This window comes from Cynocephalus volans, chromosome 9 (assembly GCF_027409185.1).
Source record: "Cynocephalus volans isolate mCynVol1 chromosome 9, mCynVol1.pri, whole genome shotgun sequence".
NCBI classification, from domain to species: domain Eukaryota; kingdom Metazoa; phylum Chordata; class Mammalia; order Dermoptera; family Cynocephalidae; genus Cynocephalus; species Cynocephalus volans.
Window position 1 is genome coordinate 126,649,772 of NC_084468.1, and position 241,651 is coordinate 126,891,422.

At 38.1% G+C, this 241,651-nt stretch overlaps 1 protein-coding gene and 1 non-coding gene across 5 annotated transcripts; one reads left to right on the plus strand and one right to left on the minus strand.

Annotated features, from left to right (window-relative positions):
• Positions 1-101,500: 101,500 nt before the first annotated feature.
• Positions 101,501-101,607, minus strand: LOC134386664 (U6 spliceosomal RNA). The gene has a single exon (XR_010024496.1). It is a non-coding gene; the product is annotated as a U6 spliceosomal RNA (small nuclear RNA).
• A 1,857-nt stretch (positions 101,608-103,464) lies between these two features.
• Positions 103,465-221,330, plus strand: GAB1 (GRB2 associated binding protein 1). Of its 4 annotated transcripts, XM_063107998.1 has the most exons (12): positions 103,465-103,611; positions 178,169-178,463; positions 189,912-190,137; positions 190,491-190,571; positions 194,158-194,759; positions 196,066-196,151; positions 196,343-196,646; positions 208,802-208,891; positions 210,564-210,657; positions 211,610-211,733; positions 216,947-217,069; positions 219,241-221,330. In XM_063107998.1, exons 1-12 carry the CDS (start codon positions 103,540-103,542, stop codon positions 219,397-219,399), a joined length of 2,256 nt encoding a protein of 751 aa, XP_062964068.1. In that variant the 5' UTR covers positions 103,465-103,539; the 3' UTR covers positions 219,400-221,330. The 4 variants fall into 4 exon arrangements, with proteins under 4 accessions (XP_062964068.1, XP_062964070.1, XP_062964069.1 ...); XM_063108000.1 differs by lacking the exon at positions 208,802-208,891; XM_063107999.1 differs by lacking the exon at positions 190,491-190,571.
• Positions 221,331-241,651: the final 20,321 nt, after the last annotated feature.

Here is a 241,651-nt window from a genome sequence, read left to right on the forward strand (position 1 = left end):
TGGAGGGAATGTAACAAATAGAAAAGTAACAAACAGAAAAACGTGAACAAAAGGCTTAAGCAAATTACATATTAATAAAGGCTTACAATAAATTTTATGAAATAAAATTTCTATAGTCTGTTTCACTTATCCTTTTGCACTCCAAACATGACTTTAAAAAAAATAGAGACCTGCTTTATTAAAACTAATATATGGTAATCTAAAAAGTTAAGAAATGTGGTTCTTAGCAAGCTCATTTGATATACCTATCTAGTCTACTTACTTTACTAGCCTCATATCTTCCTTTCTGGCCTTTCTGTCCTTCCTAAGTCATATTAGACCTTGCATTGTATTTACACAAACAACATCATGTACTCACCATCTCTAGGCTTGTGTACATACAGGTCTCAGGACAGCATACCATTCCCGCTCACCTCACTTTCCTCCCAGCTTTCAATTGACAAATTCCTGCTCATGTTTTTTTATGCTTAAGTATTCTCATACTAACCTCCCCAACTGATTAGTTTCCCCTTTTATCGTGGATTGTGTCTTAGTAGTGGAGCTCAATTAGCCATAGAGTAAAGGTTAATCCTTTGCACCCAACAAAGATTAAAAACTAACCTTGAAAGGATCAAATTCTGTAAGTAATTTAACTGCATACAGTACAAAGTTTAAATGAATGCAATAAATGTAACATTTAAGAAAGTACAATTCACAATATCCAGCATCTGATCAAAAATTATCAGGCATTCGAAGAAGGAAGAAAATATAACATACCCAGGAGAAAAACCAATCAATAGAAACACATCCAGAAATTATGGAGAAAGAAAGGAATTTGCAAACTAGGAGCTTGTTAAAAGGAATGTTAAGAAAAACATGAACACACTGAAGAGAGAAATGGAAGATCCAAGAGTTCAACTAACTACTAGCAGAATAAACAAAAGAAAACCACACCAAGGCAAATTATAATCATATTACTTTAAAACAGTGATAAAGAGAAATTCTTAAAAGCAACTATAGAAAAAGAATACAGTACACATAGACTGAGGTCAGCAAACTATATACAGCCCTCAGGCCAAATCTATCCTGCCTCCTGTATTTTCATAAAGTTTTGTTGGAACACTGCCATACCTTGTTTGCTTACGTTTTGTCTGTGGCTGTTTTCACACTACAACGGCAGGTTTCAGTAGTTGTGACAGATCATATGGCCTGCAAAGCCTATATTTATCAGAGTACTTTACAGAAAAAGTTTGTGATTCTTAATACAAAGAAAGCAGTCATACAATCATAAAGTATGCAAGTAGAAGACAGTTGGAATGACATCTATAAAGCACAGAAGGAAAATAGTATCAACCTAATGAATATTCACTATATCCAGTAAAAATTTCATTCAAAATGAAGACAAAAAAAGCTGAGATATTTTTTTCTTGAATATTTGCACTGTAAGATAATGTTAAAATTCTTCAGGCTGAGGAAAGTGATACCAGATGGAAACTGATCTACACAAAGGAAAGAAGAGTGCTGGAAATGGATTTGGCACCATTGATTCAATTTATAGAATATCTAGGAAAGAGTTCTGGAAAGCTCAAGGCTCTCACTGTGCCCATGAGCAGCAATTTGAACTTCCTGCTGCCTCCACCATGCATCAAGCACACAACATACAGTCAGACAAATGACTTCCAAGAAAGACAGCATCAATATGGACTACAGCAGGGGTTGGCAAACTGTGACCTGTGAGCCAGCGACCTGTTTATCTGTGTAGAAAATCCAAAGTAATTAACATAAGAATGTTTAACTTAACTATAAACTTATTAAATTAGTGAGTTTAGCAAGTTCAAGTTCACAAAATACAAAGTCAATATACAAAATTCAAGTTTAGACATCAGGGATAAGTATTAGAACGTAAAAATTTAAAACTATATCATTTACAATAATATAAAAATCAATTCTCTAAATCTAGAAGTTTAATTTTTAAAAAATAAAAAAGGCACAAGACCTCCACACTCAATACTACAAAACACTATTTTGGAGATTAAAGAACACCTAAATAAATCATGGCTTGGGACCCTCAATATTATAAATACCTAATTCTTCCTCAAACTGATCTATAGAATTAGTGCAATTCCAATCTTGGGATTCTTTTTTGTATTCATTGAGTTGATTCTAAAAGTAAATGGAAAAATTTCAAAAATATCCAAGACTCATGGAAATCAAGAACAAGGTAGGATGACTCTCTTTACAGTATAACAGGTCTTATTATTATAAAGCTAGAATAATTTTATTCTAAGAAAAGAGAATCCAGAAATAGACTATATACATACATGATTGATGACAAAAATAAGGTGACCCATCCATCCCAGTTTGTTTTAAATTAAAGCTGTTCCCAAGCCATAGAACTTTCAGAGCTAAAACCAGGAAATCCCCAGGCAAGTTGTAATGAGTTGGTCCCCCTAGATGAAGAGAGCACTTCGGAGCAGTGTGGAAAGGATGATCTTTTCAATAAATTTTAATGGAATAATTGGAAAATCATATAAAATAAAAGAAACTTAGCCCTTATCTCACACCATATAAAAAAATGTTTCAAGTTTATGTAAATCTAAACTGAAAGGCAAAATAACACTTCTAAAAGATTACTTAGTAGAATATCTTCAAAATCTAGAAGTATAAAAATATTTCTTAAATAGGACCAAAAAACAACAACAACAACAACAAAAAACCCTTGGTCATGAAGGAAAACAATGATAAAATGGATTATATAAAAATGAAAAACTTTTGTTTATCAAAAACTCCATTAAGAATGAAAAACAAAGCCACAGAGTGGAACATATGAGTATGTGTAGTTCATGAAAGTGAATATATAAAGAACTGCAAAACAATAAAAAGAAAAAACAATTTATAGAAAAATGAGCAAAAGACTTGAGCAGGCACTTCAAAAGACAAGTTTCTAATAAATATACAAAGAGGTGCTGAACTTTATTCATCATCAAGAAATGTAAATGAAGGGACAGAACAAGAGGGCTGACTAAAAAGCACAGAATGTTCGTCTTTCCCACAAAGACGGAGAATACATTGAATTCACAGCTACACTTGGATGAGAAAAATAAGAGAGGGCTGGAACACGTCAAGAGAGGAGCGGAGATGTTGATGACTGCAGAAACTCGGGATAGCTGCAAAGAGAATGGAAGATAATACCCAGCCTCCACCACCTCATCCTCCAACCCCTACCCCAACCCCGAGTGGCGGGAATTAGGAAGTTTCTGACTTCAGGAAGGTGAGACCGGCAACCTAATGCACAGAGGAGTCGGCACTGCCTTTGTGGCTGTGCACCCGGTATCAGGACTTCCATGGGCACATGCAGCTGTGTTGGCCTGGAGGGGACACATGCAGAGCCACTCAGCCCCCAGATCTCAGACTGCTGCATTGAGCTTTGGGACTGGGATCAGTCCCAACACCATTGACTTGGCTTCAGCCCTGAGACCTAGGAATGGACAGTCCAGTACAGTAAGGGTGCCACCCACAGGATGGAGGAAGTCAGTGCATACACCCTCCAGATCCAGAAAGCAGACTATTTAGGTCCTTTATCAGCAGCCAGTGACCCTGCCTGGCTTGTATTGTATGCAGGACACCCATACTATACTTACAGCCATAGGTAGGGAGGGAAGAGAATCCATATGCCTCTCTCAGGGAAAGCCTCTGCAGCCCCAATTCAGTGCTGGGAACTCCTGGGGGAAGGTGCAACTGAATTGACCCAGGGAAGGACACACAAAATCACCCCCACCCTGGGGGCCCAGGCTACTGCAGTGATAGCAGATATGAGATCAGCCCCAACACCCAAGAACATTTTGCTCTGGCCCCAGCAGTATTCCCACTCCCCTGAGGCCACGTCATTGCACAGGTTGACTACACCTCTGGGTGCCCTGCCAGGGGGTACGTGACTTTTCCCAGAGACCAAGTGACACCATTGAGTCACCCACACTAGCTGAGGGGCTGCTGAGCATCCCATCATCCCCCTCAAAGCCTAAGGTCCTAATCCTGACCCCCAGGTCCCCACCCAGGGTCGTTCAAGCTGAGGACCTTCACCCCAGTATACCTATCAGGGTCACAGGACACTAACCATAGTGCCAGCAAGTCTATCCGGGGTCCCCCACCTCAGCCAAAGAGAGACAGGGTGTCCAGGTGCTTCTCCCAAGAGCTAGAGATCTTGCTCATGACTTTGAAGGCCCAACCCAGTTTCACTCACCTCAGCAGGTAACTGCGTGTCCCAGTGCCCAGACCATGGAGGCACTCACAGACAACTCTGACTTTGAATATGGTTGAAGTAAGCACACAGAGATCACATTGCTATGTCTACCTGAAAACACGCTACCCAATGGTCGATATAAAACACATCTGTAGGAGGGAGTCTCTCTCCTCAAAAGCCACTTTTGAGTATTAGAAGAAGCAACTGCCCAACTGGATACCCAGATATCAACTTAGGGATAATAGAAACACTGAAAAAACAAGAAAATATGATACTCCCAAAGGAATAAAATAATTCAACAAGTTTTTTCTCCTGCAAGATGGCTGACTAGAGGTGACCAGCCCTTACCTCTAATGCAAAACAAGTTTAAAGCAACAAATAGTCACCTGAAGAGTAGAATATCTAGGAAAAAACAACAAAATCCATCTAAACAGTGAGGAAACCTCCCAAGACCTAGAAACTCGACAATGTAACATAGAAGGAGAGTAGAGACTCCCAACCAGGACTGGCATGGAGGCTTGAAAAACCTTGCACTGCTGGGACAAGGCAGGCAGGGGAGGGCCGGCAGCTGGCACTCCCACCTTAGATGCCTGCAAACCAGGCTACAGTAAAACTGTGCATCCCTCACGGACAGCAACCAAAGAATGTGAAACACCTGAGATCCAACACACAACTGTATTTTCCCAGAGAGGAACCATACACAGAATCACCCATTCCCCCCTTAGTCCCAGGCTGCTGCTGGACATCGCCATCATGGAATAGGAGCTGGGGGAGTCCAGAATCCTACTGACCCAGTGACCCACACACCTGAACAGAGAACACAGGGGTGGGGAGAGCATGCTGGCTGCCTGGATCCATACCCTCCTTCCCCAAGGAGCTCAAGCCACACCCAACTCAGCTCTGCACCTGCTCCAGTGGACATTGAGCAGGGGATGTGCCAGCCCCTTGAACTGATTGCCTGGATCCACACCCTACTTCTCCAGGAGCTCAAAGGCACCACCCAATTCAACGCCCTGTGCCTGCTCCAGTGGACAGCAAGTGGGATCTGCACTGGCCCCTTGTGCTGGTTGCCTGGATCCAAGCCCTCTTCCTCCTGTATCCAAGCTGACGAGCACCATCAGAGAACATGTCAGGGGTGTACAAGCTGCCTAGATCCATGTCACCTTCCCTAAGAGCCCAGTGACCCATCTGACATAGCAGTCTTCCTATGCCAGTGGATAAGGTGTAGGGAACAAGCTGTCACTTACTATTGTGCCCACCCAGAACCAAACCTACGTAGCCCAACCTATCAATATAAAACACTTCTGCATGTAAGAGTCTCTCCCAGCAAAAGCTACTCCAAAAATTAAAAGAAGCAACTACATCACCAGATGCTCAGACATCAACACAGAGCTACAAGAAATATGAAAAAACAGGGAACTATAACACCCCAAATCTCCAATACCAGATTCCAAACAACAGGAAACTGGTGAATTGCCTGAAGAAAATAACAAATGTCAATATTAAGGAAACTCAACATAACGGTTGAAAAAATAGATAGAAATCACAATGAAATTAAAAAAAAAAAATTCAGGACATATATGAGAAATCCAACAAAGAGATAGAAAGAGTAAAAAGAATCAAGCTGAAATCCTGAAACTGAAGAATTTATTCAATGAAATAAATACAACTGAGAGCATAAGTAGCAGGCTAGACAAATGGAAGAATAAATTTCTGAACTACGAAACAGGTTTTTCCGATTAACACAGTTGAACCAAAAGGAAAAAAAAAAATTTTTAAATGTAGAAAGACTTCATGATCTCTCTGATAACTTTAAACATACAAACATCCATGTAATGGGTAACAGAGGGGGAAGGAAAAGGAAGCATTGAAAGCCTATTTCATGAAATAATAGCCTAATACTTCCCAAGTATCGGGAGAGATATGGTCCCACAGATCCAAGAAGCTCAAAGATCCCCAAACACATTCAAACCAAAAAGGACCTCCCCAAGACACACTGTAATCAAATTGTCAAAAGTTAAAGACAAAGAAAGAATTCTAAAAACAGCAAGAGAAAAGAATCAAATCACCTATTAGGGAATCTCCATCAGGCTGGCAGCAGACTTCTCAACAGAAACTCTACAGGCCAGAAGATAGTAGGATGACATATTCAAAGTCCTAAAAGAAAAAAACTGCCAACCAAGGATACTATATCCAGCAAAGCTTTCCTTTGGAAATGAAGGAGAAATACTACATTTCCCAAAGAAACAAAAGTTGTGGAAATGCACCTCTACAAGCCTGGCCCTTCAAAAAATCCTCCAGGGAGTTATACGTCTGGAATCAAAAGAGTAATATATGTCACCATAAATACATGAGAAAGAATAAAAACCACTAGTAGAACAGATATGCAAAAGAGAAAAAGAAAGGAGTGTATCTTATCACTCCAAAAAAAAAAAAACAAAAAACAGCAAAGACAAACAATAAAAGGGAAAGAAAGGAACAAAAGAAATAAAAAACAACCATTAAAAAAATTAACAAAATGGTGGGAATAAGGTGATACTCTTCTATAACAACCCTAAATGTAAATGGATTAAATCCCCCACTTAAAAGATATAGGCTGGCTGAATGGATTAGAAAACTAGACCCAACTGTGGGCTGCCTGCAAGAAACTCATTTCTCCAATAAAAACACACATAGATTAATAGTGAAGGGATGGAAAAAGATATTCCATGGAAATGGGAACCAAAAATGAGCAGGAGTCACCATACTTATATCAGATAAAATAGACTTCAAACTAAGAACTATAAAAAGAAACAAAGAAGGACATTATATAATGATAAAAGGATCAGTGCAGCAAGATGTAACATTCATAAATATATATGCACCCAACATTGGAGCACCAAGATATACAAAGCAAATGTTATTGGCTCTAAAGGGAGAGATAGACCCCAACATTATAATAGCTCAGGACTTTAACATGCCACTATCAGAAACGGACAGATCATCTAGACAAAAAATTAGCAGAGAAATATTGGATTTAAGCAGCACTTTTGACCAATTACACTTGACATTTACAAAACATTTCATCCAATAACAAAAGAGTATACATTTTTCTCGTCAGCACATGAATCATTCTTCAGGATAGACCACAAAGTAAGTCTCAACAAATTTTAAAAGATTGAAAACATATTAAGTATATTTTCAGACCATAATAGAATAAACTTAAAAACTAACAACAAACAAAACTTTGGGAACTATGCAAATGCATGTAAATTAAACAACATGCTCCTGAATGACCAATAGGTCAGAGAAGAAAAAAAGCAGGAAATCAAAAAATTCCTTGAAACAAATGAAAATGCAAGCACGACTTACCAAAACCTATGGGATACTGCAAAAGCAGTACTACGAGGGAGGTTTATTGTGATAAATACTTACTTCAAAAGAAGGGAAGGACTTCGAGTAAACAAACTAACATCGCACCTCAAAGAACTAGAAAAACAAGAATAATCCTATCCCAAAATTAGTAGACAGAAAGAAATAATCAAGCTCAAAGCAGAACTAAATGAAATAAAGACCAAAAAAAAGACACAAAAAAACAATGAAACAAAAAGGGTTTTTTTGAGAAATAAACAAAATAGACAAACCATTACCTAGACTAACTGAAAAAAGAAGACAGGAGACTCAAATAACAAAAATGCAAAATGAAAAAGGAGACAGCCAATACCATAGAAACATAAAGAATAATTAGAGACTATTACGAACAATTATATGCCAACAATTTTGGAAATCTGGAGGAAATGGATAAATTCTGGACATATACAAACTACCAAAACTGAAGCAAGAAGAAATAGAAAACCTGAACAGACCAATAATGAGCAATGAGATTGAAGTAGTAATCAGCAGCCTCCCAATGAAAAAAACCCCAGGACCAGATGGCTTCATGCTTAATTCTACCAAACCTTTAAAGAAGAATTAACACCAATCCTTTTCAAACTATTCCAAAATGTTGAAATAGAGGCCTTTTTCCCAAACTCATTCTATAAGGTCAGCATCACCCTGACACCAAAATCAGATAAAGACACAACAACAAAAAAAAGAAAACCACAGGCTAATATCCTTGATGAACATAGATGCAAAAATCCTCTACAAAATATTAGCAGGCAGAATACAACAGCACATGAAAAAGAACATACACCAAGATCAAATAAATGGGATTCATTCCAGGAATGCAAGGATGTTTCAACATGTGCAAATCAATAAATGTGATACATCACATCAGCAAAATCAGGGACAAAACTATATGATTATCTTAATTAATGTAGAAAAAGCATTTGACAAAATTCAACATCCTTTCATGATAGAAACTCAATTAAATAGGTATAGAAGGAAAGTATCTCAACCCAACAAAAGCCATATATGACAAACACACCACCAATGTCATCCTGATGGGGGAAAGGCTTTCAGACAGCAGGAACAGGACGAGGATGCCCACTCTCACCCCTGCTATTCAATATAGTATTAAAGTACTAGCTAGAGTAATCAGGAAAGAGAAGGAAATAAAAGGCATTCAAATTGGAAAAGACAAAGTTGAATTGTCCCTTTTAACAGATGGCATGATTCTATACATAGAAAAACCTAAAATTTCTACCAAAAAACTCTTAGAGCTGATAAACAAATTCACCAAAATTTCAAGATACAAAATACACAAAAATCAGTTGCATTTTTGTACACTAACAATGAACTAGCAGAAAAAGAAATCAAGAAAGCAAGCCAATTTAGCTACCAAAAGAATAAAATACCTAGGAATAAATTTAACCAAGGAGATGAAAGATCTCTACAATGAGAGATCTTTGTGCAAAACACTACTGAAAGAAATTAAAAAGGACACCAAAATATGGAAAGGCATTCCATGTTCATGAATTGGAAGAATTAATATTGTGAAAATGTCCATGCTACCCAAAGCTATCTACAGATTCAATGTAATCCCCATCAAAAATACCAATGACATTCTTCACAGAAATAGAAACCAATCCTAACATTCATATGGAACAACAAAAGACCCCAAATAGCCAAAGCAATCCTGAGCAAAAAAATAAGAATAAATAAAGCTGGAGGCATTACACTACCTGACTTCAAATTATACTACAAAGCTACAGTAACCAAAACAACATGGTAGTGTCATAAAAACAGATACATGGACTAATGGAACAGAATAAAGAACCCAGAAATCAATCCATGTACTTAAAGCCAACTGATCTTTGACAAAGTTGCCAAGAATATGCATTGGGAAAATGACAGCCTCTTCAGCAAATGGTGCTGAGAAAACTGGATATCCATGAGTAGAAGAATGAAACTAGACCCATACATCTCACCATATACCAAAATCCACTCAAAATGGATTAAAACTTAAATATAACACCTGAAACTATAAAACTTCAAGAAGAAAATAGTAGAAACATTTCAGGATGTTGGACTGGGCAAAGACTTTATGAATAAGACCTTAAAAACATAGGCGACAAAAGAAAAAATAAACTAATGGGATTATATCAAACTAAAAAGCTTCTGCACAGCAAAAGAAACAATCAACAGAGGGTAAAGTCAACCTACAGAATCAGGGAAAATATTTGCAAACTATACATCTGACAAGGAATTAATATCCAGAATATACAAGGAACTCAAACAGCTTAATCGTAAAACAAACAAAGAACCCAACTAAAAAATGGGCAAAGGAGATGAATAGATGTTTCTCAAAAGAAGACATATGAATGGCCAGCAAGCATATGAAAAAATGCTATACATCACTAATCATCAGGGAAATGCACATCAAACCACATGAGATATCATCTCACCCCAGTTAGACAGGCTATTATCAAAAAGACAGAGAATAACAAATGCTGGTGAGGATGTACAGAAAGGGGAAACCTGCACTGTTGGTGGAACTGTAAATTAGTACAGCCATTATGAAAAATAGTATGGAGGTTTCTCAAACAACTACAGATAAAATTGCCATATGATCCAGCAATCCTACTACTGGGAATATACACAAAGGAATGGAAATCATCATGTTGAAGTGATATCTGCACTTCCATATTTATCATAGGTCTGTTTACAATAGCCAGGATATGGAATCAACCTAGGCCCTTTGACAAATGAATGGATAAAGAAAATATGGTATATGTGCACAATGGAATACTACTCAGCCATTAAAAAAGAATGAAATTCTGCCATTTGCAGCTGCATGGATGAGCATGGAGAAAATTATTTTAAGTGAAAGAAGCCAGGTACAGAAAGAGAAATACCATATCATCATTCATAAGTAGGGGCTAACAAATAAATAAATGAAAAAGAAAGAAAGGGAAAAAAGAAAGGAAAGGAAAGGAAAGAAGGAAGGACCAATAATCACAATAATACATTGAACCTTCAGAAGGAGAACTGTGGTTACTAGAGGTGGGAAAGGAGGTTAAAAATTGGTTAATGTACACAAAGAGTGATTACATTTTGTAATGATAAATATGCTATTTATCCTGATTTGATCATCACACATTGTACACAGGCATTGATATTCAACTCTATCCCCCACAAATATGTATAATCAATTATGTTTCAATGAAAAAAGAATTGTAAATAAAACCATAATGATACACCATTAAAAGCTCATAGAATCAATAAACTTACAAAGGCTAACATCAAATATTGGTAAGGATGTAGAACATTGACTCTCATACACTATTTATAGGAGTGTAAATTGGTAAAAACTACTTTGGAAAACTGACAGTATCTTCTAAAACTGGACATATGCATACTCTATTATCCAGTAACTCCACCACTAGGGACAGACCCTACAGAAATGTGTGCACAAAAATGCATTTTTAAATATTCAAAGCAGTATTCATAAGAGCCTAAAACTTGAAACAACCAAAATATCCATAAAGAGTAGAATAAGTAAATTGTGCATATTCATATGTTAAATTCCTATACAGCAGTGAAAATGCACTCCAGATACACATTACAACATGGATGAATTTCACAATTATAAATATTGAGAAAAATAACCCAGACACAGAGGAATGCACACTCTTATGATTTTATTTAAATAAAACAGTTAAAGCTAATTTGTGGCATTAGAAGTAAGAATAATCATACCTTTGAAATCGATCAGAAGGGAGTATAAATGTTGTATTTTTTTACCTGGTTCTTTGTTTACTGGGTTGTGTTCACTTTGTAATAACACATTGAACTTTTAATTTTGTACTTTTCGGTATGTTTTTTATACTTCAATAAAAATCTAAAAAATTAGTTATAAGTGGCAGCCCCTCTGAAACTGGCCTCAGAGAGTGTAAGACTAGATGCAGGAAAGCAGTTAAGAAGCTACTGCAAGAGCCTCAATGATGGGTGATGGACCTAAACTAAGAGTTGGAGAGGATGAAAATTAATTGTTTGCATATATCTAAATTGAGTATCCATTTTCAAATTTAAATTAAATTAAATTAAAATATCAGTTCTTCAGGTGAACTAGCCACATTTTAAGTGGTCAATGGTCCCATGTGACTCATGGCTACAGTAATGGACAGCACAACTCTAGATAGTAGTAATGAACCATAGTGGTGAAAACTACATTTTGCCATTTTATGCCTCCTTCCCATTCTGTCCATTATCTGGGTACCCTTTAAAAAATGAAATACTTATCTATTCTCTAATTATGAAATAAATGAAAACGCTTAAGAAAAAAATTCTGGGTTCCTATATTCCTGGAAACTTCCAGCTCAATTCTATTTAGAGAACAGATGAAATATGACTTCTGAAAGAACTATTACAATATCAATGGCTTCCCCATTATTAGGGCAACAGACCAGTAAATTTATTTTTTAATGCTGCTGTTGTTGACAACTTCTTAACCAGTCTGTCCACAGCTATAAGAATGGAAATAACTCATAAGGTTTTCTTGACTCTATAAGAACACCTTGTCTTCTTTTTAAGTTTATTTTTATTTCTTGGGTCTTGGATTATACTCTGTCCTGCACTTCCTAGCACCGACCCTAGTTTCTTGAAGCAGACAATAACAGAGGTGAATATTTTTCAGGATGTCTGTCTTGTGGTTTATATGGCCTTGATACCAAAATGACAATATTCCAGCACAAAGCACTAGCACTGCTGCCATTTAATTTCTCCAGGATAATCCACACTTGGCTAAGTCCAAGACACATGTTTATAAATACTATTCATGCTGTATTTTTGACAGCTTCCATTTCTAGAGAACTTCATTTTCAGGTGTGAAAGACAAGCTTGACCTTAATTTGGTTCAGTGTGGAGCAGTTTGTTCTCAAACCATGGTCCAGAGTTAATGAGGAAAATATTGAAATCTAGGCTCTGAACATGGAAAAGTAATTTGCTGTTGAAATTGATGGTATACCTCTGTAGGTCTCTGCTGAATAATTTTTTGCCTTGAATAACTTCCATCTTCTTAGCTTTTAGTAATAGCAGAAGTAATTGCATAAGCAGATTAGCCAATAGTCAGGCGCAAGTTTATTATTTCCCTCACTCATGGCTAAGAGGAACATAAAATCAAAAGTACAACAGTAATAATAATAAAATAAGATTTGCCTTTCAACCTCCACCGTCTCCCCTAAATCCCAGCAAAATAGTAATAGAGAAAACATTTCAAGCTGAACTTGGAATATTCCTTTGGGAAGTGATTGCCCAGAATATTCTATTTTGTCTTCAGTGATGACACTGGCTGCCAATATAAAAAGGTCAGCAATTGTCTGGAAAAGTTATTGAATATTCCACCTTCCCTTGTTGGAACATCATAATTAGGCCATCATGGTTAGGCATTTATAAGTATATAAGGGGATAAGTTTGTGTTAAATACTAGAGGCAAAATAATAAATTGGCTGCCATCTGGCAAATAATGTATCTTCTCAGATCTTTTTTTTTTTTTTTTTTTAAGATGACCTTTAAGGGGCTCTTAACCCTTGACTTGGTGTTGTCAGCACCACGCTCTCCCAGTGAGCTAACCGGCCATCCCTATATGGGATCCGAACCCGTGGCCTTGGTGTTATCAGAACCACACTCTCCCGAGTGAGCCACAGGCCGGCCCTTCCCAGATCTTTTGACTCAGAACGAGTGAGTGCCTCACACTATTCATATCTCCATTTTCCAGGCAACTCAGTATCAGTTAAGAACGCCTAGTACATTGAAGGCTTAGTTTTAAGGAAGGACAGTGAGCAAGTAACAGTGTTTTTTAAAAAAGAGGATCTCATAAAAGCATGCAAGATCATAGTTGGCAAGACTTTGGTGGTAACCCCAAAGGCTCACATTAATCAATGATTTATTCTCTGCATAGAAATTTAACAGAGTTTCTAACAAGGAGCCACGTGACTAATGAGTATACATAAGCATTGCTTTAATCTTCATTTCCTGCCCCCTCCTAATCATCCTTAAGAGGGATTTTAATTAGAAAAAGTAAAATGCCCCCCCAAAAGGCAAAAGAAAGACAAAAATTAAGGGTCTGAATCATCTATTGACCCGATAATAAGGCACATAGAAGAGTAAACTGGTTTTCTCCATCACTAGAAAAATCTGTAATAAGTAGAGGACTTTTATGGTTGTCAAGTAACTTTTAACATTAATCATAAAAGTATTGTGCTATTTGTAAACATTCTTCTATAATATGTTATTTCTAGGCAGGAAGTTTCTAAGTTTCATACTTTAAATAAATTGATTGATGTGGGGGTTTTGCCATTAAAGTTTCCAAAAAAAGTATATTTAACACAATCTTCATTAAAGTGTTTCATACATGAGGACAGTTTACTGTTAATTCTGTATTTGGGAATTTGATGGTCTGCAACTAGACTGAATTTTCTGAGGGAAATGGCTTCATCTGTGCATCCCAGTGTCTACCATAGCAACTGACACTTAATACGTACTTAAAAGATGCCTATGGAAGTGAACTAAGCACAAGGTTGTATTAGGCAGGGTCATGTTCCCAGAGGTCAGAATTATAGGAGTCTTGATAGAATTGGTTGACATAATCCGTCAAGAAGTGTCTTGATGATATGTCAAGAAAAAAGCATGGATTAGGATACATGGATGAAAGCACTCTACACTTTTGTGAGTGTGTGCTCAACAAAGGCCCTTGGAGATAACTGGGCCAAGGACTGACATTCCACTAAAGATGAACAAAGTACATTCACTTTCTAGAAACTTGGAATTAGGACTTATGTTTAACAATTCTATACTGTATACCGAAGTAATGTATATCTGAGGCTAATGATGTCATTTGGGTCTAACCATGTTGATCATATGCAAGAGAGCAGAGAGAGAAGAATGAAGAGTCAAGCAGAAAGACGCAAAGATATGGGGCCACATAGTCCCAGAGAGTCACAGAAAGCAACCTGAGTTCCTGGTTTTCCACTTCCTGATCCAAGTCCCTTATGGGCTTTCTTGACCATACTGCCCTGAATTCCCTTCATACGTCTCATTAGCTATGTAATTAATTTATTGACTTGCTTTAGCCAGCTCAGGTAGATTATAAAATGGGAGCACTGACTATAATACAGGGTACCAAAAACATTCCTGTAGGGGCTGAGCATGGGTGAGGATCCAGGTTGTTGAGCACATATATAGCCTCTATCCACCTGTATTAGTCCATTTTGTGTTGCTATAACAGAATGCCTGAAAATGGGTGATTTATAAAGAAAAATAACATTTATTGCTTACAGTTTCTGAGGCTGGGAAGTCCAAAGTCCACCTGGTGGTGGTGATAGTGACCCAAGGGTCTCCCACTGTAAGATGATGGAAGCAGAGAGAGCAGAGAGAGAGACAGAGAGAGAGAAAGACAGATTCTCCTCTTCTTTTAAAGCTCTCAGAACCATGCCCTTGACCATCATTTTTAGTCCATCACTACACCATAGTCCTACAATCTAATCACCTCTTCAAGGCTCCACCTTTCAATTACCACAATAGGATTTCCCATCCTCTTAACAGTCACAGTGGGGGCTAAGTTTCTAATACATAAAACTTGGGGGACACAATTCAAGTTCCAGTGAGTTTGGGGGGGACATAATTCATTCCACTACACCACCATAGCCACTTTGTTCACAAGCATGTACCTAACTCTCTGGGAAAGTGGATGATACTGATAGACTGAATTATCTTGTCCACCTGATTATTAATAATCAAAAAATTGGGGTCTCTGTGAGCATTTGCATGGGAAATAAATTTTTACATTATGAACCCATTTTGAGAGCTCTACCTGCATAGTTTCCTAAACCATTATCAACAGCTCTCTGATCTCCCTTCTTCAAAGTCTTTGATGTTGGATATTGACACAAATCCTGGCTTCTGTCCCTCTTTCCTCCCTAGCAAAGTACATCAGATGTACTGCTCAAAATTCTGCCTGATGGGTGGATTTACTTTTTCATTTTTCTTCAAGGCCACACAATGAGACTAATCACTTATGGCCAAGAAGACAGGGTCATGCAACAAAATCATAGCTATCACGAATTCATCATGGTGAAGTGGGCCAGGCAGTCCTAGCACAAATAGTACCTCTGTGACAGTCAGAAAAAGTCATCCACACTTTCTGAACAGAACAAATAAAAAATATCTCATTCTCTGAGTTGACAAGGGTTGTACCAGCAGGCTTGATGGGAATCAAGACTGGATTTCTCTGAGGGCTGAATATCAACCCCTTTTCAAGTCTCCTCATCTGGGTGCCCTTTTCTGGGGCAAAATCTATACAATAAGGGATGCCAGTTAGCTCAGTTGGTTAGAACACAGTGTTATAACATCAAGGTCAAGGGTTCAGATCCCGGAACCAGCCAGCCACACCCCGCCCCCCCCAAAAAACTATACAATGTACACCACTGATCAGAATGGGCAGTTCTCAAAGATGACACCCCAAAAGTGCTTACCTGAAGTTTATGGAAGGCAAATATAGTAACTGTGAGCTTTAATGAGCAAAACAGTTTGTAAGTGCATAAATGATTCAGTAATTCAGGGAAACCAGCTGCATTTGTAAATCTCTTACACAAATTTGTTTATAATTAAGAAAATATTTATTAAGTGTCTACTATGTACCAGGTACTATGCTGAGTACCATGATTATGAAGTTGAACAAGGTGGACACAGTCTCTGCATCAGGTAGCTCAGAGTCTGGCAAGGATGGGCAGTAATCAAAGCAGCAATTACAGTAATAGGAGAAATATGAGGTGCTGTGCTTATGCATGGCAAGAGCAAATGTCTGAAGGGGTCCTAGAAACCTAGGAAGTTAATTATATATTTTACTAAGTTTCAAGAGACATCCTGTCACAGTGACTTGATCTTTCTCATAACATTTGTGGTCTATTTTCAATTTACTAGTCACAGCTGCTGCTGCCCACACATTGTAGAAAATTACTTAACACAGTATAAATCCCTTCTGGCTATAGTGTGGCCAATAGTGCATAAGCACTGCTCGTCGTTTCACCACCAGCCTCCTTCAAAGGCACAGAAAATGAAGCGTATGTACTCTACAGAGGCCTATCTCCCAGGTGTCCCTCATCGGTAATCCTGAGCCCATAATTCCCTCTGTAGGGTCTTGGTGTTAGGAAAGAAGTGACTTGGGAGAGAAGGAAGGGAAAGGAAACAAAGAAGGAGAACAGATATTTCTGGAGTGTCAACTAAACACCCATATGGAGTTACCTATCACTGGCTGCCCCATCCAGAGGGTGTTTTATAGGAAGTGTCCCACCAGACGCTGTACCTCCCTTCCACTGGTGACTGAATTGAGAGATACAGCCCCAAGGCTAGCAAGCCAGGAGTTCTCTCTTTGCTCTGAAAGATGAATTCGGCCAATCGGAAATCTCTCTCAGCAAGAAAAATCAAAAGACGTAGAGAACTACCTGTTAGTGGTTGGTGCTGGTTCTGGGTGACTATATAAGCTACGGATTAGAGGGGCAATTTGAATAAACTGTAAAATAAGGAAATTGGCTGACAGAAAGAGAACAATAGAGCAGATGTGTAAAGAGAGGCAGAGAAAAAAAAAAAGATTGACAGAACAGCTAATCCTCATAGGCACATCAGTTTCTCTCCTACCTGGTTGTCTAATTTTTCCCATATATTTGTATTCTTCAGTAAACCTTTATTTTCTCTGAATTTATTTAAATGAGTTGCTGATCTTTGCACCAAGAGAACTCCAACTAAAACAGTCAGCTAGGTAGTTGACATATATGATCGTATCAATACTCACAATCACTCTAACGGATAGGCATCATCATTCCTATTTTACACATCACACAGCTGAGGCTAGGAGAAATAAAATAAGTTGGCCAAAGCTAAATAGCTATTCAAACAGCTGGCAATACAAAATAAATAAATAAATGCCTGAGGATCGTATAAATACGTGCAATCCTCTTAGAAAACCACTTTGCCCCTCTTTCCTCATCTACCCCTTCCTTCACCAGGTCAAATAAGTGGAGCTGCCAATATCCCTTTGCACATGGTTAACTCTTCAGATGACTGGTATATGCTTCCCTTCTTCCTGTCCCTACCAAGGCAGAATTAGAGTTTGTTTTAATGAACTTTTATCTTAATAAAAATGCTGAGCATGTGTTCTCTCAGGTCACATATTTCTAGTGATGACCCGACTTCCGTATGGAGTAATTGAAAACACAAATCTCAGATTAACCTTCTATAAAACCACACGTTGGCAGTAGAGCCACTTCAGAATTGGCTGCAGGCAATGTTATTGCTGCAAGACATGGCTGCACACAATAGAAAGACAACAGACATTATGATATCTTAAGGTACCCTTTGCTAGACAGAGAGCATGGACAGGAGACAGATTAATTTAGCAAGATGATGCACTTGTGCAAATCAGTCATATAGCAAAATATCTGGATACTTCCCTTCAGAAAAAATTGTCTTGAGCCAGAGGGTGCTCTTGACAAGAGGTTTTTCCAGAATCCAGTGATATCCCTGTGGCTTTTTAAATTATTATTTTTTCTTATATAGTTTGTATTTTTTAAAATTTATTTTTACTTGTACATATTTGAAGGGTTCAGTGTGTTATTTCAATACATGCATATACTGTACAATGATTCAGTTAGAGTGGATAGAATATTTATCACCAAAACATTTATCATTTCTTTGTGGTTATTATGGTCAAGATCTTCTTTTCTAGCTGTTTAGAAACATACAATAAATCATTCTGAGCCATAGTCAGCCAGAACTTACTCTTCCTATTCACCTGTAATTCACCCATTAATCTACCTCTTCCCCTCCACCCACACTCTCCTTCCCTTCCCAGCCTCTGGTAACCGTTATTCTACTCTCTATTTCTATGAGAATCAATTTTTCTTTTTCTTTTTTTCTTTTTTAAGATTCCACATATGAGTGAGATCATAGATATTTTCTTCAATTTTGAAATGAAAATCCTGGAAAGAGATCCCTATCAGATCTAATAGTTTATGATTCCCAAAGTAGGTAGCAATAATTTAAGAAATATGTTGCCTTAGTCCATTTTCTGCCGCTATACCAGAATATCATAGACTGGGTAATTTATATAGAATAGAAGATTTTTTGGCTCACAGATCTGGAGACTGGGAAGTCCAAGATTGAGGGGCCACATCTAGTGAGGGCCCTCTTGCTGAATCGTAACATGGCAGAAGGCATCACATGGTGAGAGCAACAGTTAGCAGAAATCAGCCAAACTCATCCTCTTATCAGGGGCCAACTCCTGCGATAACAGCATTAATGCATTCATGAGGGAAGATTCCTTGTGAACTAATAACCTCTTAAAGGTCTCAACTCTCAACACTGTGAAAATGGCAATTAAATCTCAACAGGAGTTTTGGAGAAGACATTCAAACCATAGCATATATGTTAGAATTTGTACAGCTATAGCACTTGGAAATAGAAAAATACGTAATGTATAAAAATTTCAATTTGTGTAGAATAGGCACTAGGTTTTTGAAAAAAATTTTGGGTTCATTGTGCTTTAATCTATTTAATAATATTTAATTATAAATCAGAGTCAAAGCCATACGGAAAGATTATTTTGTTTAGCAATTTTAGTTAATTTTAAATTCCTATGGTTTCTTTTTAGTACTTATTTAATTCATGGACTCTTTGAACTTTAAAATTATGGATTTTTGTAACCTCTGTTTAATCATGGTCAGCCCATGACTTTTTAAGAGTAGGTTTATCTACTTTCTTTATTAAGTATATCCTGGTGAGGAAACACAGAATCTTTCTCACAGAAAGAGATAACACAGAGTAGGCTGCGCCTAAGGCCAGCTTTAGATTTGACCTGTCCTTGAGAACAGAGTGAACATAGTTTCTTAGAGACTAGTTGAACTATTGAGAAGAAAGAGAAAAGGGGTGGGGGAGGAAAAGGGAATAAAGAGGGAAAAAGAAGGCCACAGATATGGGTAGCGGGCTTGAGGGCTGTTGCTGGATTTTTACAATTTTATTTCATACTCAAAAGTGCAATTTTATGTAAAGTGTTATTTAACATTTTTAGCATATACCTTTTGATAATTGATCTAGTTATATACGTAGTTGTTTGTTGATACAAATATTTTGTATTGTGCACATGGTATGCACCTAAGCTGGCCAACTCTAAGACTCCAATGAGTGTTCTCTTTAAGCAGCTGCACTGCTGAGGGAGGTGCTGCAGATATAAAAAAAGTGACTCCATCAAAGGTTGTGGTAAGAGTGGGCAGTCAGGCAGCATGGTCCCTTCTGTGAGAGATGTCCAGAAGAGGAGCTGGAATGCAGGCTACTGGAAGGATAGGGCTTGAAAGGGAGTGATGCACTCCCCAATTCTCTCTTCCCTTCCCATTTCCCATTCTCTGCCTCCTTCCCTCTCTGCCTCATGACCTCTTCCCCATCCTACAATGGTTGATCTAATATACTGACTCTTATGTCAAGGTACCTCCTAATTTTAAATTCCCATGGTTTTGGTCTTCATAAAAACTCACAATTCTGAAACTAGGTAAATAGTAGACAAAAGCAGGATGGTCTAGTTTTTTTAACTTTTTAAATATCCATTTTACAAATTGCTAGAATGCAAAAACAAAATGTTCTCTGAACTCCATCAGTGGATTTATGCACATACCAGTTTAAACCTTTATATATGCTGTGCTATGAGTATTCATCTGAAAATAAAATTTCTTGAGTTATTAAAAATTGAGAAATAATTTTTCAACACCAAAGAAAAAAATAAACGCGGAAAATATTATTTCAGAATTGCACAAATGATAATCCGGAAGTAAAAAAGGAGTTCTAAAAAAAACCTCTCAGCATTATGAAAAATTAAGTTTTATTTAATAATTATATTTAATAATCCACCATTTGTGAATATAATTATATTTTCTGTAAACATAATGCACCATAAACCATTAGTATTAATGCTTCCAGGGAGAGAACTGGATGCTAGAAGTAGAAGAGAGACTTATTTTTTACACTATTTTTTTGAACTTTTTGAATTTTGCATCATGTGCACATATTTTTATTTTAATTTGTTCTAAAAAAAAAAAATTCACCATTTACCTAACTAGACAGTGAGCCTAAATAAATTCTGATTGTCAGTTTAAAGTGTTTTTAAATCAATAATGCCTCTCTATTCTATGACTTTTGAGTTAGACCTTCCTTAAAGCATCTGTGTTTGGGGTGGGAGGGTTAGTGTGTTTATTATAGTGGTGATTCTGTTCTATTAACCTATACCAAAGGAAGAAATAAAAAGGTGGTTACTAGAATAGCCTAGTCGTGAACTGGCAAAAGGACAGAATTAGGCTGGTGGCAGCAGCGGGGGAAAAAAGGAGATAGAATGAGAAAGAAAAATTTTAGGATCAGTTTTAAAACAGCTGACCTAATGAACCTCTGAATTCTGATAGGAGATCAAGGGCTTTATTAGTCTTTCGTGGCCTGAAAGAGTACACTATCTCTAGGGGTTTGAATCTCATGGGATAGAACATAGAATCCCAAGTCTAACTAAAAGACCTGAATTGTGCAAAGAAGGCCTTGCTAATATAACATGCTAATGTACCATTTAATGAGGATTTTGTCTCTTCTGTTGCCCTATATATATAAAACTTATTTCTTAGACTGGAAAATCAAAGATATAAAAAAGCCAAAATGTATAGTATAGGCATCGTTTTGTCTTTAAATATTTCCATTTATATCACTAAATCTAAGAATGTTTTTTTAAATAAAACAACCATAATAAAATTTCCACACCTAAATAATTACTAATAGCACCTTAACACCATCAAATATTTAGTCAGTATCCTGATTTCCCTAATTGTCTTAGAATGTTTTATTTTTACAATTTATTTGTTTGAATCAGGATTCTACATATGGCACATACACTGAAGTTCATTGACATGCCTCCTCAGACTTTTTAAGTGTATGGTTTTCCCTCTCCTTCTCTCTTTTTTGTTTTCCTTGCAAATTTTGTTTTTGTTGTTATTGAAGAAACGAGTTTCCTTTTTCTATAGTTTCCCAGAGATCATATCCCTCTAGAGATTATTACTGTTATAAAGACACTTAGAATAGTTACTCACTGTATGGTTACATCTCTAACTTGATACAGAGTTAGATTCATTTGTCTTTTTCTTAATTTCTATTTTTGGGAGTTGTTTTTCAATTTAATTTTTTATTTTAAAATTGTGTAAACCATTTACACGGTTCCAAACTCAAAAACTACAAAACAAGGTATATTTAGGGCCGGCCCGTGGCTCACTTGGGAGAGGGTGGTGCTGATAACACCAAGGCCATGGGTTTGGATCCCTACAGAGGGATGGCGGTTAGCTCACTGGGTGAGCGTGGTGCTGACAACACCAAGTCAAGGGTTAAGATCCCCTTACCGGTCATCTTTTAAATTAAAACAAAAAACAAAAAAAAAAGCTAGGTATATTTAAAGACAACCAACTTCTGTCCTTTTTCCCATCCTATTTCTTCCCCCATAAGTAACCATTTTATTTAATTTTATAGTTTATCCTCCTGTTATTTTACAAAATATATACTTATTTTTTATTTTTTACTTTGGAAAGGAATGAAGAACTAAAAAGGAAGAAAAGGGCTAAAATGGAAGGGAAGGCTACACGAGCAAATTATGACTGCTTTAGAGTCTATTAACCTTGACCTCTCTGGTCCCCTAAACACACTCAATGCAGATATGTACTTGTCTCTTCATTCATTCATCCATTCCCCCTGCATATCTGTTAAGTACTGACAATGTGCCAGCTTAGTGTACTGGAGGAAAGGTTCTTTAAATAAATGTAAAGTTAAAAATGTAACAAGTACTATGAAGTACTAAGGGTTCACAGTGCTAGGAGGACAGATCACAGGCAGACCTGACCATATCTGAAGATATCTGACAATATCTTACTGGTGAATAGGAGTAAAGTGACTGTATGTAAAACAGGAGGGCAGAGTGGATACTAGGCAGAGGGAACAGCATGGGCGAAGTCTGGAGGCAGCAGGCTGATGACACCACTGAAAGAAGCCCCCCAGCTGGAGCACAGACAATGAATGGGCTGAGGAGGAGCACCAGGCCAGGCCCTGGGGGCCACATTAGGAATTTTGATTTTTGTCCTAAGAGTAGTAATAGTCATGGAGAATGCTTTAACACCCTAAGATTTTATTTTTGAAACAATCATTTGACTATTAATAATAGCCAAAAATGGGGAAAACCCAGTGAATGAATAAATTGTGATATATTCGTACTACAGAATATTGTACAGTGATGGAAACGCACATGTAACCACAGAATTGTTGAGCAAAGAAACCAGGCACAAAAGAATGCATACCCTGTGATTCCATTCATATAACTGTGAAAAGCAAGCAAAGTTAAACTATACTTAGATGGTAGAACAATAAAAAAGAGTAGGGAAGTGATTATTTTAAAAGTTAGGATAATGCTTATGTCTAGGGAGAAGGAAAGATTGAAAAGAGGTACATCAGGGGTTTATGTTGCTTCAGCTGACTTGTGATTACATGGGGGTGAGCTGTCAAAGCATAATTTTTAAAAACTCAAAAACATGGCTTATACAAAGAAAGAATAAACATACGTCAAAATGTTTTCAGTTCATTAATGCAGGAAATGGTAGGATAGTAAAGTTAGTTCAAAGGTTGTTTGAAGAACTGGTTATTTCTAGGAATTTTTAAAAAGAATGTTACATAAGATTTCTATGTTAGGTTTAAAAACTGGTGACAGTCCCACGGCAATAAAACTCTAGGCTTTAGGGTTATCTTTTCTACCTAACAGAAATAATTGGTGTCTCTACTGAATAAAATTCTCAAATTAATATGTGACTTCAGGATCTGAATCTTTAACAAATAGTAGTGAGTCACAAGTCCGTCCTCCTAGAGCAGTGGATTTCAAAGTGTGGTCGCTAGACCAACAGCACCAGTATCACCTGGGGACATGTTAGAAATGGAGTTTCTCTGGTCTCCCCTTGGACCTGCTGAATCAGATATTCTGAGGGTGGCCCAACAAATCTGTTTCAACAAGATCTCTAGGTGATTGAATTAGTCTGCTAGGCTGCTGTGTTAGTCCATTTCTGTCGCTTATAACAAAATGACTGGGTAATTCTTAAGGGAACAAAATTTATTGCTTACAGTTTCAGAGGCTGGGAAATCCAAAGTCCAAGGAACACATCTGGTAAGGGTCTTGGTGGTGGTGACAGTAACCCAGGCATCTCACATGGCAGAAAATGGCAGAGCAGAGAGAGAGAGAGACTGTCACATGCTCTTCTTTTAAAGCCCTCAGATCCACACGCCTGACCACCATTATTAATCCATTCACTATGGCATGCTCCTACAATCTAATCAGCTCTTCAAGGCCCCACCTGTCAATTACCATAATAGGATTTCCTAACCTCTCAACACTGTCACAGTGGGAGCCAAGTTTCCAATACCTAGAACTCTAGGGGACACAGTTTAAGCTTCAGTGAGTTTGGGGGTAACATTCAATCCACAAAAGGTGCCATAACAAAATTCCACAGACTGAGTCGCTTAAACAACAGATACTTATTTTCTCACAGTTCTGGAGGCTGGGAGTCCAAGATCAAGGTGTCAGCAGTGTTGGTTTCACCTGGACCTCTCTTGGCTTGGAGATAAATGTCTTTTCATTGTGTCCTTATATGGTCTCTCCTCTGTGCAAGGATATCCCAGGAGTCTATTTGTGTGTCCAAATTTTCTCTGGATTTATGTGAGTACTGGAAGCAGGGATCTCTGGAAGAGGCCCAGATATTGAAGGTCAAGGGTAGAAGATTATTTTGGATTTGTAGAATCTCATTCATTGTAACAAAATAGGGTTACTGCCTCTTCACTCTTTTTTATTCTCATCCTCACTCTAGTGACATGGGGGGGCCTTAATACCATAACTCATCAAATTCACTCTGGGAGGAGTAATTAGTATTAGCAAGAGAAAAGCTTTTCATGTGGGGGGGAGTTTCCATTAAGAGTGGGGATCCAGATCAAACATGACACCAGCACCAGGAGATGGGGCAAGGATCATAGGAGCAAAGGGACATAAAAGCAAAGAAGAAAGCCAGGGGAAAACTCTACAGCCTCATGAATGAGGCTATCTACTCAGATTGAAAAGCAACCAAATAGGAACATAAGTATTTTCCATCCTTCTATCCACTTTCAACACTGAGTATGTTTATAATTGACTCTGAGAAAGATTTAGTTCTTTCTGGTGATGAACTAAGTCTGCACATATTTCAGCTATTATGGGCCACAAAAAAGGGTTACACTTGTCAGGGTAGTTTTTGTTTGCTTGGTTTGGGTTTCTTGGCTGTTTTTGTTTTGAATAGGCAGTAGAATGTTTATAAGGCTTAAATATTTTTTAAAAGTATGTGAAATGTGTCCCTCCTACAGGCCCATAGGTAATATCTATATTTCACTTCTGGGTCATTCCTCCAGAATATTTTTTTATGTACATATTAACCAATGTAGATATATACATATATTATTTTCCCCTCCTTCTTTATACAATATTAGCACACCCTGCACATTGTTCTACCCATTTTTTTTAACTCAATAATAACATAGATTTTTTTCATATTAAAACAAAAAGAACTTTCTCCTTTTTTATAACTGCCTAGTATTCTATTGTAAGAATGTATTATAATTTATTTAACTATACCTCTGTTTATGAACATTTAGGTAATTTACAGTAGTTTACTGTTAGAAACAATGATATCACTTTGAATAGGTATCATTTTGCTTGTCAGAAGTATGTTTGCCATTTAAATTCCTAAGAATGGACATGCTGGCTCAAAGGGCACATGTATTTGTAACTGTGATAAATACTGTTAAACTGCCCTCTATGAAAGCTAGAAAATTTACCCTATTGAGCAATGTATGGCACAGTCTGTTTCCCCAGTTTAGTTAATATTTTTGGATTTTATCCAATCTGACAGCTTGAAAAATTGTATCTCAGTGTTGTTTCCATTTTTGTTTCTCTTATTGTGAGTGAGGTTAAGCATCTGTTCATGTATTTGGGCTTTTACATTTTATGGAATTGTTTGTTCAAATCCTTTGCGTATTTTCCTACTGAGTTGTTGGTTTTTAATACTGGTCAGAACTCTATATTAGGGACATAGCACTTTGATTTGATTTGAATTGTGAATATTTTTCCCCATTTTATTTATCTTTCATTCATATTTTAATTTTACTCATGGTGGTTTTTGTCATGAAGAAGTTGTTTTTTTAAGTGCAGCAAAATGGAACAATCTCTTTTTGTGGATTCCAGACTTTCTGTCAGTTAGGAAGTTTGGGTAAAGAGAACATTTAATTGTCCATTGAAAACACTTAGTAAGTTTTTAGGAAAAGAAATATCTAAAAGACTGAGAAATACTGGCAGATTGTGAAAAGCCCCACCTTCAAGGTATTGCTGGAATAAAAGTCTCACGGAAGGGCCACACCTGTTCTTGTGCCAGTCTTGGGCAGGGATACAAACTGCCAAGAAATTGAAAGCTGGGGTGGGGGTGGGGGTTCAATTGTTTTATAACACACATGTAGAAAATTGATAAAAGTACACTAGTCTTAAGTATACAACTAAATAAGTTTTCATACACACACACACACACACACACACGCACGCGCGCACACACAAACACACACATATACCTGTGAAACTACCTCCCAGATGAAGGTGCCGTGAATGCTAAGTTCTTGATCACCTGGCAAATGGAAGAAGGACTATTTAGTTCTGAGAATTAGAGAAATTTTTCTTTAGTGCAATGGAGTGGGAGAAGTAAATGAAATGAAAAATGATGGGCAAAGTTCAAACAAGTTTTCTTAGAGTAAGTGGCATGATAGAACCCACAAAGAGTAAAACACAATCTTGTCAATAAACCTGTACTTCTTGAAGCAACTTTTTCCAAAGTCAAGGTCAACTGGATATTCTTTTCTTACACTCCATCAAATGCTTAATGTCATGCCAGATTTTTTGTTTGCTTCATGTTTAGACAATGAATTTTATACAGATTGTTTTCCCCATTGTATTGGTCTGCTAGAGCTGCCATAACAGAATACCGCAGACTGGGCAGCTTAAGCAACAGAAATGCCTTTTCTCATAATTCTGTATTTTGGCTTGGAGCCAGACTCCTCAATTACCTATAGTAACAGCACCTTTTCATGTCTCTAGACATATTTACAAATAGCCTATAATTCCCTAGACATGACTTTTCATTAATGCATATTTTGATTATTACAGTTAACTATAGCCAGAATAAAGCTAATTATCAGCAAAATTTCTCCAAGGTGAAAACATCAAAGATGCTATAATTAGACATTATTATGCATTATTATGAGTGTTTTTCTATGTTGTAATACAGAGCCAGACACAATTGCAAGACTTCACTCAATAAATACATGTTTAGATTTATTTTTCTGTTTGTTTTGGTTACTATAAAGATCTATATATAATTAATGATCCATCATATCTTCTTTGCTTGCATTATATGGCTTTTAAATTTACCTCCTAATTTTTTTATCCCACTCATTGTACATGATTTTAGTCATAATTTCAAATCTTTCTTTGTAGAAATAATTTTGTTAAAAGCAATCTTGCTAGATAACATAAAGAAGATAACTGAATAAAGTATTAGAGTAAATATACGTCAACTGGCATGTAAAAAATTGTGGCTGCTCCATAAGGAGATACTCCAGATAGTACTCATTTATAGAAATCCCTCTTTCCTATTCCTGCCTCCAGGCCCAACCTGCTTCCCTGCCCTTAACACATTCCCAAAACCAGGAAAAAAGAAGTGGAAAAGAGAAAAATTTCACAGCCTGAACCAAGCCAAAGCACATTTCCATCCATTTGGTAGGACTTTTAAAAACTTGCTAAAGCAAATTCAGCTCTGCAAATGAGTATTATAAAAGGTTGGATATTGAACATGGAAGGGAAATTGAACTGCAGTGCAAGATTGAAGTGTTGTGTGAAATTTCAGCAATTGTGCCCATTAATTGAAAAAACATTTGCTTAGTGCTTCTTTTCCGTACTGCTTCTGGGTCAGCCAACAGAACAGGAATGTGCAGGCCGGGGGTGCTCGGCTGCCATTTTCCCTAACATGTTTTCAAAGCTGGAATATCTCCAGCTACGCCTTTCTATATCTAATGTACTTAATACCACCCTCTATTTAAGTAATCATCACACAGAATGTTAATAGACTGAATTAAAGTGGAAACAGACTACAAAAGGGAGGGCAACCGTTACACATCATCTTTCTGCTTCTCCCCAGCTGTGCCTCATCGGAGCACTTTAAATATGCTTGGGTGAAAAAGATTTTAAAATCAGCTCTTTTCTATGTTTCTTGTAGGTTTTTTCTTTTTTCTTTTTTTTTTTTTTTTTGCCAATTTAAGACAATTCAATGGCATTATTTAAAAACAGGCTGCCGGTATTTCCTTTCCTTGTATTTTTTTCATAACTGATTTAAAGTCCTCTCCACCCCCTTGCTCATTTTTTTCTTCCCATTGCCTTCACAGTTTCTTGGTCTTCCTTCTACCTAGCTCAGTCTGCTTCTGTGTGCAGGGGGGCAACAGGATATACGCTGTGAAATACACATAAGCCTGATTTGCTCTTTTCTATCTATATGTCTGGACACAGAGAATGCAAGCATAGGTTTTGCAACTTCCAAAAAAAATAATCCATGCTGCACTGATTGGCCTAAATTTTTAACATTAATTCAGTTGGCCCAAGTTATACTTTAATCACTGGTTATTTTAAATACAGCCAAATCCCAGCTGCCCAAATGTCTTTTAGGCTGGATGTGGGCAGTGCTACTGCCTGGATTCCCATTACAGCCCAGATCAGCAGATCTTACCACGCCCACTTCACCAGCCTTGCCCTTCTCAGTACTGGTTCCTGATACTCTGATATTCTCAGGGGTCAGAGCATCAGGGGTCAGTGAAAGGCAGGAAATAAAGCCTGAATAAGAAAATAAAGTGCAAGACACTATCTCAGTGGCCTTAGACTCTTCATAAACCAGAATCACTAATGGTCTTTGGTTTTCTTTCTGGCCATTCTTAGGGACCACCAGAAGTATAGTGACTGCTTCGCTGTTATAGAAGTAAAATTATCCAAAATTATTTTATCATTATCTTAAATGACATTTGAGGAAGTTCTCCTCCCAACGTATTCAATTTACTAAGAAGGACAAAATATATACGTGAGGGTGATACATTTCCATCATTTACTCTGAATGATATTACTTAATATTTTGGAATATTTATAGTGCATCAGGATTAACTGTAGGGTTATCCTTTTCAAAGAAAATGTGTCAAACTTAGTCATAAGCAATGAGTCAGTCTTATCCCAGAAATCACTCAGAAGTGTCACACAAGCAAAGATTATGAAGACTTCACGGAAATATTCCTAAAACAATATATAGAATGAGAAACCACTCAAGACTATTTTATGTCTAAATGTAAGCAGTAAGAGCAATATTATAAGCCATAGGCAAGAAGGAACTTTAATGAGAGTGCTAGTGTATGTTATCCATCCCAGTAAAACAAAAACTTGCCAATGCTTGGGGAGAAACTGTGCCTAACTGCTACTGTTACTAATGAAGAGAAGTGAGTTGGATTTTCATGCAGGAAGAAATGTTATCCATATATGTATGTGACATCAGGTAGCAAGGAAGACATAGAGTGCCATCCCTATATTAAGTATCCCAGGAAGATGAGTTTCACAAATAGGGCCATGGACACTATGCTCCTTCCTGAAATGGAGAATCAGTTTACCTTTCAGATCTGCAATCAAGACTCCTATCATCCCACTAAGAATAATTGCCTTAGTCATAATGAGGCATACAACACAAAGGAACAAAGGAAACAGCATCCAATCTCAGGTTTCAAGACCAAATTAAAGCAGTGAGATGAATAAGGCAGGGATTTCTGCCTGTTTTTTTCACTGATATGTCTTAAGTGCTTATAATATTGCTGGAGCCTAGTAGGTGACCAATAAATATTTACTGGACAAATGATTATGTGTGCAATGATTCAACATTATTCACACTGAAGGATGAACTGTTCCTCTGTACATGTAAGCATCAGACATTTTGCAAAATATATTGGAACTGTTGTACTCTCCTTTGTTTGCTGTTCAGCTACCAAATATTATATCTAAAGTGTATTTAAAGAAAGGACATAAGCATAGTTCACGTTTTTTTAAAAATTCAACAAATTAGTATTGTGCACTTACTGTGTGCAAACCACTGTAACCTGTAAGAGTAAGAGCTCTGATAGGAAAAGCATATCACAGGTATGAGACAAAACAGGAGTAAAACACACCACAGAGGATGAGCAGAGTTTGGATACCATGAAGACAAAAAAAAAAAAAGTGATGCTTATTTTAGTCATCTGGGTCTTGAGTAGTAATTAGAAGCTCATCTCAAAAATCCACTCTTTAGTCCTTAATACCTTTCCTAGTTGGAAATACGGATTGTATTAGTCAGGGTTTGGTCAAGAAAACAGAAACCACTCTAGGCATTTGAACAAGAAAGGGATTTAATAAAGAGTCACAGCTCTTACACAAAACCACTGTAAGGGCTAGGAGTATAAAAGTCGGGGAAGCTCCTCATAAGTTTTAGGAAATCAGGAAGTTCGGAGATCAGAAGAAACCTCTGCCAATGACCTCAACTTCCTGCAGCACAGAAGTGGGTGATTTCCAGAAGAATACCTGAAAGCTCTGGCAGAGCCTCGTGTCACCCTATGCCAACGTTTACCAGCTTGCCCCTAGCTGCTGAGTCAGTGACATCTTCTCCTCCTTTGCCTGCTGTCCTGTTCTAAATCTCAAGGAGTGCCTTCCATTCATGGAACCTGAACTAGAAGCTGGTGACAAGGCAGTTTAGAAAGTGTAGCTTCCAGGCTTCCTGATTCTACAATACAGAAGGAAAACAGGAGTAGGGCTGTTGCTAAGATCCCAACAGATATCCAGCACAAAGGCTGAAGTCTATAGTCAAATGTAAATGGTTCTTGTTCATCATGTGGACTCAGTCATTCTCCTTTGGTTGTTGTTGTCTTCCTAAAACTCTCATGTTCAAGAATCCCTCCAGTATCATCTCAGAAAGACTTGTGGACTGGGTCGATCCTACCACTCTTCTGTTGCCCCAGAATGGACACAACCAGGAAAGCAGTCTGCCTGTGGACTTCTTAGAGGATGATGTTTTAATAAAGCTTTATTTCCACAAGGGTGTGCTGCTGGATGCTCTGGAAGGGTGTAACCACCCAGGGAGGCAAGAGTGGCTGTTCTCAGGGAAGGATTTACAGAGGAGGGTCAAATATTTAGTAGGTCCTCTGAACAGACAAGATAGCAGTGGGAAATCAAGGTGATAGAAACAGCACGTGATAAGCCTCTACGAGAAATTAACAGAAGAGGGAAGATATATCTGCTCAAGAGACTTTCATTACAAACCCTCTTTGTAGGCTAGTGATAAGAGTGGGGAGAAAATGGTATCTAGAAGTAGGGCTAAAGAGAAGCTAGAGAGTAGAATAATACAGTCATACTCCTTTCTTTTAAAACAACACAAGGGGCCAGCCCGTGGCTCACTTGGGAGAGTGTGGTGCTGATAACACCAAGGCCACGGGTTCGGATCCCTATACAGGGATGGCCGGTTGGCTCACTTGGGAGAGCGTGGTGCTGACACCACCAAATCAAGGGTTAAGATCCCCTTACCAGTCATCCTTAAAAAAAAAAGTTTCCATCAGCCTCCCAACTTGAGGCTCCCAGTCGAGGCCTTCTGAGTAGTGTGAGGAAGAATAACCACAAACCGCCTCACCTCCCCTCTCGCGCTGGCTGCTCCTTGCCCTCTGTTCATCTTTCCAGGAAGGAGCTTGCTTGGCCACCCAGGCTGTGAGCAATGTTCTGTTCTGGAGGGAATGCCTCTGAGAACTGGATTATGGCCTCATCAGTGGAGAGAAGAGCCTTGCCCTCCCTCTTCTGATCATTTTCCTTGGGTTAGGGAGTGCTGAAAAGTCAAAAACAAGTATCAGGTTCTTATTTTGATCTGCAAAGTAAGAAAAATACTCTTTTATCTTTTCTCTCCAGTCCATAGAGAGTTTTTTGTAAGTGCAATGGAAATTCAGGCTCCAAAAAGCCACCTAGGAAGATGAACCCTGGCCAGCCCAAGAATCCACACCCCATTCTCTCCAGCAGACCAAGCAGTAACTTCAGCAGAGGGTTTAGCCAAAAGCAACATGGCAGAGGTTGTGCAAGAAGAGAAACGCAGGGCTGAGAAAGTATATTAATCTGAAGTTACTTTTTCACTGGGTTCTCTTACTTAAGGTGGGTGAAGGCAAGGTCTTGGAGAACAAAACCAAAACTAGAGAACTAGCCAAAGCACAAGGATCCTTTTTATAAGACAGGGATGTAGGAAGAAGAGAGAGACAGAAAGACAGAGAGAACTTTAATGTTTTTAAGCAAAACTAAATTCTCTAATATGAGGTTGCCTGGATTTAGATTTGCATACACTTTTAAATACATTAGCAGCATGTAAAAAGGATGCAAATAAGTCAATAATGTTTCTCTTTCATTGTGTTCATTTCCCTTAAGCCTGAGGGATGGTGTGTTTCAATTTATGCTTTTCCCCATTATATAATGTAGAATGTAATTAAGGAAGGATCGATATTGGACTAATCCTCTCCTTACATTAATCCTCTATCATAATGAATGATCAGTCATAGGGAAAAGGGGATTAAAATCAAAAGGCTAAAACTGCAGGTTGAGCCAACATAACCACAGTTATGGGATTGCAGGAATACCTTTGCATGAAGCTAATAGATAAAGAGTATGTGTTACAGGGACTTCCTTTGTGCTCAATCAGTTCATCATGCAATAATTTTAATTAAAAGTCTATCACGCTGTGTGGCTTAACATATTAGCACAAACTCAAATATCCCCAACTTGAAAACAAAAAAATGTATGAGGCCTAAAAACTGTTGGGTTATTTTGAGTAGGAATTAGACTTAAAATAAAAAATATAAATGAGAAGTATGATTTTATATCTCTTTAACTGACTGGTAGTCTCTGCCATCAGATTTACTATCCCAGAAAACTACATGAAATTTGAAAGCCTAGAAAAATTACAAAGGCTAATAAAAATTTTAGCAGATATATTTTTGAAACGTGATTTTTGTAAGCACTTCCCTAAAATAAATCTCTCAATGTCACTACTTTCAGAATACATCGAACCAGAGAATTTCAAAACAGCTGGTTTTTCCTGAGAAGAGCCCAGCCAGGACAGTGTTACCTAAGGGTCTCCAAGGAAGCCTCCTAATTTACCAGAAGCATTTCTCAACTGTTAAATCATTACCATAAAAACAAAACTCTTCATTCAGAGAAGTGTGTTTTTCTTCTGCAGTTCTCTTATGCCTTCCATTTTCAATGATAATGTCAAGATTATTTAGAGTTTTAATTTTCTTTCTTTTTTTTTTTAGTTAAAGACCTCAATTGGCTTTATTGAAATTCTAGAATTGGGCAACACATCATTCCATAAAATAGAATAAGAGTTTCCTTTCAAAGTCTTTTTGTTTTGCTTTTGGTGGCTGACAGGTATGGGATCCAAACCCTTGACCTTGGTGTTATAACACTGTGATCTAGCCAACTGAGCTAACTGGCCAGCCCTCAAATTTTCATTTTCTATGTAGTGTTTTCCTCCAGGGGCTCTGTTGGAATTGTATGGAATGTGATTCAGAACAGTCTCCAACATGACAGGAGTTTAGTACTCCTGGTCCTTGCTCACTAAATTTAGTAACATCTCCCAGTCATCCTGACAGCACAAAATTCTCCCCCATTTTTCCAATGCATACCAGGGTGTGGTATTCATGAAGTTGAGAACCATTATACCTCAGACGTATGTTTCTATATGGACAACTGCTATCACTCACAGCCCAAAAGGCAATTCACACTTCTTGTGGCTGGGACTCTAGATTTCTTACTCATAATGCAGATTTTCTCTGGGGATTTATTCATCTCTGTTCAAAGTATGGCTCCTTCTGAACATGAGAGTTATCGTTAAACACGACTGCTGCTATTTAGTGTTTTCTTTTTTTCTAATTGTATAAATTCAAGGTGTATAACCATTTAGTGTTTTCTCATTTTATTTGAAGACACAAACAAATATGGAAGTAGAATTTAATGTGTTTGCTTCACCTAGGAGTTCACTCCCAGGTTGTCTCAGCCTAGCCCTGCTTGTATTCCAGCACTTTCTCATCTGAAAGTACAAATGAAAGTATTTTCCAGGTGTTGCTATTGTACCAATTATATTCTCTTTAAGAAAAGGACTATCAAGTCTAGTGGGAGGAACTGCTGTACTTATTCATTGAGATCTTTTCTCTGTAATATGTGGTGTGTTCATCTATGGGGTCAATTTCAGAAGGCCTACGAGAGGACTTTTTACGCTCAGAAACCTTTCCAAGAAGAAAAGATAAATAGCCACCCAGTAGACACTGGGAGAAATTATGGAATAGGAAAAATGTAGACCACCCTGATGCCACTAAGACCACATCTCATCAATCCTGCCAAAGCCTTGATGAGCTATGTTTTGGACATTTGTGTCCCTTGTGATGATGGTCTTGTCAGTTTTCAGCTGTTATTCCTCAAGAGCTTTCCATCACTCAGATTATTCAACACAAGAACACAAAATAAGGAAATTCTTAATTCCATGTAATGTCTGGAGAGAGGGAAAACTTTTCTTTCTACGCATAGGTCATGATCTTGGCATGACACAATGCTTGGCATGAACAATAAAACACATTAGAGTAAAATTGAAAAAAAATGAAAGAAATCACCCTTAATTCCACTTAGCTCCAAATACTATGTTTTATTTTTAAATATTATAGTAATCATATTTTACATATCATTCTGTATTATGCTTAAAAAAAAATCATATCACAAACATTCTCTATATTCTTGCCTTACTTACATAATTATTATATGCAATGTTTGTATTGTAGTCCCTCTTGTTATATGCTATAAGTTACTAAATTATTTTCTTTTTGAATATTTTGTTGTTTTTTTTTTTTTTTTTTCCTATTACAAATAGAAACATCTGTTCTACATCTGTCAAAATATTTCCTTAAGAAAAATTCTCTGGAGTAGTGTTACTCGGTCAAAGTACTTAAATACCTTTCTAGCTTTTACTAAATGTTATCTTATCCTTTAAAAAGGGAATATGCCAATTTGAAATGCTCTTTGCTACATATTTAAATCCAAACTTTACCCTCACCTCAGGTGACATAAAATGGTAAGTCTGAATTGCACTTCTTTGGTTACTAGCAAGAACACTCTTTCTTTGATTAAGCTATGTGCTAATTCTCTTATCTCTCTTTTGCAATTCTTTTACAAAGCTGAGAGTGTAACAGCAGTTTGTGAGATTATGGAGGACAGAGAAAGTATTGTTTACTCTTCGTATTTGGATGAACAAATACAAAGACTTCCTTCTATGTTGTAAGGGAAAAAAATCTCAAATATCTTGTAAAAAGCCTATATAAGTTTGGTTGCAGCCTTTGGTTGCACAAAATAAAAATGTACTCTAGTTAGCCAAAAAGAAAAAAGAATTTATAGGAAGTATATTGGTGAATCCAATAGAATATAAGGAAGGAGATCAGGATCATAATATGATAATATGGCCTATTATTTAGGAAACACTTTATTGCCAATAACCAAAAATCTGACTAAGAGTGGCTTTAAAAATAAGGAGATTCAATTATCTGGCAAAATAACATTCCAGATACTCCAAGGCTGGTTCTGCCACTGAACAGTGCTGTCAAGGAGCCAGACTCTTTCCATCCTTTCATTGATCCAGCCTCAGTGTGCCTGTCAAACCTGTGCTTGGATGCCTCACGGCCACAAGACGGCTGCCCTAACACCAGGCACTCTATTCAAAGGCAGCAAACGGGGTGGTGGTGACAGCTAGAACAGAGAAAAACTTCTCATTATTTTTTCTATTTTTTTCAAGGAGCAGTAAGTATTTCTCAGAAGACCCTCAGAAAGCTTCTTACCATGTCTCTTTAGATAGACCTGAGTTTATGACTATCATTAGATAGAACAGGGTTATGTGGCTTTATAACCATCCGTAGACTAAAAGTTGGGTCCATTTTCCATGAGACCAAGAAATATTCAGCTCATACCAGAGAAAAATTGTGGTGTTTGATAGTAAATAAGAATGGTATGCAGCCATAGTGTGTGATGCGTACAGGAACCAGGGAGTTTGTGGGCCTTCCTTTCTTCTATTAATGGATTTTCATGAACAAGTAACTCAAATGTCTCTGCCCCCCCTTTTTTTCTTAGGTCAAAACTCCAAATGTCTAAGAGAAGAATCTTATTGACTCTGCTCAGCCTATCAGGCAAAATCCAAAATTAGAGGCACGACTTCTGGTGCCTCCTTTGGTGATTCACAGGTGGAAAAGGGGAAAGCACCAGTCCTCAAAAAATGGGAATTGCCTTGAACTGGAGATGAACACAATGGATATCCCGTATATCTAAGTTAAATGAAATACCATCAAAAGATACTTATTTACTTCCTAACTTGTATAAAGAATTTTACTAGATCCTGTGAGGATACAATCTATAAACGTAGGTCCTGGCCCCTAAAGAGGCTACAATCTATTTGGGGAGACACTGGTGTAATGACAGTACAAGGAGTAGATGAGAGGTGAGTGTAAGGTTCAGACAATATATGCTTTGACCCTAACAAGCTTTGTTAAAGATAATGGATATACACTATGACTGGAGGAGGAAAGGCCTGGGAATGTTTAATTCATTCATCCATCCCTCGTGTAGTTATCTATGCCACAGCTCTTCTTCAGTCACCTTACACCCTGGGGTCACAGCCTCTTGTAATGTGGACCATTTTGGTTGTGTGAGCCAATGGAATGAGCCTAGATGTTGCCTTAAGAAATCTTGCTTCCCTCAAGCACTGCACTTTCCCCACCTTCTCTTGTCTTTTTCAGTACATTCATTTTAACTCCTTCACCCCCTCCCCCAAGCCCTCATTCTCAGAATGGTTAGTGAAGACTCTATTATCAGGGGCAAGTGTTTTTAAAACCTCTTTATAGCCATAAAACAAGCACACAATGTTGGACAGAGTTAATGATTCTGCTACTGGACTGCTGTGTGACAAACAAGAAGTTCCTTAACCTTTCTTTGCTGAAGAAATTACTTAAGGAAAAATAATACGATTAGTCTCTTTCCCCACCTTTGCAACCAGATTCCTGGTGAAGATTAGTGAGATGGTCCCCAAAAGAATTTGGTAGTATTTTAACAAAATATTTCATAAAAATGTGCAGTCTTATTATAACAAAATAACAGAATTCAAATGGATTTGTTATATATTCTCTCTCTTGAGAGAGTTAATGGCCCTTCAGTTGGAAAATCCAATTACCAAAGTCTACATAATTTCTCTTGGTTAATTAAGAATTCAATAATACTATGAATCTAATTAAGAAAAAAAGGTGTTCACACCCTTAAATGAATTACAATCAGCAGGACTAAGATCTAATTAAAAATGCTGTTACCATCTGAGATTCTTTGTGAGCTAAAAACAAATCACTTAAACCAAAACAGAGAGATTCCCAAAGTCCCTGGAATAGTATTTGGATTGAAAGTTTAGTTAATATTTTCCTTCCCGACTTAAGAACCCAGATCTGGATCCATTATTATGTCGTAGAGGTTCTCATTTTTAAAATCACTGAATGCTATTCAGGACTTTCTGCAGGAAGCAGACCCTTAATAACAGGAAGACTTTGTAAAAATTTTTCCTTTCAGGAAAAAAATAGTCAGGAAAATGAGAATCCACTCTAGAGAAGAAATTTCCTATACACTAGACTGCATTATTTCCGCATGCAGCTGAAACTCACTTCCTTTGTAAAGCCTTCCTTGATCCAATAAATCAGCAATTAATTTCCCTATGTTGGAGACTACCAGGGCTGATCATTTTAATCTCCTCCTAGCGTTTATTTTAATGACTTACAATACTGTTAGTCATTAATCTTCCTCATCAAAGTTGTAAGTTCATGGAGAAACAACCAGTTCTTTCACATTTTTTTATTCTTCCTCACCCCCACCAGTGTCTGGAATAATTACTAAATAATAACTACTACTGTATGTCAGACACTGTGTTAGGGGCTGGAGAGAAAATGGATAGGAAAATTAGCACAGTTCCCTTTGCCTATTGCTTATAGTCTAGAGTGGGTAAGAGAGATGATTGGATAAGCAATAACAGCATGCCCTACATCCTATGATAGGAGTCGATATGTTTAATGATGGTTCATTTCGATGGTATGCATGCATTGAATGTCTCAAGGACAGTATTCCACAGCTAAAATGAAGTGTGATGTGTTTGTTCAGTAGCATTCTGTTCGAGGTTGAATATGAATTCCTGGGAAACTGAGTAAGCTCAGGTGTCAGTTACTAGTCTTTGATAAGAACCATGTGAGCCTCATGCCCAGGCTGCTTATGCATTAGACTGAAAGAGTCCCTGAAGGCATCCTGAGGCTTCAGATTGGGGGAGGAGAAATTCTAGCTCCTTCAACTCTTCAGCTTTGTTGACTGTTGCTTCTAATGAACGTCTTTCTATATATCCATAAAGCCAATTTTTTGCTTATTCTAGCACAATTGTGAGCTTCCTCATTCATAAGGAGCTCAATGAACTAGACCTATAGATGTCTCTTGCATGAAGAGGGGTAGAGAAAACTATGGAAACACAAAGCCAGAGCACACTACCTAGTTTCAACACACATGGAATTGACTTGTGAATAAAAGATTATCTAAACTAGAGAAAAGGGGATTCAGATACACTAAGAAAATGAAAATGATTCATTCATTCAACTGATAATTATTGGTGACTTACTACATGCATGTGATTTTACAGCTATGATATCTGTACTACTTTATAGTTTGCAGATTGTCGAATCTGGTAAGTACAGAGGTCGCTGTTCCTTCCTAGAAACTTTGCCTGCAGTTTGGATAAGTTGTAGGTGAAGTTGAAGTAGGACAAGACAGAAAGGATAATTCTCACTGTTCAGCAGCCTATCATGTGGTCTTTCGGCATATTGTGAGTAGAAAGAATACTCTTGCAGTTGTACAGATGGTGCAAGGACAAAATGTTGCTGCTGACAAAATACTATTTTGAGGCAAATAAAGGAGAAATCTTTAAGGAATAAGCTTACAAGAAGTAAATTATCAATTTTTAACCAATGAGAAGTATCTTTTCCATTATTTTAACTGTGTGTCTGCTCTATCAAACAACTTTCTGTCTTATATCCCAGCCCAGCTTCTTGAAGAGAAACAACAGAAGACATAAACACACACAGACTTCTAGTCTGGATAAGATAGCATAGAGTCCCTTTTTCATGCTCAACTATAAATTCTGGGAAAGGCACAAGAGACAACCAAAGAAGAACTGTGGAAGATGGATAGAAGGCCAACTAGTTTGGGACCCCAAGATGAAAGGAAGAGCACAGTGGCAGAGCATCTTACACCCTTCCCTGCACCCAAGAGAAGGCCACCCAGACCTATTGTTTTCCAGCTCCCAAGCTAGCAATAGAAGGCAGCACAGGAAGCTCATTCCTCCCCCCAGGTTGAACAGGAGTCCCTCCAACAATCCCAGGCAAGCCCAACTCCATAGGTAAGGGCCATCAATTGTGAGCCCTGCAGAAGAGGGAAGAACTTTCCTTCCCTGGAGGGCCCGAGACTCCCCTTTTCTGTCAAAAAATACTGAGGCAAGTAGGCAGAGCTGGTAGGAGAGACCTAACTATAGCAAGCAGCCTGGTCCAGGAGGCCTCTTTATTCCCATAGGGCCAAGATTCTCCTTTGCCCAGAGACACTGAAGCAGGCAGGGGACACTGACAGGGGCATGCTACCACACTCCTCTCACCAACAGTCATCAAGTACCCATGCCTGGGGATAATCCTTCCAGTCCCTCAGCCAGCACCAGCAGGGGGCAATGGGAGCCCCAGAGTCACCTGGTAAACAGAGCAGACTAAAATAACAGCACAAAGCCTCTAGACACTAAACTGCCATTGGAACCACAGCCCATAAAATTAAGCCAGAACCTGCATGCTAAAGCTGAACAGAGTGAATGTCTGCTAAAATAAAAGATTTAAATGGGACCCAGAATCTCCTAACATAATTGACAAAGTGTCCGGGAAACAAAAATCACAGTCATACAAGAAAATTACAATTTGAATAAGAGAAGAAAATTGATGCCAACACCAAGAAAAATCAGAGGGAGAGATTATTTGACAAGGATTTTAAAGCAGGCATCATAATAAAATGCTTCAACAGTCAATAACAAATTTTCTCAAAACAAATGAAAAAAATAGAAAATCTCAGCAAAGAAACTGAAGTTATTTTTTTAAAAAGAAGCAAACATAAATTACAGAACTGAAATATACTGTAACAGAAAACTTTTAAAAAACCAAAAATCTCACTGGATCGGCTCAGTAACTGAGCAGAGATGACCAAGGACAGAAGCAATAAGCTTGAGGCGAACTCTGTGGCACAATAACGAAAGAGCCATCATTCCCATCACTGTAGTTGCATGAGTATCGGTTAAAAGAGTGTTTAAAGAAATAGTAGTTAAAAATCCCCCAAATTTCATAAAAGACACAAGTAGAAGAAAATCTTCAGGAGGTAGGGCTAGGCCAAGAGTTCTTAGACTTGACACCAAAAGCACAGTCCATACAAGGAAAAATTGATAAACTCAATCTCATAAAATTTAAAACCTTTTGTTCTGTGAAAGCTCATGTAAAGAGGATGAAAAAAGAAGCTACACATTGTGAGGAAATATTTACAAACCACATATCCAACAAAGGGCTAGTGTCTAGGATAAACAAAGAATTTTCAAAACAATAAGAACAAACAAAATGTAAAATCCAACCAGGAAATGGGCAAAAGACATGAACAGACATTTCACAGAAGATACACAGATAGTAAATAAGCACACAAAAAAATGTTCAACATCATTAGCTATTAGAGAAATACAGACTAAAAACACAATAACAACAAAAAACATTCAATGAGATATCACTACATACCTAGCAAAACAGCTAAAATAAAAAGTAGTGACAATACCAAATGCTGGCAAGGATGTGGAGAAACTGGATCACTGGCACATTATGTAAATTTAGAGAATATTGTTAATATACTGATTAGTAGCCCCAGCTGCAGGGAAAAAAAAAAAAAAAAAAGCTAGCTGACAAGAAGCAGCAACAATTAACTTTCTACTGTTCCTGTTGACCAGTCGAGGGGAGAATAAAGTTAAGAAACTCCACCTTTCCTTAACTAAGCAGCACTGCAAGTATAAAAAGCTGCTCAAGTGTGCAGGAAATACCTTAAAACAAAAACAGACAAAGAAAAGTGTCTAGAATACACAGCATGTGAATTCTGAACCTGTTAAAGACCAACACAACCTAAGAGCATCATACTCTTGGGAAGAGGGAATCAGATATACAGCCTTGGGAACAGAACAGATAGCCTGGGTCAGAGGTCAAGTTGGAAATTGAGTGGCCTAGATAGAATGAGGGACTTCTACAATTTGAACAGGACAACCTGCTTAGCAGTAGCCAGCATTTGAAAAACTCATCACAGGAGGAGAGTCCTGATTATGTCTGTACCCTACGTGGAGCCCAGGAAAACTGGAAGAAATAGGATGGGAGGGTAATCCACACTTCTTTTTATTGCTGTGCCCAATATATAGATGTAATTTGAATAGCTTGGGAATTGGCTGATTAATTTGATCAGCCTGGTACAGTTTAAAGAGGAAATCAGAAATCAGAGGGAATGTCTATGACCCACCCTAAGCCAGACCATCTGTAATTGGAGTTACAGTCACATTGTGACCTCCTGGCTTTCCAGATGAGGCTATTTGCAGGTGTAGTTCACTGTGATGAAGATGTTAACATTTTATTCCTTTCATTATGCTTCTAAAAACCATCCCCACAATGAAATATAGCTCTTAGTAGGGAAAATATAGGAAAATGGTCAGGGCCCCTCAGATGTTCAAATCTTGCCAAGCATTTAATGCAAATATGCACGTGTGCCCAGATATTCCTTGGTTATTCTCTAACGTAATTGTGCATGTGCACCTAGGTGTTCCTGGGTTGTCTGACTCGCACCTGGGTGTCCTTGGTTATAGGACTTAAGTATAAATGACCAGTGGTTCTGATCATGCCTACCCGCCACCCTCGGGGTGCCCTGGGGGGTAGGGGGCCACAGGGAGGGTACTACTGCTGCTGGAGGCTGTTGCCAGAGCCCCCAGGACCCTCTGGGAGGCCACAGCCACTGCTACTGGAGGCTGTAATAAGCTGCTGCTGATGCAGAAAACTGAGCTTGTGCTGTCCGGCAACAGCTCCTGGGATATTTCCCAATTACCTAGCTCGTGGACCTGTATGTGAGGGGTCTGTATCCCAGCCAAACACATGAGGGGTCTGGTGACCCATCCTGGCAAATGAGAGGTCTGTGACTTAGTGTATATGAGGGGCCTGTGACCCAGTCTATAGAGGGGGTTAGAAGGGTCTGTGGGCCCTAACCCTAGCAATACAATTGGCTACGTTGGCAGGAGGATTCTGACAACAGCCCTAACCCTACACTCTTCATTTAGGGAAAACAAAAACTCTAAGCATAAAGATTAACTTGTATTTCTAAATGCTAAGTTTAAAATGAGCATATCTGTTAAAGAAATATAAGCAACTAAGTTCTTGTCTAAGTTTTCCTTCCCTGTTAATAATGACTGCTTGGTTGAAACCAATCAACTCCTCCAGGCTTGGTCTCTCCCCAGCCTATCCTGAGTTTTCTTTCAATGTTCCCACAAATAGGTGGTCCCACAAATAGGTGGTACCCAAAATTTTCATGCCAGGTTGGTGTCAAAAGCCAGAGCACTTTCTTCCTTATCACAGCCCCCTTCCTTTACCCTGTGACATAGCTGGTCAGCCTGAGAAGATGGTTGGTCTGCCAGAAGTTTCTTTTCAAAGGAATGCTCTACTCCTGTCTTTTCTGGGGCTCTTGACTGTGGCCAGACAGAAAAAGAGACTACTTAGTGGCACAGTTACATGTGTCTCAGACATTTTCTCCTGCCTTTTCCTCCCCAGTTGCTGTCTCCCTGACAGCTGCCCTCTTCTAAACCTTTCCTGTTTTACCATGTTCTAGTTGGAGAACAGTTCACCAGGGGCCCTCTTCCCTTCTTTCTGACTTCCTAAAACATAAGCAAAGACATTCTTATGATGCAGCAGGTCACAAGCACTTTTTCATCTGGTTTTTGAAACTTTTGAAAGCTAACTGTCGATTTAGGTTGCTTTAGCAAAACTTCCTAACCAAACATTAAAAACTACATTTAAACAAGCACAGGTTTTTAATTAGGGTAGCTATTGACTTACATATATAAATGTAAAAATTTTTAAAGTCTCTTATTTTTCCTTTAATTTTACTTGATGAATATTCATTTCTATTTTCTTTAAAAGACTGGACTTTTACATTTATCTCTTTAAATTCTCTGGAAATAATTTTGACATGTGATATAATGTATTTTGATATGACAAAAGTTTTAAATCTTTGTTAAATTTTTAGTTATAAAAAGAATATTCTCTCATTACAAAATATAAAACAGAAGTTTACAAAGTAAAAAGGAAGAGCTCTCCTTTCCCCGTCTCCCAAGACCTACTGCTGGAGAAAACAAATCTCAAGTTTTTTAAGTTAAGAAAACTTAATAATTAAATACACACAGTTATTTTTACTATAACTTTTATCTTCCAGACATTTTCCCATACAAAAACAAATGTAACATATAAACACATGTCTATGTACCCATTAAGCATATGAAATATACATGCATATATAAAACAACTTGAACATGAGATTAGGCAATATGCCACTTAATAATTCATGAATATCTTTCTCATGGGTATTCTGAGATCTATCTCACTTCTTTCAACTTCAGAGTCTTCCATTTTGTGGATTTATTATGATTTAATCAGCTACCTATGAATGTACCTTTACATTGTTAATAATTTTTGGCTATTACCGATAATGTTACAATTACTTTCTGTACACATATATCCTTATTCATGTGTACAAATATTTCTGTTGGATAAATTCCTATGTACAGAATTGTCAGCCAAAAGATATACATTTTTATGTGCACAAATGATATACATCTAAAAATTTTTTATGGATACTTCCAAAATTGCCTTCCAAAAGGATGACTTATATATATATATATATATATATATATATATATATATATATATATATATATATACACACTACCAAAAACTGTTTATAAAAATACCTGAAAAATAAGGTTTTAAAACTGAGTTGTAAAATAGTTTCTCCAGAAAAAGATACCAAAAACCAACTCCCTGTGCAGCATTCATAATGTATTTTTAAAAGAATATAAGAATAAAACACCTAGAGGCTATTATGAAGCTACTTATGCAAAATGCAAAATAACACAGCATAAGGAAAGAATAATCCCCTGGGCTAAAAGGCTATAGTGAATACATATTTGAGTAAATATAAATTTATTTTAAAAATAACAGATATATTATAAATTTATTTTGATATATAATTATTTTGATATGACAAAGATTTACAGATCTTTTTGCCAACGAAATACATTTTCTGGATAATTATTAAAAATAAATATTATTACTAAAAATATTGGGGCGAGAGTACTGTTCTAGATTTTAAAAGACTAACCTTCAATTCATAAATCTTGGTTGGATCCTGGTTAAAAAAAACTATAAAACATTATGGGTAGCAAGTGAGGAAATTTGAATATGACCTTGATATAATATGGAGTTACTGTTAATTGTCTTAGGCATGACCATGATGTGATGAAAGAATGAACTCAATTCACAGGAGGTACATGTTGAAGTATTTAGGAATGAAGGGTCATGACATCTGAAACGTTCTTTCAAATGTTGCAAAATTTATCAATTTTTAAATCTAGACAGAGGATTACAAGTATTCACTGTACTATTGTTTCAATTTTTCTGTGGTATTGAAAATTTCCAAAATAGATATTTGGGGAAGAAAGAATAAAATTGTGGTGCTGCTGATTTTACATTGACAATTCCATTTCCTTATGTTAGAAAGAAATTCACATTGGGAATCCACACTGATTGAGATCTCTAAAGTTATTTTCTTAAATTACCATTTCTGTGTACTGAATATCAGTCCAGTTAGGTTGCAAAGAAACAAAAAATTCTCCCTGACCTTTAACTTTGCCTCACAAATGTCTGGCATTTATCCCAAAGGGAGTTGAGCTAAGAATGTTAGGAACTTAGGAGAAACCCTCTTCACTGCTAGAAAGACATCCAAAGCTCATGCCTTACCAAGGGTGGGCCACTTAGGGCTGTCACCATCAACAAGGGGCATCACATTATGACTTATAACAACTACTATAAATATTCAACTTAACATTTATTGTGGTATAGGCAGAAGATAATGTAGCTCATTAGTGCTTAGGCCTAAAGTACTTAACTTATCCAGACTATTTCAAATGCCCATTTATTAGTGAATTTGATGAGTTGATGACACTTGCATCCAGCCCTAGCTGAGTCAACCTTTTTGGCTTTTCAGACTCTTAGGGAAATAGAGTAGGAAGGTGGCTCTTTCAATAAAACCCATGAGCAATTTGCCATAAAATTGGTAGCATTCTGTCACGAACCCAGGATACAGGGAAAAAGAAATGAATATATATCTCTCTCTCATATATAATATATATGTGTCATATATATGAGGGGTCTTCAAAAAGTTCATGAAAAGATTTGTGTTCTCTTTCGATTCTATTTATCCATGAACTTTTTGAAGATCTCTTGTACATTATATGTATACATTATATATGTATGCATATTACATACACATATTTACATTATGTATACATATACATACATCTATATTATATTTTGCCTTTGCTACCTCTTATCTGACAATTGTTTTTATCAGGGTTTTTTTGTTTATTTATTTATTTATTTTTAGCTAACCAGTTCTTAATTATCTCAGTAGTGAGAAAAGAGTCAGAATTATTATGAAATGTTTAGTAATGACATTTTGCATAGCCGTCATTTTTTTAAAGAATTCAGAAAAAAATTTATTTTCTTTTCCTTAACCCTCTCAGCAATTTGAATAAGTAGTGAACATTTTCAGCATTATTTCTAGGCTTATCTGCATGCAGCTTAGAACCTGGAGGGCTAAGAAGAAATATGATTTGCCAAACAAAATGCTCTAGGGGAAGTCTAAACATCCAAAACAAACTTAAAAACTGAGGTAATATTTGTCGACATAGTAGAAAACAACCAAATATTTGGACAAAGGCAAATGAGTAACTGAATCCCATTTTATTACCTGTCCTATGTGTCCACCATCATATAGATACTAGTCATATACATATATATATATATAATACGTATATATATATATATATATATATATATATATATATAATTTTTTCACCTGAAAGATGAGGGGATCTTAATTCTATTCAGTATTGATTTAACTTATACATGAATAACTCAGAATATTTTTCTTGGGATATGTTATTTTCGGAGAACTCCCTGTTATGTTTCTCAGAAAATGAAAGATGTAAGTATAACTAAAACAGATTTTTGTTAAATATCTAAACTTTTTTAGAGGCATGAGTAGTATTCTCAAGTAATACGAAGGTACTTCAAAAAGTTTGTGAAAAAATAAGATTACAAGATAATATAAATGTTTCCATGCACTTTAGGAAGACCCCTCGTGCAGTTCTCTCTTCACAAGTGGAAAGAGTAGCCTTTGTGTCATGAACAGCTCAAGGCAAGGTCCCCTTCTATCACCCTATCTCCCATTCGCTCTCTACTTCAAAGCACGTGGCCTGATGTGGGAGTCCGCCCCCACCAGGTGCTTTCAGAGGGAGCTCTCATGTTGATTATAGTTTCTACACATCCAGGCTCCCATCCATATAATTAATTTCATCTACAGAAACAGTCAAACTACAGCTATTGAAAGTTACCTCAGTTGGTTAGAGCGAGGTGTTATAACACCAAAGGTCAAGGGTTTGGATCCCCATACCACATAGCCCAAAAAAAAAAATAGCCTTCCAGAACCCTGAGATTTTCAAAATGGGTTTGAACCTAGAAGTAACTTTGATCTCTCCATTCTTTCACACACATACACAAAAAATAATAATAATGAAACAGTAATAGTGATAGCACCTGAGTATCTAGCAAAAACAAAACGCCCCCAAATTCTGTCAGTAGAGACGTATCACATCTGAGGTTCTGATGTGCTGTAATTGTGTGGCTTACTCATTCATTCATTTGTTGATTCATTCAGCAAACACTTATTTACCACTTACTACAAGTTCTATTCAAGGGGATGAGGAGATGATAGAGAATAAGACAGAGAAGTCCTCGCTCTTATGAAGTCTATTTCCAGGGAAGTTGGGGAAAATAGATGACAGTGCTATGAAGAAAACTAAGACAGAGAGATACCATGAAGAGTGAGTGAGCTTATTGGCATGGATGAACAGGGAAGGCTTTTAAGCGAGGACCCAGAATGATGAGAAAGAGTCCACGATGCAAAGATCCAAAGATGAACATCCCAGCAGGAGAAAAGTCTACGAGCAAGGGCTCTGAGATAAAAACAAGCTTAGTGTGTTGACTGACAAAGGCTAAAGCACAGGAGCAAGAATGAGAGTGACAGAAGGTAAGGTTGGAGAAGTACAAAGTAGCCATATGAGGAAGTTTTGCTTTTATTCTCTGTGCAGTAGGATGCTACTAGTAGATTTTAAGCAGAAGTGTATCTAACATCTTTGTGTTTTTAGGAGATTGTCCTGGCTACTTTTGGAGGAATAGACTGTAGGAGGCAAGATAGAAGCAGGGGACAAGTTAGAAAGCTATTTCATAGTACAAGTTGGGCCAAACATTTATGGCATGAATGATGCATTTTTTTTTTTTGAATGATGCATTTTGATTGCCTATAGTGATATAAAAGACCACTCTGTTAGCACAATGGCTGAAGTAAGTGGGACAAACAAGGTAAACTGGGAGAAAGTAAGAAGAGAAGATGAGGGAAGAAATTGAGAGAGATCTGAATTTATGATAGGGCAGTGTAACAAACAGAGATAGAAGATCCTAAATAAGATTTCCATGAGCCTGGAACATCTTGATGTGGAAAAGTAAGGCAGCACCAGAAATTAAGAAAGGCTTCAAAACTAATGAAGACATATCAAAAGATTGAGGGAGTCTACTTGAGCGTCAACCACTGACAACATTTCAGATAGAATGAATACTGACTGCGATGGACATTATACATTGAAGACTGAAGTTCATATTGACACTAATTAAAAAAATTCTTGGAAAGTCAAGGTGGAGAGGAGTTATCCTTTACAGAAAAATGCCAACCAATAAATGCAAAGACATGATGGCAACAGAAAACTCTCATTTTACAATCACTATAGCAATAACTGATTCAGCAAAACCATATGTAGGTGCCAAAGCTATTGGGTGAAAGATTATTTAGGAAAAAATATTTACATAGTCACAAGATTTCACCCCATATATTAATTATTAGTTTGAAAGGGAAAAGGTGCTTTTTTGTTTGTTTTTATTTTTTCAATTGTACATTTTATGGAGTACAGTTTGTTGTTTCGATACATGCATATATTATATAATGATCCAATCAGAATAGTTTGTTAGAATATCTATCACCTAAACATTTATCATTTCTTTGTGGTTATAACTTTCAAGAAACTCTATTCTGGCTATCTTGAAATATACAATACAATATTTTAGCTATTGTCACCCTAGGGCACCAGCACTTATTCTTCCTATCTAACTGTAACTTTGTATCCTTTACTAACCTCTCCCCTGTTCTCCCCCCTCTCCTTCCTGGACTCTGGTAACCACTATTCTACCCTTAATTTCTTAAAAAGGTGCTTTTATCAAAAGAGAAATCTGGCAGAAACTGCCTTAACCCAATGCCTTAACATTACCAATAATGAGAGAAACTGACACTGAATGCCCATGATGTGATTCTCTGAGGACCGCCATCACCTGTGTAGTACTCCCAAATCTCACCATGTGGAAGCAATCAAACAAATCAAAATTGAGGGATATCCTGCAAAAACAGCTGAACAACAACAACAAAAAAAGTCAATGTCACAAAAGAAAAACTTCTTCTCGTACAGGAAACTGCTCTAGATTAGGCACAAAAGAAGTATAACTAACTCTAATGAGTCATCCTTTATTGGATCCTGCATTTAAAAAAATAAAGCTATAAAGAATAATATAGATAATTACAGAACTTGATAATGAATAAGTGAATATCTTTGATATAAAATAAGAGAATATCTTTGTTCTCAGGAGATATAAGGAGAAATATTAAGGCTTGAGTGATTATGATGTTTGCAAATGGCTCAAAAAGAGAGAAATAGGGAAGCAAACGATTTAAAAGTCTGGATGAAGAATAAATACAGTGATCATTGTCCTCAAATTGCAAATTTTCTGTAGAGTTAAAATCCTTTCAAAGAGAAAAGTGGTAAAAAGAAAACAATACAACAGCCCTCCCCCCAGAATTGGAGAACAGCTCTCCATCTGCTAGTTGTGTGGAATAGCACTGTGAAGGCAGTGAAGTGTGGTATTAGAACCATAGTACATAATGCTGGAGCCAAACTTCCTGAGTTCATATTTCACCTTTTTTACATATTAACTATCTGGTCTTTAACAAGTTGCTTGACTTCCCTGTGCTTCTATTTCCCAACTATAAAATGGGAATAAAAGTACCGCCAACCACATAAAGTTTTTGTGAGGATGACAGCATCTAGAACTATGCTGGCAAATGATAAGCACTCAGTAAATGTAAGCTGTTAGTATTTCACTTCAGTGGTTACTACAGGCAAGACTGAATATCGTCAAAAGACATCCCTGAGAAAATAGCTCTTCTAAATGTAATAATCGTGGATCTCATCCATAATCAAAATTATCGACTGGAAATATTTTTATCTTTTCTCACTCCCTGGTGCTCTCAGAATTTCAGTTTAGTGTTTCATGGGGTTTTTTAATGAATAATTTTAATAATATCTCTCTTGTATAATTATTTTATGATTACAAGTTCAAGAATACACAAAATGATTATTCTAATAAGCAAAAAACATTAAACTATGCTTAATATCCTCTATTAAAGATGGTAGAAAAATATTTTAGAAGCATTTCCTTTAAAAGAGTTCAAATTTTTAATACTTAAACTCTGTAAGTTAACCCTTAAATCAACAGAATGAAATCGTATCAAATTGTTCATTTCCTGAGATCCGCATAGCTAAGGTATAGTATATTTGTATTCTCAATTATGCTTTCAAAAATATTTCTTTCAAGGCTCCTCTTTCTTCCAACATGGGGAACATAAATAAAACCCAGGGAGAAGCTAATGTAGGAATCTGACAAAATATATTTCCTTCCTCCACAACATGACTCTGGGACCTAAAGGGCTATCCTTTTAGTGTAAAGGTGAACTGTAAGTAAATCTGTTTCCAACCCCAAAGCACTGCACAAATAAATAAATAAATAAATTCTCTTAAAAATGGTACTGAAAAAAGGGAGAAAAAGAATGATGCTAAGAACTTGGATTCACAACTCAGTTCTCATTGTGGGTTTGCATCCAAAATTTCATAATTGTATAGCCCAAAACCATCAAGCCAACAATTCAGTGTAGAGTAATCCCTACTGGTAGTAACCCAGGCTCCTTGAAGAAGCAAATAAAAATACACTCTGCAAAAATCCAACTTCCAACCAGGCCTATAAAAATTCCCACAAACAAATTTCTAAGGAAAATGAACAGTATACAGTCAAAACTAACAAAATACATGTATTGTATGTTTGTCCCACCATGGTTTCTTAGAAGTAGATAACTTGTTTTGATTTCACAGATGGGACTTTGGACTTTGGACCTTTAAGTTGAAAGAAGTTTAGACTTTGGGGATGAAATGAATGTATTTGCATCTGAAAAGGACATGAGTTTTTGGAGGTCACAAGCAGAATGCTGTCGATGGGATGCTCCTTCTCCCCCACTGTAACTGTTGAGGGTGAGAAATCCCATTATGGTAATTGAAAAGTGGGGCCCTAAAAAGGTGATTAGCCTTAGTGAATGGATTAATAACGGTGGTCAGGGGCGTGGTTCTGAGGGCTTTAAAAGGAAAGCAAGTGAATCTCTCTCTCTCTCTGCTCTGCCATTTTCTGTCATGTGAGACCCCTACATTGCTGTAAAGCCACCACCAAAGAAGACCCTCACCAGATGTGTTCCCTGGACTTTGGACTTTCAGCCACAAAAATGTAAGCAATAAATTTTGTTTTCTTACAAATTACCTAGTTCCGTGTATTTTGTTATAAGCAACAAAAACTGATAATACAATACATAAAGAAAAAGGCACCAAGAGTGAGAACTAGTGGAACAATATAGTCCATAAAGCAGTTCTATAATAAATTCAGATTATGGAGTTATCTCTGGTAGCTTTGTAAGGTGTCGACTTGGCTAGGCTGAAGTGTTTTTCCTGTTAGGGTGGCTACGAAAGAGAGCCTGTGACTTGGAAGGCAGGAGAGAAGCACTGGCCATTTTGTTGTGCACACATATTGTTGTTGCTTTGCTGACTCGTCTAACTGAAAAGACCTTTTTCTTACATTGTTTGCAAAAAACAACTCAAAATGGATTAAAGACTTAAATTTAAGACCTGAAACTATAAAACTCCTAGAAGAAAACGTAAGAGAAAAGCTCCATGACACTGGTCTGGGCAATAATTTCTTGGATATGACACCAAAAGCATAGGCAAAGAGAGCAAAAAATAGACAAATGGAACTTTATTGAACTAAAAGGCTTCTGCACAGCAAAGGAAACAATCAATAGAGTAAAAAAGCAACCTGTGGAATGGGAGAAAATATTTGCAGGCCATGTATCTGACAAGGGTTTAAGATTTAAAATATATAAGGAACTCCTACAACTCAATCACCAAAAACAGACAAACAAAAAACCCCACAAATAATTCTATTAAAAAGTGGGCAAAGATTGAGTAGGCATTTCTCCAAAGAAGACACACAAATGGCCAACAGGAACATGAAAAGATGCTCAATATCACTAATCATCAGGGAAATGCAAATCACAACTACAATGGAATATCACTTCATGCCTGTTAGGATGGTTATTATACATAGGTATTTTTTAAAAAGAGAGAGATAAGAAGTGTTGGTGAGGATGTAGAGAAACTGGAACCCTTGTACATTGTTAGTGGGAATGTAAAATGGTCCAGCCACTATGAAAAACAATACAGAAGTTCCTCAAAAAATTAAAAATAGAACTACCATATGATACAGAAATCCCATTCCTGGGTATTTAACAGAAGGACAAATACTGCATGATTCCACTTATATGGGGTATCTAAAATAATCAAATCATAGAAGCAGAGAGTAAAATGGTGGTTGCCAGGGTCTAGCAGGGAGGGGAAAACAGGGAGTTGCTATTAAATGGACATAAAACTTCAGTTATGCAAGATGAATAAATTCTAAAGATCTGCTGTTCAGCATCATGCCTATAGTTAACAATACTGTACTGTACACTTAAAAGTATCTTAAAAGGGTAGATCTCGTGTTAAATGTTCTAACTACAATTAAAAAATGAATTACAGGGTTTAAATGAATGTTCACTGTGAAAGGAAAAGACCCGGCCTGAGCGCGAAAATAAAACACACCAGGAGACTCAATCAACGTGTACTAGGCAGGCAAAATGAACAAGCGCGCTGCCCTCTCGGAAGTGGGAGCAGCAGGGGGAGTCGGGCTGGGCCTTTTATATCCAGTTAGGCTGAGCTGGACTGTTCCTATTGGCTAAGAAGGAAGGGGAGGGAAGCGAGTGGGTTTTAAGCTAAGTTGGGATTTTTCTATAGGTGGAGAAATTCACGCACGCGGGAGGGGGATGTGGTGGTGAGGAAGAAGAAGGGGGTTTTTGTGATTCTCTGAAAACGTGCTGTTCTAGGGACCTGAAACTCTCTGCAGCCATTTTGGGTGTTCCTCCCATCCACCCGCCACTGTCTTAGACATCGGCTAAAACATAATTGCCTACCATTCCCCCCCTCTTTGGTTTAGATTGGAAAACGGGCATCGCCATCATCTCTGGCTACTTCCTGCTGAATGAGGGGCGTCGTAGGGGTTGTCGGAAGTGGGCAGGCAGGAGTAGCAGTGGAGCAGAAGCTGGGTGATGGATACCCTAGACACCTCTCAAATTCATTCCTGAGGATTGGGGATGGTAAGGGATGCGGAGTTTCCAGGTGATGTTCAGACTTTCAGAGACCTACTGGGTGACACTGGAGGTGAAGACTGGGCTGTTGTCAGATTGTAGAGTCCGTGGGAGGCCAAACCTTGGGATGATATGTCCAATGAGTACAGTGGCCACCACGTCCACTGTTTCTCGAGCTGTGGGGTAAGCCTCAATCCATCCTGTAAAGGCATCCACCAAAGTTAGTAAGTAACGATAGGTTTTGTGACGTGGCATGTGGGTGAAATCAAGCTGCCAGCTCTCCCCCCGCTGATGGCCTTGGAATTGATGGTTAGATCCTACCCTGCAAATTTCCCCTTGGGAGTTAACAGCAAAACAGTGTTGCAAGACTGATGAACCTCCTCAATGAGCTTTCGGAGGTGTGGGTTATGGAAAAGGGGTTCTAGGAACTGATGTAAAGCTTTTGGGCCAATGTGGAGGGATTGGTGGACATCTGTAATGATGCTGCGGGCTAGGTGGCCCAGGAGGGCAACCTTATCTTGGATAAAAATCCAACACTTATCCCCAATAATTCTCCACAACCACTTGAGGGTCTGAGTTCCTTCTTCGGTATATGAGGGGGAATGGGGTGTGTTGAGGAAAACGATCTGGGGCAGAGCCTAGAGCCATAGCCTGGGCTGTGGAATCGGCTTTGTTGTCGCCCTTAGATATAGAGTCCTTAGAGGACTGGTGGCTATGGCAGTGAACGATAGCCACCTCGGTTGGCAGGCTAAGGGCCTCGAGTAGCTTTGAGATGAGGGGCTCATTGATTATTGGGTTCCCTTTAGTAGTGAGGAATCCTCGTTCTTGCCAGAGGACAAGGTGAGTATGGGTGATGAGGAAAGCATATCTGGAATCTGTGTATATAGTGACCCGTTGTCCCTTGGACAGGTGGAGGGCCCGAGTGAGGGCTATCAACTCCGCCTTTTGAGATGTTGTTCCTAGGGGAAGGGGTACAGCCTCTAAGGTGGCATCTAGAGTAATGATAGCAGAAGCTGCATGCCTTTGGCCATCTGGGGCAATGAAAGAACTACCATTTATGAAAAGCACATGGTCATGATTAGATACGGGCTGGTCAGAGAGCCCTGGATATGAGGGAATAAAGTCCTCTAAAAGTTGAGAACAGAAATGTAAAGGGTTGGGAGTAGTGGAGGGAGTAGGCAGAAGGGTCATGGGGTTTAAGTGGGGGGAGGTGGATAAAGAAATCTGGGGATTTTCAACGAAAAGGAGATGGTACAGTTGGATCCTGGAAGGAGTCAAATGAGCAAGGGATTTGTGGCTGAGAAGGTCCCCCAAGCGATGGGAAGAAAAGACAGGGGTTGGCCCAAAGTAAGCTTGAGAGCTTTTGTCAGGGAGGCAGCAGCTGCTAATGCCCTGAGACATGGCTGCCATCCCTGGGCCATGACATCTAGCTGTTTTGATAGATATGACAATGCCTGATAGGCTGGTCCTGCAGGCTGGGCCAGGAGGCCAGTAGCCAAGCCAGAATGCTCATCTGTAAATAGATAAAAGAAGGATCAGGGAGAGTCAGAGTGGGTCCTGCAGTGAGACAATCCCATAGCCTAGAGAAAAGGTGTTTAACAGTGGTGGGGTCAGTTAATGGTCCCTGTGGGGTGTCCTTAGCTGCCTTGTATAAGGGTCGCACTAGGAGGGTGAAGTTGGGGATCCACTGTCAGAAGAAACCCACAAGGCCCAGAAAGGAGAGGATGTCGTCGGCACTCTAGGGAGGTTGGAGATCCCAGAGGAGGTGGATACGGTCCCCTGTAAAGGACTTGGAAGTGGGGGTTAGGGATATGCCTAGGTAAGTAACTGTGGGGGTGCAAAATTGAGCCTTGTAAGGAGTGACCTGATAATCCCTAGACCCAAGGAAATTGAGAAGGGTGGCAGTATCCTCTTGGGAAGAGGATAATGAGGGGCTGCAAAGAAGGAGGTCATCCACATATTGGAGGAGGGTGCTGTACTTTAGAGAGCAAAGATTAAGATCTTTGGCTAAAGCCTGGCTACAGGAAAGGGGTGGGGTGGTCTGTGGATTAGAAGAGGTACTGTCAATTCCCATGACTGCCACTGGGGAGGGGAAGCTGGTGCCCAAGTAGGAAGGCAGAACAGAATAGGTAGCCCCTGTGTCCAACAGGAAGGAAATGGACTTACCCACTACCTGGAGCATGACCCTGGGCTCGGCGTGGGTGAGAGGGGTTTCTGAGTCTGGGCCTTGTCAGTCATCATCCAGGCCAAGGAGCTGGAAGGCAGGACTTACTGGCTCGGAGTTTCTTCCGCGTGGAGGTGCTGGGGACCTTCTGATGCCAGGACAGTCAGACCTCCAGTGGCCCATCCTCTGGCATTGAGAACAAGGGCACGTTGGTTCCTTTGGATCTGGACATTGGTGGGCCCAGTGTCCATCAGCGCCACACTTGAAGCAGGCCTCCGGAGTGGGGTGGTTCGCTGGGTTACCCCTTTCCATTGGCTCCCGGAGCCAGCCGGGAGGCAGGGCTGCTACCAAGGCTTGGGTTTGGAGTTGGACCTTCTGCTGGACCTGGGCTTGTCTTTTAAGTTCAGCCATTTCCTCCTGGGCATTAAAAACTTTAAATGCCATTCTCACCAGGTCAGGAATGGGAGTTTGAGGGTGGGAATGATTGAAAAAGAAAATGGGGGGCTAGGAGAATGTCTTCCTCCAGGGTGGAGGATTCAAAAATTTAGGGGCGTTTAGGGCCGATGGAGCCGATGTGAAAAGAAGGGGGGTGTCCGAGTAAGGAGAACTTTGAAATAAGTGGGTAGGACGGGTGGCAATGGCAGGGCAGCCGGGTGGGGCCGACAGGAGAAGGGACGTGAGCATGCCCGGGCAAGGCTGCTGCGGGAGCCGTATCAGAAACAAGTGGGAAGTCAGAGGAACAGGTGGAGGGTCAGGAGGAACAGGTCAAACAGACGGGAAATCAAAGTTGGGCTCCAGGAGCTCAAAGGAGGAGCTCAAAGTTGAATTGAGAAAGGAGAAGCCAGTTAATTCAAAATGAAACCCAGTCCAGTTCCAAAGCGGAAATAACAATGGCTGTAGACGTTGGAGGGAGGAGAAGCGGACGAGAAGTTAAGTTGAGCTCCAGGAGCTCGGAAGTGTGAGCGGCACTCCAGGAGTTCAAGGAGAGGCCGGTCCACCTAAAATGAATTGAGATTGGGCACTTCCTGTAATTCCTGCGGGCAGCCCCTGGAAAAAAGGCTCAAAACAGGTAAAGGCAAGGGAAATAACCGTGGATCCTGGCTAAGACAAAGAAGAAGAGAGAAAGGGAAAAAGAAAGTAAAAAATTCGGTCCAATCCAGGCAGGGGAACTTAAAAGACAAGAGCGGGGGAGAACCAGCGAGCACATGTAAAACGGGTAAAGGGAGCTCCAGGGGCTCAGGAGACGGGGACAGAATAATTCCAGTAAACTGAAAGTAAAACAGGTAATGGATAAAGGGAGCTCTGGAGACAAGGACAGAGCAGTTACAGTTGACTGAAGGCGAAACAGGCAGCGAGTAAAAAGGAGGTAACAAGTAGTGGATAAAGGGAGCTCCAGGAGCTCCGGAGAAAAGAATGAAACAGTTACAGTTGAACAGACAAAAAGGTAAAATTGGGATTAACACTTGTTCATCTGGTATTATAGTTGCCTGTGGCTGGTAAGAAAAGCTTGTATATAAGGAATTTTGGCCCATTTTCCTGATTGCTTGCAAAAGTTGTATAAGTCCCGTAGAATGTTGGGATTGAGGGACTCAAAGGGAGGCCACTTGTTTGATTATCTAAGTTATAGTTGGGCCATTCCTGAGTGGAGAGTTTAATGAGTCATTTTGGTACCAGCTCCGAAGGGGCATCCCCGCTTCAGATGGGGTACCAAGAAATCTCAAACCCCAGAAGTGGTCGTCACTGGCTTCCTGGTGGTTGAGGGACCCCAAAGGGCCATAGAGCTGAGGGGCACCCGGTGCCAGGACCTGCGAATGCCTACTGGCAGAAACGAAAACCACACAGCAAATGAGAGGGAGTGGGAAAGGGTAACCTGCTCTTGCCTTGGCTGAGTGAGAGAGAGAGAGGGAGAGAGAGATGTGGAAGCAGTAATCCAAAGACTCACCGATTAGAAGGCCGGTGTTGGATGTGCCGGTGGCGATCGGGAAGAAGGGCCAGGCTGAGTGTCCTCACTGGTGTGGGCTCCAGGCCACGGGCAGAGAAACAGATGGGGATCCCACTAGGAGTGGGGAAACTCCATCCGAGTCACAGCACCAGTGAAAGGAAAAGCCCTGGCCTGAGCATGAAAATAAGACACACCAGGAGACAGGGACTCAACCAACGTGTACTAGGCAGGCAAAATGAACCAGCGAGCTGCCCTCTCGGAAGTGGGAGCAGCAGGGGGAGTCGGGCTGGGCCTTTTATATCCAGTTAGGCTGAGCTGGACTGCTCCTATTGGCTAAGAAGGAAGGGGAGGGAAGCGAGCGGGGTTTAAGCTGAGCTGGGATTTTTCTATAGGTGGAGAAATTCGCACACTCGGGAAGGAATGTGGTGGTGAGGAAGAAGGGGAAGGGGTTTTTTTGTGATTCTCGGAAAACGTGCCGTTCTAGGGATCCGAAACTCTCTTCAGTCACTTTGGGTGTTCCTCCCGTCCGCCCGCCACTGTCTTAGACATCGGCTAAAACATAATTGCCTAACACACTGTAAAATCCTAAAACTTTTCTGTATGTTTAAAATTTTTCACTAAATATTGGAAATAACAACAACAAAAACCTACCAGTGGTTCTCAAAGTGTGGTCTCTAGACCAGCAGCCTCAGCATCACATAGGCTCTTGTTAAATATACAAAGGTTCAAGCCTCACCTTGACCTACTGAATCAGAAACTCTGGGGGGTGGTGCCCAGCAATGTGTGTTTTAACAAGTCCTGCAGGTGATTCTCATGCACACTCAAATTTGAGTACTGCTCCCTACTTACCTTGGGTTTATCTCAGAAAGCAAGTAGTTCTCATTTGACTGAAAATGGCCTTTTCTCTCTCCTCAAAGAACTCTTTTTTTTGACCGGTAAGGGGATCGCAACCCTCAGCACGATGTAGTCTGCACCACGCTCAGCCAGTGAGCGCACTGGCCATCCCTATATAGGATCCGAACCCGCAGCCTCGGAACTACCAGCGCCGCACTCTCCCGAGTGAGCCACGGGGCCAGCCCTCAAAGAACTTTTTTTTTATCTTGTTTAAGCTCATCTCTAATTCTACTTAATGCAGGAATTTTTCCAAGCCTGGAGGAACTAGCTTCAGTTTCTCCCATCATCCGGAAAGAGCCACCTCCCCCAACTCCCACCCTATCCCAGCACAGGATATTCACATTGTTTCTTAAAAGAAAAAAAATAAATATAGAAAACCGAAATCAAAACATCAAACCAACCACAAAAAGCACTTGGTGTGTGTTTGGACGATATGTGAATAAACATGTGACATGTTTATTTTACTCTTTTGGAGCTGAAAGTTCTGGACTAAAGGACCTATAACATGTGCACTCAATGGCAACAAAGGAGCCAAACACAGTTTTAAACAGTGGATAATACTAAAAATTCTCCTAAATCACAACTCTTCCTGATTATCTGCTATAGAATTACAGGGTTGGATTTAATCAATGTTAATATAGTTGTTTGCATTTAAAAATCATTCATCAGAAGTTATGGCTCCATGGTGCTCTAGCCACTGCATGGAATATATGAAAGCTCTAACCCTATTCCCATGGTCACGTCCCTGTAGTATTCTGTGCTTTTGGCTTAGCTTTTCCCTGGGAAGAAAAACTGAAAACTTTCTTGGTACTGAGCCATGCTCCCATCTGGGATAAAGATTAAGAAAGAGGAAGGGAGCTTTTGATCAGATTATAAATGCCAGATGCTACCACATTAATAGCCCTACAGATCCCAATGGTGCTTACTTCAAACATTTGATTTTCAAACCCTCCTCTCTGAAAAATGTGCTGGTAACTGTCAGGAGTCACAGAGGAGTGTCTCACTGCATTCATGAGCACTTATCTAAGATTGCCAGTGAGAGATTAAAGGGAAATCCCTAGACCTTATTGTGCTTTATCAGCTCTCACATAGAGCAATACTTCCCAGATTGGAGACTTCCACAGCCCAGGGAATCATGAGAACTGTTAAAGAGGTCACCATGTCAGCTTCAAGCCAAGAGGATATAAACGAAAGGCATTTTAGCCTTAGAGTTACTAGTGACTTATAGGAAACCATTCATTTATTGAAAATAAAAGAGCTCTTTGATTGGTTTCCTTGCAATATCAGAGGAAGAGTAAATAGGTCAAAGCTGATGTGCAGAAAGTAGCAGAAAAAAAATGCAAGTGAATGAAAGAAGAAAGAGGAGAGAACAGAATACTAATCAAAGGACAGAATGTGGAAAGGAAAGAAAGAAAGAGTAAGTAGTAAAGAGGGGGAAATAGTGCAACAGATCCAACTCGGTTTCTAAGTCAATGCTCAGCAATAATTTTAGGCACTGCCTCCAAGGGAGAAACAGTTATGAGGGAGTCTAAATAAGATCTATTGGGTCAGTATTATTGATCTTTTTCCTTTTGCCTTAGGCTCCAATATGACTTGGCCAGCACTGTTACTGATCCTGTCTTTAAAATTTTGAAGTTTTGTTTGCTATGGATTTTCTTGCATTAATTTTGATTTTTAAAAATATTCCTTTAAAATATTATTTATCTTTATTATTGAGTTGTTTGGCATCCCTTAAATTTTGCACCAAAGTTGAGTGCCTCACTTACCTCTCTTTAGCCCTGGCTCTACGAATCATACTTTTCTTCAAAATCTGTTTTGGTACCCTCAGGATAAGTGATGGAGAAGCAGAGGTATTTCTTATAACAGAAAGTCCAACCAAGTGCCGGTTCAGGTAAATACAGTTTAGGCTGGAAGCTCTCTTGGGAAGCTATTTTCACAAATGATGGGGTTAGAGAAATGCTTGTACTGTGGAAAATTAGATGTAAAGACTTATTTTGCATAAAGTTTTTTCTGGGTGCTCATTTACATGATCTAACCAAAACCACATGAAACTACTCTCATGATTATCTCTTGCTCTGTCACCAATATAAGGCCATGAAATGAGACCAAAGACTCTAGTCCTGCCATCTCTGATGAGAAGGGCAAAGCAGGAACACCACAACTCCCAGGTATAAACTGCAATTTGAACCTGACAAGATTCTCCTTGGAGCAATGTAAGAGAGTTCAGGAAAAACATGTTTTGAATGTTAATTTATCTATTCATGTTGGAAAGGATATACAGGCCTGGGTTCATTTTAAGTCTGGATCTGTAGACACTAGCAGAAAACTACAGAAACGCATTTGGATGAAGAAAATCATCGTGGAATAAAACTAAAGTGACAGATCTGAGAAAATCTGATATTATATTACCTTTCAAAGAAATGTATAATGACATGTTCCCCCTGCAAATGTGAGTGACTGAAATTTGGTACATGTCATTAATAACGATAGTTTTTATTATCTTTTTGTCATTTGTTAAGGGAGAACAGACAGAGTAATATGCATTTTAGTTATATTACCTTTTTTAATTGCCATAACAACCACGAATGGGAGATTTTACTATCCTCATTTTCCACATGAGGGAACCGAAGCTTAGAAAAGTGATTTGCTCCAGCTCAATCAAGCAGTTTGTTAATAGTGGATGGGGCCAGATTTTTAACCCGAATCTGATTCTGAAATCGCCCCCATTTCCTCTCTATGAGGAATGGCAAGTTACAGTCCACATGCCAAGACTACTCTGCCACCTCACGGTCTGCAAGCTAAGAAAGTTTTCAAATTTTTTAATCGTTGAAAAAAATCCAAAGAAGAATACTATTTTGTGACATGTGAAAATTACACGAAATTCAAGCTTCAGTATCCATAAATGAAGTTTTATTGGAACACGGCCACACCCATTGATACCACAGTCACAGAACCGATTAGTTGTTACAGAGGCCATATGGTCTGCAAGTCTAAAATATTTGTTGTTCGGCCCTTTAATGTAAAGTTTGCCAACCACTGCCCTTTACCATCTTGCCTCCTAATTTGGTAGTGGTAATTTTTCAAATATCATTAAAAAAAAAAAAAATCCCAGCTTCAACAGGCTTTCTTTCCCACTGTAGATACAGCCAATGCTCTTGAACCACATCCCTTTGTGCTTACTCCACAAGAGTTAAATCTCCCTGCTTGCACCTCTAGCTCACAGGAGAATTCTCACTCCTACCTTAATGCTCTACCAATCAGATCAGGTTGCATTCTTCTTTAACTTAATTCCAGTCCTTCACTTAACCTGCTCAGAAAAGAAGAATCTAAACAAGAACGTGAACGTGACCACTGGTTTCTTGATAAGTCATGAATTTCTGCCGTGTCCGATTATAGAAACCATAAGAAGCCAAGAGAGATCACACTTAAGAAGTAGCAAAAGGATACTTCTTCAAGCTATATAATTCCGTGAATAAAGAATAACAAAATTATGGCAAAGTAAACACCACCACGCCACACTGCAAACAAAATAAAGAAGCTATTGCAAAATTCTGTTTAAATATCTAGTTCCTAACCTCAACTTCCAGTGGATTTCTGCTGCCTGCATTTCCTTTGACAGTCACTCTGCTGACCTGGCATCCCAGACACCATTATGTAAAATGTTCTGGGAATCTAACAGTCAGTTCTCCGCATCCTAGTTCTAGCCCCCAAGCATTATTCATATTATTAATATTATCATGTTATTAATATTATCACCCTGAGCCAGTAATACTCCCATAATCCCCTTCAAACAGTGGCAGGAAGAAAACTCTAGAGAAATGCCTATCTCAGGGACATCAAAGGTAAGGCTGAGAGCAATGCTGCAGTTCACAATTATTGGTAGTCTGTTTCTTTGGCTCTTGCTTCCTGACTCTCAGAGCAGCCTCCTTGGATGTTCCTCCAGGACTTTCCAGTGGTGCCCTTCAGCTTGTCATTTTTTTGTTTTTTAATAAATTTTACCATCTGCTAAAGAAATTCATTGAATGTGAAATACTATTAACAGGGCTGCCAGAATGCTCTTCTGCGGATGAGGTAGAGGCTTCTATGCAAAAATAAGTTTTCATAGGTAGAAATTCTGTTTCTTTGTCTATCTTCAATGGTTTAACTTTCCTTTTCCTAATTTTTGGACTTAGTCTTTTCATAGGGAAAATATTCCCAGCCACCTAAGTCCAAAACTGACTTTCCATGAAAATAACTGCATTTCGCCATTCTCCTGGCCTCCCAGATTTCTAACACATTTGATTTTTTTCTACTGAATGCCAAAATTAGAGAAGTTCCTAAAATACATCATGCACCAATCTGGTTTACAGACCAGCTTGATATGATGCAGTTGAATTCTGACAGGCTAGCAGAAAGGAAATGACTTACATCAGACACAGGCCTGGTTTAATATTGCCTTGTCTGTGAGGTTACTTTATTTTTCATAGATGGTTCCAGAAAAAACAAATATGATTCCTGAGAGTGTCTACTTTGCAAATTGTTTTTTCCCTTCTTTGTCATTCTCTGTGTGATCCCAAGGGGCTACTGAAGAGAATTTTCCGGGAGCAAAAAGAAGAAAAGAGCTAGTGAAAAACTGTTTGCTCTTAACTAACTTAGCTCTTTTTCACATGTGCGTGAGCTGTCAGATCATTCGGCAATGGAATCATTGTTAAAGGATCATCTGGTTCCTTGACCTTAGGAAAATAAATATCCTATAGTCCAGAACCAAGTGCAGTTTGAAAAGTTCTCCTTAAGGATCTTAATAATATGCCAGAAATGACTTAAATAACGAAGTGATTCAGAACCAAACCTTTAAAATTCAAAATACTTTAGTAAAAAAGACAAGCTTTTTAAAAAAAGATGAATCCCAGTGAGAGCAAAGATAACACTTCAAGATGTGGGAAGCAGCTGAGTCAGACCTTGTCAGCCAAGTTCACTGGGGCCTGGGGACTTGTAGCAACACGATGTTTTCTTTATTCTTTTCAAATTACACAGCAACTTTTATCCAAAGATCTCAAAGTATTCCACAAAAAGTAAAATTGTCTAACATTCCACTGGAGGAATTGGGTTCAGGAAGTTACTATTATCTCTCAGTATCAGGACTTCTCAAACTCTGCACTATCAGCATTTTGAGCTGGGTATTTTTCTTGTGGGGTCTGTCCTGTGCAATGTAGTAATATAGCAGCATCCCTGACCTGCACCCACTAGATGCTAATAGTACCACTTTCCTTCAATACTCTCCCTTCCCCCATGACAACCCAAAATGTCTCCAGACATTGCCAAGTATCCTGGGGGGTGGGGGTAGGGGAGCGGCACAAAATAGCCCCTAGTTGATAAACAGTGTTCTAAATGAACACAGCAAGGCACTAATGTGTTTACTGAGAAGTCAATAAACTTATATAATAACACCAAGCCAAAAAGCAGTCACAAAACTGGAAAAAAATGACTCCCAAGTCCCATGCATGTGACCCATATGACCATTCCTCCATCTCAGTAGAAACTGATCTCTCAGACCAAACTTGAGTCCCTAATTTATTCCTGAGGTTAGTTAGTTCTGAAAACACATCCACTAAAATTTAGTTATCAACATAAATTTTCCCTTACAGTGCACAGAATGGTTTGCTGTGATGAGTATATCAGATTGGTGTTACCCTCCTGGGGGTCACTAAGTGAATTCTGAGCCTAACTTCTCTCTCAAAGGGGCCAAGTCTTTAGCTTGAAATGCACCAGAAGCGACCCTGTAATTGAACATGCAGAATCATTTGTAGCTTAAAGCCTTTACTACAGGAGCCACTGGTGGTATAGGACAAGGAGACCACAGGATGACTTAGCTGAGCATGTTAACGCTTTTAGATTTTATCTGGCAAGTCCCTCAACTACATTAATATCTTGCAGAGCATTTCTTGGAAATGGTTGCAACATGTACTTATTGTTAATTGATTTATTTAAACAGAATATTTAATTTGCATACAAGTTTTTTGATATGTCAGTGTCTGTCTCAATAAATTATAAAATGTCTGTCCCCTCCCTCCTCTTTATTCATATCAGCATGTGAACTTGTTTATCTCTCCAGATGAGTCACTGAGGGCAGGTACAGATTAATTTGAGCAATGAGCCATCTCAAGCATTTTGGAAACAGAGACAGATGTATAAAATTATTTTTAAAGTCTAAACTCTGGGAGACACAAAAGGGGAGTGGGACGCCATGCTTTTGTAACTGTTACACAAGGCTGGGTATAAACCTATACCACTTAGCTATTTATTCAGTAAACATATGCTGTGTACCCACTGACTCCGAGGCCCTGTGCTGATATTATTGAGAATGCAATAATGCTCAGAGTCAGGTTCTGTTTTGATTTTTTTCCCCATAGGCTAACGGAAAAACTATTGCATATGCATATGTAATTATACTATAAGGAAGAAGGTAATCAGTGCTCTAAAAGGGAACAGGCAAAGTGTGTATTTTTAGCATTCACAATTTTTGGCCCCACAATACCACAAAGATTAGGTTTTCATCATGAGAAGGCAGGTGGTATATAGTAGAACATGCCCTAAACCCAGGGTCCAAAAAATCTGGGGTGAAACCCACTTCTTCCACTTTCTAGTTGCATTTTTTGAGAATGTTACTTAACTTCTCTGAACCTCCATTTCCTCATCCACAGAAAGAGAACAATGGTGCCTCAAAGGGTAATTATGAACAGCGTAACGTTTGGTATACCTTCAGACAAATGTTATAGTTTCTGATGTTAGGAATCAATCATAGCTGTACTTTATTGAATGCTTACTTTGTGCAAAATCCTTTAGTATATTATCTTTAATATACAATATAATCCTGACATAGGCATCATTATTCTCCCTTTATAGATAAAGAAATTGGAGCCCAGAGAGTCTAAGTGATTTGTCTGAAGTTACACAACTAGGAATCAACAGACTATTTCACCAGTCTCTATTTTGCAAAAAAAGGACGAAAAAAGTATGAATAAACAAGTTAACATGGCGCCTGTTGAAATATGGGGATTGATAAATAATCAAGGAAAATAGTATTGATTTACCATATTTCAGGAACAAAAAATAGAATAAATATAAGTTACCCTCCACAGGATTCTTAAGAAAATAAGACAAAGTAACTGGCAATTTGAGACAAAAAGTGATGTGAAGATGCTTACAGAGGTCCCATCCTTTCTTTGAATTGGTGAGTTTCAACACTTGAACTGAACAAGGGCCTGAAAACCTCAGCAGCTTTTCTGAGTGCCCAGCTGCTTGTTCAAAACTCTATTTGAAAGACAGGGCTGGTGTCTAGATCATGTCTTCAAGAAGCAGATTTAGTCAAAATGTTGATTCCTCAGCCAGCTATTTTTGCGGGAGGTCCCCAAAGGGTACATATATAGAATCATCCCATGCCCACATACTTTTACCTGCTGAAGTCTGACCCCAAATCTTTCCTCTGTCAAGTTGGGTAGGCACAACCCTCTAGCTGAATTAAGTCTTAACCTAGAAGTAGGCTGAACTTTCCTAGGCTAGTGGCTCTCCAATTTTAGCCTGCATTACAGTCACACCTGAGGGCTTGTTAAAACTTGGACTGTCAAAATGAAACAAATTCTGTATGATACTGTAATGGTGCACACATGACATTATGCATTTGGTAAAACCCACAGAACTATACAACACACAGAGGGAACCCTAATGTAAAATTGAGTTAATAATAATATATCAATATTGATTCATAATTGTAACAAATGTAGCATGCTAATGTAAGACATTAATAATAGAAGAAACTGTGTGTGTTGGGGGGTGTGGTGTGGGGATATGGGAATTATGTGTATTTTCTGCTTAATTTCTTTATAAACCTGGAACTGCTATGAAAATAGTGTGTTACTTAGAAAAACAAAAACAAAACTTGACCTGTTGGGCCCCACCACAGAGTTTTTGATTTAGTTGATCTAGGGTGGGGCCTGAGAATTTGCATTTCTTGCAACTTTTTTGGTGATGCTGATGCAGCTGGTTTGCAGACCACACTTTGCGAATCACTGTTAGAGACCCACACTCAGACCCTGGTCCCAAGGTCCTACATCTCCAGAAGCAGGAGGAGACAAGTTCAGAAACAGAGCATTTCTACACACAAGGGCAAGAATAGCTGTCCAATGCCTCCTTTTCCCAGAGCCCTACTTGGGTCCTCCTAGGACTTCCAAAGGCCCAGGGGGCCCCTTTCAATTGATGGGCCACCTCAGGTTCATCTCTCATTGCACCAGCTATATGGGGAAAAAAAGAAAAACAAAACTGAAAGAACAATGTGAAGAGCACAATAAGTTCCACTTCCTTCCAAAGGGTATTCCAAGCAGTTTGAAAAAAAAAGGTAACCATGTTCCTCCCCGAGAAATTCCACTCCCGTTCTTGATGACCCAATTAATTATCTCCCTTTTTGTGGAGGAATAGTTTTAAGCCTAGATGTGCCATTAACAAGGTTTATAATCACATGCTTTGCCAGATGAACTACACCTTGCAAAAACATTTACCATAAAATAAAGGAATTGGACACATCTACTCAAATATCATTATGGAAATTTTATTTGAGCATCCCAGAAAAACATGCACAAAAGTGATCAACACATCCACCCACAGTAACTCCCCAATTATTTGCCTCTTTAGGCCTAAGGTTTCTGAAAGTGCTTTTAACTCATGCAAATTAGAGAGGCTGGAGTTAATTCTATAATGCATTATATGGTTGCTGGGATATCTATTGATTTTTTTTCACCTCAAATGACATTCAATTAAGGAACATGTACAAATCATCACTGCTTCCAGCTTAAATGGTAATTTATAAAGTTTTAGGGGTTAGAACACATAAATAATTTTAGCTCGAAGATGAGTTACAGGCTGGAATGTTTGTGGGAAATGTCCTCTACATGAAGAATTTCTGCTCCAAAATGCCTTGATTAATTAACCTAAACAGCTTTGAGGAAAAAGAGAACAGCATTTCACGTCTGGCAGAGCCCTGGCAAGGTTCTTTGGAAACTCCAAAGCAAGCCAAACACAGGGAAGCCAGGCCTCTTCCATTCATGGCTGATTCAGTTCCAGGGAAACGCCTTGCGCTGGGGACAGCTCTGGAGAGGCTCTGCTCTAATTGGCAGCAAACCAAAGCCCATTTCTCCTTCTGCTCCCAGGTCCCCTGAGCGAATGAGTCAGCCTCAGAGCCCTGGAGGTATGGACTGCAGCTGAGAAGACCTGGAGGTCCATGTCAAGAACAGCCTTGCTCTGTGCTGTGAGCCTGTCCTTCCAGAATTCCAAAAAAGGAATGAAGCATTATGGGAAAGAAATATAGTACTTACTGAGCATATCCTGCTGAGCTTTTTAAACATACATTATTTTATTTAGTTCTCACACTAACCTTGCAAGACAGAGATTCTTGCCTCTTCTGTAATACGTGGGAAAACAAAGTGTGCTTAGGGAGGTTAGGTCATATGCCCAGCATTACCTAGCACATTAATGACAGAACCAGGATAGGGGCCAGAGGTTATTTCACACCAGAGTAGACATCTTCTCCACCATATCCCTCTGATTATGGGAAGGAGGAAAATTTAAAACAGATTGTAGTACCAGGGCTAATGTCAGAATCCTGCTGATGTCGCCAATTGTGGAGCTCTTTTACCTGTCTGTAATCCTGCCCCGACTGGGCCACTTGTCAAGCTGGGGCTGGGTCTGGAGCTCACAGACCCCTCAAGTCCATTCACAGACTGGGTCACAAACCCTTCATAAGCCAGGCTGGGTCACCAGACCCCTCACATGCCAGGCTGGGTCACCAGACCCTTTACATGCAGGTCTATGAGCTAGGCAGTCTATGAGCTAGGTAACTGGCAAACAGGTCCTTGGAAGCTGTAGGTTGGAAAGCATGGCCACACGTGCCAACCGAGGCAGTAGAACGCTAACCAAGGTGGTGGTGCTGTGCAGGTGCACTAACTCCACCCACACACAACCTGTTCACAACAAATGCTGGGCAAGATTCTGAACATCTGAGGGGTCCTGACCATTTTCCTGTATTTTCCCAACAATCCACCCCTTCAGGGTTGGGGGTTGGGCAGGTAGCCTTTGTCCCTTTTTTAAAAGGCCATTGTATTGTTAAATCATTCCCGCTGCCTGGGGATGATATGGTACATGTAACTTCCACTGAATGGACAACTGGGAGGCCCACCTCTGAACCCCATGTCCAACAAATTGGGTTCCATTATCACTTTCTATGACTACAGGCCAGCCATACATAGCCCAACACAGATGTACACTATTTAATTTGTTTTAAGGCATTCAGACACTGAGTGGGGAATACATAGTTTGCAGGTTTTTCTGTGTCAAGGAGTGATTCCACCACCAGGTCCTTGGGCAACACTGTGAAGTAGGTGCGGTTGGTTTTACAACTGTCCCACCTCCCAACCCCCCTCTCCTACTCCTCTTCTACCCCTTCTACCACCAGGCCCTGTATTACCTCCTCTGTCAGAACTTCTCTCCTGCTTCTGGAGTTTTCCAGAATCCTGATGTGGTCTCCCATCCAATGTCATAAAGAACACATAATCATACTAGTGTATGGAGGAGAGGTCTTTTGTACAAGAAACCCATCTCACAATAGTCTTAGAGGCAAACACCCTTTGCTTTAAAATTAACCCTTCCCATCTCACCACCAATCTCTTGTCAATAATTCCAATGCTGCCATATACCTGGGCTCAATTTGTGAAATGAGAGTAAAATGTCACCTGAGTAATTTGTACCACTTAAATAACAAATGGGTTCGACTATCGAAAGAGATATCTGTGTTTTAAAGAAAGAGCTTTTAATGAATTTCTAACAGTGCGTGGAAATTTTTATGAGCTGGGAGGTTTTTCTAGATGTATTCTCCTTCCTAAATCTATCACTTTTCACTCACATTCCCAATCACTCAGGGGACAGTCAGGGACTTGGTGTCCCCCGTATGAAAGTTTGCCAAAGTCTGATCTAGCATTACTTGTTCAGCATCAGAGTACATATAGCTACAGCCATAGCAATTTTGAGAAAGTGGAATGTTAAATTTGATATTTACCTTCAAAGCAAATGTTACATAAAGTGTCTTTTACATATTTTTAAGGAAAAATTGCCTGTGTATTTAAAAATTCAATGTTATATTTTAAAGCAGAATGAATGAAGAATCCCTTACTGGTGCAGAAGGCCAAGCTGGTTTCCTACAATAGTACTTTAAATACAAGGTACTTCAAAAAGTTTATGGAAAGATTTATATTATCTTTTAATTCTATTTTTCCATGAACTTTCTGAAGTACCCTCATATAAGGAGGGAATGATATGAATAGTAGAAAGAGAAAGAAACTAGGTGACACCTTAGATAACCCTGCTGTCTGTTCTTTATCATCTAATCTATATTCTGCCCAATCACAGGCTCTTAGGGCATCTGCTGCAGGGGACAGGCTATATCAGTGGTGTCAGATGAGCCAATTATTGCAGACTGTGCTCCAGAAGCCCACTTCTGCATATTCCATCACTTCAGTCCCCCTAGTCTCCCATCTACTTCTCAGTCATCCTCCTGGCCCTTCTGTCCCTGGACCTTTGCTCAGGACAGTACCTCCTCCAGGCACATACTCACCCGACCCTCAATCTTCCTCCCGCTAATATTACTCATTTCTCAAGACCCGTTCCCAGTGTTGCTTTCTTCAAGGTGTGTCTTTTTTGATCTTTCCCAACAGCAGCACATTTTCCCTGTCTGAGCCACTCAGGTACTGGTTTTGTATTCACCGAATGGGCCTCGTGTTATAATTGTGTACTATACTTGTCATGTCCCCTATGAGAACTCCTAACTGAACAGGAACCATGACTTACTTGTCCATGCTTGCACTTTTAGTGAGGCCTGGCACAGTGTCTTGAACACAGAAGATGTTCAATGTGTTTTTCAATGGAAAGGGGAGGGAAATTATAGACAGGTAGAGAAGAGAGATAATCCTAGATTATTGCTTCCTTTCTCCCTTGGAAAAGGGAGAAGTAGGGTGGTTTTTAAACTCTTCCCATCTTCTAGGACTCTTCCCCCGCCTTGCTATGAATATGGAATGCAGTCTCTTGTTCTCACGCTTTCCCTTCAGTTAGTTCTGATCCTGCCCAGATATGGCAATACTCATCCAGAGGGGTGAGAGTGGGCACAGGCATTGTTCACCAGGCAGAAAGAGAAGTACTGGGGGGCCAGAGTGTGGACAACCAGGATTGTTTGTTCATCTCCCACACTGACTTGCTTGGTGGCCTTGTAGGTCAATCTCTATATGAAGGCTTCATCTATAGTCCAAAAAATTATAGTTTATAACTTTTTTCACATCTGGAGAGACCTCCAATAAGAGGGTCTAATGTCCTGGGACTTCATAGTTCCCTCTGAGCAATGGTATAGACCAGCCTATTTTTTAACCTCAATCAAAAAGTGGGTTCAGGTAGCAATCAAGAAAGATCCTCCTTGCTAAGTTTTTTAATGTTGCCTAAATACCCTTGGGGAATTCCTGAGTAACTTAGTAGTTTTCACTGTAGCAAGGATAATTTTTTTTTTTTGGTGGTGGTTGGCCGGTAAGGGGTCTGAACCCTTGACGTTGGTGTTAAAAGATTGCACTGTATCTTCCTCCCCCCCCCAGTTTATTTGTGTATTTGTTTATTTATTTTTAGCTCCCACAAATAAGTGAGAACATGTGTTATTTCTCTTTCTGTGCCTGACTCGTTTCACTTAATATAATTCTCTCTAGGTCCATCCATGTTGTTGCAAATTTCATTCTTTTTTATAGCATACGACAAGCGAACAGATATGAGGTTGTTGGGGTGGGGAGAGAAGAGGGAGGGAAGTCTCGGTAATGGGCCACAATAATCAACCACATTGTATATTGAAAAATTAAAATTAAATTTAAAAAATTAAAAAGATTGCACTGTAACCAACTGAGCTAACCAGCCGACACTTAGCAAGGGTATTTTTCCCATCATCCAGCCTCAACCAAGTACTACTGTTGAGGCTTTTTCTTCCAAACGACCACTGCCCATCAGGGGTCAGGGGCCCCACCTTCTGTGCACAGAGAGAGAGTGCTCCCAAATGGCCTGAACGGCTGACGAGAAGTCCATTTGGGAGGTTTGCACAGAGGCACTACACAGTTTTCAGGAGATTTTGTCTCCTCTCCAGGGGTGATGTGGGTTAAGGAAGGGCTTGCCCTTGGCTCCCAGGCTTCTGTCCTAGACATTGCCAGGCAGTGTGTTCCAAGACATCCTCTCTCCTCTTCCTTTCCCACCATCCTGTGCAGCATGCCAACCTCAGCTCCAGCCAGGTAACTCTCTTGCAATTCCCCTTTTTTAGGGCGTAAACTCCAGGGTAATCTCAGTAATCTATTTTCATTATCTAAGGTCTAGCTAGGAAGTATGAAACTGAACAGAACCTGCTTCTTCTTCAGCTTCCTCACTAACTAACCTAGATTTTGTCATGGCCCACAACCTCTTGGTTTTCCCAGGAAACAGGCCAGTTAGAGGCTCAAGGAGAAAAGTTGGAAGACTTAGATAATGTGATTAGTGCTCTCAGCCTGAGAATGAATTCTTCTCCAACCAGGAGTCCCCAGGGGAACCTTCTGAATAAATCAGACCTGAGAAAAGAGAAAGAGGCTTTTTTTCTTTTTCTTATCTTTACTTTTTTTTTTTTTTTTTTTTTTTTTGCAGTTGGCCGACACAGGGATCTGAACCCTTGACCTTGCGGAGACAGGTTCTTTTTAGCTAGTTTGCGTATGTGCCTCTTCTGCTTTCTCCACCCCACTTCTCTCTGTCTCTGTCTCTCTCTGTCTCTGTCTCTCTCACACACACACACACATACACACACGCACACACACCCCTGTATCAGGTTCTGAACTTCCCAGTCTCAATAGCCTTTCCCACAGTCCCTTCCTTTGTTACCTGGCAATGAAAGCCAGAACAGCAAGCTGCTGCCACTTTCTTACAGGTCAGTGAGAAAACACTCAAATTGCCCTTATCCCTTTACTTTTCATCTGTGAAAAGAGTGGTGCTGCCCAGGTCTGAAAGGATGAAAGAGAAGCTGGTTGACCCCAGACAATGCCCACCTGCTTCACAGTTTTTCCCGAGGCCACGCCATGTACTCCTCAGCAGTTTATCTTCAGCTCTGCTCCAGTAATAACCGCTGTGCACAGAGGAGCTGCCCCACGCACCTCAGGGGGAACACTGGCTGACGATATGCATGCAAGTGTCAACTCCCTGAAGCTCCTCAGACACACCTCCTGGGAATTTTTCCCTGGCATGGAAAGAAGGATAATAGGTCTCATCTCTGCCCATTTCTCTAGACTGATTTTATTTGACAAATTTGCAAATCTAAGGTTAAGAGGGTAAGTGTAGTAGCTAAGTTTGGGATTTTAAAGTCAGAAAAGTCTTGGTTCAAATTGTAACTCTAACTTACTAGTTTTATGGCTGGGAGCATATTACTTTCGCTTTCTTGGCCTTTGTTTCCTCAAGTGAATAATAGAGATAACCTCTAACTTGCCAGGTCCTGTGACGATAATACATGTCTGTAGCACAGTAAAGACTCAGCAATGGCAGTTATTGCCAGTTTTGGGTAAAGACTCAGGTCCACATGCTCATATGTGTTAACAGTGCCCCCTGGAATTATGCAGTGCAACCCCTGCAGGGAACTTTTACTCTGTAGCTCTGGGAAGATGTAAGTAAAGATGAAAACCTTTAGAAGTCCACATGAAGCAGAACTTAGACAGCTAGTGAGCAATTCCCAGCAGTAGCAATTACATTTTCAATTGTGCCTAAGTATAAATTTGGTTCAGGACAATTCTAGAGATAGAGAGGAGGAAACTCTTTCACATTATTTTTTCCTGCACCAATGGAATTTAATGACTCATCGTTAGAATTTAGTTAAGGAGGGACTTGCATTTGTAACCAAATAAGCACCTTGGACTTTTTTAAAGGACACTATAAAAATAGAAAGAAACTTTCTCACTGTAAGTTCATGTCAGGAAACACTAACTAGAATTTCCGAGTATGTAACGAGGTATTAGGCATAAATAGGAGGGATGCTATGCAGATTAAATGTAATTAGACATAATGATTAGACATAATGGTTACCATCAAGGAGCTTCTAGTATATAGAGCAGGGATTCTTAACCAGAGGATTATGGGTAGCCACGAACGTTCAGAAATTGTATACACAATTGTGTGTGTATTTGTGGGCAATTTTTGGTCAGAAGATCCAAAGCGTTGGGGCTCAGAAAACGATACCGCAAAGTATGGAGCTTTGGAATGCTGCGTACTTTGAAATAAAGGAGACTGGAAAGCCTCAGAAGCAACCTCAGAATCAAAGTCTCTCTCTAACTTTGTCCTGCCCTCCTATCTCCCACCTCTCTTCCTCCTGCAAAGCAAGCCATAGAAACCAGAATTCCTCCTTCCCCAAAGCAGGTCATAGAAACTAGAACCCCTCTCTTCCAAAGCAAGCCATACATTCTAGAAATAATTCCCTAACCTTTCCCTGCCTTTCTGTGCAGGAGCTGGCCATAAAGAAATTCTCTGACTTACCCTGTCGAGGTCATAGGACCCTCGTTCCAGAGGTGTGCTGCCCTATACCGGGGAGGAAGGAATGCTGCACAGAGAGGCCAAGAGGAATCTGAATGGACAGGCCTTGCTGGGTTTCTCGCCTCTGTCTATTACCATTAGATCATACTCTTTTGTCCAATCACATTTCTATACTGCTGTCAACTTTTCATTGAATCTAAGCATAAATATAGAGCTTTCCCTGGGTCTTTGGGTATTTATTTCTGAAGGCTCCCATTCACATAAAACTTTGATGAAATAAATTTATTATGTTTTTCTCTTGTTGACCTGTCTTTCGTTATAGGAGTGCTGTCTGTGACCCTTATGATGGGTGAGGAAAAGGTATTACACCTTTTCTGCCCCTACAAGAGCTTTCTTCAGATTCTTAAAAGGATCCCCTCCCTCCATCCTTCACTCCCTTAAAAACTTAAGAATCACAGATCAAGACTAAAGAACCATTTAATTGTAGTAATTTTTCTATGGAATGCTACAAAAATAGACTATTCACAGTCATCTAATTCTGGGTTTCTCACGCTGGTTTAGATAAAGGATAAACCTAATTCTTGGCCTGATGAATTTAAAGATAGGCTGAGTCTTTCATTCCTCTATAAACATGTAATTTTTCAATACATGTAAATTTCTCAGAAATTGTTCACAAAGCTTGTGCCAAGATCTATGGTTCCCTTGGTATTACATGCGGGCTGCTCCAAGCAGCACGATAATTTATGACCAGCCCACTGTGTTGAGCCCTCCTCCCTGTATGACTAACAGGAAGAGAAGTTTGGCAGCAACACTGCTTTAATGAATGAAAAATGCAAACCTTGCAAATCCCTCTGCATTTAAATCCCCCAGAGCTCTGATGCAGACACATTTCCCAAAAGCCTGTATTTCCAAGATGCAATTTACTGCCCTTAGAGGTTCATTGTGAGCCACCCAAAGTACATAGGCCTTATTAAAACAGATTTTATCAGCCAAGCAGATATAGCAGTTTTTATTATAAAATATGGAAATGTGATGAAATGAGAAGCTTTGGTATGAAATCATAAATCACATATTATAATTACATGTTTAGCTATGCATTTTCACACAGGGTCATGACACGGGAGAATTGATCTGTCTCCACATCCCTTCACTGCATTCCACCACAGTATCTTGAAAGAAGGAAGGAGACACCAGGCTAGTTGTGCCCTTGAATGGAGTGTTCGTCATAAAAACAAATGTTTAAGGGAGAAGCTACCACTGAATTCTCGGGGTAGTCACCAGTGATGTCTTTTCATTTGTACATTTGAACTCAGTGAGGCAACTCTGGGGAGGTGCTGGATTGAGAAAGCGTTCTTCTCTGTTATGTATGGAAAAATCCTTTCCTGGAGCATGGGGGTACTATTCACTCTAGAAGAAGGATTTTATTGCCCAACCCAGGCTACAAATTATCAAACAGATCCAGGATCCATTATTCAAACCTCTTGAGGCCAGATGTGTTTCAGATGTGTTTCTTAACCTTTTAATAGGTTAAGATGGGGCATATACTTACTCCATACCTAAAAGAAAATGGGACAGCACCCCATAATCAAACAGACTCTTTCCACTTTTTCCTTTTGCCAGTCCCGAAGTGTTGATCATATCTTCCCTCGTGGTCCCAAGGTAGGGACGGGTATAGTAGCTACTAGAATAGTGTCCTCATACAATAACAGTCAATAGCAGGGAGAGAGGGGCTGGAGTTTCTCTTCATGTCTCTCTTTCTTATCATGGAGAAAATATCTTTCCTAGAACCCGTAAGGAGACTTCCAGCAGATACCATCGCCCAGAACTGGCTCCCAGACATAATCCAATACAAATTGCAGGCAAATACTCACTCCCTGTGCTTGGGAGGGATATAATATCTTCCCTGTGCCCACTGCTGCCATAGCTGAATTAGGGTTCTAATGCAAGAAATAAGGAAGGAACAGCACTGAATAAGGCAACTAATGGCAACTAACACCCAGATTGTATCAAAGAGTCAAGGCAGGGTCCTCGTCCCTACGGAAAGAATAGCAGAAATTGCCTAATGGCATCTGCTTAAAATAATAACCATCTGAGACTATAGTCTGTGTACCTCTTCTAAGAAGCCCCCATGGACACTGAAACTTAAATTTGTTACTCAGATACACGGAATAATTTTTATTGGTTTATCCACTGCTGATTCATGTCCTGTTTTGTGATTTTATATTAAGGTGTGGTGCTTTGCTCTCAGCAATATGTGGGAAGGGGATGAAGGTAGAGAAGGTGAGTGTAAGAAAGTGGAAAGTTAGGCAATAAAGAGACAAGTATAGACTATACCAGGCGGTCAGCAAACTACGGCTTTTGGGCCAAATCCAGCCTGTTGCTTACTTTTATAAATAAAGATTTATTGGTACACAGTGTTGCCCGTTGGTTGACACATTGTCTGTGATTGCTACAACAGCATAGTTGAGTAATTGGAATAGAGACCATATAGCCTGCAAAGGCTAAATGTTTGCTATCTAGCCCTTCACAGAAAAACCTTGTTGATCCCTAAGCTGGGCCAACCTACCAAAGTAAGGTGATAAGCAACAAATATAAGAAGATGACAACCTTAATTCTCAGATCAAGGAAAGGTCCCAGAGAAATTAACAGAGATCCCAATAGATGGGTTAGCTTGGCAACACGAAATCTAGGATAAGTGCTCTAACATCTAGGCACAAGGCCATCAGCATCTGAGAACTCACCTTGCCATGACCACTAGGAAGAAAGAAATTGCCAGTCAGTGCAAGGCTAGATCATACAGCTCACAGCACACCAGAGAATTAAACAGATAATGTGGATGGGAACTCAAAATGTAAGCCAAGGTAGATGGATGGTTCTTCCACGTGGGCTTCTGATGAGGGAAAGGGTGAGTGCATGTGTGTGTGCATGCAGGCGCACTTGCACACAAGCGTATGTAAATTCGTGAGAGCACCACAGAAGAACAAACTACATATTAGGGAAACAGTGATCGACATAGATTTGTAGCACAGAGACAGACCTTGGATATTATATTTAGGATAAATCTGCAAGAGAATTAAATAGTAATCCTTCGCTGGTTTGAGGAGAACCTGTAGTGAGTGAGATGATTCCTGCCTCAAGTCAGAATAGTTTTGGCTAGTGACTGGAACTGAGCCACACAGGGAGAGATCAGCAGTTCATTTGAGAGTCCCTGGGTTCAGTAGAGGAAAGGAATGAACACCAGGGTGCTGAATAAGCCTAACTATTTCTATTTGGGGGTAATTACTTGAGACTGTTGATCTAGAACCACCACCCCCTACCTCGGATAATACTAAAGAAAAAGCAATTATATTCCAACTCTCTTTATTGAAGATTGCCTTTTATTTGTGTAAATACATCAGCTATACCCCCCCTTCTCCACTCTGTACTTTAATGATGTTATTGTAACATAATGCAAGATTATAATTTAGGTTAATGTTTCCTGGTGGCGGCTGGAAAGGCACCTTTATATCAATATTAAAAATACTTGGAAATTGCATTGTGAGATGGGTTTCCTGCAAACAATGAATCCACTTCACAGTATGAAGGTTCTTATAGCTCCATCAAAGAGGGTGTTCCCTTCCAGGAGGCAGTGTCCTTGCCTTTTCCTGTTCCTCTGCAGCCCAGATCTCATTCAGGTAAACTTGGTTTGGACTCCCAGAGTGGCAGCTTTTATGAGTCCAGGGCCCCTTAACATGTTTCCAAGAATTCCTGTTCTTTTAACTTCATGGTTCCCTATATCTTTGCTCCTACATCTGCTTCTGTAAACTGGGTTTCATCCTGTTATGATCTGAACTGTGTCCCCCAAGAAAGATGCATCAAAGTTCTAGCCCCCAGCACCTCAGAATTTGACCTTATTTGGAGGTGGTCAAGTTAAGATGTTGTCGAGATGAAGTCATTAGAGTGGGCCCTAATCCAATATGACTGGTGTCCTTATAAAAAGAGGAAATTTGGACAAAAAGACAAACACACAGACAGAGGGCAGAAGTGAACATAAACAGGGAAAAGACAGCTATCTGTAAACCAAGATATACCTGAGGCTCCCAGAAGTAGGAGAGATCCTTCTCTAGAGTCTTTAGAGGGAACATGGCCCTGCCGATACTTGATATAAACTTCTAGCCTACAGAACTGTCAGCTAATACATTTCTGTTGTTCTTAGCCATCTAGTTTCTCGCACTTTGTTACAGCAGCTCTAGGAAACTAGTTTACATACACTACTGGCCTGGGTTCAACTCTCTGCCCCTTGCCCAAAGGCACCAACAAATCTATGCGTGCCAGTCCTCTCCTGAGTTTACTACTGAGGGTTACGAAGAGCAGTGACTGCACAACCTCCACACTGTAGCCTTCTGCCTTCCCACAGCCCCTCCCTCACACTCCACCTTCAGATGAAGGTGAAGCTTCACACTAGATGGAGCTTTCTGGAGGGTACAGACTGGGGCCCTGGCCAGGTCCAACTGCCTTCTTGAAAGCTCCCAGCATTCTGGAAAAGAAAATGTCTCTATTTCATTTCGATACCATAATGTTCAATCCTGGAGTTTAGGTTCCTATTTAGATTTGCACTTACTACTTTGTCCACTGACAACACAAAAGGGCAGCAAAAAGTTCTAGGTGTTATAGTCAAGAGATGAAAAGAAAAGAAGGGCTTTAACTCAGGACTTGTGAGACATAGTGCATGGGCTTGCCCACAACAGATCCAGACCTCAGCTATCCGTACAGTAAACACTCACCAAGAGCAGGTAAGCATAATCTTGAAACCAAATGGCTAATCCAAGGGCCCTACTTAATTTGCAATGTGAAATATAATTGTCAAGCATATTGCAATACTCGGATCACTGTAAAGTTCTTTTTTGTTTGTTCATTTGTTTGTTTGTTTCTCCTCTAAATAAAAGTGCGCTGAGACAATGTGAACCATGTTATGATCTGGATGACTTATAAATACCAGATGAGGGTAATTGCAGGCAGCATACCCTGGTTATAGTGACTAAAACCTTGCACTCTAGAGTCAGACAGGACTGAGTTTGACTCACAGCTTTACCACTTAATGCCTGTATAACCTTGGGCAAGTTCCATAGCCTCTGTTTCTTTATCTGTAAAATGAAGATTAATAATGCTTAACTTATTGTTATTATAATGAGTTATAAGAAATACATGTGCTAATAATGTATGTCAAGTGCTTAGTATAGTGCCTGCCTAATCCTTCCATAGGTTATCTATTACTCCTTTAAAAAGATCATCTCTTTAGGCCAAAGGGTTTTGGGTGAGGGGAAAGGGAGTAGCTGCCAGCTGGTATCAGGAATTGTGTTTGGTTGCTGAAAACAGGGACTTCAAATAACAGTGGACAGCCCCGTAACAGCAGGGACCCAAATCCTTACTGCTCTTTGCTTAGGCCTCCTTATGATGAGGCTTCCTTCCTCAAGGTCACTTCATGATACAAGATGGAGCTCCAGCCATTACTTCTCTATCACAGACAGCATACATTCCAAAAATTTTTGTTTAGATTTCATTGGCCAGAACACATCACATGGCCACACTACGTCTAGCTGCAAAGTAGGCTGGGAAAGGCTGTCTTTTAGCTGGGTCCTTTTTTTTCCAAATAAAACTAGAGTTATCTCACTGAGGAGGAAGGGAAGAATGGATTTTGACAGGTAGCTATTTCTCCTTTCCTTATTTAATCTTCACACAGGCTAGGAGCTGTAAAGGCCCTGGGGTAGTGAGAGAAAGAAGGGTCACCCAGAAAGGCCAGAATGCTGAATCTAGGAGACCAGCCAGGATTTCTTTGGTATAACAACACAAGGTGATTTTTCAAGAATGAGGAGGAAGAGCACCAGCAGGAAACAAAGGTCCTGATTTGACAGGGGCTGTCATAATTTTAGAGAACAGAATTTGAACAAGTCTCAGTATCACTGCCCACTTTTTTAATGACTGTAAAGCAGATACTACAAAATAAACTCCGGACAAAGAAACCTGGGTCTGAACTGGCTCTACCACTCCCTCAAGGGGGGCTTTGAATAGCCACTCTCTTCCTGAAGAGAGGAGGGAAAAGGAAATACTGCAGTCACCCCTAGGTATCCATGGGGGATTGGTTCTAGGACCCCCCGCAGATACCAAAGTACAGTGCCCAAGTCCCTGATATAAAATGTTGTAGTGTTTGCATATAACCAGGGTATATCCTCCCTTATACTTTAAATCATCTCTAGGTTATTTATAGTACCTAATACAATGCAAATGTTGTGTAAATAGTTGTTATACTGTATTGTTTAGGGAATAATGACAAGGGAAAAAAGTCTATGCATGCTCAGTACAGATGCAACCATCCTTTTTTTAAAAAAATATTTTCTATCCGCAGTTGGTTGGATCCATGGATGAGGAACCAGTGGATATGAAGGGCCGATTGTAACACTGAGTGCCTACTCTAAAGAAGGAAGGTGCTTGCAGCTTTATATCACTCTATCCTAATGATGGCGAGGTAGACATTCTTAACCCTCAATGTACAGAGGAATAATGAGGATCAGAGAAGTCAGATAACTTGCCCATGGCTGCTCAGATAGGAAGTGGCAGAGCCAAGACCGAAGCTAAGGTCTGGCTCATTCTGAGGCCTCAGCTCTTACCCACTGCCATGGACCACCTCCCATCCCCTTCAGTGGGGTCTCTGGGTGAGGCCAAAATGAGCCTGACCCCACTCAGGCTCATGAGTTCACTCAACCAGGTAAATGAACTGAGGCCCAGAAAGGTCAACCAGCTTGGCCAAGGACCAGTAATTCTGTCTCCATCAGTTTTGCTCAGCATCCTCTCTTCTATTTTCTTACAGGACTATTATCTCAGGCACCATCTTGGTTGCTATTGATGATGATATGGTGATGGTACCTTGTGCTACTGCTCCTTCTCTCAAAAAATCAAAAAGGAGTTTAATGAGCAGCTGTCTTCAAGAAACACAGCACATTTTATCCCCTTCCTTGATATTCTCAGTGCATAAAATCATGTAGTAAATAATTTGGTTTAACTTAGTTTAATCTAGCATGTTTAAAAGATACACAGCCCTTCTGCTCACTGCACCGCCCCCCACCCCCAACACACATACAGTATTTCTGGTCATGTCCACATCCTCACTTGCCACAACGTTGCTTTAAGTCACTATAGTTTTTCTGAAGCAGCCACCAAGTTGGATTTACCTACCTCCAGTCTCACCCTCCTCTAATTCACCACCTCCTCCTATACCACAGCAAGGATAATCTTAAAATATATAAATCATTTCACTATGCAAACCCTTGAGACAAAGATCCAGAATCCCTAAATCGGCCCAGACCCTTTCTCTGACCTAAACCCCTTGATAATACTACAGTCCAGTCATGCATTTGAGTTCTCCAAATGTTCTACCCCATCGCTCCTCCCCACCTTTGTGTATACCCTTCACCCTGTTCGGCACACTATTCTTCCACCTCTTCTTCTAGCCAACTACTGCTTATCCTTCAGCTCCAAACGGAAATTTCCCTCTCCTTGACCCTGAACTAGTGATCAGGTTATGTCCCTTTGGATATAGGTTCCCATATATCCCCTGGTACTTCTCCTATCATAGCATTCATGGCTGGAAATGTCTTGTTTAATAGCTGCCTCCCTCACTAGAGCAGGACTCTATCCTTGTTTGCTGCTGAAGTCTCTACTTCCAACAAAAAGCCAAGCATATCATCTAGGCTCTTCAGAAACATTTGTAAAAGTCATGAATTTTTTTGAATTAACTTGACCTTAGATGTATGTATGTATATATTTATATTAACCTAAGTCATATTAGAAAATATTGTTCCAGGCTGGCCAGTTAGCTTAGTTGGTTAGAGAGCAGTGTTATAACACCAAGGTCAAGGGTTCAGGCTCCTGTGCAGGCCAGCCACTGAAAAAGAAAAAAGAAAACATTGTTCCATGTGTTAAAACCAGTCTCCTTATCGGGATTCAAGGCTCTTTAGAATCCTTCCAGCCTTCCTAATCAATGACCCCTATGATGGTCTCACTTTTCTGCATCTGCTTGAAAACAATGCTATTTTTGGAAATCACAACTAGTGTACAAATTTTAAACATGTTAACTTCCTTTTTATTGATCAAAAATAGCTCACAATTGTAATAACAATAGTTCTTGTTTTATTCATTGCTAATTGCAAGCTTCAGCTTTTTGTCATGCAACTAACAAACTGAAGATCATCCATCACTTATCTAGGAACTCAAAGATAGAACTATTTCCAGATAAATACATGAAGGTTTTTCAATGAGGAGATCTCTGGACTTAAAATTTCATAAAAAGAAAGAAAAGAAAAGAGAGGCAGAGAATCAAGATAGCAGAATAGACAGTTCCCCAGCATCACCCACTCCCACAATCAACCAATTTACAACTATTAAAAAGAAAAAGCAGCCAAGCTGGGGCCGCTAGAGCTCAGGGGAAGAGGACAGACCTACAGAGTTCATGCAGGTGGGATAAGCCACAATGAAAAAAAAAGGGACCACTCTGACCGTCTCGAGCCCCAGCCATTTCAAAGCTGGCCCTGGTGAGCACATGGAGCAGGAGCTGGCAAAAACCACAGCTGTGCCCATTGCGTGAAGTTGCTTGGAGACTGCAGGGGAGAGGAGGGCCTTGGTGGTCCCCAGGACAGCAAAACCACTGACAGGATTTCCGTGGAACCACATAAGAACAAGGGGCCACAGACAACTGAAAAAAGGAGCCACTCAGAAGCCAGTAAGTCATCACAAGGGACTGGCGCATGGCCCATTCCGTGGGAAGTGTTTGGAGGATGTGTGGTGGGGGAGACGGGCCCACCGTGGGAACACAGGGGCACAGCATGGACAGCTGATCTACCCTCTCATCAGCATGGGACCACTCAGTGAAGACTGGTCAGGAATATAGAATGGCAAGGAGAATACAGAATGGCAGGGTGGTTTGCTGAAAAGACTCAGGCCCAGACCAGAGTTCTATACAACCCAGGTGTACCAGACCTCTCAAGACTGGAAGTGTTTAAAAGGTCAACAATTAAAACCTGAGCTGCACAAAAAGCCTTCCCCAGGGAATCAGCATCAAAGCAGCAATTTAACTCAACTACAGGGCTCAAGTGCTGGTCCCCACAGAAATTTCCCCCATTTTAGAAGTAAGCAAAGGACAACAAATTTGTTCCAGTGCAGAGTTTAAGTGGTAGGAGTAGCTAATAGTCCAACATAGAACTGAAAAACAAACCACAAAAAACCCACAGATCAGAGTTCTGATATTAACTAGTAAAGGTCTACCACCAGCAAAGAACACCTACAAAACCTAGATAAGCCAGAAGCCACCTGCCTCCAGAGCTGGTATGGGGGGGGTTGGAGGGCCTCAGCCACACCCTCGTCATCCCCCTCACCCCCAACATCCATATCCAGCCCAGTGACAACCACACTGCAGCTGGAAGCCCCTGAGCAGGAGCTGAGGACCTCAGCCATGCCCCCCCCCTCCAAGTTGGCATCTAGCCCAGTGACACCTTGCTGCCCAGAAACCCCCAGGGGCTCCTGAGCTGGAGTTGGGGGGCTCCCCTGCAGGCCTCAGCCATGGTCCCCCACCCTCAGCAACCAGGTCAGTGAAAGAGCTAGTCATGGGCCAACCCCGGCCCCCCACTCCCACCTCCATTTCCCTATCCCCCGCTCCTTCTCCCTCTGCTCCACAACCCATTTTAGAATGTAAAAAAAAAATAATAATAAATACATTTATTATAAAAAACATTTCCTCTAATGCAAAAAAAAAAAAAAAAAAAGAAAGAAAATGAAAAGAAAAGAGAACCTACAGTGAAACATGGGACTAATCCATTAGCTATAATTTGTGCAAAATAACTTTTACAATGAACACTAGACTTCAATTCATGAAACCACACTTTTTAAATCAGGAGTGTCTGGAAGTCTGGAGTAAAAGACCTGTCATTCTCAGGCGTCTCCACTGCAGCAAAACACTGTCAGAATCTCTTGAGGGCACTTCTGGATTCTCAGTCTGCACCTTAGATTTTCATTCCTACTTACGTTTGGTATCTCATTTTCTCTCATGCTGCCTGAACTTGGCTCTTCGTAGACTTACAGGTCTAACAATAACCAGTCTTTGGTGATTTTGTCTTTGACACTGTCCTGGTCACTATTTGTATGAAACAACTTGGAGGAAAACTGAGGAGGGTGCCCTCCATGTTCCAGGAGAGGGCTGCTCGACAGTGACTAGGTCAGCGATGCCACTGAGGCAGTGAAGGTCACCCACTCAAGTAGACAAGAGCAGTTCTGGGCCTAGTCCTCTATCAGTATAACTGGGTTCGCCATCCTTACCTCCTGGGTTACTGACATTTATATCCTCAATTGCTCCCTAATACTGGTTATTCCATTCGGTTTGCAATCCAGCTTTGCTCCTGGCTACAGATTTAAGACACCTCCTTAAAACCCATCTCAGTGCCTTTCACAAGAAAATCTGTTGCCAGCTCAGCTGTCTGACCACAATCCAGCCTTCCAGATATTGTGCAAGATCTGATACCCAATTGGGACTCCAGTCACTGACTGAGCATAACCCCAGACTGGGTTTCAAACAAGCGTAATCATGTGAGGGTGCAATAGAGCAAAGTTTTCAAATCTGTTGATGACACAAAGCTAGAAACGGTGGCTGATACAATGGAGACTTTTAAAAGCTTTGAGAGCTTAGAAGTCTGGTTCAAGAGCAACAGAAAAATTTAACAGCCCTGAGTTTGGGTTCCAAATACCATCTCATAAATACAGATGATGGAAAAAATGGCTTGACTGTTTTATGTTAAAAGACCTAGGTGTTTTTGTTGATCATAAGTTCAGTGTGATGTGACTTACTTGCTCAAAAAGCTAATCCTCTTGTGGGCTGCATTAATAGGATTGTATCCAAATCACGCAAGGCAATAATCTTAGCTCACTCACCTTCAACTGGTCAGGCAACAGCTGACTACTCAGTTGTGACCTCCATTCGACAGGAGGGTCATTACAACACAATCAACTTGAGGGAAGCAGACGAGGACAGAGCGATCTGCGTTCTCCATTGCACTAGAAATTGTTGGGACGACTATTTAGCCAGAGCAGTGGTTCCATATCAATTAAAACTCTTTTGGTTCAACAGATAACTCAGTGCAAATCCTAATGATATAGACAGTGCTGACATTCAGATGAGATGCATAGGTATGGCAACTAGTTGTTTATCTCTGGCATCTGCTCTGATTCTTGGTTCCCATAGAGTCCTGGCTTTAAATATTTTGAATATCACCCCTGGAAACAGGAGTGTCTCATAGAATCCAAGGGTAGGAATACAGCTGAACTTTAGTGAGGACTAAAGCCAGGAAACGGAACGTCACTGGAAAGGCTGGCAGTTTTGGCTCCCCGATTCTCCCCTCTGATTTATTCTTCTTTGTCTGTGTGACATTTCTCTCAATCCCAATTCCCAACAGAATTCCCAACAGAAGGGATTTTGCTTGGTTTAACATGGGTCAAGTGCATACCCCACTTTATTTACTAAGGTCAAGTGGGTGGAGTAACCTACACAAACACGGCTGCTAGAAACCTTCCCCTGTGAACTGCAATGGGAAGGATTAATGAGATCAATTTGTGGCAGGTAAGTACCCTAAAACTTTTTATACCAGTTTCTTAACTTTCTTTGATGTCATAGACCCCTTTGAGATGTTAGAGAAATTTATGTTTTCCTCTACACAAAAACACACACATACAATTTAATTTATGCTTTCAGAAGTTTCTTAGAAACTTGGAATTTATTTATTGATCCCACAGTAAGAAACCCTGACCTAGTGAATGAAATACTTAGGGAAGAAAATGTGATTATCTGCCATCAAATAACTGAGGAATTATTGGGGAAGGGGATTAAAATATGTAAATGGAACTGGCCGGTTTGTCAGTTGGTTAGAGCATGGTGTTATAATACCAAGGTCAAGAGTTTGAATCCCCGTACAGGCCAGCCACCAAAAAATATATGTGTGTGTAAATGTATGCATAATAAGATCAGAATGCTATGTAAAAATGAAAATGTGGTTCTCTCTGAAGGTAGTGCAATGAATAATTCTTACTTTTTGTGTGTTTTCCAATTATCCTACTAGGAACAAATATAGTTACTTTTATAATCAGATAAAGCAAATTTTAAATAAGAAAAGTAATTGAATTTTCAACTGTTCCAGACAGAGTTTAGAACACTGGGTGAAACTGACAAGAACACAGATTTTGACTCAATGGTACTAGTTGCCTTAGGAATAATCACATTGTTCTTACATCTGTACTTGCCCTCCTGTAATTTGCTCTCAAAACAGAAGCCAGTTGTGTTAAAACATATGTCAGGATATATCTCTCTGCTCAGAACCTTGCAAAGGCACCCCATCTTACTCAGAGTAAGCCAAAGTCCTTGCTCCTGCCTACAAGTCTCCATGTGACCTGGTCCTGTTATGACTCTAACTTCATCTCCTACAACTCTCCCTCCAGCTCATTCTGATTCCTCTCTGTTCCTTAAATTCCATCACTTCCTTCTGTCTCTTCAAATGGCCTTCAAATGGTGTGTTCTCAGTGAGGCCCACCCTATTTTAAATCGTAATCCCCACACCCCCTCGCTCCCGCCTCCCATCACCACTGATACTCTCTGTGCTTACTCCACTCACTTTCTTTTTCCCATAGATTTATCACCTTCTAACACACTAATGTAAATTGCTTTCTTATGATCTTGTTTATCATGTTTCCTCTCACTTGAATGTAAGTTCCGTGAAGGTGGAAGATTTGTCTTTTTTTCATGTTTTGTCTGAGTTGCTTAATGCCAAGCACCAGAATAGTTCCTGGCTAATAGTAAACACTCAATGGACATTTGTTGGAAGGAGGGAGGCAGACAGGGAGGGTGAAAAGGAAGAATAGAAGGAAGGAAAGAGGGAGGGAAAGAAGACATGAAGTGGTCAAGCAGAGAAGGAGAAGCTTTCACAGAGAAGGAATTTCTGAAATGGGGGAGAAATCTGGCTTGGACAATTTCAGTTTTATGGCAAATCTAAGATTCTGTAATGATAGGACTCTTCCCTTCTTCCACCATAAACCAGATTTTTACTTACTTATATTTATTATTTGCCAAGTGTCTTAGACAGGAAGCATTTGGGTGCAGGAAAGAGAAACCACTCAGATTACAATAAGTAAAAAGAAGTTTTAATTTAACACATGAAATCACATGGACTCTAAGGGCAGGAACTCTGATGGGGCTCCTTGAGAGGCTGAAACCAGGATGGCCTCACAGGCTTTCCGGGACTTCATGAGCATTCATTCATCGTTTTCCCTTGGCAGACACCTCATTTCTCCTTATGGGCGAGCTTCAAGACCTCCCAACTCCAGGGCCTATCACTAACTAACTAGAGTCTCTTTTCCAGTTCCAAATTCTCCAAGAACAAATCTATTGGCTTAGCACAGCTCATCAATTATTTCCCCATAGTTTAAGTGGTGTCATCATCTGTCACCAGAGACAACAGCATTAGAGAGTGAAACCATGACTAAAGGGTCCACCCTGCCAGGCTTGGGAAGGAAGGCAGTTCTCAGGGAAGAAGCATATGGGCCAAACAGCCAAATTGGCTAGCACACCAAGGCACCATCCCACTGGAATCCAACTGCATTAACATTCTGAACAATCTAAATTGCATTTCCCAAGCAATTTCCTGTCTGGAAGAGGTTGCTGATTTCTTTGAAGCTAAAATAGGCACATCCCTCACTTATAAAAACAATAAACAGCTTTCTGAGAAACTTCTGAGGAAATTTTTCTACCAACTGGAAAAGCACAGTGAGAGGATTCATCTCCCAAAATAGGAGTGGCAGAGACTTTACCCTGAAACAGAGCTGACAACGTGTTGCAAAACTCTATACCCTGATCACAGACGCGTTTATATATAATTGTGTTTCTTTTTATTGTTATACATAGCTTTTTAAATTGAAGTATAACAGGGCTGGCTGGTTAGCTCAGTTGGTTAGAGCGTAGTGTTATGTCAAGGTCAAGGGTTCGGATCCCAAACCACCACCACAAATAAATAAATATATTGAAGTACAACACAAATACAAAAATGTGCACAAATCATAAGTGTTCCACTGGATGAATTTCTAAAAGTAAACACACCCATGTAACTAGCACCCAGATCAAGATATCAACATTACCACCCTACTGGAAGCAATTCCCTCTCCCTTCTCATTCACCCACCACAACACACATACCAAGGTAACCATTCTCCTGATTTCTATAGATTAGCTTTACCTTAATTTCCTGTTTAAGATTTTTGCTCATTTTTTTTATTGCGTTAACTATATTTTTATTTTTTAAGCAACTTTGTTTGGGTATAATTGACATGCAATAAATTGCACATATTTAAAGTGTACATAGGTACACACCATAAAACCATCATCACAATCAAGACAGTGAACATATCCATCCCTTCCAACCCAAGGCTACTACTGATCTACATTCTGTCATTACAGATTAGTTTGTATTTTCTAGAATTTTATACAAATGGAATCACACTGTATGTCTTATTTTTGTCTGGTTTCTTTCATTCAGCATAATGATTTTGAGATTCATTTATGTCATTACATGTATCACTAGTTCATTCCTTTTTATTACTAAGGTATCCCATCATATGGACATACCACACTTTGTTTATCCATTAACCTGTTGATGGGCATTTGGGTTGTTTCCAGCTTGGGGCTATTTAAAATAAAGCTGTTATGAACATATGTGCACAACTCTTTGTATGGACATATGCTTCAGTTTATCCTGGGTAAATATTTGGGAGTGAAATGTCCAGGTCATAGAGTAGGTATATGCTAAACTTTATAAGAAACTGCCAAAATGTATTATATTTTACATTTGCAAAAGCAGTGTATGAGAGTTTTAGTTGCTCAGTTTTCCCATTAACACTTGATATGATCAATCTTTTTAAGTTTAGACCTTCTAATACATATATAAAGGTTTCTCACTGTGATTTTTATTTGCATTTTCCTAGCGACTAGTGATTTTGAGCTCATCTTTTAATGTGCTTGTTTGTCATCTGTATGTCTTTTTTGGTTAAGTGTACAAATCTTCTGCCCATGTTTTAATTGGGTTGTTTGTTTTCTTAATATTGAGTTTTTATAATTCTTTATATTTTCTGAATGCAAGTCCTTTATCAGATGTGATTTTCAAATATTTTGTCCCAGTTTGTGTCTTGTCTTTTCCTTCCCTCAACAGTATCTTTTGAAGAGCAGAAATTCTTAATTTTGAGAAAGTCCAATTTATCATTTTTTCTTTCATGAGCTATGCTTTGGGTATCAAGAGATCTTTGCCTAACTCAATGTCACACAAATTTTCTCCTATATTTTCTTCTAGAATTTTATTGTTTTCAGGTTTTACATTTAGGTCTCTGATCTATTGTGAGTACAATTGTGCATGTGCTGCAAGGTATGGATCAAAGTTTTGGGTTTTTTGTTTGTTTGTTTTTGTGTTTAGATATCTGATTGTTTCAGCATCAATTACAGAAAAGACTATCCTTTTTTCTTTGCATTGCCTATACACCTTTGTCAAAAATCAATTGACCATATTGGTATGGGTCTATTTCTTGACTCTCTCTGTTGTTCCATTAATCTTTGTCTACCTTGATGTCAATATTATATTGTCTTCATTACTGTGGCTTTAAAATAAGTCTTGAAGTCAGGTAGTATAAGTTCTCTAACTCTGTTCTTTTTGTTTTATTTATGTTGCTTCACCCCCCATGGATTTGTCACCCCACTTCCCCTGGGTGACAGAGACACAAAGGATTACTCAAAGCCCATCTCTTCTGAGCAGTGAGAAGCCCCGAAGTGGTTAACTTCCCTGGGACCCTCCCACAAGAGGCAACCCTTCCTTGGGAAATTAACACCAAATTGGGGTTCTCTTCCTGCGTTTATTTTCCAGACCAGGAATTTAAAGGAAGAGACATAGGTGGGGTTATAGTTTAACAGTATAGGTTGGCAGATGACATTCCAGTAGACAATTAAGTGATCTTACAGCAATTTCTCAGTATCTTTACATAACAATCAGTAACTAGTCTGTCTTTGAGCCAGCAACCCTGCTGTGCCACAATTGTTATCTTGCAACAGAGACTCACTAGCCTGGGGAAAATTTCCTGTCCTTGCAAGGTCAATATTTGAAACTGCAAGGCTTTGGAAAACCAGGCCCTGTGAAGTACATATGCTGTATAGTATATTCCACATATTTATTTATTTTTTAAAAGAAAACCAGGAAGGGGATCTCAACCCTTGACTTGGTGTTGTCAACACCGTGCTCTCCAAGTGAGCTAACTGGCCATCCCTATATAGGGATCTGAACCCATCTTTGGTGTTATCAGCACCACACTCTCTCAAGTGAGCCACTGGCTGGCCCTAACTCTGTTCTTTTTAAAAGTTGTTTTATCTATTCTAGATCTTTTGCATTTCCACATGAACATTAGAATCAGCTTGTCAATTTTGTCAAGGGGGAAAAAAATGTTGCTGGGATGCTGGAGTATTGATTGGATTGTCTTGAATTTACAGCTCAATCTGGAGGAAAATTGACAACTTACTGTCTTTTGACTCATGAACTCAGTATATCTTAAGTCTTTAATTTGTCTTAACAATGTTGTCTCTTGAATCTATGGGTTTATTGTTCTCAATAAATTTGGATAATCTTTGGCCATTATCTCTTCAAATATTTATCAACACATCCTTGCTTGGGGACTTTCATTACATACATGTTAAGCTGCTAGATGTGTTCACTAATTCTCTGTACACTTTTTTCAATCTTTAATCCTCTCTGTTTCATATTGCTATGTATTCAAATTCACCAATCTTCTGCAATGTCTAATCTACTGCTAATCATATGTAGTATATTTTTCATGTCAGTCATATTTTTCATCTCTAGAATTTGATTTAGGTCTTTATAATATGTTCCATTTTTCTACTTAACATGCCAAGTCATTCCTTTAGCTTCCTGAACATATGGGATATAGCTATAACAACTCTTCTAATGTTTTTGCCCACTAATTTTATCATTTCTAGGTTGGCTTCAATTGATTGGCTTTTCTCCTCACTTTGGGTCATATTTACCTGCTTCTTTGTAATTTCTGATTGGATGTCAGATACTGGAAATTTTGTCTTGCTGCATGTTGGATATTTTTGTTTTCCCACTAATATACTCAGCTTTGTTCTGGGACTTGGTTAAGTTACTTGGAAACAGGTCCTGCGATCTCTAACTGCATTAGCCTCTCCAAACCCCCAGATCCATCTTCTCAGAGAAACCTCCAAACTCCCCTTGCTGTGCCTAAAAAGTCTCTTCAGGCAGTAAGCTCAGAGAATTGTAGAGCTCATTTTGTTTACTTCCTGTCTCCAGGTTCTACTGTCCTTCATTGCTTGATGTCTAATGTCATAAAAAACGTTGTTTCATATACTTTGTCCTTTTTTAAAAAAGTTACTTCAGCAGGACAGGTTAATCTAGTCTCTTTTACTACATCTTGGTTGGAAGCTCAAGTCTCGGGTTGCCTGTCATATTCATACAGATTCTAGTATTACATATATTCCAATTACAGGCCCTTTGACAAACATATGCATTAAAATATCTTCTTCTATTCTGTGACTTGTTTTCGCATTCTTTTAAACAAGGTTTTTGATGGAAAGACATTCTCAGTTTTAATGTTGCCCAATATATCACTTTTTTATTTTAGGGTTAGTGCTTTCCAAGTCTGTTTAACTTTCCCAAAGCTAACAAGATAGTTTTCTAAGCTTTGTTTAAATCTACAATCAATCTGGCATTGATTTTTGTGTATGTTGTAAGATACAGTTGAAGATTCATCTTTTTCCATATGAATATCCAATTGACCTGGCACCACTTATTGAAAAATCTGTCATTTCCCCACTGTCAGTGTCAACTTTGTTGCCAATTTAATAACCATACATGTGTGGGTCTGTTTCTTGGCTACTCATACATATAGATTTAAGTTTAGCCTAATAAATGGCATTGATCTGAAGCAGTCATTTCATAATTTTAAGTTTACAAGAAAACCGAGTCAAGTAAATATAAGTTTTGACTTAGTAAAATATTATTGCTCATCCATAAAGAAAATAGTTTGAAGTGAAGTATGAAAAGATCATTATTATATTAAATAACTCTAATACTATAATATATAATTTTTCATGTCATAATTACAAAGGGATTTTGTTTACATTTTCAAATAAAAACTCTCTTTTAGCCCAATTAGTAACCTAAATTTTGAAATATTAGGTTGCAACTTAGGCAATAATACCATAACATGCTTAAATTTGTCATAACTCCTAATAATCCTAATTGAAATAGTCTAAAAAGAAGCAATATTTTATTTCTTTGTAACCATTTTCTCATTATAAATCATATCCCAAGGATATTTTCATTCTGAGATTTAAACACAACTTCCTTAGAAATGTTTAGATGTGTGAAAATTTCAAGTTTTAACATTTAGGTTTAAATTATTTGTTAATGAAAAGATACTAAATGACTTTTGTTTTTTAAGGCTTAAAATAAAAATGTCGTATTACAAAAGTAATGCATTTTTGTTACAGATAAATCATCAGGTAAACACAAGATAAATGAAAAAAATTTTTTTAAGAACAATCGCATCTTTAGATACAAAGCATGGCTTGTGACCTTTTGGAGACTGGTTATTCAGGTGACACTTCCTACCTAAGCACTTTGACTCCAGCACCTCTTTTGCTGCCATATCAGTAGCAAGCAAACATATATCTGGTCAGTCACCAGACCAAAGCCATTCATTCACTTCATTCATCTATTCACTCATTCAGCAAATATGTATTAAGTACTTCTTATATGTCAAGCACTCTGCTAGGCATTAGGGGTTCAGATAAACCAAATAAGTAAAATAGATATAATCTTTTCCTTCCATAGAGTTCATCATCCACTAAAAGAAATAGATATTAATAAAATAATCACACAAACAGATGTAAAATGACAACTATGATACATATGAAAAAGAGGTGCAGAGGATGGTAAGAGAGTAGGAAACATGACTCAATCTTGGATATAAGGAAAAGGTTTCCTGTGGAAAAGATGGGTGACATGGGATCTGGAGGGTGGGCAGCCTCAAAATCAGGGGAGAAGGCAGCATTCCAAGCACAGGAACAGCAAGAACAGAGGCCTTGTAGTGGGAATAAAGAATAGTGTGTTTGAGGAACCAGAAGAAGGCCTGAGTGGTTCAGCACAGAAGGTGATGGGAGAGTGGTACAAGATAAGGCTAGATACCGGTGGAGGGGAGCAGCCATGCATATGCTTGTATGCCATGTTAAGGATTGGGCTCTTTATCCTATCATCAACAGGCAGCCATTGAAGTGATCATATCAGTGTTTTACAAAGAATACTCCAACTGAAAAGTACAAAATCTATTGCTCAAGGGAAAGAGGATGTAGACACACTAAGTATATGACCAGAAATCCAGATGAAAGATGAAGCAGCTTGAAAAAGAGTGGCAGTATAGAGAAACAGATGGAAAAATATTTCATAGATGAGCTCACTTGGTTTCGGTAGTGGGTTGGTGATGGATGATAAGAGAAGACGGAAAGGATGACTCCAAAGAGCTACTTAGAGAGAGATAGAAATTGAAGGAGGACACTCTATTTGGTGAGGTCTGGGGCAGAGATTATGACTATGACTTTGTTGATTTTGTGAAGCTAAATTGAATATAAAGCAGGCAGTTAGATTTATAGGTTGGTTGTTCAGAAGACAAAATTGGGCTAGGGATGGAAATGTGTGAAGTGTGTGTATAGACAGTAATTAATATCACACATTAGAAAGTATAGAATAAAGAGAGGATGTCCTAAGGCCAGTAAAAGAAGAGCCTGCAAAGAAATCTGCGACAGAGCAAGCGGATAGCAAGGTTCAAAACTCAGAAGAGTTCTGGTCATGATGGCAGAATAGACGGTCCCCAGCATCACTCTCTACCACAAATCAACAAATTTCCAACTATAAAAATGTAACATCAGCCAAGCTGGGGCCTCTGGAGCTCAGGGGAAAAGGAGGAGAGACCTACAGAGTTCATGAAGTGGGGAGAAACCACAATGAGAGAAAGAAAAAACTGCTCTGAGTGTTTTAGACTGTGGCTGCTTTAAGGCTGGAGCCAATGAGAACATGGAGCAGGAGCCGGCAGGAGCCAGCAGAAGCCACAGCAGTGCCCTTCAGATGGAGTTGCTTGGAGGCGGCAGGAGAGAAGAGGGCCTTAGCGGCCCCCAGGACAGCAAAACCACTAATAGGGTTCCCGTGGACCCACACAGGAGGGAGGAGCCAGAACAACTGAAAAAGGGGAGCCATTCAGAGACCGGTGAGTCATCACAAGGGACCTGTGCAGGGCCGTCCCATGGGAAGTGTTTGGAGCATGGGTGGTGGGGGGGACAGGCCCACCTGGAGAATACTGGGGCACAGCAAGGACAGCCAACCTGCCCCCCAATCAGCGCAGGACCACTCAGAGGAATGCAGAATTGCATGGGGTGTAGTTTGATGAAAAGACTTAGGCCCAGATCAGAGATTCTGCACAACCCAGATCCACTAGTTCTCTGGAGAGCTGGAAGTACCTATAAGGTCAACCATAAAACCCGAGCTGCACAAAAAGCCTTCCCTAGGGAAACAGCAGCAAAGGAGCAATTTAACTCAACCATACAGCTCAAGTACTGATTCCCACAGGAAGTACCCTTGTTTTAGAAGTAAGCAAAGGACAAAAAATTAGTTCCAGCCCAGACACACCACCAGCACTTTGGGGCCTGCATGGAAACTGGAGGCTTGGAGCTGGGGACTGGACCCCCACTCCCACCATAAGGCACACTGCCAGCACCTCAGGGCCCACTTGGGGACCCAGGGCATGGAGAAGGGGACTGGATAGTTCTCCCACAACCAGGCACACTGCACCAGCACCTCGAGGCCCACCCTGTGACCTAGGGCACGGAGAAGGGGACCAGATCCCCCTCCCACAACCAGGCACACCACACCAGCACCTTGGAGCCCGCCTGGTGACCTGAGGCACAGAGAAGGGGACCAGAGCCCATTCCCACAACTTGGCTCACCACGCCAGTGCCTCTGGGCCCTCCTGATGACCTGAGGCATGGAGCCAGGGAGCAGACCCCCCTCTCACAACCAGGCACATGGTACCAGTGCCTCAGGCCTGCCTAGGGACCCAAGGCATGGAGAAGGGGACCAGACACACCCCACAACCAGGCACACTGCCAGTGCCAAGGAGCATGCCAAAAACATCACCTCCGTGTGGGTGGCCCACCACAGCCTCCACAATAACCATGGCTGTGGTGAAAGTGGCTAGATGCCACAGCCACCACACAGATGGTCTGCCAACCACTGGAGTACATTCACACAAGGAGAGTCACCAACAGAGATAAAGAAAAGAAGAGGATGTCTCTCTCCATAAAGCCCATTTCAGAGTGACAGAAGAAGGATCTGCTCTGTGATAATATTGGGGGACCCAATCACACCTCTCAGCACTGGACAGATCATCTAGGCAGCAAATCAACAGATTAACCATTATTCTTTCAGAAGAAGAGAAGAAATCCAGGGTAATTAGAGGGCAGAGGGGGGAAGGAGTGGGGGAAAGAGAGAGATTGGACAAGGGGCATAAAGAATAATTACGATTTGTGACAATATGTATGCTAGTAATATTGATTTGATCAACATATCTCAGTGTTCAAACCCCAAAATGTGTATAATTGATTTTGATTCAATAAATAAAATAATTTTTTTTAAAAAAGCTTCAAAACTCTGGTGTCTCAGAAACCAAGGGTATTGAGAGTTTTTGAAAGAACTGATTGAGAAACATGAAAGCTGGAAAATTCATGTCTGATTTAGTGATGTGGGGGTCATTGGTAACCTTAGTAAGAATCAGAGAGAAATTGGGATGGAAGCCAGAATTATGCAGGTTAAGGAGTGAATGGAAGATGAGGAACTAGAGTTAGAGTCTACGGCAACAATCAATAGAAATCTGTCTATGAAAGAAAAGAGAAAAGCTGGTAGCTAAACAGAAACACAGAATGTAAAGGGTTTATCCACACTGTTATGTTTTAGAAGAGAAATCTTCTATGTTTAAAAGGTGATGGATAATTTAATTCAGTTTTCGATTAAAACTATACTCTGTAAAACTGCAATCAATTGCTTGCAATCTCTTTCTCAAATACAGTACAACCAACTTTCACTGTAATTATCCAGTACTTTATTCAGAAGAATAACGCTAACATTAGAAAAGAATTAAATATGCTGCAACTGCTTGTTATTGACAACTTCATGTAAGATTCAGCTTATAATAGCTAAAATGGCATAATAGTAATGGTTCATTTCTACTAAAAAAGTGTGAGCACGTGTGTATGTGTGAACATACACCCAATCAGGTCATGGTGGTATAAAGCAAAATTTGGAAACTATGGCCTTATGGCCAAACCTGTCTCACCAAATGTTTTTGTAAATAAAGTTTTATTGGAACATACACAAAAGGTAATAGAAAGGATTACATTGAAAGTAGAGTATTTAGACATAGAGAGGTCATTCACAGGATAAGTTTCTTGATAAGACGGAATGAGGTGAAATCCAAAGCATGGGTAGAGAAAGTGGCCTTTGATAGGAGGAAGGCAATTTCCTCCATTCACCATAAAGGGGAATAAGAGGAGTGAGATAGCAGGTAGGTTTGCATGTTTGATGACTACAAACATGTTTGAGGCTGAAAGAAATTCCACCTGAGCACTTTGATCTTTTGGTGAAGTAGTAAGTAAGATCTTCAGTTGATGTGAAAGATGAAGGGTTTGAAAATTCGAGAAGTCTGAAGAAGATTTAAGAGTCATTGCAAGCATTATTCATAATAGCAAAAATGTGGAAACAATCCAGATGTTCATCAACTGACTCATGGATAAGCAAAATGTGGTATATGCTACAATGGAATATTATTTAGCAATTAAAGGAATGAAGTACTGATACAAAGTACAACATGGGTAAACCTTGAAAACATTATACTAAGTGAAAGAATCATTCACAAAAAGTCACAAATTGTATAAATTCATTTAGGTGAAATGTCTAAAAGAAGTAAATACATAAAAACAGAAAGATTGGTAGTTTTCTAGGGCTGGCGGGGAAGAGAAAATTGGGAGTGATTGCTAGTGAGCATAGGGCTTCTTTTTGGGGTAATGAAATCTTCTGAAATTAGATAGTGTTGAGATTGAACATTTTATGAATATAATAAAAAACACTGAATTGCATACATTAACAAGGTGAATTTTGTGGTATGTAAATTATATTTCCATAAAGCTGTTAGATTTTTTTTTTATCTTTTAATTCCATTTTTCCACAAACTTTTTGAGTCCCCTTGTATGTTAGATTTTTTTTTTTTAAGAAAAGTATTGCAGAGAGTAGGTGATGAACTGTCCAGACAAAGGAAGTGGGATTGTCAAGTACTACGGTCTGAATGTTTGTGTCCCCCCAAAATTCATGTTAAAACCTAACCACTAGGGTGATGGCATTTTTGGAGGTGATTAGGTCATGAGGGCTCTGTTCTCATGAACGGGATTAGTGCCCTTATATAATAGACCTGGGTTGGTCAGTTAGCCCACTTGGTTAGAACACGGTGCTAATAACACCAAGGTCAAAGGTTTGAATTCCTGTACAGCCAGCCACCAAAAAAAAAAAAAAAAAAAAATGCCCTGGGGCGCTTGTTCCTCCCTTCTGCCATGTGAAGACACAGCAAGAAGTCACCATCTATGAGGAACAGACCCTTACCAGATACCAAATCTTCTGATACCTTGTTCTTGGACTTTCCAGCCTCTAGAACTGTGAGCAATAAATTTCTGCTATTTATAAATTGCCCATTCTAAGATATATTGTCATAGGCACCCAAAAGAACTAAGAGAGAAATTGGTGCCAAGAAGTGGGGTTTTGCTACAACAAATACCTAAAAATGTGGAAGTGACTTTGACACTGGTTAATGAGTAGAGGCTGAAAGAATTTGGAGGTGCATGCTAGAAAAAGCCCATATTGCTGTGAATGGAACATTAAGAGTGAGGGTTCAGAAGAAGATGAGAGCTGTAGAAAAAGCCTCAGTCTTCTTAGAGATTACCTGAGAGGTTGTGAACACAATGTTGGTGAAGAAATATGGACATTAAAGGCCATTCGTATGAGGTCTCAGAAGGAAATGAGGAACAGGTTATTGGAAGCTGAAGGAAAGGCAATCCTTGTTATAATGTGGCAAAGAATTTGGCTGAACTAGTGTTTTGTGGAAGGAGGGACTTGTGAGTGATGAAATAGGATATTTGGTGAAGACATTTCTAAGCAAAGTGTTGAGGGAGTGGCTGGCTTCTCTTGACTACTTGTAGTAAAATGTGAGAAGAGAGGAATGGTTAAAAGACAGAATTTATAGTCAAAAGGGAAGCAGAACTTAAAGATTTGGAATTTTCTTATCCTGGCCATGTTGTAAAGAATGAAAAAGCTGTTCTGGAGAGAACACCGAGGGTGTGGCCAAAAGAACATTTGATAAGGAGATTAGTATGAATAGAAGAAAGTCAGACGCTACTCATCAAGACAATGAAAGAATGACCCCAAAGGTATGTCAGAGATCATATGGCCTCCCACTCCCATCACTGGCCCTGAGTCCCAAGATCAATATCAAAAGAGGTACCCCTGGTGCCTGAGAGACCTCAGTACTTGCTGCCCTGTGCTGCCTCAAGTCTCCACATTTTGTCACAGCACTCACTGGCTGCTCTAAGTATGGCTTGAGTGGGCCCAGGTGTGGCATAGTCCACCCCTCTGGAGGGCACAGATGGTAAATTTTGGCAGCATCTACACAGTGCCATCTCCATGGGAGCACAGACTGCACAAGTTGTGGGGGCATAGCTATCTCCCCCTAGATTTCAAAGGATGACCCAGACAGCATTAGCGCCCAGGCAAAGAACTGAGATAGGGCCACCTTAGAGATACTCCACTAGGCCAATGCCTAATGGAGCCATGGGGTCAGGGCCAGCCCCTAAAACCCTGGAACTATAGAGTCACCAGTATGCCATTCCAGCTCATGAGAGGCATAGGCATGTGACTCCAATCCTGAGAGAGCTGTAGCACAGGTTGCTTCCAGCGATGGCATGAGGCCTTGAGGGCCCAAACCCTGCCCCAGTGTGTTCAGGAGTGGGACACAGAGTCAAAGAAGATTATTTCAGCCTTAAGATTTAATGTTGTTTTCCCTGTTGGGTTTTGGACTTATTTGGGACCTGTTACTCCTTTCTTCTGTCCTATTGCTGTTTTTTAAAATGGGAATTTCTATCCTATACCTGCCTCACCTTCCATATTTTGGAAACCCATAACTTTGATTTCATAGGCTCACAGCTGGAGGGGACTTTGCCTCAGAATGAATCCTACCTTGAGTCTCACCCATGTCTGATTTAGAAGATATTTAGTTGAGACTTTGACTTAGACTTTAAAGTTGATGCTGGAATAAATTGACTTTTGAGGCTATTAGGATAGAATAAATGTACTGTACATGAATTCTGGGGGGCCAAGGGTGGAATGCTTTGCTCTGAATATTTTTGTCCCCCCAAAATTCACATGTTAAAAATCTAACCCTCAAGGTAATAGTATAAAGAGGTGGGACTTTTGGGAGGTGATTGGGTCGTGAGGGCTCCATCCTCATGAATGGGATTAGTGTCTTTATAAAAGAGGCCTGAGGGAGCTTGTTTGTCACTTCTGCTATGTGAGGATGTGGACGTTGCAAGAAGGCACCATCTATGAGGAAAAGGCCCTCACCAGACACTGAATCTACTGGCACCTTGCTCTTGAGTTTTCCAGCCTGTGGAAATGTGAGCAATAAGTTTCTGTTTACAAATTACCCAGGCTAAGATATTTGTCATAGAAGCCCGAAAGGACAAAGACACTGGGTAGCAGAGGTATCCATGAAGCTTATGAAGCTTCAGTTCAGGGCCTCTCATTATACAGGCCCCCATGAGAGTAGGGGGCTGCTGGAAGAGGTGAAGTATCCTAATTGGGAGGGGACGCCAGGCTGCACTCAGAAAGCATAAGCTTGTAAGGATTCTGGTGAATTACCTATAGATCTTAGAAGAAGGGCATGTGCATCTACCAGCCTTCAGTGATTTGTTGGTGATTTATTTCTTCATCTAACATATTCACCCTAATTTTGTATTTGTGATTGCATATTCTTTTTCTTTTTTTTAATAGGATTCCTCAAACTGTATAAACTTCAGGTCCCAGCAGTCCAAGATCTGCCCCTGTGCATAGTTCAAAATCTGTCTGAGGTCACTGAACATGAATTTATAGTGATGCCATTCATCCTGTTGTGTGACTTCCTCCAGCTGTACTTGGCAGCTTAGGTGCAGAAGGAAATACAGTCAGGTTTGTCCAGAGGTGAGGTTTTGTGAGATGTGAGCTTGTTATTGGAAATGTGGACCACAGAATTTAAACTGGATGGGGAGAGGGTGTGTAAAGAAAGGAGAGGTCTGATAGATCATGAGAAAGCGGAGGTGTCAATAGACTAGGTAAGCTGTTGAAAAGAAAGATTACACAGGGAGAATTTGGAAAATCAAGTTGGAAGATGTGCGGTTAAAGTGGGATGCTGGAGGTGAATAACAAATTATATACGGGGGATTGTTTGAGGTGACTTGAAGGCGATAGCAGATGACATGGTATTTGCTTTAAGGAAAGGTCTAACTCTAAGGTGATCTTCAAGGACTAGCACAATCCGTCCCTTGCCTGCCTCTGTAACTTCATCCAGGGATAATGTCTCTCACTCTCCTCATTGCTGCCTTCATTCAGTTCCTTAGAAGCTCCTTCCAGCCTGAGGAGCTGTACACCTGGTGGTCTCTCTTTTGTCTGGTATACTCTTCTTCACTACTTCCGCCAGGCCGACTTCTGCTTATTCTAAGGATCTCTGTTTAAAGTCTTTTCCTCAGGGAAGAAGTCTTTCCCAACCTGCCCACCCTACTCAGGAGCTTTTGCAATATACCATGTATGTTAGCTTCGGAGACTGGACCTTATGCAATTCAGCAGACTCCCTTTTCCCTATCCTCATCTCCAGGTTAGCAGGGTGTATTAGTCTGTTATTGTTGCTTATAATAGAAATGCCTAATGGGTAATTACAAATGGGTAATTTGTAAAGAAACAGTATTTATTGTTTACAGTTTCAGAACTTGGAAGTCCAAAGTCCAGGGAACACATCTGGTGAGGGCCTTTTGTTGGTGGGTGGTGACTCTTCACAGCAATGCAGTGTCATATGAAGAAATGGCAGAAGCAAAACAGAAAAAGAGCTTTCACATGCTCTCTTTTTAAAGCCATCAGAACCATGCCTCTGACCACCATTAAACCATCAATGGATTAATCCATTCACTAGGACATGGTCCTCACAATCTAATCACCTCCTCAAGGTTCAACATTTCCATTACCATAATAGGATTTCCCACTTTCTGAACATTGTCACAGCGAGGGTTAAGTTTCCAATACATGGCACTTTGGGGGTCACAATTCAATCCATATCACAGAGGCTGCCATTTGGCCTCACTCTGAAGCAACCTTTTTGCTGCTTCTTTCTCTTTGAGTCTTCCTTATGGTTATTCCTTTTATCCATCCACAAAACAAGTCTGATTCTCCTCTCTCCTTCACAACATCTTTGAAGTCTCTGGCTTAATACGTCCTCAAAGACTCCCCTCTCATTCCATCTGACTTAGTCTCACCCCAGTTACGACTCCATCTTACTGTGTTTAGTTCCCTCAGAGCACACATTTATCTCAATTTGTAGTTTTGTTGACCCTTTCCTTGTTTACTATCCTATGCCACCACCCCTAGGTATGCAGGGCTTTTGTCTTGTCACCATCCTGGCACCTACTTTCTTACTACAATCTTATAACATTTTCTTTCTTTTTTTTAAGAAAAATATGTAAAGCTTCACGAATTTGCATGTCATCCTTGTGCAGGGACCATGGTAATCTTCCCTGTATTGTTCCAATGTCAGTATATGTGCTGCTGAAGCTAGAACCGTATAACATTTTCAAACTCAGAGGAACTGCTGAATATGAATGGTGTGGTAATAAAAAAAAAAATGCCTGAGATTATTTTTTCTACAAATGTTCACTTATCTCCTCATATTTTTAGCACTTTTATGTGATTATTTATAGTCTCTTCTAAAATTTGGGGCTTTGTTTCTCATAAATAAATTGGAAAAGATATTTCTATTACAGGATCATGTTAAACTCTGGACGGGTACAATAATTGTAAAACATACACCAGTAAGCAAATAGAAATAGGACACCCAGTAAGTTTCCCTTTTCCAGTTCAACACACCAAGGGTAGATTTTAAGCAAACATAAAGTCAAGCGGAAGAAATAAGCAACAAATGGAGGGAATGGGAGACTTTAAAACGTCCCTGAGATAGAACCAATCAAATCATTTGGCCCCTTTAAGTGCTCCCACTACCCTGGCAGGACGTCCCCAGGGACCAGCGCACACCAGCTTTGGCGCACACCAGCGGTCCTCCACTCCCGGCTGGTGGCCATGGCGCGCTCCCCCGCGCCCTCGCCCTCCTGGTCCCAGCCCCTCAGTCTTCCGCAGCGGCGACCAGCGGGATCGCGGTCTCCCTCCAGCCCGTGTTGCTTTGCATGTTGTCAAGTCGAGAAAAGCCCCGAAACTCCCGATCTCAAGCACAGTACAAACTCCGAACTGATATCAGGGCTGAGTCAAAATGGCAAACCCTGGACCGAATACTCGAACGTCCCTCGCTCCTCCCCGAGCCCCGGCAACGCTGCCCCCACCGAGGCCTCCGCCGCCTTCCCGGGCAAGGAGCCGGCTAGGGGCCCCGGGCGAGGACCCTGCTCCCGCTTCCTTCCCGAACTACAGATCCCAGGGTGCTGCTCGGACTCCCGCTCCCTCCTTCTCTCCCTCCCTCCCTCCCTCCGTCCCCTCCTCCCCGGCCCTTGTTGTTTTGGCCGCACGCTCCGGCCGAGTTTCAGAGAAAGTCTGAGCAGAAACCGGAGCCGGTCGAACGTGGGAAGGGGAGGAGGAAAGGGAGGAAGGAGCCCGGAGGCCGGGAGAGGGAGGGATCGCGAACCCGGGCTGCGCCGCTCAGAACCTGCCGCGCGCCCTGGGGTGGGGGAGGCGGCGGGGGAGGAGCGCAAGGGGACGGGACGGTGGGATCCCTCCCAGGAGTCGAGCCGCTGGGCGCCTGGTTCCTCCGCCGCTCCCTGCTGTCTTCAGCGGCCGCGAGAGCGGACTCACCCTCCGACCAAACCTGGGACCTCCCCAGCGCCCGCCGCCCAGCGACGCCCCGCGCTTCGCCGCCGATCCGGCCGCTCCCTCCGTGGCCCGGGACCTGCCCTGTGCCCACTGCCTGCGAGAGCCTCGCGGCTTCTCCTTTGCCCTCGGTTGCCCGGGCGCCGCGGAGAAGTGACCCACCCTCCCGCGAGGAGAGGGAAGAAGAGGATCGCGCCCAGCGCACCGAAACCGAGAGCGGGCGGGCCGGAGCGGGCACCGCGCGGGGGCATTGTGTGTGGTGTGTGCGTGTGCAGCGCTGCGTCTGTTTCGGAAAGCGCTCTGGGCGGTCCTGTCTCTAGGGGGCGGAGCGCGCGGGGCCGAGGCTCCCGCTCCTTGTCGGGGCAGAGTCCCGCAGAGCCCGAAGCGCTGCTGCGGCCGGCGGGACGGCGCGCCTGGCGGCGAGGCGGGCTCACTGAAGGGAGGCGGGCGCGCCCTCGGCGCCGCACCGGCCCCAGCGCTCTTTACGTCCGCGGACCTGCGAAGAAGGAGGCTCGCACGCGGGGAGCCAGCGCGCCGCTGAGCCCGCCCGCCCCGTCGGCCCAGGGGGCGCGACCAGGAGAGCGAGGTCCTCGCCGCTGCGCGCCCCGCAGTCGTCGGCTGTGTCGGGAGCGCGCCCGCCCGCCCCTCAGCGGCCCGGCCCGGAGCCCGAGAGGCGCGCACCATGAGTGGCGGCGAAGTGGTCTGCTCGGGATGGCTCCGCAAGTCTCCCCCGGAGAAAAAGTTGAAGCGTTATGTAAGTAGAGCTGCGGTCGCCGGCGGCGTCAGCTGACGGTGCGCGGGGCTGGTCTTCACCTACTCCCGGTCTCTTTCCCCCGGGCCTCCTCCCCGGCCCCGCGGGTGCTGTACACTCACGCCCTGGCGTCCCTTGGCCGGGCAGCTTTCTTTCTGCGGCTTCAGACGGCCTGCTTTGCGGGCCTGCTTGCCGCTCAGGAGGGCCCAGCTTTCCAGCGAAACGGCCGCTGCGTGTTTTTCTTATTCCTTTTAACAGGGGTGGGGTGCGATGGGGAGAGGAGCCTTCTCCTCTCCTTATATCTGCATCTCATTATTATAGGACGGATGTGTACTCATTCCCGCACTAGGAAAGCCGCTGAGGTTTGGGAAGTCGCCAACCCGTGCCTTTGGTCGGCGCGCTCTGTCCCTTGCCCCGCGAGGTGCGTTGCGGGGAGCGGGCTGTGGACCTGAGAAACTCACAAGCATCTCAAATGCGCGCAAAGGGGAAAGAAAGAAAAGTTGCTACGCGCTCTACCGTTTGCTTAGCCCGGTTCACATTTTCGCGGTTTTGAATTGAAGGACGCTGGAGTTTGGCCCGAGAGCCTTGGCGGTTTGCTGCGAGAGGAGGGCGCTGGGGGGAGCCTGGTGGCTGGTGTTTGGGCACCTTGGACGCGCTGTCAAGCCCTGCCGGAGGGAGGGGACAGCTGAAGGCCGAAGGGATTTCTGCTGTGGTCCTTTCCCAGGGCACCAGCATGGCTTAAATGGTATTTGTGTAATTGATACACGATACTGATTATGTGGTAAACCGTTTCAACTGCTAGGAAAAATATTTCTGGAAAGAATCAGCCTTACTTTAATGGATATCTGTGTCCTGTTCAGAGGTCTGGAGTCTTATTCCCCTGTCCATTGGTTCTATCGTCGCTGCCCCCTGCTAAGGAAAGACATGATACTTTTGTCTGATATCTGGAGCAAATATTTTTCTGGTAAAATGTGTTTCCAAAAAACAAAATTTATGCCCCCTTAAATATAAATTTACTACCCGTACTAATGGAACCTGTCTCTTGTTGAAGGTATCTACACCCGGTATTGGAGCCCAATTAATCCTATTAGTCACTGTTTGCTTGCACAGAACAGAGTAAAGTGCAGTATTTAACTTCACTGACAACTCACCAGTGAGTTTCTAGTTTACTTTCTGCCAGAATTTGTTATAGACAACTAATTTCTTTGAAGGACTTGGTACCACAAATCATAAGAAAGCTCTGCAGAAATGCTGAATCCTTCCAAATCTTGTCTTTCCATCTATCACCGTTTGCCTGAACATCCTCGTAAAGATGCTTACTTTATTCCAAAAGTTTGAGAGAGGCAGTGTTTTTTTTTAGTTCTTAGTTCTAAAGAGAAGATTGTGTGTTTGTGTGTGTGCACGCGAGAGAGGAGGGGGTAGGGAGATAGATATATTTGTTTTGAGAACGCACAGTTTAGGAAAGACATAGACCTACGTGATTGGTTGGGTTCTTGGGGTAACTAAAGAATAATACATTTGCTGAACTGGATAGGAATAATAGAGATAATGCATCCTTTCACATGGTTAGTTTATGGCTCACTCAAAAGAAGCCAAGCACTGTATTAGGCACCAGCCATAAGGTTAAAAAATACAGTAGGAAAAAAACTCTACCTTTTGGGTTTGCGATTTAATATAATATTAACCAGGAAGAAAATTAACCAAAAATATTATGTCTTAACAAGGACAAAACAAATGAAAAGTCTAAATAAATTTATATATGTATATATATTATCTCATTTGATCATGACAACAGTTTTCTGAGATAAATATTATCTCTGTTTTACAGAAGAGAAAATAGGCTACATAACGTGCCAGAGGCAGGATTTGAACCCAGATTTGTCTGACTGACTGGGCTATGAAAGATTAATGACTCTCACCTAATTCATTTCAAATGTGGAGCTCAGACTAAGTCATCTCTAAAGGTCCTTTCAGATTATAACTTTCTATAAGTCTGTGGATATTAGTTTAGAATGCAAGGAAGAGGTAGGCCCTGGATCAGATACATAGTGCTAAAGATTTTTGTCTTCAAGTAGCTTTCTGAATCTTTGAGACAGTGAGACAAGCATATGTGAAAAAGTCAGCTAACAGTGCAAGTTGACTGGTATGGGTATTTTATAGCTATTTTGAAGAACATTCTCATGGGGAGAATATGCCTGACAGCTTGGGGGAAGCCAGGGTTTTTCGTGTCTGATGGAGCATTAGTGTTTTCTTTACACATTAGTAAAGTAAGTGGAGATGGCCCAGGAAGACAGTAGGCAGGTGGGATGTCACAGTTGAGAGGGCCGGGAGGATGATGTGGAGTATTATAAATTAAATGAAGCATATCTTATATTTTAGCTATCAAGCTGGTTGCCCAGAAGATTTTGACATTCCCAGAATATTGATCTTTTGGCTTTCGTATCCAATTTAGGTTATTTTGCTAAAGCAGCTTTGACTATCAAGGATATAGGCACATATACATGCATTTCCTATGCTTGTTTTCTTTTCATGTAGAATCTCTATTTTCTGAATGAAAGGATGCATTGTTGGCCACCCAATAGGCAAAATTTTGCTTGATAATGGTTTTTAATGAATGGATTCGATGTGAAATGATATCTTGGATGCTTGGTATTGCAGTTATTAAATGAGACTTCGGGGAGTTTGAGCATCATGATCCTGTAGGGAAATATTTGGCCCATGGGACTTTGACAGTTGTCTTGATATTTATGGTATTTGTAGGGTAGCACAAACACTGATTAAGATGATCTTTAAGGGCTTTAAGTGATGAAAAAATTGTTTTAGTTTTATCTTTAAAGCCGTCTTGAATTATGGCCCCCAATGAATTCCTTTTACAACTCCATTTTGTGTTTGCTGTTTCATAGTTAACTCAAGCAACATTGTTTTCTTTATACACCAGTGTGTTCATCTGAGATGGAAGCCTTTCTTGAATTTCCTAGAGAGTGAAAATGCCCTAAAAGAAAGTGGGAAAAGACTAGAGTAGTAAGCAAATCCCCCAGCCTTTTCTTCTCTTTTTATTTTTCTTTGTATTTCCAAGAGTAAGAACATCTTGTGTGTGTTTCATTCTCTGTGAAGTTTTTAAAAGTGTACTTAAAATGGAAATGAGAATTTTAATGCTTTTTTCAATTTTGCTACTACTGTGTTGCTGTTTTCGTCCTGTATTGTATATTAAACAGATGCTTTTTTACTTGAAGGAACTGAGTGGAATCATATAGAGATCATTGTCGGTAGGGTTACAGAAAACAAGTAAACTATTGGTAGTGTGCACTCAACAGTGGTGCTCAGATTTTTTAAGTTATTTAAAGAAATAGTAGTGGAATTTTCATCAGGACTTGCAATTTTAGATGAAATAAAATGTAAGTTTGTACACAAAGGATTGCTTCAAGCCAGCTGGCTACCACCATAGCTCTGCAGGAGGAGCTTCGCTATGGCCTGCCTGAAGCCTGGACACCAAGTTTGAGCTCCTCCATGGCTTGGCTGTCAGCATTGGACAAGTGTGCAGTCTCAGCAGGAGAACCTGCTTCTGAGGCCAGAGCAAGGTGGCCTACTAGCTGACAGCCAGCCTAGGAGCAAGGCCTCAGCCAGTACTTGGGTAAGTAATCTGTACCCAGCTTGGGCTCTGTCTGCTCTGCAGCTGTCAATTAACAGGATAGTTCTCATCTGGACTTTGAGAACACACCCAAGGTTCTGGAAATGGGCCTAGAAACAGAAATAGCCTCTCCCACTTGGTAGGCACCTGACATCTGACTTGGAGGAGGGGGGCGTGGGAAGGCAGAATATCAGCATCTCCTTGCTTCAAGGACAACCCAGGACCTGTGCTAAACATGAAGTCCCTGTCACTACAACAAAGAGGACTGTGATGGCTGCAAGCTCTTTCTGCCCTTTTTGGAGATTACCAGTAGCAGTCAACAGATTCTGAAGCTTTTGCTTACAGTGACTGAATGAGCATAATTATTCTCTTGAAGGAAATCTTTTCTTGCTGTCTTCATTTTAGTAAACATTCAATTCAAACTCTTAACGTTTTCTTTTTTACCTTTTTAAGTGTGGTAGGAACATTGTTTCTATTAACAAATCTCATCAACTAGTGATTATGTTAAGCCTTTACGATAGTTAATTATTTTGTTGTGCCTGTGCTTAATGATAAGTAGAACACTCTCCATGTAAAACTTGTTGAATCCCTAAATCTGATTATTGTCTTTTGGGATTCAAAATTACCATTAGGAAAGCATATCAGTTTGTAGAGTAGTTTTAGAATTTTGCTGTTTTTAATTTTTTTTTTAAAGATCATCTTTGAACAAAATACAATAATATAGTATGAGTTATACTTGGATAATCTGGGTGACAGCTGAATTGGTTATTTCAGTGTGTTTTGCCATGATAAATCTGTATAAGAAATATTTAAGGAATGAAATGACAAAGCATTTTTTGAGACTAAGTAAAATTTCATTTTTTTTTTTTTTTTTAAAGATGACCGGTAAGGGGATCTTAACCCTTGACTTGGTGTTGTCAGCACCAAGCTCACCCAGTGAGCTAACCGGCCATCCGTATATGGGATCCGAACCCGTGGCCTTGGTGTTATCAGCACCACACTCTCCCGAGTGAGCCACGGGCCAGCCCAAATTTCATATTTTGGGATCAACAAAAAATATATAGATAAGGTCTAGATGATTTACAGATTGAGAAAAGTTAAGGGGTGATAGATTCAAAATATACATTAAGTGCCAGCACTCTTAATTTTCTTATAAAGGCTGACAGACAGAAGGGACATCATAGTAGGTGTTCTACAATTTTACTTTTGAAGGGTTTTTTGTTTTTTGTTTTTAAAGCAATTTGACGCAACCACTGATGCTTTTAGTAGGTACCTTGTGCTGCTGTGGAAAGAAGTTCATACTGAGTATCAGTGCCTGAATTCTGCTTTGCTTTGCCACTACCCACTGACATGATCATTTGACCATTGTGATCCTTAGTTTCCTTATCTATAAAATGAGGGAGGGAAGGACAATAGATCTACAGCCTAAGCTCTCTTGCAGTTTAGCATTCCTCTTCTCCGACATATTCTTGGGTGGAAGGGGCAGTGGGTGATTTCTCAATAGGCTTCCTTTTGGGAAATAAATCTTAGTTTATTGTTCATTTTAAATAGTTTAATGAACATATTAGGAAGTGCTTGAGCAGAATTCTTTGGGGACTGTCCAGTGTTTCTCTAAATGCAGGCACACTAACCACAGGGCCTTTGACTGCTGTGCTCCTGTGCAGCGTGCTCTAGCACCTAGAGCAGTGCCTGGCTTAGAGCAGAAGCTCAACTAGTACCTGTTGACTGAATAAATAAACAGATCTCAGGAGCTTTTGCAATGTACCGCGTGTGGAATGCAATGGAAGGAAAGGTCCACACCCTGCCCTTAAGGAGTTTCTAATCTGTTTGTGAAGACAAGCTGTAAATGCACGAACATTTAAATCACTCTATGAGAGATATGTTATAAGGCCATATATGATTAATAGCCAAATGAGGGATATAGACAATAATTACCTAAGAGTTCAGCCTGAGAATGGAAGAGGAGGGCTGCCAGGGAAGACTTCACAAATGCATTCATTTCAAGCTCTGTTCTTGAAAGAATTGAGATACTACCAGCAACAATAGCAAAATCATAAAGGAAGAATGAGGGCTTTGTGTAGAGTTTAGACATCCTAGTGAAAAGAACTGCTTCACAGCACCTCACTTTCATGCATGGAGTTTGGATGTCAGCTGTAACTTCTGGTTTGAGAAATTTTTGTTTCTGCCTAATGGTCCTGATGGGCTCCTGACCACTAGTGAATTTTCTGCATCACACTAGAAACAAGCAAACAAAACAACTTGTTTGGTCACCTGAACTTATTAAAATTCCAAGGGACATGTGTTATTTAAGATTTCTGTATGTCTTTTTTGAACTAAATAATTCATTCTGGCAAGCATTTAGCTTACAACAGAGAAAGAGCATGTTCTGGTGGGAGGAAGAATAAAAGAGTCTTTGATTCATTTGCTTCTGAGTTCCAGCAGGAGGGCCAGAGCTGCCTTGGGCTAGCGTCTTATTTTGGACTTTGGAAGCCATCTTAGCCCAGCTGTGTGAGTGCCAGTTAGTGTTAGAGGAAAGAGAATAATGCCATTGGATCACATTAAACCCCTACTGACTGCTGATGGAGGGGTTTCTCTCATTTCACATTCCTCACATTAACATGGTGGTTAATTTCCACCAAGTTAAAGCAACATCTGAATTTGCCATTTGAACTTGGATTGAAGACACAATATTTCTGTGACTCCTTTTATCTCTGTCTGTAGACTAAGTACAGAAAATTTATCAAGTCACAAGTCTTTTTATTCTCCCCTCTTGGGCTACAACACAAATAAAATTAGCATTCTTTTCTCCTTTAGATTACTCCTAGGGAATAGTGGCCCATTGTAGTATGGATTTCCACATTTATTAAACAAGTATCCTCTTCGGTTGCCAACTGGATGGCAGTGGCAGCCTTAATGAATTGAAATGGCAATTTAGACCTGTAGAATTGCTGGAAAAAGTCATTTTAGGAACTGTGGAAGTTTTTGACTGTTCCAGGTTTGTATGTGTGAGCACCTTAATTTGTGAGAATGCCTTAACTGGAAAAAAGAATGTTTTATATTTTAAGCAATTCATTTATTCATAGAAGCAAAATTCTCCCTAGCTGAAGAGAAAAGTTCTCATTGCTGAATGCATGTAAAGTATAACGTAACAGCTTTTGACCCACTCCCAGCATGCTTTAAAGAGTTAAGACGGTGCAGCGTAATGCGTGTTTGGTTGTTATCTCTGTTACATTAGCTCTTGAAGCATTCTGATTACAACTTGTAGCTGCCAAGCCCTGTCCTGCAGTATTATCTGGAACAAAAATTTTCCATGTGGTTGTTTTAGCAGAGCTACTATATGCAAACTGAACATGAAGATGTAAGTTGTACAAGAGTAGAGCTTCTAGAAGGGGAAATGTGAGTTACCTTAAATTTTTTCTACCATTTAATTGTTCATTCCTTACCTCTTTGTGTGTGTTTCAGAAATGCTTATCATATTTCTAAACTGAGTTTTCTTTTATTTTTATATACTGGAACCAGGAGTTTTTCTTATGGTGGTGTTTTTTTTCTCCTGACTTTTTACTTTGAATTCATATTTGGCCTAGGTAATTCCCTAAGTTAAGGGTTCAAAAAACAACGTCCTAAAAGGGAAAAAACAAATGGCTGCATTGTTCCATGAATTAAAAACAATATGCCAAGAGTCCAAACATTTCTTTTCAATGTAAAAATCTTATGTCTTTTTTTTTTTCAAAGAAAAAAATATTAAACTCTGCTTTCACTATCCTGTTCTTTGTTTTTCCTTTCCCTTTTTAATTTATTTTCTTTTGCTTTGACTCATGTAGTTTAAATTTTTTTTGAAAACAGTTTTATGCGCTCTTTAAGAACACTGCACTGGGAAAAAAATTCATCAAAATTCCATTGTACATTTCAAGAGAAAAATGAGAGGAGTCCATCCTCTGGTCTGAAGAGGGGGGAAAAATTTGAAATAACCCCTGGGTTTTGTAACTTACTTTCATGTTGCTTGGTTGAATTGAGTACTTATCATTATTGCCAAGAGATAATTAGCTATTCTATGTGAAATAAGCAGGTAAATGTAATTTTAGTTAAGAGGCCAGTTTTTGTGAAATGAGAATGCAGGACAGTAGAATCAGAAGGTCGAGAACTCAACCTGTTCTTGTTGTAGTTTTTATTATTGTATTCAATGCATCAGTTAGCCAGTTGCTATACATTTTTATTTGCTAACTTTTTTAAGTGGAAGAAAGGTAAAAAGCACTCTTTGTCTCATAGTTTCGTACCCTCTTGCTCTTTTTTTTTCATTATTGGTTTTCACTTCTCCCTTGTGAGGGTACTTCAAAAAGTTCATGGAAAAAATAGAATTAAAAGATAATACAAATCTTTCCATGAACTTTTTGAAGTACCTTCATGTAAGCCTAGCCACCAACATCACAAAGTATTTGTTTCAAAATCTTTACACGTACATTCTTTCACCTTTCTCTAAAAAGGGGGCATTAATTTGGGTCCCAGTTATTTGTTATGTCCCACCAGCATGTAGATTGTTTTTCTCTCCTGACATGCAGTTTTTAGTTACTACTGTATTGGGAAATGTGGTTAGGCCACTTCTGACTGGCAGAACTCCTCCCTGAGATGACTACCTGATTAAAGAATTAAATGCCTGGTATGCTTTCTCAGCTCCAATCCATAACACATTCGCATAAGTGCCTTGGCCAGAGTCATATTAGCCAAGATTAAAGTGCTTCTGGTTGGAGGGATGACCTCTTGATTATTGGGAGAGAAGTGCTTTAATCTTTTACTTTTGGAAGAGAAACACTTGGTAAACTGCTACCTTCAGTGTTTTGAATTCCAATGGGATTGTGTAGTGCTCAATGAGGAATGATTACCTCATTCAGTAAGGGAGGTATTATTTGAACCCCCTACACTCTGGCAAAGTTGATAAATGACCCCAAAGATATGTGGGAGTATTTGGACTTTACAATTTCTCCCTGACAATTTCAGGTTTAAATGTTTGAAGGGTTGAGAAAAGGTAAAAGGAAATACTGAACTAGTAAGAATGAAAAACACTTGGGAAGGTAATTTGTTCCTAGTGATGCTGTTACGTAAAACTTAAACCTTCTGAGTAATCTTTACTGGATGTACAGGTCATTTATCTCCAAAGAAAAGGGCACAAAATTAAACTGGTGCTGTTAAACAGTATTCTTTTTTCTTTCTCCTTATTTAAGCAGTCAAATAGTTGAGGGTCAAATTTGTAAATGTTTACTGCTTCAGACAGGAAAAGCAAGTTTATTATATTTCTCTAGATGATTGTCATAATGACCCACAGTATACACAATAAAAGGTGTATATACATGGTATGTTGACAAAGAAAATTATGGCTTTGTTTATCATTCTTTGATGTTTATAATAGGATATTAATTTGCAGAGGACAAAGATGGCATTTGTTCTCTGGGTCTAAAATGTATAGTGTGGTACCTTTCACAATCTCTTGAACAGCATGACCAAATAATTGTAGTGTTTGCAGGGGACCCTAAGCATTTTTAATTGTTGAGCCTTTCCCTTTTCCACTTGAGAAACTGTTTTAGAAACTTTATGCTCCACTGGAAACGAGCCCAGGCGATTTAGCCTGCTTGCCTCTTGGGCCCACCTTCTGTGAAGATAACAGCAGCCTCACTCCCCTCCCCCAGGGGCCAGAGGCAAATTAGGTTCCTAAAGTGACCAACAGACTGTGTCCCATAATCAGCCAATCCAAATTAGCTGGACAGCATCCCTCATTTACATAAGAGGCCCTGGATAAGAACTTAGGAGGGAGAAGGGTGGGAATTTAGGCTATAGAAGAGGGTCGTTTCCTTTGTTCAGGTAGACACTGGCTTGGGAGCTTCTGCCCCCCAGTGCTCTCCTTGCTTGCAAGCAATAAAGCGCTATAACACTGAACAAAGAGCTACAACACTAAAATAAAGAGCTGTAAAACTACAGCTGACGCTGGTCTTGGATTCCTCTGTGCATTCGCCCCACAACAGTAGAATTGAGCCTAAAATTATAAATTATTGTGTTCAATGTTTCTCAGCCTCTTCTAACCCATTCCTCTTTCATGTATTGTTTGAATGTCCTTTGGCTTTTAATCCAGTCTTACTTTCTATGATTTGTATTACAAAAACAATAATAGCTATATCGAATATCTTTTTTCCAATTACACATATCTCCTTTCTCTACTAGTAAAGAGCCCAATCTCCTCATTTTACAGGAAATGAAAATTAGCCTTAGGGAGACTAATTGATTTTCTGAGGTCATACAACTTAACCAGCTGTTCTGTCAGGGCCAGATCTCTTACCTCACAGGTCGAATCCTTTCAGTCACTGAGTGAATGCCCGCAGTGAACAAGGCACTATGAAGAATTCACAAGAAGAGGACCAAGAGGACACTGTCTTCACCTTCAAGAGTTTATATGCTACCAGGGGACATAGGATGCACTCAGTACTGCAGATTATATTATGACCAATGATGTGTGAGACAGAGCTCAGAAGAATTCAGCAGAGAGAGGTTAATTCAGTGACTCTGTGAAGACTTAATGAAGGTGGCAAGAGACATTTGAGTTTTTAAAGATGGGGTTAGAGTGAGATCCAATTTCTCTTTCTTCCTTTCCTAGCCAGACTCTTGAGTTGAATGTGTACACTGGCTGCCCCTCTTCCTCACCTGCTACTCATTTCATAATGAAATACAGCCTGGGTCCTTTTTCCACCACCCTTATCTAAACAGTCCCTACTGAATTCCCCCAATGTCCTCCTTGTTGTCAAACCTAGTGGACAGTTTAGCTCTTAGTTTTCATGGAACTCTTTTAAAAAATTTTTTAATTAATTAATTAATTAATTAATTAATTAATTATTGGTTATGAATATCATAAGATACAAAGCTGATCGTCACCCCTCGGGCCCAAGATGTGAAGGCCAGATTCATGCTGGCAGCATACCCATTACCACAAATAGCATTTGGATCCTGGGTCCCCCACCCAATTAGCCCCAACCTCCGTCCCCCTCCCCCTTTCCCACCCACTCCATTTTGTAGCCCAAAGAATGTTCTCTCCCTCTGCAAGTCCAGCATACCACTGTGGTCTTTCTTTCCTTCATTCTTTCTCTCTTAGCTCCCACATGTGAGTGAGTACATGTGGTATTTATCCCACTGTGCTTTATTTCACTCAACATAAGTTTCTTCAGGCTTATGCATGTTGTTGCAAACAGGAGAATTTTATTCTTTTTTATGGCTGAGTAGTATTCCATGGTGTACATATACCACATTTTCCTTATCCAGTCATCCATCGATGGACATTTAGGTTGGTTCCATGTCTTGGCTATTGTAAACAAAGCTGCGATGAACATGGGAGTGCAGGTATCCATCTGTGGATCTTTAATGGATCTTTAATTTTGTGAACAGAAGCATTTAACTGGGGATTAAAGATCCACGGATGAGCTTTAAAAGTCAGAAAACATGCAAAGTTTTAATAATACTTGTGTGTAAGTTTGTAAGAATTCTCATGGAAACTGAGAGCCCAGAGCTTTTGTCAAATTTTTAGAGTTCATGGTCTCGTAGATGAAGAACCACTAACAGATGGGAGAAGGGAGAGACCAACCAGGGCTGTCAATGGAACCTTTAGGAAGTCTGACACTTAAGGAAACCAGAGGCTGGTGTCACAAAGGCACAGGAAAGAACAGTTCTGAGAAGAGGGATTGGTCATCTCCATCCACGTATTTAAATTTGACAAAAGCTCTGGGCTCTCATTTTCCATGATAATTCTTACAAACTTACACCCAAGTATTATTAAAACTTTGTGTGTTTTCTGACCTTTAAAGCCCATCTGTGGATCTTTAATGCCCAGTTAAATCCTTCTGAATTATATGCTGATAATTCAAATACTCTATCTCTGTCCATTTCTCATTCCAGATCTATGGGTGTAATTGCTTAGACCTATAACTTCTTAGATACCCCACAGCAAATCAAGTCAGCATGACCCAGCAGGTCATTTCATCCTCCCTAAACCTGGTGAATTTGCTGCTCTCTCTCAGTGAATCGTACCACCACCTCTTGTCCAGTGACTTAAGCCAGAAGGTTTTCTGTGACTCGCCCTTCTCCCTCATAATCCACACCCAGTGACCAAACCCTGTCAGTTTGACCTTCCAAATATCTCTCAACCTTTTGGCCCCTCTGTCCCCTCAGCTGCCTTTGCCTTTCTTCTGTATTGCTGCAGTATGCTTCCAGTCTTGGGCCTCTCCAGACTGTCTCCATCAAGGCAGCCAGAATGACCTTCCTTAAACACAAATCCAACAATGCCATTTCCCAGTTTGAAGCTGTTCTGCAGTGTTCCTTTGCTCTTAGGAATGCCTAAACCTCTTCCCTTGCTTGTCAGGCTCTTCCTGGTGTGGCATCTGCGGCACATCCCCATGGTATTTGTTGCAACCTTCACCATTCAGGCTCTCCACTTCAGCTATACTGAAGCTTCATGGTTCATATTGGCTCTGAGGTCTCTCACTAAGGCCTTCCCCTTAGACAGTGGGGCCATATTGTGACTTTTGTGAGCTCTAGGTACCTTTGCCTTCATCGGCCCCCTTCTTCTATTGAAAAAGTTAAAAATTATATTTTGCAGCTGTGTCAGTATAAAGGGGAATATATTCCAAGCTGGATTTGTTATTATATATTAATTATGATTATAGTCATTTTTAATTCTGATTTTTAAAAGAAATTTAATATTTAAATACTTCTTGTGTGTTCCTAAGACTATCATGGGCCCCAGGCACTGATACATGTCTGATGGATATGTTGGCTGTGGTAAATGAACAGAAATACTTTGGAGATAAAGTTGACAGCATATGTCCACTGTCATACATGATGTCCATGATGGGGACTAGGAAAGGTGAGAAGACCACTCAGTTATTTTGTTATGTGGTACTTTTGTAATGGCTTAGATAGCTCAGTAAAATAATATATAAGGTCTTATATTTTAGCCGCTGGTAATGGAAAAATTTACAGAGAAATAGGATGACATACTTAAAAGATATATATTTTATATATACATTTAAGAGCAAAAATCATGAGATTTTTATGATGTCAAAAATATGTTCTAGAGGCAGTTTTATTGATTTTGGTGTTTTGTGTAGAGCAGTGGTTTTTAATGGCGTTGCGGAGGTGATTTTGCCCCCTGCAGGGGACATTTGGCAGTGTCTCAGGACACTTTTGATTTTCACAACTGGAGTGTTTCTGGTGCCTGGTGGGTGGGAGCAGGGATGCTACTAAACATTCTGTGTTGCACAGGACAGCTCCATGACAAAGAGTTATCTGGCCCAAAATACCAATGTGCCGAAGTTAAAAAACCCTCCTAATGAGGATTTCATAAAGCTTGGTTCCCACATCTGAATTATTTATTTAGTTTATTTCCTTATGTTTTCATTAAAAGCCATAATTCAGATGCAAGATTGTATTGTAGCACTGGAACCAAACATTTATTTTTCTGACTTCAATAATAATAATTTGAGAAAAACAGTCATTGAGATGGCTGAGCTTTTGAACACCAGAGGTTGTGAAGGGTTTATGTGATAGGTAAAATCTCTCTCCAACTGTCTGTTGTCATTTAAATCATTACCAAAATACTCATTTTGCCCTTGCTCTCCAACTGGAGTAAAACCAGTTGTTGTCTGGTGGGGTGGGGGCGGCTGGGGGGCGGTGCTGAGTCATTTATTCATGCTTTTTATTACCTTTTGGCTGGAATATCACCATTCATTATTCAGAAGCTGCCCAGCTTGTTTACTTTTTATAAATTACATGTAATCAGCCCTCTTGCAGGTCTGGCTACTGTAATTGGCAGTAGCCACAGAGCAAGGCTGATGAGTCTGCATTTATGCTGATGTCTCATGTTCAGCTTCTATTCCACTCTGCAAGCTTTCTTGTCTTTTCCATCTGTATTTTAGAAGGAAGGTGGAGAGAGAACTGCCACTGTGCTCTCTCCTCTCATATGATCTGAGAATACTTCTTTATAACTTGGTAGAGTCCTTGTGTCCTTTGGTTTGGGAAGAATCAAGGGTTTGGGGCAGTGGTCCTCAAACTTGAGTGTATATAACAGTCACCTGGGTAACTTCTAAAAGGAAGATTCTTGGCTCCTACCCCCCCCCCTTCTGATGTTTTTAGTAAGTCTAGGTAGGGGTCCACAAAACTACATTTTCTAACTTGAACCCCTGCTGTTCCCAATGTGGGTGGTCCTTAGATCACACCTAGAGAAATCTTGAGTTGGGCAGAGAGGAAAAAAGAGAGAAGAAAGAAAATCCAATAGAGTTAAATATTTAGAAAGAATGGGCTAGGAAAGCAAGAACCAAAACTCGAAAAGTAACTAACCTCTGTTCTGTGAGATGAGGGGAATACGCTGTGATGCTTAAAAAGATAGGTGTTTATTTTTTTCTGGCAGTGACTGAGATCAAACTGTCTCCCAAAGAGGACATATTTAGAGGATGACAAAAGTGAAAGGAATTTTTAGAAAGGTTAGAATATGAGAAAGTACCTAACCATTGCTGAGAAGCTCAAAAGACACTATTAAACAACAAAGGTATTATGTAGGTATTGATGTTAAAAAGAATGTGCATGCCCAAATCAAGAGTTTATGAATGGCTTAAAGATGAAGAGGAGAGATGAAGGAGGATTAGCTCTCCACCAGAAGTTCTGGTTATTCTGGTTATTGGATCTGAAAGCATATTATTAAAGTATAGTCCAGGTTTCCTGGAATAGTTCACATTTCAAATATTCTTTCTCGCTGTCTTTATAATACATGTCTGGTTTGCCCTAATTTCTGGTTAGTTGAGACATGGTTGATTTGTAAAAGAGCACCAAAGTAGTTTTGCTTGACTAAAGAAGTTAAGTTCTCTTGTTTTTCAATCTGTGTTTGTGTATGTGTGCGTTTAATGTATGTATGCAAATCTATGTCTTTTAAATTAAACTTTGACTTTAAAGTTCACATTGAAGAAACAGAGAAAGAGACAGACCCTATTTTAGAAAACTGCTCAAGAAGTGGACTAACTAGGTGGGTCCACTAATTAAGTAATGCTTACTTAAACAGTCCTCTTAGCAGAGGAATAAAGCAAAGGATTTTATTTCCAACTACCTACTGAACTCACCCTGCTTCTAGGACTATCCTTTGCTTTGTTTTTTTGTGTGTGTTGTGTTCTTTCTTTCTTTCTTTTTTTTTTTTTTTAATGTATTGTTTCCTTAGGGGAACTTTATAATTCCATTCAGTTACCTTGCAGAGAGATCTTGACAATCCCCGACCACCACCAAAAAAGGAAATAGAATTTTGAGTTACTTATAAACTGATGGGTATTATCAGCCTTTGTTAAATCATTGATCTTCTTTCTTTACCCTAACCATCTCTGCATCAAAATGTTCATTTTTCCATAAACACATAGTAGAAACCCAGATTGCACTTTAGAACTTTTCACCACAATAGTATCATATTAACAAGTTTTCTAATCCTCTTCCCCATCCTTTTCACCATCTTTCATGTTTTCTTTCTTTTCCTCCATTTATTTACTCAGAATACTTAAGCCTCTTAGATAACCTGCCCATCTACCCACAAGATCTTATAGAATCTTCATATCTGCTTTGTGAATGTCAAGGATCATTACTGTTATTATATGAAGTGTCTACCACACCCTCTCATTGCACTGAGAGTCCAAGTAAGTTTGGTTAGTAGATCACTTGGCTCCCGAAGTGAATAGAAGGGTTGTTGTTGGATGCTGGTGGACACCCGGAACCAGCTTCTGTCATTTACTCTGACAATCAACGAAAGCTATTCCCCTGTGACTTCTACCCTGCACTAGGAATTGAAGGCTGGGCTCAGGACTTGCTCTCTTCATTTCAGGTGACCTTATTTCCTTGTTTTTAAAAAACATACACTTGGTAGATCTCTTTTCTTATGAGCCTCTTAATATTCCTAATTTTTTTTTCAATTTTTTTCTTGTAATTTATTCCAACCCATATATTGTTTAACATAGTGATAGATGTTTTCAATGAATATTTATATTGCTGAAAACAAGTATAATGCTCTTAAGGAGAAGCAAAACATTAAGTAGTCATTCAAGTGCAACATTAAAAAAATATCATTTATAAATTTTCACTGGGAGTATTTTAACTTAGAATTTTTTGGTTTTGGTTTAACATACCAAAAAAAAAAAGAGTTATAAAATATTATGTAAGCATATTTATTACCTTTTGCATAAGACACTAAAGGAGAGTGTTTAGTAACTTAGTGCATAAGATTTATCACTAAACTACAGCATATATATATAGCTCTATAGTATTTTTTTATTTACTTATATTTGAATAGAAAATATGTATAGATTAACTTAAAATTCAGAGTATATTGGTACTTTATTTCTCTGTTTTAGGTTTAATTTTTAATACTCACATATTTAAGTCTTTGATATCTACCTGCATATCTACATATTCCAGTGATTCTTAAATAAGTAAAAGATACTCTTGTATAGTAGATACTTATTTTTTTTCTCAAGTTGGAGAATTAATTATATGTTAAAAAACCCATGCTCTTACTAAGGGAATATAGATATTGAAATATTTTTTATCTTTCAAATAAGTTCTAGCCTTCAAAACATTATGTCTGTCTTCAAATTGGATAAGTTGTGCTTGTAAACCATATATTTCCAAAGCAGAATACATTTGCTTAACTTTGAGATTTTTTTGAAACACTTAAAGGAGAAATGACTCAAGGAAGATAAAGACCAATTTTTCTTAAAGTAATGAAAGGAGAACATTTTTTTTTTTTTTTTTTTTTTAAATTCTTTCTATTTAGGCCTAGGAAATACCCTGAATCCAAAGCAGAGGTAAAACTGGAACACAGCTTCCTGATGCCCAGTCCAGAGCTCGGAGGGTATTTCAATAAGTTCATGGAAAGATTCATATTATCTTTTAACTCTATTTTTCCATGAACGTGTTGAACTACCCTCATATTCCTGATCTGCCACCTTCTTGTTCAGTAGGTTACTGTAATTTCTTTTTTTTTAATGGCCAGTACAGGGATCGAACCCTGGACCTTGGTGTTATCAGCACCACCAACTGAGCTAACCAGCCAGCCCTGGATTACTACTTCTAAAATTCAAATTCTTGCACATTTCAAGAGTCTTTTTGCTGCCCCTCAGAGCAGCAGCAATATCATAAATTCATCCCAATCTCTTTCTTTTTTATTTTATTTTCAATTGTGTTTTTTAAAAAATCACGTAACATAAAATTGACATTTTAACCATTTTTAAGTGTGCAGTTCAGTAGTGTTTAGTATATTCACACTGTTTTGCCAACCAAATCTTTCTTCTCCTTCTAATCCTCTAGCATTGGAAACATCGAAGGGGCTTTATACAAACACCTTTCAGGAAAGCATGTGCCTCACCTGTATTTGCTCCCTTCATAGTAGTAGGAAGTTAATTATGTGGGATTTGCTCACCTGATCCACACAGATGATTCTACTTTAGTGCATATAAGAAATCCCACACCCCTTTCGGCCCCTGAGGAAAAATTCTTTCCTGATCCTAGATTCAGTGTTCTGTTTAATCTTGAACATATGAGAATGAGTCACCCTGGGTAAGTGTGTAATCCCATTTATACCTTCCTTCCAACTCCCCTTTAATTTTTTAAATTTAAGATAGTGGATCCTGATTTCCTATATAAGGTCTGGTGATTTGGGGATTAATTTAGAGACTGGGAAGTGTTGAGATTTTTTTGGAACCAGTGCTTTCTGTTCTGCTGAAAATGAAGCTGCATGGCCTAAGTTCTGAAATTCAGACTATGTGTGGAATGTCTGTGTGGATGAAGAAATAAGCTAATGCTTTTGTGGGGCGGGGGGGGGGAGAAAGAGGAATGAACATTTTAAGATAGCCTGATTTTGTGAGGGAAATATTGAGATTTTTAGAATAAGTACAAAGCAAGTTGCTTTGCGATTTCATTGTGTACGCAAAATAAATACTTGACGTTGGGCTAAAGAGATGTTAAATAGGTGCTTTTGATTCCATTTACTATCTATACGATGGGTGGCCACTACTTCCATTTCTTCATTTGTAGAATGAAAAATGTTTCACTGGGAAATTATTTTTAAAAGTGTACTTGTAAAGTACCTTGGAAGTTTTAGGGTACTTTGAATAAGGTACTTGAAGAATGTAAATAATTAATGCTTATGTTTTTATGCTTATGTTTTTACACTGATAGAGGAATATGGGAGTGGGAGTGACTGTATCCATTTTTAAATACAACATACACTTGAGCAAAGCCATTCTCCCTAAATGCTTATTTTAAATTGGCAGTTGTTCAGCCAACAGTCGGTAATCTCACTTAGCAAGTGTTTGGCACGCCTGTTTTAACCTGCACAGGTTCACTTCACACAAAGAAAGGGAGGGTGGGGTTATGTGATGCAAGCACCCTGTTAGCCTCATTAGAATATTTTAAATAACTATATTTGAATATTTGCCAGGTAAGCTAGGCTGTTTGGAGGCCTGCCAAATGTGCAGTGGGAATTGCTGAGAGGAGCGTTGAGTATAAACTTTTTACTTGTTCTTCTTGAAAAGATTTTGGAAGGTGCTATTTAGGATACTTCCCTTACCCTCTCAACAGGATAACTTTATTTTATTTTTTTTAATCCTGCGGAAATTTTGCATCTTCTCTTCCCACCACCTTTTTATATACTTATAAGATGTGTACCGTAGAACATGTCTCAGAAATAACTTTTGGTGATCTATCCTGGGTGAGTTTGAGTTTTTACCAGCCTGGTTTTCGTTTTTACAGAATCAGTCGTGAAGCCCTGTCTGTGAGCCTAGCTAGAGAACATCTTCTGTAAGCTTATCTTGTGAAGGCAAATTGTTGGAACAGGACAGACAGGATAAACGAGGGTGCCTGTAGAGTAAACTCCTACCTAGTGCGTGCTCAGTTCACGAAGATGCCAGCCTGGTTCAACTGTGTAGTATAGAAATTGTCTCTACAAGCTTGCAGTTGTGGCCGGGGCTCTGTGTCTATCCAGAAATACTTTTTCGAGTTGTCATTGACACCTGTCTAGCTGAACCCACAACTTTGGGGCCTTAAAACTAGGCAAGGGAGGAGTCAGTTGAAACCAGGGATTCTCAGATATTTTGATAGACAGGATTTTAAGGGTGAGAGATGAGGCAGCATATGCTTAATTCTCGTTTTGGGGGACAGATCATGGAAACTTAAAAATCACCAGGCAACTTTTTCCAAAACCATTCACCTTGTTTTTTTTTTTTTTTTTCTCCTGTTTCCCTATTGTGGGTAGGGATGATAATGTAAAGAGGCACATTTGACTCTAGAATCTGTGGAAGCCATGGAGCTTGCTGCAGTGTGGTACTTGCCATAGTTTGGGCCAGTTTGCAACCTTGCCTTGTGCTTACTCTTTGGAATGGAAAGCCACAAACTGATGATACCAACTCTCATGCCTGTCAAGGATTTTGAAATAACGTATTAATGTGCATTTAATAGGATTGCCAGAAGAGGTTCCCTCCACCCCTTGAGGCTTTTTTCCTCCTTTATCTCTTGGAAGGTGGTTCTTAAGACTTATTTTTAAATCACATACATGGAGTATTAAAAACAGGAAAGATTTGATTTTTGCTATTTTTTTTTTAAACTTTTAAAAAATGAGAACCTAGAAAAGAAATCTGGTACGTTAACCCAAGCCCTAAATCTCTTTTTAAAAGATATTTTAATAAGCATATATATTTATATTTTATGTCAATAGTGTGTATATATAATATGCTTTTAAACTTCTAGATTGAAGTTACTAAATTTCAGCTCTCTCGTTGAACTTTGATGATTTACTTGTGATTTTGTCAATATTGTATGATTCTTATATTTACATGGTCACCATCTACTCTTTACTTTCCAGTTGATTTATAATAGCCTGTTTAAAAGAAAAATTTATAGGCGATTCTAATCATCATGAAGCAGTGTGGGTTAATAAATACCTTTGATTATCATTTCGGTATTTTCCTTTTTAAAAATTTTCCTTCTAATATAAAATGTTAAATATTTCATTTCTATTGTCAGTTTATTGTATTATAGAAAAACTTATAGAATGTTACCAGTTTCACTATTTACTGTGTCTTCAACATCTTTGAAGGTGGTAGATATAAAATCTGTTTTTCAAACAAGTACATGCATGAAACCAAAACAATTTATTCAAGTCATAAAACAACACTAATGAAACTTGAGTTCTGGCATTGGGCCCACATTTAAACTGATAGCATGTGTGTGTGGGAAGAAGATACTAATTACTGATAATCTCTTTAGAATGCGTAAATACTTTCAGGCCCAAATATGAGTTACTCAGTGGGTCTACCAATTTTTTTTTTTAATTAAATTTAAATATTGACTTTTGTGTCCCTTTTCATTAATTTTGGTGACTTATTCGTTGGTATTTGTGGCGAAACATAAAACTTTTTTATTGCTTTCATATTCTCCATATTTTAGTTTTAAACCTCTGTGAGGAGAAAAGTGAATGAAGAGGCTGCCTTCAGGTGTAGTAAGGTTTAACTCATTTAGCCTGTGTTCCAGCTTGTCCTGCTCCCAGCCTGCTCCCCAGCTCCCTGGCATATTTACATATTGTATAATTCAGACTGGCTTGTCCCGTTTGGTGGGTTTGTTATAAACTGCAAAGCTAAGTAAATGTATGATAGCATTTTAAATGGTATTAGAAGTTAAACAGCACTTGAGGATTGAGGCCCCAGCTGTCAAGTGCCCCAGGGTCAGCCTCCTTTGGGGCCATTTCCCTTTTCTCTGAGTAACAGGAAATATTGGTGAAATTTTAGTAATGCTTTGTCAGATGACTACTCCTTCATCCAGATGGCATTCAGCACTCCATGTCTGATACTGAAAATGTCTGATACTAAAAGTAGATCTTAACTGTGTCCATTACTGAGTTTTGTACATAGGCAAAACCATCAAACAAAACCAGTAGAACCATTTTCATCAGGCTGTGCCCAATATGAGAACAGTGGAGGCTAGGCAAGTCCTGTTTTCCTACCTTGGTGTAGAACGAGAGATCGTTTCTATGTGTTTTGTGATGACCTTTCTAATGGCTGCATGATAATGTGTTTCCCCAGTTGTAGGGTTATTGAGGTTCCTAAAGGATCTGCTGCCCTTGTCTGTTAACTTTTTGAAAGGTGTGCCTTGTCCCCCATGTGACTCTAAGCCCTCGGTAGGGCTGTGTACCCCGGTCAGTGTTGAGTATGTCCATCTCCTGTTCATTTTTTGTCAGACCACCCAGAGATTGGGATCTGATGGTGCATGTGGAAGTCTTTCCTGGAATACTTCTCCCCTTCACACTGGGCCTCTTTCAGATTTTCAGGGGTCCCCAGGTTAGCCAAAGGGTGTTTGCTAAAACCTCAAGTAATAGTGAAGACCTCCCCCCTACCATGTTATACTCTGCAGACTCTCACTCTCATCTGCTGCAATCTAAAGGGCTCCTGGGTTCAAAGACGCTGGGGAACCCTAACTTAGAAGATCTCAATTTAACAGCAACCTACTTTTTTTTCCATGAGTCACTCTTAGGTCGAAATATCCTACAAGAGGTTTTCATTTCTGTAGGTCAGGCAGGTTGCAGCCTGTTTGATTTTTTTTTTTAGTATCTTTGGTTTATAATGATTTGAGAGGGTAGAAGAGGAAGTGGCTCTTTTGTGAATAGTGTATAAAACCAAATGGCCTTGTACAAATGATCTAACTTTATATGAATCCTTGCTTAAAGACAGAAGCTTCCTTTGTATAAACAGATTTGCTGCTCTCTGTCCTACTCTGAGATAATGATGGAGAGAATCATCCCATATATATCCCATGTATGTAACATCAATAAAAAGAGAAATCCAGAATTCAGGAACTAGAAAAATTTGTAAACAGTTTATATTCTTCTGATTCTGATTTTTTTTTTTACATTTTTTTTCAGTTTTAAATTTGCTTTTATTGTTTGAATCAAAAATGCTTTTTTCTTTTCTAACTTATTTTTGAACTGAAGGTTAAAAAAACCTACATTCATATAATTACCATCTTTTCAGTGGTTGACTGTTAGATTTTATAATCAGAAGATTGAAACCTTTAGACAACAAGATGGAAAATAAAATGAGCTTTGGGATAAGAAATTCTACTTGGACATTGCAAAAAATAGCAGCAGCAACAACAACAAAAAAGTAAATGAATAACTGGCAGCACAAACTCTTTTTCCTGTAAGTTCCTTTTCCCCAAACCCTTGCCATCATGCTGAAAAAAGTTTTCTTGCAAGTTGATTTTTCTCAGAATCCTGCTGCTTGCTGTTAATAAGAATTTTTTTCATGTGCCAGAGTTTTGTTTTTCATGTGACTTCTGCAGCATCTTGGGACTTACTGAAAATTTTTTTATTTTTAAGTACAGTGATAAAACTTATTGGTAATAAGCCAAAAAGAAAATTTAATATGGACTTCTACACAATTTAGTTATAGTGACTAGGGGAATCAAATCCATTATTCAAGGTGATTGAAGTGAAATTATTCTAGGGGAAATATCAATTCTAATTAAAGATAAAAGTATGAGTGCTTATTTCCCAGTTTCAAAAGTATATTTTTTAATTCCTACCTGGTCTTTTTTCCCCCAAGGATGCATATTTTTAAGATTTCTCTATCAGGCCAGCACAAGGTGATGCTACTGACTGAGCCAGCTTAATGGTATGGTGTCAGTGTTTCTTTGGGAATAATAGTTAAGCAAGGAGATACAAATCCAAGTTTTTTGGAGGGACTTCTTGTACAATCTGAAGACTTCAAACTGTAGATGCTTTTTAGGAGATAGCCAGTGCACTACTGCATCGTTCAATCTGATAGGAATTTAGATTACTATTAAAACAGCATGGTGATGTATTTATCCTATCATTCCTTTTAAGCAATAATTTCACAAATGCTAATAACCTCTTGCTCAGCAGTTCACTCTGACTCTCCGATTTACTGGAAGATCTCACTGTACTTGTTTGCTTTGTAAATCTTACAGTGGCCTTTGACCAAAAGCAATAAAATGTTATCTGACTTGGCATATCAGTCAGGGCTCTCAGTTGCAAGCAACAGAAATCTCTGGCTAATTTAATCACAAAAGGAGTTTATTGAGGATATTAAGTAGCTCACAGTTTCTCTGGGAAAGCTGAGAACCCAGCTTGGAACCTTGTCAACCAGGAACAATGCCATTGAATTGGTTGAGGGAACTTATCACTACTGCCTCACAGGCTATGACCAGAGGCCCTACATCTCACACTACCAACACCGGAGATACTAGACACTGAATGCCACCACTGCTGCCTCTGGAAACTGCATTCACTGCCCCAGCCTCTGACTCAGGCTTCTATATAGTTCTTCCTTCTTGTAACCGCTTGACCTTCAAAATCTGGTATGGACGTATTTAGCGGAGCCAGTATACCCGACCATGTGACTGCACTCTGGTTGCAGGGGTGGCTGAGAAAGCAGTTATTTGGAATTTCCAACTTTTATAGTATTAGGGTTTATAATATTCCAAACATAGAACTCCTCTGAGTTCAGATACTGGGTAACCTAAAAGAATCATGTATGTCCACTGTACATGGCATATTGGAGGTGGAGGTGGAAGGATAACAGCTACATTCCTGTAGCACTTAAAATGTCTGATAATGTTATGAAAAAAAAATGTCATAACAAAATGCATAATTTCTCAGTATTTTCAGTAGCACCCACAGACGTATGAGCTGATACTCTGTTTATTGAACTGCTGTTATATGTTGGGTAATTTTTTAATTTTATGTCTGACCCACACAACCACCTTGAAAAGTATACATTATTGCCCCCATTTTTACAGATAAAGAAACTGATGCTCAGACTAACTTCCCCAAATCACATGGCTGAAACATGGCAGTGTTGAGATTTAAACCCAAGTGTCTACTTCAAGACCTCTGTTCTTGCTATTTTATCAGCTTTCTTCCTCATGGAAATTTTGTGAAAGAGCACAGATGACCTCCCCCGTTTAAACCAGAAATTTTTGAGGATGTTTTTGCATCATTTTGCTTAATAATCTGTTCCTTATCATTATCAAGAGTTGCAAGATCTTTCTAGGCCCAGTAGAGTGACTGGGGTCAGAGCTACAGATTCAGGAATCCTAAGAATGGAAGAGTCCCTGGGTGCTTTGGACATTGAGGTTGTCTAAGAAAAGTTTGTGGAGTGAGAGAAGAGATGATGGGTATTAACAGAACACTAGTTTTGGGGGTGGGTCAGGAAGAGAGGAACCAGCAAAAGATAGAGCAGTTTTTTACTTGGTGGGAGGAGAACCAGAATAGGGGAGCCAAAGAGCGTAGTTTAAAAAGGATGGTGTGGTCAGGAGCCGGGGCTTCAGGAATCAAAATAGGTAGGATAAGGTGGAAAATAGGCCATTGGAGTGGACCGGCCAAGCAGGATGTTATGGTGGCCTTTTATAATTTTAAATTGTATTGTCTGAATCTTTTTCTTCTCTGTAAATCTGCTATGAGGTGCCATGATAGAAACCCCACACTATTTTAGGTTCAAACACTCAATGGACACATATAATTTTGTGTTTAAATTTTTAGTTCCTTTTTATGGTGTTTTGCTTTGGGTGGTCTTTGGGGCCACACCTGTATAGTGAACAGTTCAGATGGGCTAAAATATTTCCTGCATCCCATTCTAGAGTCCCATTTGTTGCTTTGAGGCCATTGTCCCTCAAGAATGACTCGGATTAATTCTCCCTCAATCTGTTATTATATAGCTGCCCACACTAAAGCTAGTCTGCCACTTTCCTTCCTACACACACGACCTTGTGAAATCTTCCAACCATTTATGCTCTTTGTCTTTTTGCGAATCAAAAGAGCCTAAGGTCACCTTAATGCATGATTGTGATTAAACTTGAAAAAGGATGAGTGAGTAATTAAAATTTAGCTATTTACTGTTTATTTAATTTTTCCCTCTTTAGGAGGGAAGATAACTTCTTTAGAGAACATAAGCATAGGCATAAAAATATAGTGGCAAGTAAGAATGAAAGTATTCCTGCCTAGGGTCTAGAAAATTGTGAGGGAAACTAGATATGTGTTGGAAAAGATCTTAATATCTATAGGGCTAGATTTCCAGAGTACAGTCTATCTTGGATGGTGTTTTAGTCTGTTTTGTGTTGCTATAACAGAAATACCTGAGACTGGGTAATTTAGAAGGAAAAGAGGTTTATTTGGCTTATGATTCTGGGACAGCTGCATCTGGCATGGGCCTCAGGCTGCTTCTTCTCATGGTGGAAAGGCGGCAGGCAGCTGGTGGGTACAAGCCGATCACATGGCAAGAGAGGAAGCAAGTGAGAGAGAGAAGGTGCCAGGGTCCTATAAACAACAAGCTCTCGAGGGAACTAATAGAGTGAGAACTCACTCATTATTCCCCCCTCCCCCAGGGAAAGCATTAATCCATTCATAAGGGATCCGTACCCATGACTAAATCAGTTTCCAACACTGCCACATTGGGGATCAAATTTCCACGTGAGTTTTGGAGGGGACAACACATCCAAACTCCATCAGATGGGGCTTGAGGAGGACAGCTTTTTCCCTGATTTAGGGGCAGCCTCATCTCATGCATCTTGATCACATCACTGCTTCTCCTTTGTTCTGGAGTGATGGGATTTTCCTTCCTGCCATTCCTTTCTTATCACTGCTACAGAACCAGTGTTTGCTTATTCATTCCCCCCGCCCCACATCAATGCCAGTCATCTCTGCCCTGCACAAGTTGGCATCCAGATCTGTAAAAAAGGGTAGAAGTAGGGGAGACAAAATTAAAACTCTCCATGCATCTATTTTTTAGGTTTTTTTGTTGTTGTTGTTCCTCATCTCCTCTCACCCCAATGATGAAGTGGATGCATCTGGAGGCAGAAGGAGTGGGAAACTATACCTAACATTTCTAATATTCCTTTTCATTTCTACTCAGAAACATACCCCCACTTCCTCCCCATTCACCCTCACCCTACTCTCCTTCCTAACCCTTCAATGTCTTTTTTCTCCATTAGACTCTAAGCTCCAGAAGGATAAAAACCATGTCGACATTGGTCTCTGCTGTGTTCGCCCAATGCCAAGCACAGGGCCTGCCATGTAGAAGACACTCAAAATATGCTTGCTTAGTGAATGAGTGCAGAATGGAAGGGAAGCAGGGGAGTACGCTGTCAGTTTTCTCTATCCTTCAGGACAACTTTACCCTGATCTGATTTCTCACTCATATGTCCTCCAGTCTCTAGTCTTGAAGGGGCCTGCCTCCTAGGCAGCAGCAAGAAGATTGTTCCCACAATGGGGTGCTGAATGCATTTTCCTGTGGAGCATTTTTCTGCATGGTGGTTAGTGTCTGTTGGAACTACACAGATGCTTCTTGGCTAACAATGGGGTTATGTCCTGATAAGCCCTTCGTAAATTGAAAATATTCTAAGTTGAAAATGCAAATACACCTGACTCATTGAACATCAGAATGTAGCCTAGCCTATCTTAAATGTGCTCAGAACACTTTCATCAGCTTACAGTTGGAGAAAATTATCTGGCAACATAGTACCAGGAGCTGCAGCTCACTACCGCTGCCCAGCATCATAAGAGAGTATCATACTGCATATTGCTAACCTGGGAAAAGATCCAAATTCCTAATTTGAAGTACAGTTTCTACTGAATGCTTTTCTGTAAAGTCAAAATATCATTGAGTCGAACCATCCTTACGATGGGGACCATATGTGTACTTAAGGAAGCTTTAGTGGGATGGCCTAAGAAGTGAACCATAATGCACCACATCGTTTCTATGGGAAAATGCATTCAGAGTTCAAATGAATCTACTTACATACAAACTTTTGCATTATATAACCTTTCCATTAGTTGGAACTTCCATTACATGTTCTCCTGTTCAGGCTTTTATTCATTACTAGTACAGTACACAAATGAACAATAAGCCCTTTCTTTGGAGAAAGACCAGAGCCAGAAATCTTCCTTACGAGATTGTAAATTATTACATTAAAATAAATTTCATTCATCTCACAAACATTGGTAGCTTTTTTCAAATGTATTTATAGAGTCCCTGGCATATTCAGAGCTTTGTACAAAAGATTAACATGTGAATAAAATAGGGACTGTCCTGGTGAGGTCACAGTCAGGTTTCTGTTTAAATCAGAATGGACTCGACTCATAACCAACAAGGTCACTTCTAGCTCTGAAGTTCAGTAATTCTGTAATTTTTGAATTGCTCTTTTCATTCACCGGTTTTATCAAATGTATTTTTAGATAATGATAGGGAAAGCATATTGACGCTTAGGAGTAACACTTAGTAGCAGTAACCCCACCTTCATAGCTTTTAAGTAATTCTAAAATTGTCTTTATTATTAACAATGAAAAATCCAGGAACAAATCATTTATTTTTTTTCTAGCATTTTATCATAAATAGCACGGAGTCACACACATCATGAAATTGACATAAAAATAGAATGATAGAGACTTGACTGTAAAAGTCTAGTATTCCGAAAGGATAATTTATATGGGTGTTGTTATCACATATATTTTTGTTTGTTTTTTCTAAATGCTTTTCTGTAGTTTTCAGACTTTTTACACTATGTGTTATTTCCTCACTACCACCATCATACACATACACACATGCCACAACACAGTATTTCTTCAGGTAAGTACAAATATTTCAGTGACGTACTGGTATGTTTCTTTCCCAAGATTATTTATCTGTGTATCTTAAAAAATACTCGGTGAACAAAACCTAATTTCTGGGAGCTGGAATATGGAAAATCTGGATGTTTATGTAAAAAGTAAATCTTCAGATATATATAAAATATACTTAGAACTCCCTGGAGTAAAATACAAGCCCTTCTTTTCTGAATTGTGACTTGGGTTGTATGGAAATAGTCTTTTTCTGCCTTGAAACTTGGCAAAGTAGTTGACTTCAAATCTGTTTTGAACCACAAACCTCTTTATTGGTGGATCTCTTTTATTTTTAATTGAAGTCTGTAATTCAAGTAATGTATTAACTGTTTTTGGCAGGTGAATTAATGACTGCTCTTCCCAGGACTTGGAGAAAAACAGATACAATTTAGCATCTAGAGTTCAGTTTACATATGGTAATCCCTGAATCAGTACTTAATATCAGACCCACTTTATATAGTTAAGAACAAATAAGTCAACCAGACAACACAAAACAAAAACTGACATCTGAAAATCTCTGATTGGTCTTTTTCGTGTGGTCTTGGAAAACATATGCAATGGAATGCATATTTGAGTTTCAAAAAAAAGTGTAATTTGAATATTAAACCTGATGCCATGTAAAGGATGCTAATCCCTTATGCTAAGCACTTTACTATGTATTCAGATATTGTGCTTCATGTAACTTGTATTTATCATTTATTTTGTAATACCTAAAGAACTTGCTTTGGGGGATTAAGAAAATAGCAGATTCATTTTGTTCTAGGAAAGTTCTAGGGTAGAGAATCTAAAACTTTTAAAAGTATGGGGCCGGCCCGTGGCTCACTCGGTAGAGTGCAGTGCTGATAACACCAAGGCCACGGGTTCGGATCCTATATAGGACAGTTGCTGTGGGTGTCATCAAAGCAGTGGACAAGAAGGCTGCTGGAGCTGGCAAGGTCACCAAGTCTGCCCAGAAAGCTCAGAAGGCTAAATGAATATTATCCCTAATACCTGCCACCCCAGTCTTAATCAGTGGTGGAAGAACGGTCTCAGAACTGTTTATCACAATTGGCCATTTAAGTTTAATAGTAAAAGACTGGTTAATGATAACAATGCATCGTAAAACCTTCAGAAGGAAAGGAGAATGTTTTGTGGACCATTTTTTTTGTGTGTGTGTGTGTGGCAGTTTTAAGTTATTAGTTTTTTAAAAATCAGTACTTTTTAATGGAGACAACTTGACCAAAAATCTGTCACAGAATTTTGAGACCCATTAAAACAGAGTTTAATGAGAAAAATAAATAAATAAATAAAAAATAAAACTTTTAAAAGTTTTACCCTGCTGTTACATACTATGTTCTGTACGTATGTGGTATTCTCTATACTTGGTTAATACATATTTCTAAGTGAATAATATGCACAGGACACTAACCTAGGTATTCATGTACTGTATAAACATAAGAATTAAAAGGGACTAGTTTTATTTTTTTAACTACCAGTGTTATTGAGATATGTAACATCTTGTAAAGTTCACCCTTTTATATATATAGTTCAGCATTCTATAGTGTACAGTTCAGTGTACAAAATAGAATTATGCAACCATCATCACTGTGTAATTCCAGAACATTTTTATCACCCCCCAAAAGAAACCCCATACCCATTAGCAGTCATTCCCCATATCTCCCCAGCCCACCCATCACCAACCTTAGGCAACTGCTAATCTACTTTGTATCTGTATGGATATGCCTTGGATATTTCTTATAATGGAATTATGTATTCTGCCTTTTGCATCTGGGTTCTTTCATTTGGCAGAATGTTTTTTCCTTGTTGTAGCATGTGTCACAACTTTGTTCTTTGTTAACGCTGAATAATATTCCATTGTATGGATGTATCACAATTTCTTTATCCAAAATAGATAAAACTTATTTTTGAGTTGAAAATTTCACAGTCCTCAAGGCGCTTCGTAATTTTGCCAGGTTCATTCTCTTACCTCACTCTGTCTACATTGCATGCCTTTCATGGCTGTGTCTTCACTGATTTCCTTCTTTGAGGACTGTCTCAAATGCTACTTCCTTTCTGAGTTTTTTTCCCTTGACCCATTGAGTAATAAGTAGTCTCCTTTCCTTCATATTCTTACAGTATTTTGTCCATGCCACAGTGTCAGTTTGTGCTTTCAGTTTTTTATATACTCATCTCTCATTTCAGATTCTAACCCATGAGACAGGGACATTTCTGTTGCTATCAGAAATAGCCTTGAAAATACCCAGCAATCAATAAATAGTTAAGTTAATGAGTGAGATTATTGGAGATCATCTAGGTGTCACAAGACTAAGGCTGTAATGTAGGGAAATTGAGTTATTTCAAGTTGAGATACCACAAAACTGTGTCTCAGCAATTAAGAAAGATAAATACATTTGGGGGGAAAATCTGTCTTCTTATTGTTATTGCAGTGACCTAGTGTCTGGCACATAGTTGGAACTCAATAAATGTTCATTGAACTGGACTAAGTATCATATAGCAGGACTGGGAAATTTCAATGTCTCTAGAAAGGAAATTTTATATTTATTTATAAATGGAAGCTCCAAGTTTAAAAGAGAGTGAGAGCATATGTTGGTCAAATGAGGAAACTGCATGGAGAGTATCTCTTTGCAGGAGAGTCCCAGAGTAGTTGCTTTTCACTTTTATATTGATACATCATATTTGGATATGACCATTTGGATGTGGTCAGTAAATGTTTGCTTTTTTATCTTCCTTTCCAGAGGAGTAAGTTCCAGTTACCACTGAAGTCTTCATAAAACAGACTGTATTAAGTTCTCTAAGTGCAAAGGCTGAGGGTACATCTTCCATCTTTTTTGAAGGCATATTTGGACCAACCTTAAGTCAGAGATAGAACTACAAAATCGGATCAGGGTCTCTGAGGTTCTGTTTATGGGGTGGTCCACAGAACAATCTTCTTGGATACAGGGTGGAAAGGACTATGACTCTGGGCAAGTGTTTTAGCCCATTCCACAGGTCTTCAAAAGGGAAGAAAGATATTATGGATAGGTCCTGTTTTTGGAGAAAAAAGAGTAAACAGGAATTCCTGTCAGCATAGCAAAGAATTTCTCATATTCTAGCGCTAATTACTTTTTGCTGTCAAAGATGAGAAAGGGGGCCTTGGTCAGGACAGCAGCCCAGTGTTGAAGGAGGTAAGCACCATAGTCTTGGGATTCTCTTAGTTTCTGTTTTCCTCATAACAGTTGTCAATTTTGTTGGACTGTACTGTTTTTGGAGTAGATAATGCTGGCTGTGATTGTCTAAAACTTAGGTGTTTAAACAGTTCAAAAGCTTGTTGCAGTAGGAATTATAAAAGCTTTGTGGCTTTTATTTTTATCATATTTTGTGCAGTTCTCAAGACTTTTTCCTCTTTGTTTATAATAACTTATAAAGTTATTTTTATTTTCCTTTGTCTATCTGATTTTATGTGTATTTTACACTTAAGCTTGGTGCTTACTGTGACACCAAACCATGTAAGGAAATACCGACCCTTACTGAACATTTTAATTTATATTATACTACTCTTATCTGTAATGAGGAAAGACAAAATTTTTCCACTTGAAATACTCTTTATAAGATAAAGATCAGCACAGGGTGAAAATATTTTGCTGCTCTAGTAATTCCCACAGAAGGTCAGCCTCAATAATAAAAGATGAAAAAGAGAAGTTTGGTGGTGTTTGCTATTTCACAAACTCATATCTAGAGAAGGAACACAATATATACACGATTTCCTGATAACTGTTGTTAGTGCCCAAAATCTGATAGTGTTGCTTGATAACCTGACATTGTTTCCTATTTCTGAAGGAAAGATTGGATGTAGAGCCAGCATGCTTGCTTAACTGGCAAACTACTGTTACAGAATGCACAGGAAGTCTAGCTGCTGCGACACAAGATTTGTACATTATGACCTACGCGTGCTGTGTGTCTTGCCACTGTCATGAGTGTTCTGAAAACTGGCTTCCAGTAAATGACAGGCCTAGTGTTATTATCATAGCAGCACTAAAACTAATGAATAGAGTTAGGGAGATGGCTGAATATACAGAAGACACATCTAATAAGATGTGTACAACAGAACTCTCCAAAACCTAGTGTGTTCCCTCCCTGCCCCTGCAAGTGTTCAAACAGAAACTGGATGAGTACCCACTTAGGTGCTGCATTGGCCGGGGGCCTGGTGGGAGGTAGATGGCACTCTCAAGTTGGATAATCTGAGGAAGTCAGGCAATAAAAATATGGGGTATGATGAGAATACAAAGGCAAGTAAGAGGGTACGAGGCAAGGGCCAGTACCTGCACCTGAAGAGTATAGAGGACGGACTGTTACCAAACCACAAGAGAGACGGCTGTATAGAAATGGCTGCTTTGCAGAAGCTGAGGTCTCTAGTCAGGAGAGACTGACCATTGAAAACATGCAGGGACACAACCAGGGAATCAGAACCCTGACCTCAGACCCCTCTCCTTCTTTTCTCCTGCTTTTGTTCCCCATGGGCCAAACCCAATCGAAAGCCAGGGAGCAAGGGTTGATGCAGTTCTTAACAGTTCAGCCTCTAGGCTCAGAACAGGGTGGAACTAGGTAGAGAGTGGATCTGGAGGGGTAGGTGGAAACTGTCCAGCACACATGTATTGAATGGGTCTTCCTGTCATCCCCATCGATACACATTTCTGTGAAGAACCGTTGACTCTAACAAATACTGGTGATTACCCAGTTCAAGCATCCAGAAAATGCAGACTTCCTATTTCGTCTAACATCTAGTTTAATATATTCAGTTATGGAGAACAAAATCTCACTTCAAGAAGTATCTTATGCTGTTTTTGAACAGTTCTAATTATTAGGAAGGTTTTCCTTGCATTGTGCCGAGCTCTTTTACTTGCCTGTAATCATGCCGACTGGGCCAATTGTCGAGCTAGGGCTGGGTCTGGAGCTCACAAACCCCTCAAGCCCATTCACAGACTGGGTCACAAACCCTTTACACGCCAGGCTGGGTCCCCAGTCCCCAGACCCCTCACACGCAGGTCTATGAGCTAGGTAACCGGCAAACAGGTCCTTGGAGTCATAAGTCTGAGAGCGTGGCCGCACGGCAGATGCCCGAGGCAGACGCCAGCCAAATCACGGCACCTCACACGCACACTAACTCCACCCGCACACACTATTTACAAAGAATGCACCGCACCACCCCGAACTGGATGGGCAGGCAGGCGAGGAGGCCTGATTAAATTATTCTATTTTCCCAACACATTGAAATCTGCTTTCCTGTAACTTCCACTGCTTGCTAGTTTTCTCTTTTGGAGTTATACAGAACAAGTATACTCTCTTGTTCTTTGTCTTTTGTCCCCAGAATAACTTTTTTGTTGTTTGTTTAACAATCATTCGTTTATTCAACATGTATTTATCAAATATCTGCTGTGCACCAGGACTTGATCTTTGAGCTGGATATTCAGCTGTGAACAAGACAAAGTCCCCTGCCTTCGTGAAGCTTACACTCTAGTGGGTAGAGACAGACATGGAGCAAACAAATATATAATGTGATCTCTGGTGGTGGTCACTGCTGACATTAATAGCAGTTAACCATGGACTCAGAGAAAACAGTGGTTTAAGTTGATTTTAAAGTCATTATGAGTCAACTGTGTCACGCACTTGCCAAAAAGCCTGATTTCTTAGGCTGTGTGAGTAGAACGCCTGACATTAGAGAGGTCGTGTTTACTTGTTGTCAAGCTGGACCTGGAGTATTGCATTTACATTTTTGAGAGACATCGACAAACTGGAACTCGTTCAGGGGATGTCCCCATTGTTGAAAGAAGCCGTCATATTCCCACGGAGTGTTTTTTAGGCCAAACCTTCCCGGTTTTGTCAAAAGTTTCTCATATGGTATGATTTCTATACTCTTTACTGTCCTGGTTTTTCTCCAGACATTTAATTTCCTCTTAAAATGCTGCTCCCAGAATTTAACTCATCTCTCCAGATGTGGTTTCAACTTGGGTAATGCCTATTAGAATATTTCTTCCCTTTATCTGGTTAATTTTAGTAATACAGCTGAGGATTGAATTTCCTTTTTTTTTTTTTTTTTAAACAGCTGTGTTACTTCTGACTCTCAGTGATGTTGAAGTACTGTTAAGCCAGGTCTCTGGCATTTCTGTTTGTACAATCTATGTGTATACTTAAATATAGTACCCAACATCTATCTCTATTAAAATGTCATCTCATTGTCATCCATGAAGTATTCTACATTAAAATCTTACATTAAGTTCTACATTAATATTTTGAATATTGTCTTTCGTTTAACTTTGTGTCATCTACGGCATTAATAAACACATTCTCAAACTTCATCTGTGTGATTAATATAATTACTTAATTAAAAAGAATAATGACACCAGACCATTCCTTCAGATTATGGTAGCTCAGTTATTAATTCTCTTTTAGGATGGCTTTTCAAATAACTGTGAACATCCTTAACTAAGTCATCCATTTCACATTTCTTCGTTTTATCCAACCGTTTTCAAGAAATGAAGATATTTTCTGTTCATGGTATTTCTGTCTGATACCAGGTGTAGCAAAAAATGTATTAGGATAATTTGCATGACATTTGAAATACAATAAGCAATAGCTGCTGTCTCCTACCCATAAGTCTTAACAATCTGCCTGCTTAAAAACCCAAGATAGAAATTTTGACTTGATACCAAGCTTGCCTGCCTATGATATACCTTTGTATTTATCTTTTTCATTTTTTCTGGAACCTCTGCCTTCATGTGTAGAGAGCTTGCCAGTAATGGCTCCCTTGATTCCTTAGGATGAGTTGAGGCTAAAATTGAAAGTGGACTTTATTCCCTCTTTTCAGGATGGGCTGCCATTTCCAGTTTTAAGTTCTTTCCTTGATGAAATCTAAAATGTTGAGGTAAAATAGAGGTTGAAAAGTTCTGCCTTCCGACTTTCATGATAGTTATATCATCTTCCCAAGATTTTTATCTTGTTTCTGATAAAGCTTGAAAGTAGGAGAATGGATGTGTTATTACTGATGCTGCTGTTGGCTGTACCTATACTATATGTAGCCTTCCTAACCTTGCAGGGACTGAACTCTCTTTTGCTTTTGGTCTTAATTATGTGTCTAAAGCATTAGTACATGTTTTTGGTTTGGTTTTTAATTTGTGAGCTCTTATGGGTTAGAATCAAGACAGGGAGAGTATTGACTTTATTTTTCCTGGGAATATTTTTGTTTTCCAAGGAATTTGGTGTCCTGTTTTATAGGATTTTTCTAGATTATATGTATAACATCTTGACTCTGCTCAAATACCCATGAATCCATACACTTTGCTGACAGTGTGACTTTCAAGGGGAAAGTTACTGAAACTGTCTCTTGCTTAGTACAAGGGTCTGTGGACCAGAATGTGGTTAAACATAGCCAAACTGTGAAGTCAAGTTACTTTTAACTGAGAGTTTTTATTGGTTGCAAGTACCAGAAATATGCTTGTGCTGATTGGAGGATCAGTATATTAGCCAACTTTAAAGAAAAGAAGTTGTCTAACAATTTTTCTTTTCACATGCTGCAGAGAAAATGTTAAATCCCATGTGGTGCACACTATTGTGGGAGCCTTATGCTTTAGATAATAAACAGTAAGTTTGGGTTTTCTAGATTTGACAGTTACTTGAGTATGTTCCATGCGAATTTTATATTGTGTCAAATTTCTTTTCTTTTGACTATACCTGATTTTTAGTTCACTAACAAAGTAGCAGTCATACTTTGTTTACTATCTATTGCTGTTACCAGGTTCATGTGGGCATCATTGTTCAACTGAAGTTGCTTCAGAAGTGCTGCCGTCGTAGTCATGGCTGTGATAAATACTTGTTCTGGTTTATACCGTTGTCCAGAGAAACTCACTTTTAAAAGTGTCTTGGTTTGGGGGAAAATTGTTTGGTGCCCCTGGATATGTCCCAGATGACCCTAGAAAGCAAGTTGTTCCCACTGTGTAGTCATTGCTCAGACCTCTGGTCTTTCCTTACTCACCTTTCCTGCAAGAATAATCCAGAATGACTTGTAGGACCAGTAAACCCAATGATCCGTGGAATACCATTAGTATTCTTGGAGGGGCATTTGATTATTTACTCCCTTAGAAGGATAGAGATGATATTCGTGTATCATTTTGGTAGATTGAAAGCACATTTTCTCATCCAAACTGTTCTAGCTGAATTGATCTGTTTAAAAACTTGCCAGTGAAGTCTCTTTAGTAATATCTGCTGATTAAATATAGTTTCGATACCTAATGGATCCTTTAAAGAAGCTGTGCATGTTTGCAAGCCCCACTGCTTCTTGCTCTATCTGAGCACTAACACTCTGGTGGTAAGGAGACCATTCTGTCTCATTCACTGAATGGTAGCACCTGGAAGCCAGGCACCATTGCTGATTCATCTTGCCTCCCAGCATTGATCTAAGTGTAGATGAGAGAAAAGGAGAGAGAGGGGAAGAAAGGGAGCAATGACTAAGCCCTGTAGCTTTCTGCTTCCTTTTAGGAATTTGAAGTCCCTTAAGAGCCTGTCTAATGTGAAAGTAGCAAATATTTTAGAAAGTGGCCTCCATAATTTTCTGAATATGACAAATTGTTTCATTTCTTAAGCTTGTTACTCTGTGGAGGGATTTCTCAACCTCAGCACTACCGATATTTTGGCCCAGATGATTCTTTGTTGTGGAGGCTGCCCTGTGCATTGTAGGATATTTAGTTAGCAACATCCTGGGTCTTAGCACACTCCTCCCCACCCCCGTCTTTGACAAGCAAACATGTCTCTAGACATTGCCAAATGTCCCCTGAGAGCAAAACAGCCACTTCCAGTTGAGAACCACTGCTCCACAGGAGCTCATGTCTGGGATAAAATGCAGACCAGAGAAACCAGCAAATAATAGAAATTTGGCTTTGGAAGGCAGCTTAGTAATCATATAGCGTGTGTTGTCTCTTGTGCTCCTTACCCCACCCCCACTCCAACGCACATCACCATTTTGTACTTGAAGACTCAGGGGAATTAGTAAGTATCAAAAGGAAAAAAATACAAGTATATGAGGTAATATTGTTGGGACTGTAGGGTTATTTGTTTTATGTTTGTTTACAGATCATGAGCATGTGTCTACTTTCAAGTAACTCAAAATGAGAAAACGTAAGCTTATAGAAACAGATGAGTAAGGGGGTAATGATTCATATCACAGGAAAACTAATGTCCAGCACCACTAACAAAGGATTTAAGGTTTATATTGAACATTTTTCAGGTTAAAAAGAATAGAGCAAACTCACTGAATGTGGCTGGATTCCTGGCACAGCCTCGTGGGTCTGTGTGGGCTTCATATTAGGCTATTTTAAGTACATGTGTCAAGAAACAGAGAGAAAAGCATTTAAAGTAACAATAATTTGCCTTTTTCAAAAAAATGACTTGCTTTTTATATCTAGAAAGTAGAGATAATGATAATGGAGAAATATCTGATGAGACATTTCTGTTGTAGGTTGTTATGTTTTTTAAGGGCATTTTGTATCTTACTAAGAATTCTCACATAAAGGTAAGAACACCAAATTAAATATTAGCTGCTTGCGGTTATTTTAAGACTCATCTCAATAACCAAGAGAATTTGGTTCTCACACTTTGTACCTTTTGATTACAAACAGCTTTAAACAGGTTTGTGTTGTACTTCATCAAAAATTATAGAGGATCGGCAGACTGAGACGCTGTGGTACTGAAATTAGGCAATTCAGAGCTTCTCATGCATTTAAGCTGTTTTTTGTTTTGATCCATATCATTCTTAGTCTGTCTTTTCAAAGATTCTGCTGGAAGAATTGTCCTGAGTGAGGGCACAAGAGAAAATGGCAGGATACTATCTCCCAGGTCCACACAATACCTTCTATTTGAGGTAGAGTAAAATCTGACTGATTTTTTTCAGAACTTTGGTTTATAGTGTATTATTTAGATTTAGTCTGATCCTTTCTTGTTGTTTTGTTTGGTTTGGTTTAAGCCTAGTACAGTTATGTCTGAATTTACATAACAAAAATGTTTCCAAAAAGTTGTGGATAAATCTGTTTTTAATAGGTCAGGTAATATAAAAAGCATTAGGATAACTTGTTAATTGAATTTATCCTAATGTTCTTTTTTAGTCACCTGTTTCCTTCAGTAGACACAGTGGTCACTCTGTGCTTTGAGTTATCTCTTTTTATAAGCTTTTTCTTTTTTTTTTGTATCTTAAACTTGACACTTTAATTCTCAATGAAAAAACTCCAACCATGTATGTTGTTGATGTGTTGAAAATCATAACTGAAATCTGCCACTCTGTTTTAGTATCTGTAATCCCTTCTCAGAACAGAGCTTTTGGAGGACCTTAAGAAGTTAATTATTCTGGCAAGAAGTCCTTTCTGAACATTTTGGATCATTCCAGTATTATGCTGATTTATTTAAAAAATGGATTCTGAGTGGAATAACTGTAGAGTTCTGGCAGACATGAGCATGTCAGATGTCTTGGCACAGTTTGGGGGCAGAGGGGACTTTCCCACTTCTTTATGTAATTTACCATTATAATCTGTGGGAGTTTTACGAAATTTCTTCTGTTATACTGAAATGCTTGCTTTTCATACTGTACGTGCTGCTCAGTGAAAACAGGCTCTATGTATGTCTGTATACGTTTTAATGAAATGAAAAAGAAAACTGAAATCTAAGAAATTTCTTAAGTTTATAGTGGTGATTATTTTTAGGCATGTTCATGTGTTCCAAACAATTCCTGTTAAGTCAGTTGGTTGGAACTTGGAGCAGAGCTTCCCATAGAAACAATAGTATAGTGTATGTGGTTGCAAAGTTTCCAGACTTGTCCTCAAAGATTATTTGAGCCATCACATATTAATATGCTTTGCAGCACGAGAGCAATGAGGTATAGCATATCAAAACACTATTTAATGATATCTAACCTGCAACCAGTTTCAATGGTAAGGACTTAAATAAAATTGAAAAATTTTTAAATGTGTATGGAATAAATGTTATTTCTTTTAAAAGGTAGCTTTTGAGCTGAAGTAGTTTTAAAGAGACTTGGTGGTATGGTGGAAGAGCCCCAGGCAGATCTGAAGATGTGCTGCCTAGCAGTTTGGGCATCAGATAAGTAAATCGGCCTCTTGATCCTCAGTTTCTTCAAATGTCATGGGGATACTTTGTGAGGATCAGAGCAGAATTTCCCCTGAAGATGACTTGTAAACTGTAAAATGCTATCAAATATACAGAAAGTATAAAAATTCTATGTCCTGGCCTTTCTTTTTCTTAACGCTTGTACATTAGTAGCAAAACTGTTTATGCTTAGCAACAACTAATCAGGTCCTGTTTAGCTCACAAATACAGGTTGCATATCCTTTATGGAAATGCTTGAGGCCAGAAGTGTTCTGGATTTTTTATTTTATTTTATTTTATTTTTGGAAAAGTTGCATATACAGCTTGGAATGAGACCCAAGCCTAAACACAAAATTAATTTATGTTTCATATACACCTTATACACATAGACTGAAGGTAATTTTATACAATATTGTAAATAATTTTGTGCATGAAACACATGACCTGTCACATGAGGTCAGGTGTGAAATTTTCCACTTGTGGCATCACGTTGGGGCTCAAAAGTTTCAGATTTTGGGTTTTCAGATTAGGGATGCTCAACCTGTAGGATAAATGCATGTTATTTTGACTCACATGGATGACAGACATTTGCTTTTTTCGAGATGGGTGATTGGAACTTCCAAAGTAATCGCTCTCTCTCTTGCTCTCATTTTCCTACTCTCTAAATCTTTCCTGTTCTTTCTCTGTCTGAGTATCTCTTTCTTAATCATCTTCTCAAGTTTCAGGGTACACACCAGGGCTCACATTCCAAGCCCTGCCCTCTCTCTAACCTTGTGCCTTTGGCCTCAGACTAACTCAAGTTGACCAGCTCCTCTGCTCAGGGTCTTATTAGGTTAGAGATCAAACTGAGGCAGCCTGTCTGGAGGGACCACAGCATCCCAACAGTATTTTTGATGTGACTGGCCTCTCCTTAGACCCTGATGCCCGGAGTAAAACTAGAAATGTTATGGGCCTACTGCCTCAAACTCAGGGAGCTTTTTTGGTAGAAGTAGTATTAGGAAGAGAAAGGGGGGACTATGTGGCCATTGCAGACGAACCTTCCCCATTCCCTGTCTCGTTCATTGAGGCGGGGGGGTTGGGGTGGGTATATTACTTGTGTATAACCCACCAAATAAAAAGGCAAAGTGAAAAGGGCTTATTGAAGCATTAGTTTTTCTGTCAAAGTTAAAAAATTTAAGGAATAGACAGAATAATAACATTTAATGTTGAAAGAGGATTTAGAGATTGGGAAGCACAATTTATTCATTTTGGAATGGAGGAGTGTTAAGCTGGATCAGTTAACTAGTACCTTTAAGTGTCTCTTGCCTTCCAATCCTGAATCCTTTCACAGTACATCCTTAAGACACTACATCTTGGTCTTGCCACCTCTTCTGTTCTTTGCATAAGGTTGGTGCTGATTTTGAAAACTGTGTGCTGAGACCCTAGAATCTAATGGTGTACAAAGGCTAGCAATGATGTAGGAGGTAGACTCCTATACCACCTCTGATTCCTTCCTCCGACTACAGGGAAAATTAGTGATATTTATTAAGCAAGGCAATTTGTGGAAGCTGTGGAGACAAGAAATGGACACAGTTTCTGTTCTTTTGGAGATTACGGTACAGTATTATGTTACATCGTTAGGAGGGAGCCCATCCTGGACCATGCAGTGATTGGTTATTAGCATATTGGGTCGTCGTTTTGTTTCTCCCGTTGAATTTCTTCCATTGACTCTAGTTATGACATAGAAAAGATCATTTAACTCTTTCTTACCCATAAAACAAGAAGATTGAATCTTGAAACCCTCATATCTGTGTATTCTGTGAGTCTCATGATACTTTTAATCATCGGGCTTTTGATCCCTACTCATCTTTTTATTTTAAGATATTCTTGGACAAGCCGTAAAAGCAAATTAATTTATATGCTGATGTGATAGGCAACTTAGCAATTTGTAGAACCATGGCCTAGAAAAAGTCTAGAAATATACAATGGTTCATTTCTTCAGTTTTAAGAACTATATCCCAAGCTTATGTAAAATAATTTGGATTATTATATACCCCAGTAGGTCTGCCTAAAATAAAATATAACTGCTTTTGAAAATTTACTTGGAAAGTAAATTAGAGGATGATTATTATGAAAGAACTATTAACTCTACAGAGGAATTTAACCACAGAATTCTTTTCAACAGTGTAGTGAGTTCCTCTAATACATCTAAAAGGTAATGTGACTTGCAGATGTTTGGTTTATATGCACCAGAAATATACACTTCTCTGTATTTACAGTTCATAGTTTTCTGTGGCAGTGCTGAATGTACGCACACCAAATGTGCTTTCTGTTAACTAATCGTGGGAATTTTCTATGATCTGAGAGTTCTTTGCTGTTGTGTTGGAATTATACTGACCTGTCTTCACTGCCTCTCTGTGTTCTCCCCAATAGTCCAAGCAGCATTCATTTGTAAAATGACTGGTTAAAATATGGGAAATCTTCTCTGGCAGTTGGATAAGTCACCCATTTACAAGATGACCCTGTGATTGAGGAGGTGGGATACTTTCTGTAGTGGCAGGAACACGGGCCATGTACAGATTTAGGTTGAAATGCCAATACTACCTCTCACTAGCATTATGCAAGTTACTTCACCCCTCAGAATCTGATTTTCATCTGTAAATTGCAAATAATAATAATGCTTATATCACATGATAGATGAGAGCATTTGTCTTTTTTGAAGGGACAGACACAAAGTAGGTACTCAGTGAAAGTTAGGTTCTTGCCCTTCCCCTCAAATACAGGGAATAGCTATAAGCAGCAACAAAACTGTAGCCCCTGGAATTGCTGTGTCTGAGGCCTAAGCTGTGGGCACTAAGATTCAGTGTGGTATAGCCTGGTGTAGCGGTTTAACCCTTGGCCTCTGGAGCCAGAGAGCCTGCATTTACGTCTACTGACTCTGTGATCTTGAAAAGCCACCCACCATTAGTGCCTTAGTTTCCCGATCCATAAACTGAGGCTAACAGCATTTACCTCATTGGGCTGTTGGAGATTGAGTGTGTTAATTTGTGAAAAGTGCTTAGAACCGTCCCTGGCACATAGCACATCTTGGTGTTTGCTCCAGTCTATTACAGTAAAGGTCATTTTGTTGTTAGAGTTCAACACAGACTGTTTTTTAAATTGTGTGAAATGACTGTAGGCTTTATAAAGACAACTGATATTTTCAGTTGAGGAAGCTCTTGATTCTGAACAGTACATGGCCAGTTTCTTAACAGGAGACGCTTTGCTTTTAGCAGCCTGCACCAGAGTCTTTCATCTCTTCCACTCTCCCTGTATGTCCACTCTGCACAGCTTTTGTTATTAATGTGGAGCAGTTGAAGTCACTGACTTGGGTGCAGGCCAGGCCAGCATTACTGAGGTCATATATTACTTTCCTAGACTCTGGTCATGAACGGGATGATGGAAGTCAGAGGTACGGGGAAGCTGCATTTTTAGGCAACCCACATGAAAGGTGTGTTTGCTTTCTTCGTCATATTTATGCTAATAGATCAGAATCTTATTCACTATCTTAGTAATATTTTCCCTCTTATTCTACAACCTTTCTCCCACTAGGCTGTCATTTTGCTTATTCTGTGGTTAGACAAATGAATGCTGTTTTGTTATGCATCTTTCTCCATTGTCTCATTGTTGAAAATCTCTTCAGTTAACGAAATATTTAAGGCAGGTAGAATTTCTCAATGAAGCTGTATATTTCTGTAGGTACTACGTATATACTAAGACATTTAGGGATTACTTAGTCTATATATTTTTTTTTCTCTGTAAATGAAATAACCCTGTGGAGAAAGTATTCATTGAAATAGCAAGTGAAAGTGTGTTTCCCTCAGGAATAGTGTAATTGAACAACATACTTTTATTTGCTGTTCTGCTTTTGTATTTCGTGCTTGGGAAACTATGTTTTTGTTGTTTTGGAAAAGCAATGGAATTTTATCATTTTCCTGAAACCCTCTACCTTCTCTTTTTCCTGAAATGTTTCTTTCAAAGTCCTGTTTTGCTTTATTAAGAGGTTCCATCATTTAAAATGTAAAGGAGCTTGGTTAGTTTAGGCCGTTTTGATGATCTCTTGGCTTTATGAAAGAAGAGACTGTCAGAGGATGATACAGTCTGAGAAACAGCACTTGAGGATCTTATGACCTTTAGTGTGAAACTTGGGGCAGTGATTTGTTAGCTTGAATGGTTATTTATTTTCTTTTTGTTTTTTTTAATATCTGCCAATAAATACATGGCCTCGGATCCTGTTGTGCAACAAGGGGGTGGGGTAAGGGTGGGGAGATAACATTCTCCACATTTAAACTTTATTCTGACTGTTCCCTAATCGTGGGGATTTTTATGGTTTTAGTAATGCATTGTGAAACAAACTGATTTCTAGTTGATTTTAGCTATGCTAAATTGTGACATGCATGTACTTTTTAATTTAACAGTTTTTTCCTGCTGTTTTCTCAGTTTGAAAGCAGTAATTGTGAATTAGAATTCCTGGAAATATTCTTTTTCCATAATGATATGTCACAGATGTTTGAGTTCTACACACACTCTGCTCTCCATTTTAATGTCAATTTAGTAGAGATGAACGTGGATAATAGCTGTGTGTTGTAATGAATCTGTACTCTCTCCCCAGAGGCTCCATATTTCGATATGTTATGGTACCCCTCTGATCTTTCTGAAATGTTCACCATCAGATCACTAAGATTTAATATGCCTTTTAATATGTGAATTTTTGAGATTTCTATATATGATTTAGACATAGAATAGCTTATGCTAGTTCCAAACCTCATTTTACATCCTTTTACAGAACACAATGAAAGGAGAAATCTGTACCTTTATTATCAAGATGTTCTTTATACCTAGTTCTTTTAAAAATACATACTTTTATGATACATTATAAAAGATTTTGAAAATTCTGAGAAGTATAAAGAAGAAAAGAAAAATCCCTCGTAATTCTACCACTCAGAGAAAAACTGTTAAAGCATTGAGGTGTTTACTTCCAGACTAAGTTTTTATGCATAATTATATAGATATATAGTTATCCTTTTATAAGAATGATTATGAACTGTTTGAAACCTGCTTTTTTTTTTTAACATAACAAGGACATTTTTCACATCTCAAAATATTCTTTGAAAATATGATTTTAAATGGCTGCATAGTTTAGTATCCATTATAGTTAGGCTCAGGAGTGAGTTAAATATATGCCAAATAAAAAAGCCCATTTGGAGAGTAAGGTTTTCCTTCTTAATTTTAAAAATAAGTGGTTTAAAAGAGTAATTAACATGCTAATTTTTTGCTTTACTCAAGATAGACTTCTGTACTCGTTGCTACACTTCTGTAACACAACAAATATTTTCTTTATATAATCTTTGATATAGCAACAACTCATTACAATAATTAATTTTTAATTAACTATTCATAGCTGAACTAGTGAAGTTTTTAAAACATCAGTTTTTATTTCATGAAAAAAATCAAATAATTTTGAAACAGTTCTTCCCTTTAAGTTTGTTTTTTTGCTACTGAACTTTAGGTTCATCTACCATGATCAGTTGCTGCCATTTGGCTGTGCTATAATTTTAGGGTGAACTTGACTTTCCTAGAGTCTCCAGGCTTTACAGTACAGGAAAGGCTGTGGCAGTCAGGAAAAGAGCCAGATGGTCCCCATGGTGGGAGCCAATACTCCAGCAGAGATGGATGCTACACCTGACAGACTAGGGGCAACAGCACATGTCAGTGGGATTGCATACCCTTTCCTGGAGAGAAAAGAAGCTCTTCCCTTTTGCTGGTGTATTTGTAGCTACTTTTGTAGGCTGTGTTCAGTCTGGTGTAGCAAATGTCCAGGCTGTTCTAATGGGCAGTGAAGGAGGAGGTGATAGCTGGGGTTGAGTTGGCAGCCACTGGAGCTGTCTGATGAAATCCACATTTTGGCATTCTCAAAGTCTTTCAAAGGAATTTGGGTAAGTTATTTAACCTTGTGTCATTTTGGTTTACTTGGCTTTTAAAGGGGAGTAGTAATTAAACCAAAGGGAGCCATCAGTCAGTGGATCTTAGTGGCAGTTTTCAATTTGAAAATTGAAACCTGGAGTCACAGAGCCATCTCTAAAGAACACCCTAGAATTGACTAGTAATATTACTGTGGCTTCTCCTTGACATCAGGGAGTTAATTGGGGAAAATGAGTGTGCTTGAGAATCACGTGTCCCTGAGTTTATATATCTGTGTAACCACTTAGGAGCAGTATCACTTCAGGCAAATTTTTTAACTTCTCTGAACCTCATCTGTAAAAATAGTCTTAATAATAATTGCTTTAAAGATGAGTGAGAGCTCATATTTTATAAGTGTGTGGCACAGAGTAAGCCCTCACTCTTGATGTTCCCATGATAATGATATATTCATGCCAAGTCATCTGACTCCACTATGTGGGTTTATGATTGATCACTGAGGTTCTGTAGCCCTGGAACAAAGTTGTTTTCCCTTGTGATTTAATTACATCCTCATACACTGAGCTAATAAACTTGAAAATGCAAATCTTTATAAAAAGATACCTAAAATACAGTGACTTAAGCAAGTCAAAAGGTTTTGGGTGCTTTCCTCTCTCTTTCTCTCTTGGAAGAGTCCAGGTGATCCATATTCATCCAGGACTAGTATAGTACTTCAATATACAAATCCCTTCCATCTTGTATCTCTGCCATCCTAAGAATGTTGCCCTCATCTTCATAGTCAAAGATGTCTCACCGTGATCTTATTTCAGTCCAAGAGAAGGGGAATGATCAAGAAGTTATATACATCATCTTCACTCACATGCTATTTGCTAGAATAGTCACATGACCACAGCTAGCTGCAAGGGAGGCTGGAAAATGTAATCGTTAGCAAGCCAGGCACCCTGCTAAAATCTAGTCAGCCAGCCACCTGCATTTGTGAATAAATTGCATTGGAATGCAGCCATGCTCATTCATTTACAAATTGTCTATGTCTGTATTCACAATGGAAGAGTTGAGTAGTTGCTACAGAGACCATATGGCCTGCAAAGCCCAAAGTATTTACTGTCTGGCTTCTTACAGAGGAAGTTTGTTGACTTCTGCTGTAGAAAATGGAGAAATGAATATTGGAGGAGCAACTGGTAGTCTGCTCCAGTACAGGACATGGTAAGCAGGGTGAGTCACTGCCTTGGAAATGCAGAGTTAGGACTTTGTACATATGAAGACTGGTGGCCCATGGGGAAGTGATCTGGTGTGCAAGTGATTGTTGAAGAAGTAATGTTCAGGGGTAGATTTAAAGAGCCAGGCATGAAGTAGCGTGGTGGAGGTGAAGGGAGAGGGTACAGAAGGTTGCTTACTGACATGAACTTCCATCTTTAAAGTAGACATCATAACTCAAGGATTTCCCCCTCTTCCTGCAGTCCATGGCGCTGCCTTGCATTCGACTCTTGCTTCTTTCCCACTGCCACTGCTTTAGGTCAGACCCTCTCTACCCATTGCCTTCTCACTGGTCTCCTTTCCTGGAGTGTCAGCCTCCTGCCAAGTTACCTCCTATAAGTGTGGCTCTTTTGTTACTCCCTTTAAAGTACTTCTAGTGGGTTCCATTACCCACTCAGTGAAGGCCAAGCTCCTTGGCTTGTCACTTAAGGTCCTCTGACTCCTTGGCCCCATCTTCATTTCCTGTGCTGTTTTCCTTCACAGTCCTACACACACTCTGGACTCCAGCCTAACAGAAACACTGCATGCCCTCTCCACAATTTGCCATCTCCATGTATTTGCTCTTGTCTCCTCTGCCCCACTTTGTCCAAGGGCTTTTGGGGACCCAAGCATATTCATGGCTGAGACAGAAGTGGGTGATGACTTCATTTTGGTACCTTCCACATCCACATTTTCCTCTTCAGCTGGGCCCCATCCCCCAGTCTAAGGGTAAGGTGTCCCTCCTTGAATGCTCATAGTGTTGTGTTTATATCTGTTACGCACTCACTACTTTCTGTATAGGATTATCGTTATTCCATATATATTTCTAATCTTCTTGCAGAGACTTGATCTAAGGTCAGGTCCAGATAGGACTGAACTGTGCAGTCTTCACTTTCATCTAGTAAGTGCCCAGTGACTATTTTGTTGGTCATTGTTACAGTGATGCCATCTACAAGTTAGTGCCTCTCACTAAAAATGTAACTAACCACCTGGAGGAATGTAAGTGTAAATAAAAATAGAGCTCTAATAATTGTGTTGAAATGAGTTCCACTTATCTTAAAAACCCAGAGTGATTTTTAGCTAGTTTTTAGCAAAAGAAAACTACGTTTTGAATTGTTAAGACCTGAGGTAGTATTTGAATGCATTCATATGTGGAGCTTTTAAGCAGTTCCTTGAAAAGCCAAGGCTGAGCCAGAAATCAGACAGAACTTTTTCGAGGCATAAGGAGGAGCATGTGGGCAGAACCCCCTGTGAGTGCAGGAGATGGGCCGCCTGTAGGAAACCTGCCCAGTCCAGCCTGCAGAGCAGGATAGGAACATTGTCTATACCAGGCTGCCAGCGATATACCTGAGTACACAAAGATCCATCTAAAATTGTTCACTTTATACTCACAGAAGGTAGTATTTTCACAACTTCATCTTTCCACAGTTGGTAATCAAATGTAAGAAGAGCTTTAATTTTTATAGAAATGATTTACCTTATGGGGTGCTAGTCATTTTTTTCCTCTGTCTTTTTAACCAAGCATAGAATGAGGAGACCAATATAAATAATGAAATACTTGCTTATGCTGGCAAAGAGTTCATGTTCACTCATCTACTATTAATTAAAACCTAGTGAGGTTGGCGACAATGTTGGGAAGCAGATGGCTAAGCACGAATTTAAAATGCATATTCAGACCATATGAAAGGATTGGTAGGAAGAATACTACTTAGACAAAGTGGTAGGGCTTCACCTGTGAGTTCAGTAGTGGATGCGTGCAGCCCCCTCTGATGGAAGGATGTCCAATAGGTAAGGAGGGAGAGCAAAGGGGTCTCTTTAGTTGTGGTTTATGCATTTTAAAGTTATTAAAGAATATGACAGTTTATTATGGAGTTTTTACTCAAACTTAAGTTAGGATAAAAACTATTACCATTGTACAAAAGTTACTGCTCTGCCTACGCCTCCTAACTCTACTTTTATTTACTGTTCTATCTCTGGTGTCTGGCAGTCTACTCATTAGACTAAAAGTGCTCGGTGCAGACTTGTTGAATGAATAAATAACTGGATTCTGGCTCTTAATTATAAGAACTTTCTGGAAGATGGAAGGATTCTTAAGCAAAATGATTTTTTAAGATGTAAAGACAAAAGAAGCTTATCTTCCAGTCTCCCTTCTCCTTTACCCTGCCAATCCCCTCCAATGCACACCTCTCTGGCACCTCTCCTGGTTTTAGTTTTAAAAGTTTGGGAGGAGGGAAGGTGTGTGTGTGGCTTCCTATTACTGAAAGGAGAAAACCCCGGTATTGTGTAACAGTGTTCCATGGGCTTTTTATAATAAACATAATATTAAACACAGCCAGAGTGAGTTCATTTTGAATTAATAATCCAAGATCTCACAGTGCTGACTTGAGGTACGGATCTAGGCCTTGTGTGCTACGTAATAGAATTTTTAAAATGGAATAAAGGGTTTCATCCAGAAAGCTGTTTCTTGATGGCCTGCTGTCTGATTCCTTCGAAGTTTTAGGGTTTTACCAATTAGATCTTCAGCTAATAGTAGATTAAGGGTATTTGTGAACAAATCAAATAAATTTATATCCCTTAATTTTGAGCTCACAATATTTCTGAGTCAGGTATATTCTTGATATATCTCAGGTATATCTCCTGATACCACAGAAGAAAAATCTCAATCAGTGTGAGATAATTTGTAAGTGATTGGTACTTTTCTTTTTAGGAAGCATAATCGTGTCATGGTTAGGTGTTTGAACTTTGCATTGTACAGACCTGCAGGATCATTGTACCATCCTTCACTACTCTTTGTCCTTGGAAAAATCACTCAACCCTGCAAGTCTGTGTTTCTTCATCTGGAAACTGGGAGTAACAATAGGACTTTCCTTAGAGGCTCGTTAATGAGATAATTCATGGAAGGCACTCAACAGTGCTACCAATAGCAAGTGTTTATACCAGTAGTGATAAAGCCTATGCTGCTGGAACAAAGGTATAGTGACTCAGAGGAGATACAACTTTACAAGAGGTCTTCAAAAAGCTCATGGAAAGGTTCATATCATCTTTGAATTCTGTTTTCCACAAACTTTTTGAAGTACTCTTATGTTTATTGCTCATGTAATAAGGCGAACATTCCAGGCTTGCAAAGCTGTCACGCTCTATTCAGAAATCCACAAACCCAGGTTCCTTTAACCTTGTACCTTCCCTACATCTCCAAGGCCGTCTGCATAGTCAAAGATAGGTCATGGGCATGACTATGTCCCAGTTTGAGTGGAGGGGAAAGAGTGTGGAGGTAGCATGCCCAATGTCTTTTAGGCCCAGACTCAGAAAAAAGGTGCACATCCCTACCACTCACTTTCCACTGGGGAGAATTAAGTCACACAGCCACACCTGGCTGCCAGAGAGACTGAGAAGTGTAATTTCTAGCTGAATGGCCATGTACCTAGTTATGCCTTTTTCACTGAGGAAAAATAGAAGAACAGATTTGGGTGAGCAACTCAAGGTCTGCACCAAGGTGCTTAATAAATGCAACCATTATTTATTTATTAAAAAATAATATTTCCAGAAATGTCTAAATATCCTTGCTCTAGGGCAAGAGGAATTAAAAAGCTGGTGCACAGAATTTGTGTCTCCCATAAGGTGTTAGTTGTTTCTGTTTTTGTTTTTGATGGGGGGCGTTCTTTAAGTATAGAAGCTCAAATCCAGGTAAACCTTGAGGGAGAAAAGAAAGAGTAGATGAAAAGCAAGTAGAAGGGATGGGAATATGTTAAAAGCACTGAATGCTGATTGGCTAATGCTCTTCCTTCCTCAGCCAGTCACTCTGGCTGACAAGAAAGGCCTGCTCTGTAAATCAAACTTAACCCCTTATCTGACCTGGCAAGGACAAAGTACACTGGCTTCTAAGGAAACTTTTTCTGGGTGCAAGTTAGTTATTTCAAAGTTCAGAAAAGAAGGCAGAGAAGAGGGAAATTACACAGGGAAAACATTCATTTTGACTTTTTCTCTTTAAAAGATCAACTTTGTTCTATGTAAAGAAGAAAATTACATACATTTTCATTGAGGTTATCTCTGATTTGTCAGTGTTGATAAAGAGAAAACAAAGGTTGAGTTTTCACATTTAGAAGAAAGTACTTCAGGTGTAAAAACTATTAAGTGAGTGACTTTTCTCAATAGAAGAAATGCATCAATTCTTAAGTACAGCCAAGTTGTGAGTAAAGATCTAGTGTTACAACAAAAATTTTTAAGTGCTTATAAAAATTGCCTCTTTCATTTTTAGCAATTGCTAAAAACAGAAGGAATGAAATGATGTCCTGAGTTGCTGCATGGTGTTTTTTAAAATCTGCACTTTTAGGTGTGGCAAGTAATATACACTGGATACTTTTAAATGCAAGTAATGCTTATTTCTTTGATAATAGGGTGATCTTTAAGAGGAGGCATCTGTTTTTGTTTTTATAAGAAACGCATTGCCTAACTGCTGAAAATAGATGCATTTATTTTAAACAGATGGTCCCAAGTTAGTAGAGAAGAAACTAGAAATAAGTCTGTTTTTATTTTGTATTTTCCCTCACCAAAGTGGTACAAATAATTAACAGTATATACTTTGAACCAAATTCTTATCTAAAGGCTTATTTCTAAGGTACTTCTTTCCTAAGAGATGGGATTTGTAGATTGAAGTATTTGACTTGCTAGAGTCATATTAGTGTTAGATGACATATTAGTATCTTGCTGGATGACCAGAAATAATATGGGTTGATGACATTCATTTTCTTAAGATTTCCAAATTCCTCAGGGGCCTTGAGCTAATAGTTAATAAGCTATTCTTCTTTAGTTTCTGACATGGGAGATAATGAATATTTTGATAATGAAACAAGGAGTTAGCATTTATTAGGGATTTTGAAGAAGTCATTTCTTTAGTGTGCAGATTCTGTTATTGTAATATATCAGTGAGCAGATTACAATAACTGTTTTGAGTCCAGCAGTTAATAGAAAGAAAACAAATAGAGTTTTTTACCTGTGAAATACTAGGTTGCTGAAGCTCACCAAGTTTTTTTTATTACTTTTCATTAGTGATAATTATACCTGATTAATACTGTGTCTATGAACTATATGTCCTTGCATGTGTCCACAAACTACCTATAATTCTTTGATTTTGATTTTTGCCTTTTCTTTACTTCACTATTTCAGCAGTTATCCAAGATTGACAGCTCTTGGGCATTTATATGGGCTATGGATAATAAGTCTACTTATCTGGAATCTTTCACTTTTGCTTCCATCTGAATTGGACTGATTCATATGAAATAGTGAAATCATAGATAGACCAAGGGATAACAAACTATGGCCTTTGGGCCTGTTGTTGCCTAGGAAAGTTCTTCACATTTTTAAAGGGTTATATATATTTTTTAAAAAAAGAAAAAAGAGACAGAATATGAGACAGAGACCGTGTATAGCCTACAAGGCCTAAAATATTTACTATCTGGCCCTTTACAGAAAAGTTTGCCACCCCCTGTCATAGACAAATAATACCATGTGAAGTGGGTAAGGGCATGGTCTCTGGGACCAGACTGCATTTAAATGCTGGCTTCACCATTTCCAGCGTGACTTTGGGCAGGTTGCTTAACCTCTCTGTGACTCGTTTTCTCATCTATCAATAAGAATAAATTATAGCCTACCTCATAGGGTTATGGTGAGGTTTAAGTTAATGTATGAAGTACTTAGAACAATGTCTGGTGCTTAGTACTCCATAAATGTTAATAATTATTATTATGGTAGAAAAAAGTCTTGAAAAATCATCTAACCTAGTTCTTGCTTTCAACTGGTCAATGTCCATATTACCAAAATCATTTTCTGATTTTTACATCAAGAATAGAGGCAAAAAGAATTTTCTTGTTAATGGTGCCTGCTTTACAGAAAAAAAAGAAAAAAAGTTGACAGGTTTATACTCAAATGTAAAAAATGCTTGAACACATAAAAAGAAGTATAATGATTTTAAGTAAAGAAAAGGACAATCAATGTTCATCCATTAAATGACATTAAAAATAAAAAAGCAGACACAAAAATCCTTTGATGTATTCAGGACAAGAAAAAATAAAGTAGAAATAAGAGATATGGAAGAGAAGATAATGTTAGAAAAGGAAGGGGAAACAAGAGTGAGGAAGGTAGTCTGCAGAAGAGGAGAAAGATTTACATCAAGAAGGAGGCTAGAAGGCCGGCCCTTGGCTCACTCGGCAGAGTGCGGTGCTGATAACACCAAGGCCACGGGTTCGGCTCCTATATAGGGATGGCCAGTTTGCTCACTGGCTGAGCATGGTGCTGACAACACCAAGCCAAGGGTTGAGATCCCCTTACAGGTCATCTTTTAAAAAAAAAAAAAAAAAAAAAAAAGGAGGCTAGAGCTTTCTCCAGGATGTTCAGTGTTGACATCCCTCCTTCCCTTGGGAAGCCAGCTCATTTATTCTGTGTGTCTAATTTTTTTTTTTTTTTTAAATCCTATATAAAGATAACCAGTAAGGGGATCTCAACCCTTGGCTTGGTGTTGTCAGCACCACGCTCAGCCAGTGAGCCAACCGGCCATCCCTATATAGGATTCTAACCCGTGGCCTTGGTGTTATCAGCACCACACTCTCCCGAGTGAGCCACGGGCCGGCCCTCTGCGTGTCTAATTTAATTGCTTCCATTCGAAGGAAAGTGTGACTCATTTTGTTGGATTATTTTTTATTGTAAAAATAGATTTTCAGCATCAAGTCAAGTAATGTTTACTGAACATATATTATATATAAGGTGTACTCCCTCAGAAATCTATCACACATGTATAAAATCATCATATTTTGTATATTTATTTTTCAGGCCAAGCAATTCTATTTCCTTTAGCCATTTGCCTTAATCATCATCATTATCATCATGAAACGATCGTTGGGTTCCTAAATATCTTTGTCAACTTCTCTGATATTAATTTGCTCCACTCGCTTTTTCAAGTAGGGGAGGAACAAACTTAGTTATTTAAAAAGTATAGAAAATGTTAAAAAAACAAAAAAAATTAATGTAGTGTAATTTATTCTTTCGTTTCTTTCTTTTTTACTCGGGTTGTTTATTCTGGTGATGATTATTGGACTGGAGTGATGAGTGTTCCAGGATGGATATTTGATGATGTCAAGGGACTAAAGTAATGGCCTTGCATGGATATTACACAGTGAAGCCACACATTGATCACCTCATCTTATTAGCTGATGGAGACGTTTGAGAGGACAATATTTCAAAGCTTTCAAGCCTAGACAGCTCCCAAATTCTAAGAGCTTGGTAATTGTCACTGCACAGAGGGACTGTGTTAAGAACACTGGTGGCTTAGTCTATTAAAATACCTTTTATGAAAGTTTTATAAGAGTTCCCCATGTCCTTTGGATTGTTTTTGGTAAGATTAGAACTTTCACATCAACTTGAATTTTCCTTCATAGTGATTATAGAATTCAAAAATCCATCCTGATTGTTCACTTGTTTGTTTTTGTCTTTTTCCACCAGAATTTGAGTTTGCTGAAATAGGCAGATTTTTGTTTCTTGAACCATTATCCCTCCAGCAGCCAGAACATTGGCACATGTAGGTATTCAATCAATATTTTAGGATAAATGAATGGATTAAATATGGTTAATTATTATTTCCAGTGAAATATCCTCCCCAGATGCATATAGGTTGCCTGTTGATGTCATTTTAGATGTCTTTGTGTAAGAAGAATATTTTAAATTTTGAATGACTTCTGTTTAACAAATATACAGTTGAGTACATAAAAGGGAAATTGAACATAAAATCCATATTTTTGCAACTTAAACAGTGAACAAGAGAACTGTTAGGTGCAAGTAAGCCTGGCAGTTAAGGCCTTTAGTTGTAACTCTCAACCCTAAAAATATTTGCAAGAGCTTTTGAAATATTGTTATTTCTTTTATTCTAAGAGGATAGTATACTAAACACTAATTTTTGAAACTGTTCTTTCAAGTAGAAGTTAGTTATAAAACATTACTGTTAACCACTATGCTGTGTTCCCTCCTTTAAAGCACGCCCTACATATACCCTTTCTTAGGACTTGGATGTAACAAAATAAGGCATAAGCCAGGAAAGAGGAAGGCATTGGAGGGATTGGTGTACCCACCTGGGAGATCACTGTAAGAAATTGCAGGATGAAAGCCACGTACCAGGCCTGTCAACACCATTCTTGTTGAAGGAGAAGAGGATGCCGGCAGGAGGGATTCCAGCCCAGTGGACCCAGGAAAGGAGGAGATTGATAAGATGGGAAGTGTCATGGAAGGCTCAGGGAAAGTCGAAGATCTGATAAAGGCAATTAGTGAGGTGAAAAAAGGAGAATCCATTAGAACTTGATCCTGGGAGCATTCTCCATTGAGCAGCATGGGGCAGTGACACTGACACTGGACAAGTAGAGAAGCAAATGTAATCCTAGCCCCTACTTCAGACTGTAGGGAAAAAATCCATGGTCATGATAGTGTAAATGCTGTTTATTGATTTTAAACTCTTTGACTCAACCTTTACAGTGAAAAACCGTAGAGAGTTGAGCTAATTATAGAATAGACTGTGTTATCAACCCTCACAATGCAAAATTATAGGTACAACAGATGGAAATTAGACAATGAAAGGGCATGAGGGAAGACGGAGGGAGAGGATAAAAACTAACTGTTCCAAAGAAGTCAGAAGATGCACCCTAATAGTGATAAGTACAGGCTTCAGTGAGTGACTTGAAGTTCCTGTGGCTGAGAGACTAGAATCACTGGCTGGTGTGACTACATTGAGAGAAAGGCGGAAAGTGAACTGTGAAGATAAATGCCTCTTATAAAAGTGTTATAACAGTTCCCCACATCCTTCAGATTGTTTAGGTAAGATTAGGACTTTCAGGTCAATAGATAAAGTCTAGAAGTGGTAAGTCATATATAAACATATTATTTGAAAATATAAGGTGTTTCTTTTAGTGTCCTTATAAGAAACAGAATTCAGTCCAGATGGTTCAAAAGCCGACTGTAATGAGTGGACTATTTATGGCACTGTGGGCTGGGTTTGGTGAGGCTCTGTACACTCTTAGGGTTGAGGGAGGGAGGAGGAAGTAATAAATGCTAATTTAAAAAACTATATACAAGGGCCGAGCCCGTGGCGCACTTGGTAGAGTGCTGCGCTGGGAGCGCGGCGACGCTCCCGCCGCGGGTTCGGATCCTATATAAGACTGACCGGTGCACTCACTGGCTGAGTGCCGGTCACGAAAAAAATAAATAAATGAAAAAAAAAATAAAACGGCAGTAGTAATATTTAAAAAAAAAAAAAAAAAACTATATACAAGCCCAGTGAGCACTGGAACAATGGAAGAGCCACCACCTGGGGGCACTTTGGTCACAGATGTAGGCAGCCATCATGAGAAAGGAGATTAAAGAGAAATAAATACGTCTACGCCTCCCCAAACACAGAGAAGGGCAGAGAATGGGTAGGTGTGAGGTAAGCCAAGAACAACCAGTAGGGGAGGTGGGTAACCACCAGGAGAAGCCAAAACCAGGACATGCTCCTCTTTAGAGTAGAACTGGGAGCAAGGATGCCTGGGGTGGGGATTATTGTGTTGTTTTGTAAGCGCTTCTGTGTATTTTGATGTTTTAACCTCCTGCAGATATGAATTTGATAGAACATTTTAACAGAAATATTTGAATTCAGCACCTATTACTTTATGTAATGTGCCAGGATCGTGATGGTCAGTAGTGACTCAAACAGTGTCTCTGCCTTCAAGTTGCTTATAGTCTGATTGGAGAGATAAGATGCTAAACATAACATAATAAACATAATAAATATGTTTTGTAATAAACATAAGACATAATAAACATGATGACAAATTGTGATTAATGTTATAGGTGTAATTTCAGAGTACACAAAAAAGTGCTACTTGTATAAACTTAATTCTTTAAAAATGATAATTTACTAATTTTTACAGTCTAATTATTAGGGAATGGGAACAGTTCTTTTCTGAGTAGCCCATTTTGCTCTATTTATCTATAAATACACTACATGCTGTAAATCAGATACATGAATACAAATGGAACAGCTGCCTCTTCATTGTTTTGTTCCTTTGTTACTCATTTTAATAAATAATTTGAACAGACTCCAAAAACATTAAATTAGTTGTATAAGCATGCTTTAAGAATTATATCATAGTGTTAGTGTATTTAAAACTTAGTGGTGATGTCACTGTCTAAATATAGTAAATTTTAAGAAAGTCAATTATTTGAGCTGTTTTACCCTCTATAAATAACTCAGTGGTAAAACAGACAAGGGGCCCAAGGATCCATATCCAAGTGTAGAAAGCTGGGGAAATTCCTCCACCTCCTTCCTCCTGACATATGTGCCTTGATAATTGGAATAAATCTTTTGGAAGTCCTTGGTTGAAATTTGCCTTTCCTCGGTTTTCTAGTAGAGATCTGAGCAATGGCAGAGACATTGGGAAAATCATTACAAGCGTAGGAGTTTCATTCTGTGTTCCTTGATACTTCCTGTTGCTGAAGGGTTTTGTCCAAAGGGAAAAGATAAGTGAACAGAGGAAGATGGATGTCAGCTCACTCCTCATCCCTTCCACCTTTCGTAGCATTCACAAGTCTGAGAACAGAAAAATTCAAGTCCTGTGTTCCTGTGTCATGAGCATTTGCTTATTAAAATAAACCTTTGAAAACTTCATTTACCCCAATTTAGGCTACTGTTTCCTCCATGAAAAAGCTGATGAGGGTGTTTTAAGCTGATGCTCATACATGTAAGATGTAGTCATAAATCACTGGAAGCTAACTGCTTTTAGAACCTGCCAAGGTTATTATACTAATGCATTTCTACAAAGAGCCTTTATTCATTCCAGATTATATTCTGTGTGGATTTTCTCGTTTGATTTGTATATAGTTCTGAGAAACAGAATTCTTACTGATGCAGGAGGAGTTTTGAATGTTCAGGTACTTAAATATGGGAGAAAATCTAGAATCACTTTTCTTCAAATCATTTTGTTTATAATAATCAGGAGTTGTTATGCATTTTGGTTGCTCTAGAAATTAAGAAACAGAATCACTGGGTCACTTAAGGCCAGAAACTATATTCAATACTTGTATCTCCTCTCCAGGGATCATTTTCTGATGTTTTGTTCAGTGTGTGTCATTTGTATAACCCTGGCTGGCTGCCTTGCAAATGTGTGTCACTAGTCACAAGGGGAAGGGGAATCACCGGATTGGTTGTTTACGGAAGTCAGTAGTAGTATCTGTCATCTTCATGTTTAAAGAACTGTGTGAAACTCTAGTATGAAATGAGCAGCCGGTTTAGAGGAGAGTCTGGCAGTGCTGATGATGATAGACAAAACCCACACCCCTTTCTCATCAGAAAGATCCCCAGGGAGATAAGCGTGCTTTCCAGAGGAGTCACACAGCCACGCCTGCCATTCCCAAACCAGTGTCTCTGTTTCACTTTGCCTGTTCCTTGACTTGAAGTATTGTGGAAATGAATCTTTAGATTTCCAGTCTTCTTTATGGAAATGATTTTGCTTTAGTTATTCATATCTAGTACATCTGAAAACCAAGAAGTACAGTGGCCAGACATATCAACCTAGAAATTAGCAGCCAGTAAATTATTTGTCTTCTTCAATATCAAGAAAGCCATATACTACCTAGATACAATCTGGAGATGTCAGCTTTTCCTTAGAAGGCAATGATCAAAAGTCCAAAGGTGTACAAGGAAATAGTTAACCCGCCTAAGTTGATTCTAGAGTTTTGTCTTTATGGCAGAGGTGTTTACTAGGAATTCTGTAAGTTACCTTTCTATTCTTGAGGAACGATCTGTTTAAGTTCAAACTAAAGTCTTTGTGCTTTGTGTTTTATTTTGTTCTGTGGTGTTTTTGTTTGTTTCTCCAGATTTTTGCAGATCCTGCCGTTTTAAAGTTTTCCCTGCTCATAAACACTCCACTAGAGGGCAGACAAAAGAGTGGAGAAGGAAGGAAACCTATATCAATACACAGAATTCACTATACCTTTTTTAAAAAAATTATTATTTTTTATTGAAACAATTGGTTTTACATTATCTGCAGGGTACCACCTTGAATACCAATACCTGTGTATGTATGCAATATGTGATGCTCAAATCGGGATAATTAGTATATTTAACATTATACAATGTAATCACTTTTTGTGGCCCTTTACCAATTTCTCACTACCCCCTTCCACCTCCCCCTTTCCCCTTCCCCTTTCCCACATCTGGTAACCTCAGTTCTGTTTTCTCCTTTTGAAAGTTTGACGTATTATTATGATCATTTGTTTCTCTTTTCTCTTTCTCTTTCTCTCCCTCTCTCTCTCTCCCCCCCGCTCTTCCTTTTCTTTCTTTTCTCTTTGCTCCCATTTATGAGTGAGGACATGCCTTATTTATCTTTCTGTGCCTGACTTATTTCACTTAATATAATTTTCGCTGAGTTCATCCATGTTGCTGTGAATGGCAGAATTTCATTCTTTTCTATGGCTGAGTAGTGTTCCATTGTGTATACATATCACATTTTCCTTATCCAGTCATACATCAGTGGACATTTAGGTTGGATCCAACTCTTAGCTATTGTAAATAGAGTTGGGATAAACATGGAAGTGCTGGTATCCCTTTGACGTGATGATTTCCATCCCTTTGGGTATACACCCAGCAGTGGGATTGCTGGATCATATAGCAGTTCTATCTGTAGTTGTTTGAGGAACCTCCACACTGTTTTCCATAGTGGCTGTACTCATTTACAGTCCCACCTACAATGTAGGAGTGTTTACCTTTCTCCACATCCTCACCAGAATTTGGTATTCTGTCTTTTTAATAATAGCCATTCTAACTGGGGTGAGATGATATCTCAGTGTGGTTTTGATTTGCATTTCTCTCATGCTTAGTGATGTTGAGATTTTTTTCATTTCTGTTGGCCATTTGTATGTCTTCCTTTGAGAAATGCCTATTCAGCTCCTTTGCCCATTATCTAATCAGGTTTTTTTTTTTTTTAAACTGTTAAGTTGATTGAGTTCCTTGTAAATTGTGTGTATTAATTCCTTGTTGGATGCATGGTTTGCAAATATTTTTTCCCATTCTGTAGGTTGTCTTTTCACTCTGTTAATTGTTTCTTTTGCTGTGCATTCACTATACCTTTATGCCACATGTTTGCTGCTCCTTCTGGATACCTTGAGGGAAAGTTTTTCTATTTAGTCCTACTTTGTATAATGGCATCTGAAGTGGTTTTTAGTATGCTTGTTTCTACATTTGAACTATGGACATATTTATACAAGCTTAATGGTAATTTTTCAATTCATTGTCACAGTATTTCTTTTGCTTTTCTCATATGTTCACCATCAAACCACTTAATAATGAATACTTAATAATTGTTTATTGATGATTACAATGATGATTTCTCTAGGGTTCATCTTAAACTGTCCATCAGGGCTCATTCATTTATTCGTTCATATTTATTGAGTCTCTACTTTTTGTCAGGCATTGCTTGTGCTAGGTTTTGAGAATAGAGCAGTGAAGAGAAGGAGCCTAAGGGACTGAGTATAAACAGATGGTTAATTATGGCTGCTCCATAAGGCCATTTGGTGAAAGGACTAGGCCATGAGAAGAAAGAGAAGGGATTCTTCTTGATGGTTAGTTTTGGGTATGTTATTTTTGATTATTCTCTTCACGCTTCTCATAATGATTAGAATGCCAAATGGAGTTGGAGTGGGGACTTCAGTTGTGAGAAAATAAGCCCCTCTTATTCTGTGCCATGTCTATGAGGTTAGCTAAAGATGTATTTTTTAATTTTTTCTTTGTCTTTGCTCCACCAAGAATTGAACCCTTTACCAAAAAGTTATTTACCTCAGCCAACCTAGGGTTACATAATCTTTAAATGAAAATGTCATTGCTTGGCCTTGTCATGGTCAATTATTCAAGAAAATACAGGGTGGTGTTTTTGTTTTTATTTCTTTTTTTAAATCTTAGTCAAATTGTAACTAGAGCTGTTTTGTTTCTCCTCAACTTCCTATCTATTTTGGGAACAAACTTTCTTTTGTTCAGCAAGTAGTTTGTCTAGTCTTTCCTAAGTTTTAAAATATAAACATTGAAGTGGCTGCAGAATAAAGGTAGTTTTTCTGAGAATGTTTTTAGGTTACAGTGCCTAATATAAACTGATGCATAGAGATCTTTTTTCTGGAATAAATTTTTAGTATATTAGATTTAATAAATCATTCTGTACAGTATGAGATTGCAGTTTTTCGTAAAAAAAAGATGATAGCATTTCTTTTGAGAGGATTATACATACTTGTTTTAGTAATTATTTGCTTAGAACAACTGCATACAGTACCAAATTGGGCAAGGTCTAACAGGACAGTGTTTGAGTTATGATTAAATATCTTGATTGCTAGAATGTATCTGGAATGCTGTGCAACATTAGAAAGTGAAGTTAGAAAGTAAATAAATATCTTGTGTTTTTACAGTCATTAAGTGCATTTTCTTTATTGGGTTTCAAAAAGCATTTCAATGAGGGGTTCACCTTTCCCTCCAGAATTCTACCATGGTAAGCAAGACCTGGAAAAAGTCACAATAAGTGAAAAATTAATAAATTAAAATTTTAAACCTGCCCTAGAAACTTAGATGTGTGCCTGGTCAAACCAAAGATACATTCATCTTTATTTTTAAAAACTAGCTACTTAAAAATATGTGTGTATATGAATAAAGATTAGAAGAGAATATGGAAGAGTATATCATTTAGTGGTAGTGGGATTATATATAATATTCTCTATCTTTTCAGTTGACTTTGTTGTTACTGGTTGTTTGTTTATTAAAAACAAATTTGTTAAAGAAAATGCCCATGTGACTTATACAGTTTTATTCTGGAGAACATTTCACTTGGATGTTGGACAGCCTTCAGCAATAAAGATTCCACCACAATACTTTGAGGCATAGACATTTGAAGTTTATGACAAATAAGTATAGAGTAAACCTGTTGCTGCAGGTTTTTCTTTCTCTTATTTTTTTAATAGCTGCTAAATTTTAAGATCTCTTAGAATTAAAGACAGGATAAAATTTAAAGCAATCCTATCCAAAAATTAATATCAAGGAATAATTTCACATAATTTATAGAGACTAGACTTTTTTCCTACACTATAAAATACTCCTTTGAATCCTTAATAGTCTTAGTACACTGCCCTAGGCTGTCGCAGTTGATTTGAGCATTATGGTTTTGAACTGGAAATTTTTCCCTATGTTTGATTTAGAATAATCTCACTTTTCAGGAATAAGACCAGAATTAGAATTGTCTTCAACATGCTACACTTAAGTACCAGTTGGGATGTGGGGGCTTTTGCTTCTGTCTGTGTACCACTTGGCTTTCTATTGCAGCAGCATCTACAGTCTCAGGAATGAGGAAGCGGAAAGTGACCCCTGGATTGGACAGTGGATGTGTTGAGTGGAAAAATAGAGCCAGAATATCCCATTTCAGAATTTCATGAAGGTCAGGGCTCACCATAAAGAGTTGGGAGTTGTGGTATTTTGAAGCCCTCTAATTAAATGGGGGCAAAGGTACCATCTTTTCCTTTACTGCTCTCCTTTCCCCATTCCAAATCCACCCCTCCTTCATTCTAGATAAATACCAGGAATTGTATATTTAAAATAAAATACTGAAATGTGAGTTTCTGTGGTGAAATGTGGGATGTCCTGATGACATTTCTGAAAACCCAAAGCCAATTCCTGCACTCCAAACTTAAGGTTTATATTTAGAAGTCATTGTGGATCCTGTATTTTTTAAATGCCATAAACATGTTTATGTGGTTATTTTTAGCTTTTACAGACTTTAGTGAACTACCAAGTTGGCAAGTCAGACCCAATCGGCTGTCGTCTGTTACCTCAGATGCCAGCACTTTGTGAATGACTCTGATTGTCTCACAGGGTTTCTAACATGTTTAAAGCAGATGAGTGTATAAGTTATCTCGTATCAGCTGCACATGCTATATCTGTATATTGATGATTATTTTACTATACACTGTACTTTTTTCTTTTTCTTTCTTTTTTTTTAGCTTTCATGAACGTATAACTTGTGTAACAGTTTTGTCTGGAGTTCAGAATGAGTTAGGTCTTGCCAAATGGCACTGTTATTCATCTGGCAGGAGTAGCCAGTCATTTTTGTCTTTCCCCCAACCCTTTTCTCCGAGCCCTCAAGCATTAAACCATGCATACACAAATCCTTACAGTCACTGTTATTTTCAGTCCATTGTATCTACTTCCTGTTGGCCAGAGGTTATGAGGCTTGGGTGGTATAGAGAGGGAGATGGAAAGCTGACAGGAAAAAGAAAGCTGGGCTCATTTTAGGACTGACACACCGTAGAATGGGCAAGATAGCACGTGGATTTATTGAAAACAAAAAGAGGTAAATGGTTAATAGCTTTTCTTGTATGATGAGATCATTATTTGCATGTTGCACAAATGAAAAATCATTTTCCCCAAGGAATTGTGTTTTACCAAAGGATGACACCCCCCTACCCCTCCTGGGGAGTGGAGAGAGAAGGAGGCAATCATTTGGGCTAAGTCTTCCACATTTGCATAAAAGATCTTGATTTCATTTTGCATGGAGTTATTTTTATCTCATGTTCAACTTTGTACTTATTTCTCCTCTTTGGATGAAAGTTATTCATCCTCATAGATTGGACTTAATGTATTTTATAGTCAGTGACTCCAGAATGTATAATTTATCTCTTTGGAAGTATGTCTTTCTAAGAAAACTTTTTATTGCCACATATATTTGTTCTGGAAGCTTTTGTCTGAGTGTAATGTTCAGAAGAAAATGATATGAAGCATTATTTTGGCTTATTACATATAAATGTAATTATGGAAATTCAAAATTTATTTTTGTAACGCTTCAGTTCTTTCCCTCTAGTTCTTAATGACAAAGTTATTTTTGAATAGTGATCTAAATCTTCATATAGCAATGTTTTACTTTATTGTAAATTGTGACTATTCAGTAAGAAACTTAGAGGAGAAATGGGAAGGTTTTTGTATGTTTTGCTGGAAACTCAAAACACTAGTTCTACCCCAGAAATAATTTCTTTGGATTGAATAGCTAAACAAGAAATGAAGTTTAGAAATCTGTTGGTTTTATGAAAGATAAATTTTTATTTTTAAAAAGTTCTAGATTGTTATTGGTGTTATGTTATTTTTAAATGTCAATTTATTTAAGCAAACAGGCATGTTCTTTTCCAAATAATGACGATAATAACATAGGTGACATGCTTTTGGGGGGTAGAGTAAGTTTGTGAAACACAGTAACATCAGGAAATAGGTGCACATACTTGTTAGGATCTCAAGCACAACAACTTATAGTAACATCACACAATTTAAATATTCATTGTGGTTTTATTATTTAGAGCTGCACCCTCTTCAGCTATTGATATTTTCTCTTAAGTTGAAGAAATATCCTTTAAAACTGCACTGTTCATATGATAGCTTCTAGCTACATGTGGCTAAATTTAAATTAAATAAATTAGAAAATCAGTGTCTTAGTTGCACCAGCCACTGCTCAAGTTCTCTATAGCCATATGTGGTTAGTGGCTCCTGAGATGGTCGTCAGCACAGCCATTTCCATCATCACAAAAAGTTCTGTTGGACAGCACTGCTCTGAAACTGAGAGTAGAATTTGCATCTGTGCTGGAAAATTTTGTCTTTAATTTGAGATATATCAGTTTGGTACCTCATAAACTACAATATTTAACTTCTGACATCTTGTTCTTAATTTAAACATGTACATTGACCTTATACTTCATAGTACATGACATTTTGTTCTTATCCTCTGTGGTGACATTACATTCTACCCTCTGAGAGACTGGAAGTCATTACACACATGCATGCCAGTAATGTTTTATAAATATGGTGGGGAGGGGGGGAGGAGAGAGAGACTGTATAATTAAGTATGTATTCATAAAAATACTAACAATGTTTTCCAACTAAAGTATGAAGACCCTGTCATAATACTGTGCTATAGGCTCTGTCTGAAGTTGTAGGCTCCTAATATCAGCATATTGGCATGGTTTCAGCCTCAGGGTTTCATAGTGACCTGTTTCTTGATTAAGCTAGTTTTGCTTTTGGTTCACAGAGCCTGGGGGGGGGGGGGGGGGGGGATTTGATAGAGTTTATGGCTGAACTCTTACAGAAATAAAAGGCAAATAAGACAGGGTCTTGGGGGAGGAAAGCAGCTGTACAAAGGACTGATTGCAATGTAAGAGGAGGGTTCTGTGATGGAGATTTGCACGTGGTGCTGTCAGCTTGACTTGGCACAGGTGACATGGGAGCCAGAATATGCAGAAAGGAAGGTGTTGCCAGTATTCCTTTACACCAGATTCCATTTACTCCAGATGGAAAAAATGAGTTCCTTGCTATGATCTCTCAGTATTTTGGAAATTTTGCAAACTGTGGGAGAAAACTATCTTAAAAATGCCATTCCTAAGCATCATTTTAATGGCCTTGTAAGACTCCTTTATGGGGCCGTATTACAATTTATTTACTTAATTCCTTACTGTGAACAACCATCCTGGTTTGCCCAGGACTGAGGAGTTTCCTTGAATGCGGGACTTTCAGTTCTAAAACCAAGACAGTCCTGGGAAAACTGGAATAGTTGGTTACCCTTCTGTTGAATATTTAGATCATTGCAGATATTCACTAACAGAAACAACAGTATTGAATATTTTGATCTTAGGTATTTAGCTGCATTTTGTATTATTTCCTTAGGTGAGATTCCTAGAAATGTAGTGAATGGCTCATCAACTGTGGGTGTGTTTGGAGCTCATGATAGTGCTCACAGCTCTTGCATGTTTGCTGTATTCGGCTAGATTGGTAGGAGTGTATCTGGACATTCACACCACATCTGTGTCCATAGGTTCTTAGGGAGATACGCAGGAGACAGAGCCAGGTACATGTGAGTACTTGTTCTTCACTAGCAGCAACTCCAATTCCAAATCTCTAACTGGTCAGATTGTATATAGACTTCAACTTCCTTTTGTCTAGACCAAAAGCTGATCTCAAAAGATGGAGTGAACACCCTGACCTGAGCTCACTGACTCTTACTGCACAGGGTGGCAAGCAAAGTGTGAGATCCAATGAACGCAAGGCGGGCGGTCTTTCTTCCAGGACAGGTTGAGCTTTACTGTTACCTCCTGCCTCTGTGCTGCTCACACAGAAGGTTGTGTGCTTATTTTGGATCAGCTCCGAGCCAAGCTTAGCCTCCTCCTGGTTAGGGTAAGGAAGCCTGGAAAACCCCCAGACTTAGAGTGCGGATGCAGCCTTGCCAACTGGGGATATGATGAGAGAAATGAAATAGTACTTACAAGTAAAAATACATTTGACCTGCTTCACAACGCTGTATTGAGAATTAATGCCACAAGGTGACCTACCTTCCTACAGAACTTTAGTAACTAAATTTCCGTGATTGGGGTCCAAGGCAGACCAGTCTGATGTGAAACTGTTCTCTGAAGTAAGAAGTATTTAAGTGAAGTCCTATTTCAAGGATTTCATAGGACTGCAGGGGTCCTATGAAACCCTGAAACTGTGTGTAGTATCACTTTTGTGCCTTTTTCCAAGAAAAGGTTCCATCGCTTTAATCAGATTCTCAAAGCAGTTCATGACTCAGGAAAGGTTTATACACATTGTGTATATTAAATAGTAGGAGTTTTTGTCATTGCTTTGTTTGTTTTTTGTTTGTTTTATGTAGTACTTGTGCCTAGGCTTTGAGGTAGGCATCTTTAGCAAGTAAATGATATGTAGTATTATTAATAATTTGAAATTCTCTGAATTTTTTCCCAGCTACTGTCGTGTTTGTTTCATCCAGGCAATGTATGGAAACTCTAATAAAAAGTTTATGGAACAGTTGAAAGCCTAGATCTAGGCATTGTTCTGCATTATTTTTGGTGTATTCTTTTGTTTATATTACTAAGCTAAAGTTAGCACAGATAGCACAAGGCTAGAAAATGGTGACAATAGTTTGAAAACAGGAAATTTTAGGCTTGTGTGTGTTTGGAACAGATGATCATAATGATAGAGCCAGTGGAGTGGAAACTTCCACCGAGCCTGTTTTTTCCTTATTTTGCCCTATGAGAAAAGATGGTGCTTCCTGGAAAACAACTCAAGTATTTTAAAGTAAATGGTTTCTTTTGTCCCTGCTTTATACCTAATTTCTTTTTCTTTATTTTATTTACTCTAGTAGTAACATTATGGAAATTTAATATTTTTAATAGGTAAAAGTTAATCCCCAGAGTGCTTATTTTAGATATTTAAATATCTAAATGTATTATCATTTATTGACATGGTTTTTAAAGAAAATTAAAACGATATAAATATTACAACCACTAGACTTTAAGGGAAGAAGAGAAGGAGAAATTTTTTCCTCTATTTTAAGTGTTCTCAACTTTCCTTGTTTGTTTTTTTAACCCCATGAGTTCCAGTCTTTAAAACCAAGTCATTATACTTTATTTGTCTAAGCTATTTCCTGACTAAGACTCCTTCCAGATGTATCCCGGAATTCTATATTTAAAAGAAAGGTTAAATTCATTCACTAATAGCAGAGTAATAAGAAAATGGCATTTCCATACATACAAAAACTTTTTTTGTTTTATTTTGTGCACATCATTCCTAGATTGTTAAAAAGTTAATTAATAGATTATCTTTCCTTTGAGCATTTTTAGACTCTAAGAAAAATTTTTTACACAATAATTTTAAATTACAGAAGTAATAAATGGAAACTTCTTGAAAAAATAATCAGACTTTACCAAAGTATATAAGATAAAAATATGAAACTTTTCTGACCCTCCCATTCCTATCCCTAAAGTTACCACAGTTAACAATTTGGTCTATATCTTTCCAGACCTGTTCTCTAAATATAGTTGTGTGTGTTTTGTGTGTACAAATCTATAATAATTTCAGAAAAATGGAATCATACTATATGTACTTCTGTCACTTGCTTTTTCATTAAATAGTAATCTTGTGGGCATTTTTCAGTTCTATATATGTCTAACTTTTAAAATGTTTCCCCTAGATTTCTTGTCTAGATGTTCCATAATATATTTAACCATTACCCTACTGATGAAATTTAAATTAAAACCTATCTTATTAAAAATAGCATTTTCATCTTGTGAAACACACATCTTCAACCCTGACATTTTAGAGATTTCTGAAATTATACATAAATTTTGAATTCTACCAGAGAGGTCAAGGTATTAGTTTTCTTTCCTTAAATACACTAATATTAGTTGTGACATACCTTGCAAAGGATGCCAAAAATTAAAAAATTCCACTTCTCCCACACTTTCTTAGGATAGTATAGGATTAGTAAATTGCAGTGATGAGGCTTCATGGTGGAAGGGCAGTTGGCTCGGGAATGAAGAATGGGCTGTTCTCACCAACAGTGTATAATTTATTTTATGTTTTCAAATGGTTAGAAGAGAGGAGCTCAAATGCTCTCATTACAAAGCATGATAAATTTTTGCAGTGATGAATATGCCAGTTACCCTGATTTGATCATTACACATTGTATACATGTATTGGAATACTTCTATAACCGTGTACCCCATAAATATGTATAATTATTACGTGTCAATTAAGAAAATAATTTTTTTTTAAAAGTGCTATTTTTCTTCAGCTTATCTGGGCAAGGTAAACTTGGTCAGGGCTCAGCAGCTACAGAGAGGCCTAGATGCAGTCATAGAGTTCTTAAATGCTGTACATCACTGGGCGTGTTACTGGTCTACTTGGGTGATGTGTGCTGAGAACTCAAAGGAGCAGGAGCCGGTGCCTTAACTCAGGGGAAGTTGAGGAAAGCTTTAAAGAATAGGTCTTGATGTAGGTCTTGAAGAATGAATGAGGGTACATGGGTAAGGGAGTTAAGGTGCTTCAAACCAAGAAATAACAAACAAAATGTAAAGCCATGGAAGAGTGAAAGAGCCATGCAGATGTTTGCTGCAGTCATCTGTGTAAGTGACAGATTGGAGAGATGAGGCAGGTATGTATGGTTTTGAAGATGCAGTTCCATCCTGTTAAAGGAGTTTGGACATTAATGACAACTTCAGACATCCTTTTTCTTCCCCTGAGATCTTTTCTTACAAATTCACTGGCTCTCTGTGATCATTATAATGAACAGAAAACTTTAAACGCCATCTCATCAAAGCTTTGAGCACTTACGATGTGTGAAGCATTGTTGGAGATACTAAAAAAATTAAGGAATGCTCTCAGCTTTCAAAGACCTTGATGTCTAGTTAGGAAAATAATTCATAAGCATTTTGAAAGTTTAGAAATGTAAAATAACAAATATTCCAATCTGTCCCACAGCAATGCAAGAGACATTACAAGTCAGTAATTGATTTGTCAGGGGTACAGAGGGAAGGTGTTGGGAGGGGAGGGAAGGTTCGGAATGCATCTTGAAGAATGAATTGAGTTTGAAAGCAGTTCAAAGATATTTGCTAATGGTATAAATATTGTGAACAAAAATAAGATATAGACAACATTGGCATGAGCAGAAGTTTTGAGAAAATAATTAGAAATGAGCTTGAAAGGACTTGTGATTGGTTTTTGCTTTGTTTTTTGAAGTTCTATTTTAAGAGCAACATAATTCTGTCTTTTGATTGGTCCTGTGGTTCTGAATCTTGGTGTCAAATTAGAATCACCTGCTGATCATTTAAAGCTACCTGTGCCAGGATTGACCCTCCCTGCCCCTCACACTCCCACTATGATTTAGTCAGTCTGAGATGAGGCCCCAGGCATCTTCTTTTTTTTTAAGCAAAAGTCTCTGGGTATTTCCTACTTTTTTCCCTTTGTTCTTTTTGGGGTTTTTTTAACTATTAAAGTAACTTTATTTGAAAGGAATTTTAGGAGTTAGTATGCAGAGAAGTTGTTAGGACCTTGTGGACAGCAATTATATGCTTAAATAAACACTTGGACACTACTCCAAAAAGCATAGTATGAATACTGTGGTCCTGTGTATGTTTGTTTTTTTTTTTTAATCTCACTCCCCCTAAAAAGGGTAAATTAAACAGAATATTCAAGTAATGTAGCAGAAAACAATGCCTTTGATATAAGATTAGGCAAAAAGCCACACAGTTAATTTTCTCTTCATCCAGTTTGACTGAGGAACGCTGCAAATCTTAAAGCCCAGTTGACGTTTGTTTTTTCATGCTCTGTCTCTGAGCTAAGCTTGAAGCAACAACAGGCTCCAGGCCTGGTTGAGAGGTCTTGTGAGTCAGAGCAGAATAAGTGGCAACCACCGCTCCCTGAACAACATGTGATGCATCCTTTCTCTTTGATCATTCGGCAACTGGTCTCTGTGGGTTAGCCATGAGTGCTTTAATACTTATTCAGTGGCGTACCACTGATGCAGGTCCACACGAAGGATATGGGAAAGCAAATCCTTTCCTCCATTTGAAATACTGTCCTGGTTACCACCACTCAAAGAGAATTTTCCATTGCCTGTATGCAGCAGTATCTCTTCAGGATTATCATTGGGACCATTAGCAAGCGGAGTGTAGCCAGGCAGCACTGTGCAAAAAGTACTTCTCAACTCCAAATGCCACAAGCAGCATCATATATCCCTGTTGCGTAAGAACGTGTTACAAAATTTGCAGTGTAGCATGGAGTTAAGAGAAGTCCATTCTCAAAGTTGTTTTTGCAAACCCAAAATCAGAGATTATAATTGAATCTGCATTGTCAGACTCATCCATGTATAAAATATTACTAGGTTTAAGATCACAATCACAACAACTCGTCGACAATGAAGATGGTCAACTGTCTTAGTTATTACGTATGGTATATCACTAGCCTCCTGTTCAGAGAAACATTTTTGTTTGTGAAAGGAGAGCTACTGGACCATATTCTCTGGGTATTTCTAATGTTCAGTCAGGGTTGAGAACCCCTGGACTACCCTGACCTCTTTCTCTGCTGTTCTCTTTTGTCTGCCCATATATTGGCTAGTTCCTCAATAATTAGCTCTCCCGGTAAAGGTAAAGGAAAGGGATTGGGGACTCTTGGCAAGCATTACATCAGGCTTGTGATCTGTCATATATACCATAGAAAACTCAGAAAACAAGTTTGCAGCAGTTACAATGTTTTTCTTTAAAATTGAACCTATTTGCAATTTAGGCTAATTAGGCAAATGTTGTGAAGTTGTTAATAATATAGCAGGTACTGGTGCTAATCCAGACTGAAAATTTTTTGCTTCCCACTAAATAATTGGACCCTATCTGTAGTTTCTTGCCAGAATGTACATACCCATACTCCACAGTGTATGTGATAAGCCTATCTTAAGAACTGGTTTCAGTGTGACAGGTCTATCTTTAATTTAGGGGCAGCATGCATCAGGGCCAGAGGGGCAGGATAGACAGCAGAGTGCTAGGAGACTGCAAGTGTTTTTGATGTGATTGGAGGGCAGAGAGGCAAGAAGTGAAGCTGGAGAGATTGGGGGAGGAGAGGGAGTTGGTTGGAGGGCCCCATGTGCCCTGTGGATAGTTTATCCTGTAGGCAGTAGGCAATCACTGAGCAAATGGAATCGGTATCAGAGTATGGAACTTTTAAGCTACTTCAAAATGTAGACTTGCTTATGAAGTCATGTTAGTACATCATTTATTCAACTTAAATCAGAGTGATTATTGCATATAAGAAATGATGACAAAATAAGTTTTTACATAGTTCTCAACTACACAAACTTCTTGCAAATTTCAACTTTATTACTAGCTCTTAATGAAAGTCTAATAGTTAACATTTTTCACATGAATTTTGCTTAAAATTGCTTTGAGTATTGGAGGTTTCTAGAAAACCTGTCCTTTTTGTTGGCTACTGCTCTGCAGGATTGGTGAGGCAGTGTACAGCTTTCTCTGGGGCTACCAAGGCAGCAAGGATAAAAATAGGACAAACTTTAAGAATCCCAGATATTTTCAGATAACAAAGACTGATTTATGTGGGCCCGTTTTGTGCTCTGACAAAACATAGAGCAGCTTTTGTGCTGTGATTAGCAAGGGTGCTGATGTCAGTTCTCTTGTCGAGCATCAAGCTTTATTCTGTGGCTAAATTGTGCTTTGTACCATAATCCAGAGAACCTTTGTATCTGCCTTATTAAAGTGTGTAGTTTATGTAATTGCTTTTGTTTTCCATTTTAATCTGTGCCAGATTCAGTGAGAGTGACTCATTTTGTGAGTGAGACAAACATTCACTTTGGACCATGTTAAAAATAAATAAATAAGTGGCAGGTGCTGCTTGGCTAAATTCTGTGTTTTAATGCTGTAATTTCCTGCTGTAAGGGTTCATGTTTTGTATAATGTCTACTCAGCCTCTGTAATTGTGGGCCCAATGTATCTAGTGCACCTCAATTCATTGCTATTCACTTTTTGGCTATTTATTTTAGTTTTGAAGGGCCTTTTTAATTTAACAATGTGATTTTAACAGGAAAGGAAAGGAATGGATGCAGGGAGCCACAGTCAGCCAACCAGAAGACAAAGAATGACACATAAGCCGTAGCTAAAGAACATGTTCCATTCTTTTCTGTTTTATCATTGTCCCAAGGTGTTTTGTTCATGTGTTTTGGTAAACTTTGTTAGGTTTGTTTTATCATATATGTGTTCAGTACTGGAGCTCCTTTTCTCAAGTGGAAGAGGTTTTGAATGCACTTCTTTCTTTTCACTATGGCCCATATGTTGAATCTAATAGTCTCAAAAATTTTGAAACTTTATCCTCTTGGGGGAATTCTATTTATTTACTGTACAAATATTTCTATGTACCAGACACTGTGCTATGCATTGGGTATATAATGCAAATAAAGCAGGCATGGTTACTGTCTTCTGGGACTTCTCAGTCTGGTTAGGGAGTTAGAAGCCAAATAAATAAATACAAAGAAAAACTGAATTGCAAAATTATACAAATCACTACACAGGTAAGTAATAGGGTCCGTAAAACTGTGCCCTTCTTTACATTGGGAATGGTTGGGTTCAGGTTGGCCAGGAAAGGGAAGGCCTAAAATGCCAGGCAGAGACTGGGGAAAGAACATAATGGACTTACAAAACAGCATGTGAAAAGTCCCTGAGAAGGGAAAGAGTTTAACCTCTTATAAACCATGTTATCAGAAAGGAGAGTGACAATTGATAAAACTTAAGAGAAAAGAAAACTGTATTTAAAAGATTGTAGATGGAGCTGGCCCAGTGGCTCACTCGGCTGGTAGCGCCGAGGCTGCGGGTTCGGCTCCTATATAGAGATGGCTGGTGCGCTCACTGGCTGAGCGTGGTGCAGACAACATCATGCCGAGGGTCGTGATCCCCTTACCGGTCAATAAAAAAAAAAAAAAAAAAAAAAAGACTATAGATGAACTGTTCAAGCATAGCAGTATGGCACTATTTAGCATAGGGGTAAACACCTCCCCCCATACAACCCTACGGCCTCTGAGAGCCTTACAGTATAGAAATCGATGTCTGTAAAACTTAGCCTGAATCATTGGGGAATGGATGAATTCTGTTCAATGAATCATGTAGTAAGGCATTTTCGAAAGATTTCGATGTGAAACATTAAAGTTTTAAAATCATTTCTGAGTTTAAAGATGGAACTTTCACTATCTGGAGAAATCACTTACTAAAAGATATTATTCCTTGATGGCCCTGGATAAATGACATGATACTCTTGTTTTCTTTTTACCTCTCCATTATTTTTTCAAGCTTACTGCATAATAGGGAAGTATCCATAGATGCATAATTTTACTAAGAGATGAAATTTGTTTATTTTAAAGTACATAGACATGTATTAAATGAATGGATTTTTATAACCCAGAAACCAGTGCTAAATTCATGTAAATCTAACAATTTATGACTTTTCAATATTATCTAAAATATCTGTAGAACTCTACCTGGTCTTCTCCTTCTGGACACCAATTATTTTCTTTTTCCTTGGGCTGCAATCAGATTGAGAAATTAACTTAAAATACTGATGATATTAAAAGAACTGCATAATATTTTTAGGCCTTTGTAATTTTTCTAGTAATCTTTTTGTTAAAGAATTGCATAAGTTTTTCCATAAAGGAGTTACTAGTCCTTTTTTCTCTTGGCTCTTTTTCAGGATAAAATGAAACTGTTTTTAGTTGGCACTGTAATGCCTTTTGTGTTGCATATGCCAAATTTTCTAAGACATAAAAAACATAGAGACCCTATCATGTTGTACTATCTTGCTTTTGGTAATTTTAAATTTAGTAGATATTTTCTTATAAATACACTGATAAATATGTTAATGAAGACATAGTGTTTTGGGGAAATTGGCCTATGTTAACAGTACTAATATTGTGAGCATTCTTGGTCTAATTAAACTACGTAGAACACCAAACTCATATTCTAACATGATTTCTGAAAAAGCCACAAGCATAAGGTTGTCACTATCCCATGTTATCACTGGAAAAGAGACATGCTATTTCAGGTTATGCCTTTCCTAAAATAAAGGATTGAGATGTAACTCGTGCTCAGTCATGATCTCCAAGCAAACAGAAATGTGCAGTGGCCAATAAGATTATTTGCTTCCACTGGGGTTCATAAAATGTTGTTTCTCAGTCCTTCCACTTCCTGAGGTGACCTCTGTGGGCGATCTTACCTCAAATGGCCAGTCAGTCTGGAGCACAGAATGTCTCTGAGAGGAGCGACAGAAAGACTAGAAAAAAGTTGTATCCCACACCCAAAAAAACAGACCTTTTCTGTGTAGTCTTCAGAACAACAGGTCGTCTGGCCAAAAGAAAGACACAGTCCATTGCGTGCTTCCTGGATGAGAAGCCAGGAAATCTTCTGTATCTGTTTTCGTTGCTTGTAGCAGAATACGTGAAACTGCATAATTATAAGAAAAGAGGTTTACTTCTTACAATTTTGGAGACTGTGAAGTCCATAGTCCAGGAGGTGCGTCTGGTAAGGGTCTTCTTAGTGGTAACAGAATCCCATGGTGACGAGGGTATCACAAGGGGAGAATGGCTCGAGCCAAAGTACTAACCTTTCACTATCTCTCCTTATAAAGCCATCAGAACCACACCCATGATGTCTCACTACTTCATGAATGCAATAATCCATTCACAAGGGCACAGCCCTCATGGTCCAATCACCTCTCAAAGGCCCCACTTTTCACATACCATAATTGGATTTCCCACCCTCTTAACACTGTTTCAGTGGAGACCAAGTTTCCAATATATGAACTTCTGAGAGACATATTTGACCCATAGCAGCTTCTAAACTATTTTTGCCATCCCCACTCCTATGAGTCTTATGAGGAAGCATCTTTATGTATATTTTTTATGGCATGATATTAAGGCATGAAAAAACATTGCTTTTTAAGTAATTGTGCTAAAATATAACATAAAATTTACCTTTTTTAAAACTCTTTTTAAGTGTACTGTTCGATGGCATTAAGTACACTCACGTTGTTGTGCAGGCATGATCACCGTCCATCCTCAGAACTTTTTCATCTTCCCCAATTGAAAGAAACCCTTTACCCATTAAACATTAATTCCCCATCCCCCCCCCCCCCCCCCCCAGCCCTGACAACCATCATTCTGCTTTCTGTCTCGGAATTTGACCGCATGTCCAGCTTCATTCTTTTGCATGTGGCTGTACAGTTTTCCCAACACCATTTGTTGAAACCATTACTTTTTTAATATGTACTAAAAACCAAACCTTCAATGGTTTGTTGGCTTGGCATTGTATAGTAGAAGATTTAATAGAAGATACTAAATATATATACATTGTGACAATAATTGAGGCATCAATAAACTTTGCTTTTCAAAGTGGCAGATTGTCCTATGGAATCAAAAAAAAAGAAAACACTGACTTTCTCAAAATAATACATTTATAAAATTGGTTTGATAAATGTGCATCTTTTTGAAAAGTTCTTTCCAATTAATACTAAATAAATATTTTTGTTTTGTGCCTAGGCATGGAAGAGGAGATGGTTTGTGTTACGCAGTGGCCGTTTAACTGGAGATCCAGATGTCTTGGAATATTACAAAAATGATCATGCCAAGAAGCCCATACGAATCATTGATTTAAATCTATGTCAGCAAGTCGATGCTGGATTGACATTTAACAAAAAAGAGTTTGAAAACAGCTATATTTTTGATATCAACACTATTGACCGGATTTTCTACTTGGTAGCAGACAGTGAAGAGGAGATGAATAAGTGGGTGCGCTGTATTTGTGACATCTGTGGGTTTAATCCTACAGAAGAAGGTAAGCTCAAGATTTTATTGTTCAACCTGAGTTTTCCTTTTTTGTTACACTTTTAGAAATGTCATGAAATTCTTCATTATTTCAGTTACCAAGATACAATGTGTTGTTTTATTTTTTTTTATAGTAGTAACTTGAAATTTGGAAAAAGCTTTGAACCCTTATCAGTTTGGGGAGAAACTTTTTATAAGTTTTAGAGAGAGATACTTAACCATTGTGGGGCAGTGTCTAAATAATTGTCTTGAGGAAGAAGGTGACAAGAAGACATACTTATTTAAGAGCATTTGTTGAGTTCTGATGTATTAAGTTGAGCTACTTGACAATATTTGACCTGTTAAAAACACTATGTGATTCAACCCAACTCTTTAGGAGTTGTTTTTAAACGATATTAGATTATGAAGCTATGAAATAGCCAAAGTGATTACCAATACCTATGAAAAGCAAATGTCAGCCAGCCACAAAACACAATGAAAAAGTGCCAAAGGAGTTTACTTAATACAGGTCTTAAAAAGAGCATGGGGGGAAGGAACAGGGAGCTCAAGGTTTGAATAAGCAGTAGTGAGGAAAAGCTTCTTAGAAGAAGACAAATTATAAATTGTCAGCCTTTGACGAAAGTAATATTATACATAAATGAAAGGAGGGACGCAGAATCTACAGCTGAAGGGACTTGGGACAGAAAGGATCCAGAGATGGAGTAAAATTATACTTGTCTGGAGCAGAAGCGTTATGACTGAAAAAGGCAGAGGGGAGGGTTGCTCACAGATCTTGACTGAGGAACTGAGATTTGGGGTACCTATCCTGGGAAGGAGCTGAATGACTAGAGGTCTCAAGAAGAATTTTAGAAGTGGAATTCCTCTTCAGATACTTCTCTCTAGCTGTCTGACCATTTATTCCCCGTCCACTTCTCTATTTCACTTCCTTTTGAAACAAACACTAAGAACCTGTGTACGGGACTCCAATACAGATTTAGATTTGTAGAGCCAAGAATCATAAATAAAGCCGAACTGAGGTCTTTGACCTTATTGTCTTCACAGTTATACTCACATTTAGATGTGTGCATTTCTGAATATCTGCATTTAGGAGGGCTGGAGATTTGTGAGGGGTGGAAAATTAATAATCAACATCACAATTTGGATTGAATTGCTTGATTGAGTGCTTATTTAAGAAAAGAAAATAAAAAACAAAAACTTTGAAGTGAGAAAGTAATCATCTCTAATGAGTGCAGGTTGGCATGCGCTTCCTCTCTGGCCAGTCAGCAGCCCTAGAGAAGGACCCCACAGGGCAGGGAGGATCCCCATGGTGACAGAAGCCAGAATGCCTGCAGGAGCATCACTGAAACAGGGAAGGAGGGACCCAGTTCAGCCCGGGGGGTGGTTAATGAACTAGAGATCTTCAACAGAGCTGTCTTGATGAAAAGCTTCAAGAAACTGTTACACAGGGGGTTGGGGGAGGGTGTTAAGGCTTCAGCTGGTCAGTTGTTTTCGAGAAGTTGCTAAATATGTTTACAGTGTACGTGGGCATGAGAGTGTTATTTCTAACTCCAGTTAAACTCTTTCCCTTTTTGTTTGCATGCATAGTTCGGATTTTAGTACAGTGATGGATTTTAAAGTCACAAATGAGATAGCTCTCTCTTTAATGGTTATTTAATAACTACTCACTGATGATAATTATTGGATTTAGACACCACATTATTTTCCTCATATGATAGATTCTCTGTTAAAATAATTTGTCATCTTATAATCATTTTGTTGCCATTGTTGTTCCTTTGCCTGCTGCTTTTAAATTTAGAATTTGTTTTGGGGGACATCAGAGCAATGTAGTGGATTGAATTATATCCCCCCAAAACTCACTGAAGCTTGAATTGTGTCCCCAAGTTTCATGTATTAGAGCTTAATCCCTACTGTGACTGGTAAGAGGGTGGGAAATCCTATTATAGTAATTGAAAGGTGGAGCTTTGAAGAGGTGATTGGTTTGTAGGACAGTGTAGTAGTGAATGGATTAGAAATGGTGGTCAAGGCATGGTTCTGAGGACTTTAAAATAAGAGGAGAGTCTGTCTCTCTGTCTCTCTCTGCTCTCTCTGCTTCTACCACCTTGCAATGTGAGACCCCTGAGTCACTGTTGCTACTACCAGATGGACTTTGGACTTCCTGGTCTCAGAAACTGTAAGAATAAATATCATTTTTCTTTATAAATCACTCAGTTCAGGTATTTTGTTATAAGCAACCTAAATGGACTAATACCACTGGTTGCCTGTATAGATTGAGCTGATCTGAAAGGCTAAGTAGTAGGTGTTCTTGTGTCTCTCTTTATTCTTTTCATAATCCTCCTTAATATATTTAACAAAGGAAATGGGATGTTCTCTTAGAGGATGTACATTCTTCAATCAAGGAATGTGAGTGTCTAATTTTGGTTTTGGGTTTTTTTGTTTTGTTTTGTTTGTGTTTTTTTGGTGTCTGGCCAGTATGGGGATTCAAACCCTAGTGTCTATTTTTTTGGAGGCACATGCAGGGGTGGATAGAGTTGAGAACCCCCAAATAAGAATTTCCAATGCTCAAGAGTCCAAGATTAACTTTGCAACTTTTAAGGCAGGCATTCTGGTTTGTTTGAACACCTACTCAGCTCCAGAAAGAAGAAATGCTTATTCTGCTTTAGAAAATTAATTCATTAGTTCACCAAATTATTTGTTTGCTAACACTCTACTAGGCAATGGACATTCATTTAACAAATATATACCCATTTAGTTGACTAGTTAGGGAGATAAATGGTAAACATCACAGACATGGATCTGAGCATCTAGTGGAAGAGGGTTCATTAAAAGAAATATCCAAAATAATTTATTACAGTTATTGATGAGTGCAAGTTTATATATATGAGTATATTAAAGTACAATACTGTAGAAATGTGTAAATACACTTCTGGTCCTCATAGAACTTACAATCAGTCTAGCAGGAGAGACAGACAAACAATCCAGGAATTATAATAGCAGTTGATAAGTGCTCTGCTAAAGAAAAAAATAGATAAGCATGGATAGCAGCAGCACCTGATTTTAGTCTTAAGGCGGTCAGGAAAAGCCTAGGTAATTTTTAAATGGCTCTGTGACTATAAGTGATTATGTACTGAGAATTTTTGTACTTAGTGGAACATTTTCATTGATTTTTGAAATCTGAATCAGTCAGTCACAATGTCTGCTTTCACTTTATAAAACCTCTACCAGGGTGAAGTTTCAGAACTTAAAAGCTACAGTGATCTTTTCAGTGGCCTAACTCCCAAGTCCTTATAAAACAGATTAGAAGTACATTTGGGTTGAGTGAAACCCTCAATTTGTGAACTTGATATCTTCACAGTATCCATGGGGGGAGGGCATGTTGCAAGAGAATTCATAGTATAATTAATCAAATTTAATATACGAGTATGTGTTCTGTGAGTTGGTTACCAAGAATGGCTATGCTAATCACAAATCATTTTTAGCTGTTCATTAGAACAAGCTGCTAAGGACTTTAATTTTCCAGTACTATCTACCTTTAGTTCATGAGCTGTATCTAAATACAACTGCACTTATTTTTAAAATTCTGTGATTTAGTTTTTCACAACTTTATCCTGGCCATCTCCCTAGATTGCCACAGTTAGAAATATGTTAATACACTGAATTGACATATATGTTTACTTTCTTGGAATAAATGAGTAAAAGATGAACAGTCTTCATTATGTAGTGTCAAGGAGCCAAAAAATATTTTATAGTACTCTATAATTTTGGTTTTTGATACATAGTAGCAAAACTGCAAAAAGACTTTAAAGTCAACCACTGTATTTCCTTATGCATTTGTAGTGGCAGACTTTGCTAAATGCATTTTTTAAAAATTCACACATTTAAAGGTTTGTATCAAATTTTAAACAGCAGAGAATTGCTATTATCCTTTGTAATCATATTCATACAGTTTAATATGACAAGGTAAATATCAAAATTTGTTTGTTCTTCCATTAATTTTACTACCTGCTTTATATTTTCGTTTCTAAATAGATTTCACTGCCAGCCACTTAGTAATAGGTGTTTTTGTTTTTACCTAGATCAGTCCCCTGAGCCCTGTGCACTTCCCATTTCAGAGAGCTGAATGTGCTACGACTCTTGGCTTGAAAATTGGCTAATATCACGAGATGATTTTTCACTATACTACTTTCAGGCTAAATGTGGGAAGAAACAGACTATGCTTGGATATCATAGTCTGACAAAATAACTATCCCCAGTCCCTGAGAGAATAACTAATTTTCCCCTGAAAACAAAAGGAAAGGGGAAAAATATGACCTGTGTTTTGATTCCAGGAACCTCTCAAAATATCGTTACCATGTTATTTCCGCTGCCCCAGGTGACCACTGCTATTATTGAATACTAAAAATGCTGGCAGGCTGTATCTGTTTTTAAATTCTAGCTCATTGAGCTGTGTGTGGTTCCTATGAATGCTTTTCTTTGGTAGAGTAGAAACTAATTTCTTTTGTTTTTCTTGGAAATGTGCAGATTTATTTTTGTTTCTACAACACCAAGGTGGAAGCAGTTAAATCTGCTAAACAAGTGCTGGGAAGCATAGCCTAAGGGCTGTGTGAAGCTCACCAACTTTGTATAAAGGCCCCTGGTCTAATTACAGGATGCAAGGTTAGCAAATTGCCCCTGAGTTGCTTTTCTCAAAATGCCCAGATCAGAGTGTCTTAATAAAAACAAGTGCAATTCTGTTTGATATTCTTCCCTTTAATAAAGTAGGTAAACTAACATGTGAGAATATACACAGACTTCTGTAGGGAAAGTGAAAGTCAATGGTCAGGCTGGGGGAGGAGGTGTTCAGAATCTTGCCAAGCATTTGATGTAAGTATAACTACGCACGTGCACCCAGATGTTCCTTGGCTATTGTCTGATGTTGATGTGCGTGGGCACCCAGGTATTCCTGAGTTGTCTCACTTGCACCCAGGTGTTCCTGGGTTATCGTACTTAAGTATAAAGGGTGAGTGGCTCTGATCCACAGTGTCCCTCTGCCCCTGGGATGCCCCCGGGTGGGGGTGTGGGACAAGGGGTGGCCACTACTACTGCTGGAGGCTGTTGCTGCCAGGGCCCCTTCGGTGTCCCCCGGAGGCCACTGCCACTGCTGCTAGAGGCTGCTGGTAAGCTGCTGCTGTTGCCAAGGAAGCTGAGGATTGAGCTAATGTTGGAATGAACCTGTCAACTCTGCCAACGACTGCCGGGATCTTTTTCCAATTACCCAGCTTGTGACGTGCATATGAGGTGTCTGTGACCCAGCCTGCACGGCACATGAGGGGTCTGGTGACCCAGCCTGGCACATGTGCGGTCTGGTGACCCAGCCTGGCACGTGTGCGGTCTGGTTACCCAGCCTGGCATGTGAGAGGGATGGCAATGCAGCCTGGCATGTGAGGGGTCTGTGACCCACCCTGGCATGTGAGAGGTCTGTGACCTAATCTGTACAATGGGTTTGAAGGGTCTGAGCCCTAGCCCGACATACTCCCTTTCCTGTAAAGGAGTCTTCCTCAATCAAGGACTTTTAACTTTCTTATATTTATTTTTATTGTGGTATAACTTACTACTATGAAAGGCATAAATCTTAAATGTGTAGTTCAATATAGTTTTATATATCTATTTATATCAGTGTAACTGCCCCTATGGGTAAGAAATGGAAAATTTCTACTCCCCTAGGTTTTCTCATGCCTCTTCCCAGTAAAGCCCCTACCCAAATGTAACTTGTGTTGTTGTTGTCTTTTGCTTCTATCACTGTAGATTAGTTTTGCTTATTCTTAAACTTCATATAAATGGAACCACTGAGTCTGGCTTCTTTTTTCCAGTATTAAGTCTGTGGGATTCATCCGGGTTGTAGCATGTAACAAGGGTTTTTCTTCATCCTTGGTAGTATTCCACTGTGTGAATATATCACAAAGTATGGATCTGTTCGAATGTCAATGGACATTTGGGTGGTTTTCAGTTTTTAGTTAATACACATAATGCTTGTGGTAAACATTCTTATATGTGTCTTTTGATGGACATAAACACTTAGTTCTTTTGGGTATATACCCATGAGTGGAATGGCTCTGTCATAGGATATATGCATATTTAGTTTTAGTAGATTTGGAAGCTTTAGTTTTCTAAAGTTATTGTACCAATTGCTTTCCTGCCAGCAGTGGATGATATTACAGTTACCATACATTCTCACCACCATTTGGTATTGTCATTAATTTTAGCCATTCTAGTGGGTGTGTAGTGGTATTTTGTCGTTTTAATTGGTATTTTCCTAAGGACCAGTTCAACCAGAGTGAGGTTTTTTGTTTTTTCTGTTTTGTTTTATTGCATATTTTCAAGCTCCTGCCTCTGAGATCTTGTTTCATAGACTCTCCTGGTGAGGCCCAGGGACCTAGATTTCTAAAATACCCCACAAGTTGTTCTGATGCCGTCTACCTCTGAATAAGAATTATGGCATTTGTCAGCATTGCCTAAGGGTTTATTTTAAAGTTTCTAAGAATGTTTTTACAATCTATTAAGGAGAGAGTCATGAAAAATAAGAAGATAATATTTCTATTTGAAACACATTAAACAGATTGTGCTGTGATTAAGGGTCTTCGATAGTTGATTAAATAAACTGAAGAAACTACAGGTTGCAACTACTGCTATTTCTTGTTTGTATCCATTTGTCAGATCTATCTATAAAATGTTCTTCTATAAACAGTGGTATATTCAGAAATGAGAAGACTGTTATGTTAATATTAATGATAATGCATACTCTTTATAGACTCTTTTTGCTAAGTTAATTAGACAAAGATCTATTTGAAATGCTTCTCTTTACAGAGATAAAAATTCTGCAACACACTGGGAAAGTCAGTAATCAATAGAAATAGAGTAATCTTGGCCTTTTTACCTTTAATTGTGAACATAAAGTTATAACTTTTACAATAGAGACCAAAAAATATTCTATCAGCAGATATAGCCCATCTTCAGAGAAAAGAATCTCATCTGGTCTCCTGTTAAAAACATGGGCAGTACCACAATTCTATTTGTTTATTTTTATTTTATTTTTTATTAGCATATTCATTGTTACAAATCATACTTACTCTTTATGCCCCTTATCTAATCTCTCCCATTTCCCCTCCCCCCTCTAATAACCATAGATTTGTTCTCTCCATCTGATAGATTAATTGGTTTGTTTCTTAGATGATCTGTCCAGTACTGAGACAGGTGTGAACAACTCCTCCCCTATTATCATAAACCAAATGCTTCTTCTATTACTGTGGAGTGTGCTTTGTGGAGAGAGAGGACCTCTTCTTTTTTTTAATTGGTCTCTGCTGGTACCCCTCCTTGTGTCAATTATGTTGAGAGTCTGGCGTGCCATCTGCACAGTGGCTGTGACTGCTGCTATAGAGACTAGCCACTTTTGCAGCAGCCATGGCAATTGCAGTGGCTATGGGGGGCTACCCGTGTAAAAACGGTGTTATTAGTGTGCTCCTTACCTGGTTGCAGCTGGGTTTGGCTTCTCCTGGCTCCATGCCTCAGGCCCCCAAAGGGGCCCTGCAATGGTGGCAGCAGCTTGCCTAGTTGCAGCTGGGCTCGGCTTCCCGTGGCTCCAAGCCTCAAACAGAATACCCACAGACTAGAGACAGAGTTTGATATTAACTAGTAAAGGTCTAACACCACCAAAGAACACCTATAAAATGTAGAAGGACCCGAAGCCCCTGGGGCTCCCAAGCCAGGGGTGGGGGAGGCTGAGGGCCTCAGCCACACCCCCCACACACTTCTGCAACCAGCCCAGCAACAACCACTGAGCTGCCTCAGGAAGTGCCCTGGGCTCCCAAGCAGGGATGGTGGGGAGCTGAGGGCCTCAGCCATGCCCCCCCAATATCCAATACCAGTTTTTTTACTGCATGCTCAGATACAGTAAATTAGTGGTCACAAAATAAGAGGACCTATCACATCAACATTGAAATATTCTGCCTTACTAATAAGAATAGAATTGTTTCCTAGGGCATAAAATCTTGTGCCATTTGATTTATTTTTAAAAATTATTATTTTGAATGTTTAGAGGCATTAGCTAGGCACCCCAGTTTCTGTGAGGGACACTAACACCAGGGCATTATGGTTCTAAATATGACAAAACTATGTGTTCGGATGGGGTCATGTGGGCCAGTTTATTACTTGTGGATTTCATCACATGGTAATCTACTTCTCTTTATTGAAGGCTTGTTCACTGAAAGGCTTTCCTTAGCAGTACTTATTAGCTTTCTAAGTAAATTTCAATTAGGATACTCCAGCAGCTTATTAGGCCTTTAATGGATATTAATTATACTCTTCTTGCCTTCTGAATTAAGAGATGGGAAATAATTTTACGCATATAAGCAAACCCTAAACCAATGTTTGTTTCTTAGAAACTTGATACCAGCATTACTTAGAGCAGTATATCAGAAACCTAAGCACAGTCCAAAAGCAGAATGGTCTCTTAAATTACTTGTAGCATGGAATAGGGGCTACACGTCTTTATAAGGTGGAACAGAATTTTTTTTTCAGACCAGGTGCTTAACTTTGGCTAGAAATCTTATGTTAGAGAATATTTAGACACAGTGCAATGCTTGTATTAAAATATGCAGAACTGAGTATATAGTCAAATTAATGTGAGTAAAATGATCCCAAACACTAAAACTTTGAAGATAGTGCATTATCTGAACCAAAGTGGTAGAGTGGTTCCTTCTTGCCTTTTTAAAGTCATTAGTTTGCCTGTATTGTTTAGAATGGTTCTGGTTGCTCTTCATGGCTGTTTAATGGTCTCTTTTCTTTCATGTGCTTGCTAGTGAACATAATGATAGTTTTTCCTCTAGTTCTTGCCTCTCATAAGAACATATAAGTCTTCACATATTGTGAACAAGATATTTTTAAAAAAGGAAGCTGAATCCCAGACCTCATAAAGTTCAGAGAATCTTGCAGCTGTAAAGAGGATAGAACACTTTTGTCATTCACAGGTAGAAGAAATGAAAGGGTAAAAATGAGATGGTCCCCTTGTGTTAAAACAAGGCCAGACAAACCTGATTGCGTGGCTGGGTGATTTTCTTTTCCCACTTAACATGAATTACTCAAGTCGTTTAGTGTATAGCCATCAAGTTTAGAAAAAATATTAAAGGAGAGTGTGTCTAACAAGAACAACCACCTGGAAAACTTCTTAGGAGTTACAGGGAAAAGCTAGAATTCATACTGCTTTATATACCAAAGTATCTCCAGTGTTTAGTTTTGTTTTGTTTTGGTCAGAACTAAAAATTGAACTGGATTATTCTCTTTTACCATGCCTGTCCTGTAGAGGAAAGAAGTATATAAAATGTACTTGTGAATATAGCCTGTAGGATACATTAACAGTTTCTCATCCCTTTGCTCTTTTTTTCCTCCTTAATGTTGTATATATTTTTCTTAAGCTCTTCTTTAAAAGATAAATATTTTTCATAGTTCTCTTAAATCCACAAGGATTTACTCTGAGTCACTGTTTAATCTGTGGCATTTTAAATCCCCTTAAATAAATCTCTGTATAGTTGCAACTGAATCAAAGTAGTAAAACATTTCATAGGGTATGTTATATATACCACTTTATAATCAACAACTATTAGACATGACAATAGGTATTTATGAGCACCCACTGAAATTAGGGTGTTTTGTTGTGTAAATATCCAGAAGTTTATTTTTTTGTTGTCACCATTTTCTTTTCTCACCTTCCATAAATAGGAAAGAAAGAAAGAGCAGGGGAGGGGAGGAGAAGAAAGAAAGATTGATTAACTCCTGGCATAAGGTGTTAGATTTTATAAGATGAGCCTGTATGAAGACTTGACATTGCATGAAGCATAAGATAAAAAGTTAAAATTTATCTCAACTTCTGTTTATTCAGGCCAAATTCTCTAACTGAAAGAAGTTTTCAAATTTAATTAGCATCTAGCAGGACTCACAGAGTTCTTGAGCAAATCCCAAACTGTGCATGCAGGCAAATGGCTCTTACAGATTTGGAGGTGAATCTTGCTTGTTTTAATCTCTTCCAACTTGATGTAGAGGGAGTGCTCAGTCAGTTTCTATCCCATGAATGAAACTTTTTTTTTTTTTCTTTTTGGCATCTACTACATGTAAAAGGCACAGTGAAGCATAGAGGAGTTCTGATCCTTTTTTGTTTGTTGTTAAGAACCATACTTAGAGATATACTGTTATGTTTAGCCATGTTAGTGTGTTATTCAGGCTTCACAGTTAAGATTATGACCTTCTATGCCTAGGAGGAAGAATTGTAAAATGAGCTAAGTAAACTTTGTTGTGGTGCATATATGAATATTACAGTTAAATATATAAAGACATTATCAAAGACATGTAGATTTATTCTAAGTATCTAGAGAAGATAGAGCTGACATTTAGCCCCTCTCTGGTAAATAAACAGGCGAAATGACCTGCATTTAACTCTATTTGGTAGAACATATTAATTTCCTTACCACTTTTTAGCATCTTTTATGTAATGTTTTGTTGTGAAAATCTATTTCAACCCAGCTTTTTCTACTTTAATATAAACAGAAAGCTGACACATTTGTTTATTCGTGTCTGAGCATTTGCCTTTTTCTGTATTATTTGTGCCCTTGTATTCCTAACCAGACTAACAGAGAGCATTTTTCTTCTGGGCCCTTAAAATTGTACTTGGTTATGTCAGTGATTCCAGTGGGGTTTTATTTCTAGGTTTTCAGCTTATTTTCAAATTACTTCATTCTGCACAATTTAGGTATTTTCATATGTCTTCTCAGAATATAGTTAAGGGCTTAATATATTACTTCATCACTTGCTTAACCCCCTTTTCATGAAAATACTACAGAAATTCACTAAAAGGCAAATAGGCTGTGAGCTAAGGGAACAGGCAATACCTTAAAGATGTTCTTTCCTGAACACGAATAGAACTTATTTTCACCAGTCCTACAATTAGAAATATTTCTCCCTCATCTGATGAGAAGTAGAAAGAAAAGAAGGGACAGCGAAATAAGACCAGGGTGGAGAGCTGCCCTTGGTACTTGCAGCACCATGGGCCTGTAAATGCCACGTAATAAATGTGTCTTCTTGGAAGTTTGGCTTGGCTTAGAAAGCACGTTGTTTATCATCATGGAAAAAAAAAATCTGTCACTTCTGCTAAGATTGTAGAATACCTTCATTCCCAGTAACCTCGAATCAAAAACTGTTCAAGGCAAGGTTAACGTGGCTTTTTTAGAGCCTCTGGAATAGAGAAAGAGCCCTACTTTTTAGATCTCTTGGACAAGAACCACTTACTTCCTGTATAAATGTTGTCATTTAGTTAGTATTTGTTTTAACTGATATTGTCATGGTTTATTCTGTTTTTGTGTGTTGAAACAATTTATCTCTAAACTTCAAAAAAAGATACATGCAATGTGATAGTGATAGTTAAACTTTGGTGTTGCAGATCCTGTGAAGCCACCTGGCAGCTCCTTACAAGCCCCAGCTGATTTACCTTTAGCTATAAATGCAGCCCCACCATCCACCCAGGTGGATTTATCCTCTGCTGCTCTACCTCCTCCCTATCAGCTACTCAACCCTCCACCACACCTGGAAACTCTTGGTATCCAAGAGGATCCTCAAGACTACCTCTTGCTAATCAACTGTCAAAGCAAGAAGCCTGAACCCACCAGGTAAATTGTATTTGCATGTATGTGTGTGTGTGTACATTTAAGAATCTTACCTTTAAACTTTTTTAACCATGACTTGCAGACTTAAAAGAAACCATCTGTATAGGCTTATGTTTCAGGCTTGTACTTCAGGTTTATATTCCTCTATTAATGATTTCTGATATTCAGGAGATTTTATTGAAGAAACACAGTGTCTACCATCTTTGGCAAAGAACAGTTACACCTACCAGGCTTTTTTGGAAGTCTGGCTACTGTTTTATAGTCTTTGTTACAGACTCACAGTATTACTTGCTTAACAGATTTCTCTGATTTATAAATGGTGATCTTGCTCCATTTCTTATGTGATTGTAAACCAGCCAAGGGTCATCTTTTGTTTCTGAAGAAGGAGAGGAATACCTACTACTAGAAGATTTTGAAAGCAAAACGATTCCATTGCAGTGAGTGTGTTGTGGTTGTTTTGGATCTGTGTGAGAAATTAATCTTACAGGTAAAATCCCAATTCAGCAAATTCTATGGAATACAAATTGGGTTTTAGTGAAATTTGATGAAATCTAATATATTGCTAAAACCTATGAAACTTTCAATCTTCATACCTAGCAATGAAGTAGAGCTTACCCCAAGCCTTTGACTTTACACATTTTTAAGTACAAAAAAGTATATGGAGTACAGTTCTTGACTGGAGAGTCACAAAGCCTTTCCCAAATCCTTGGTTTCCCTGTCATCTCCCTCTCTTCTCCTACACCCCTCTCCTCTTCTAAGCTATAAGATATTTTAATTTGATCATCCTTGACATTGAGTAGTTGGGGCTGGCCGGTTAGCTCAGTTGGTTAGAGCATGATGCTGATAACACCAAGGTCCAGGGTTTGATCCCTGTACCAGCCAGTGACCCCCCAAAAAACATGACAGTTGGGTAGCTGGAAGGCGTAAGGGGACAGAGAGAGTTAATGGGCAATTGTTTTACTATTTTAAAAAGGAGAAGGAAAATGATTAAGAGGTTAGTCTCTACCAATAAGAGCTATGTGACAGTGATATCAGTCTATTGGGTATTTTTATTTACAGTATAAGACTGGAGAGGACTTGTATAGTAGATGTGAAAGATTTTTTTAAACAGGGTTATAAGATATTAAACATTATTACTTCTATGACAAAATTTTTTTTTTTTTCTTTTTCATGTAAAGAGTGATTATTACTGGGCTAGGATCAGACAAAGCACTTACTTGTTCAAAAATTTTTATGTAGAATTTGTTAAGGTCTACAAAACAGTTTCTGTGAACCATTCCCTGAAATGACAGGAACAGCTCACAAACATTCCAAAGATGGGTTTCTATATATTTGTTGTAGTGGGATTTTACCTATAAGAGCAAAAGAAAAAAATTTATAAATCAACACTAGTTAATAATATCAAATTCTAACTTGATTTTGCCTGTTTGCTGTGAGTATTTTAAATTACACACTCGCAACTTTGTTATCTATGCTACTAACTAAGATTTTATTTTATGGAGATTCACAGTTGTTTTTCAATATCAGCTTTTTAAAAGCCAACAGCTAAGGGGCAGTTTTCAGTACATTTTCTTTTCATATAGTGTCTTTCATTGATTTCACTGGTGTCATAGCTTTTTTGTTGCAGTAGAAGTTATGCTCAAAATCAATGCCCAGATATATTTTGTCACCTATTGTTTGCAAAAGTGACAGTTAAATAATAAATATTTGTTAAGTACCCACTGTGTGCCCACTGTTATATAAGATACAGTCCCCACAGATACAGTTGCCTCTGGAATTCACGAGGAAGGCTTGTTAAGAAGTGAAATCAGGCAAGCATTATTTATAGATGAAGACGATAAATGAGAGTTGCCTTACAAACTCTTGTTCATCCTTCAAGATTCAGCTCAGACATGTACTCCTTTAGGAAGCATTCCCCCAAACTCCCAGGTTAGACTAAATGTCTCTTCATTTTTATCGCATCCTGGTTGTACCTATGTATCTCTTTTGCATCACAGTATTGGAAATAGCTTGATATTTGTAGTTATTCGCCGCTAAACTGTTACCTAGTCAGATAGGGAGCTTTAAATAGCACTCTAGCTTCTCTTAACTCCCGCATTTGAATTAAATGAAGTGCAAATTTTAGAATATGCATAGGTGCACTAGAAATTCTACAAAGGGACAGTGCAAGTGTTTTTAAGATGGAGAAATCAGTGAGAAGCTTCGGAGGAGAAGGAGGATTCGAACTACACCTAGTTGGGGAGAGAAAAGGAGAACGTCATTAGTAATTTGTGCATAAGTAGCTTGAGGGAAAGGACATGTGAGAATGAGCATGGTTGGATAAAGGTAATGAGGACAGCCTGCTTGGAGGAAAAGACTCAAATTGGATAGTAGGACATACAAGTTAGAGCCAGGTTATTAGTAGCCTCAATGCAAGTGGATTGGTTTGTGGCCTTGTAGTTCCCACAGCCTGTAGGGACTTAATAGGTTTTCCTCTGAGTAGGTGAGTGATATAAAAACCATGTTTTGCAAATATTGATCTCATAGCAGTCTAGCAGTATGGTCCCATGGATAGAATGGAAGAGGGAGAAACTAGAGGAAAGGAGAAGTTTAGGAGGAGGGTTCGGTAATACAGATCTCAGCAGAGACATGGACCTGAATGTGGGGTGCTGGCAGTGAGAATAGAGCAGGGGAGTAGAAATTCAGGGAGAAGGACTTGGTGCCTGAGTAACTATGGGGATTAAAGAGAGGGAATCCAGCTGATTGGGTTTTGAGTCCAGAGAATCTGGATAAAGTCACTTCTTTTAATGCAATTAGGAAGCGTAATCAACTTGAGAAGTAAATTGAATTTGGTTCGGGACACATGAGCAACATAATACTGGGATAACCAAGAAGAAATATCAGTTTGAAAATATGGGACTCAGAGTCTGATGAGAAGATGAGTTGTCAGAATTCAGAGAAGGTGAAGTTATGAAAAAGGAGATTTTTCTAATGGCATGTGTGGAAAAGGGTTAGAGGACTGAATTCTGTTGGCCATTTCCGGGTGGAGAGAGAGGAAGAAGGAGGCAGTCTACGAAACCAGGAAACCAGGAAATAATCGAGGGAGAAGCAAAATCAGGATGGGAGGTTAACCAGAAAATATGGGTTCTCCAATACCAAAGGGGGGGAGTTTCAATGAATAAAAGCCACACAGTGCAAGATGTTACTAAGAAATCAGGGAATATAGGCCCTTTAAAAAAAATAATAAAATAAAACAACAAACTCTATCACAGGTTATTTAAAGAAATATTAAAATGAGAGTGTACTTGTATTGTTAGCTTCATCTGGCTTATACCCAAATTTTGTGATACCTTAAAATGCAGAAACTGAAAATGTACCCAAACCATAAAATATACTCTAATGAGATTACTCAAGGTTAATTATTGTTTGGAGTTGGTTAACTCTTGTGTCATATGTTTTGATCCTTTTGATAGTGTTGGCTAAATGTATGTTAAAGAACATTAGAAAAGGGAGGATACATGAAACCTATTGTCACCTGCTTGTAGGTCACATTGAATTTATTCAATACTAGGGGATCATCAGACTTAGTTTTACAGAACAACATATTTGCCACAGGCAGGTTAAAGAGCAATGGATCAACTTTATACACTGTATTGGCACTAGGTTTTTGCATGCTTCTCAGAGGAAATGCTCTTCCTTGTGTCTATGCCTTAAACATTTACCTTTCCCTGAGTTTTGTAATGTCTAATTCTAGTGCTTCAGGGATTGTGATTTTATGTGTGGATTCAATAGTTGGAGTTGGGGGTGTGGGCAGGTACAGGACAGGACTTAGGGAGAATGCTTTTGGTGGTTTTGTGGTGGCGGTTTTGTTATCTAGTATATAATCATAAAAACTAAAGAATATTTGTGCTTTAAATCTTATGGATCATACACAAAAAATCTAATGAAAAAAGCCATGTATTTTGATTGCTAAGCTATAAATATATCTACCAAAAACGTATTCTATGTCTTCACCATGTTTTACTCTGTCATTAATGATTTTAGAACGCATGCTGATTCTGCAAAATCCACCTCTTCTGAAACAGACTGCAATGATAATGTCCCTTCTCATAAAAATCCTGCTTCCTCCCAGAGCAAACATGGAGTGAATGGCTTTTTTCAGCAGCAGATGATGTACGACTCTCCACCTTCACGTGCTGCATCTGTTTCTGTAGACTCCAGCCTTTATAACCTGCCCAGGAGTTATTCCCACGATGTTCTACCAAAGGTGTCTCCATCAAGTACTGAAGCAGATGGAGAACTCTATGTTTTTAATACCCCATCTGGGACGTCAAATGTAGAGACTCAAATGAGGCATGTATCTATTAGTTATGACATTCCTCCAACACCTGGTAATACTTATCAGATTCCACGAACATTTCCAGAAGGAACCTTGGGACAGACGTCAAAGCTAGACAGTATTCCAGATATTCCTCCACCTCGGCCACCGAAACCACATTCAGCCCATGACCGATCTCCTGTGGAAACGTGTAGTATCCCACGCACGGCCTCAGACACTGACAGTAGTTACTGTATCCCTACAGCAGGGATGCCGCCATCACGTAGTAATACCGTTTCCACTGTGGATTTGAACAAATTGCGAAAAGGTCAGCTCTGGTTGGCTTCTACCCTCTTAGAGGTTAATGATAGAAGATCTGTTTTTCTGATTATTTTTCTTTTCAGCATAGTATGATGTTAAATGAAAGTCCTTTTTTTCTTCAACTGTGCAGTAATCCACTCGTGTAGCCAAGATATCAGTCTCAGTAGCTGCCTGGAAGGGTGTGTGTGTGTGTGTGTGTGTGGAGGGAGAAAGAGTTGGAGTTTTTCATCTCTGAAGAAGTATGCCCTTAGTAATGACTTCCTGCCTCTGGGAATGTGCACCTCTCTCTCTCACTTTCCATATATCCTGGGTGGGCAGGCCCTCTGTTTGGGCAGAAGAGCCGGAAATGGGCCAGCCACAGAGCCTGTCCGAGTCATACCCTTTCCTGTATTTGTGTGCCTTATGACGATGTCTGTGTCACATCTGTTGGGCTCTGTTTCCTTCCTTCCTATATAAGTAATGTTTACATTGTGTCTAACGAGTTGTTTCAGTCAAGCCATTATGCTTTTTGTTTCTTTGATTTTTATTTATTTTTATTTTTAAAGTGCTGAATCTTCTCTCCCCTTATCACTAGCCACTTCACTTATTGCTAGTGAGTATACTTTTCCTATACCATTCCCTAGAGCCTGCACTAAAGGTTATAGATACGGAGGGAAAAAAATGGGTCTGAGTTATTCTCTGAGATTCTTAAAGTCCTAAAAATAGAAAGCCAAAGTTTTTAATGCACATACCCTAAAAACTATGTGCTAATATTTCTGTATTTTGGGAGAAAGTTTTCTGTCTTAAAGAAAATAAAGACTTAATGTATCATGAATAGTATTTGTATCAGTACTTAATAACTAGTCAGTACCAATTTCCAACTCCCTTCTTGAAGTGTATAACTTGGTTATGATATAATGAGATATAAGTTAAGGGGCTGGTCAGTTGGTTAGAGCGTGGCGCTATAACACCAAGGTTAAGGGTTTAGATCCCCTTACTGGCCAGCCACAAAAAAAAAAAATCATCAAAGAGATATGAGTTAAGACCATGATTGTGCAAAAGTTGAGAAAACGTCTTATCCCAGGCTTAGACATTCACTTACTCTCGTGATCAGATATTGGTATTGGTTAGCAAATAGGTGAATGTCTATATTTTTCTAGTGGTTTAATGTGCCAATTCAATATATTATTCTGTGAGCATTCTTTTTAAAATCGATGTGTGTGCATGCATGCATGTGTGCATGTGTGTAAAGAGAGAAAGAATAGGTCATTCCTGATTACTCTGAGAGCTGGCAAAGATGGGAAGAAATGTTGATAGTTTGTTTTTTATTTTAGATGCTAGTTCTCAAGACTGCTATGATATTCCACGAACATTTCCAAGTGATAGATCTAGTTCACTTGAAGGCTTCCATAACCACTTTGTAAGTATAATTGACCTTGGCATCTTCAAGTGTATTTCATTGTCAAAATCTTCGTACTTAGTGCCCTGAGACTAAATAAGATCATGAAATAAAAGTACCTTCAGATCTATATGAGTTGGTGTGACTTAAAACTGTGCTTTCACATTTTACAGTAGTTTTTGTTTATTAAAAAAAATGTATGTGTATTTTAGAAAATCAAAAATGTGTTGACAGTGGGAAGTGTATCAAGTGAAGAACTGGATGAAAATTACGTCCCAATGAATCCAAACTCGCCACCACGACAACATTCCAGCAGTTTTACAGAACCAATTCAGGAAGCAAATTATGTGCCAATGACTCCAGGGACATTTGATTTCTCTTCATTTGGAATGCAAGTTCCTCCTCCTGCTCATATGGGCTTCAGGTCCAGCCCAAAGACCCCTCCCAGAAGGCCTGTTCCTGTTGCAGACTGTGAACCACCCCCTGTGGATAGGAACCTCAAGCCAGACAGAAAAGGTAAGGAGAGCATGGCGAAGTACAAGGACTGGGGGTGCCAAGTTAGATCTGTATTTAACTGTCATTAAATCCAAAACAGAATTGAGACTAGAAATTCTGAAATATTTCACATTACCTTAGTCATCAACTTATTTAAGTAAAGCAGTACTGCTACTTATAGATTAATAATTATTATATATTGATGCCCAGATGAGATTTATCTCTAGAGTAGAGGTTACAAACTAAAATACCCACAGGGATTGGCAGGAAACGAGAGAAAATTAGGAGAAACTGGAACACCCTTGCCTCATCTAAATGGAGTAACTAACTTCTACTCGGCTACAGTCCTTTGTTGACTTGTGAAAATATGAGCTCATGCAGGCAAATCTTCTATTATGTCAAGAGAAGCCAGAAATTTCAGATATACATAACCTCTTGATTTTTAAAGTTCCATCAGCTGATGTGATTGTTTTTTTTAAAAAACATTGCAACCAAATCAGACACTTCTATAAGCTCAATATAGCCTTCAGTTGTTAATTTGTAACCTCTTCTCTAGAGTGTATCATATCAAATCATATTTAAGATTACTAATGTACTTGACGTAGTTATTTAAGAACAGTGAAGTTGTCTGTATAATCTTTCTGTTCTGTCTGTATAACAACTTCTTAAAAATTACTCTGCCTTTGCTGGAGTATAAATAAATGCTACTAGTCTCTTCTTTTATACTGACCTTCATAAGTAACATTAAATTCTAAGATAAGGTTTGTTAAGAACTCTGTATAAAAGAAACTGTTCAGCCAATTTGGGTGATACCTAAGTTTTTAAGATTTGGGTTTAAGTAGTTAAAACACAGACAACTTGCTGTTTGCAGTATGCTGTTAGTGTGACTTAATGTTGACGACCAACTAAGTTAACATAAACGTAAGTGATACAGTTTCTGGCTTACTGCAGAGGATGTCAGTGCATTTGAAATGTTTCATGTGCTGTAAGTAGCTTTTTAAGAACGTGTAATATTTATGTAAATTTCTCATTAACTTGGGCTTAGATCATTAATATTAGTTCTGTTTAAGTTCCGGTTGTGGGGAATAGACACTGAGACACTCAGAGTGTCTTTAGACAATCTTTAGGAAAAGGATTTTATTTTCAAGTAAATAAGGATACACTTATGCTGAAACAGGAACGTTACCAGGAACCGAGGCAATCCTAGGGGACCTTCAATATGTCCTACTCTTTCTGTGCATTTCTGGCTCATGGGAAGTCTTTGGATTTGCCTTGTTCTCTCTCACACTCTATCCTTCTTTTTTTGATTTTTTTTTCTACTCTGTATTCTCTCCCTTAAATGGGTTCTGCTTTTCCAGAGCTTTGGCCTGCACCACCCCTCTGTGGTCTTCATTCTGCATTTTGGCTCCTTTTCGTGTTCCCTTGGAGCTTCTGCGTTGACTTCTAATTGCCTCATTCATCATTCACTCACTTCAGATTGCTTAGAGATTGATTGTTCCAATTTGTCATTGTACACCAGACCACATGATAGGTCGCAGGCTAACCCACCTTTGACAGCTGTAAAGATGTGTAAAACCTAGGGCCACACATACTGCCCAGGTAGCAGGGCCCTAATCAAGAGTGGCTATCTCAGAAAGGGTGTGAGCATCCCAGGTTTTTTACAGGATGATGTTCTCTTTTGTTTTTCTTTGTCCTCATTTGTCTCTAAATCTATTTTAATCATTATTACTTATTTTCTTCTTTGCATACAACGTGTAAAAGTATGGACACGTATAGATTTATAATTGACTCACAGATCGCTGTAGGACTGAGATATGTCATGAACTCTTTGAAATATTGAAATATCGATTTTCATGTTAAATTGGTGCTTTCCTTATTTTCCTATCATTAGTGCACGTTAGCTGCAGATGCCTGCTTTTTAATCCCAAACTTAACAGTTTTATATCCTAAGGTCCCACATAAATGTGGAGGCTGTAAGGTTTGGGTAAAAGCACAAAGCTCTGAGTCCTACCTCCTTTTCTCCCCTGCCTGCTCCTTCCTCCCCTTACGCTCTGCAGAACACAGTTTGAAAACTCCCAACACATGTCACAGTTAGTGATTCCATGTGGCAAGCATAATACAGAATCAGAAAAGATCCCTCTTTATATCTTAGAAAAGTATTAAGATCGTAATGATATGCTTTAATATCATCTAGGTCTGATATAGCTCATATATCCCATATTATTATAATATATATTATTTATGTATATATCATAATAATGACATATATAATTCTATATATCATATATATTACATAGATGTATAATTATACTTCCCTACGCAGAATGAAAGTACTATTTATTCTAGTCCACGAGAGAGTCATTGTCCTAGTTCTCTAAATCAACCTAAAGTGACTTTACAGTAGAACAGAACAAAGTAGGTGCTTGGTTACTTCTGGAGATTGTATTCATTCTTTTAAAAATTAACTGAACTGTTCAGAAATAGTTCTGAGCTCATTGGCCAGATTGTTTATTTGGCATATTGGCTTAGATACAAAAGAATACCCAGACTGAAATACCCATATAGTTTTCAGCGAAGCAAAAGTAGGTTTAGCAAAACAGTAAAGTGGTTACTAAAATCATAGTATTTAAAAAAAGAAGTTGCTTTTTTAAAGCACTATTCTACTTTTTAAGTAAATGTGATATGAGAGAGGAGGCATGAGCAAGTATTTAACGTTTCCAGGAGAACTTTGTCAGCTCACTCTAGGAAGTTATAACTGTTCAAGAAAAACACATTTTAAAACCCAAATTCAGATTTCAGAGTAAAGTTTATCCTTAAAAATTTGAACTGTAAGGGCCGGCCCATGGCTCACTTGCAAGAGTGTGGTGTTGATAACACCAAGGCCATGGGTTCAGATCCCTATATAGGGATGGCCGGTTTGCTCACTTGGGAGAGTGTGGTGCTGACCACACCAAGTCAAGGGTTAAGATCCCTTTACCAGTCATCTTTTAAAAAAAAAAAAAATTTTTTTTTGAACTGTAAAACAAATGTCTTATTTGGTCTTGAAACTCTTCTCATTATTTATAGCATCAGATGAGTCTATTTTAATTTCAAATTTTGTGACACGAGATAAATAACTTAATCTGTTATTCTAGTATCTCATTAACTAAAGCTCATAATAAGCAAATCTAATTCTAGCAATATGTATGTCTTGATTAGTTTCAAAGCCCCATGTAACTAGTTCAACACCGAGTATAACTGGTTTTTGTGGTTGTCTTCTTCAGAAGGGTCCACAACAAATGAGTGACATTCTAGTCTTGTTTATATCCCCAATTATAGACATCAGCTGCTGTAGTTTGTAGTATAGATAAGTTTTTCAAATACTTCTGCGTAATTGAAGCTGCTGAAATACCTAGATGTTCTGAACACTTACACTTAATGTATTATCATGGACTCTGTGCCTGTCACCCAAGTGTGGTAGCTATATTTTTACCATACTGTTTCTGTCATTATAGTATTTGTTCTGAACCAAGTTTTGTGTGTATTAATAGAAGGAAAACATTTTAAGCATATTATCGGGAATACTGGGAAAGCAGATGAGTCAGTGGAAATGCAGGATGAATTATATTTTGACTACTTCAGTTGAAAGTTTTATATTTCTAATCGAAAAAAATAATTTTGTAAAGTTTGGGTAATTTCTATAAGATATCTATTGTGGCTTCTCTTAAAGTAAGTCATTTCACATGTCTGCCATATTCAATCACTAAACCTATCTAAGCCTTCATCCCCATCCAGTCTCCTTGTAACATGAGGTAGCAGCTGTTTGAGCCCCAAATGCTGTCTTTATGTTTTGTTTTGTTTGGCTTTGTTCATTTATGCCTTTCTGCAGTTGTTCTTAGCTTTAGTTATTGTACTGATTTTTTAAAAAGCAGTGCAAGATTTGTTATAGTAGTTGGGTTAAAGTATCTTCAGATCTAGGTCCTTACCTTAATGTAGGGAGCATTCAGAAGAGCGATCCCAGGGAGCTCCCCTCGGTGAGTCTTTTTTGGCACAGTGATGTCTTTGCTCTAAACATTTTTTTCGGGAGATTCTCTAAAGAAGTTTTCAAATGTAATTAAAAATTAATGGGCTTTAAAAAAAACTTTTATTATCCTTTGATTTAAATGGTAGTAAATGTTTGGAGGATTGATAAATGGTATCAGTAAATGTAACTTGATTTTGAAACATAGATATTAAAGTTTGAACCTTAAGTCAGGCTTTGGGTTAAACTTGTCACAGTTTAAAGGAAATGAGTGCGGAATGCATTTTTACAACATAGCCTTAATTAACCATGTAGGGTTTTTTTCCCCCTAAATATTCTTGACCTTCAAGTATAATTATCATTACTGCATTCTTCTTTATATAATGCGACCATTAAAACAAGTATAAACATTTTTCAGTTCCCTGCCTTGATTACTTTTTGGAAATAGAAGATAATAATGTTGTGAATTACTTTTCTTCTTTTTTGGTTTTGGGTATTAATAGTAGCATAATCTGTATAACTTTTGGGAGAGTAAATAATTAAGTCTACATTAAACCTATAATAATAAAGAAAATAAATTTTCCACTTTGAGTTGAATTATGTAAGCAGTACCTATGAGAACAATGCTTAATAGTGTACAGACTTCTCAAAAAGGATTGCATCTATTATTTTAAACATGTCCTTGAGTGACTGCCTTGATTGTATTTGAGATGACCAGCTTTTGAAATAATATTGAGTTGTTTCCTTTTTTCTTTTAAAGGATAAGCAAGAAAATATGAGATTGATCAGACTAAACACTACCAACTTTAAGAGAACATTAACACTCATTCAACACAGATTTAAGTGCCGACCAGTTACAGGATATACCCTTTGCTAAGCTTTAAGTCTCCAAACACAAGGAAGAAGAGGTGGCTTCCCTGAAGAAGATCACAGTCTAGTGGAGGGGGTAGAGAAGTAAACACATTATCTTAATTACCATGGAAGGGGCTGTGGTTGAGGTAAGCTCTTGGCATTATTAGGGAAGCTCCCCTGAGGAAAGTCTGAGAGCGTAAGTGGCAATTAAATAATGGCAGAGGAGGGCAGGATGGCAAAGGATCTTCTAGTCAGAATAAACAACATACTTTAAAAAGAGGGAAGGTGGGACTGGCTCAGAGCTGCAGGTGGGTGGGTGGGTGAGAGGAAGGGAGGAAAGTACGGAAAGGAGGAATGAATGCCAGATGCCTTGCAGGTGCCTGATTTGAGGGTGTTATAATTCATGCTAATGAGTTTGGACTTTATTCTGAGTGCATCATTAAAGGATTTTATGCAGGCAAGTAGTATAATCAGGTTGGCCCTAGAAAGCTCATTCTGATTTAAGAATATGGTAGAAAAAATAATTGTGCTCTTTAATGTAAAATGTTATAAAAATCACACTTTTTCATCATCTCCCTCAGAGTGCTTTGCCCAGTTTTCCAAATCCAAGGGTCTTGAAGCCTCGGTTGAGACAGGATCAAAAAGGAAAGGCATAACCAAGTCCCTTTTCTGGCTTCCTCAGTCAGAGGGACTTAGAGTGATTTTCGAAGTTTTGAGGGCACTTAGACCATAAGTGGAGGTCACATAACCATACAGTGCAAGTTCACTTTCAGAGAAACACAACAGGTAAGTGAAGTGCACATTAAAAAGAAAGAAAGACTAGGGCCGGCCCGTGGCTCACTCAGGAGAGTACGGTGCTGATAACACCAAGGCCATGGGTTTGGATCCTATATAGGGATGGCCAGTTCGCTCACTGGTTGAGCGTGGTGCTGACAACACCACATCAAGAGTTAAGATCCCCTTACCAGTCATCTTTTAAAGGAAAAAAAAAAAGATAGCCAGACATCAGATCCACAGATTTTTTTCTGGAGTGAATGCCTGAAGCAGGTGACGGCCTTCATTTGAAAAGCACCATGCTCTGTGCTGCTCTGCTTCCTAGGGTTGCATGAGAATGGTGGGGCTGCATGGCGAGGCTGTCTTTTCCTTGACATTACTATGTGCAGAAGAAAGTGTTTGTGCAGTTTGCAAGGCTGCGTTCGTTGGCATACTTGGAGACAATTCCATGGAATAAGTCATCTTGCTGTTTTTGATGGGCATTAGCTTTCAAGAGTTTGAAAAGGTCCTTCTCCATGAGAACCCAAATGATATGGGCAAGGGGAGGCTCATAGATCATATGCTGAGCTCTTTTGCTTCTAAGTAGCATATATTTTCTAGTTAATAGTGTTTTGATTTTTTTTCTTTTAATAAGCCATTAAAATAGATTACAGTGATAAGGTTAGACCAGGAATTCAAACTGCTAGAACTTATTTCTCTTACTACTATTAACAACCACTCCCTTCCATTAAATTATGTTGGACAGATCAGTTAACTTTTCTTTGCATTGGTTTTCCTACTTTAAAATGTAACATTAGATCATCTCTAAAATATAACAAGAATTGTCTTTAGTTTTAGAATTGTGTAATGTATGGAAAGAATACAAATTCAAGAAGAGCAAATTTATTGCTAGATATACAAGGAGTCTTCAAAAGTTCGTGGAAAGATTCATATTATCTCTTAATTCCATTTTTCCATGAACCTTTTAAATTGCCCTCATATACCTGTATTGTTTTGCAGATGGGCATGCCATGAGTAGACATTAATTTATGCTTCTTGATCAGTAGGAAACACCTCGCCTTTATGCATCATGACCTTGATTGTAAAATGTGTTTAATAAAAATTTATCAAATAAAATTATTTTATATCCCATATGCTTTCATATAACAGAGAAACAATAAAAGAAAAACCTCAACTAGTAAAATATTCTTAATTTGCAATGTAGAAATTTGGTAAAACCAAATCTAGCTTTAGTTTATGCTGTAAGTCATGTATTTGAACTTTTTTCCTTGGTTGTTTCAAAATAAGATACAAGCTTTTTTTTTTTTTTTCTTTCTTTCCCTTTGTCTTTTTAAATGTTGAATTTTTGGTAATGAATATTCATCTAAAGCTATATTTTTAAAGAATGTGAAGTTTTTCTCTCTTAAATATTTTAATATTTCAGACAATGACACTTAGGTTAGTTTGTACCAGTTTGCTTTTTTAGATAATTATGGTTTATTTCATTTATTTAAATATCATCTATTTGTATGCCTAGTATATTTGAGCTGTGTTGTTAGGTAATGAGAATACTAAGATTAAAGATATATTTTCTTCCCTGGAGGAGAATTTTTTGTAATGAATACAAGCTATTATATTGTCCTTACAAAGTAAAGTTGATATAGGGAGGTAAGAGAGAAAGCAGAATCTAGAATGACTGCAAAGAGGTTTGCTATGGCAACTGGTAATACAAGAAACAAAGCACATTTGTAGTGGGTCAGAGAGGAGGAGCTCAATTTTGAATATGTTTGAATGCCTGAGGAACAGCCACATGGAGTGTTTTGTAGACTATTAGATATCTAGATTAGGAGTTTGGGGGAAGATCTGGACCAGAGATTAAGATCTCCCAGGTTGTCACCAGTCGTCAGTATTCTTTGCTAAATTATGTTGCATTCTTTGTTCAAATCTAGTCTAACAAAAGTCAAGTAAGTTGTAACTGCCTTGGATTTAAAAGTTAAGGCTCAAATTGAGTTACTCTGTTTACTTTCAGAATTTGAGAAGCAGTGTTTTACATATCACCAGAATTGGTTCATTTTGCCTTTGCTTTAGTACTCTTATTTCTTATTATCTATTTTCGGACTTCAACAATGAGAAAAATATTTAAGTATTTGCATGTAGGCAGTAGAAAAGACAAGGCTAAAACAAGCCTACTTACATCTTGGACTTTTTTTTCTTCTTTCTCTCCTCATAACTAATATTGGGCTATTGTTTGTGTATGACTGTCATTTCTGTCTGGAACATAAATGTCAAATTGAGTTTGGAAGGACATAGAGAAACAAAACTAACAAAATGCCTAAGTGACAACAGAACAATTGAGTCCAACATTTGTATGTTGTGACTTTTGCCTTAAAGTCAACCTTAAGCTTTTCATGGAGTAGAAAATATATGTAAATGTTATAAATGTGCTTTTAGAATTCACTTCATATAATTATATCGTATTTTTCTAATAAGAAAACCAAGGAATACCCTGGAAAAGGAGTACCTTTTTAGTGCCCCAGAAAAAAAGATAATGAAGATGAGGAAGAATTTGAGCAACAGAGTTACTGACTTCATACCTCTTTTGTTTAATTTGAGTCTCCTTGGATCATGTGATATCTTTGAAAATTAGTTATTCCACATTGCATCATCAACCATCTTTTACATTTTACATTTGTTTTCATTGTGACCAGCAAGAAATTACTGGTCATGAAGGTAAAGCCTTAAGAGAAATATAATGATTTTCCATGTCTGTTTAACATCTGACATACTAAAAATTTATTTTTAAGATTAGGGACAATTCATACAAGAAGCAGGAAGGGGCGCTGAAGAAAAAATTAAGGTGATTGATTGGTTGGAGAGCCCATATTTTAGGCATCCAGGCACTTTAGCCCCTTCTGTATGCCATGCAGGGGCAGTAGAGGTTCCCTTACTCAGGCCAGAGTTCTGAGTGTGGCTGTTGTGGCTAAAGAACCAAGACCAAGGACATACTTCAAATTTAATTGGGAGCACTTAAAACCATATACAAAAGCAAAACAATGTAAATACTCTTTAGAGAATAACTATCGTTAAGGATTCCCGGTAGGAATAAAGATATAGGAATGAGCTCTTTATCTGGATTCAAAAGATTTAGATTCTGGTTCTACTACCTGTCATTGTCTGTGTGACTCTGGGCAAGTAAGTTACTTAATCTCCCTAAGCCCTAACCTGCTTGGCAATAAAATTATTAAAATTTGTTTTAATTGTTCTTTCCTTACAAAATTGTTAGGAAGACTAAATGAGTTTTTAGAGAGCCTAGCATATAAGAAGCCCCAATAAATGTTTGTTGTTAATGATTAAGTGTGGTGGTATTTCTCAAGGCAGTCTTAGAGAATGTGTTATAACTTGAGCTTTGTTTAGAAATGAAAGATGCTGCTAGATAAAGCAATGATGGATATTGATGGTGAAGGAATGGAGAAAAGGGCTGACATTTTAAAGTTGTACCTGAGAAATGGATAAGAGAATGGTCTCACCAGAGCAGAGTGCGATGCAGGAGAACATGATGTAAGCATCTGTATCATATTTTTGGCACTTCTGTGTTCTCCATGACTTCTCCAAGTTACCGATATGAATTCTACATTCTTGTCTGTAAAATCATTTGGTGTCTTGGAATGCAGTTCATTGAATAGACCTTGCAAGTAGCCAGGTTGCACTCTTTTCACAGGACAGAGCCTTTAATGCCTCATTGTTTCTTCTATGCTTTTCAGTTTGAAGGTCAGTCTCCCAGCTAGAGAAAACTACAAGATAAAGAGTTGAATTTCTCTTTTTCATCTATTAAGATTACTTTCTGTTTCTTCCTTATTTTTCTTTCTGTAAGCATAGTTTTTTGTTTTTTTTTTTTTAAAGATGACCGGTAAGGGGATCTTAACCCTTGACTTGGTGTTGGCAGCACCACGCTCAGCCAGTGAGCGAACCAGCCATCCGTATATGGGATCCGAACCCGGGGCCTTGGTGTTATCAGCACCGCACTCTCCCGAGTGAGCCACTGGCCGGCCCTGTAAGCATAGTTTTTAAGAGATCCTCCTCATTATTTTTAATAAGCATATAATCATTCTGGAGTTTAGACTTCAAGCCAACATTCATGCAGGTTTGGTTAACTTTCTTATTGACCTAGATTGTCTGCTCTTTCCATTTGAGTGCTTCTCATTTTAAAAGCTCTTTTTGTTGCCATATTTTGCAGATCATTAGCATTTTAAGACCAAGTACAGATGGTTAAAGGAGATGGACTATTAAAATATAACCGAGGTTTTATGCCTAAGGATTCAGGAAATGATGCCATTGCTAAGACTGTTGGAGGCAGAAAATGGCATTGGTTTGGAGGAAAAATGATCAGTTCAGTTTTAAGTATTGGAAGGATAATTGGAACTGAGCAGTCAGGTAGTTCTAGTGTGGAACTAAAGAAAAAGCGAGAAACCATAACTAGGTAGATTTAGCAGTCATATGACTTTGATTATTTACCCACAAACCATAGATAAGAAACTGAGGGAGCAAAGCTGAGAAATGCAAAGAGTGACTATTGGGAGATAACCACAGTGAAAGAAATCAGGAGGAAGCTGAAGAGCTAACGAAAATGGTTCTTTCAGAAAAGGAGGAAGGTGGAGGCACACTGGGTAAACACCAACAAACCAGAAGTAGTTCTAAAAGCATTTTGTACTTATTAAACACCACACGTCATCCATGCATCAACTGTCTGTGGTATTCAAGTAGATGTCACGTCCTAAGCCACATGCATATATTCAGAGTAATATCAACTATACACGTAAGTGTAGTATTAAGCACATTTCTTCTTTTCTCTAGTTGAGTTTCTTAACAAGAAACTGTGTAGCACCGAGTGCTATAAGATCTCAAACTGAACTGAAGAGTTCAGAACTGAACTCCAAACACTAAATTTCCTAAAATTCTCTATATCCCAAAAGGGATAGCAAGGTAAAGACAATGTGGTATAGTATAGGAGTACCACAACAGCAGGTGGAAGGCTAGATCGAGGAAGCTTTAATTCTTCCTCTGCTTAATGTGTAACCTCTTTTGTTTTCCGGGAGTATCTCATCCATAAAATGAAAAAGCTGGATTTGATCTGCAAGGGTCTTTCAGGTCTAAAATAAATGTATTTTTAAAAATAAATAAACAAACCCTCTGCCTCTTTGGGGACTTTAAAAAGCTGACATTTTTCTTTGTTTCAGAAAAGTGCCCTGCCAGTGTGGGCGCTGGAGAGCATTAGGGGTAGGGAATGGATCTTGCCCAAAATTTTAGTACTGACATTTAAACTAGGCCTGCCTCATTTCTGAATAAACCCAATGTATTAATTGTTTAACTTAGAAAATTGGTTAAGGGGAGAATTTTCGTTTTTTATAACCTAGAGAATTTCATTTTAAGAAATGTGGATTTCAGTAAATAAGGTGCTAGATATGAGCATTTAACTAACAAATTCTAATTTTGCCATCTAATAGATGTTCACACAACTTTATAAATTTCAAGAAAAAAGAAAATATGGTGCCATTGAGAATAGGGTAGCTTTAATTACTGATTCAAATTATATATCCATTCTGGCATCCAGGCTTCTAATGGGAAAAGATATGAGAACAATAGCTGTGTCAATCCAGTGCTTTTCATAGGGCTTTTCAGCAGTACCTGTATGTGGCAGAGATGAAATGAAAGGAAAATGATCGCAACTGAATTTATGCTTTCAAGTACTTAAGTTGAAGCTAGACACTCAGTAGTAGTACCAGAGTCTAGATATGTAATTCTTGCAAGATGAAGTCACGAGGGAAACAAATAACTGTTGGTCTTGGATTAGCAAATACTGTAGTGGCCACCTGCTTCTCCAGAAGGGCTTTGGTCAGGACGTGTAGGAATAGTTAGATTAAGGTTCTAAAAACATCTTTAGAAAAGTAGCGTGTATAGGGCCAGCCCCGTGGCTCACTCGGGAGTGTGCGGCGCTGGTAGCGCCAAGGCCGCAGGTTCGGATCCTATGTAGGGATGGCTGGTGTGCTCACTGGCTGAGCGTGGTGTGGATGACACCAAGCCAAAGGTTGCAATCCCCTTACAGTCAAAAAAAAAAAAAAAAAAAAAAGTAGTGTTATAGGGAAGCAGGCCTTTGCACCCTCTTATGAGACATCAAACTTCAAAGAAGAGACGTAATTGAGATGTGACTGAGGGATTTTCTAATTTTTTATTTGAACCAGTTTTGTAAGACATGTTAGAAGAAAAACTAACGTGGCACATATTTTTCCTTCCTTCCCCCAAATGAAGACAGCAACTAATCAGGCTGATTATCCCACTAAAACCTTCCATGTCTTCTAACTCTTTGCTTATTACATCATTGCATGCAACTCCCCTCTTTCCATTGTGCTGAGCATGAATGGTATGTAGCAAGGTTGAAATATTCTCCACAAACAAACCTTTGTTTATGCTTTTGAGATGTAACATTTCTGCACAGGGCTCTGTTGCTTTTTTACAGAATCCATTTTCCAATTAAAAAATAACATTATATTAAGAGAGTGTTCTTTTTACCAATTAGGTCAAAGTCCTAAAATTTTAAGACCCAAACCCCATGGTTTAGAGCGAACTGATTCACAAACCATAGGTGACTTTGCTACAAGAAGAAAGGGTATGTACTTTAGCACTGCATGCTGTATGGGGTGTTGGGAATTTATTTATTTCCTAATGTTATTTTCTTTAAAAAAAAAAAAAAAAAAAAAAAAGCCTTAAATATTACTCCTGTTGTAAATAAAGCTTCCCAGCATGTTATTTCTAAAGTGAATGCTTCCCATAATACACAAGGAGTCTACTTGTTATGTCATTAATAGCAGCATGTTAAATATTTGATAATATGTGATATTAAGTCTTGGCCTTTTGCATTACTCTTTTAACTTTTAGACAATACATTGTTTTCTTTAAGCTTGTGAACTGCTTGTGAGTTCCAGTTGTCTCCTGTCTCTATATATAATATTTGTTTTCTGTTCTGAGACAGAATAAAGAATCATTTCCATGGATTAATTATATTGTTACTTAGAAATTAACAGCTAAACTGCTGTGAGCCTTTGGGTGTCAAAAAAGTAAAACATTATGAGTTAAAGAAATACTTTAAGTCACCAAAATATTCTGTACATGTCTATTTTAAGTATGTAGATGAGCAAAATTGTTTTACTTCAAATTTAATAAAGCAATTTAGTCTTCATTATATTTAAGCTGACAAAAATAGATATAAGCTTCAGTGAATCTGTATGGTCCTTTAAAATGACCACCTGTTCTGTAGTTTGATGGTAATTACAACATAATTGATTAAAATTACACACATATGGACAAAGACTGTAAAGAAACCTGGAAAAAATGAAAATTTTCTTTTAGAGTAGCAGGATGAGCTGTAACTACAATATTTACCTAATATGTTTAAATAGTCTCCTAAAATATAATTAATACTAACAAATAGTGGTATTCTTTTGCTCACTCCATAAATTTCTGAAAGATATTTTAGCCTTGACTATAAGGGCAAAAAATTCTGTGGCACATACTAGTAAGTACTTGTCTACTGCAATAATGAGGTAAATAAGTAAAGACAACTTATAAAAAAATTGAGCATTTTCTTTTATTTAATTTAGTAAAGGATTCTCAGTTAAATTAAGCTAAAAATTCGGAATGATTGTTTAGAGTAATTATGGACTTTTCTCACAGCAGAGTTTGAGCCTAAAGATATAATTATTGTATTGTTTTGTCTTGTTTTGTTTGTTTCTGAACTGGGCATGAATTATTTTAAAAGATTTGATTGTTAATTCTTTTTCAGTTTTTTGTTTTAGCAAAGTTTTGTTTTTGATATTTTCTGTGCATTACTTTATATGTACAATTGTGTAACTTATGCTTCAATATTGAAGAATAGGAATGTTTTTTACGTAGATGATTAAGTCTCCATACTGAGGATGAAATTAGTGAAAGAGTGAACTAATGAAATAGTGAAAAGTATAAATCAGGCAACTCTAAATTGGGTCACATTACTATTTCTTATTCTCATGTAGTTTACATTCATAAAATATTTACTTAAATTCATTGCTGAAATAGAGCTTTAGACTTTGAGTTAACAATAATGAAACATAGCTTTTGCCACAGGTTATTTAGCCATGTAACCTTGAACAAATCATGCAACATTCATGAACCTTGTTTCATGTGTGAAAACTAGCTGATCTCAGGAGTACCCAGGCTATCAGACATAGAGATACAGAAAGAGGATCTTGTTTGTCTTCCAAAGTTACGAACACTAAAATCTCTTTTTCTCTCTTTCTTTTCAGCCAAGCCAGCACCTTTAGAAATAAAACCTTTACCAGAATGGGAAGAATTACAAGCCCCAGTTAGATCTCCCATCACTCGGAGTTTTGCTAGAGAGTAAGTTCTTTGTTTAAAATATATAGTTTGTTTGAATAACATGTGACTATCTAGAATTGTACATTATCGTGGAGAATATCTAGAAGAGGGGCTCTCAAAGGATGGTCTGGGGAGCCTCCCTTTCTTGGGTCCTGTGAAGTCAAAATTATTTTTATTAAGACACTAAGATGTTATTTGTCTTTTCCATTCTTCTTCTCTCATGAGTGTACAGTAGAGTGTTCCAGAGGCTACATGATGTGTGATGATGTCGTGTGACAGCATATAGAATGTGCATTTGTGTACTCTTGTGTTTTGATAAGATTTCCATTTTCATTTCTAATATGGTCAAGAGTGTGAAGGGTTCACAAGACCAGAAATTTCTGAGAACTAGTGATCTGGAAAATATGGTAGTTTCTTGTGGGGATTATTTAATTGAGATCTATTTAAATGTGTAAAGGGAAATGAAGAGAATTTATAAAGTTACAAACCTGTGTTGAACATGTGTTCATGTTTTATGTATACATATATAGCTAATTTGTTTTTTGGTTTTTTTGTTTCTGTGTTTTTGGCAGCTGGCCAGTAAGGGAATCTGAACCCTTGACCTTGTGTTACAAGGTAGTGCTCTAACCAGCTGAGCTAACTGGCCAGCCCACTAAATTTTTTTTTTTTTTAAATAGGCATTCTTAAGTCTTCTTTTTTAAATCTGTGACTTTGTACTTATCCCAAAATAGTACTTTTTGTTGTTTCTTTTACAGAAGATAATTTGATGTTCAAACTATACTTTTAAAATACAGCTATAAATATTAGTTATGTGTTTGAATGTGTACAATAAATTGTGTTATAATGTGTATAATAAATGATTGTAAACATTGATGGTTTTGAAAAATGCAAACTATCATTCATTTTTATTTTGGGAATGATTTTAGAAAGTTTAATCAAGATTTATGTTTGTGATGATAATGTTTATAATTAGCTCCTCTAGGTTTCCCATGTCCCCCCGACCGGATTCAGTGCATAGCACAACTTCAAGCAGTGACTCACACGACAGTGAAGAGAATTATGTTCCCATGAACCCAAACCTGCCCAGTGAAGAGCCAGTATGTAAAGTCTTCATCTTAACTTCTCCCTTCCTAAGCAGCCCTTTTAAATCATTCAGACTAGAACCTTCCCTCCAGTCTATAAATTTTACCTCACATCTTTCTTTGTATACTGAAGGAGAAATGATAAAAGACAACTTTTTTTTTTTTTTTTTTTTTTTTTAAATTTTATTTATTTATTTAATTTTTTTTTTTGTCGTTTTTCCGTGACCGGCACTCAGCCAGTGAGTGCACCGGTCATTCCTATATAGGATCCGAACCCGCGGCGGGAGCGTCGCCATGCTCCCAGCGCAGCACTCTACCGAGTGCGCCACGGGCTCGGCCCATAAAAGACAACTTTTAAAAATGCTTCTTAAAAATAGTATCATAAAGTCTAAAACTAATAAAGAGTGTAAGTGAGATATCATTATCTATAACTATAAATTAGTTAAAAAACATAAAATGTTTCCAGTTATGTTTCATTTAAAATGTACTTGACTTTTTATACTCTTCAAGAAAATATACTGGAAGCATTGTATTATGCAGTTCTTCAGGCCCGTGTCACAGCACTCTTATGGTTGAAATGGTCTTATACGAAAGGTCTTCTATAATCTTTTAATAATACACCCCTAGATAGGCTTACAGATTAAAGAAGACCTGCTATAAACATTACTCGTTTCAGGTTGGCTGTAGTACCACAAGGCATGAGAATTTTCTGATAGTAGCAAGCATTTTGTTCCCCAGAAATCAGGTAGTTGCCAGAAAATACTTCAGATGTTTAAGAATACAAACAAATTTTAATTTTTAAAAATATTTTGTCTTTGCTTTTCCTTAAATCAGTCTTAATACTTGCTCTATTTATATTTAGTAGATAAGTATATCCGTTAGGATTAGGTTCACCCCAGAGTAACACAAAATAAACAAGTAACGGTGAAACAAGCCAGGCACAGAAAGAGAAATACCACATGTTCTCACTTATTGGTGGGAGCTAAAAATTAATATATAAATTCACACACACACACACACACACACACACACACACACACACACACACACACACACACACACACACACACACACACACACACACACACACACACACACACACACACACACACACACACACACACACACACACACACACACACACACACACACACACACAAACCGGGGAGCGGGGGGGGAGAAGATATAACAACCACAACTACTTGAAGTTGATACGACAAGCAAACAGAAAGGACATTGTTGGGGGGGAGGGGGGGGAGAAGGGAGGGAGGTTTTGGTGATGGGGAGCAATAATCAGCCACAATGTATATCGACAAAATAAAATTTAAAAAAAATAATAATAATAATAATAATAAAAAATAAAAAATAAAATAAATAAACAAGTAACAGTGACAAGAGAGAAGTTTATTTCTTTCTCATGTAAAAGTCCAGAGAGAATCATTTCAGAGCTGTTGCAACAGCTCTGTTCAACAGGGTCTTTAGGGATGCAGGCCTTTTCCAGCTCTCCAGTCTGCTGTCCCCTGTTAATGGCTCACGTGCTCACAGAACAAGATATGATGCTGCAGCTAACAGATTCACATTGCATGCTTCAGGGTGGAGGAAAGGAAGAAGCAGCAAGGGCACAGCCCAACTGCCTCATAGACAAGGTTCCCGGAAACTGCCAAATCGTCAACCAGAACTAAGCCTGTGTGGCTACACTTCGACACAAAAGGGCTGAAAAACATAGCCTTTGTTCTGAGGGACCTTGGGCTCACCTAAAAATCCCACTCATGTGGGCAAAGAGAGAGCAGGTATTGGGGACAACCACGCAGTATCTGCCAGGATAAGCAAATACCTAATGTCAGAATTTGGAATGAATTAATATTTTAGTGGCCTCATTTTCTTTAAAACAATCCTGTTTAGAGATACAAAATATAAAGCCCAATTCTATCAACAAATTTGTTCTTCATCCTTAAGAGACTTTAGACAAAAATAGGCTCCTCACAACTATATGTTGTCTGGAAACATAACTAAGTGGTATGAAAAACTTGATGTGGTGCTTAAACTAGTTAACTTTAAAATATAAAATGCATAGAGTATTCAAAAGTGAATAATGTAATTTAAAAATGCTTATGTCAGTATTGAATTAAAATACAATTATTGGACTGATTTTTTAAGGAAGGGAAATTTTTGTTAATTGGCTTTTGCTTTTGTATTCTCTATTTTTCAACTCTATAAATAGTAGTCTCTTATTTTTATTAACTTAATTTGTTTTCCTCATTAGAGTAAATAAACTCTTGTAAGAGTCTAAGTAAATCCTAAATACTGTATCAGAGTAGATATTGTCACCAGTTTTTATCTTTAGGTAGTTGAGTGAACTTTTTTCTTATTATAAAAGTAATTAGAGTATTTTCCAAGGTACTAAAGAGTCAGTCTTTTTGCCCAAAATAGTAAGCCATAGTAACTATAAACATCTTGGAAAGGCCAGGGAAGTTTGAAAGTGTGATTTGTCATGGGAAAGTGTTAGGTTAAGGGAAAAGACTAGGAAGAAACACATTACAATCAGAAGTTGTAGGAAAGTAAAAATGCAAAATTGTTTTTTTTATACTTTATGACATTAAGTCAGAAAGGTGTCTAAATAACCACTATCTGGTGAATTTCTGAAGCACTTAGGTCCTAAGTGTTAGAAATAAGCAAAAATAACCCAGGTGGAAATATCTATCTACCATGTACAATAGAAAAGTTAACGGTGCCACTTGTTTCCTCATGCTGCCAATTGCAGGGACTCATCATAGTTCATATAACTCTTCTTTTGAAAAGAATGTGATAGATATAGCAATATTTACCAAACCACTTTAATTCTGGAACTTAACATCTTGATGGAATACCATAATTCACAAGATCTAATGTGTGCTTGGACTGATTAAGTCAGTAAAAAAAAAAAGTCCTAGAGAAGTTGAGACAGGATCAGATCAAATCATTGTACATATTATGAAGATTAAAATCTACAGATTGAAATTTTGAAGGACAGTACATTTCCTAGACTAGTGATCATGAGGTAGGCAGTGTATAGTGAAACAGTGAATTTGTTATGCTGTCCATTTATTTATATGACGATCAAAAGTCATGCATTTATCAAGTGAACCCATAATGTGACTCCTGAAATTGGAGTGATGGTACACCATTACTAAAGACATAAATATTGTTATATAGTAATAACAAAAATGTTAAATGATTTTACATATGTTTTAAAGAATTTTAGACAACTCTAGCACTACCGTTTTGTTTAATTCACAGAATACTACTTAAAATAACTCCTTGAATCATAGAGTTTCTCTAGACTGTTTTGGGAAAATACTAGGTGAAAGGCTACAACACAGAAGTAGCTGTTCCTAGTTGAGATTAGATGAAGAGCAAAGAGACTTCCTTGTAGACACACAAATTTTAATACTCAAAGATGGAAAAAAAAAATCCAGGTCTAGTAATAATTAGACATAAAACAGTTTAACTAGCAATTCTGAGAAATTCTCTTAAGGAACAACTTATTGGGATTAAGTGTGCAGATCATATGAATTTACCTGTTTCTTATATAGCCTTGTAATACTGTGAATACTTACAGGTGTTTCCAGTCAGGGAAATGCAGAGTATGGGCCGTTGGTCACATTTGATACAGAGTTTTACACACATTCACAGCTGATTTTTTTAATTGAGATTGAAATATGGAGTCATTCAGAGAAAAAATTTGATGATTTGTTTCTTCATAAATTAAAAAAAAGGTGGGGGATTGCTATTTGTATTGAGCACCAAAACTTGCTTACATTTTTTTTCTGCCCTATATCTTACTTTCAATATTTTTTTAATGTTTTCTTAACAGTAGTTGATAAATTTGGTTTAAAAATCTGTATCTCCATATAGGGCCATTACATTCAGTTGTGTAGGTTGTTTACTGCATAAATGCACTGCAGACCATATGCATTATGTACAGTATGCTGCACACATATTATGTACCTGATTACTTGAAATGTAGGCCATGTTCCACTCACCAAGATGAGGGCCCTGAAACAGAACCGTGTCACCCCAGGGGAAGGAGCATCTTTTCCTAATTCACAAAAAGGTTTCATCCTGGCTGTCAGCAGCCTCACTAGCAAATGAGGGAATAGACTCTATATTTTTCTAGCAAATGTCCTTTCCGTAAAGCACAGCTTTCTCTGTTTAACCTGAGCAAAAATAAATAAAGTAGCAATATAAAGGAATCAACAGAACCAGATTTATGCAGTTTTCAAATTGTTTTGTTCAATATGACAGGTATAAATTTTTGTTTGTTACACTGTTATGGCTTTCTTCTAAAGTATTAGATAATACATGGACATTAATATCAACATGGTAGAGGGCACAAGGAGGAAAGTCCCTGATGAGTATACAGTCTTGCCTAGGAGAAGCCAGGAACATTTCTAGGTGGGGAACACTAAGGCATGGAAACAAGTCATTTGTTGGAGCACATTTAGAGAACTGTCATAATTAGAGTAGAGGGTATTTGTAGGGACACAAGTTCACGCCATCCTCTCCTTTTTATTTAGCATTGGTCTTCAAACTTTTGCTAACCTGTTTCTTTTTCATTTTTCTGCCTCAGACTTTTTTGTTCTTGTTGTTTATAGCTGTCTTCGACCTTCCCAACTTTATCTTTTTTTAGACAGTAGTCCTATTGTACAATTCCTTTTAGGAAGGAAGGGATCAGGCTAAGAGAAGGCAGAGGAAATTAAGTGGTAAAGAAATTCCAGGTGATTGAAACAAAATAGACTTCGCCAGTGGAGTCATTATTCATAGCCTTTAGTTGACATACTTACTCTAAAGTAATTTCAGTGTGAAAGCCTTTAAATGTAGAAAGGTTTTTTAAAAATTTAATTTGAAAGCAAGGAGAATAAGAATATGAGACTCCTATAGTGTAAAAAACATAACTGAATACGGATATAATGTTTAAGTTGAGATACCACACTAATGTAGCTTGATGTCCCAATCTTAGTTTCAACTAAGTTAAACTTTTGGAACTACTTTTAGCTTATTCCAAGCTAAGTTTTAATCAATTTTTAAAATATTACTTATTTTCCTTCAACCCTAAAAAGTTACTTAATTTTCTGAGCAGACATTTCTTCAAGCCAAGTCCTCTTGAAAGTAAATATTTATTTAGGCTTTAGTATGTGGCAGTCAAGATGAGTGTTTGACTGTTGGTTTTTGTTGTATTATACTTTCAGAATCTTTTTGGCAGTAATAGTCTTGATGGAGGGAGCAGTCCTATGATCAAGCCCAAAGGAGACAAACAAGTGGAATACCTAGATCTAGATTTAGATTCTGGGAAATCCACACCACCACGTAAAGTAAGTGAAACCTTTTCTGTAAATACAATAAGTTCACACTTTAAACGTGAAGAATCATCTTCTTTTGGGGAATTTTATTAATTATGTTTAATTTAAATTTAATAAAGTCTGTTGCTTAATGCTGTTTCATAAGTCACAAGTAACAAAGTTATGGACACCAATAAATTTATTTTTTCTTTATAATGGCATGGAAATTATACACTCTACCCTTTATAGTGGTTACCACTGAAATGAACACAAATTCTAAAGTTAATGTTACTCTCTTTAATATTAGCTCAAATTGCTATCTTTGTCCAATATTTTAATTTTGTCGTCTTTTCATTAAGCCCAAAACTTAGACAGTATTATTACTCTTCTTATTATATTACATAAACAGTGTTTATTTACATTTTCTGACATGTTTACCAACCTTTTTATCATTCTTTCTTGTATCTCAGACCTTCCTTCTGTGATAATTTTCATTCTCCCTGAAATACGTCCTTTAGAAGTTCCTTTAGTGGAGGCCTTTTGGTAGTACGTTCTTTCAGTTTTTGCTTAACTTAAATGTCTTTATTTGTTTTCATTCTTGGAAAAAAGAATTTTGCTGAGTTTACAGTTCTTGATTAATAAAAATTTCTCACAATACATAGAAGATACTATTTCACCACTATCTGGCTTCTCTTGTCTCTGTTGAAAAGCATGCTGTCAATCTTAATTGTAATTCCTTTGTAGGTATCTGTCCTTTCTGTCTGGCTTATTTTAAGATCTTTTCAAAGTCCTTGGTATTCTGCACATTCACTACAATGTTTCTAGACAGATTTCTTTTTATCCTGCTTGGTAGAAGTTGTGCTGCCTTTTTAAAAATCAATTCTGTAAAAGTCTCAATCATTATCTCTTTAAATATTGCTTCTCCACTATTCTTTTTATTCTCTCCATTGAGGTTTCTTATTAGATATATGTTAGAATTTCTTACTCCATTTTCTGCATCTCTTAACATTCTTTTATGTTTTCTATCTTACCATCTTTCTGTGCTTAACTGGATAATTTCTTTAGATTTGTCACCAAGTTTACTAATTCTCAGTTCTTTCCATTTGTTTAATTTTTAATTTCAATTATTTTGTGTTTTATTTCTAAAATAAAGTTCTGTTTGTTTCTTTTTCAAATATGTCTCACTGATTTTAATAGCTTTTTATTCTTTACTATTATTCCTTTTATTTAGCTTTAATTTTTAGTTTTTTTTAACATTTTGTACACATATATTTTATACTGTTTTATGCAATAATTTTAATATCTGAAGTCCTTGGAGATCTGAATCTGTGTTTACTGTTTCTGCTAACTCACATTCTGTATGGCTTATTTTCTTGTGTTTTATATATTTTTATTGTGAATTCATTTTGCTAAATATATCTGTGGGAATCCTGAGGACCTAAATTTCCTCCAAGAATTTTTATTTGCTTCTGTTAGGAACCAGGAAGCGCTCCCACTCGAGGATCATGTCAGTTTCCTTCAGGAGTCCCTAACCTAACAGGATAGTCTCAGTTTCAGCCTCGCCTCCTACCCAGGGCCTCCTGGTTGAGCTGAGATTGACACTCATCCTAAAGCCAACACTGCCTTTACCATCTAGAAGTTCACTTCTCTGTTTCTCTTACACCTTAGGTTTTCCCTTCCTTTCTAGTGAGCCCAGCAATGCATTAATAATTATATTTGTTTTAATTTATCTAGTATCTAGTTGGATTTTAGAAGAGGGCATTAGCCCTGTGTAGTTTGTCATTCTTGAAGGTATTGCTTTTCAAAAAACATTTCTTAGCTCTGAAAGTAGACACTGATGCATGTTCTCAGGGCTTGAAAAATGTCAAGCTTAAGCTAAAGGGAGAATCAAGCTGTGCATGTTCAGGTAAACCAGGTATTTGCCGTTCCTGTTTTATATTAATTTCAGCTATGAGGGGAACATTAGTTTGAATTCTTGTGTATAATATAATAATTTTTAATTTAAGGGAAAAATAGTGTATAGTTCAGAGAGAGACAACATTGTTAAATTGAGGTAGTAAATGTTATTTTTTGTGACCCAAAAGAATTTCAAGAGTATTCATGGTACAGGTGTGTCTGTGTCTTAAGACTGAATTTCACTCAGAAACACTTTTTTATATGTGAGACTTTTTTTCCCTTTTTTTTTTTTTTTTTTTTTTTTTAAGCAAAAGAGCAGTGGCTCGGGCAGCAGTGTAGCAGATGAGAGAGTGGATTATGTTGTGGTGGACCAACAGAAGACCCTGGCTCTAAAAAGCACCCGGGAAGCCTGGACAGACGGGAGACAGTCCACAGAATCTGAAACACCAACCAAGAGTGTGAAATGAAAATACTGCTTTGCCGTTTCTGAGCAAAAGAGAACTGAATTGTAAAGATAAATGCTATTTGAAGGTGACTTGACACTTCTACTCTAGGTAGATCCTCAGATGAGTAGAGTTGAAGTCAAAGGACCTTTCAGACATAATCAAGCAATTTAGACTGTAAATGGTGCTTTATGGTATCAGAACAAGTCCTAACATGTAAATAATGTGGGAAAATAGTATTGTTTAGCTCCCAAAGAAACATTTGTTCCATAGTTAACACACTTATAGTATTACTGTATTTATGCACTTTTTCGTTTAAAACATCAGTTTTGGTATTCCCAATGTACCTTAACATAATTCCTTTGGGAGTTCCTGTTTTTCCTCACACTACTCTGTATAACAATACTAAGTTAACTAAGCTACTTTTAGATTTGGAAATTGCTGTTTAAACTATAGTCTAACAACATTAAAATGAGAAGTAAGTTAACAAGTTAGCTTCCTATCTGAAATTTCAGGTGTTAACCATTATCTTAAACTACAGAGTATATATAGTTGGACTCATCATTCATTGCCTTCCAGAATGCTGAGGATAATGTATGAACGGGTGTCAGGACCTAGTTCTCTGGTTCATGTACGTTTAGTTCTCTGGTTCAAGTACGTTTTAATGGGGGACTTTGTGATATTTTGTTAATTACAGTGTTTCGGGTTCATTGAGTGAAGATTCTGCCGGGTGGGATCTTACACCTTTAGATAATGACACTCTCAAGTAAGCCTGCAAATCATTGATGGCATGCAGTGATGATGTGCTCTTCACTTGTTAATATGTATTAAATGTTATTTGCAAAAGGTAGATTATATAACTAATCAGGTACGTACCGGGCACTGATGTGCTGATACACTGATCAGGTTTAGACAATGAGTTTTAGTTGTATTCTTGTTAGTCCTAAAATTGGTTTCCAGTTTGGAATTACTGAAACAGTTGACATTCACTGTTAGTTATAGCAACATACTGTGATTTTTAATTAGACAGTAATTCAGATTTATTAATCTAAGAATGAAATTCTATCTTTTGACCACCATAGTGCCCTATGATTTTTTTTTTCTACTTAATATTCTTTTTGGCCTTATATTTAAAACCCTATGCAATTAATATTTTATATCTGCATTTTTTTTTTTAAAGTAGATGATATACAAGTGATTCTCATGTAGCACCTGTTGCTTTTTCAGTAAAAGAATTAAGGATTTTGTACTGTGATTTATATTCAGTGCCCCAATTTAAGAAATATTGGAGCCTTGCTATAATGTGAAATCTTATAGTCATGGACCCCTTTCAACTAGATTTCTGAAACCACCAGAGGAATGGTATAATTCTGTCTCACCTATAACCTGGTCCTGTGACATGGATATCAAGACCACAAATTATAGTGAGGCTACAATTATATTCATTTGTCTTAGCTTTGCAACATAATTTAGAAAGCAGGTATAGTTATTTGTTTTTTAACTATTTACATAAAATCTTTTATGTATTGATTTGAGATTTACTAACAGCTTTTGGAGGGGGCTTAAAGATAGGAGTGCCCACAGCGAAGGCATGATTCCCTCCGTTCAGACCTCTGTTTCCTGAGTACACAGATGTGCCCTGATTTCTGGCCTGTTACACACAGTACTGTCCTAATCAATGTAATAGGTTTATTTCCATGGTCCACAGACTAAAAATGTTCGTGACAAGATGAATTGTAGACTAGTAGCTATTTGATGCTTTCAAGTGTTTGCTTCTTTTTAAACAAAAACTAAAACCCAGAAGTGAATTTTGAGGTGGTTTTTAAATAAAAAGATTGTTTCGGTTTGGTGTGCAAGCTGTTTTATAATGAAACCACAAAATCTAAAATCATTGAAATGTGCCTAAACTATCAAAACACACAACACAGTTATCTGGAGGATGAACATATTTTGAAATTTATAACATAATAAATATATGATTAATTCAAAAATAAAAATCTTTAAAGCTGCCTATCGGAAGATTCTAAAGCAATTATGAATGTTTTTAGTATAATATCTTCTTAACTTTTTATACCTTACTCACCATTTTTGAACATGTGCAGCACTAGAATTTTGCAGGATTTTTTCCATTATGAGTAATTTAAGAATTGAAATGTGTTAGAAAGGCAGTTTGCTTTAGAAAATTAAGTCACATCAAGCATTAACAAATTACATTCCAAACATTTTTAGTACTAGCATCTTTTTTTAAATAAAATTTTGTGTGTAACTCCAATACATAAAGCCGGAAAAGTTCATTTTATCAGTATAAATGTGTTTTGAATTCACATTTGTGTTTATTTACCTTAGTCCGTTACTAAGAATAATAAGATTTCTGAGTTATTTCTGCATAAAACAAATATGGAGTTATAGTTGATGAAACCTCAGCAGCCGATTTATTTCTATGCTTTGTTTTATATTCATACTATCAAGAAAATTTGATTCACACAAATATAAGTGCAAATAATAACAGGTTTAAACATATATCTAAGGAGATTCTTTAACCAGAGATAGCTGAAGTTGTATTTCAAGGTTTGGACACAGATAAATTATCCTGGTAATGGAAACTAATATGTAAGCAGTCTCCAGTGTGGTAAAATAGGGTATGTAACACATTAGAATGTGCATTTTTCATTAAATTTTAAAATGTGCACTTGTGAAAACAAAATTTAAATCAAACACTTTTAACTCACTCCTAATTTACCTCCAAGAAGCTAGATTTCGGCCAGGAATGGGTTGATGAAAACCACTGGTTAACCATGTGACAGTTACGAGGTTACAAATCAGAAGTCTTTTTCGCCCACATTTGATGTTCTCTACCTTTATTCCTTATTCTGGAAAACTAAGACTATAAAAGTTGAACACCAGAGCATAGTTCTTTCAAAAATCAAAATTGAAACTTGAAGAATTTAAGCTATTTAACCCACAGAAGGTATCACTCAGTAAGCTGTAAAAGATATTTTTTATCTACACTCTAGTTTATACATTTTTATCTTTATACCAATAAGCTACTGTGAGCATTTAAGAGAATTCCTAAAGGTACTATGGGTGTGTCTGTGTAAATATATATATATATACCATTGTATTGAATCATAGACTAAATTTAGTTTGATATAGAAATACTGCTATACTTGTACATTAAGGTCACAATTTCTTCTGGACTCTTTATATTTAATGGGGATCACAATTTTTCTATTCATAAATGCATTTAAACTGGAAATTGAACACTAGTGTTTGTTTTTCTTTTTCTACTAGTGGGAAGTTTTCTGCTTTCTCGCTTTGGAGAACACAGTATTTTTTATATTTTGTTAAAATATTAACTACTTTATGCCTCTATACTATGCCATAGATGCTGATCATAACTCTTGGATGTTCCCAGACACTCTTAGTGCCTCTTCTTTTTGGCCCTTTGAAAGTGTTGGTATTAGTATTTTGCATGACTACAAAACCTTTGGCACTTTAGAAACAATCAAGTGGGCTGATCCTGCCTATTCCCATCTTTGGGTCATTCTGGTAGGTCTTGTCCTCCACTGTCAGATGAGCAGTCAGGGACGGGGGTTGTACATATGACCAAATCAAGTGCATACCCAGAGGGAGAAAGAGACATACATCCTCTGATAACAATTACTGTCAATAATATCTGTTATGTGCAGATTTTTATATAATTTAAAAGACAACTATGAGATGAAAAGCCATAGTGTAAATGAATATTGTAGACATCATGGACTTGACGATGAAAATCAGTTGTCGGGTTCTTGAGATAATTGTTTTCAGCTGTCTAAATATGTTTATGTACTACTACATTTGAAATAATTTAGTCTTCTCTTTCATAGACCTATTTTTCTTTAGGTTCAGTATAATCTCTTACAAGTTTCAGCAAAGTGATTAGTCAAGGGATTAACATAGCTTCTACTTCCTTTATATAAAAAGACATGGTTTTGTACGATTTCTCATAACCTAAATTTATTGTCGATAATCATCCCAAACTTCAGCAGCAAAATCTTATGTATAACTTTATTTCTCCCCTCTTGAACATCTTCTTTTGTAAAGAGCCAATTGTAGATATTTTCTGGTACCAAATAAAACTTTTCAAACAGTTTGGTTTCAAGACCTTAAATATACAGTGTGAACGCTGAGATTGTGAACTACTAAGGACATATAAATTTATATTTCCAACCCTTCCTTAGAGTCTGTATCTAGATCAAAAGCCTAATTCTGCCATTAACTATACTTCCGAGTCCCATTTCTGTAAGGTCGCTCATTTTCTGCAACAAAGATCTCACTAAATAGTGATAAAATGTAAGTTATGATCTGCTCTCACTAAATAGGAAAAGCTTCTGAGACTCTGTCGCCACATACATATGCCCTGTTATTCCTCCATCCAGCCCCTGCCGCTGGCATTTTATTGAGTAAAAGGCCAAATAAATAAGGGCCTGTATGCAACTTTTATCATCACAAACTACGTTTTATACATAAAATATGGCTTGGGAAATGATGCAGATTATTAACTCGCTGGGCTTTTTCATTGCTATGAGAGTTTCAGGCATCTGCAGTACTTCATAAAATCCCAAGAATTGCTGTAAGTCAACCCTTTAGTCCACTCAACCCAGTATTTTGCAACTTTGATGCTCATTAAATCCTATTTGGGAAGTTTGGGCAGGGTGAGGCTGACTTATTTGAGCTCATTCTCTCCTCATCTGTCTTTCTGTCACCTTGTAAATAGTGAAACTTCTGGGTATTTGCATGTAACTTCCTTGGGAAAAAAACTACATCCTCTGATACAGAAACACTTTATAATTGCAGTTTTGTTAGGAGAGTTTTATGAAAAATAACTTAGCAATTCTGTGAATGTTATTGCATATTTAAAAGCTGGGTTAGTAATGGGAGGCATTTTATTAAGTGTTGTGATTGGGCAACATTCCCCTTTAGATTTTCTTACTTGATGTTACACAAACTCTTTTTTTAATAAAACAAATGAACACGTATAAGAAATTCATTTTCTAAAATGTGTTTCTATACTTCGTTAGACAGAATTTTATTACTCTTACTCATGGTTATTGTTGGTGATTAAATCTTAGCTCAATGTGTCTCCTCTGATTTTGTAATCTATGTGGTGCCCACGCATTTGGAGTACTCTATGTGTGAGACATAATGAAACGGAAAATTTAAAAATCAAATAAATCCAAACAAAAAAATCCCACTTCATCAAATGTGGTATTGTGATGGTTGATTTTATGAGTTAACTTGACTAGGCTATGGTGCCCATGTATTTGGTCAAACACTACTCTCGACATTGCTGTGAAGATATTTTGTACATGTGATTAACACAATTGATTTTAAGTAAAGTGGAGCACCCTCCATAATGTGGTTGGACCTCATCCAGTCAGTTGAAAGCCTTAAGAGCAAAACCTGAGATTTCCCAAAGAAGTAATTCTGCCTCAAGATTATAACATATTAATTCTGCCTGAGTTCCAAGCCTGCTGGCCTCCTGTCAATTTTGATTTTGAACTGAAGATTACATCATCACCTCTTACCTGAATTTTCAACCTGCCATACAACACTACAAATTCCAGACTTGCCAGTCCTCACAGTCCTGGAGCCTTCCTTAAAATAAAACTCCATCTCAATAGATAGATACTTTATATAACATAGATATATAGGTATATATCTTATTCTGTTTCTCTGGAGAGCACTAACTGATACATGTATTGACTCATTAATCTGAGTGCCTCCTATACATATACCAAGCAATGATTTTGAAGTTTAATTTGAAATGTATTGGCAGTGTTTGCTCTAAAAATGTTTTCTCAAATTAATTTTTGAAGCCATTTGCTGACAGTGAACCATGTTTTCACTTCTGATGGCCATAACTTTTGTCTTCTAGGAACGATTAAATTGGCATCTCTAATAGGGAAAACAGTATATAGTAAGAAGAACATAACAATTTTTGGATTCTTGCTGAGTAGGGTAGAGGATCCTATTAGGAACAGAATTTCATTTGTAATGGGTAGTCTTGACCCTTGTCACATGTTATGACCCTAACATGTATTTAGTTACCTTTCCTTTAAATGTAAATTTCCCTTTTTTATGTAAAACATATTGCCCTATATTCCTCTAAAACTGTTGTAATTAGCTTTGTAAAAACAGTCTGAAAGTTGTTTATTCCAATCCTCAGACAAAGCAGTAATTTTGGAATTCAGACTATGGAGAAGAAAATGCTGTTGTCCCAGATTTTGATTCTACTGGATGATGGCCTATTAAAAATTTATTCATTTCACTAAGGTAGCGACTGCATGTGTGGCATTATGCTGGATGCTATAGGAAACACAGGGGAAATCTACATCATCTTTATCTTAACAAATTAATATGTGTGAAATAACAGTAAATAATTACTTCTGAGTTACCAGCATTGGGCTACAATAAAAGATGGTCAAAGTGTTCAAGTCAAAAGCTTCATGGGGATGGAGATTGAGCTGGATATTGGAGGATTTGCAAGAAGGAAAGGAGGGCATCCCACAAGAGAAGAACATGAACAATTAATTTATTAGCTTGCTATTTAATTGCTTTATGAGGGGTATAAAAAGACAAAGGCAGAATATGGAGAACCGTGTATTGGGTTGCAGGTTATGAATACTGTATTCGTTATCTAATGCTGTGTAACAAACCAAAGTGTAATAACTTGGAAAAAAAAAAAAAAGCATCTATTGTCATAGTTGCCATAGTCAGAAATTTGAAAGTGCTTTGGCTAGACAATTCTGGCTCAATGTCTCTAATGAAATTACACTCAAGTCAGCTGAGAGTGTGCAGTCATCTAGGGCTGAATGATCTGCTCCAAGGTGGTTTGCTCACGTGGCTGGTAAGTTGGTGCTGCCTGGTGGTGGAAGCCTCTGTTTCGCATCATCTGGGCCACTTCACAGAGCTGCTTGACTATCCTCATGACATGGTGGCTGGCTTCCCCCAAAGCTTGTGATCCAGGAGACCAAGCAGAAACTGCAATGACCTTTTATGACTTGCCTTGGAGGTCACATACTATCACTTCTGCTATGCTGTAATGGGTTATGCAGTCTATTCCTTGATTCGTTGTGGGAGAAGATTCACAAGGGCATGAATACCAGGAAGTATGGATCACCAAGAGCCATCTTGGAGGCTGGTTACCACAAAGGCAGAGTTAAGCATCAGGAGATGAGACCAAGGACGGAGGGCCTTGAGAACCAAGTGGCACTCGAGTGCACTGAGAATTAAGGTCTTTAAGGTCAGAACATTAATCCAAAGCATGGAAAGAGTAGGCCACGAGAAGTCAGGAGAGAGTTCTAAACCTGAGTCTGAGTTTAGCTGTATGTTCTTGCAAATTACAAAACCATTCAAGTTATTGAGACACTGTTTTATATATATTCAAAGTACTTCAAAAGTTCATGGAAAGATGTATCATCTTCTCTATTTTTCCACAAGCATTTTGAAGTCTCCTCATATATATTCTTACTTAATCCTCATAATACTGTCAGGTAGGTGCAGTTATTTTCTCCAATCTTCAATTTAAACAACTCCACAAGAATTTCCCTCAACTCTGCCAACCAGAGATGATAGCTCCTTCCTCTGAAAGTCACAAAATTGATAACTCTGTCCTCATATTTTTTATTTTTGACATTTGTAATAGTGTATTAGTCTGCTAAGACTGACATTGCAAAGTACCACGAACTGGGTGGCTTAAACAACAGAAATGTATTTCTCGCAGTTGAGGCAGCTGGAAGTCTAAGATCAAGATAATGGCAGGTTTGGTCTCTTCTGAACCTCTTTACTTGACCTTGTAGATGGCCATCTTTTCACTGTATCTTCACATGGTCTTTTTCTGTGTGTGTACACCCCTGATGTCCCTCTGTCTTCTTAAAAGGACACCAGTCATATTAGATTAGGACTCATTTAACCTTGGTTACCACTTTAACGGCCCTATCTCCAAAAAGCTGTCACCTGAGGTACTGAGGTTAGTACTTCAACATGGATTTGTGGGGGGACACAATTCAGTCCATAACAGATAGCTATGTTTATATCTCATCTACCTGGCTGTGTGTACCTTAGAATAAAAACTCTTATCCATCAGTATAGCAGCAACATTCCTGGCAGGAAAAGATGGCACACTCAAAGGGACTATGGCATAGTTAGGGTTAAGGGAATAAACAAGGGGTGGTTAAAAACCCTGAGCAACAGTAAGCAACTAGCAACAGTAAGAAGCCATTACCACTTCTAGAAGGAGGGAGCTAGGGTAGGGGGAAGGGAGGGGAGGGAGGAATTGGTAAAGGGGCACAAAAAATAATTACATTGTATATGTTGAATATACGGATTATCCTGATTTGAGCATCACATATTACACACAGGTACTGATATTTAACTCTGTACCCCACAGATATGTACAATCAACTATGTTGCAATAAAAAAAATTTTTTTTTAATTTAAAAAAAATATAGAAGGAGGGAGCTGTTAACACCCAGTAAGAGCTATAGCTGGTGGAGAAGGTCCATCAACACACACTTTGGTCATAGGTAGAAGAACACAAGCAATACCAAATACAGACCAGCAGGGAGGAAGCCAGGGTACCTGTCCTGCAACTTGCCATTGGCTGAAACCAACAAGCAGCCAGAAAGCCTAGAAACCCAGTATATGTAATTCATAGAGGTCAGCCTCCCTGGGCATATGGCAAGGCAGAAAAGGGTAAAGGACAGATCAGGAAGGGCAGAGAGTATCCTTCGCAATCTTCATATTTATCATTGTGTCGAACCAATAATTCAATTAAGCTTTTATTGATCATCAAGGAAAAAAGAGTTTGTGGAAGACTGGCTTGCTTAACAGCTGATCTAACCTCTTTCCAGAGTGCCCTCCTGTCCTCAGAAGCTTTAAGGATAAAAACTGCATTTCCCAGACTTCTTTGCAGCTAGGGCTGTTAACATCATGAATAATCACCTAAACTCACAAAGTGAGTTCAATGAAGAGACAGAACTCTGTGAGGCATCAATAGTACTACACGTAGCAGTCTGCATTTAGCAGATCGATTCCCGAGGTGGGATACGCTTGGAGCCAACAATTGTGGTAGTAGCTTCCTGTACCCTGATGGTGTTATGGTTTCAATCACTGGTGCAGGGGTGTCCTGAATCCAGATTCCTAATTGTTCCCATGTCTGGCAATTCTGTGGCATTGTTCTGAGAGTTATTCCTAAAGACCCTTCACACCTACCAATCAATTCTCTGTATTAAATTTTTTTGCTTGTTTAAAATACTAGCATGGCTTAAGTTTGTTGAAACTGACACAGGGGCCAAGCCTCTTGCATTAGGAATGTTTTTTTCTACTCTCACATTATAAAAAAGTAATTAAAGAAAATTTGGGAAGTAGGAGGAAAAATGCCAGCAAACTATATTACTTCCCTTTCTTTGCCAGAATATGCAATTGGATTCTGCTTTTTGCACTATACTATCATAAATATGTTCCTAGATGTTAAGCATCTGAATTGTCATTTTTAAAGACTGCATAATATTCCTTCAAACTTTTTGAAATACTCAGTGATAATATCCAATATTGATACAAGTGTGGCTAGTGGAACATTCATATACACCACCACTGGGAGCATAAATTGGGACAACTTTTCTAAAGAACAGTTTATCAATATAATTTTAAAGTCTTGAAACTGTATTTAGCCTTTAACTTAGCAATTACATTTCAAGGAATTAACTCTAAAGAATTATTCAAAGATGTGCACAAAAGTTTATCTCCAAGGACTTAGAAGCATATGCAACAATGGAGAGTTGACTAGATTGTATATACCTATGTTTATAGCCATTTATAATATAAAATGATTTTCAGAAGTGTGTCCCTCCAAGGAATAGATCTCAGAAACAAAAGGGAGATCAAGTATTTGAGAGATCCAAACCCACTTCATCCTTGCTTTAATTTTGATACCCCTACTTTTTCTGTTTGTACATTAAAAGATAAGTGTAAGATTTTATTTGAAAAATAGGTTCCACTGCTTGAAAAAGTTTTAACTGTTGCAATAAAGGAATATTTGATGTCATGAACTGTTTTTCAAGACATACTGCAGGTGTAAAAATTAAGGTTAAATAACTAAATATGGTATAATCCTGTTTTTGCATGTAATTAATAGGATTAAAACAGCAGAATATTACTACAGATATTGCAGACATTAAAATGATAATAAAAAAGACATCGTGGACAATCTTAGGCCAATATCTTTGAAAATTATGTGTAAAGAACAGATCACTAGAAAAAAACAACTTACTAAAGCTGAAAAAAAGAAAATTTGAATAATTCTACATCAACTAAAATGAATTTTGTGATTAAAAACCTTTTCACAAGGAAAACTCTGAGCTCAGATAAAATCTCCAATGGATCTTACCAAACATTTAAGAAATAAATGAATAAATCCTGATAAATAAATCAGGAGTAAACAAAGGGAAAAGAATTACATAATCATCACAGTAGCTGCAGAATATTGTTGATAAACTTCAGCATATATTCATGATTTAAAAGACAGCTCTTAGCAACATGAAATTTAAAAAGGAACTCCATTACAAAAAGAAGAATATTTTAAACATCCATCAGGAAACCTCACAAATAATGGTGAAATGACACCTTTCTCTTTAAGACCTGAAACAAAACAAATATGTTCACCATCACCATTTCTATTTAGTATTGTGCTGAATGACCTAGGCAGTGTAAAGCATAGGAACTGTACAAGATAAATAAAACTGCTGTTATTCACAGATGATATGGTTGTGCATGTAGAAGATCCAAAAAATGTACAATGTATAGATGAAAGGTTGTTAGAAATAAGGCCAGTATGCAAAAATCAATTGTATTTTCACATATCCACAAAAATGATTCAATTATAAAATTTTGAAAAATAGATTTCGATACTATCAAAAAATCAAATACTTAGGAATACCTTTAAAATAGGTTGTGCAAAATCTCTACTATAAAACATTTTTAAGAATAAATATAGAAAATCAAAATAAAGCAGAGGAGAAATATACAATTGCATGAATGAAGTAATTCAATGCTATGAAACTTATCAAGTAGTGGAAACTACTTTGCAAATAAAATCTTATACTTATCTTACAATGTACAAGCAGAAAAGGTAGAGGTACTATAATTAAGGCAAAGATGAAGTTTTCCTTCAAACTAATCTTTAAATTCCATGCAAGCTCATTCAAAATCCTAGGAGATTTTTGTTTTAAATGAACATGAGAAGCTGATTCTTAAATATTTATAGGAGTGCAAAGGACCAAGAATAAGCAAAACACTCTTGAAAAAGAACAATTTGGAAGAGTACCAGATGCATGATTTCTTATAAAGACATGGCAATTAATGCAATGTAATATTGGTACAAGAAAAGGAAAATACATCAGTGGAACTCAAAAGAGCACAGAAACAGAACCACATATATATAAATACTTGATTTGTGACAAGGTAGCTCTGAAGAGCAGTGGAAAAATACTGTTTTGGGTTGAACCAAGTAGATATCCACATAAATAAAAGAAGAAAATTGACCTCTAGCTCACATCATAAACAAATATCAATTCCCAGTAAACTGTAAATATAATTTTGAAAAGCAAAACTATAACAAGGTTTATACAGGGTTATTTATGATTTGGAATAAGAGAAGGTTTCTTAAAGAGGACAAAAAAAGAATTAATCAAAAATAAAAGATTGATAAATTGGATTATATCAAAATGAAGAACATCCACTTATCAGTAGGTGCCATTAAGAGAATCAAAGGCGAACACACTGTGGAATATATTTGCAACCCATATAATTTACAAGTGATTTTATAACGTGGTTATGCTTAGAACTATAGATCAATAAGAAAAATACAATAATCCAAAAAGGAGCAGGAGAAAAGAGAAATAAACAGAATCTTTGCAAAAACGCATGAAAGGGATCAAATAAACATATGAAATGGTTCAACCTTCCTAGTGATAGGGAAATGCAAATAAAAACCACAATGTTAGACGACTGCACATCCACCAGAATGATTACAGTTAAAGACTGCTGATATCAAGTGTTGCCAAGCATGTGGAGCAATGGTTATTCTCATACAGTGCTAGTGGAGCTTTTAACTGATATAACCACTTCGAAAGACTGTCATTACTTGTGAAAGCTGGAAATAGTACACCTTATGGCTCAACAATTATGCTCCTGAGTTAGAGCCAATGGAAAATGCAAGGACATGTGTACCAAGAGACAGGCATAAAAATGGTCATGGCAGTATTATTTATAAAAACCAAACATGCAAAACAACCCAAAAGCCCATCAATGATAGAAAGCATAAATAAGGGGGCGGGGAAGAAAACACAACAATTAAAATTCCTTGAACTTGTTAAGACAAATGAACAGATATGATGTTGATGGGTGAGAGGGAGAAGAGGGAGGGGGAGGGAAGAATCAGTAAAGGGACATGAAAATCAACTACATTGTATATTGATAAAATAAAATTTTTAAAAAGGACAAATAAATTACATTTTACTCTTATAATTCAGATATATGAATTAATAAACTACAGCCACTCACAGGCTCATAGACGAATCTCACAAACACAATGTTGATTCAAAGAAGCTAAATACAAAGAATAATACATCATTTTACTTGCAAAAAGTTTAAAAACAAAAGAGTTCAAAAACTAACTATGACATATAATGCATGCTTAAGTGATAGAACTATACAGGAAGTAAGGAATTAATTTTCATAAAAATGACGATAATGGTTATGCTGGATGGCAAGAAGGGTAAAAAGTTGAGGGGGTACATGGGTGGTCTCATGAGGGCTGCAAGGTTCTATTTATTGACTTGGGTGGTGGTTACATATGTGTTGTTTCTAATGATTCATTTTGCTGCATATTTTTGTTTTGTGTACTTCTCTGTTTTTTTGTAATAAAAATATTAAAAATAAACTATGAGCATTGCCAAAAATGTTTGACCTAAATCTAACTTCCAGAGGACAGAGCAACAATGTAAATGTCACTACTAGGAAACAATCAGACAAAATATAGAACATTTCATATAAGACAACCTGTCCACTCGCTATAAAAAGTTGAAATTATTAAAAAAAAAAAAAAAAAGAAAGGAGAGAATGCTCTAGAACAAAAAAGACAAAAGAAGCATAGCAACCACAGTAGTACAAGTAAACCTCAACGGGGAAAAAAGAAATTTAAGACATTTTAGGCACAAATAGAACATTTTAAATATGGACTCGATAATAAATAATAGTAAAGAATTACTCTTAGGACCGGCCCGTGGCTCACTTGGGACCAAGGCAACGGGTTCGGATCCCTATATAGATGTCTGGTTAGCTCACTGCATGAGCGTGGTGCTGACAACACCAAGTCAAGGGTTAAGATCCCCTTACCAGTCATCTTTAAAAAAAAAAAAAAAAGAATTACTCTTAATTTTTTCAGGTGTAGTAATAGTAGTATGGCAATGTAGTTGAATATCCTTCACTATATAAATGCATGTTGAAATGTTTAGGGTTAGAAAATCTGAAAATAATATCTGAAAAAAATGCACACATACACAGAAATGTAGAGTCAGATTTAAATGTTAACAGGGAAATGTTAACTGTTCAATCAAGGTGGTGAATACTTATTGTACTGTTCTTTCAACCTTTCTGTTGAAGAGTTTGAGAGTAGAAAGTTGAAAAATAATTGAATAATTAAATTATCTTTAAGAAAAGAAGGGAGGGGCCCGGCCCGTGGCTCACTCGGGAGAGTGCGGTGCTGATAACACCAAGGCCCCGGGTTCGGATCCCATATACGGATGGCCGGTTCGCTCACTGGCTGAGCGTGGTGCTGACAACACCAAGCCAAGGGTTAAGATCCCCTTACCGGTCATCTTTTAAAAAAAAAAAAAAAGAAAGAAAAAAAAAAAAAGAAAAGAAGGGAGGGAGGGAAAGATACATAACTCATGGGGAAATCCTTAAATTCATTAGAAGAATAAGTAACAACAGAAACAAAGTTATTAGTATGAATTGGCAATCATTTTTAAAAACAGATTTGAATAATCTTTCTATTTTCCATGTGTTCTCCACATCCCTCTTTTTAATTTCATATATTAGTCTAAATAAGATCAGAAAATAATTTTTCTTGTATGGTATTTTTTTCTATATAATGTTTTGAATAAATAATAAAACCACATGGTTCAAAACATAAAAAGCATAAAATATTGTAGAACAAAAAGTACCCCCTCCAGCGTCCATGTTATGTATCGTTTCAGAGATATGTTGTGCACTCATAAACGAATTCATATATATTAGTTCTTACATACTAATGGGACTTTTAAATTTAGGTTGCCCTTGATGTTCCTTTCTTTTTTCCCCGGGATTATATTTGCTTTTTCTCCAGCGGGTCTGATTAAGTCGTTACTTGATGGACAGTGCCCTCTTGTGCATGAAACTGAATTTTCAAGGGAAGTCTGACAAAAGGCGGAACAAATTTCTATGAATATTCTTTCACGGAATTAACAATTGTAAAAGTTCCTTGAAGCCACGTAGTCTGTCCCCATGCCTTCAATAAGTCAGTTATGACCAGCCCCAAAGTATTAGCTCTTTTCTTTAAATCCTCAAAAGAAGGTGTTCCCGCACTTGCTTTAGTGATCTCATGCATATTTTGTATTTTTTGGTCTCCAGAGCATTCTCACATCCATAATATTTTATCTGATTAGAACAGGAGTTATTGTTCTAATTTCCTATTGATATATACGGTCCTCCCTCAGAATCAGTGGGGCATTGGTTCCAGGACACCCAAGGATACCTAAATCCCTGATATACAATGGCATAGTATTTGCCTGTATAAACTCCACACATCCTCCCACATACTTTAAATCATCTATAGATTACTTATGATACCTAATACAACATAAACGCTATTTAAGCAGTTGTTGTACTGAATTTTTATTTGTATTCTCTTTTTTATTGTCGTATTGTTATTTTTTATTGTTTGGGTTTTTTCCTGAATATTTTCCATGTTAGGTTGGTTTAATCCACAGACATGGAACCCACAGATATGGAGGGCCATCTATAATTCATATACCATACAATTGGCCCATTTAAATTACACAACTGATTTTTACTATATCGGCAGAGTTGTGCAACTATCACCACAATTAATTTCAACCCCAAAAGAAACTCCATACCCATAAGCCATCACTACCCATTCCGCCAACCCTACTCCCCACACCAGGCAACCACTAACCTACTTTTATTCTCTATAGATTTCTCTTTTCTGGATATTTAATAAAAAGGCAATCATAAGAGATGTGGCATGGCTTTTGTGACTCGCTTCTTTCATTTAGCGTAATGTGTACAAAGTTCATTCATATTGTAGCATGTATCAGTACTGCCTTTTTTAAAATTGCTGGACAATATTCCATTGTATAAATGTACTATATTTTAATGACCCATTCATCCACTGATGAACATTTGGATTGTCTCCACTTTCAGGCTATTATGAAAATTGCTGCTGCAGACATTCAATTGCCCTTCTTTTTACAGTTGCAGAGATGGAAATTTGAGCTGAAATGAATTCCCAAAAGCTCACAACCAAAGGACTTCACTTTGCCGATCGCCAGCACCACCACCAACTACAGTGGCTCCCATAGCACCTAAGGACTCCTCACATCCCCAATTCACCTGAAGTCTTGTCATCTATCATCTCCAGTTTTTCACCCTCAAAATGATCATTCCATCAGCTGCCACAGTCTCCCATCTCTTCCCCTCCCTTGAGCCTTTCCTCTGCATCTCCGAGAAGCTTTATCTTGACTTTATTCCCAGATTGACTTGACTGAACATGGGGTTCCCCCTGAGATACTATTTCCAAACTCTTGTAAATGGGACATTTTCCTGTCATACCCCAGACCTAAAGAGCAGGAAGTGAGTCACCTCCTTCCTCTTCCAATACTGCTTCAAACAAGTTCTCTTTCCTGCTTGCAAAATCCCAGCTATAGGAGTTTAAGACAACACCCTCCTAGTCGCTGTAGCCCAGTGACTCCTGTTTCCTCGCTCTCATTTAGAGGCCACTCACTCTCAACACCCACAGCTCAATGCCTTCGACTCTTCTCCCTTCCTTTCAACTTTCTGAGTGACTCTAATATCCTTCCAGCCAAGGCATGCAGCACACTAGCCTCTCTCCTTTCCTTGAACTCCAGGGACCTTTCCTTCCACCTACTTCAGCTACTTCTGCTAAGTTTTCACCCTAGATCTTATGGAATCAGGCCAATTCAGCAAATGAACAATTGTCAGGATTTACTTAATTCTTATGACTATTAATAAAGTTTACAACTATATCGCACATTGGATGGAATAGATTTAACAGCTTTTGATGATTTCCTGCGACGTTTTAGTTGAGTAGTTCTACTTCATCTTCATAACAGCTTTTAAGGAATGTGCAGTTCACTCCTGATCTGATTCCTTGTTTTTGTAGCTGAAGGATGTGAGAGCAGAGAGAAGATGGAGAAAAGTTGGAGAGGGGTCTGGGAAGCACATAGCAAGCCTGGGCCCCTGATCCCAGACAGAGGGTCAGACTGATGGACAGGGAGGTGGGCAAGACAAAATATATTCAGGAGTAGAAATATATTAATGACACACTCATACATATCAATGTATGTTTTGCAATATATTTTGATTATGAAAGATTCTTACTAATAAATTTTTATGACCTCAGTGTCTTCTCTCTGCTCAGACAATAAATGTTCCTCTATTGTTCATATCCATTCTCTTCTGTCTTTTCTTCTGCGACTGCCTTAGTTTGCTCCAGTGTCTTTTTCCCACCTGGATTACTACTGGTAACCTCCAGGCTGCTCTCTCCTCTATTTAGATCCACACAATCTCTCAGGTGCCTTCTGGATCCACCATCTCTATTCACCTCATCCTCACTGCTGCCAAATGAATCCTTCTCTGTTACACATCTGATCACATAACTCGCTTGCTTAATATCCCTCAGAGGTTCCCACAGCCTTTAGAATAAAATCCAATTCGCTCATCACCTATTTCTTTGCACCTTACATGCAGAGCTGCTCTTATCCATTGGCACCTAGGAGTAAAAATAAATTTTATGTTGATATATTATTTTTCAATGGCAATTATAAAAATGTCCTATGTAAAGTCGATATAAAATCTTCTGAAGAAATTATATATCAAGTTTTTACATGAAATGATAGAAAGTTTAAAAGTGTAATCAAAATAATTGGGAACTCAAAGTCATCATGAAATAATTGGTTTTAAAAAATTAATCATAATAATCAGGAACTCAAAGCCACTATGAAGTAACCAATTTTTTAAATGATACTCTGTTACAAAGCATTGAAATAAATTTCTTTATGACTATTTCAGTGCTTACTTACTCTAATATCTTGTTTTCTTCAGAAATAGTCATGAGACTTGACAGTCTTTCTTATAACATTGTAGACCTTAGTGGTTTAAATTTTTTTTTTTTTAATTTTGAGAGTGTAAAATTGGCAGATCTAGTGGAAAAGAAAAATATTTTTGAGAGCTCCAAAAGAATTTACTAATGTGTTCAGTAAAGTATTTCCATAAATGTATTATAATAATTTAATAGGATTCATACTGATTATAGAAAATAACTCAAGGTTTTCAGATACTCATATATCAATGAACCATTGCTATCACATTTATGGAATCAGAATCTACTTTTTAATACGATTCCTTAGGTACTTCATGTGTACACTGAAGTTTGAGAAGCACTGACCTAGAAAAGCCTTGGTATTTCAGTATTATAAGCTTTTCATATTTTGAAAAAATAAAACAGTTTTATTGAGGTATGATCGGTATGTATAAAACTGCACATATTTAAAGTGTATAAATCAATGACTTTTGACATATGTGTACATCTAGGAAATTATCATCACAATTTTTCTTTTAATGATAATAGTGTGTATCTAATGTAGAAACAAAGAAAGTAAATGTGTTATTTGACGTTGGATCAAAGATGGCTTGATTGTGACATTTGCAGCCAAATTGAGACTTCTTACTCTTCTAGATTTTTTATGCTGAAAAGACTGGCATCAACATCAAGAGACTTAGTTTAGAATTAATAACACATGCTTTTTTTAATATGGTAAAAAAACATACACATAACAAAATTTACCGTATTAGCTATTTTTAAGAGTATAGTTCAATAGTGTTAAGCATAGTCACATTATTATAAAACAGATCACTGGAACTTTTTCATCTTGCAAATCCAAAACTCTATACTTATTAAACAAATCTGTATCATAACAATTTTAATATACATATTGCCAAAGCAAGAACAATAACATATGCTTTTTAAAATATCATGACTTTATAGAATATCTTAATTCCTTGGATGCTTTCAAGAGCATTATTTACATTGAACTTAGTTCTGCATCATTTTAATTACACCATTATTTTGACTTAAAATATTATGCCAAATTAGTCCTAAGAAAATAATTTAAAGTGGGTATCTTTAATTTATGCCCATATCTTGAGTTCTAGAATCTACATCTTTATTGATATCATCAATAATTTCTACAAAAGATTGCTTACTACCTATAATTGAGTGATATCATATCAACTGTCCCACAGGGTACTGACGATAGTTTCAAATTTGTGTAGTAACTGTGTTTTTGATACATGACAACATGTTGTCAAAACCAAGAAGTAATTGTATAATTATTGCATGATATATATTATTTGATGTATAATTCGGTGTGTCAAAAGAGGTTCTTCTTCTACTTCATCCATTACGAAGTTTAAAGACTGTATAGAACAAAGAATATAGAATGCCCTAGAATGTTTTCAGAGGGTCTTCTTTTGCAATGTTATGTTTGCCACAAATACATGTGGCATTGTCATATCCCCGACATCTCAACTTATTTTGGATAACATTAGAATTTGTTTAAAGTGTCTCCTAAAATGTGCATAATCCTTCCACAGTTATGTCTTCTACTGGTGCAAAACTATTCAATAAAGAAATGTCTGCATTTTTTAAATCCACAGATCTAACAATAATTTTTAGCTATTTCACATGATTTACATCTAGAATTGAATCTTGAAGATGGATAATATTTAGCATGTCTTACTTCATTCAAAATAATTTTATATATCACAGTTGCTATAATTTAAATTGTTTCTGTACTTCACTCCCCATATTGCATGTCAATGTTTGTATTCTGTGTAATGCACACCATAACATTATCAATCTTTGCTAAGGTATCTGCGTACGAAGAAAAATTGCAGCATCTCACTCAAATGTTTATTGTATTATCGTCTGAATGTTAAACATAGCCTTGCCAAAAACTACAACTTATATGTTATGTGCTTGACGATATCACACTGGTATAATCTCTGTTTCCTGCAAAGACATTAAATTTTATATTAATTTTGAATCATTTCAGTTCATGTTTACTAAGAATATAATATAAAATCTACTAATCTTTATGTTCATTTTTATACTTCAGATGCTTTTTTTTCCTTTCCCAAAGATTCTGCAATACAGACCAAATCCACAATCCTCTAAGGTAAAATAAAGTAATAAAAATGAAGTTTTTCTTGCTTGGTCCCATCATCAGTAGGAAGAATTTATCTACAATAAGTTTCTGAAAAACCCCACTCTGAACTATTCTTTGAAAAGTTAAAATTTCTTACTTAAAGTGGATAATTTGCAAGAGCATACTGTTTTTTAACATTCAAATTACTTGGCCATTACCTAGGAAGATTATTAGCATCTGCGAGCTTTGTTGTTTTATTTTCCTCTTGGAGTTTTTCTTTATACTCTTCGGTTACAGTAGCCACGAAAGTAGAAGATAAATTCTTAATCTATTTCATCAACGATATATCAGTGTTATGTTCCATTGAAATTAATCTCTTCATTTTTTAAGCATTCTATATCTTTTTTCCAAAAGCTATTTCATCAATCTAAGACATCACTGGTGGTTAACTTAGCATTTTACTTAGAATTTATAACATTTTAATACTATATGTAAGCAATATGCCAGTGAAATTCTAGTAGCAGTTAATTTTTGTTCTGAAGAAATGTTCATGAAAACAATTTGTAATTTCTACAATTACATGCTAATCTTTCACTTACATCTTTATAATGAGTTATTTATAATAATATATCTATATAATGTATTTATTTATAATATTTTATTATATAAATATTTATTTAAATTATAAATATTTGTAGAATGTAAATATATCTATACTGTTTCTTTAGAAATATATATTTATTTACTATATATTGATGTTGTAAATGTACTTTATATTAATTTATATAAATATACATATGAAATATGTATTTATAAATAAGTACATTATACATATGATATATAATAGCTATTATAGAGAGAATAATATATATAATACACATAAAATATATTAATATATTTATAATATACTTATATATTTATATGTATGAAGAAATACACCATAATATATTTATCCATATAAATATATATAATAAATATATTACTTACATATAAAATACATATGATGTGTTATAATACATATTGTTAAAATATATATAATGAATAAATAATTTTTATACTAATGGTTACTCTTTGATTCATCAATAATTATCTGTTTTATAATACAAATATTTATGCATTTAAGTTGGGATTGAGCAATAACATTTTGGTACAGTAAACAAATACAAGAAGATCTAAACTGAAACGTAAAATATCAAATTTAGCCAGTGTACCAGGACAAATAGGAGATTTCTCTCTCTTTTTTTAAAATGTTCAGCACATTCGATGATTATTTATAAGCACAGATTACTTTAGAAATTAAATAAATAAGATTTTTCAGTTATCAAATTTGTACCTCTTTCACAAAGTCGAATGCAAATTATCCATCAGGTTAGAAAATGACTCCTACCTCCCATCTGTCACAAAATTGTACTGATTTTGTTAGAATAAGATACACTAGTGCCATCTGTTGGAAATTGATCACTATAATTATACAAATAATCTGAAATAATTAAGATGTCTGTATTACTTATCTATTGCTGCCTAACAAGTTACCTGAAAATCAATTTAGCAACCTTAAACCAACAATATACATTTATGATCTCACACAGTTTCTGTGGATCAGGAATTTGGAAGCAGATTAGATGGCTAGTGTTGGCTGGAGGTCTCTCCTGAGACGGTAGTCACAGTACCAGCCTGGGCCCCAATCACCTGAAGCCTGGACTGGAGCTGAAGAATCTGCTTATGCTCCTTCACATTGGCTGGTGGCAGGAGGCTTCAGTTCCTCACCCAGTGACCCTCTCTGTAGGTCAGCTTAAGTATCCTAACATTGTGGCATCCAGCTAAAAAGCAACTAGAATATTCCTACAGTGTCTTTCCTATTATTCCATTTACAATGTAAAGATCAATTTAGAGAAAAAATCTATAAGAGGCTTGAATTATAAAATAAACTTTTTTATGACAGGTCATATCATGCTGTTTAGGAAAGCGTGGCTTAGTTCAAACCAAAATTCTTAGAAAACCCAGTAAGTTAGGTCCCAGACTTAGAATCTATGTAGCACCTCGATAAGAAACATGCCTCCTTGATCCATATGGGCTAGGCCATGAGCACAAATGTGAAATTTCATTAAACTTTATAAGATTACAATGGTCTGGGTCAGGATCTTTTTTTTTAATGTTATTTTCTTATTCCCCTTGAGGTAAAAGCAGAGTTAGGGAAAACATGAAAACTCATAGAAATTCATGATTTAGTTGCAATTATGTCTTTGAGTATATTTCCTATTTAGAATTTTACCTATTCTAATAAAAATTATCTGTGATGATGAATTTGCTAACCACTCAGATTTGATCACTACACATTGTATACATATATTGAAATATAACTCTGTACCCCATAAATAGGTACAATCAATACATTTAAATTACATTTTAAAAAAAGAAATATTTACTCAGCATAACACAGGTAAATGTAATCAAAAGTATTTAAATTGCTGTCAACAAGATCAACTCCTCTGTCTCCCAGTCATTCTCATACACAGCATGTATTTAGCCTTTCTGCCATGCATCTTTTTAATATTTCGACTGCCCGTCCTTCATCCTATTATTTTTAACAAGAAAATGGAGTTGAGAGAGGGGAGAAAAAGGTTGCTACCTTAGCCTCAGAATCAGCCAAGGTCTTTTATGCTTTCTACTTTTAATCCAAATTATCCTGAAATCAGATTTACAGCATATTGGTCAATGTATTG

What these genes read in the sequence shown, in the direction of transcription:
- GAB1 (XM_063107998.1), top strand. Translation starts at nt 103,540, where the DNA reads ATGAGTGGCGGCGAAGTGGTCTGCTCGGGATGGCTCCGCAAGTCTCCC. An exon ending in TTTGAACAAATTGCGAAAAG is followed by an intron (nt 194,760 to 196,065) that starts GTCAGCTCTGGT and finishes TTTTTATTTTAG; the next exon opens with ATGCTAGTTCTCAAGACTGC. An exon ending in CCTCAAGCCAGACAGAAAAG is followed by an intron (nt 196,647 to 208,801) that starts GTAAGGAGAGCA and finishes TTTACCAATTAG; the next exon opens with GTCAAAGTCCTAAAATTTTA.